Genomic DNA, 288,358 nt, shown 5'->3' with positions numbered 1-288,358 from the left:
GCATAGGGGCTGGGACTGGCAGTAGGATGCCTTGCGGTGGACAGCCGAGCTCGATCCTTATAAAAGCTTTTTAACTGCAGCAGCTTTAGTGGACGCTACTGGAGCTGGAATTACCGCGGCTGCTGGCATGAGACTTGCCCTCCAATAGATCCTTGTAAATGGATTTAAAGTGTATTCATTCAAATTAGAGAGACAATTTAAATTAAAAAGCTTAGAGCTGCCTCCACCACAGGGGGGCTCGCTCGACCCACCAGCGGACAGGCACCAGTATTGGGAGAGGGGGGCTGGCCGTCAGGGTTCACCGCGGCTCTGGCACAAACCCGGCGACACGGAGGTGGCACGGGCAGGAGCGGACTGGCCGTGTCGGCTTCTCACTTTTTGGATTTTAGAAGGGCATGACATGCCTATATCTGTGTCTCCCCCTCCTTTTACTCCTCCACCTCTTTTATTTTCGCATGACTATATGTACTTGTCACTTTTCCATGTGTTAGTTATGTCTTCTGAGCAGTTTGTCAGCTTTTGGACACCTTTGAAGGTGTTTTCTATGTGTTTCTATGTGTTTTTGTTTGCCTGCCATTTTTTTTAACGGTGTTCGAAGGTGTTCGACGAACAGTTCGACGAACAGTTCGGCGAACACACGGGTGTTCGACGAACCGAACCGAACTCGAACACTACGGGGGTGGCTCAACACTAGTGGCAGGCACCACGTTGCATTTGAAGGGCCCCTACGATTTCTGAACAGCAGAAACCCCCCACAGTTGACTCCATTTTGGAAACTGCAACCCTCAAGGATTTTATCCAGGGGTATAGAGATCATTTTGAGCCCACAAATACTGCACAGAATTTGCAAAAATTAGGATAGGATTATACACAGATCTGCTTTCTGAGCACTGTTATACCTACAACAGAGAAAACAAAGGTTATAACAAATTTGCCCCAAACAGTCCAGTAAGTGATATATCACTGGAATCAGTGTCTCTATCCTTAATTTATTCTGCTCTCAGATTACATAGATAAACATGCTGACAGATTCCCTTTAAAATTCTGGTGCATGCCAAGTGCCCCCTTTTTTAGCTAATGCCTTTGTGCCTTTGTAATGCGACTGTTGGCAATAGCCATAGCCGAGCTGCTGTTTCATAATGCCCTGTCACTTTACAGGAAAAGATAAGTCCTGGCGGAGTGTGGATAATGTGAAGGCCTTCCACCTGTGAAGTCTGTTGCTGGGCAGATATTACCTTTCACCTACAGTACAGACCAAAAGTTTGGACACACCTTCTCATTTAAAGATTTTTCTGTATTTTCATGTCTATGAAAATTCTACATTCACACTGAAGGCATCAAAACTATGAATTAACAAATGTGGACTTATATACTTAACAAAAAAGTGTAAAACAACTGAAAATATGTCTTATATTCTAGGTTCTTCAAAGTAGCCACCTTTTGCTTTGATGACTGCTTTGCACACTCTTGGCATTCTCTTCATGAGCTTCAAGTGGTAGTCACCGGAAATGGTCTTCCAACAATCTTGAAGGAGTTCCCAGAGATGCTTAGCACTTGTTGGCCCTTTTGCCTTCACTCTGCGGTCCAGCTCACCCCAAGCCATCTCAATTGGGTTCAGGTCTGGTGACTGTGGAGGTCAGGTCATCTGGCGTAGCACCCCATCACGCTCCTTCTTGGTCAAATAGCCCTTTCACAGCCTGGAGGTGTGTTTGGGGTCATTGTCCTGTTGAAAAATAAATGATGGTCCAACTAAACGGAAACCGGATGGAATAGCATGCCGCTGCAAGATGCAGTGGTAGCCATGCTGGTTCAATATGCCTTCAATTTTGAATAAATCCCCAACAGTGTCACCAGCAAAGCAGCCCCACACCATCACACCTCCTCCACCTTGCTTCACGGTGGGAACCAGGCATGTAGAGTCCATCCATTCACCTTTTCTGCGTTGCACAAAGACACGGTGGTTGGAACCAAAGATCTCAAATTTAGACTCATCAGACCAAAGCACAGATTTCCACTGTTCTAATGTCCATTCCTTGTATTCTTTAGCCCTATCAAGTCTCTTCTGCTGTTGTTGCCTGTCCTTAGCAGTGGTTTCCTAGCAGCTATTTTACCATGAAGGCCTGCTGCACAAAGTCTCCTCTTAACAGTTGTTGTAGAGATGTTCCTGCTGCTAGAACTCTGTGTGACATTGACCTGGTCTCTAATCTGAGCTGCTGTTAACCTGCGATTTCTGAGGCTGGTGACTCGGATAAACTTATCCTCAGAAGCAGAGGTGACTCTTGGTCTTCCTTTCCTGGGGCGGTCCTTATGTGAGCCAGTTTCTTTGCAGCGCTTGATAGTTTTTGCAACTGCACTTGGGGGCACTTTCAAAGTTTTCCCAATTTTTCGGACTGACTGACCTTCATTTCTTAAAGTAATGATGGCCACTCGTTTTTCTTTACTTAGCTGCTTTTTTCTTGCCATAATACAAATTCTAACAGTCTATTCAGTAGGACTATCAGCTGTGTATCCACCTGACTTCTGCACAACACAACTGATGGTCCCAACCCCATTGATAAGGCAAGTAATCCCACTTATTAAACCTAACAGGGCACACCAGTGAAGTGAAAGCCATTTCCGGTGACTACCACTTGAAGCTCATCAAGAGAATGCAAAGAGTGTGCAAAGCAGTCATCAAAGCAAAAGGTGGCTACTGTGAAGAACCTAGAATATAAGACATATTTTCAGTTGTTTTACATTTTTTTGTTAAGTATATAATTCCACATGTGTTAATTCATAGTTTTTATGCCTTCAGTGTGAATGTACAATTTTCATAGTCAAGAATATACAGAAAAATCTTTAAATGAGAAGGTGTGTCCAAACTTTTGGTCTGTACTGTATATTCTATGCAAACACTACAACAGCTATCTCTATCATGAATTTCAAAACTATACAATATAATACATTACATTATCGTATCCTACATTATACATTACCAGCATTACCTACAACACTGCTATACACTATGTATTACATTATACTATGAATACTTATCACCCCCATATATACAGTGGGGAAAAAAAGTATTTAGTCAGCCACCAATTGTGCAAGTTCTCCCACTTAAAAAGATGAGAGAGGCCTGTAATTGACATCATAGGTAGACCTCAACTATGAGAGACAAAAGGAGAAAACAAATCCTGAAAATCAAATTGTCTGATTTGGAAAGAATTTTTTTTCAAATTTTGGTGGAAAGTAAGTATATGGTCAGTTACAAACAAGCAAGAATTCTGGCTCTCACAGACCTGTAACTTCTTCTTTAAGAGGTTCCTCTGTCCTCCACTCATTACCTGTAGTACTGGCACCTGTTTGAACTTGTTAGCAGTATAAAAGACACCAGTCCACAACTTCAGTCACAATCCAATCCACTACAGTGAAGACCAAAGAGCTGTCGAAGGACACCAGAAACAAAATTGTAGCCCTGCACCAGGCAGGGAAGACTGAATCTGCAATAGGCAAGCAGCTTGGTGTGAAGAAATTAACTGTGGGAGCAATAATTAGAAAATGGAAGACATACATGACCACTGATAATCTCCCTCGATCTGGGGCTCCACACAAGATCTCACCCAGTGGGGTCAAAATGATCTCAAGAATGGTGAGCAAAAATCCCAGAACCACAAGGGAGGAACTAGAGAATGACCTGCAGAGAGCTGGGACCAATGTTACACAGGCTACCATCAGTAACACACTATGCCGCCAGGGACTCAGATCCTGCAGTGCCAGACGTGTCCTCCTCCTTAAGCCATTGCATGTCCAGGCCCGTCTGAAGTTTGCTTGAGAGCATTTGGACGATCTAAAAGAGTATGCCATATGGTCAGATGAAACCAAAGTAGAACTGTTTGGTAGAAACACAACTCGTCGTGTTTGGAGGAGAAAGAATGCTGAGTTGCATCCAAAGAACACCATACCTACTGTGAAGCATGGGGTGGCAACATCATGCTTTGGGGCTGTTTCTCTGCCAAGGGACCAGGACGACTGATCCTTGTACATGAAAGAATGAATAGGACCATGTATCGTGAGATTTTAAGTGCAAACCTCCTTCCATCAGCAAGGGCATTGAAGATGAAACGTGGCTGGGTCTTTCAGCATGACAACGATCCTAAGCACATCACCAAGGCAATGAAGGAGTGGCTTCGTAAGAAGCATTTTGAGGTCCTAGAGTGGCCTAGCCAGTCTCCAGATCTAAACCTTAAAGAAAACCGTTGGAGAGAGTTGAAAGTCCATGTTGCCCAGCGACAGCCCCAAGACATCACTGCTCTAGAGGAGACCTGCATGGAGGAATGGGTCAACATACCAGCAGCAGTGTGTGCCAACCTTGCGAAGACTTACAGAAAAAGTTTGACCTCTGTCATTGCCAACAAAGTATATATAACAAATTATTGAGATGAACTTTTGTAATTGACTAAATACTTATATTCCACCAAAATTTGAAAAAAAAAATTCTTTCCAAATCATACAATGTGATTTTCAGGATTTGTTTTCTCATTTTGTCTCTCATAGTTGAGGTCTACCTATGATGTCAATTACAGGCCTCTCTCGTCTTTTTAAGTGGGAGAACTTGCACAATTGGTGGCTGACTAAATACTTTTTTCCCCACTGTATATACCTATATCGCAATATATGTAAAATATGAATAACACTTATTCACATAACTTGATTGGTGTTTTCAGGGATATAAACGTGATAGTCATTGTCCACACTTCTTCCACCTTGCCTTTACTATCCATTGCTACATATTGCTTAGGCCCCCTTTCCTGACATCTATTAGGAAGCTACATAACTTTCCAATACCAAATATTCTAGGATTAAAATACATCACAGCATACTTGGGAAGCTTGTCTACATTCACTGCTATAGCACCTGATCTCTTCAGTTCAACTATTTCTCCAGTACTCTTCCCTTGCAGTCTATTAACTCTGTGAACTAAAGAGATTTTTTTAACCACTGAACTATACAGTATCAAATTCTGGCAAATAATTTTCCCATGTGTTAAGCAAAAATAATTTTTAATATTTCTCTGCTGTCTGGCACAGTTCTGAGCTGCACTACTATTTTCTGGGAACAGAATGACCCAATGATGGTAAATATTTAATAGTCCCTTTCTAGTTTTAAAGAGATTTTTGAAGAACGTGGACAAGCTTTTACAGTTGACTCATCTATATTTTGACTGCAGCTTTGTACCTTGACTTTGTACAATTGTGCACGTTCTAGGTTCAATTGGACAAATTAGGCTCTGTTAATTAGCAGGTCAAGATGTTCCTCCATCTTTTGAAAAATTTACCTCTTTATCTAATTGATTTGACATTAGGTTTTGTAAAAATTCTTAGAGATCAAATGTAATTTTAGGATTATTCTCTACCTTGAAAACCCTGTGCAACCCGTACTGCAAGCTCCCCAAAAAGGAATGAAAGCTAAAATCCTTAAAGGGATTTTCCCACGAATAACAGTTCTTTTTAATCAATAGATCTTGGAATGACAATAAGTTCCACAATTGAATGTATTTAAATAAAATGTCCCTGTGCTGAGATAATATTATAAATGTGCCCCCTATGTACTGTGTAATGGCTGTGTCTGACCATGCAGGAACATGGTCTGATCATACCACATCTCCTGGGTAAAGGAGGAATCAAAAGAGGATACAGACATTACAGTACGGGATTGCAGCTGGTTCTTTCTTTGAAATAAAATATTGTTTAAAAACAGGCAGTGAAATGTTTTACCTCACAAAAAAATCAGCTGTGATCCCGTGGTGTAATAACCGTTTACTCTTTTCTTCCTCCTCTACCCAGGAGATGTTGTCAAGGGTGTATCAGATGTGACAGACAGTCGCCCTGCAATTGGTTGCAGAAGACCTCTTCGTTCGGCATTACAGACACCTTCTTAGCTGTTTCAGTCTAGGGCCCAGCGGCTACCTCCTTCCTGCTCTAATTGACACCCTGGCCTGGGTGCTTAAATAATTTCACGTTGCGGCAGGAAGGTGTCGGTGATATTCACGTTTCATTGTGAAAGTTTGGAGCTCGTGCTGTTCTTACTTCTTCTCTGGTGCTAAGAGGACATGTGTGCTTTCTCTCTGAAATCAGTTCAAGCTAAGTTACTTTCCCCCGTGTCTGTCTACCTTGTTGTCTTTAGTTGCTAGTGGTGACTGATTAGTTCTCATCTCCCCTTCACTAGCCAGGACAATACAGGGTTTTTGGTTCCTGTGCGGCAATTGGTGAGGAACCAATATAGGGACGTTAAAGAAGATAGGGTGATATCAGATCAGCCTAGGAGGTCTCCACTCCCCCTTTTCCCAGTGTCTGGGCTCCCTTCCCTTCATCCCTTCATGTTGCACTTAGTCTTTCCAACACCTTGTGTGACAGATGTGGTATGATCAGACCATTTTCCTGTACGGTCAGACACAGCCATTACAAAGTACACAGCAGGGGCACATTTATAAGATTATCTCAGCATAAGAACATTTTATTTAAACACATCCAATTTTGGAAGTTATTATCATTCCAAGATCTATTGATTAACCCTAGAACGCATACCTGGGGCCTCGCAGGCCCACCCTGTTAATTGTTTTCTATTTTCTGCAAGATTACTTTAGTTAGAATTTTGAAACTCTAGGTATTCCTCAGGAATATAGTTGTTTGTCCTTTCCAGTTGTTCATTTATTTTTATGTTACAGGCATTTTCGGTATAACAACTCTTTTTTGAATATATCCATTTTATGGTCATGCGTTCTAGGGTTGAAATGAACTTTCATTCGTGGGAAAACCACTTTAAGCTTATAGAAGAGTAAATTGCACTTTAGCTATGCTAACATTCTTTTCCTAATTTCTCTAGGTATCCAAAAGGTCAATTTCATCCATCAAATCTTAGGCCTCAATTAATCCTTGCTGTTTCTCCAGTATTCTTTAGCAATTTGCTCCTTTCTATTGTTGCTTTATTCTATATACTTTTTGCTACACTTTTTAAGATGTCCTTTTTTCTGTTTTTTTTTATTTTCCTTGACAACTTTGATTATCTAAATGTCTTTAGAGTCAAAGAATGTAACTTTTACCAAATATCACATTTTTGGGCACATCACACTCCAGTCCTTTACCTGAAGTAAGGTTTCTGGTGGATCTTGTGTGACTTTTTTAAGGATTCGCAACTTTTGGTGTTGAAAAATCGCAAAAAACAGTAACCAAAAACCTTTCACAAATTTTTCATGTTGAAGTGGACACGTGATATAATAGTGGCTGCTGAGGCAAATGAAACATTTTTTGTGTTTTTTTTAACTTCTACTCACAGGTGTGGAGATATTAGCAATCAAATATTTGGCACTAGTGATGAGTGTACTCATTACTATTCGAACGAATAGTACGGTATTCAGGTTACTCGCTATATTGCGAGTATGTGTGTACTCACCTCGCTATATTCGGATGTCCCGCCCTCAGTTTTGGCACCTCCTTTGCAGCCACTAAACATGCTGGGCTTCTTAACCAATCACAGTAATGCCACAGACATCTTGGCATTTCTGTGATTGGCTGGCTGCCCAGCGTCATAGGGACTATTTAAGAAATGTCGCCGCCATTTTGTGCACATTGCGTCTGGAGCCTGCGTTCTATAAGCATAAGGAGAGATTGCTGAGCTGCTAGGGAGAGTGTTTTTTGCTGAGAGTTTTATTTAGCTCAGTGAAAGGACTGGCATAGAGGGAAACCGTATCTACCCTGGGTGTCATTTCTCCCAGGAAGTCCTCTAATGCAGCTTGTTGCAGAAGTAATGGCAGCCCATCCAACATCAACTCGCACTTGTCGGTGGTGCTTTGACACACAAACATCTTTCCTTGCGCATTTAATTTCATGAATACAGAGTTGGAAAATGGCCTGATCTGCAATGCGGTTTAAGAAATAACATGCATAAGCATGTCCAATCCACATTAGAAAAGCAGCCATAGAGTGTACGTGAACCTTCTCCCACACTTTTCTTAGCCAGAGCTGCTTCTCGGCAGGGTTGGACAGGCCCACCAAAGAACCGGAGACTCCTCCGGTGGGCCCTGGCTTCTCCCTCAGGAGAGTTCATAGTGCCGAGGTGGGGCCATGATGATAATTGAGGCCACCATCTGCTTAGTTTTCTGTTACTTGGAATGCAAGCGCAAGTATGCAGCCAGCCACCCACTCACAGGACTGCCAGATTTCTGGGCAGCTGCTTGCACTTGAAATATGGCCTTTTAGGCTCGTGCAGGCGGTTGCTTTTCACAACCTCCTGCCGGCGGCGGCCGGGTGTCCATACTTGGTCCCCAGCCGCCACTGTTTCTCCCGGTGTCATCTCCGCTTTTCACAAGCACAGGTCCCACAACATTACCCGTGCCCTCCACAGTGCACTTATTAGGAATGACCACCTATCCACAAACACGTGGACAGGTGAATGTGGACAGGGATGATACGGAGGCAGTCCACAGCTTTTTTTGCTGAGAGTTGTACTTAGCTCGGTGAAAGGACTGGCATAGAGGGAAACCGTATCTACCCTGGGTGTCATTTCTCCCAGGAAGTCCTCTAATGCAGCTTGTTGCAGAAGCAATGGCAGCCCGTCCAACATCAACTCGCACTTGTCGGTGGTGCTTTGACACACAAACATCTTTCTTTGCGCATTTAATTTCATGAATATGAGTTGGAAAATGGCCTGATCTGCAATGCGATTTAAGAAATAACATGCATAAGCATGTCCAATCCACATTAGAAAAGCAGCCATAGAGTGTACGGGAACCTTCTCCCACACTTTTCTTAGCCAGGCTGCTTCTCGGCAGGGTTGGACAGGCCCACCAGAGAACCGGAGACTCCTCCGGTGGGCCCTGGCTTCTCCCTCAGGAGAGTTCATAGTGCCGAGGTGGGGCCATGATGATGATAGAGGCCACCATCTGCTTAGTTTTCTGTTACTTGGAATGCAAGCACAAGTATGCAGCCAGCCAGCCACCCACCCACAGGCCACAACACTAATCTGTCAGATTTCTGGGCAGCTGCTTGCACTTGAAATATGGCCTTTTAGGCTCGTGCAGGCGGTAGCTTTTCGAAACCTCCTGCTGGCGGCGGCCAGGTGTCCATACTCGATCCCCAGCCGCCACTGTTTCTCCCGGTGTCTTCTGTGCCTTCAACAAGCACGGGTCCCACAACATTACACGTGCCCTCCCCAGTGCACTTACCTGGAAGGACCACATACCCACAAACACGTGGACAGGTGAATGTGGCCACGGACGGTACAGAGCCAGTCCACAGCTTTTTTTGCTGAAAGTTGTATTTTACCACAGCCATATTCTTTAGCTTGGTGAAATGACTTCGGACACCATATCTGCCCAGCTGTCATTTCTTCCAGGAAGTCCTCTAAAGCTGTTTTCACTTGAAATGTGGCCTTTTAGGCTCGTGGAGGCAGGAGCTTTTCACAACCTGATGCCGGCGGCGGCCGGGTATCCATATTCGGTCCCCAGGTGCCATTATTTTTCCCGGTTTCGTCTCCACCATCCACAAGCACGGGTCCCACAACATTGCCCGTGCCCTCCCCAGTGCACTTACTGAGAAGGACTGCCTACCCACAAACACGTGGACAGGTGAATGTGGCCATGGACTGTACAGAGCCAGTCCACAGCTTTTTTTGATGAGAGTTTTATTTAGCTCGGTGAAAGGACTGGCATAGAGGGTAACCGTATCTACTCTGGGTGTCATTTCTCAGTCACCAGGTTCCGCCCATTGTCACACACGACCATGCCTGGCTGTATGTTCAGCGGTGAGAGCCACAGATCAGGCTGCTGTGTTATAGCTTTCAACAACTCTGCAGCGCTGGGCGGTTTGTCAATTAAGAATTAAGCATGTTATTTTCAGCACAGCCTGTTGCCGCTTGGCCAAGGCAGTGCTGCAGTGCAGTCAGCTTGTGACTGATGTGGTAAATTCGGAGATGGAGGAGGAGGTGCAGGAGCTGAACAATGTGATTGCATTGAGGTTAAATTGGTGATGCTGATTTTTATACTGAAGAAATATCGTATTGTTTTGTTTTGTTTTACGTTATTTTTTAAGACAAATGCATTCACTGGGAAATGTCATTTTAACATTTTACAACCTTATCTGGCAATGTGGTGAGTGACACATCATTAGACAAATCCTGTTTTATTTATGATGGAGGGAGTCTGAAAGTCATAAAGCCTATTTTTATAGGGCCATCAGATGGCCCTTACTATTTTATAGGGCCATCAGATGGCCCAGCAGTTAGACGTAGCTATTGTTAGAGAGCCATCAGCCGGCTATGCTTTGTTGTTCCCATTATTAACAAGTGGGTCTCCTATACTGCCATTGCTTATCCAGTGACTGCAAGGGCTGCCAAAAATTTGGACGCAACCCAATACCCCTTTGAAGAGACATAGAGGAGGGTCTCAGTAAAAAAAATGTTCCCATTATAAAGAAGCGGGTCTCCTAAAGTGGTAATGCCCATGCTGTGACTGCAAGGGTTGCCAAAATTTGGGAAAAACCACACTAAGAATTTAAAGACACACAGAGCAGGGCCACAGTAACAACAAATTGCCATTAGAAAGGAGAAAGTCTGCTATACAGTTATAGGGTATGCAGTGAGTCCAACGGCTGACCAATTTTAGGAAAAACCCCACTAAGAATTTAAAGACACATAGAGCAGGGCCACAGTAAGGACAAATTCCCTTTAGAAAGGAGAGAGTCTGCTATACAGTTATAGGGTATGCACTGAGTCCAACGGCTGACCAATTTTAGGAAAAACCCCACTAAGAATTTAAAGACACATAGAGCAAGGCCACAGTAATGACAAATTCCCTTTAGAAAGGAGAGAGTCAGCTATACACTTATAGGTTATGCACTGAGTCCAACGGCTGACCAATTTTAGGAAAAACCCCACTAAGAATTTAAAGACACATAGAGCAGGGCCACAGTAAAGACAAATTCCCATTAGAAAGGAGAGAGTCTGCTATACAGTTATAGAGTATGCAGTGAGTCCAAAGGCTGACCAATTTTAGGAAAAACCCTACTAAGAATTTAAAGACACACAGAGCAAGGCCACAGTAACAAGTATGACATGTTCCCATTAGAAAGGATTGGGTCTGCTATACAGTTATAAGGTATGTAGTTAGTCCAACGGCTGACTAATTTTAGGAAAAGCCCCGCTAAGAATTTAAAGACACATAGAGCATGGCCACAATAGCGACAAATTCCCATTAGAAAGGAGAGGGTCTGCTATACAGTTATAGGGTATGCAGTGAGTCCAACGGCTGAACAATTTTAGGAAAAGCCCCACTAAGAATTTAAAGACACATAGGGCAGGGCCACAGTAACGACAAATTTCCATTAGAAAGGAGAGAGTCTCCCATAGTGTTGGTCTATGCAGTGAATGCAAGGGCTGCCAAAAATTTGGAGGCACTTCAATGCCCCTTGGAAGAGACGTGGAGGAGGGCCTCATAAAAAATTTTCCCATTAGAAAGGAGCTGGCCTCCTATACTTATAATGCCATGCACTAAGTGTATGGGCTGACAAACATTTACCCCTGGGCGGGTATACATGAACATACTGTATAAAAAAAATTTTTTACGGGCATCATAAATACCCTTTTAAAAAAATTATGTGGGTGTTTCATCACAGACCACGATCACCCTGGTGATATTGCCGTGGAGGATGAGGAGAAGGAGGAGGACAAGAGCAAATAGCCAAAATCGGGAAGCGTATACCCATGTCTGGGTGTGAAAATTTGCATGGGAATACACCTCCCAAGATTTGAGTTTATGTTATGCTGCTATCATTCGGTGGTGTTGAGAAGTCTGGCCCAATCCAGCCCTTGTTCATTTTTATAAGAGTCAGCCTGTCAGCATTTTCATTTGACAGGCGGATGAGCTTATCAGTTAAAATTCCACCAGCGGAACTAAAACCCGCTCTGATAAAACCCTGGCGGCAGGGCAGGCCAGGTCCTCCAAGGCATAGAGAGCCAGTTCATTCCACGTATCCAGCTTGGATACCCAATAATTATAAGGCACAGAGGAATCACGGAGGATGTTGGTACTGTCGGCAAGGTACTCCCTCAGCATCTTACAAATCTTTGCACTCCTTATGAGAGTACCCCGCGGCTCAGGGCCTGTGCGATGGGAGGGTCTGAGAAAACTCTCCCAGAACTTTGAAAGTGTTCCCCTGCCTCTGCTGGATTGGAGTTGTGTCTCTCTCGCCTGTACTCTTTGGTTGTCCATCGAAGTGTGCCCTCTGCCACCAGCGTTTTCAGATGGGAATTTTTTTAATAGTTCCGCAACAAGGGCCTTTTGGTACAGCCCCATTTTTGTAGACCTGTCCGCCTCAGAAATAAGAGATATAAAGTTCTTTTTGTAGCATGGGTCTAGAAGTGTTACCAAGCAGTAATGACTGTCACCCAAAATTTTGAGAACGCGAGGGTCATGGAAAAGGAAGCGTAACAAACTCAGCCATGCGTGCCAAACTACTAACAGGCAAGAAATTGGTGTACTCACCAAGAGGATGACTGACCATTCTCTCCTCCTCCTCCTCTCTGTCCTTTGGCCATCCACGCTGAACAGATGGTATAACAGCTGTGCAAGTATTACCGTCTATAGTGCATGAAACTAGCTCCTGTCCTTCCTCCTCCTCCTCCTCTTTCTCATTGTCACCCAATCCACGTTGGGATGAGTTGAGGCTTGGCTGTGTGTAATTACCCTGTATGGTTCCTTGCTTCATCTCATCATGCTCCGCCTGCAATACATCCTCTTTGATTGTGAGAAGAGCGTTTCAGAAGACAGAGAAGCGGGATGGTGACGATAATTATGGCGTCATCGCCGCTCACCATCTTGGTGGAGTCCTCAAAGTTTTGGAGGATGGTACTGATGTCTGACATCCATGCCCACTCCTGAGGTCTTATGTGTGGAGTCTGAACTGAATACCGATGGACTTGTTGATGCTGGTACTCAACAACTGCCCTCTTCTGCTCACAAATGCTTCCCAACATCTGCAGTGTAGAGTTCCAAAGCTTGGGGACATCACACACTAGTCTGTGAGACAGAAGAAGCAAATGCTGTTAAAACACGGCCAGGGCAGCGGAAGCTGTAGCTGACTTTCTAAAATGGGCACACAGGTGGCGTACTTTAACAAGCAGATCCGGCAGCTCCTGGTAGGATTTGAGAAACCGCTGAACCACGAGGTTAAGCACATGGGCCAGGCATGGTACGTGTGTGCTTGCCTTGCCTCATAGCAGCCACCAGGTTCCGGCCATTGTCACACACGACCAGGCCTGGCTGTAGGTTCAGTGGTGTGAGCCACAGCATTGTGCGGTTTGTCACCTAAGCATATTAGCTTCAGCACAGCCTGTTGCCCCTTGGCCGAGGAAATGCTGCAGTGCTTCCAGCTTGTGACTGATGTGGTCATTTCAGAGATGGAGGCTGAAGAGGAGGAGGATGCTGAGGAGGATGAGGTGCCGGAGCTGTAGACCATGGGGGCAACCTGATTGACCTAGGGCCCGCAATCCTTGGCGTCGGGAGGACGTGTTCAGTCCCAAGGTCCGACTGGGTCCTGGCTTCCACTATGTTAACCCAGTGTGCCATCAGCGAGATGCACCGACCCTGCTCACAAGCACTTGTCCACGTGTAAGTGGTTAGGTGAATTTTCCCGGTAACTGCATTGTTGATGGCACGGCTAATGTTTTGGGACACGTGCTTGTGTAATGCGGGGACGGCACACCGGGAGAAATAGTGGTGGCTGGGGACCAAGTACCGAGGGACGGCCGCCGCCATCAGGTTGCGAAATGCTTCCGTCTCCACGAGCCTAAAAGGCAACATTTCGAGCGCAAGCAGTCGTGAAATGTGAGAATTTAGTAGTGTGACCTGTGAGGCTTTGGCTGCATATTTGCGCTTGCGTTCCAAGGACTGGGGTATGGACAACTGAATGCTGCGCTTGGACAAGGACATGGACGTGCTTCCTTATGCTGCTTCTTGAGAGTGCGCAAAGACAGGTGCAGGGCAGGAGGCATCTTCGAATGCACCATGGACAGGGGATTGGCTTGAATGCACAACAGCGGAAGAAGCAATGGTTCCACCTGCAGACACTGTTCCTGGACCCTGGGGTTTGGCCCACAAAGTAGGGTGCTTTGCTGCCATGTGCTTGATCATGCTGATGGTGGTCAGGCTGCTAGTTTTGCCACCCCTGCTGATGCTGGCCTGGCAGGTGGTGCAAATGGCCTTTTTGGGGTTATCGGCAGAGTCTTTAAAAAACAACCAGACTCGGGAAGACCTAATAGTTGTACTGGCAACTTCCTTCGTGTTGGTGTTGCGGGGAACAGTTGCCTGCCTTCTGCCTGCGGCCACCACACTGCTGCTTCCTGCCTGTTGGGGTGCTCTTCCTCCCTCCCCCTGTGTGCTGCTGTCCTCACTCTGCAAGTCCTCCTGCCAGGTTGGGTCAGTTACTATATCATCCACCACCTCGTCATCAACTTCCGCACCCGGGTCCTCCTCCTGACTTTCTGGCAATTGTGTCTCATCATCACCCACCTCTTGTGACACTTTCCCACCATTGCCTTTGTGTGACCGTGGCTGCTCAAATATTTGGGCATCGCTACACGCGATCTCCTCTTGCCCCGCTTCAAGTGGAGCGGGCGAGAGGCCCGAATCTATCAATGGAAAAGTGAACAGCTCTTCAGAGTGTCCAAGTGTAGGATCAGTTGTCTCTGCGCACTCGGCATGGTGGGAGGAAGGAGGATCAGGGTGAGGAATATGCGGTCCAGACTCACGGCTACTGAGACTTGACCGTGTGGAAGACAGGGTGGTGGTGGTGGTGGCTAAGTGACAGGAAGCATTATCCGCTATCCAACCAACAACCTTTTGACACTGCTCTGGGTTCAATAGTGGTGTGCTGCGGTCCCCTAGAAATTGGGACAGGAAGGTCAGGCGAGAAGATGTGGGTGTTTGTTGTGGCACAATTTCAGCTTGCCCACGGCCTTGTCCTCGGCCTCTGCATGCACCATTACCATCACGTCCAGTTCCCCCTCCCTTGCCACGTGCCTTGCCCATTTTAAATGGAGGACAGTATCTTCACTATAAATGACTGAGTTTGGAGCGAACTTATATGTGATCCGTGTGATGGAGAAAACAGAGTTTTAAATACCTGGCCTGTAGGTAAGTAGTTTGAACAGCAAATTGGTGTGAATTACTTCACTGACACACTAAAGAAAATTTTTAATGGCAGAAATGGCAGTATTTTCTGACAACGTATATGTGATCCATTTGACGGAGAAAACATAGTTTTAAATAGCTGGATTTCTAGCGCTGTAATATGGAAAGGACCTATTCTGCAGTGCCAGCAAGCAAATGGCTCAGAAAAACGGTGTTCTCTGGATTGCTTTTAAAGCAAATAATGAGGATTAAGATCCAAAAATAAGTATTCCTGGCCCCTGAGACCTGGGCCTTTGTATAGAAATATCTAACAGCAGCAGAAGGCAGAATTGGAATGGAGCCTCTTGTGCTATATGCACTGCATTCTGCTATATACACTGCCTGCCTGCTTATACAGCATTACAGTGAGTGGCAGGCTATCCCTGCATGTTGATTGGCCCTCTAAAGAGCGCCAAACATGCAGGGAGGGGACCCGAGCTCCCACCGAGCAACCCCGGAAATACTCGCCGAGTATCTCGAGCAGTGAGATGCTTGGTCGAGCACCGAGCAGTAGCGAGCATGCTCGCTCATCACTAGTGACAGCCTGCCTTCTGTCCACATTAGTCCACTTAAAAAGCATCTAGTGCCCTACACAAAGCAGTAGTCCAAACATTTCCTACTACCTGCTACCAAGCACGCAACAGGCCATTTTCCCTGCTGTTTTTGGGGTGACAGCCTGCCTTCTGTCCACATTAGTCCACTTAAAAAAGCATTTAGTTCCCTACACAAAGCAGTAGTCCAAACATTTCCTACTGTCTGCTTTAGTGCCACCATCCCAAGGGCCACAAATCACAAACAGTAATTAGGCTGGAGTAGGAATACTGTCCTGGTTTGTCCACTGCACAGTGTGTATAGGGTTTGTAAAAATTAGCCCTGTGGGCTGAGTCATGGTTGACGGAGGAAGGAAACACATTTTTATGGGAAGGGGATGACGTTAACAGCAGTAACATGAATCTGCATTTTTGGTGAATTTAGGTTGGCTTGCTGTCATCTGGAGGGATTACAAACTGTGTGATATCCAGTCCTTGCTAAATTTAATCAGAGTAAGTCTGTCTGCATTTTCCGTGGAGAGGCGTGTGCGCCTATCACTGATGCTTGCCCCAGCGGAACTGAAAACACGCTCTGACACCACACTAGCAGCTGGGCAGGCCAGCACCTCCAAGGCATATAAGCAGAGGTTGGGCCAAGTGTTCAGCTTAGACACCCAATAATTAAAGGGAACTGAAGCATCAGAAAGGACGCACGTATGGCCACTTCAGTACCCCTTGACCATGTTCTAAAACTTATCCCTGCTTGGTATTGTTTAAGTCACAGATAGCCCTTGCTGCTGTGTTAGTTTTTTGAAAATTGCCAATTTGTGCACATTTTACCTCCACCTCTGTTGGAGCTGGTGTTCTTGTCTCTCCGCATTATCCCTTGGTGTTGAAAAGAGTCGGTACCTTTGCCACCAGCATTGTCTGAGGGTGATGTTTTCAGCAACTGATCTACAATGGCCCTCTTGAACGATTCCATTGTAAAACTCTTTGGTGACTCCAAAAGGAGAGAAGGAAATTTCTCCTTGTAACATGGATCGAGAAAGGTGGCTAACCAGTATAGGTCGCTCTTGTCACCTGAACCTTAAAAACATCTCCAGAATCTGACCTTTTCTCACCTTTGAAACTGCTAAAACTCTTACTGTCGCTCTTATTCACTCATGTCTGGACTGCTGCAACTCTCTTCTGATCGGTCTCCCTCTAACCAAACTTTCTCCTCTCCAATCCATCCTGAATGCGGCAGCCAGGGTGGTATTTCTATCCAGTCGCTTCACCGATGCCTCCATCTTGTGCCAGTCATTACACTGGTTGCCCATTCGCTACAGGGTTCAATATAAACTCATCACTCTCACCCACAAAGCTCTCCACAGTTCTGCACCACCTTATTTCTCCTCTCTCATCTCTGTTTATTGCCCTACACGTTCTACAAATGACCTAAGATTAACATCCCACATAATCAGAACCTCACACCTCCGTTACCAAGACTTCTCTCATGCTGCACCAGTTCTCTGGAATTATATTGAATTTATTGCATGTACACGTCCCCGCTTAATTGTAAAGTGCTGCGGAATATGTTGGAGCTATATAAATAAAAATTATTATTATTATTGTTTGATAAAATGTTTATCACAAGAGGGTCTTGCCACAGACACTTACACATGAACGGTGCTATGTGGGCCAAGCTTCAAAAAGGCAAATGTTCTTTGTCCTCAACAGTAGAAACAGTACCCATCCTTTCCTCACGCTGACTCGCCTACTCCTCCTTCTCCACCTCCTCCTCTCCAGCCCATCCAGGCTGGACAGACATGAAGCTTGGGTTGGGTGTCCCCTCTGTAGCATTACGAGTCCCCACAGTAGCACAGAAAAACAAGTCCTCTCCATCCTCATCCTCCTCATCTTCCTCCTCAACATCACCCAATGTTGCCTCAGAATATTGGCTGGGCTGGGTAGTATCACCCATTGGGAAATCTGGCTCCTCACCAACATGTTGGGCACTCAAAGCTTCCTCTTTGAGATTATGCAGTGATTGTTTCAAGAGAAACAGCAGCGGGATTGTTAAGCTGATAATAGCCTGATAACCGCTCATGAGGTTGGTGCAGTACTCAAAGTTCTCAAGAACCTCACAAATGTCAGCGATCCACATGCACTCGACAGTTGTTATGTGTGGTGGTTGACTCTCAGTATGACGGGCATGTTGAAGCTGGTATTCAGCTACTGCCCTCTGCTGTTCACTAATCCTCGCCAGCATATAATAGGTGGAGTTCCACCATGTGGGCAGGTCGCAAATTAGTCGATAGCTTGGCAAATTCAAGCGCTCTTGCAGCGCTGTTAGAGCAGCAAAAGTGTTAGAGGAATGGCGGAAATGGGCGCTAATACGGTGCACCTTCTCAAGTAGGTACGGTAAGTTTTCAGAAATTTCTGAACAACTAGGTTCAGCACATGAGCCATGCATGACACGTGTACCAGCTTACTGACCTTTAAAGCCGCCACCAGGTTAAACCCATTAACGCAGACGACCAGACCGGGTTGGAGGTGCAGCAGGGAGAGCCACTGATCAGTCTGTTGTTTTAAAGCTTGCCACAGCTCTGCTGCAGTGTGTGCTCTCTGACCTAAACAGATCAGCTTCAGCAGAGCATGTTGTTGCTTTGCTGATGCGCTGCTGCACAGTTTCCAGCTTGGCAGTGATGGGTATAAGGAGCAGGAGGAGGGGAAAGAGGAAGTGGAATATGAAGAGGGGGAAACCCTGACAGAAGTTAGGCCCGCTATACTTGGCACTGGTGGGATGTGTGATGCTCCAGTTTGTGCCTTTGTCCCACCCTCCACCAGGTTCACCCAGTGTGCCATGACAGAAATGTATCGTCCCTGTCCACAACAACTTGTCCAGGTGTCTCTAGTTAGGTGGACCTTCCCGGTTACGGCGTTGGTGCGACTGGAAACACTGTATCGTGGGGCAGCCACAGCCAAGAGATCACGGAAAGACTGTGTTCCCACAAGCCTAAATGGCAACATCTCCACAGCTAGCAATTTTGCAATGTGTGAGTATAGTATTTGTGTCTGTGGGTGCATGGCTGGTTATTAACGCTTTCTTTCCAAGCTCTCAGGCATGGACAATTGGACGCTTCGCTGGGACAAGGAGGTGGATGTGGTTGATACTTGTTGTGTATGAGTAACTGCAGCTTGTAGGCAGGAGGTATGAGCGCCTGATTTCTGAATAGCAGATTCTGAAGGACATAGCCCAGGTGACATGGCATTGGTTTGACCCTCAGATGCAGATTTGGCACCCTGGTGTTCCGCCCACCTACTGGGGTGCTTGGCTGCCATGTTATTTTGCATACTGGTGGTGTTCAGGTTGCTTTTGTCCTGGCCTCTGCTCAACTTAGTATGGCAGATGCTACAGACTGCTATGTTTTTCTCTGAAGGACTTTCAGAAAAAAAATTCCACACAGCAGCTGAACGTCCCCTTGCCCTTAGTTGGCGCACAGCGGGGTTGCTCTTGGGAACAGTTGACCCAGTTCTCACTCTGGGCAAACCACGACCCCTTGGTGCCTGTGTTAATGCTACATATCCATCTTCCTCTGTGTTGCTGTCATGGCTGTGTGCGCCAACGATCCAGGTCGGATCAGTGGACTCATCATCGACCACCTCTTCTTCTATCTCATCCTCCTTCCCAGTTGACATTGTAGGCTGACCTGATGGCAAATGTGTCTCATAATCATCAGCCTCCACCTCTGGAGGCAGTAGATGACGTTCCCCCAAGTGGCTTTCTTTGGGCCGTAGGTACTCAAGTACTTGAGCATCAATGCACACCACCTCCTCTTGTCCCTCTTCAATGCTGCATGGTGACAGGCCAGAGCCAACCAAAGGATATGTACCAAACAGATCCTTGGAGTTGCCAAGCTTGGGGTCATATGTCTCCTGTGTCTGATAATGGCGGGAGTAAGGAGAACCAGCTTCAGGATTGGATGGGCCAGCCTTCTGTGTATCCACAGTAGACTGTGTGGTCGTGGAAGATTTGTTGCTGCTTGACGTAGCAATGATGACGCAATGTTGATGCATAGAGGCCTTGTCTGCTATCCAAGACAGAATCTGCTCTCGCTCTTCTGGATTCCACACACGTTTACGTTCCAGACTGAGAAATTTTTCCAGGAACATAGTGGATGCATCAAGATTCTTCTGACCTGACACAGACTGAGTGTCTTCTCGCACACCACTAACAACACCACTTCCATGTCCCTTAACAACAGGCTTTTTTGGCATTTTGGGTTTTGTTGACAGATTTTCAAATGTTGATGGCACAAGCCAAGCTAGCTGTCACAGCCAAAATACAGAGTCAACCATGACTCAGACCATAGGGCTAATTTTTACAAACCCTTTGCATATTGTGCAGTGGACAAACCAGGACAGTATTCCTACTCCAGCCTAACTACTATTTGTGATTGGAGGCCCTTGGGATGGTGGCTTCCTGCATCAACTATGACTCAGCCCATAGGGCTAATTTTTGCAAACCCTATGCACCTTGTGCAGTGGACAATTCTGGAATGTACAGTGGTCCTACCAAACTAATATTTGTCATTGGAGGCCCTTGTCACAGATTGTGCCACATTGTGACTGAGATAGGGGATAAATATTCAATAGAAATGTACTTTCAGTCACACTATTCGTCAAAAAAACATGCCTGGCTTGTGTCACATTGTGACTGAGATAGGGGATACATATTCAATAGAAATTTACACTGACTGTTGATGACCGACTGATGGCCCTTTGAAAACTTGAGGGCTACAACTACTACAGTACTCCATCGTAGATAATGTTTTTCAAGGGAGGCCCTTGTCATGGAATCTTCCTGCACCTTTGACACAGTCCCCAGGAGTAATTTTTGGAAATACGATGCACATTCTGAGCTGGACCAAGTAGTACAGTATCAAGAAGTCTTCTCTTGCTATAGGGTCTGGGGAATATTGACAATCAAAATCTCTAAGCCATTTGGAGAAGCATCTCCAACCCATCTTGGAGGGGGGGCATCATATATCCTTTGTCCATTGACTTGCACAAGTTATATATTTGAGCTCGTCATCCAGTTGACTAGTGCAGCTTTATTCTTCCGGTTCACAGAGTTCAGCGATACCTGAGGATTGCAGGCTGCACTCACTGCTACCTTCTAATACTCCATGTCTCTTGGCCTTTTTCTCTGTAGCTTCTGACCTTAAATGTGTTAAATAATAGAGTGAGGGCCCTACAATATGAATAAGTGAGGGCACTCTCAAATGTACACAAGAGGGACCTCCAAAATTTCTAGAGGAGGGCACTTCAAAATGTATGTTTCAGGGCCACATGAGGGCTCTCACAAAACTCAGCTTTCCTGCCTACTGCAGGCCCCCTGAACATTTAAATTTAGGGCCGCAGTATCACATGGTGGTGGAGGAGGAGGAGGGTCAAGCCCATCGCTACAATGGGCACTTTGTATACTGCTATGGAATATGTATTCCACTAACTGAGTGTCAATGATGGAGGGACCGCCCAAATGTCTAAGTAACAGCTGTCTCTCCAAAACACATGTTACAGAGCCACCTGAGGCCTCTCAGGTCAACATACCTACTGGTGCGTTCTAGCTGTGCTTGTAAAGTGCTGGGGAATAATGAACTAAAAATGATGTATGACAGAGGGACCTACAAAATGGATAAGTCAGGGCCCTCCCAATTGTAAAAGGCAAAAAAAAGCCACAACAGTATATGTGAACAAAGGCTAAAAGGGATATTTTTTTGGTTTCTCTGGTTTATTTAGCCTTATATACAAGTGATTGTGGAGGAAAAACTGTTTCTTAACCCTTTTGGCCTGTTAAATGCAATTTAGGTAAGGTTTGGTAGTTGTTCTTGTGTGTCTGTAAAAGTGGCATAATAATGCAACAAACTTATTACCAGAAACCATTTGTGAGTCAGAAATGCATGCAGGCATATTCTCCAGGCTCTTGCCATTCTGTTTCATCACTTTCCCATCCATTTCAGCCTTTTTACTCAGGCCCCCAGACCCCTTTGTAGGGTCCAGCAGAAAATTACTCACATTTCCCATTGACTTACATTGTACTCGCTATTTGGAACGAATACGCGATTATTACAAAGTACTCGTTGCGAGTATAGCGATTACGAATATTACGGTACTTGCTCATCACTATTTGGCACCTAATAAGTTAAATTTAGTTAAGTCTAACTGGGGGTATGTACTTGTGCCTCCTTTATGATGCTGATCAATCATAAGCAGGCAGGAACATAGAAACGCAGATGGATCTGTTAAGATGTCATCAGAGTCACATGACTTGAGTTCGCAGGTCCTGCCGCATATGCATTTTTATGTAAAAATGTCTTGCTATTCATATGTTCAGGCTTTTGAGCATGTTTTAATCATTTCAGATTTCAAGAAACAGCAATCAGTTCAAAGTGAAATATCCATTCTTCTCCTGCTTTAAACTCAGAAGATGCTGTGTACTTTACAGTACAGGTCAATGGGAAAGCTCCAAAGATGCCTGGAAGATGCTTGGATGTCTTTTGAAGTATTTTGGTATGATTTTGCTTAAAAATAACTAGTGGTTTCTCCTTTATTCATCTGATTGAAAAAAAAAGGTCAGAAAAAAATAATATGAAAGACATCACAAAAACCATGTTAAGATGCTCAAAAAAAAAATCTGATGAGCAAAACTATAAAATAAATGCTTGGAGAATAACCAAACAAACTACACAAACAATTGTTCAGGATCAAAAAATGAGAGAGCTTCCTGAAGTATCTTCTGCATAAAAGATATGGCGGGTTCACCTGAGTTTAAAAGACGATGTAGGCACACACCCTAAATGTTCACAGGAAAAGGTTCAAAGTGAATAATTTTAATAAAAAATAAATAAATGTATATGATTTTTTGCTTGCTTGTACCCTATTTACGTCATGCTTAACTGTAGAGATTGTGGAAGGGATTCAAAAGAGGTCAATGTGACAGCTACTGCCGAGTTCCTGCCTTCAAATAGTCTCCTTCTCCACTATGTTCAAATAGTCAATTCACATATGACTTCCCATCTTAGCAGGTATCCTGCTTATTATTTATCCACCCAAAGCCCTGAAATATAAATATTTTTTTTTCTTTCTAGTGCTGGAGTGGTGCTTCTACTGTAAGGTCCCTGCCCCTAGTCTTATACTCACACGCCAGCGTCTTCACCTTTTTTCGGTGCCACTCCAGACCCGCAGCGTCATTTTGTGACTGCAACTTCTGACTGACTGAAAGTCAGAATTTACGTCACAAACTCTCAGTGCAAGTCTATGAGAGCCAGAACGAGGTTCATACTCTTGTATTGAGCTGTGACTTTCGGCTCACCCAACAAACACTGGAGCAATTTTGGCAGGTCACAAACTGTTGAAGACCAACAAAAGCGGCGTCAATAGAAGGGGAAGACTGTGGCAGGTAAATTTGAGAATAGGGGCAGGTACTTTAGATTAAAAATATCCATCCAGCGGTAAAATAGAAAAAAACAACCCACTCTCCTTTTCTCCTCCTTGTCATCATACACCTCACTATCTATATAACTGTACATAAGTGTGTGTTTGTGTGTGCATATACAGTTATATGAAAAAGTTTGGGCACCCCTATTAATCTTAAACTTAATGTTTTATAAAAATTGGTGTTTTTGCAACAGCTATTTCAGTTTGATATATGTAATAACTGTTGGACACAGTAATGTTTCTGCCTTGAAATGAGGTTTATTGTACTAACAGAAAATGTGCAATCTGCATTCAAACAAAATTTGACAGGTGCATAAGTATGGGCACCTCACCAGAAAAGTGACATTAATATATAGTAGATCCTCCTTTTGCAAAAATAACAGCCTCTAGTCGCTTCCTGTAGCTTTTAATGAGTTCCTGGATCCTGGATGAAGGTATTTTTGACCATTCCTCTTTACAAAACAATTCCAGTTCAGTTAAGTTTGATGGTCGCCGAGCATGGACAGCCCTCTTCAAATGATCCCACAGATGTTCAATGATATTCAGGTCTGGGGACTGGGATGGCCATTCCAGAACATTGTAATTGTTCCTCTGCATGAATGCCTGAGTAGATTTGGTGCGGTGTTTTGGATCATTGTCTTGCTGAAAGATCCATCCCCTGCGTAACTTCAACTTTATCACTGATTCTTGAACATTATTGTCAAGAATCTGCTGATACTGAGTGGAATCCATGCGTCCCTCAACTTTAACAAGATTCCTGGTGCCGGCATTGGCCACACAGCCCCAAAGCATGATGGAACCTCCACCAAATTTTACTGTGGGTAGCAAGCGTTTTTCTTGGAATGCTGTGTTTTTTTGCCGCCATGCATAACGCCTTTTTGTATAACCAAACAACTCAATCTTGGTTTCATCAGTCCACAGGACCTTCTTCCAAAAAGAAATTGGCTTCCCCAAATGTGCTTTTGCATACCTCAGCCGACTCTGTTTGTGGCGTGCTTGCTGAAACGGCTTCTTTCGCATCACTCTCCCATACAGCTTCTCCTTGTGCACCATGAGGTAGACAGAAGATGGATGGACAAAGCAGCTGTCAGCAGTACTGCTAGGGGTGCATCATTTTTAATAGCAGTAAAGTGATTAAATAATCACTTCCTGCAATAGCAAATGAAAAGGTTATTGTGGCACAACCCATTTAAAAGGAACTTGTTATGTAAAAAAACGCTATTAAATTGCAGATATGGGGTTAATCTGCAGGTTAATAGCACTCTAAAGCTGTCTGTCACTGGCACTGAGAGCCCCGCTGGCAGTAGGAAATTAACTTTATTCCTCCCAGCAACCTTGGGTTTTCAGTCATAGGTGTGGGCTGGCGCAGCTTCCACTCACTGTCACCGCTCAATGCATAGTGAGCGGTGGCTGTAACCACAACTCGGCACTAACTGACAGCCTGCTCAGCATTAGAGTCCACTGTCAGTCATTGCTCGGGCGTGGTTACAGCCACTGCTCACTGTGTACTGTGTACTGAGAGGTGGCTGAAGCAGCACCTCTATGACTGAAAGCCCGAGGCTGCCGGGAGGAATAAAGTTAATTTACAGCTTGCAGTGGGGCTAAGATTGCAGGTGCTAGGCAACTTGAAAACGTTATTAAGCTGTAGATTAACCTCATATTTGCAGATTAATTGCTTTTTTTACATGACAGGTTCTCTTTAAATGATGTTTTTGCAAATCCCAACCAGATCTTTCAAAACCTTCTCTATGGTTGTCTGGTAGTTAATCTAAATTACATATTTTTCATTTTCCATAAACATTCCCCATTTCCTTAAATTGTAAATTGTAGAGCTGAGCTGTCTTGAGATGAATATGCTCTAATGTGAGTAAAATCACTTTTTATAGAGCTCTGCACCATGTTTTTCTGTTTGCTTATGTCTGTTCTTTTTCCTGCTCCTCACTCCTTGCTATCATTTCTCCATAGAGGATAATGGGCTGTGTTTAGTGATGAGTGAGTGTATTCGTTACTATTCGCTATTCGCACAAATAGTACGGTATTCGGGTTAATCATTATTCGGCGAGTATTTGTGTACTCGCCTCGCTATATTCGGATATTCCGCACTGCAGTTTTGACGCCTCCTTTGCAGCCACTAAACATGCCGGGCTTCTTAACCAATCACAGTAGTGCCGCAGACAACTTGATTGTGGCATTACTTTTATTGGCTGGCCGCCCAGCCTCTTAAGGTCAATTTAAGCCCTGCCGCCACCATTTTGTGCACATTGTGTCTGTAGCCTGTGTTCTATAAGCGTAGGGAGAGATCGCTGAGCTGCTAGGGAGAGTGTTTAGGCCACTTGATCAAACAAAAGCCCTTGAAAGGGTTACCTGTAGTGTGCAAAGGAGCAGCTCACTAGCTCCATAATACCACCAAAAAATAGCTATTTTCAGAGCTGAAGACTAACAACAAAGTCAGAGTACAGAGGAGAGCTTGTGCATTAGCTAGGGAGAGGATAAAGTGCTCTTCCAGTGTCCATCTTAAAACAGCTCTTGTTAAATGCAAAGCAATATTTTTCCTGCACACAAAGAATTAGCATTGTGTCCTGCCTTTTTGTTTTTAGCACTGGTCTATTTTCCCTGCTGTTTTAGGGGTTAGAGCCGGCCTTCTGTCCATATTAGTGTACACAAAAAATCTTTGATTGCCCTGCACAAAGCAGTAGTCCAAACATTTCCTACTGCCTGCTACAAACAACCACCAGGCCATTTTAACCACTATTTTGGGGTGTCAGCCTGCCTTCTGTCCGTATTAGTCTAAGTAAAAAATCTTTGACTGCCTTGCACAAAGCAGTAGTCCATACATTTCCTACTGCCTGCTACAAACAAGCACCAGGCCATTTTAACAACTATTTTGGGGTGTCAGCCTGCCTTCTGTCCATATTAGTCTATGTAAAAAATCTTTGATTGCCCTGCACAAAGCAGTAGTCCAAACATTTCCTACTGCCTGCTACAAAGCAAGCACCAGGCGATTTTAACCACTATTTTGGAAGCCACCATCCCAAGGGCCACCAATCACAAATAGTAGTAAGGCTGAAGTAGGAATACTGTCCTGGTTTGTGCACTGCACAATCTGCGTAGGGTTTGTAAAAATTAGCCCTATGGGCTGAGTCATGGTTGACGCAGGAAGCCACCATCCCAAGGGCCTCCAATCAAAAATAGTAATTAGGCTGGAGTAAGAATACTATCCCGTTTTGTCCACTGCACAATCTGCATAGGGTTTGCAAAAATTAGCCCTATGGGCTGAGTCATGGTTGACGCAGGAAGCCACCATCCCAAGGGCCTCTAATCACAAATAGTAGTTAGGCTGGAGTAAGAATACTGTCCTGTTTTGTCCACTGCACAATCTGCATAGGGTTTCTAAAAATTAGCCCTATGGGCTGAGTCATGGTTGATGAAGGAAGGAGGAAACTGGTTCTTATGGGTAGGGGGTGACGTTAACAGCAGTAGCATGAATATGCATTTTTGGTGAATTTAGGTTGGCTTGCTCTCATCTGGAGGGAATACAAACTGTGGAGATATCCAGTCCTTGTTGAATTTAATCCGAGTAAGTCGGTCTGCATTTTCCATGGAGAGGCGTGTGCGCCTATCAGTGATGATTGCCCCAGCGGAACTGAAAATACGCTCAGACACCACATTAGCAGCCGCGAAGGCCAAAATTTCCAAGGCATATAAGCAGAGGTCGGGCCAAGTGTTCAGCTTAGACACCCAATAATTAAAGGGAACTGAAGCATCAGAAAGGACGCACTTATGGTCACTTCAGTACCCCTTGACCATGTTCTGCAACTTATACCTCCTTGGCATTATTACAGGCACAGATAGCCTTTAATGTTGTGCTGGTCTATTGAAAATTGCCCAATTTGTGCACATTTTCCCCCCACCTCTGTTGGAGCTGGTGTTCTAGTCTCTCCGCATTATCCCTTGGTGTTGAAAAGAGCCGGTACCTCTGCCACCAGCATTGTCTGTGGGTGATGTTTAGTGTTGAGCCACCCCCGTAGTGTTCGAGTTCGGTTCGGTTCGTCGAACACCCGTGTGTTCGCCGAACTGTTCGTCGAACACCTTCGAACACCGTTGAAACCAATGGCAGGCAAGCAAAAACACATAGAAACACATAGAAAACACCTTCATAGGTGTCCAAAAGCTGACAAACTGCTCAGAAGACATAACTAACACATGGAAAAGTGACAAGTACATATAGTCATGTGAAAAGAAAAGAGGTGGAGGAGTAAAAGGAGGGGGAGACACAGATATAGGCATGTCATGCCCTTCTAAAATCCAAAAAGTGAGAAGCCGACACGGCCAGTCCTTTCCTGCCCGTGCCACCTCCGTGTCGCCGGGTGTGTGCCAGAGCCATGGTGGACCCTGACGGCCAGCCCCCCTCTCCCAATACTGGTGCCTGTCCGCTGGTGGGTCGAGCGAGCCCCCCTGTGGTGGAGGCAGCTCTAAGCTTTTTAATTTAAATTGTCTCTCTAATTTGAATGAATACACTTTAAATCCTTTTACAAGGATCTATTGGAGGGCAAGTCTCATGCCAGCAGCCGCGTAATTCCAGCTCCAGTAGCGTCCACTAAAGCTGCTGCAGTTAAAAAGCTTTCATAAGGATCGAGCTCGGCGGTCCACCGCAAGGCGTCCTACCGCCAGTCCCAGCCCCTATGCCTTGGGGTGCCTCCTGATGCTCTTCACTGAGTATCCCGGGGTCCCGAAGCATTTCCTTTGAAAAAATTAAGTGTCCAAACTACAGGTGGTGTAGCTTGCTTAACAGCTGGGATAATCCGCTGACTAGCAGACACTGCTACTAGGCACAAAGTATTTCCTGGGCTAGATGCAGTTAAAAATTTGTAATTAGATACTCTCGTTGGATGCTGAGAAAGCATTCCATAGAGTCTCCTGGCACGCCATATATTATTCTCTTAAAAAGCTTGGGGTAGGGGCCTAGGGGACCCTTTTATAGCCAAAATCACGGCCCTGTATCGCAATACGTCACCTAGGCTGAAGATAAATGGAACTGTCGCACCCCGAGGGCTTGGTTGCTACAGAGGTATTGCACCTCACCCAGAGGTCTGATATCTCACTCTCAGGTAAGGATGGAGTGTGGATCAGGACCCCGACACCTGCATGCATTACACCACATTGCCGTGGGGCAGGGCGACCAATATGCCTCTGAGATGGGCACGACAGTCCCTGTCCCTGGCTGAAGTGGGGGGAGGGAACACTGAGGAAGGGGAACCCTGTAGTGCAGGAGCAGGGAGGAAGTAGTTCCTGGGTGCATAGAGAAGGAAGTATAAAAGGTGGGCACCATCTTAGTTCAGTGCAGAGAAGTCTGAGCAGAAGTGACAGGGAGCAGGGGCTCTGCATGAGCTCTGCTCCGGAGGCGGGCCTAGTAAAAGAGGCCCAGGCCTGGAAGAGCGAGAAGGAAGGAAGAGGAGCGGAGAAGGCTCCAGGAACGAGGAACGAAGGGATCCCAGGGGTGCGGACAGGCGAATCGCCACCGCACGCCCGAATCCACCAGCGTGGAGGGGTCAGGCCAAAGGGGGAGACCGGTCCCCGAAACTAGTGGAGGCGGGAACCGACCCTCAGCTAGAAACCGGAGGCTGTGACATTTTATGTGGCGCAGCCTCTCGCTACACCTGCTAGGAAGGCACCACATACGGTCAGGGAAACTGGCGCCAAGTTTACCAAGAGGAGGCCCGAGGCAGCCGGACAGAAGGGTTGGTAAGAAAGGCCAGACAAAGGACACACAAAGGGGGTCCTGTGAAGCGCTCCAAAGTTATCTGGGAGTTGTCTGAGCCCCTCACCTGGTAAGCACAGTACGACGTGGGCAGCCGTTACCTGCAGAAGTGGTCTGGATAATAAGAACTGTGAGTAAAGGCCCTGGACTGCATCACTGACTCCGTGTCGTTACTGCTGCTGCCCTGCACCATCACCCCCATCCTCCGCATACACTGTCCTGAGGCTATACTCCTCCCGTGGGGAGTTATGCTACGCTCTGCTGCACCCACAACACCAGCCTCAGCGGTCTGCCCTGCAGCGGCGGTTCACTCTGACCGCAATACACGGGTGGCGTAGTCGGACATTTAAACATCAAAACCACATAAATAGTTCCGCCACTAGTTTGACCGCCCTGAGCCACGGAACCGGGTCCCCACCACGGAGACTACAACCACCAGCATCCACCAAAAAGGGTCCGGCTCCGGGTGTCCCAAGGCCCAGGGGGCAAGTCTGAACATTTTCATCACCTTTCGTAATCACCAATGGGACAAGGCAGGGATGTCCTCTGTCCCCTCTCTTATACATCCTAGTGACGGAGCACCTGCTCTCATCAATTCGCCATAACCCCAATATTAGGTGGATTGAGGTGGGAGGCACCGAGTACAAGTGCTCTCTATTTGCTGATGATGTACTAGTATATATCACTCAATCACATATATCTATCCCTGCTGTTATGGCTGAAATAGGTCACTTTGTTACATGGTCAAATTTTAAAATCAATGCAGCGAAGTCTGAGGCCCTCGATGTCTCCCTCCCAAAATCCATACAGGATTCCATCCAGTCCAACTTTCCCTTTGCCTGGCCCTCACAGGGTATCAAATACTTAGGAATTCCTATTCATAGAGACCTCTCCCGTCCATGTTATCTTTATTTTGGGCCCTTTATTGTACAACTCCATACAGACCACGGTAGGCAAGTTAGAACTGTAAGATTCACTACGTGAACCACTGGTGTTTTGTGGAAAAGCACATGTACACTGTGTTCAAATTATTATGCAAAAAGTGTTTAGGAGTTATAAGGGAAGAATTTGTTTGTTTGTCAGTTAAACTCATTGATGGTGATGTGTGTCAGGGCTCTTTATATCACTGTAAGCAATTGCAGACACCTGTGCTAATTAGTTTGGCAGGTGTGTCCAATGAAAGGCAAGACTACTTAAGAAGGCTGTCCCACATTATTAAGCAGCCTACATTTTCTGCCAAAATGGGAAAGAAAAAGGATGTGTCGGCTGCTGAGAAGCAACAAATTGTGGAGTGTTTAGGTCAAGGCATGACTACAATCAACATTTTGCGATGATCAGGATGAAGTGTCTTGGCAATCAAGAAGTATGTAGCTGATTCACAGTACACACGTGTGTGTGCTGATAAGGGCAAATTGAGGACTCTTTCCTACAGGCAATTACGTCAGGTTAAAAGAGCAGCGGCAAAAAAGCCTTGTCATAGCAGCAGACAAGTTTTTGAAGCTGCTGGTGCCTCCAACGTCCCCCGAACAACAAGAGGTTTGCAGCTGTGCGTACGCCATCCTGTCGACCTCCTCTATCCACTTCACACAAGCAGAAACGGCTCCAGTGGGCCAAACATTACATGAAGACTGATTTCAAAACTGTTTTGTTCACGGATGAGTGTCGTGCAACGCTCAATGGTCCAGATGGATGGAGTGGAGGATGGCTGGTTGATGGACACCCCACGCAAACACGGCTACAGCGCCAACAAGGAGGAGGTGGAGTAATGTTTTGTGCTGGAATCATGGGGAGAGAGATTGTCGGCCACTTTAGGATCCCTGAAGGGGTAAAGATGAACTCCATAATGTATGTGGAGTTTCTCAAACAGCACTTCCTGCCATGGTTCAAGAAGAACAACCATGTATTCCACAGCAACATCATTTTTTTGCATGATAATGCACCATCGCATGCTGCACATAACACATCTGTATCTCTGGCTGATATGGGCATAAAAGGGGACACACTTATGCTGTGACCCCCATGCTCCCCTGACCTCTACTCCATTCAGAACCTCTGGAGCATCATCAAAAGGAGTGTCTATGATGGCGGTAGGCAGTTCACATCTAAGCAACAGCTCTGGGAGGGTATTCTGTCCTCATGCAAAACAATTGAAGCAGAAACCATCCAAAACCTGACAAATTCAATGGACGAGAGAGTTCAGAAGCTCCTTTCGAACAAGGGGTCCTATGTGCAAATGTAACATCACCTAGAATAAAGTTTTGAGTTGAAAACTGTTTGATTTCAGTTTCTAATAACCTGGTAATGCTTATAATTTCAAAAATGACCATTTTTTTGGTCTTTATTAAAATGAAAAGGTTGATCAAAGAGTGTGGGGGATCTAAGAGTGTGGCAACCCAGTTGTCGGGATTACTTCGAATTCTGACAATCTGAGGGTCATGTTGCAGGTAGTGCAGCAAGAAGGCACTTATGTGTCTTGCGCATCTCGGAGCCCCAAAATTATTTTCCTGCTGTCACCATAGTTACCCAGTGCCCAGTCAGCGACATGTAATGCCCCTGTCCATGCCTACTCGTCCAAGTGTCTGTGGTGAAATGCACCCTGTCACACACAGAGTTTCTCAAAGAAGCAGTGATGTTGTGTGCGACATGCTGGTGGAGCGCAGGCACACCTTTCTTTGAGAAGTAGTGCCGACTGGGCATCTGGTACTGGGGCACTGCGACGGACATAAGGTCTTGAAAATCCTCTGTGTCCACCAGGCGGAAAGGCAGCATTTCTGTAGCCAAGAGCTTGCAGATGGTGAAATTCAACCTCTTAGCTTTCTCATGGCTAGGAGGAAATGGTCTTTTACTTGTCCACATCTGAGGGACCGAGGGCTGGCTATTGTGCTTAGACGGGGTTGATAAGGGTGTCCCCGGCAAACTGCCGGTCTGTGAGGAAGATGCAGGCGGACATGTTAGGTTGCCTTGATCCAAAGGTGGTGCTATCGATGTCGGACAGCGCTCAACACCAGCTGGTGTTACCACCTCCAAAAAAAATGATGACCTGCCAATCACGCTGGCTGTTGCGGGTAAAGAGATGGCAGGTCTGCATCCCAAAACAGGTGTGACTGCTGTCCCCCCAGTCACAGAGGATGAAGAGGCCGCGGATGCACAAGATATGGCAGACGGCGGTTGGCCCGGCTGGCTAGGCCGCATTGTAGCACAGTGAGCTTCCCACTGCAACTTATGCTTCATGTCCATGTGCCGGTTCATGCATGAAGTACTCAAACTATGTATTTTTTGGCCTCTACTTAGCTTTTGCTGACAAATGTTACAGATAACACGAGTTGGGTCATCTTTATCGATCTGAAAAAATGCCCAGGCTATGCAAGGCTTAGCACCCATGCGACCTGAAGAGCCACCACGACTTGTGGTGAGAAGCAGATTTGTGTTTGAGGATGCAGTTGTTGAAGTGCTTCCAGTACTACGTCTCTGTCCAGGAAGGCGCAACCTGACCTCGTCTTCACTAGCATTCTCCTCCACCTCCTCTGCTGACCTCATCTCTTGGCTGACTGTGGGTTGACAGTAAGTGGGATCTCCAACCTCATCATCATCACCCTGAGCGTTATCACACCCGTCGTACTCAAAGCCAACCTGTTCCTGCCCTGACAAAAAACTAACGTTGTCGCTCCAATCAGGTATTTGAGTCTCATCATCGTCTTCCTCATTGTCTCCACCAACAGGAGTTACAGTTTGGGAACGAGGGTCTACATTACGGTCAGAATCTTCAGCGTCTGGTCCTGGATCCGACTCATAATGATTCTGGGCATCAGTGCAGATCATTTCCTCGTCTGGATTCACAGAAGAGCTGGAGCCGACCTCTGATTCCCAGGCTATAGTAAGAGTAAACAGCTCTGCAGACTCAACCATCTGTTCTACCTCATACTCAGACGGGCAGCTGGAGATTTGGGAGCTGTGAGGAAGCAAGTGCGATTGGGGTGACACCTTTGAGGACTGGAGTATTTGTGATGTTGAAGTTGATGTGGAGGAGAGCCCACTTAAAGGAGCACTTGATATCCGTTGAAGCACCTGCTGTTTTTGTGCCTCATCTGGAATTTGTAGCGATTGGCGTGGCCGTAAGAAAGGGATCTTATCACATGGTCCGCTAAAAGAAGTAGACATTTTAGTTTGGCTGGAAGATGGTCTTTCTTCTGCAGATGTTACTGTTGCTTTAACACCTACCCCACGGACACAACCTTTTTTCCCCTTCCCAACACGCCTATTCCCCTTTCCACCAGCAGCAGGCCTTTTGCCAAACTGTGGTATTAGGCCAAAACTATTGGCTGGGTTAGATGCATAAAAAAATTATATTCAATTTGCAACCTGATGGAGGTCAGCATAGATGGACTAATAGACCAAGTCCCACACACTGCTAGAAGCCCAAATATTTTTTCAGAGCTAGATGCAGAAAAAAATTATATTCAATTTGCAACCTGATGGAGGTCAGTATAGATGGACTAATAGACCAAGTCCCACACACTGCTAGAAGCCCAAATATTTTTTCAGAGCTAGATGCAGAAAAAAATTATATTCAATTAGCAACCTGATGGAGGTCAGTATAGATGGACTAATAGAACAAGTCGCACACACTGCTAGAAGCCCAAATATTTTTTCAGAGCTAAATGAAGAAAAAAATTAGATTCAATTTGCAACCTGATGGAGGTCAGTATAGATGGACTAATAGACCAAGTCCCACACACTGCTAGAAGCCCAAATATTTTTTCAGAGCTAGATGCAGAAAAAAATTATATTGAATTTGCAACCTGATGGAGGTCAGTATAGATGGACTAATAGACCAAGTCCCACACACTGCTAGATGCCCAAATATTTTTTCAGAGCTAGATGCAGAAAAAAATTATATTCAATTTGCAACCTGATGGAGGTCAGTATAGATGGACTAATAGAACAAGTCCCACACACTGCTAGAAGCCCAAATATTTTTTCAGAGCTAGATGCAGAAAAAAATTAGATTCAATTTGCAACCTGATGGAGGTCAGTATAGATGAACTAATAGACCAAGTCCCACACACTGCTAGAAGCCCAAATATTTTTTCAGAGCTAGATGCAGAAAAAAATTATATTGAATTTGCAACCTGATGGAGGTCAGTATAGATGGACTAATAGACCAAGTCCCACACACTGCTAGAAGCCCAAATATTTTTTCAGAGCTAGATGCAGAAAAAAATTATATTCAATTTGCAACCTGATGGAGGTCAGTATAGATGGACTAATAGAACAAGTCCCACACACTGCTAGAAGCCCAAATATTTTTTCATAGCTAGATGAAGAAAAAAATTATTTTTAATTTGCAACCTGATGGAGGTCAGTATAGATGGACTAATAAACCAAGTCCCACACACTGTTAGAAGCCCAAATATTTTTTCAGAGCTAGATGCAGAAAAAAATTATCTTCAATTTGCAACCTGATGGAGGTCAGTATAGATGGACTAATAGAACAAGTCCCACACACTGCTAGAAGCCCAAATATTTTTTCAGAGCTAGATGCAGAAAAAAATATTTTTAATTTGCAACCTGATGGAGGTCAGTATAGATGAACTAATAGAACAAGTCCCACACACTGCTAGAAGCCCAAATATTTTTTCAGAGCTAGATGCAGAAAAAAATTATATTCAATTTGCAACCTGATGGAGGTCAGTATAGATGGACTAATAGAACAAGTCCCACACACTGCTAGAAGCCCAAATATTTTTTCAGAGCTAGATGCAGAAAAAAATTATATTCAATTTGCAACCTGATGGAGGTCAGTATAGATGGACTAATAGAACAAGTCCCACACACTGCCAGAAGCCCAAATATTTTTTCAGAGCTAGATGCAGAAAAAAATTATATTCAATTTGCAACCTGATGGAGGTCAGTATAGATGGACTAATAGAACATGTCCCATACACTGCTAGAAGCCCAAATATTTTTTCAGAGCTAGATGCAGATAAAAATTATTTTTAATTTGCAACCTGATGGAGGTCAGTATAGATGAACTAATAGACCAAGTCCCACACACTGCTAGTAGCCCAAATATTTTTTCAGAGCTAGATGCAGATAAAAATTATTTTTAATTTGCAACCTGATGGAGGTCAGTATAGATGGACTAATAGAACAAATCCCACACACTGTTAGAAGCCCAAATATTTTTTCAGAGCTAGATGAAGAAAAAAATTATATTCAATTTGCAACCTTATGGAGGTCAGTATAGATGGACTAATAGAATGATGCTATGCCCAAAAGGTTTTACTTCACTAGGTGCAGTAAAAAAATTGGTATTTTATACTCAGGTGGTGTAGCTTGCAACACAGATAGGCTACTCCACTGACTAACACACTCTGCAACAGGCCAAAAAGGATTAGCTTTGCTAGATTTAGCCAAATGCTGTGAAAAAAACTTGCACAGCACTAGCACAGACCTGCCTGCAAAAACTGATACGAACTGATGTAACTTAGTCCTGAAAAGGACTGCAATTACAATTAGTCTTTACTCCCAACCTATCTATTTAAGAGCACAGTCCTGCCTCATAAAAGTCATAGGAAATGCTGTAACCTAGTCCTTAAAAGGACTGCAATCACAACTCTTCCCTACTCCCAAGCTATCTGTAGATTTGTGCGAAAATTGGCTTGAAATTAACAAGGTATAGCGCAGACAGCAACAGCGGTGCCGTCTAACACGCAGCTGCAGCATTGAGAAAATGGTGGCGACGGGGAAAATGGCTGGGTCTTATAGGGCAAGGAATATGTGACATACACTGCCAATGAAACATGCCCTTGCTTGTGTGAAAAAAAGCAGTTCACTCTGTGTGTGCTCTGCTGATAGGCTGACAGATTGCACCTCCCCACTGTAAATGCGGGAAAGAGAAAAAAAAATGGAGATCTTCATTATTCCTGCAGAGATCCATCCCCTGCCCCTCACCCCGCCCCGCTGAACACTCAAACTGCGTATTAACATTAATTTTCAGCATTACTGAGAAAAAATCCAGTTATGATTTTGGTGCACGAACAGTTATCGAACATAACCTCGCACAGCCGAATTTTTTTCAAATTGTTTGTGTTCGCCGAATGGCTCGAACACCGCCCAAAACAGCTTGAATTTGAGATTGGTGAACAGTTCGAATCGAACAACGCTCATCTCTAGTGATGTTTTCAACAACTGATCTACAACAACCCTCTTAAACAATTCAATTGTTAAACTCTTTGTTGACTCCAAAAGGAGAGAAGGAAATTTCTCCTTGTACAGTGGATTGAGAAAGGTGGCCAACCAGTATAGGTCGCTCTTGTCACCTGCACCTTAAAAACATCTCCAGAATCTGACCTTTTCTCACCTTTGAAACTGCTAAAACTCTTACTGTCGGTCTTATTCACTCTTGTCTGGACTATTGCAACTCTCTTCTGATCGTTCTCCCTCTTACCAAACTTTCTTCACTTCAATCAGTCCTGAATGCGGCAGCCAGGGTCGTATTTCTGTCCAGCCGCTTCACCAATGCCTCCATCTTGTGCCAGTCATTACACTGATTGGTCATTTGCTACAGGGTCCAATATAAACTCATCACTCTCACCCACAAATCTCTCCACAGTTCTGCACCGCCTTATGTCTGCTCTCTCATCTCTGTCTATCACCCTACACGTGCCCTCCGTTCTACAAATGACCTAAGATTAACATCCCCCATAATTCGAACCTCGCACCTCTGTCTCCATGACTTCTCTCGTGCTGCAGCAGTTCTCTGGAATGCTCTACCCCAGACTATCCAACTGATGCCTAGCCACCACGTTTTCAAGCGCTTTTTAAAATCCCCATCTCTTTAAACAAGCCAACCACCTCAACTACTCAGTAAACAAATTTTCTCCTGTTCCCTCCTTCTAAATATTATTCTGAATCTGCACCCTACTATTCATCTGTCTCCACACCCTCCATGCACACGATAACTACTCTTGATACTTGATTATTGCACTTAAACATACTGGCTGATGACCGAATCATGCAGTCTTATATGAAAATCCCTACTTATAATTGCCTGACCTGAAATAACAAGTATTTTTCACCTATTGTGTCCACCCATTGCCTTGTTGAATGTAAGCTTGCGAGCAGGGACCTCACTCCCAATGTAACTGTTCAAACTGAATTTATTATATGTACATGACTCTGCTTAATTGTAAAGTGCTGCAGAATATGTTGGAACTATATAAATAAAAATTATTATTATTATTACTCTTGGATAAAATGTGTATCACGCGAGGGTCTTGCCACAGACACTTACACATGAACGGTGCCATGTGGGCCAAGCTGCAAAAAGGCAAATGTTCTGTGTCCTCAACAGTAGAAACAGTACCCATCCTCTCCTCATGCTGACTCGCCTCCTCCTCCTCCTCCACCTCCTCCTCTCCAGCCCATTCAGGCTAGACAGACATGACGCTTAGGTTGGGTGTCCCCTCTGTAGCTTTACGAGTCCCCTCGGTAGCACAGAAAAACAAGTCCTCTCCCTCCTCATCTTCCTCCTCATCACCCAATGTTGCCTCAGAATATTGGCTGGGCTGGGTTTTATCACCCATTGGGAAATCTGGCTCCATACCAACATGCTGGGCACTCAAAGCTTCCTCTTTGAGATTATGCAGTGATTGTTTCAAGAGACACAGCAGCGGGATGGTTACGATGATAATTACCTGATCACCGGTCACAAGGTTGGTGCAGCACTCAAAGTTCTCAAGAACCTCACAAATGTCAGCGATCTATACCCACTCGACAGTTATTATGTGTAGTGGCTGACTCTCAGTCTGACCGGCATGTTGAAGCTGGTATTCAGCTCCTGCCCTCTGCTGTTCACAAATCCTCGCCAGCTTATGATAGGTGGAGTTCCACCGTGTGGGGAGGTCGCAATTGAGTCGGTGACTTGGCAAATTCAAGCGCTTTTGCAACACTGTAAAGCAGCAAAAGCAGTAGAGGAATGGTAGAAATGGGCGCTAATACGGCACACCTTCTTAATTAGGTACAGCAAGTCACAGAAAGTTTTCAGTTTTCTAAACAACTAGGTTCAGCACGTGAGCTATGCATGGCACGTGTACCAGCTTGCCGATCTTTAAAGCCGCCAACAGGTTATGCCCATTATTGCAGACGACCAGACCAGGTTGGAGGTGCAGCGAGGAGAGCCACTGATTGGTCTGTTGTTTTAAAGCTTGCTACAGCTCTGCTGCAGTGTGTGCTTTCTGCCCTAAACAGATAAGCTTCAGCAGAGCATCTTGCCACTTTGCCGATGCGCTGCTGCACAGGTCCCAGCTTGGCAGTGATGGGGAGTGTAACATACCTGGCGGCGTCCTTGCATACTGGTCCATCTCCCACTGTGCAAGAGCACGCACTTGATTTCCAGTCCAGACTATCACTTTGGCTTCTTTCCATATGGTCTGCTTTGCTCTGCTCTGTCTGCTTAGGGTGACGCCCGCTGAACTTCCTGTTTCTTATAGCTACTGCAGACACACCCCTGATGCTTCCTCTGCCTATTGCTGTCTGTCACCTGGTATTTAACCCAGCTCCTCCCTGGAATCCTTGCCTGAGCATCTTGTTCTGTCAGTTGGCTTCTAGTCACTGATGTGCCAGGTCCTGTCTATGTTTCCTGCCTTGCGGTATCAGTTCCCGTGTCTGAACTGAGTCCTGTCTGTGTACTCTAGCCAGCTGCCTTTCCTGGAGGCTGTATTTCCAGGCCCGTGTGAACACGCTCTTAGCCTGTTCCATCTGCCCTCTAGGGGCCGTATACCTAGATCTGTTGTCTGTGTCTTTTCCCAGTGTCTGTTCCTGCCCTAACCATCTTCCAGCCTGTTTCTCGTTTCTCTCTACGCCCATATTTTCCCTTTTTCTGCAGAGTCTGAACTCGTACCTAACTCCTGCACGTTTTCACTGTACTTCCGTTTGTGAGTTTGTGGTCCACTCGCTACTTCACTGCAAGTACCCTGTGGGTATCTGGTTCTGCCTTTCCCTTCCTGTCTGTTCCGTGTGAACAGAGCCCTGTCCCCTCTGCCCTGCCTTGCTCGCCGCTCCGGCGGTTTCTGCCTGCTCTTCCTAGTTCACCGCTCCGGCGGTTCTTGCCTGCTCTGACCCTTTGCTCACTGCTCTGGCAGTCTCGCTCTGCTCTGACCCTTTGCTCACTGCTCTGGCAGTCTCGCTCTGCTCTGACCCTTTGCTCACTGCTCCGGCAGTCTCGCTCTGCTCTGATCCTTTGCTCACTGCTCCGGCAGTCTCGCTCTGCTCTGACCCTTTTCTCACTGCTCCGGCAGTCTCGCTCTGCTCTGACCCTTTGCTCTCTGCTCCAGCAGTCTCACTCTGCTCTGACCCTTTGCTCACAGCTCCGGCAGTCTTGCTCTGCTCTGACCCTTTGCTCACTGCTCCGGCAGTCTCGCTCTGCTCTGACCCTTTGCTCACTGCTCTGGCATTCTCGCTCTGCTCTAACCCTTTGCTCGCTGCTCCGGCAGTCTCGCTCTGCTCTGACACTTTGCTCACAGCTCCGGCAGTCTCGCTCTGCTCTGACTCTTTGCTCGCTGCTCCGGCAGTCTCGCTCTGCTCTGACCCTTTGCTCGCTGCTCTGGCAGTCTCGCTCTGCTCTGACCCTTTGCTCGCTGCTCCGGCAGTCTCGCTCTGCTCTGACCCTTTGCTCGCTGCTCCGGCCGTCTCGCTCTGCTCTGACCCTTTGCTCGCTGCTCCGGCAGTCTCGCTCTGTTCTGACCCTTTGCTCACTGCTCCAGGCGGCCTCGTCCTGCTCTACTCTCGCTCACTGCGCCAGGCGGTCCCGTCTTGCTCTGCTCTTGCTCGCCGCTCCAGGCGGCCTCACTCTGCTGTGCTTGTCCACCTCATCTGCGGTTCTGTTCCTGAGTCCCAGTCTGTACTGGGTCCTATCCACTCTGTGCTCCAACCTGTCGTACCTGCCAGTACCTCCCTGCCTGCATACCAGTCGTGCTTACCAACATCCACCTGCCTGCATACCGGCCGTACCTGCCAGTACCTCCCTGCTTGCATACCAGTCGTGCTTGCCAGCATCCACCCATCTGCATACCTGCCGTGTCTGCCTATACCCACCAGTCTGTGTGCCAGCCTAACCTGCCTGTTCCTGTATTCCCTGGTGTGGGTCAACAGCCGTGTCCGGGGTCTTACCCGGAGTAGCACCTGGTCCCTCTGCTCGGTCCCTCCTTGGTGCACTGGCGTCGTATGCCGTCGTGCGACCTTGGTCGGATCAGGTGGATACTTAGTTACGCCCCTCCAGGCATTCACTCTCCGGTACGGTCCAGTGGAATCACTACATATACACGCACATGCCAGTCAGTCTGGGCGTGTGCATTACAGGGAGGGTAATTTAGCAGTGGATGAGGAGCAGGAGAAGGGGAGAGAGAAAGTGGAATATGAAGAGATGGAAACCCTGACAGAAGTTGGGCCCGCTATACTTAGCGTGGGTGGGATGCGTTATGTTCCAGTTTGCGCCTTTGTCCCACCCTCCACCAGGTTCCCTCAGTGTGCCATGACAGAAATGTATCATCCCCGTACACAACAATTTGTCCAGGTGTCTGTTGTAAGGTGGACCTTCTGGGTTATGGCTTTGGTAAGAGCACGGTTCAGATTGTTTATCACGTGCTTGTGTAACGCAGGGATGGCACACCGTGCAAAATAGTGGCGGCAGGGAATGCTGTATCGTGGGGCAGCCACAGCCAAGAGATCATGGAAGACTGTGCTCCCACAAGCCTAAACGGCAACATCTCCACAGCTAGCAGTTTGGCAATGTGCGAGTTTAGTATTTGTGCCTGTGGGTGCGTGGCTGTTAGAACTCTCCTGTTGGTTTTTTTCTAGTTTGCTGGTCACATGACCTTCTTTGCCTATTTAATCCGGCTCCGCCCTCCTGGCCTTGCTGGACTTCATTGTAATTTCTACTCTTGAGCTAGCTTGGTGCTCTGTTACCTTTCTCTGTTAGTTTTGCTAGGTCTTCTGACCTCTATGTTCTATGTTGTGTGTTTGTCTTTTACTGCTACAATTTCTGCTAGGAGGTGTCCAACTTTATCCCAGTCCCTAGTTCTTGTAGGGATCCCTCCCTTGCATCTAAAGATCTTCATACAGACTAGCTGAGGACTTTAGCGGGTCTGATCGCAGGATCAGTTTCCCCGTTACATCGTAGGGATCCAGTTTAGTTCTATTGTAGGGACAGGTCTCCTGTCTTTTCTTAGTGCTTGTAGCAGATCATAACAGTGGCTGGGTATTTACGCTTTCTTTCCAAACTCTCAGGCATGGACAATTGGACGCTTTTCTGGCACGAGGAAGTGGATGTGGTATATGTTTGTTATGTGTGAGCAACCGCAGCTTGTGGGTATGAGGTATGAGCGCCTGCTTCTGGAACAGCAGATTCTGAAGGACATAGTCCAGGTGACATGGCATAATTCTCCATCATTGTAAATAAGCCCCTGTCCTTTGTGTCACCCCCACCTCATGGTAGATCGTATACTCTTATGAGCAGGGTCATCATTATTTTTGCTTTAATTATTGTATTATCTTTAGCTTTGCTACTTACGACTATTGAATATGAACCTTTGAATTATAAATTATTATTGCTTTGACTTGCAGATGCAGATTTGGTACCCTGGTGTTCCGCCCACCTACTGGGGTGCTTTGCTGCCATGTGGTTTCTCATACTGGTTGGTGGTGCTCAGGTTGCCTTTGCACTGGCCTCTGCTCAACTTGGTATGGCATATGATACAGACAACAATGTTTTTCTCTAAAGGACTTTCAGAAAAAAAAATTCCACACAGCAGCTGAACGCCCCCTAGCACTGACTTGGTGCACAGCGGCGGTGCTCTTGGGAACAGTTGACCCAGTTCTCACTCTGGGCAAACCACGATCCCTTGGTGCCTGTGTTGGTGCTACATATCCATCTTCCTCTGTCTTGCTGTCATGGCTATGCATGCCAACGGTCCTGGTCAGATCAGTGGACTCATCATCGACCACCTCGTCTTCTATCTCATCCTCCTTCCCAGTTGACATTGTAGGCTGACCTGATGGCAACTGTGTCTCATCACGTGTAAGTAGTTAGGTGAATTTTCCCGGTAACTGCATTGTTGATGGCACGGCTAATGTTTTGGGACACGTGCTTGTGTAATGCGGGGACGGCACACCGGAAGAAATAGTGGTGGCTGGGGACCAAGTACCGAGGGACGGCCGCCGCCATCAGGTTGCGAAATGCTTCCGTCTCCACGAGCCTAAAAGGCAACATTTCGAGCGCAAGCAGTCGTGAAATGTGAGAATTTAGTAGTGTGACCTGTGAGGCTTTGGCTGCATATTTGCGCTTGCGTTCCAAGGACTGGGGTATGGACAACTGAATGCTGCGCTTGGACAAGGACATGGACGTGCTTCCTTATGCTGCTTCTTGAGAGTGCGCAAAGACAGGTGCAGGGCAGGAGGCATCTTCGAATGCACCATGGACAGGGGATTGGCTTGAATGCACAACAGCGGAAGAAGCAATGGTTCCACCTGCAGACACTGTTCCTGGACCCTGGGGTTCGGCCCACAAAGTAGGGTGCTTTGCTGCCATGTGCTTGATCATGCTGATGGTGGTCAGGCTGCTAGTTTTGCCACCCCTGCTGATGCTGGCCTGGCAGGTGGTGCAAATGGCCTTTTTGGGGTTATCGGCAGAGTCTTTAAAAAACAACCAGACTCGGGAAGACCTAATAGTTGTACTGGCAACTTCCTTCATGTTGGTGTTGCGGGGAACAGTTGCCTGCCTTCTGCCTGCGGCCACCACACTGCTGCTTCCTGCCTGTTGGGGTGCTCTTCCTCCCTCCCCCTGTGTGCTGCTGTCCTCACTCTGCAAGTCCTCCTGCCAGGTTGGGTCAGTTACTATATCATCCACCACCTCGTCATCAACTTCCGCACCCGGGTCCTCCTCCTGACTTTCTGGCAATTGTGTCTCATCATCACCCACCTCTTGTGACACTTTCCCACCATTGCCTTTGTGTGACCGTGGCTGCTCAAATATTTGGGCATCGCTACACGCGATCTCCTCTTGCCCCGCTTCAAGTGGAGCGGGCGAGAGGCCCGAATCTATCAATGGAAAAGTGAACAGCTCTTCAGAGTGTCCAAGTGTAGGATCAGTTGTCTCTACGCACTCGGCATGGTGGGAGGAAGGAGGATCAGGGTGAGGAATATGCGGTCCAGACTCACGGCTACTGAGACTTGACCGTGTGGAAGACAGGGTGGTGGTGGTGGTGGCTAAGTGACAGGAAGCATTATCCGCTATCCAACCAACAACCTTTTGACACTGCTCTGGGTTCAATAGTGGTGTGCTGCGGTCCCCTAGAAATTGGGACAGGAAGGTCAGGCGAGAAGATGTGGGTGTTTGTTGTGGCACAATTTCAGCTTGCTCACGGCCTTGTCCTCGGCCTCTGCATGCACCATTACCATCACGTCCAGTTCCCCCTCCCTTGCCACGTGCCTTGCCCATTTTAAATGGAGGACAGTATCTTCACTACAAATGACTGAGTTTGGAGCGAACTTATATGTGATCCGTGTGATGGAGAAAACAGAGTTTTAAATACCTGGCCTGTAGGTAAGTAGTTTGAACAGCAAATTGGTGTGAATTACTTCACTGACACACTAAAGAAAATTTTTAATGGCAGAAATGGCAGTATTTTCTGACAACGTATATGTGATCCGTTTGACGGAGAAAACATAGTTTTAAATAGCTGGATTTCTAGCGCTGTAATATGGAAAGGACCTATTCTGCAGTGCCAGCAAGCAAATGGCTCAGAAAAACGGTGTTCTCTGGATTGCTTTTAAAGCAAATAATGAGGATTAAGATCCAAAAATAAGTATTCCTGGCCCCTGAGACCTGGGCCTTTGTATAGAAATATCTAACAGCAGCAGAAGGCAGAATTGGAATGGAGCCTCTTGTGCTATATGCACTGCATTCTGCTATATACACTGCCTGCCTGCTTATACAGCATTACAGTGAGTGGCAGGCTATCCCTGCATGTTGATTGGCCCTCTAAAGAGCGCCAAACATGCAGGGAGGGGACCCGAGCTCCCACCGAGCAACCCCGGAAATACTCGCCGAGTATCTCGAGCAGTGAGATGCTTGGTCGAGCACCGAGCAGTAGCGAGCATGCTCGCTCATCACTAGTGACAGCCTGCCTTCTGTCCACATTAGTCCACTTAAAAAGCATCTAGTGCCCTACACAAAGCAGTAGTCCAAACATTTCCTACTACCTGCTACCAAGCACGCAACAGGCCATTTTCCCTGCTGTTTTTGGGGTGACAGCCTGCCTTCTGTCCACATTAGTCCACTTAAAAAAGCATTTAGTTCCCTACACAAAGCAGTAGTCCAAACATTTCCTACTGTCTGCTTTAGTGCCACCATCCCAAGGGCCACAAATCACAAACAGTAATTAGGCTGGAGTAGGAATACTGTCCTGGTTTGTCCACTGCACAGTGTGTATAGGGTTTGTAAAAATTAGCCCTGTGGGCTGAGTCATGGTTGACGGAGGAAGGAAACGCATTTTTATGGGAAGGGGATGACGTTAACAGCAGTAACATGAATCTGCATTTTTGGTGAATTTAGGTTGGCTTGCTGTCATCTGGAGGGATTACAAACTGTGTGATATCCAGTCCTTGCTAAATTTAATCAGAGTAAGTCTGTCTGCATTTTCCGTGGAGAGGCGTGTGCGCCTATCACTGATGCTTGCCCCAGCGGAACTGAAAACACGCTCTGACACCACACTAGCAGCTGGGCAGGCCAGCACCTCCAAGGCATATAAGCAGAGGTTGGGCCAAGTGTTCAGCTTAGACACCCAATAATTAAAGGGAACTGAAGCATCAGAAAGGACGCACGTATGGCCACTTCAGTACCCCTTGACCATGTTCTAAAACTTATCCCTGCTTGGTATTGTTAAAGTCACAGATAGCCCTTGCTGCTGTGTTAGTTTTTTGAAAATTGCCAATTTGTGCACATTTTACCTCCACCTCTGTTGGAGCTGGTGTTCTTGTCTCTCCGCATTATCCCTTGGTGTTGAAAAGAGTCGGTACCTTTGCCACCAGCATTGTCTGAGGGTGATGTTTTCAGCAACTGATCTACAATGGCCCTCTTGAACGATTCCATTGTAAAACTCTTTGGTGACTCCAAAAGGAGAGAAGGAAATTTCTCCTTGTAACATGGATCGAGAAAGGTGGCTAACCAGTATAGGTCGCTCTTGTCGCCTGAACCTTAAAAACATCTCCAGAATCTGACCTTTTCTCACCTTTGAAACTGCTAAAACTCTGACTGTCGCTCTTATTCACTCATGTCTGGACTGCTGCAACTCTCTTCTGATCGGTCTCCCTCTAACCAAACTTTCTCCTCTCCAATCCATCCTGAATGCGGCAGCCAGGGTGGTATTTCTATCCAGTCGCTTCACCGATGCCTCCATCTTGTGCCAGTCATTACACTGGTTGCCCATTCGCTACAGGGTTCAATATAAACTCATCACTCTCACCCACAAAGCTCTCCACAGTTCTGCACCACCTTATTTCTCCTCTCTCATCTCTGTTTATTGCCCTACACGTTCTACAAATGACCTAAGATTAACATCCCACATAATCAGAACCTCACACCTCCGTTACCAAGACTTCTCTCATGCTGCACCAGTTCTCTGGAATTATATTGAATTTATTGCATGTACACGTCCCCGCTTAATTGTAAAGTGCTGCGGAATATGTTGGAGCTATATAAATAAAAATTATTATTATTATTGTTTGATAAAATGTTTATCACAAGAGGGTCTTGCCACAGACACTTACACATGAACGGTGCTATGTGGGCCAAGCTTCAAAAAGGCAAATGTTCTTTGTCCTCAACAGTAGAAACAGTACCCATCCTTTCCTCACCCTGACTCGCCTACTCCTCCTTCTCCACCTCCTCCTCTCCAGCCCATCCAGGCTGGACAGACATGAAGCTTGGGTTGGGTGTCCCCTCTGTAGCATTACGAGTCCCCACAGTAGCACAGAAAAACAAGTCCTCTCCATCCTCATCCTCCTCATCTTCCTCCTCAACATCACCCAATGTTGCCTCAGAATATTGGCTGGGCTGGGTAGTATCACCCATTGGGAAATCTGGCTCCTCACCAACATGTTGGGCACTCAAAGCTTCCTCTTTGAGATTATGCAGTGATTGTTTCAAGAGAAACAGCAGCGGGATTGTTAAGCTGATAATAGCCTGATAACCGCTCATGAGGTTGGTGCAGTACTCAAAGTTCTCAAGAACCTCACAAATGTCAGCGATCCACATGCACTCGACAGTTGTTATGTGTGGTGGCTGACTCTCAGTATGACGGGCATGTTGAAGCTGGTATTCAGCTACTGCCCTCTGCTGTTCACTAATCCTCTCCAGCATATAATAGGTGGAGTTCCACCATGTGGGCAGGTCGCAAATTAGTCGATAGCTTGGCAAATTCAAGCGCTCTTGCAGCGCTGTTAGAGCAGCAAAAGTGTTAGAGGAATGGCGGAAATGGGCGCTAATACGGTGCACCTTCTCAAGTAGGTACGGTAAGTTTTCAGAAATTTCTGAACAACTAGGTTCAGCACATGAGCCATGCATGACACGTGTACCAGCTTACCGACCTTTAAAGCCGCCACCAGGTTAAACCCATTAACGCAGACGACCAGACCGGGTTGGAGGTGCAGCAGGGAGAGCCACTGATCAGTCTGTTGTTTTAAAGCTTGCCACAGCTCTGCTGCAGTGTGTGCTCTCTGACCTAAACAGATCAGCTTCAGCAGAGCATGTTGTTGCTTTGCTGATGCGCTGCTGCACAGTTTCCAGCTTGGCAGTGATGGGTATAAGGAGCAGGTCGGATCAGTGGACTCATCATCGACCACCTCTTCTTCTATCTCATCCTCCTTCCCAGTTGACATTGTAGGCTGACCTGATGGCAAATGTGTCTCATAATCATCAGCCTCCACCTCTGGAGGCAGTAGATGACGTTCCCCCAAGTGGCTTTCTTTGGGCCGTAGGTACTCAAGTACTTGAGCATCAATGCACACCACCTCCTCTTGTCCCTCTTCAATGCTGCATGGTGACAGGCCAGAGCCAACCAAAGGATATGTACCAAACAGATCCTTGGAGTTGCCAAGCTTGGGGTCATATGTCTCCTGTGTCTGATAATGGCGGGAGTAAGGAGAACCAGCTTCAGGATTGGATGGGCCAGCCTTCTGTGTATCCACAGTAGACTGTGTGGTCGTGGAAGATTTGTTGCTGCTTGACGTAGCAATGATGACGCAATGTTGATGCATAGAGGCCTTGTCTGCTATCCAAGACAGAATCTGCTCTCGCTCTTCTGGATTCCACACACGTTTACGTTCCAGACTGAGAAATTTTTCCAGGAACATAGTGGATGCATCAAGATTCTTCTGACCTGACACAGACTGAGTGTCTTCTCGCACACCACTAACAACACCACTTCCATGTCCCTTAACAACAGGCTTTTTTGGCATTTTGGGTTTTGTTGACAGATTTTCAAATGTTGATGGCACAAGCCAAGCTAGCTGTCACAGCCAAAATACAGAGTCAACCATGACTCAGACCATAGGGCTAATTTTTACAAACCCTTTGCATATTGTGCAGTGGACAAACCAGGACAGTATTCCTACTCCAGCCTAACTACTATTTGTGATTGGAGGCCCTTGGGATGGTGGCTTCCTGCATCAACTATGACTCAGCCCATAGGGCTAATTTTTGCAAACCCTATGCACCTTGTGCAGTGGACAATTCTGGAATGTACAGTGGTCCTACCAAACTAATATGTCATTGGAGGCCCTTGTCACAGATTGTGCCACATTGTGACTGAGATAGGGGATAAATATTCAATAGAAATGTACTTTCAGTCACACTATTCGTCAAAAAAACATGCCTGGCTTGTGCCACATTGTGACTGAGATAGGGGATACATATTCAATAGAAATTTACACTGACTGTTGATGACCGACTGATGGCCCTTTGAAAACTTGAGGGCTACAACTACTACAGTACTCCATCGTAGATAATGTTTTTCAAGGGAGGCCCTTGTCATGGAATCTTCCTGCACCTTTGACACAGTCCCCAGGAGTAATTTTTGGAAATACGATGCACATTCTGAGCTGGACCAAGTAGTACAGTATCAAGAAGTCTTCTCTTGCTATAGGGTCTGGGGAATATTGACAATCAAAATCTCTAAGCCATTTGGAGAAGCATCTCCAACCCATCCTGGAGGGGGGGCATCATATATCCTTTGTCCATTGACTTGCACAAGTTATATATTTGAGCTCGTCATCCAGTTGACTAGTGCAGCTTTATTCTTCCGGTTCACAGAGTTCAGCGATACCTGAGGATTGCAGGCTGCACTCACTGCTACCTTCTAATACTCCATGTCTCTTGGCCTTTTTCTCTGTAGCTTCTGACCTTAAATGTGTTAAATAATAGAGTGAGGGCCCTACAATATGAATAAGTGAGGGCACTCTCAAATGTACACAAGAGGGACCTCCAAAATTTCTAGAGGAGGGCACTTCAAAATGTATGTTTCAGGGCCACATGAGGGCTCTCACAAAACTCAGCTTTCCTGCCTACTGCAGGCCCCCTGAACATTTAAATTTAGGGCCGCAGTATCACATGGTGGTGGAGGAGGAGGAGGGTCAAGCCCATCGCTACAATGGGCACATTGTAAACTGCTATGGAATATGTATTCCACTAACTGAGTGTCAATGATGGAGGGACCGCCTAAATGTCTAAGTAACAGCTGTCTCTCCAAAACACATGTTACAGAGCCACCTGAGGCCTCTCAGGTCAACATACCTACTGGTGCGTTCTAGCTGTGCTTGTAAAGTGCTGGGGAATAATGAACTAAAAATGATGTATGACAGAGGGGCCTACAAAATGGATAAGTCAGGGCCCTCCCAATTGTAAAAGGCAAAAAAAAGCCACAACAGTATATGTGAACAAAGGCTAAAAGGGATATTTTTTTGGTTTCTCTGGTTTATTTAGCCTTATATACAAGTGATTGTGCAGGAAAAACTGTTTCTTAACCCTTTTGGCCTGTTAAATGCAATTTAGGTAAGGTTTGGTAGTTGTTCTTGTGTGTCTGTAAAAGTGGCATAATAATGCAACAAACTTATTACCAGAAACCATTTGTGAGTCAGAAATGCATGCAGGCACATTCTCCAGGCTCTTCCCATTCTGTTTCATCACTTTCCCATCCATTTCAGCCTTTTTACTCAGGCCTCCAGACCCCTTTGTAGGGTCCAGCAGAAAATTACTCACATTTCCCATTGACTTACATTGTACTCGCTATTTGGAACGAATACGCGATTATTACAAAGTACTCGTTGCGAGTATAGCGATTACGAATATTACGGTACTTGCTCATCACTATTTGGCACCTAATAAGTTAAATTTAGTTAAGTCTAACTGGGGGTATGTACTTGTGCCTCCTTTATGATGCTGATCAATCATAAGCAGGCAGGAACATAGAAACGCAGATGGATCTGTTAAGATGTCATCAGAGTCACATGACTTGAGTTCGCAGGTCCTGCCGCATATGCATTTTTATGTAAAAATGTCTTGCTATTCATATGTTCAGGCTTTTGAGCATGTTTTAATCATTTCAAATTTCAAGAAACAGCAATCAGTTCAAAGTGAAATATCCATTCTTCTCCTGCTTTAAACTCAGAAGATGCTGTGTACTTTACAGTACAGGTCAATGGGAAAGCTCCAAAGATGCCTGGAAGATGCTTGGATGTCTTTTGAAGTATTTTGGTATGATTTTGCTTAAAAATAACTAGTGGTTTCTCCTTTATTCATCTGATTGAAAAAAAAAAGGTCAGAAAAAAATAATATGAAAGACATCACAAAAACCATGTTAAGATGCTCAAAAAAAAAATCTGATGAGCAAAACTATAAAATAAATGCTTGGAGAATAACCAAACAAACTACACAAACAATTGTTCAGGATCAAAAAATGAGAGAGCTTCCTGAAGTATCTTCTGCATAAAAGATATGGCGGGTTCACCTGAGTTTAAAAGACGATGTAGGCACACACCCTAAATGTTCACAGGAAAAGGTTTAAAGTGAATAATTTTAATAAAAAATAAATAAATGTATATGATTTTTTGCCTGCTTGTACCCTATTTACGTCATGCTTAACTGTAGAGATTGTGGAAGGGATTCAAAAGAGGTCAATGTGACAGCTACTGCCGAGTTCCTGCCTTCAAATAGTCTCCTTCTCCACTATGTTCAAATAGTCAATTCACATATGACTTCCCATCTTAGCAGGTATCCTGCTTATTATTTATCCACCCAAAGCCCTGAAATATAAATATTTTTTTTTCTTTCTAGTGCTGGAGTGGTGCTTCTACTGTAAGGTCCCTGCCCCTAGTCTTATACTCACACGCCAGCGTCTTCACCTTTTTTCGGTGCCACTCCAGACCCGCAGCGTCATTTTGTGACTGCAACTTCTGACTGACTGAAAGTCAGAATTTACGTCACAAACTCTCAGTGCAAGTCTATGAGAGCCAGAACGAGGTTCATACTCTTGTATTGAGCTGTGACTTTCGGCTCACCCAACAAACACTGGAGCAATTTTGGCAGGTCACAAACTGTTGAAGACCAACAAAAGCGGCGTCAATAGAAGGGGAAGACTGTGGCAGGTAAATTTGAGAATAGGGGCAGGTACTTTAGATTAAAAATATCCATCCAGCGGTAAAATAGAAAAAAACAACCCACTCTCCTTTTCTCCTCCTTGTCATCATACACCTCACTATCTATATAACTGTACATAAGTGTGTGTTTGTGTGTGCATATACAGTTATATGAAAAAGTTTGGGCACCCCTATTAATCTTAAACTTAATGTTTTATAAAAATTGGTGTTTTTGCAACAGCTATTTCAGTTTGATATATGTAATAACTGTTGGACACAGTAATGTTTCTGCCTTGAAATGAGGTTTATTGTACTAACAGAAAATGTGCAATCTGCATTCAAACAAAATTTGACAGGTGCATAAGTATGGGCACCTCACCAGAAAAGTGACATTAATATATAGTAGATCCTCCTTTTGCAAAAATAACAGCCTCTAGTCGCTTCCTGTAGCTTTTAATGAGTTCCTGGATCCTGGATGAAGGTATTTTTGACCATTCCTCTTTACAAAACAATTCCAGTTCAGTTAAGTTTGATGGTCGCCGAGCATGGACAGCCCTCTTCAAATGATCCCACAGATGTTCAATGATATTCAGGTCTGGGGACTGGGATGGCCATTCCAGAACATTGTAATTGTTCCTCTGCATGAATGCCTGAGTAGATTTGGTGCGGTGTTTTGGATCATTGTCTTGCTGAAAGATCCATCCCCTGCGTAACTTCAACTTTATCACTGATTCTTGAACATTATTGTCAAGAATCTGCTGATACTGAGTGGAATCCATGCGTCCCTCAACTTTAACAAGATTCCTGGTGCCGGCATTGGCCACACAGCCCCAAAGCATGATGGAACCTCCACCAAATTTTACTGTGGGTAGCAAGCGTTTTTCTTGGAATGCTGTGTTTTTTTGCCGCCATGCATAACGCCTTTTTGTATAACCAAACAACTCAATCTTGGTTTCATCAGTCCACAGGACCTTCTTCCAAAAAGAAATTGGCTTCCCCAAATGTGCTTTTGCATACCTCAGCCGACTCTGTTTGTGGCGTGCTTGCTGAAACGGCTTCTTTCGCATCACTCTCCCATACAGCTTCTCCTTGTGCACCATGAGGTAGACAGAAGATGGATGGACAAAGCAGCTGTCAGCAGTACTGCTAGGGGTGCATCATTTTTAATAGCAGTAAAGTGATTAAATAATCACTTCCTGCAATAGCAAATGAAAAGGTTATTGTGGCACAACCCATTTAAAAGGAACTTGTTATGTAAAAAAACGCTATTAAATTGCAGATATGGGGTTAATCTGCAGGTTAATAGCACTCTAAAGCTGTCTGTCACTGGCACTGAGAGCCCCGCTGGCAGTAGGAAATTAACTTTATTCCTCCCAGCAACCTTGGGTTTTCAGTCATAGGTGTGGGCTGGCGCAGCTTCCACTCACTGTCACCGCTCAATGCATAGTGAGCGGTGGCTGTAACCACAACTCGGCACTAACTGACAGCCTGCTCAGCATTAGAGTCCACTGTCAGTCATTGCTCGGGCGTGGTTACAGCCACTGCTCACTATGTACTGTGTACTGAGAGGTGGCTGAAGCAGCACCTCTATGACTGAAAGCCCGAGGCTGCCGGGAGGAATAAAGTTAATTTACAGCTTGCAGTGGGGCTAAGATTGCAGGTGCTAGGCAACTTGAAAACGTTATTAAGCTGCAGATTAACCTCATATTTGCAGATTAATTGCTTTTTTTACATGACAGGTTCTCTTTAAATGATGTTTTTGCAAATCCCAACCAGATCTTTCAAAACCTTCTCTATGGTTGTCTGGTAGTTAATCTAAATTACATATTTTTCATTTTCCATAAACATTCCCCATTTCCTTAAATTGTAAATTGTAGAGCTGAGCTGTCTTGAGATGAATATGCTCTAATGTGAGTAAAATCACTTTTTATAGAGCTCTGCACCATGTTTTTCTGTTTGCTTATGTCTGTTCTTTTTCCTGCTCCTCACTCCTTGCTATCATTTCTCCATAGAGGATAATGGGCTGTGTTTAGTGATGAGTGAGTGTATTCGTTACTATTCGCTATTCGCACAAATAGTACGGTATTCGGGTTAATCATTATTCGGCGAGTATTTGTGTACTCGCCTCGCTATATTCGGATATTCCGCACTGCAGTTTTGACGCCTCCTTTGCAGCCACTAAACATGCCGGGCTTCTTAACCAATCACAGTAATGCCGCAGACAACTTGATTGTGGCATTACTTTTATTGGCTGGCCGCCCAGCCTCTTAAGGTCAATTTAAGCCCTGCCGCCACCATTTTGTGCACATTGTGTCTGTAGCCTGTGTTCTATAAGCGTAGGGAGAGATCGCTGAGCTGCTAGGGAGAGTGTTTAGGCCTCTTGATCAAACAAAAGCCCTTGAAAGGGCTACCTGTAGTGTGCAAAGGAGCAGCTCACTAGCTCCATAATACCACCAAAAAATAGCTATTTTCAGAGCTGAAGACTAACAACAAAGTCAGAGTACAGAGGAGAGCTTGTGCATTAGCTAGGGAGAGGATAAAGTGCTCTTCCAGTGTCCATCTTAAAACAGCTCTTGTTAAATGCAAAGCAATATTTTTCCTGCACACAAAGAATTAGCATTGTGTCCTGCCTTTTTGTTTTTAGCACTGGTCTATTTTCCCTGCTGTTTTAGGGGTTAGAGCCGGCCTTCTGTCCATATTAGTGTACACAAAAAATCTTTGATTGCCCTGCACAAAGCAGTAGTCCAAACATTTCCTACTGCCTGCTACAAACAACCACCAGGCCATTTTAACCACTATTTTGGGGTGTCAGCCTGCCTTCTGTCCGTATTAGTCTAAGTAAAAAATCTTTGACTGCCTTGCACAAAGCAGTAGTCCATACATTTCCTACTGCCTGCTACAAACAAGCACCAGGCCATTTTAACAACTATTTTGGGGTGTCAGCCTGCCTTCTGTCCATATTAGTCTATGTAAAAAATCTTTGATTGCCCTGCACAAAGCAGTAGTCCAAACATTTCCTACTGCCTGCTACAAAGCAAGCACCAGGCGATTTTAACCACTATTTTGGAAGCCACCATCCCAAGGGCCACCAATCACAAATAGTAGTAAGGCTGAAGTAGGAATACTGTCCTGGTTTGTGCACTGCACAATCTGCGTAGGGTTTGTAAAAATTAGCCCTATGGGCTGAGTCATGGTTGACGCAGGAAGCCACCATCCCAAGGGCCTCCAATCAAAAATAGTAATTAGGCTGGAGTAAGAATACTATCCCGCTTTGTCCACTGCACAATCTGCATAGGGTTTGCAAAAATTAGCCCTATGGGCTGAGTCATGGTTGACGCAGGAAGCCACCATCCCAAGGGCCTCTAATCACAAATAGTAGTTAGGCTGGAGTAAGAATACTGTCCTGTTTTGTCCACTGCACAATCTGCATAGGGTTTCTAAAAATTAGCCCTATGGGCTGAGTCATGGTTGATGAAGGAAGGAGGAAACTGGTTCTTATGGGTAGGGGGTGACGTTAACAGCAGTAGCATGAATATGCATTTTTGGTGAATTTAGGTTGGCTTGCTCTCATCTGGAGGGAATACAAACTGTGGAGATATCCAGTCCTTGTTGAATTTAATCCGAGTAAGTCGGTCTGCATTTTCCGTGGAGAGGCGTGTGCGCCTATCAGTGATGATTGCCCCAGCGGAACTGAAAATACGCTCAGACACCACATTAGCAGCAGCGAAGGCCAAAATTTCCAAGGCATATAAGCAGAGGTCGGGCCAAGTGTTCAGCTTAGACACCCAATAATTAAAGGGAACTGAAGCATCAGAAAGGACGCACTTATGGTCACTTCAGTACCCCTTAACCATGTTCTGCAACTTATACCTCCTTGGCATTATTACAGGCACAGATAGCCTTTAATGTTGTGCTGGTCTATTGAAAATTGCCCAATTTGTGCACATTTTCCCCCCACCTCTGTTGGAGCTGGTGTTCTAGTCTCTCCGCATTATCCCTTGGTGTTGAAAAGAGCCGGTACCTCTGCCACCAGCATTGTCTGTGGGTGATGTTTAGTGTTGAGCCACCCCCGTAGTGTTCGAGTTCGGTTCGGTTCGTCGAACACCCGTGTGTTCGCCGAACTGTTCGTCGAACACCTTCGAACACCGTTGAAACCAATGGCAGGCAAGCAAAAACACATAGAAACACATAGAAAACACATTCAAAGGTGTCCAAAAGCTGACAAACTGCTCAGAAGACATAACTAACACATGGAAAAGTGACAAGTACATATAGTCATGCTAAAAGAAAAGAGGTGGAGGAGTAAAAGGAGGGGGAGACACAGATATAGGCATGTCATGCCCTTCTAAAATCCAAAAAGTGAGAAGCCGACACGGCCAGTCCTTTCCTGCCCGTGCCACCTCCGTGTCGCCGGGTGTGTGCCAGAGCCATGGTGGACCCTGACGGCCAGCCCCCCTCTCCCAATACTGGTGCCTGTCCGCTGGTGGGTCGAGCGAGCCCCCCTGTGGTGGAGGCAGCTCTAAGCTTTTTAATTTAAATTGTCTCTCTAATTTGAATGAATACACTTTAAATCCTTTTACAAGGATCTATTGGAGGGCAAGTCTCATGCCAGCAGCCGCGTAATTCCAGCTCCAGTAGCGTCCACTAAAGCTGCTGCAGTTAAAAAGCTTTTATAAGGATCGAGCTCGGCGGTCCACCGCAAGGCGTCCTACCGCCAGTCCCAGCCCCTATGCCTTGGGGTGCCTCCTGATGCTCTTCACTGAGTATCCCGGGGTCCCGAAGCATTTCCTTTGAAAAAATTAAGTGTCCAAACTACAGGTGGTGTAGCTTGCTTAACAGCTGGGATAATCCGCTGACTAGCAGACACTGCTACTAGGCACAAAGTATTTCCTGGGCTAGATGCAGTTAAAAATTTGTAATTAGATACTCTCGTTGGATGCTGAGAAAGCATTCCATAGAGTCTCCTGGCACGCCATATATTATTCTCTTAAAAAGCTTGGGGTAGGTGCCTAGGGGACCCTTTTATAGCCAAAATCACGGCCCTGTATCGCAATACGTCACCTAGGCTGAAGATAAATGGAACTGTCGCACCCCGAGGGCTTGGTTGCTACAGAGGTATTGCACCTCACCCAGAGGTCTGATATCTCACTCTCAGGTAAGGATGGAGTGTGGATCAGGACCCCGACACCTGCATGCATTACACCACATTGCCGTGGGGCAGGGCGACCAATATGCCTCTGAGATGGGCACGACAGTCCCTGTCCCTGGCTGGAGTGGGGGGAGGGAACACTGAGGAAGGGGAACCCTGTAGTGCAGGAGCAGGGAGGAAGTAGTTCCTGGGTGCATAGAGAAGGAAGTATAAAAGGTGGGCACCATCTTAGTTCAGTGCAGAGAAGTCTGAGCAGAAGTGACAGGGAGCAGGGGCTCTGCATGAGCTCTGCTCCGGAGGCGGGCCTAGTAAAAGAGGCCCAGGCCTGGAAGAGCGAGAAGGAAGGAAGAGGAGCGGAGAAGGCTCCAGGAACGAGGAACGAAGGGATCCCAGGGGTGCGGACAGGCGAATCGCCACCGCACGCCCGAATCCACCTGCGTGGAGGGGTCAGGCCAAAGGGGGAGACCGGTCCCCGAAACTAGTGGAGGCGGGAACCGACCCTCAGCTAGAAACCGGAGGCTGTGACATTTAATGTGACGCAGCCTCTCGCTACACCTGCTAGGAAGGCACCACATACGGTCAGGGAAACTGGCGCCAAGTTTACCAAGAGGAGGCCCGAGGCAGCCGGACAGAAGGGTTGGTAAGAAAGGCCAGACAAAGGACACACAAAGGGGGTCCTGTGAAGCGCTCCAAAGTTATCTGGGAGTTGTCTGAGCCCCTCACCTGGTAAGCACAGTACGACGTGGGCAGCCGTTACCTGCAGAAGTGGTCTGGATAATAAGAACTGTGAGTAAAGGCCCTGGACTGCATCACTGACTCCGTGTCGTTACTGCTGCTGCCCTGCACCATCACCCCCATCCTCCGCATACACTGCCCTGAGGCTATACTCCTCCCGTGGGGAGTTATGCTACGCTCTGCTGCACCCACAACACCAGCCTCAGCGGTCTGCCCTGCAGCGGCGGTTCACTCTGACCGCAATACACGGGTGGCGTAGTCGGACATTTAAACATCAAAACCACATAAATAGTTCCGCCACTAGTTTGACCGCCCTGAGCCACGGAACCGGGTCCCCGCCACGGAGACTACAACCACCAGCATCCACCAAAAAGGGTCCGGCTCCGGGTGTCCCAAGGCCCAGGGGGCGAGTCTGAACATTTTCATCACCTTTCGTAATCACCAATGGGACAAGGCAGGGATGTCCTCTGTCCCCTCTCTTATACATCCTAGTGACGGAGCACCTGCTCTCATCAATTCGCCATAACCCCAATATTAGGTGGATTGAGGTGGGAGGCACCGAGTACAAGTGCTCTCTATTTGCTGATGATGTCCTAGTATATATCACTCAATCACATATATCTATCCCTGCTGTTATGGCTGAAATAGGTCACTTTGTTACATGGTCAAATTTTAAAATCAATGCAGCGAAGTCTGAGGCCCTCGATGTCTCCCTCCCAAAATCCATACAGGATTCCATCCAGTCCAACTTTCCCTTTGCCTGGCCCTCACAGGGTATCAAATACTTAGGAATTCCTATTCATAGAGACCTCTCCCGTCCATGTTATCTTTATTTTGGGCCCTTTATTGTACAACTCCATACAGACCACGGTAGGCAAGTTAGAACTGTAAGATTCACTACGTGAACCACTGGTGTTTTGTGGAAAAGCACATGTACACTGTGTTCCAAATTATTATGCAAAAAGTGTTTAGGAGTTATAAGGGAAGAATTTGTTTGTTTGTCAGTTAAACTCATTGATGGTGATGTGTGTCAGGGCTCTTTATATCACTGTAAGCAATTGCAGACACCTGTGCTAATTAGTTTGGCAGGTGTGTCCAATGAAAGGCAAGACTACTTAAGAAGGCTGTCCCACATTATTAAGCAGCCTACATTTTCTGCCAAAATGGGAAAGAAAAAGGATGTGTCGGCTGCTGAGAAGCAACAAATTGTGGAGTGTTTAGGTCAAGGCATGACTACAATCAACATTTTGCGATGATCAGGATGAAGTGTCTTGGCAATCAAGAAGTATGTAGCTGATTCACAGTACACACGTGTGTGTGCTGATAAGGGCAAATTGAGGACTCTTTCCTACAGGCAATTACGTCAGGTTAAAAGAGCAGCGGCAAAAAAGCCTTGTCATAGCAGCAGACAAGTTTTTGAAGCTGCTGGTGCCTCCAACGTCCCCCGAACAACAAGAGGTTTGCAGCTGTGCGTACGCCATCCTGTCGACCTCCTCTATCCACTTCACACAAGCAGAAACGGCTCCAGTGGGCCAAACATTACATGAAGACTGATTTCAAAACTGTTTTGTTCACGGATGAGTGTCGTGCAACGCTCAATGGTCCAGATGGATGGAGTGGAGGATGGCTGGTTGATGGACACCCCACGCAAACACGGCTACAGCGCCAACAAGGAGGAGGTGGAGTAATGTTTTGGGCTGGAATCATGGGGAGAGAGATTGTCGGCCACTTTAGGATCCCTGAAGGGGTAAAGATGAACTCCATAATGTATGTGGAGTTTCTCAAACAGCACTTCCTGCCATGGTTCAAGAAGAACAACCATGTATTCCACAGCAACATCATTTTTTTGCATGATAATGCACCATCGAATGCTGCACATAACACATCTGTATCTCTGGCTGATATGGGCATAAAAGGGGACACACTTATGCTGTGACCCCCATGCTCCCCTGACCTCTAATCCATTCAGAACCTCTGGAGCATCATCAAAAGGAGTGTCTATGATGGCGGTAGGCAGTTCACATCTAAGCAACAGCTCTGGGAGGGTATTCTGTCCTCATGCAAAACAATTGAAGCAGAAACCATCCAAAACCTGACAAATTCAATGGACGAGAGAGTTCAGAAGCTCCTTTCGAACAAGGGGTCCTATGTGCAAATGTAACATCACCTAGAATAAAGTTTTGAGTTGAAAACTGTTTGATTTCAGTTTCTAATAACCTGCTAATGCTTATAATTTCAAAAATGACCATTTTTTTGGTCTTTATTAAAATGAAAAGGTTGATCGAAGAGTGTGGGGGATCTAAGAGTGTGGCAACCCAGTTGTCGGGATTACTTCGAATTCTGACAATCTGAGGGTCATGTTGCAGGTAGTGCAGCAAGAAGGCACTTATGTGTCTTGCGCATCTCGGAGCCCCAAAATTATTTTCCTGCTGTCACCATAGTTACCCAGTGCCCAGTCAGCGACATGTAATGCCCCTGTCCATGCCTACTCGTCCAAGTGTCTGTGGTGAAATGCACCCTGTCACACACAGAGTTTCTCAAAGAAGCGGTGATGTTGTGTGCGACATGCTGGTGGAGCGCAGGCACACCTTTCTTTGAGAAGTAGTGCCGACTGGGCATCTGGTACTGGGGCACTGCGACGGACATAAGGTCTTGAAAATCCTCTGTGTCCACCAGGCGGAAAGGCAGCATTTCTGTAGCCAAGAGCTTGCAGATGGTGAAATTCAACCTCTTAGCTTTCTCATGGCTAGGAGGAAATGGTCTTTTACTTGTCCACATCTGAGGGACCGAGGGCTGGCTATTGTGCTTAGACGGGGTTGATAAGGGTGTCCCCGGCAAACTGCCGGTATGTGAGGAAGATGCAGGCGGACATGTTAGGTTGCCTTGATCCAAAGGTGGTGCTATCGATGTCGGACAGCGCTCAACACCAGCTGGTGTTACCACCTCCAAAGAAAATGATGACCTGCCAATCACGCTGGCTGTTGCGGGTAAAGAGATGGCAGGTCTGCATCCCAAAACAGGTGTGACTGCTGTCCCCCCAGTCACAGAGGATGAAGAGGCCGCGGATGCACAAGATATGGCAGACGGCTGTTGGCCCGGCTGGCTAGGCCGCATTGTAGCACAGTGAGCTTCCCACTGCAACTTATGCTTCATGTCCATGTGCCGGTTCATGCATGAAGTACTCAAACTATGTATTTTTTGGCCTCTACTTAGCTTTTCCTGACAAATGTTACAGATAACACGAGTTGGGTCATCTTTATCGATCTGAAAAAATGCCCAGGCTATGCAAGGCTTAGCACCCATGCGACCTGAAGAGCCACCATGACTTGTGGTGAGAAGCAGATTTGTGTTTGAGGATGCAGTTGTTGAAGTGCTTCCAGTACTACGTCTCTGTCCAGGAAGGCGCAACCTGACCTCGTCTTCACTAGCATTCTCCTCCACCTCCTCTGCTGACCTCATCTCTTGGCTGACTGTGGGTTGACAGTAAGTGGGATCTCCAACCTCATCATCATCACCCTGAGCGTTATCACACCCGTCGTACTCAAAGCCAACCTGTTCCTGCCCTGACAAAAAACTAACGTCGCTCCAATCAGGTATTTGAGTCTCATCATCGTCTTCCTCATTGTCTCCACCAACAGGAGTTACAGTTTGGGAACGAGGGTCTACATTACGGTCAGAATCTTCAGCGTCTGGTCCTGGATCCGACTCATAATGATTCTGGGCATCAGTGCAGATCATTTCCTCGTCTGGATTCACAGAAGAGCTGGAGCCGACCTCTGATTCCCAGGCTATAGTAAGAGTAAACAGCTCTGCAGACTCAACCATCTGTTCTACCTCATACTCAGACGGGCAGCTGGAGATTTGGGAGCTGTGAGGAAGCAAGTGCGATTGGGGTGACACCTTTGAGGACTGGAGTATTTGTGATGTTGAAGTTGATGTGGAGGAGAGCCCACTTAAAGGAGCACTTGATATCCGTTGAAGCACCTGCTGTTTTTGTGCCTCATCTGGAATTTGTAGCGATTGGCGTGGCCGTAAGAAAGGGATCTTATCACATGGTCCGCTAAAAGAAGTAGACATTTTAGTTTGGCTGGAAGATGGTCTTTCTTCTGCAGATGTTACTGTTGCTTTAACACCTACCCCACGGACACAACCTTTTTTCCCCTTCCCAACACGTCTATTCCCCTTTCCACCAGCAGCAGGCCTTTTGCCAAACTGTGGTATTAGGCCAAAACTATTGGCTGGGTTAGATGCGTAAAAAAATTATATTCAATTTGCAACCTGATGGAGGTCAGCATAGATGGACTAATAGACCAAGTCCCACACACTGCTAGAAGCCCAAATATTTTTTCAGAGCTAGATGCAGAAAAAAATTATATTCAATTTGCAACCTGATGGAGGTCAGTATAGATGGACTAATAGACCAAGTCCCACACACTGCTAGAAGCCCAAATATTTTTTCAGAGCTAGATGCAGAAAAAAATTATATTCAATTAGCAACCTGATGGAGGTCAGTATAGATGGACTAATAGAACAAGTCGCACACACTGCTAGAAGCCCAAATATTTTTTCAGAGCTAAATGAAGAAAAAAATTAGATTCAATTTGCAACCTGATGGAGGTCAGTATAGATGGACTAATAGACCAAGTCCCACACACTGCTAGAAGCCCAAATATTTTTTCAGAGCTAGATGCAGAAAAAAATTATATTGAATTTGCAACCTGATGGAGGTCAGTATAGATGGACTAATAGACCAAGTCCCACACACTGCTAGATGCCCAAATATTTTTTCAGAGCTAGATGCAGAAAAAAATTATATTCAATTTGCAACCTGATGGAGGTCAGTATAGATGGACTAATAGAACAAGTCCCACACACTGCTAGAAGCCCAAATATTTTTTCAGAGCTAGATGCAGAAAAAAATTAGATTCAATTTGCAACCTGATGGAGGTCAGTATAGATGGACTAATAGACCAAGTCCCACACACTGCTAGAAGCCCAAATATTTTTTCAGAGCTAGATGCAGAAAAAAATTATATTGAATTTGCAACCTGATGGAGGTCAGTATAGATGGACTAATAGACCAAGTCCCACACACTGCTAGAAGCCCAAATATTTTTTCAGAGCTAGATGCAGAAAAAAATTATTTTTAATTTGCAACCTGATGGAGGTCAGTATAGATGGACTAATAGACCAAGTCCCACACACTGCTAGAAGCCCAAATATTTTTTCAGAGCTAGATGCAGAAAAAAATTATATTCAATTTGCAACCTGATGGAGGTCAGTATAGATGGACTAATAGAACAAGTCCCACACACTGCTAGAAGCCCAAATATTTTTTCATAGCTAGATGAAGAAAAAAATTATTTTTAATTTGCAACCTGATGGAGGTCAGTATAGATGGACTAATAAACCAAGTCCCACACACTGTTAGAAGCCCAAATATTTTTTCAGAGCTAGATGCAGAAAAAAATTATCTTCAATTTGCAACCTGATGGAGGTCAGTATAGATGGACTAATAGAACAAGTCCCACACACTGCTAGAAGCCCAAATATTTTTTCAGAGCTAGATGCAGAAAAAAAATATTTTTAATTTGCAACCTGATGGAGGTCAGTATAGATGAACTAATAGAACAAGTCCCACACACTGCTAGAAGCCCAAATATTTTTTCAGAGCTAGATGCAGAAAAAAATTATATTCAATTTGCAACCTGATGGAGGTCAGTATAGATGGACTAATAGAACAAGTCCCACACACTGCTAGAAGCCCAAATATTTTTTCATAGCTAGATGAAGAAAAAAATTATTTTTAATTTGCAACCTGATGGAGGTCAGTATAGATGGACTAATAAACCAAGTCCCACACACTGTTAGAAGCCCAAATATTTTTTCAGAGCTAGATGCAGAAAAAAATTATCTTCAATTTGCAACCTGATGGAGGTCAGTATAGATGGACTAATAGAACAAGTCCCACACACTGCTAGAAGCCCAAATATTTTTTCAGAGCTAGATGCAGAAAAAAAATATTTTTAATTTGCAACCTGATGGAGGTCAGTATAGATGAACTAATAGAACAAGTCCCACACACTGCTAGAAGCCCAAATATTTTTTCAGAGCTAGATGCAGAAAAAAATTATATTCAATTTGCAACCTGATGGAGGTCAGTATAGATGGACTAATAGAACAAGTCCCACACACTGCTAGAAGCCCAAATATTTTTTCAGAGCTAGATGCAGAAAAAAATTATATTCAATTTGCAACCTGATGGAGGTCAGTATAGATGGACTAATAGAACAAGTCCCACACACTGCTAGAAGCCCAAATATTTTTTCAGAGCTAGATGCAGAAAAAAATTATATTCAATTTGCAACCTGATGGAGGTCAGTATAGATGGACTAATAGAACAAGTCCCATACACTGCTAGAAGCCCAAATATTTTTTCAGAGCTAGATGCAGATAAAAATTATTTTTAATTTGCAACCTGATGGAGGTCAGTATAGATGGACTAATAGACCAAGTCCCACACACTGCTAGTAGCCCAAATATTTTTTCAGAGCTAGATGCAGATAAAAATTATTTTTAATTTGCAACCTGATGGAGGTCAGTATAGATGGACTAATAGAACAAATCCCACACACTGTTAGAAGCCCAAATATTTTTTCAGAGCTAGATGCAGAAAAAAATTATATTCAGTTTGCAACCTTATGGAGTTCAGTATAGATGGACTAATAGAATGATGCTATGCCCAAAAGGTTTTACTTCACTAGGTGCAGTAAAAAAATTGGTATTTTATACTCAGGTGGTGTAGCTTGCAACACAGATAGGCTACTCCACTGACTAACACACTCTGCAACAGGCCAAAAAGGATTAGCTTTGCTAGATTTAGCCAAATGCTGTGAAAAAAACTTGCACAGCACTGGCACAGACCTGCCTGCAAAAACTGATAGGAACTGATGTAACTTAGTCCTGAAAAGGACTGCAATTACAATTAGTCTTTACTCCCAACCTATCTATTTAAGAGCACAGTCCTGCCTCATAAAAGTCGTAGGAAATGCTGTAACCTAGTCCTTAAAAGGACTGCAATCACAACTCTTCCCTACTCCCAAGCTATCTGTAGATTTGTGCGAAAATTGGCTTGAAATTAACAAGGTATAGCGCAGACAGCAACAGCGGTGCCGTCTAACACGCAGCTGCAGCATTGAGAAAATGGTGGCGACGGGGAAAATGGCTGGGTCTTATAGGGCAAGGACATGTGACATACACTGCCAATGAAACATGCCCTTGCTTGTGTGAAAAAAAGCAGTTCACTCTGTGTGTGCTCTGCTGATAGGCTGACAGATTGCACCTCCCCACTGTAAATGCGGGAAAGAGAAAAAAAAATGGAGATCTTCATTATTCCTGCAGAGATCCATCCCCTGCCCCTCACCCCGCCCCGCTGAACACTCAAACTGCGTATTAACATTAATTTTCAGCATTACTGAGAAAAAATCCAGTTATGATTTTGGTGCACGAACAGTTATCGAACATAACCTCGAACAGCCGAATTTTTTTCAAATTGTTCGTGTTCGCCGAATGGCTCGAACACCGCCCAAAACAGCTCGAATTTGAGATTGGTGAACAGTTCGAATCGAACAACGCTCATCTCTAGTGATGTTTTCAACAACTGATCTACAACAACCCTCTTAAACAATTCAATTGTTAAACTCTTTGTTGACTCCAAAAGGAGAGAAGGAAATTTCTCCTTGTACAGTGGATTGAGAAAGGTGGCCAACCAGTATAGGTCGCTCTTGTCACCTGCACCTTAAAAACATCTCCAGAATCTGACCTTTTCTCACCTTTGAAACTGCTAAAACTCTTACTGTCGGTCTTATTCACTCTTGTCTGGACTATTGCAACTCTCTTCTGATCGTTCTCCCTCTTACCAAACTTTCTTCACTTCAATCAGTCCTGAATGCGGCAGCCAGGGTCGTATTTCTGTCCAGCCGCTTCACCAATGCCTCCATCTTGTGCCAGTCATTACACTGATTGGTCATTTGCTACAGGGTCCAATATAAACTCATCACTCTCACCCACAAATCTCTCCACAGTTCTGCACCTCCTTATGTCTGCTCTCTCATCTCTGTCTATCACCCTACACGTGCCCTCCGTTCTACAAATGACCTAAGATTAACATCCCCCATAATTCGAACCTCGCACCTCTGTCTCCATGACTTCTCTCGTGCTGCAGCAGTTCTCTGGAATGCTCTACCCCAGACTATCCAACTGATGCCTAGCCACCACGTTTTCAAGCGCTTTTTAAAATCCCCATCTCTTTAAACAAGCCAACCACCTCAACTACTCAGTAAACAAATTTTCTCCTGTTCCCTCCTTCTAAATATTATTCTGAATCTGCACCCTACTATTCATCTGTCTCCACACCCTCCATGCACACGATAACTACTCTTGATACTTGATTATTGCACTTAAACATACTGGCTGATGACCGAATCATGCAGTCTTATATGAAAATCCCTACTTATAATTGCCTGACCTGAAATAACAAGTATTTTTCACCTATTGTGTCCACCCATTGCCTTGTTGAATGTAAGCTTGCGAGCAGGGACCTCACTCCTAATGTAACTGTTCAAACTGAATTTATTATATGTACATGACTCTGCTTAATTGTAAAGTGCTGCAGAATATGTTGGAACTATATAAATAAAAATTATTATTATTATTACTCTTGGATAAAATGTGTATCACGCGAGGGTCTTGCCACAGACACTTACACATGAACGGTGCCATGTGGGCCAAGATGCAAAAAGGCAAATGTTCTGTGTCCTCAACAGTAGAAACAGTACCCATCCTCTCCTCATGCTGACTCGCCTCCTCCTCCTCCTCCACCTCCTCCTCTCCAGCCCATTCAGGCTAGACAGACATGACGCTTAGGTTGGGTGTCCCCTCTGTAGCTTTACGAGTCCCTCGGTAGCACAGAAAAACAAGTCCTCTCCCTCCTCATCTTCCTCCTCATCACCCAATGTTGCCTCAGAATATTGACTGGGCTGGGTTTTATCACCCATTGGGAAATCTGGCTCCATACCAACATGCTGGGCACTCAAAGCTTCCTCTTTGAGATTATGCAGTGATTGTTTCAAGAGACACAGCAGCGGGATGGTTACGATGATAATTACCTGATCACCGGTCACAAGGTTGGTGCAGCACTCAAAGTTCTCAAGAACCTCACAAATGTCAGCGATCTATACCCACTCGACAGTTATTATGTGTAGTGGCTGACTCTCAGTCTGACCGGCATGTTGAAGCTGGTATTCAGCTCCTGCCCTCTGCTGTTCACAAATCCTCGCCAGCTTATGATAGGTGGAGTTCCACCGTGTGGGGAGGTCGCAATTGAGTCGGTGACTTGGCAAATTCAAGCGCTTTTGCAACACTGTAAAGCAGCAAAAGCAGTAGAGGAATGGTAGAAATGGGCGCTAATACGGCACACCTTCTTAATTAGGTACAGCAAGTCACAGAAAGTTTTCAGTTTTCTAAACAACTAGGTTCAGCACGTGAGCTATGCATGGCACGTGTACCAGCTTGCCGATCTTTAAAGCCGCCAACAGGTTATGCCCATTATTGCAGACGACCAGACCAGGTTGGAGGTGCAGCGAGGAGAGCCACTGATTGGTCTGTTGTTTTAAAGCTTGCTACAGCTCTGCTGCAGTGTGTGCTTTCTGCCCTAAACAGATAAGCTTCAGCAGAGCATCTTGCCACTTTGCCGATGCGCTGCTGCACAAGTCCCAGCTTGGCAGTGATGGGGAGTGTAACATACCTGGCGGCGTCCTTGCATACTGGTCCATCTCCCACTGTGCAAGAGCACGCACTTGATTTCCAGTCCAGACTATCACTTTGGCTTCTTTCCATATGGTCTGCTTTGCTCTGCTCTGTCTGCTTAGGGTGACGCCCGCTGAACTTCCTGTTTCTTATAGCTACTGCAGACACACCCCTGATGCTTCCTCTGCCTATTGCTGTCTGTCACCTGGTATTTAACCCAGCTCCTCCCTGGAATCCTTGCCTGAGCATCTTGTTCTGTCAGTTGGCTTCTAGTCACTGATGTGCCAGGTCCTGTCTATGTTTCCTGCCTTGCGGTATCAGTTCCCGTGTCTGAACTGAGTCCTGTCTGTGTACTCTAGCCAGCTGCCTTTCCTGGAGGCTGTATTTCCAGGCCCGTGTGAACACGCTCTTAGCTTGTTCCTTCTGCCCTCTAGGGGCCGTATACCTAGATCTGTTGTCTGTGTCTTTTCCCAGTGTCTGTTCCTGCCCGAACCATCTTCCAGCCTGTTTCTCGTTTCTCTCTACGCCCATATTTTCCCTTTTTCTGCAGAGTCTGAACTCGTACCTAACTCCTGCACGTTGTCACTGTACTTCCGTTTGTGAGTTTGTGGTCCACTCGCTACTTCACTGCAAGTACCCTGTGGGTATCTGGTTCTGCCTTTCCCTTCCTGTCTGTTCCGTGTGAACAGAGCCCTGTCCCCTCTGCCCTGCCTTGCTCGCCGCTCCGGCGGTTTCTGCCTGCTCTTCCTAGTTCACCGCTCCGGCGGTTCTTGCCTGCTCTGACCCTTTGCTCACTGCTCTGGCAGTCTCGCTCTGCTCTGACCCTTTGCTCACTGCTCTGGCAGTCTCGCTCTGCTCTGACCCTTTGCTCACTGCTCCGGCAGTCTCGCTCTGCTCTGATCCTTTGCTCACTGCTCCGGCAGTCTCGCTCTGCTCTGATCCTTTTCTCACTGCTCCGGAAGTCTCGCTCTGCTCTGACCCTTTGCTCTCTGCTCCGGCAGTCTCACTCTGCTCTGACCCTTTGCTCACAGCTCCGGCAGTCTTGCTCTGCTCTGACCCTTTGCTCACTGCTCCGGCAGTCTCGCTCTGCTCTGACCCTTTGCTCACTGCTCTGGCATTCTCGCTCTGCTCTAACCCTTTGCTCGCTGCTCCGGCAGTCTCGCTCTGCTCTGACACTTTGCTCACTGCTCCGGCAGTCTCGCTCTGCTCTGACTCTTTGCTCGCTGCTCCGGCAGTCTCGCTCTGCTCTGACCCTTTGCTCGCTGCTCTGGCAGTCTCGCTCTGCTCTGACCCTTTGCTCGCTGCTCCGGCAGTCTCGCTCTGCTCTGACCCTTTGCTCGCTGCTCCGGCCGTCTCGCTCTGCTCTGACCCTTTGCTCGCTGCTCCGGCAGTCTCGCTCTGTTCTTACCCTTTGCTCACTGCTCCAGGCGGCCTCGTCCTGCTCTACTCTCGCTCACTGCGCCAGGCGGTCCCGTCTTGCTCTGCTCTTGCTCGCCGCTCCAGGCGGCCTCACTCTGCTGTGCTTGTCCACCTCATCTGCGGTTCTGTTCCTGAGTCCCAGTCTGTACTGGGTCCTATCCACTCTGTGCTCCAACCTGTCGTACCTGCCAGTACCTCCCTGCCTGCATACCAGTCGTGCTTACCAACATCCACCTGCCTGTATACCGGCCGTACCTGCCAGTACCTCCCTGCTTGCATACCAGTCGTGCTTGCCAGCATCCACCCATCTGCATACCTGCCGTGTCTGCCTATACCCACCAGTCTGTGTGCCAGCCTAACCTGCCTGTTCCTGTATTCCCTGGTGTGGGTCAACAGCCGTGTCCGGGGTCTTACCCGGAGTAGCACCTGGTCCCTCTGCTCGGTCCCTCCTTGGTGCACTGGCGTCGTATGCCGTCGTGCGACCTTGGTCGGATCAGGTGGATACTTAGTTACGCCCCTCCAGGCATTCACTCTCCGGTACGGTCCAGTGGAATCACTACATATACACGCACATGCCAGTCAGTCTGGGCGTGTGCATTACAGGGAGGGTAATTTAGCAGTGGATGAGGAGCAGGAGAAGGGGAGAGAGAAAGTGGAATATGAAGAGATGGAAACCCTGACAGAAGTTGGGCCCGCTATACTTAGCGTGGGTGGGATGCGTTATGTTCCAGTTTGCGCCTTTGTCCCACCCTCCACCAGGTTCCCTCAGTGTGCCATGACAGAAATGTATCATCCCCGTACACAACAATTTGTCCAGGTGTCTGTTGTAAGGTGGACCTTCTGGGTTATGGCTTTGGTAAGAGCACGGTTCAGATTGTTTATCACGTGCTTGTGTAACGCAGGGATGGCACACCGTGCAAAATAGTGGCGGCAGGGAATGCTGTATCGTGGGGCAGCCACAGCCAAGAGATCATGGAAGACTGTGCTCCCACAAGCCTAAACGGCAACATCTCCACAGCTAGCAGTTTGGCAATGTGCGAGTTTAGTATTTGTGCCTGTGGGTGCGTGGCTGTTAGAACTCTCCTGTTGGTTTTTTTCTAGTTTGCTGGTCACATGACCTTCTTTGCCTATTTAATCCGGCTCCGCCCTCCTGGCCTTGCTGGACTTCATTGTAATTTCTACTCTTGAGCTAGCTTGGTGCTCTGTTACCTTTCTCTGTTAGTTTTGCTAGGTCTTCTGACCTCTATGTTCTATGTTGTGTGTTTGTCTTTTACTGCTACAATTTCTGCTAGGAGGTGTCCAACTTTATCCCAGTCCCTAGTTCTTGTAGGGATCCCTCCCTTGCATCTATAGATCTTCGTACAGACTAGCTGAGGACTTTAGTGGGTCTGATCGCAGGATCAGGTTCCCCGTTACATCGTAGGGATCCAGTTTAGTTCTATTGTAGGGACAGATCTCCTGTCTTTCCTTAATGCTTGTAGCAGATCACAACAGTAAGTCCAGCCAAAAAAAAAAAAATTTCTCTAAGGAAAGACCTCCAGTTTCCATCATGGTCTCGGTTCAAGATTTGGCTCAACGCTTGCAGGGACTCTCTCTGGAGGTGGCCGAGCTCCAACAACACGTGAGTAGCTGTTCTGGAGCATATTTTGGGGAGCCAAAGGTACGTCTGCCTGATCTATTTTTTGGTGAGCAACAAGATTTTTTTTCTTTTAAAAATGCTTGTTTATTGTATTTTCGTTTAAGACCCAGATCCTCTGGTGATGAATCACAGCGCATAGGGTTCATAATGTCACTTTTGCGCAAAGATCCTCAGGGATGGGCCTTTTCTCTCCAACCTAGTGATCCGTGCTTTAGATCAGTGGATAGTTTTTTTTCTGCTTTGGGTTTGTTGTACGATGATCCTGATCGTGTCTCATCTGCTGAGTCTGAATTGAGACATCTGAGGCAGGGATCAGGTAATGTGGAAAAATATTGTTCTCACTTCCGTCGGTGGTCTGCCCAGGTGGGGTGGAATGATTCAGCTTTGAAAAGTTTGTTTCTTGCAGGACTAGGTGAAAGGGTTAAGGATTTGCTGATTGCTTATCCCACACCTGGAAACTTGCAGGAGGCAATGCAATTAGCTATACGGGTGGACAGGAGACTGCGTGCAAGGGTTAATGAGAGTAAATCCTCTGCCATGTCAGCTCCAAGTCTTGAGAGGGTCTGTGCTAACAAAGGAGAGCCGATGGAGATTTGGGAGATGGCACCCAGCTCTCAGGAAAAAGACCGCAGGCTTTCCGGAGGTTTGTGCTTCTATTGCGGAAATTCTGGTGATTTCATTAAGAACTGTGTGCTTCGTATGAACAAAGAAAAAAAAATGGTTAGTCATGCACGTATAGCCTGTTTAAATACTAAAGGAGTATTCCTATCTGCTACTACCGCTGCTCAGGAAGAATTAATTGAATTTCGGGTATTTGTGGATTGTGGTTCTACTCTGAATGTGATTGATGGGGGATTCTTGGAAAAACTTAAATTAAAACCGAAACCTTTGTCATCCCCTATTGCTGTGGTTTCTGTTGATGGCTCTCCCTTGAAGAGTGTTACTCACAAGGTCTGTGAATTTCCCCTCACTATTAATGGTATTCATCAAGAGAATTTGGATTTGGTAGTATTAAAAAATTTGCCTTCTCCAGTAATTTTGGGGTTGCCCTGGTTAAAATTGCACAATCCTGTACTGGATTGGTCTACCAATGAAATTAAGTCCTGGAGCCCTAAATGTTATGACAAGTGTTGTAACGGATGTATTGCTGCGGTGGAAAAAGGGGAATTACCTGTACCTATTCAGGATTTTTGGAGCGTTTTTTCTGAGGAGGAGTCACAAATTTTGCCTCCCCATAGAGACTATGATTGTACCATTGAATTTGTCCCTGGAGCGACTCTTCCTAAAAGTCGTTTATTTAATCTTACTATTCCTGAGAGAAAGGCTTTGGAGAAATACATACAGACAAGCTTGGCCGCCGGTCACATTAGGCCTTCCAAGTCTCCTGTGGCTTTTGGATTTTTTTTTGTAAAAAAAAAAAGATGGCGGTTTACGTCCTTGTCTGGACTTTCGTGAGATTAATAAAATTACTGTACGCAATCCTTACCCACTGCCATTGATTCCTGATTTGTTTAACCAGTTAGTGGGGGCCAAGTGGTTCTCTAAAATTGATCTCCGGGGGGCATACAATTTGTTGCGCATGAAGGAGGGTGATGAATGGAAGACTGCTTTTAACACTCCTGTGGGTCATTTTGAGAATCTGGTTATGCCTTTTGGTCTTACCAATGCTCCAGCATTTTTTCAGAATCTTATTAATGACATCCTTAAACCTTTGATCGACAAAAATGTGGTTGTGTATTTGGATGACATTCTGATTTATTCGCCTGATCTGGAGTCTCATTGGCAGAGCGTACGTGAGGTTTTACAGTTATTAATGGACAATTCGCTTTGTGCTAAGCTAGAGAAATGTGAGTTTGCTGTACAGAGAATTAGTTTTTTGGGTTACATTATCTCCAGTGAAGGTTTTGAGATGGACCCGGTTAAAGTTCAAGCTGTGCAGGAATGGCCTAGGCCTATTGGTTTGAAATCGATACAGAGGTTTTTTGGGTTTCGCCAATTATTACAGAAAATTCATAAAAAATATTTCTATTATTGTCAAACCGCTGACCGATCTCACCAGGAAAGGTGCTAATGCGGTTCAGTGGACTTCTGAGGCCATTGAAGCTTTTGTGTTTCTAAAGGAGAGATTCACCTCTGCTCCCATCCTTATGCAGCCTGATGTGACTAAGCCGTTTTTGGTTGAGGTTGATGCTTCTTCTGTGGGGGTCGGTGCGGTGTTGTCTCAGGAAAGCAAGGATGGAGTATATCTCTGTGCCTTTTTTTCAAAAAAATTTTCTGAGACTGAACTTAATTACGATATTTGTAATCGGGAACTGCTGGCTATTAAACTCGCATTTGAACACTGGCGTCATCTCTTGGAAGGTGCTGAATTTCCCATTCAGGTTTTCACTGATCATAAAAATCTGATCTATCTTGATGCTGCCAAGCGCTTGAATGCCCGTCAGGCTAGGTGGGCACTTTTTTTCTCGCGGTTTAATTTTTCTGTTACTTACATCCCGGGTACCAAGAATGTTAAAGCGGATGCTTTGTCTCGCAGCTTTTCTCCCATGGTCAGTGCTGAGGAGGACGAGGAGAGCATTTTACAAGAAGGTGTTGTGATTGCTGCTTTGGACTCCGTTTTGGAGGATGAGATTCTTAAAGCTCAGGAGAATGGCCCATCTAACACTCCCCATGGGATATTGTTTGTGCCTAGGACCTTTAGGAGAGATTTGTTTGTTGAGTGTCGTGAGTCTCGGTTGGCAGGTCATCCAGGAATTTCTAAGACCAAGAGACTTGTGGGTCGCAGTTTTTGGTGGCCTGGATGGCAGAAGGAAGTCATTAAGTGGGTGCGTCAATGTACTGTGTGTGCTAGATCTAAGTCTTCGCATGCTCCTGCTGCGGGGTTGCCTTGCCCTCTGGAGGTTCCTAGTGCACCTTGGACACATCTGGCTATGGACTTTATTACTGACCTTCCCCCCTCTGCAGGTTTCACGGTCATCTGGGTGGTCGTGGACCGTTTTAGCAAGATGTGTCACTTGGTTCCCTTCATCAAACTGCCTTGCTCTAAGACACTCGCTAAGGCCTTTGTCAAGGAAATTGTCAGACTACATGGCGTTCCTACTGACATTGTTTCTGATAGGGGACCTCAGTTCGTGGCTCGTTTTTGGCGTGCCTTTTGTGACAGGTTGGGAGTTCATTTGTCGTTTTCATCCGGATATCATCCTGAGTCTAATGGCCAGACAGAAAGAAAGAACCAGGATGTTGAGCAGTTCTTGCATTGGTTTGTGGCAGACAATCAAGAGGCGTGGTCTGAGTTTCTGCCACTTGCTGAGTTTGCTCTTAACAACCATACATCCTCTTCTGCTGGGTGTTCGCCTTTTTTTTGTTGTTCTGGGAGACATCCGTCTTTTGGGTCATTCTCCAAATTGGCATCGGCTGTGCCTGAGGAGGAGAGTTTTTCCGGTGATTTGGAGAGAGTTTGGACGGATGTGCGTGATAATCTTCAGGAGGCTAACAAAAAATCTAAGAGGTACTTTGATAGGAAACGGCAAGAGGTTTTGTTTGCTATTGGTGGCATGGTTTGGTTGTCCTCTAAGAATCTGCGATTGAGGATTCCTTCTAAAAAATTGGGTCCCAAGTTTGTAGGGCCCTTTAAGGTGCTTCAGATAGTTAACCAATCTGCTGTTAGGTTGTAGGTTCCTACCTCCTGGAAGATTAATCCGGTGTTTCATGTTTCTCTGTTGAAAAGAGCTGATGTGTCGATTTGTGACGCCTCTGCCACGGGGAATATGGGTTTCGGACCCGAGGATAACTCATGGGTGAGGGCGGATGATGTTTCTGCTTCCCGACTTGTCAGAGCGTTTCACAGGAGGTTTCCTGATAAGCCCGGGCCTAGGGGATCCGGAGGATCCTCTTAGAAGAGGGGGTACTGTTAGAACTCTCCTGTTGGTTTTTTTCTAGTTTGCTGGTCACATGACCTTTTTTGCCTATTTAATCCGGCTCCGCCCTCCTGGCCTTGCTGGACTTCATTGTAATTTCTACTCTTGAGCTAGCTTGGTGCTCTGTTACCTTTCTCTGTTAGTTTTGCTAGGTCTTCTGACCTCTATGTTCTATGTTGTGTGTTTGTCTTTTACTGCTACAATTTCTGCTAGGAGGTGTCCAACTTTATCCCAGTCCCTAGTTCTTGTAGGGATCCCTCCCTTGCATCTATAGATCTTCGTACAGACTAGCTGAGGACTTTAGCGGGTCTGATCGCAGGATCAGGTACCCCGTTACATCGTAGGGATCCAGTTTAGTTCTATTGTAGGGACAGGTCTCCTGTCTTTCCTTAGTGCTTGTAGCAGATCATAACAGTGGCTGGGTATTTACGCTTTCTTTCCAAACTCTCAGGCATGGACAATTGGACGCTTTTCTGGCACGAGGAAGTGGATGTGGTATATGTTTGTTATGTGTGAGCAACCGCAGCTTGTGGGTATGAGGTATGAGCGCCTGCTTCTGGAACAGCAGATTCTGAAGGACATAGTCCAGGTGACATGGCATAATTCTCCACCGAACCAAAAAACACTACAGATACTGTCTGGTGATGAGCTCATGCAGCCTTTATCTATCCTTCATCCCCTCAAGATGGCTGGACCATCATTGTAAATAAGCCCCTGTCCTTTGTGTCACCCCCACCTCATGGTAGATCGTATACTCTTATGAGCAGGGTCATCATTATTTTTGCTTTAATTATTGTATTATCTTTAGCTTTGCTACTTACGACTATTGAATATGAACCTTTGAATTATAAATTATTATTGCTTTGACTTGCAGATGCAGATTTGGTACCCTGGTGTTCCGCCCACCTACTGGGGTGCTTTGCTGCCATGTGGTTTCTCATACTGGTTGGTGGTGCTCAGGTTGCCTTTGCACTGGCCTCTGCTCAACTTGGTATGGCATATGATACAGACAACAATGTTTTTCTCTGAAGGACTTTCAGAAAAAAAAATTCCACACAGCAGCTGAACGCCCCCTAGCACTGACTTGGTGCACAGCGGCGGTGCTCTTGGGAACAGTTGACCCAGTTCTCACTCTGGGCAAACCACGATCCCTTGGTGCCTGTGTTGGTGCTACATATCCATCTTCCTCTGTCTTGCTGTCATGGCTATGCGTGCCAACGGTCCTGGTCAGATCAGTGGACTCATCATCGACCACCTCGTCTTCTATCTCATCCTCCTTCCCAGTTGACATTGTAGGCTGACCTGATGGCAACTGTGTCTCATCATCATCATCCTCCACCTCTGGAGACAGTAGATGACGTTCCTCGGGCCGTAGGTTCTCAAATACTTGAGCGTCAACGCACGCCACCTCCTCTTGTCCCTCTTCAACGCTGCATGGTAATAGGCCAGAGCCAACCTAAGGATACGTACCAAACAGATCCTCAAAGTGGCCAAGCTTGGGGTCATATGTCTCCTGTGACTGATAATGGCAGGAGGAAGAAGAACCAGCTTCAGTATTGGAAAGGCCAGCCTTCTGTGTATCCACAGTAGACTGTGTGGTCGTGGAAGATTAGTTGCTGCTTGACAAATGCGTAGAGGCCTTGTCTGCTATCCAAGACAGAGAATCTGCTCTCACTCTTCTGGCTTCCACACACGTTTACGCTCCAGCTGGGAACTTTTTCCAGGAACATAATGGATGCATCAAGCTTCTTCTGACCTGACACAGACTGAGTACCTTCTCACGCACCACTGACAACACCACGTCCACATCCCTTAACAACAGGCTTTTTTAGCATTTTGGGTTTTGTTGACAGATTTTCAGATGTTGATGTCACAAGTCAAGCTAGCTCTCACAGGCACAGCCAAAATAGTGAGTCAACCATGATACTGCCCATAGGGCTAATTTTTAGAAATCATATGTGTGACACCCCAGGGGTCTGGTTGCCACTGTAATAGAGATATTATGTCTGAGAGTAAGTGGGAGGTTTCTCTGGTCAGGATCTCTAAACATGCAACACGGTCTGCCCAGACCTGGGAGGGGAGGAATCTGCCCTTATAAACTGGGTCTGGGGCGTGATTAGACAGAGTGAGAGTGGAGCTGCTGACAGTTCCAGACACAGGGAAAGCAAGAACAGGAGCTCTGTAGGAGCAGTAGCAGAAGTCCAGGGGCTGGAGCTGAGCAGAGTTCGCCCTGGACGAAGATACTAAAGCCGGACACAGGAGTCCGAGGCTGTGGGGACTGATATACACCCAGCAGCAGAAACCAGCCGGCAGGGGATTCCAGGTCCTCTGGCCATAGAAGCCCGGAGGCTCAGTCACAAAGAAGGGACCAGCACCGCCATCCAGGAGCGGAGGCTAACAGAAGGCCCCAAGTCACCAGCCATACGGGTGAGCACCACACGGTATACTCAGGGACGTGGGCTACTTGTAACCGCTGACAGCAAGGTAGCCAGGAAGAGTGCAGATTAACGGGGAGGCCTACAACTCCACCTGGCCAGGGGAACTCCTGCTTGCTCGCAGACTGACCAGGCCCCTTATACTAGCCAGTACTCCCGGGAGGGTCTGCCTTGTACCATCAGTAAAGACCCTGAACTGCACCTCACGTCTCTGTGATTCCTTGCCGCACCAGCACCATTAGCACTGGGACCTCAGACCATCACTCCCATCATCTTTCACATTAGCTGCCCTGAGGCAATACTTCTCCCGTGGGGAGTCATCCCATACTCAGCTGCGCAAACAACATCAGCCTCAGCGGTCTGCAGCGCAGCGGCGGTCCCCACTGACCGCAATCCACGGGTGGCGTAGTCGGACACTTATTACCATACAAATAGACTGCCACTGGTTTGACCACCCTGGGCACGGACCGGGTCACCGCCAAGGAGAACTACAACCCCCAGGGATCCGGCTCCGGGTATTCCCCCTGCACAGCAGCAGCAGCACAGGCCCAGGGGCGCGTCAACTTTGGCGTAGTCGGCAGGATTTCGTGCCCGCAACCACCGGGTACTGCGTGCCTGAAAAAGACTTTTTGAACTTACCTGTGGTGAAGTTTCCCGCCGTCCGGAGCCGATTCCCGCCAATCAGACGCCATCTTGGACCGTTTCCCGCCGTCTTCTGCCTTCTTCCCGCCATCCGCAGCTGCTTCCAGCCTTCGGACGCCATCTTCGGGACGCCGCACAGGAAGAAGAGGGGCGTGGACGCCGAAAGCGCGCGAGATCCGAAGCTCCGCCCCACGCTCCGCCCCAAGCTCTGACGCTGCGCAAGGTCCTGGAAGGGAGGAAGAGCGACGCTGACGTCATCGGAGCGCGACGCCAGGTCCTCAACCCCGACGATCGACTGCGGAGCCGCGGCCTACGGAAGAAGAGCATCACAAGGTAGGCCACGGTCCACTAGGGGGGAGGAGGATGCCGGATACCGAGGGGAGCTCCACTGCCACAGCCACCGCCAGCGCAACCGCTGCAGCAGTCATGCCATTCACCATGCCCTATATCCCGGGGGCAACCTGGCTACCCCAGTACTCAGGGGAGTCACATACTCTCAATGACTTTAGAGAAAGACTGGATAGCCTCTTCCAGGTGTACCCCCTCACAGAAGAGCAAAAAGTGAGCATCCTGGTGGCCCAATTAATCGGGGCAGCCCAAAGGGAGGTAAAGTCCTGGCCACCTGGGAGGAAGAGGACTGTCAGAGAAATACTAGCCCGGCTGAAAGACACATTTGATACCCGCACCTCAGCCGAAATAAAGCTCAGATTTTACAGGTGTAAACAGCGGGCACATGAGAGTATAAGAGACTATGCTCTAAACCTACAAGAGGCCCTGAGAGCCATTAAGCAGGCAGACCCTGACAGCGTGGGAAATGAAGATAAGCTGTTGACTGAACAATTTATTGAGGGTCTACTGTGCAATGCCCACCGAACCCAGTTGCGGGCAATGGCCTTACAGGACCCTGACCTGGACTTTGCACAGTTCAAGGACAGAGCCATCCGGGTGCTCCGAGAACCGGCACCAGGTGGTGCTGTGACCCACAGGGCCCCTGCTATCACTTACCACCAGGAGACGGCGCCCTTGTCTGCAGGGCCTGTGGGAGCTGATGCACAGGCTTTAAACAGTGACCCGGCTACAGACCTGCACCATCAGGTCCAAGAGCTGACTAAGAGCGTTGCCGCGCTAACCAGAACTGTGCAGTCTTTACAGGTCTCTTCTCCAGGAAAGATCCAGCTGGCATCCGGACCGGAGGACGTCCCGTGGCGCCAACTGAGGAGGACCCCACCGGCCAGAGGAAGACCCAGCGACAGATACAACGAGGACGGACGACCCATCTGCCGCCACTGCAATCAACCCGGACATGTGGCAAGGTACTGTCATTTAAACGGGCACAACCTGGGGTAGAGGGCCAAACCCCAGGCATAAGACCATCAGGCCCATCAAACTGGCGTGATAAATACGTAGGGGGACGTCCAATCTTGCCCGTGGTACTGGATGGCATTCCTATGAGTGCCCTACTAGACACCGGGTCACAGGTCACCACCATCCCGTACGTGCTCTTCAAGCAGTACTGGAATGACTCGGACATAACCCGCTACCCAGATGACAACCTGAGTATCATCGCCAGCAATGGTCAGCCCGTGCCGCAGGTGGGATTCAAAGAGGTGACCATTAAGATCGGTAAAGTCGAACTGGCGGCACAAGGACTGATAATAGTGGACATAGACCGTCATGAGAGTCACCCTAGAATAACCTTGGGAACTAATGTGATTGAAAATTGTCTTGCAGAGGTGATTCTCATTTTACAGCAGGTTGCCAAGAGCGCCAGTTCCGGCCAGCAGCGTGTGCTCCAAAAAGAGATCCGGGCACTGATGAAGCGGCAACAGGTGGAACTATCTGGTGGTGAGATAGGTAGCGTGAGAATGTGTGACCCGTTCCCTATTGCCATGCCCCCAAAAAGTGAGATGATGATTTGGTGCCGGGCAGCTATTGGTCTAAGGGGTAGAGACTGCCAAGCAATGGTAGAACCCGTCTACTCAGACAGTAGGCCCACCATTTTGACAGCACGGGGGGTGGTCGATGTACGCCATGGGAGGGTGCCCGTTCGCATCATAAATATCGGGGAGAGAGAAGTACACCTGCCCCGGTATGCCACGCTAGCCAAATTGTTCACCATCAACCAGAACTCTGTACAGGCCCTGGAACCCTTACCTCCATCTCAACCAGAGGAAGGTAACGGCTCTAAGAAACCAATGGAGGACTGGTGTCAGCAACTGCATTTGGGTACTGACTCCACTCCCTCACACCAGAAACAGGGAGTCTATCGGGTGGTTCGAGAGTACGAGAGAGTGTTTAGTAAACACCCGCTAGACTTCGGGCGAGTAAAGTGGGTAGAACACCACATCCCCACGGGAGACCATCCTCCCATAAAGGAGAGATACCGACCCGTACCCCCGGCACACTACCAACACGCCAAGGGGATGCTTAGAGACATGAAGGAGGCTGGGGTAATCAGGGACAGCTGTAGCCCCTGGGCAGCTCCACTAGTCTTAGTGAAAAAGAAAGACAACACCATGAGAATGTGTGTAGACTACAGGAAGGTCAACCGTATCACACACAAAGATGCGTACCCGTTACCAAGGATAGAAAAGTCCTTAGCTGCATTAAAATCTGCTAACTTCTTCTCTACTTTGGATCTCACTAGCGGGTACTGGCAGGTTCCTGTAGCAGAGGCAGACCGGGAGAAGACCGCATTCACCACCCCGATGGGTCTCAGTGAATTTAACTGTATGCCGTTCGGGCTCTGCAACGCACCAGGAACCTTCCAACGGTTGATGGAATACTGTCTGGGACACCGGAACTTCAAGACGGTCCTGTTATACCTGGACGATGTCATCGTCTATTCCAAGACCTATGAGGACCACCTGAAACACCTGGCAGAAGTGTTCGAAGCTCTGGCGAATTACGGCCTAAAGGTGAAACCCTCCAAGTGTCACCTCCTGAAACCAAAGGTGCAGTACCTGGGACACGTGGTGAGTGCTGACGGAGTGGCTCCCGACCCTGATAAGATCACTGTGATTAAGGACTGGCCAAGACCCTCCAGCATAAAGGAAGTGCGGCAGTTCCTCGGGTTGGTAGGCTACTACCGAAGATTCATTCCCGGTTTCACCAAAATGGCAGCCCCTATGCAGGACCTCCTGATAGGTCAATCTCGGAAAGCCAAAAACCAGAAGCCGCCCTTCAGGTGGGAAAAGCTGGAAGAGGAGTCCTTTTGCCAGCTGAAGATGGCCCTCACGGGGGATGAAATCCTGGCTTATCCAGACTACAGCTAGCCCTTTATCCTCCACACGGACCCAAGCAACATCGGGCTAGGAGCCGTACTGTCCCAGATCCAGCAAGGGAAAGAACGGGTAATCGCTTACGCCAGCCGAAAGCTACGGCCCACGGAGAGGAACCCTGAGAATTATAGCTCATTCAAGCTGGAGTTCCTGGCAGTAGTGTGGGCAGTGACCGAACGTTTCAAGCATTACCTTGCCTCCTCCAAATTCACCGTGTACACGGATAACAACCCGTTGACACACCTGGACACTGCAAGGCTCGGTGCCCTGGAACAGAGATGGATGGCCCGCCTGTCCAACTTTGAATTGACCATCAAATACCGGGCAGGACGCTCAAATGCCAACGCGGATGCCCTGTCTAGAATGCCGAACTTACCGGACGTAGGGGAAGATCCAGAAGATCTGGAAGAAGTTGAGCTCCCTGCGTTCCACTGTCATGGGATTACCCTGTATTCCCACCGTGTGAAGGACAGGCGCTCCGTGACGTTCAATCCCTTGCCCCACTACAACTGGGCGGAGACACAAGACAGTGATCCCGCAGTCCGTTTGGTGAAGGAAATGCTTACCCAGGCCGATGCCAGTCTTGACCCAGACGCTCCGGAGGAGACCAAGCAACTGTGGAAGGAGAAAAGTAAGCTGTTCCTCTACAGGGAGAAGCTGTGCCGGAGAATGGTTAACTCTCGAACACATGAGTTGACCTGGCAGGTAGTGGTCCCAAGACGAGACGCGGCTATGGTTCTGGAGGCATACCACAACGGAGCAGAGCATTTCAGATGGAAGAAGCTGGAGTTCTTGTTGCGTGAACGGTTCTACTGGGTAGGCATGAGAGGAGCCATCGAGAGGTGGTGCAGAGACTGTGGCCCGTGCCACCTGAGAAGAAAAGACCGTGCCAGCCAGAAGACTCCCCTGCAGCCCATCATCACCAGACAGCCACTGGAACTGGTAGCCCTGGACCATGTGAAACTGGCTCCAAGCAAATCTGGGTATGTCTACGCCCTCACAATCGTAGATCATTACTCCCGGTTCCTGGTGGTGGTCCCGGTCAAGGACTTAACGGCTCAAACAGCAGCTAGAGCCTTCCAGCAGCACTTCTGCCGTCCACACGGGTACCCGGACCAAGTGTTGACAGACCAAGGACCAGCCTTCGAAGCGGAGGTCTTCCAGGAGTTCTGCAACCTGTATGGCTGCAAGAAGATAAGAACAACGCCCTATCACCCTCAAACCAATGGACTCTGCGAGAAGATGAACCAGGTGGTGATAGATCTGCTAAAAACATTGCCCCTGGAAGAACGCAGTCTGTGGCCTGAGAAACTGCCCGATCTGGTGGACCTGTATAACCACATCCCTGTAGGTTCCACCAACTGTACCCCGGCTTACCTAATGAGAGCAAGACCTGGTAAGCTGCCTATTGACCTGGATATGGGAGTCCTGACACCTGAGGACACCTCGCCAGAGGCAGACTGGAATACAGAACGGCAGCAGCAGTATCGGAAAGTACAGGAGAGCGTCGAGCGAAGTCTGTCTCAAGCTAGAGAAAGGCAAGAGAAGGCTTATAACCAGTATGCTCCCGCTGTTCCCCTGGTACCTGGAGAGCAGGTCTTGAAGAGGAAGAGGCGGCTCCACAAGTTGGACGACCAGTGGGAGAAGGACCCGTACACCGTACTGCCATCAAGCCATGAGAACCCAAAAATCTGCATAATCAGTAAGGATGGAGGAGAAACCACAGCCATTGTCTCCAGAGACCACCTGAAGAAGTGTTCTGCGCAGCTGCAAAGCCCTGAAGAAGATCAAGAAAACCCTCAACCCGCAGAGGAAAGGGAAGAAATGATCAGTAGAGATGAGCGGTGTTCGACTAGAACTGTTCGCCAATCTCAAATTCGAGCTGTTTTGGGCGGTGTTCGAGTTGTTCGACGAACCCGAACGATTTGCAAAAAATTCGGCTGTTCGAGGTTATGTTCGATAACTGTTCGTGCACCAAAAGCGTGTCCTGCATGTCTGGCGCTATTTAGAGCACCAATCATGCAGGGATTGTCTGCCACTCACTGTAATGCCACAGCCATGGTGGTTGTGGCATTACAGTGATTGCCCAAATCGATGGGAACAGTGCTCACAGTGAAACATGAAAAGCCGGCAATTCAGCAGCGGCATACACCGGTACCCGACAATTTAGAACAGAAAGAATAGAGAATCACACATAGATTAGATAGATAGAAACATGTCAGTCACACATATAAGAAGCACAGTGACAGTGTTGCTTACTGTACTTGTCATTTAGTGTAAAGGATTTATCAAAAAAAATATTAGTGTTTTCATGCACTGTCTCTTTAAAAAAGCCGTCCGGCAATTCAGCATCTGTACCCGACAATTTAGAATAGAAGGAATAGAGAATCACACATAGATTAGATAGATAGAAACATGTCAGCCACATATATACGAAGTACAGTGACAGTGTTGCTTACTGTACTTGTCATTTAGTGTAAAGGATTTATTAAAAAATATAATAGTGTTTTCGTGCACCGTCTCTTTAAAAAAGCCGGCCGGCAATTCAGCAGCGGTACCCGACAATTTATAACAGACAGAATAGAGCTTCACACATAGATTAGATAGATAGAAACATGTCAGTCACATATATATGAAGTACTGTGACAGTATTGCTTACTGTACTTGTCATTTACTGCAAAGGATTCATTAAAAAAAATAATAGTGTTTTCATGCACCGTCTCTTTAAAAAAGCCGGCCGGCAATTCAGCAGCGGTACCCGACAATTTATAACAGACAGAATAGAGCTTCACACATAGATTAGATAGATAGAAACATGTCAGTCACATATATAATAAGTACAGTGACAGTGTTGGTTACTGTACTTGTCATTTAGTATTAAAATAAAGGATTTATTATTAAAAAAAATTGGCGTGGGGTTCCCCGTAATTTTAGTCTCTAGCGGAGGTTAAGCAGACAGCTGGGGAAGATGTTTGAAGCCTGGGAAGGGGGTAATACCCACGAAGCTTCCCAGACTACTAATATCAGCCCCCAGCTGAATACCTAGCCTTTACTAGCTATTAAAATGGGGGACCCCCCAAAAAAATGACGTGGGGTCCCCCCTAATTTAATAGCTAGCAAAGGCTAGGCAGACAGCTGGGGGCTGATATTAATAGCCCAGGAAGGGAACCATGAATATTGGCCCCCTCCCAGGCTAGAAACACCAGCCGTCAGCTGCCCCAGAAATGGCGCATCCATAGGATGCGCCAATTCTGGCACTTAGCCTCGCTCTTCCACGCTGCCCTGGTGCGGTGGCAGGGGGTAATAGGGTTGGGGTTGATGTCAGCTTATAATGCCAGCTGACATCAAGCCCAGGTTAGTAATGGAGAGGCGTCTATAAGACACCCCCATTACTAACCCCATAGTCAAAGTTAAAAGAAAACACAAACACCCAGAATAAAGTCCTTTAATTGAAATAAAGACACATTCCTTTATTGTTCTAAATTAAACCATACTTACCGTCACGCCCATTCCAGCTGAAGCCAACGATCTCCTGCAATAAAAGAAAAATAATAAAGCAACCTCATCCTTACCTTTCCATGGTTCCCACGACAGCTTCAGCTCTGCTACATCGAGATAACAGGCTGGACCGCAGCAGAACGCTGCCATCCAGCCTGTCATCCCGCAGACACTGAGAAGCGCAGGCATGCTTGCGCTCTGCAGTGTCTGGCTGTGACGGCATAAAGATGAGACGAGTTCATGTCCAATGAACTCGGCGCACCTCATGCACGTCACTGACAGCGTGGGAGAATTCTCCTGCACTCAGCACTTCAGCGTGAGAATTCTCCCACGCTGTCAGTGACGTGCATGAGGTCAGCTGAGTTCATTGGACATGAATGAGCTCACCTCATGCACGTCACTGACAGCGTGGGAAAATTCTCCTGCACTCAGCGCTTCAGTGTGAGAATTTTCCCACGCTGTCAGTGAAGTGCATGAGGTGAGCTCATTCATGTCCAATGAACTCAGCTGACCTCATGTACGTCACTGACAGCGTGGGAGAATTTTCACGCTGAAGCGCTGAGTGCAGGAGAATTCTCCCACGCTGTCAGTGACGTGCATGAGGTGCGCCGAGTTCATTGGACATGAGCTTGTCTCATCTTTATGCCGTCACAGTGAGACACTGAGGAGCGCAAGCATGCCTGCGCTTCTGAGTGTCCGCGGGATGACAGGCTGGACGGCAGCGTTCTGCTGCGGTCCAGCCTGTCATCTCGATGTAGCAGAGCTGAAGCTGTCGTGGGAATCATGGAAAGGTAAGGATGAGGTTGCTTTATTATTTTACTTTTATTGCAGAAGACATTGGCTTCAGCTGGAATGGGCGTGACGGTAAGTATGGTTTAATTTAGAACAATAAAGAATTGTGTGTTTATTTCAATTAAAGGACTTTATTCTGGGTGTTGTGTTTTTTTAAATACTTTACTAGAAATTCATGGTGGTCATGTCTAATATTGGCGTGACCCCATGAATTTCGGGCTTAGGGCCAGCTGATAATGCCAAGCTGGCCTTAACCCCTTTATTACCCAGTGAGCCACCGCACCAGGGCCCTGGATGAGTTGGGTACAGCGCCAGAAGATGGCGCTTCTATGAACGCGCCATTTTCCGGGGCGGCTGCGGACTGCAATATGCAGCGGGTGGGGTCCAGAAAGCTTGGGCCTCCCTGCGCTGCAGATTCCAGCCCCCAGCTGCCTAGTTGTACCTGGCTGGGCACAAAAATAGGGCGAAGCCCCACGCATTTTTTTTTTAAATTATTTCATGAAATTCATGGAATAATTAAGAAAAAAAGGGCTTCCCTATATTGTTGTGTCCAACCAGGTACAAATAGGCAGCTGGTGGTTGGGGGCAGCCCGTCCCTGCCTGCTGTACCTGGCTGGACACAAATATAGTGCGAAGCCCCACGTCAATTTTTTTTTAATTATTTCATGAAATAATTTTTTTAAAAAAGGGCTTCCCTATATTGTTGTGTCTGGCCAGGTACAAATAGGCAGCTGGTGGTTGGGGGCAGCCCGTTCCTGCCTGCTGTACCTGACTGGACACAAATATAGGGCGAAGCCCCACGTCAATTTTTTTTAAATTATTTCAGGAAATTCATGAAATAATGAAAAAAAAATTGATGTGGGGCTTCGCCCTATATTTGTGTCCAGTCAGGTACAGCAGGCAGGAACGGGCTGCTCCCAACCACCAGCTGCCTATTTGTACCTAGCCGGACACAACAATATAGGGAAGCCCTTTTTTTCTTAATTATTCCATGAATTTCATGAATTTAAAAAAAAAATACGTGGAGCTTCGCCCTATTTTTGTGTCCAGCCAGGTACAACTAGGCAGCTGGGGGCTGGAATCTGCAGCGCAGGGAGGCCCAAGCTTTCTGGGCCCCACCCGCTGCAAATTGCAGTCCGCAGCCGCCCCGGAAAATGGCGCGTTCATAGAAGCGCCATCTTCTGGCGCTGTACCCAACTCATCCAGGGCCCTGGTGCGGTGGCTCACTGGGTAATAAAGGGGTTAAGGCCAGCTTGGCATTATCAGCTGGCTCTAAGCCCGAAATTCATGGGGTCACGCCAATATTAGACATGACCACCATGAATTTCTAGTAAAGTATTTTAAAAAAACACAAACACCCAGAAAAAAGTCCTTTAATTGAAATAAACACACAATTCTTTATTGTTCTAAATTAAACCATACTTACCGCCACGCCCATTCCAGCTGAAGCCAATGATCTCCTGCAATAAAAGTAAAATAATAAAGCAACATCATCCTTACCTTTCCATGGCTCCCACGACAGCTTCAGCTCTGCTACATCGAGATGACAGGCTGGACCGCAGCAGAACGCTGCCATCCAGCCTGTCATCCCGCAGACACTGAGAAGCGCAGGCATGCTTGCGCTACTCAGTGTCTGGCTGTGACGGCATCCAGATGAGCCGAGGTCATGTCCAATGAACTCGGCTCACCTCATGCACGTCACTGACAGCGTGGGAAAATTCTCACGCTGAAGCGCTGAGTGCAGGAGAATTTTCCCACGCTGTCAGTGACGTACATGAGGTGAGCCGAGTTCATTGTCGGCTCATCTGGATGCCGTCACAGTCAGACACTGAGGAGCGCAAGCATGCCTGCGCTTCTCAGTGTGTGCGGCATGGCAAGCTGGATGGCAGCGTTCTGCTGCGGTCCAGCCTGTCATCTCGATGTAGCAGAGCTGGAGCTGTCCTGGGAACCATGGAAAGGTAAGGATGAGGTTGCTTTATTATTTTTCTTTTATTGCAGGAGATCGTTGGCTTCAGCTGGAATGGGCGTGATGGTAAGTATGGTTTAATTTAGAACAATAAAGAATTGTGTCTTTATTTCAATTAAAGGACTTTATTCTGGGTGTTTGTTTTTTTTTTTTAACTTTGACTATGGGGTTAGTAATGGGGGTGTCTTATAGACGCCTCTCCATTACTAACCTGGGCTTGATGTCAGCTGGCATTATAAGCTGACATCAACCCCAACCCTATTACCCCCTGCCACCGCACCAGGGCAGCGTGGAAGAGCGAGGCTAAGTGCCAGAATTGGCGCATCCTATGGATGCGCCATTTCCGGGGCGGCTGAGGGCTGGTGTTTCTAGCCTGGGAGGGGGCCAATATTCATGGTTCCCTTCCTGGGCTATTAATATCAGCCCCCAGCTGTCTGCCTAGCCTTTGCTAGCTATTAAATTAGGGGGGACCCCACGTCATTTTTTTGGGGGGGTCCTCCATTTTAATAGCTAGTAAAGGCTAGGTATTCAGCTGGGGGCTGATATTAGTAGCCTGGGAAGCTCCGTGGGTATTACCCCCTTCCCAGGCTTCAAACATCTGCCCCAGCTGTCTGCTTAACCTCCGCTAGAGACTAAAATTACGGTGAACCCCACGCCAATTTTTTTTAATAATAAATCCTTTATTTTAATACTAAATGACAAGTACAGTAACCAACACTGTCACTGTACTTATTATATATGTGACTGACATGTTTCTATCTATCTAATCTATGTGTGAAGCTCTATTCTGTCTGTTATAAATTGTCGGGTACAGATGCTGAATTGCCGGCCGGCTTTTTTAAAGAGACGGTGCATGAAAACACTATTATTTTTTTAAATAAATCCTTTGCAGTAAATGACAAGTACAGTAAGCAACACTGTCACAGTACTTCATATATATGTGACTGACATATTTCTATCTATCTAATCTATGTGTGAAGCTCTATTCTGTCTGTTATAAATTGTCGGGTACCGCTGCTGAATTGCCGGCCGGCTTTTTTAAAGAGACGGTGCACGAAAACACTATTATATTTTTTAATAAATCCTTTACACTAAATGACAAGTACAGTAAGCAACACTGTCACTGTACTTCGTATATATGTGGCTGACATGTTTCTATCTATCTAATCTATGTGTGATTCTCTATTCCTTCTATTCTAAATTGTCGGGTACAGATGCTGAATTGCCAGCCGGCTTTTCTAAAGAGACGGTGCATGAAAACACTATTATTTTTTTAAATAAATTCTTTGCAGTAAATGACAAGTACAGTAAGCAACACTGTCACAGTACTTCATATATATGTGACTGACATGTTTCTATCTATCAAATCTATGTGTGAAGCTCTATTCTGTCTGTTATAAATTGTGGGGTACCGCTGCTGAATTGCCGGCCGGCTTTTTTAAAGAGACGGTGCACGAAAACACTATTATATTTTTTAATAAATCCTTTACACTAAATGACAAGTACAGTAAGCAACACTGTCACTGTACTTCATATATATGTGACTGACATGTTTCTATCTATCTAATCTATGTGTGATGCTCTATTCCTTCATGTCTAAATTGTCGGGTACCGGTGTATGCCGCTGCTGAATTGCCGGCCGGCTTTTTTAAAGAAAGCGTCTTCTGAGCAGTTTGTCAGCTTTTGGACACCTTTGAAGGTGTTTTCTATGTGTTCCTATGTGTTTTTGTTTGCCTGCCATTGGTTTTAACGGTGTTCGACGGTGTTCTAAGGTGTTCGACGAACAGTTCGACGAACAGTTCCTCGAACATCCCGGTGTTCGACGAACGGAACCGAACCCGAACACTACGGGGGTGGCTCAACACTAATGATCAGTACCGTACTCGGAGACTTCCCCCGGTCTTGGACACAAGTAAACGGCGCTGTCGTGGTACCCGTCCTCACCTTTCTCCAGCCAGCCCCTCAAGTGCCTACAGAGGAACCGGTAGAGCTGGAAGAGCAGCCGGCCCAAGAGGCAGAAGAGTCCACACCAGCAGTACAGGAGGATCAACCCTCTGCTAGTAGTGAGCCTGCCGTGCCCCTAGTGAACCAAAGAGTGCGCAGAAAGCTGCCCAGCTTGCCCATAACACCTCCTACACCCTGTAGTGCAGAACCAGTTAGTGAGCTCCGTAGTTCCACTAGAGTCACTAGAGGTCAGATGCCCGCTCGCTGGAGAATCTAAACCAATGCACTGTAAATTTGACTGTTTATTGAAAAATGTTTATGGTTTTTGTTTGTTGCCTGTTACTAATTATGTTTCTCAGTTACCCTGCAGATTTATTTGGACTAACAGGTTATGGACACTGGATAACCGGAACAGTTTTGTAGATAGTTGCACCTTGGTGCCTCTTGTGAAGACGGCCGCGGAAGAGAAAACCTGTCTGGCGTGGCCTCCTTGCGGCCCAAAGTAGCTAGCTCCAGCCTTGCAGCCACGCCCAAGGACAACGCAAGGGGTTTGCTTTGGACAGGTCCCCTATTCTGTGCCAAGACTTCGCCTTGTTGGGTGACATGGACACCCCCTTTGTTTTCATAAACTTCACCTTGGGTGATATGGACACCCGGTCACGGAAACGCCGTGACCTCTACAGACTAAAGTTTCTTGTGAATATGTTATTGTATTATTGTTATATCTTGTATTTATGTTTCTTTAAAAAATGTGTTTAGTCCCGGAGTACTAAAGTTTACTAGGGGGAATGTGACACCCCAGGGGTCTGGTTGCCACAGTAATAGAGATATTATGTCTGAGAGCAAGTGGGAGGTTTCTCTGGTCAGGATCCCTAAACATGCAACACGGTCCGCCCAGACCTGGGAGGGGAGGAATCTGCCCTTATAAACTGGGTCTGGGGCGGGATTAGACAGAGTCAGAGTGGAGCTGTAGACAGTTCCAGACACAGGGAAAGCAAGAACAGGAGCTCTGTAGGAGCAGTAGCAGAAGTCCAGGGGCTGGAGCTGAGCAGAGTTCGCCCTGGACGAAGATACTAAAGCCGGAAACAGGAGTCCGAGGCTGTGGGGACTGATATACACCCAGCAGCAGAAACCAGCCGGCAGGGGATTCCAGGTCCTCTGGCCATAGAAGCCCGGAGGCTCAGTCACAAAGAAGGGACCAGCACCGCCATCCAGGAGCGGAGGCTAACAGAAGGCCCCAAGTCACCAGCCATACGGGTGAGCACCACACGGTATACTCAGGGACGTGGGCTACTTGTAACCGCTGACAGCAAGGTAGCCAGGAAGAGTGCAGATTAACGGGGAGGCCTACAACTCCACCTGGCCAGGGGAACTCCTGCTTGCTCGCAGACTGACCAGGCCCCTTATACTAGCCAGTACTCCCGGGAGGGTCTGCCTTGTACCATCAGTAAAGACCCTGAACTGCACCTCACGTCTCTGTGATTCCTTGCCGCACCAGCACCATTAGCACTGGGACCCTCAGACCATCACTCCCATCATCTTTCACATTAGCTGCCCTGAGGCAATACTTCTCCCGTGGGGAGTCATCCCATACTCAGCTGCGCAAACAACATCAGCCTCAGCGGTCTGCAGCGCAGCGGCGGTCCCCACTGACCGCAATCCACGGGTGGCGTAGTCGGACACTTATTACCATACAAATAGACTGCCACTGGTTTGACCACCCTGGGCACGGACCGGGTCACCGCCACGGAGAACTACAACCCCCAGCGATCCAGCTCCGGGTATTCCCCCTGCACAGCAGCAGCAGCACAGGCCCAGGGGCGCGTCATATGCACATTGTGCAGTGAACAAACCAGGACAATATTCCTACTCCAGCCTAACTACTATTTGCGATTGGAGGCCCTTGGGATGGTGGCTTCCTGTGTCAACCATGACTCAGCCCATACTGCTAATTTTCATAAACCCTATGCACATTGTGCAGTGGACAAATATGGAATGTACAGAAGTCCTACCAATCTAATATTTGTCATTGGAGGCCTTTGTCACAGGTTGTGCCACATTGTGACTGAGCTAGGGGATACTTATTCAATAGAAATTTACACTGACTGTTGATGACCGACTGATGGCCCTTTGAAAACTTGAATTGAGGGCCACAACTACTACAGTACTCTATCGTAGATAATGTTTGTCAAGGGAGGCCCTTGTCTTGGAATCTTCCTGTACCTATGACACAGCCCCCAGCCTGAGGAGTAATTTTTGGAAATACGATGCACATTCTGCACTGGACCAAGTAGTACAGTATCAAGAAGTCTTCTCTTGCTATATAATCTTGGGAATATTGACAATCAAAATCTCTAAGCTATTTGGAGAAACTTCTCCAACCCATCCTGGAGGGAGGGCACCATATATCCTTTGTCCATTGACTTGCACAAGTTATATATTTGAGCTCGTCATCCAGTTGACTAGTGCAGCTTTATTTTTCCGGTTCACAGAGTTCAGCCATACCTGAGGATCGTAGGCCGCACTCATTGCTACCTTCTAGTGCCATATCTCTTGCCCATTTTCTCTGTAGTCTCTGCCTTTAAATCAGTTAAATAATAGTGAGGACCCTACAATATGAATAAATGAGGGCACTCTCAAATGAACACAAGAGGCACCTCCAAAATTTCTAGAGGAGGGCACTTCAAAATGTATGTTACTGGGCCACACGAGGGCTCTCACAAAGCTCAGCTTTCCTGCCTACTGCAGGGCCTCTAAACATTTGAATTTAGGGCCGCAGTATCACATGATGGTGGAGGAGGAGGAGGAGGGTCAAGCCCATCGCTACAATGGGCACATTGTAATCTGCTATGGAATATGTATTCCACTATCTGAGTGTCAATGATGGAGGGACCGCCCAAATGTCTAAGTGACGCACCCCTGGGCCTGTGTCGCGCAGCGTTGCGCACGCGGGAGCTTACCCGGAGCCGGATCTGTTGAGGGTAGTAGTCTCGTGGCGGTGACCCGGTCCGTGCCCAGGGAGTCAGACTAAGTGGCGCTGTATTAGCGGTAGATGTAGGACGACTACGCCACCCGTTGAATGCAGCTATGGAGCTGCCGCTGCAGGGCAGACCGCTGAGGCCGGTGGAAGGATGGTGCAGCGTGGATGGTATAACCCCCAACGGGAGGGGTATGGCCTCAGGGCAGCCGACGTGGATGATGGGGGTAGCAGGAACCACTCAGAGACGATGCGGTGTAGTTCAGGGTCTTTACTGGTGACAAAGATAGACCCTCCCGGAGTACTGGCTAGCGGTTGAGGCCTGGTCAGTCCTTGAGCAGATGGGATCTCCTCTGGCCAGGCGGAGTCGTAGGCCTCCCAAACTAACGATACTCTTCTGGCTACCTTGCTAGAAGCGAGTATAAGTAGCCCACGTCCCTGAGTGTACCGTGTGGTGCTCACCCGTATGGCCGGTGACTCGGGGCCTTCTAGTAGCTTCCGCTCCACGACGGCGGTGCTGGTCCCATGCGTGTGACCGTGCCTTCGGGTTTCTTGGCCAGAGGACCTGAAATCCCCTGCCTGACGGATTCTGCTGCTGGGTAGGAGTTAGTCCCCACAGCCTCGGACTCCGAGTCCGGTAAGAAATCTTCTCAGTCAGGGCAAGCTCTGCAGCTGCCAGCCCCTGACTCCTTGTAACACTGCTCCCACAGAGCTCCTGTTGTTTTTTCCCATAGCTGCTTCTCTTCTCTGTCTCTACTTCTGGCATGGCCCAGGAGCTGGGCCCAGCCGGAGCCACAGCTCCCTGTCAGCCCTCCTGGCTGAACTTTCCCTCTCCACTCTCTAACCCTGCCTCAGCCCCAGGTTTATACAGGGGAAGATCTTCCCCTCCCAGGACTGGGCAGGAGGTGTGGCATGCATAGGATTCCTGACCAAGAGACCTCCCACCTGCTCTCAGACATAACATTGTTGTTACTGTGGAAACCAGACCCCTGGGGTGCCACATTCCCCCCTAGTGAAATTTAGTACTCCGGGATTAAACATATTTTACAAAAACATAACAGGGTATAACAACAACAATAAAATACAATAAGGAAACACATAAAGATGGTCACGGTGTGTCCGCAAGCGGGTGCATTCTTTGAAGAAAACAAAGGTGTCCATTTCACCAAAACAGGGAGACGTAACCAGGTAGGGGTCTGTCCTGCCCCGAGTCCTTAACAGTCTTTAGTCCGTCCTGGGTTACGCTCCAACTATACACAAAGGATTCCCGGTAAATCCACCAAAGACTCCCATTAATTACTAGAAACACATAATTATTTACAGGATATGGCCGCTCTCAGTCCTCGGCCAGTGGGGATAAGGAATGGCTGCTCACAGTCCTCAGCCTGGTTTAAGATAGGGGCACATGAGGAACAATTCACTAATCCCAACGGGGACCATATTTTAATTAGCAGCAGTCCTTGTACCCTTACGGGTAACTATTTACAGCTCTTTATTCACGCTACTTCCCTTCAGTAGCTATGTCCTCTTTGTGCTCCCTCCTGAGGGTAGTCCTCAGACCCGTCCGGGTCCTCTTGGCTTTCCTCGTATTGGTAGTACTGCAGCTCCTCCTGGGTTAGCTGGGTTAGTATCTCTGCGACAGTCCTCCTCCCAGGTGGCCAGGACTTTACCCCCCTTTGGGCTGCCCCGGTTAATTGGGCCACCAGGATGCTCACTTTTTGCTCCTTTGTGAGGGGGTACACCTGGAAGAGGCTATCCAGCTTTTCTCTAAAGTCATGCAGGGTATGTGACTCCCCTGAGTACTGGGGTAGCCAGGCTGCCCCCGGGATATAGGGCATGGTGAAAGGCATGACCGCAACAGCGGTGGCGCTGGCGGGGGTTGAAGCGGTGAAGCTCTCCTCCGTATCCGGCATCCTTCTCCCCCCTAGTGGACCGTGGCCTACCTTGCGATGATCCTCTTCCGTAGGCCGCGGCTCCGCAGTGGATCGTCAGGGTTGAGGACCTTCCGTCGCGCTCCTGTGACGTCGGCGTCTGCTGGGCTCCTTCCAGGACCTTACGCAACGTCCGGACGTGAGGCGGGGCTTCAGTTCTCGCGCGCTTTCGGAGTCCACGCCCCTCTTCTTCCCGCGCGGCGTCCTCAAGATGGCGTCCAATGGCGGGAAAACTCCACGTATGGTGGGAAGAAGGCTGAAGATGGCGCCGGATGGCGGGAAAACTCCACCGATGGCGGGAAGGAAGCGGAAGATGGCGCCGGATGGCGGGAATCTTCACCACAGGTAAGTTTGAACAGTCTTTTTCAGGCACGCAGTACCCGGTGGTTGCGGGCACGAAATCCTGCCGACTACGCCAAAAGTTGACGCACCCCTGGGCCTGTGTCGCGCAGCGTTGCGCACGCGGGAGCTTACCCGGAGCCGGATCTGTTGAGGGTAGTAGTCTCGTGGCGGTGACCCGGTCCGTGCCCAGGGAGTCAGACTAAGTGGCGCTGTATTAGCGGTAGATGTAGGACGACTACGCCACCCGTTGAATGCAGCTATGGAGCTGCCGCTGCAGGGCAGACCGCTGAGGCCGGTGGAAGGATGGTGCAGCGTGGATGGTATAACCCCCAACGGGAGGGGTATGGCCTCAGGGCAGCCGACGTGGATGATGGGGGTAGCAGGAACCACTCAGAGACGATGCGGTGTAGTTCAGGGTCTTTACTGGTGACAAAGATAGACCCTCCCGGAGTACTGGCTAGCGGTTGGGGCCTGGTCAGTCCTTGAGCAGATGGGATCTCCTCTGGCCAGGCGGAGTCGTAGGCCTCCCAAACTAACGATACTCTTCTGGCTACCTTGCTAGAAGCGAGTATAAGTAGCCCACGTCCCTGAGTGTACCGTGTGGTGCTCACCCGTATGGCCGGTGACTCGGGGCCTTCTAGTAGCTTCCGCTCCACGACGGCGGTGCTGGTCCCATGCGTGTGACCGTGCCTTCGGGTTTCTTGGCCAGAGGACCTGAAATCCCCTGCCTGACGGATTCTGCTGCTGGGTAGGAGTTAGTCCCCACAGCCTCGGACTCCGGGTCCGGTAAGAAATCTTCTCAGTCAGGGCAAGCTCTGCAGCTGCCAGCCCCTGACTCCTTGTAACACTGCTCCCACAGAGCTCCTGTTGTTTCTTCCCATAGCTGCTTCTCTTCTCTGTCTCTACTTCTGGCATGGCCCAGGAGCTGGGCCCAGCCGGAGCCACAGCTCCCTGTCAGCCCTCCTGGCTGAACTCTCCCTCTCCACTCTCTAACCCTGCCTCAGCCCCAGGTTTATACAGGGGAAGTTCTTCCCCTCCCAGGACTGGGCAGGAGGTGTGGCATGCATAGGATTCCTGACCAAGAGACCTCCCACCTGCTCTCAGACATAACATTGTTGTTACTGTGGAAACCAGACCCCTGGGGTGCCACATTAGTAACAGCTGTCCCTCCAAAACACATTACAGAACCACCTGAGGCCTCTCAGGTCAAAGATCAACATACCTACTGGTACGTTCTAGCTGTGCTTGTAAAGTGCTGAGGAATAGCGAACTAAAAATGATGTATGACAGAGGGACCTACAAAATGTATAAGTCAAGGCCCTCCCAATTGTATAAGGCGATTGTAAAAAAGCCACAACAGTATGTGTGAACAAAGGCTAAAAGGGATATTTTTCTGGTTTCTCTTGTTTATTTAGCCTTATATACAAGTGATTATGCAGGAAAAACTGTTTCTTAACCTTTTTGGACTATTAAATGCAATTTAGGTAAGGTTTGATATTTGTTCTTGTGTGTATGTAAAAGTGGCGTAATACTGCGACAAACTTATTCCCGGAAACCAAATGTGAGTCAGAAATGCACGCAGGCATATTCTCCAGGCTCTTCCCATTCTGTTTCATCTCTTTCCCATGCATTTCAGCCTTTTCCTTAGGCCCCCAGACCCCTTTGTAGGGTCCAGCAGAAAATTACTCACATTTCTTATTGACTTACATTGTACTCGCTATTCAGAACGAATACGCGATTATTACAAAGTACTTGTTATGAGTACAGCGATTACGAATATTACGGTACTGGCTCATCACTAGCTGCGTTGCACGACATCTGCATCTCTTTCTGAGCAAAACAAACATGAGCTGATTTTGCACAGTGGATGGTGAGTTCAGCAGTCGGGGGGGAGAAAAGAAATGTCTGGTGAGTGGGGAAGGAAGCTTATTTATCTGATAATATGCATTACAAAGTATTTTATAACCACTTGTACTATTGATTTATGCAAAGTTTGTTGAAAGTACAGTTCCGTAACAATAATAATAATAAGAAGAAGAATCTGTGATAAAAGTAGATTTGAACACTTCATAGTAATTTTTTTCACATGTAAATCGGTAATGTTCAGTTTTAAAATCAATACCTAACTGCATGGAATTCTTAGATGTACAAATATTGTATCTGCATAGGGGAAATGTTGTATTTAAATACTTCCAGTTTGCTGCATGAATGGAACCCTTAGGGTATGTGCACACGATGCAGAAATGAAGCAGAAAATTTCTGCATCATTTCTGCATCTCCCTGGCAGAAAAAACGCATGCAGATTGTGCATGCGTTTTTCCTGCAGAATACATGCGGATCCACATGCAGATTCACATGCGTTTCCGCATGCAGATTGACAAGCGCTTTCCAGGCGATGTTAGCATCACCTGGAAAGTGCTTGATAACTAGGTCACACTGTATAAATCCATGCAAACAGCATGGATTTATACAGTGTGAACCGAGAGAGTGTATATACTTACCTCCGATGGCCCGCGCTGTCCTGCTCACTCCGTTCTCCCGGCTGCCGGCAACTTTGAATTGAAAGACCTGCCGACGTCAGCGTCACGTGACCCGTCACATGACTCTGACGTCACCGCAGGTCCTACAACTCACTGCAAGTGCCGGGAACCAAGCGGGAGCGCTGCGCGGGCCGACAGAAGGTAAGAATACATTTATTTTTTATTTTATTCTTCTTTTTACAGCTTTTTTAATGGTACCTGGGTGTGGATGAGACTCTCCTCTCCTCCACACCCGGGTACCATCCGCACATTAGAACGCACCAATTACGCAAGTACAAATGCTGTCTTGCGGAATTGGCGCGTTCTAATGCAAGTCAATGGCGGCGAAATCGCCGCGTTTCCGCAAAATTAATTGACATGCTGCGGATTTTTGACCGCAGCGTTAACGCTGCGGAAAAATCCGCATCATGGGCACAGCACATGCGGATTTCCATTGGGGAACATTGCTTCCCTTCTACCATGCGTTTTTCATGCGTTTCCGCGGCGTTTACGCAACTGCAAAAACGCCGCGGAAACGCATGAAATACGCATCGTGTGAACACAGCCTAAGAGAAATAGTTTTGCTACGGACATTGTTTTCTTAGCTCTGTTAAATCTTTTAATTAAAACATGTTAACAATTGAACACAAAAACTGTTTGAAAAAAAAAAAATAGAAGTTAAGCCTATTTAAATTCATTGCTATTCACCTACATTGTGCAAGACTTGGAAGTATAATAACTGAGTCTAATGAATACATTAGTGAACTAATACTTAGCCCATGTGAGAATAAGCTTTATACAGCATAAAGAACTTAGGATCATTGCTATTGTTGTAGTCACTTTTTGCTGTATAGTATACTTCTCGTTGTATTTTACTATAGTTTATTGAATCATGTCAATCAACAAATGGATAAAATAACTGTCTAATCTATCTATCTATTACAAAAGGGTTTATAGAACAGCACCATTTAATTACTCACAATGGGTGCCATAATTCAAGGAGAATCTCCTACAAATATAATACACGTTTATATCAAACTAGCTGTACCCGACCACGCGTTGCTGTGGCTCAGTGTGGTTAAATGGAAAAGAAAGAAAAGAGAAAGCGCATGTTTCTAAAATATTTAATTTCACAATGCTTAAATGGAGCCTGTCATGTCAGCGATTGCTAGTTATGCACAGAGGGAATGTGACAGGAGGGGGTGCAGAGATGAAGGCAGGCAACAGAGAAGGAGGGGGTGAGCCGCTTGACATGTCACTGGCCGGTAACGGCCAGATCATAGCACCACTCCCACCGGTGGTGCAGAGGGATTTGCACTCACTCGCTATCCACCCACTACTGCGAGGCTCGGGCCCAGCCCAGAGCGGAGGCCGTGGTCTGCGCCTCTCCATGCAGCCTCCCTCTCTCCTTCCCTCCCTCCCCCGCTTGTTGCTGCGCAGTCAGAAATAAGACTCACCAGCCGGAGGAGAAGAAGCAGCAGCAGTGCTGGAGAGCAGAGGCGGCCGCCTATTAGGCGGAGGTGGTGATTACCGCGTCTTTCGGTCTCGTCATTAAATTCTTCCCAACCATGACAGGGGACATGAAAGGAGCAGAGCACAGGCAGTGGCTGGGGCGAATGAAAGAGAGGGAGAAGGGTTTATGAATGAGATGTCACTAAGGGGGGGAGAATGCCGGGTGGATGGGGAGAGTCAGCTTGGGACTGAGCTCGTAACATCCCCTCCCCTCTCACTGTTGCTTTTACATCCAACAGCTGGTATAAAAAGACATAGTAGATATATAAAAACATGCGTGTATTCGAATGCAACATTATGTCAAAATTTCAAAGCTATTGGTGAAGAACTTTCAGAGATTTAAGGTTTTGAACAAACGAACATTTACATTTTTATTTACATACATATCACTTATTATACGTATACTATTACTGGATGAGTCGGCCTCTACACCCTTTACTTGTGAAAATAGTGATCTATAAGAGAAAAAAAAGAGAATAAAATTAAACAGTTGAACATTACATTATAATATCATTATAAATAAAATTATTTTGGAATTATTGTGGAATAGGAGACATCCCATTGTAATGAAATGGAAGTCCAATAGTAGCTGTTCTTTATTGCAGAGAAGGGAGGTGGGATAGTATATAATGAACCCGCTACACTTTTTTTGGGCTAAAGGAGGAGAATGGGATCAGTAAGGACTCTGACCAAGTGCCCTATGTCCTTGATGAATAGTGTGGGTCTATGATATGATTCCCTGTCTTCTGAAAAGTGGCAGTGAGGGATTAAAGGATTGACAGTACATTGTGTGAGCTTTTAGTAGATGTTGGCAATGTCAGAAAGAGATAAAATATGTACTGGCATCTTGGGATGTCATTGGAGGAGACTCTCCTATTGGTTCTTGAAGTAAACTGCCTCTGCATCAGAGCGGACGTACACAGCGTAAAGTATAGGATGTCGAAAACAGTGCGGCGCAGCGTGTCTATGTACTGTGGGTATGATTATTGCTGGGTGAGTCGCCTTCTCATAATTATGATATGCACCTGAATCCAATTATGAAAATTTAATGCACTTGGCACTTTATTCAAAGAATATTTTGCATTATGGTGTTGATTTTTTTGTACATGAATTTATAGAATGAAATTTTACCTTATGATGGTTCACTCTTGTATGCACTGTGGTTATGACATCTGAAATATTGCAATTGAGATGTCACTACATTGATTGTGTTTCAAAACTATATATACCTCACTAGTAGCACTGTTACCTTGCTTGAAAAAGGTTCCATGAATAAAAATGTTGCCATGTGGGTTAAATAAGTCTATTTTTTTTGGGAGTGCTGCCTTTACTTTTTTTTACCTACATTGTGGAACAAATTGGACTTTTGTGTGGAGGCATGGCACCCATAGTGAGTAATTAAATGGTGCTGTTCTATAAACCTTTTTGTAATGATATATATGTCCAAAAGAATGAGCACATTTTTCTATTTTTGTTTTTTCTCTTTTTTTTCTGCTTTTTTCTATGAAAATGACTAAAAAAATTATAACCCAACAGCTTCATCTAACTATGTTAGGACAACATTATAGAGCACGGAAAATTCTAATAGGTCTACGATCAAATATAAGACCAAATCTTTTTATGAATAATGTGACTTTTTGCTCTCATTTCAGCATGATATCTAAAAAGTATGCTATGGAAATCATTCTTCTTAATATTGATTTTTTACAACAAGAGATTCAAAAACTGTCTCCAAATATAGAAATAGAAGAAAAACTAAAGACACAACTGTAGAGTGAGAATTGGGAACTATTTAAAGAAACATTGACTATGTGTATACAACGATTACTTGCAGATCTGGAGGAGGTTAAAAGCCGGAATCAGGACATTGAGGACTATCACAGTGGTCATATTTATAATTGGCAAAAGAAGAGAATAGAAGAGGTTATAATAATGACAATAAAAAATTGAGGATTCATGACTTTAAGACTTATTCATATGTGTGTGATACGGTTATTCCCCCTAAACCTGGAAATGGCACAGCATGGGAGAAATTACGAAAAAGGAGAGGAGGCAAGCGGCATCGGAGACAACAAAAAAGAAAAACAGGACAAGAGTAAGCCACGCCAACAAAGACAAATGGCGACATGAAGGAAGGACATAAATTAGAGGTAAATATATCGGACAAAACATTAACAGAACCACAACTGTTGCTCTTGCTTTAACATTTAGTCCAACAAAGCATGTTAATTGGTTCCAGCTTAAATTAGATCTTCAGAGGTTTTTTAGAAATGTTGAATTGAAAAATTGGTTTACAAATAATGTTATGGTTCCAAAATCTTGTGACAGTGAGCTCAGTCTACAGCAAGTATTAATGGTTAAAAAGGGTACAGTTACACCACCTGGGAATGTGCTGGTGATAGAGGCATTTATAAAGGCTGTGGTAGATCGACTTACGTGGCTTCTTAAAGAGGCAGACACAGGAATCGTTTCTATTTAAAGTGCTGCTGATTTATTGCAGTCCTTATAAATCAGGTCATCAGAAAATGTAAATACAGCCTTTGTCTGGCAGAAGGTAAAACATAAAATAACAAGTCCAAAGAATAGTTCTGTTAAGCCCACCTGGCTTAGAGACCAGCTTCCATGTCCTTTAACAAAGGGATTCACACCAGGACACTTGCAATCTCCATACATCCAGCATGTGTGAAACAAACAGCTCATAGCTTTCACCTCCAGCCCACTCCATACCAAATGCTCTGAAAAGCTGTGATTTTATCCTCTGAGTTACTCCCTTTCTACAGGTGTTCAATCACCCCAGCACTAAGATGGCTGCTTAACCCACTCATGTGCTGCAACCTTTTTTCTATGCATAATCACTGCAGCTATCTATCTCAGTGCTACATATCTCCCCTATAGTACCCTGCCAGTTACTTTGTCACAAGGCTTACATAGAGATATGGAGGTGCTAAAAGGAAAACAAATGGAAAATTAAAAAATCTCAATTTGAAGATGGAGGAGTCAAAAGCACTTTGTGACCTTGTCCATGACAATGACATTATAATAAAACCAGCCGATAAAGGTGGTGTTGTTGTCATCATGGAAAAGGGGATGTATATAAATGAGATCAGGAGACAATTGAGTGATGGGGAGGTATATAGATGGGTAGATAGAGATCTCAAATTCAAATTCATGAATGTATTGAAGAATATCTTGTCTGAGGCATTGAAAAAGACAATTATTAATAAAGATTTATATAAATATCTATGGATGGAACATTCTACTATGCCTGTACTATATGTGTTGACCAAGATACAAAAATCTCTTAAAAACCCACCAGGGCGATGTATATTGGGCATAGATTCCTTGAGTAGTAGAGTTGGGACCTATTTGGACAAAATCTTAAATCTTCTGGCCACTGTGTCATTTGTACGAGATACTTCCGATTTCATCTCTAAATTGCAGAATATAGAATTGAGGGGGAGGTTATGTTGGTTTCATTCGATGTGATCTCCCTTTACACTTCTATTGAAAATGAAAGAGGGATTGAGGCAATTAGATGAAAATTGTTGTCGACTGAGCACACAATTAAGAGCCAACGGTTTATTGTGGAATTATTGAAATTTATATTATATCATAATTATTTTTTGTTTAGTAATGATTATTTTGTTCAACAACGTGGCACCACGATGGGGGCAAACATGGCCCCAGCATATGCAAACTTTTTTATGGCATCCTTGGAGTTGGACCTCATGTATGTGTCCCACCACTTCAAATGGGTGATGATGTGGTGGAGATACATAGATGACATCTTCCTCCTGTGGACTGGTACTCAAACTGAGTTGGAGGATTTCCATGCTTATTGAAATCAAATAAATGGTACTATTAAATTTATATTGGCAATCTCTAAGAAAAAGCTACAATTCCTTGATGTTCTTGTCTCACAACAAAATGGAACATTAAAAACCTCTCTCTATATTTAACTAACAGATTGTAACGATATGCTAAAATATAACAGCCATCATCCAAAAAAGACAGTACAGGCATTACCATACAGTCAATATTTGAGAATCAAATGAATTGAAAGTGAAGAGAATAATAAAAAAATTAGCTTGGATGGATTAACAAAAAAATATAAAGAATGGGGGCTATCCACAAAATTATTAGAACAGCAAATCGATAAAGTTAGACAAGTGATTAGAAAGGAGTTAATTAACTCTTTCAAAGAAGAAAAATAAGGATAGAGTACCAGTAGTCACCATATATGGCGAGGAGAGTGAAGAAGTTGCGAAAATTACTAAAAATCATTGGAGGATGTTAGGGAACTGTCTTACAAATGTACCGGAATTTAAAAATCCCCCATTGTTCTCTTATAGAAGAGCACAGAACATCAGAGACAGGTAAGTCCATTCGGATATTGGAGCACTGAAAACTAAGACGCAAACTTTTATTATGGGTAGAGGCAGAAAGGGCTGCTATCCCTGTCTCTCTGCATTAACTGCAGATTGATGTTAAAGGGTGAAAAATGTACCCATCCAAAAACTCTGGTTGTATATGATATTAGACATTATCTTACCTGTAATTCAGATTATGTGATAAATTTACTACAGTGTCCTTGTCTACTTTGGTATGTTGGGGAGACTATGTGCGATTTTAAGACCCGCATCAATCATCACAATGAGAAAAAAAGAGAATTGACCTTCCAGTATCAAAACATTTTATAGAAGCTAGTCATAATGAGAAGCAATTAAAATTTAGAATAATTGACGTAGTCCCACTTCAGAAAAGAGCGGGAGATAGAGTAAAGTTGTTAAGGAAAAAAGAATTGGAATGGATATTCAAGTAAACACTTTTAAACCAAATGGATTGAATATGGAATTTAATGTAACAGTGGTAACTTAGAGACTGAGCCGACAACTTAGCAGTGTATGATTTTTTTAGAGTTTTTTTTATAATGATTTTATAATGTAATGAGCAACTGTTTCATTTTATTCTCTTTTTTTCTCTTATAGATCTAGGCAGATCTAATAACTACCTGAAACCTCATCAGGAATGATGCTTGGTGATATAAAGACAAATCAGGGTGTTCAGTCCACTTATAAGCTTAAGATGAATGAGTATATTATGAGCTAAATGTTGTCTTAGGGAGCCCCACATAGATTTCTTAATTTAATTTTGTAGGGACATAAAGAAGGTGTGTGGAAGAAGAATCTGAACTCTGGGACAAAAATTGTGTGAGCTCATCCTTTTACTTCTATCCAATAAGTTCAGAGATATTTGGGGACCTACACATTGCAACCATAATGTGTTTCATTAGTATAATATAATGGTAGCAGACTAGAGTGGGAGCCTTGTCTCGCACCATTAGTGATGAACTGTGGGAGGACAAATCTCTACCTACTTTTACATAGACAGAAAGACTCTTGTAAAGTGCCCATATTTTTCCTAGCACAGAAAGGCTAATCCCTGTAAGTGATGGTTGTTTTCACCTAAACCCTGTGTACCTAGTCCAATATCTTGACATTGACATTAGGCAGGAAGGAACGAGCATCAGTGTGTTGCTATTAGATAAACCAGTCTACTTTGTCAGTATTGATAATCAGTAATAATGGCAAAAATTATGCTAACATAATAGCCAACTGGCTATTCCACATATTCCCTTGAATTAATAAGATTGAATAGTTATCTGAATGCTATAGCATCTTTTCTGGGCTTTGGGATGACAGAAAGACTGGTCATCAATGTCTATGGATAAAAGGGAGAACCTTCTGAAACTACCCTGAAGATTTTGGACATAAATGAGTTAAGTTGATAGCAAAAATTTTAGACTATCCCTACTTATTATCCTATTTGGTTTATCTGCCTGTCAGCAGAGGTTTGGCACCCTTGGAATGCAATAATGATGCCCCCGCTTCTCGGTGGCTGTCCCTTCTCACCCTGGTGTGCCCTTCTTATATAACCATTCATACCATCAAGACCAAAAAACTACTCCACCAGGTGCAAAATCTTTTACTTAAAATGACAGAAGGGTCGAAATAACCATACAGTGGAGGTCAAAAGTATTGGCACCCCTGCAATTCTGTCAGATAATACTCAGTTTCTTCCTGAAAATGATGCAATTACAAATTCTTTGGTATTATTATCTTCATTTAATTTGTCTTCAATGAAAAAACACAGATAGAATTGTCCTAAAGCCAAATTGGATATAATGCCACACAAAGCCTAAAAAAGGGGGTGGACAAAAGTATTGGCACTGTTTGAAAAATCATGTGATGCTTCTCTAACTCGTGTAATTAACAGCACCAGTAACTTACCTGTGGCACCTAACAGGTGTTGGCAATAACTAAATCACACTTGCAGCCAACTAACATGGATTAAAGTTGACTCAACCTCTGTCCTGTGTCCTTGTGTGTACCACATTGAGCATGGAGAAAAGAAAGAAGACCAAATAACTGTCTGAGGTCTTGAGAAACCAAATTGTGAGGAAGCATGAGCAATCTTAAGGCTACAAGCCCATCTCCAAAGACCTGAATGTTCCTGTGTCTTCCGTGCGCAGTGTCATCAAGAAGTTTAAAACCCAAGGCACTGTGGCTAACCTCCCTAGATGTGGACGGAAAAGAAAAATTGACGAGAGATTTCAACTCAAGATTGTGCGGATGGTGGATAAAGAACCTCGACTAGCATCCAAACAAGTTCAAGCTTCCCTGCAGTCCGAGGGTACAACAGTGTCAACCCGTACTATCCGTCGGTGTCTGAATGAAAAGGGACTGTATGGTAGGATACCCAGGAAGACCCCACTTATTACCCCGAGACATAAAAAAGCCAGGCTCGAGTTTGCCAAAACTTACCTGAGAAAGCCTAAAACGTTTTGGAAGAATGTTCTCTGGTCAGATGAGACAAAAGTAGAGTTTTTTGGGAAAAAGCATCAACATAGAGTGTACAGGAAAAAAAAGAGGCATTCAAAGAAAAGAACACGGTCCCTACAGTCAAACATGGCTGAGGTTCTCTGATGTTTTGGGGTTGCTTTGCTGCCTCTGGCACTGGACTGCTTGACCGTGTGCATGGCATTATGAAGTCTGAAGACTAACAACAAATTTTGCTGCATAATCTAGGGCCCAGTGTGAGAAAGCTGGGTCTCCCTCAGAGGTCATGGGTCTTCCAGCAGGACAATGATCCGAAACACACTTCCAAAAGCACTATAAAATGGTTTGAAAGAAAGCACTGGAGACTTCTAAGGTGGCCAGCAATGAGTCCAGACCTGAATCCCATAGAACACCTGTGGAGAGATCTCAAAATGGCAGTTTGGAGAAGGCACCCTTCAAATATCAGGGACCTGGAGCAGTTTGCTAAAGAAGAATGGTCTACAATTCCAGCAGAGCATTGTAAGAAACTCATTGATGGTTACCGGAAGCGGTTGTTCGCAGTTATTTTGGCTAAAGGTTGTGCAACCAAGTATTAGGCTGAGGGTGCCAATACTTTTGTCTGGCCCATTTTTGGAGTTTTGTGTGAAATGATCAATGATTTGATTTTTGCTTCATTCTCTTTTGTGGTTTTTCCTTGCAAGCAAATTAAATGAAGATAATAATACCAAAGAATTTGTGATTGCAATCATTTTCAGGAAGAAACTGAGTATTATCTGACTGAATTGCAGGGGTGCCAATACTTTTGGCCACCACTGTATGTTCAGCAATATACAAAAAGTAGGCTCCGTCCCAGAAGCACTGGAGCATATAGAGGGAATCAGAAACCCGAAGGTAAATAATCCAAGAATTAAATCACCAGATGATCAGATAAATCAAAAACTAACAGTATCCTAAGATGTCTTTTTCCTAATGTCTGGATACCTGCCTAAACAGCAGAGGTCGGCACCCTATGTATGCGAGTATGAACTCCGCTTCACAGTGGCTGTCCCTAGGACACCCTAACCTGCACTTTTAATTTATATTCTGAACAATGTCAGCAATAACAGCCAATAAACCAGCTGATGTAGCAATAACATATATACTGCTCAAAAAAATAAAGGGGACACTTAAACAACAGAATATAACTCCAAGTAAATCAAACTTCTGTGGAATCAAACTGTCCACTTAGGAAGCAACACTGATTGACAATCAATTTCACATGCAGTTATGCAAATGGAATAGACAATAGATGGAAATTATTGGCAATTATCAAGACACCCTCAATAAAGGACTGGTTCTGCAGGTGGGGACCACAGACCACATCTCAGTACCATTGCATTCTGGCTGATGTTTTGGTCACTTTTGAATGTTGTTTGTGCTTACACACTCGTGGTAGCATGAAACGTACTCTACAACCCACAGAAGTTGCTCAGGTAGTGCAGCTCATCCAGAATGGCACATCAATGCGAGCTGTGGCAAGAAGGTTTGCTGTCTCTGTCAGCGTATTGTCCAGAGGCGCTACCAGAAGACAGGCCAGTACACCAGGAGACATGGAGGGGGCCGTAAGAGGGCAACAACCCAGCAGCAGGATGGCTACCTCCACCTTTGTGCAAGGAGGAACAGGAGGAGCACTGCCAGAGCCCTTCAAAATGACCTCCAGCAGGCCACAAACGTGCATGCGTCTGCACAAACGGTTAGAAACCGACTCCATGAGGGTGGTTTGAGGGCCCGACATCCACAGATGGGGGTTGTGCTCACAGCCCAACACCGTGCAGGACGCTTGGCATTTGCCACAGAACACCAGGTTTGACAAAGTCGCCACTGGCACCCTGTGCTCTTCACAGATGAAAGCAAGTTCACACTGAGCACATGCGACAGACGTGACAGAGTCTGGAGATGACATAGAGAGTGATCTGCTGCCTGCCAAATCCTTCAGCATGACCGGTTTGGCAATGGGTCAGTAATGGTGTGGGGTGGCATTTCTTTGGAGGGCCGCACAGCCCTTCGTGTGCTCACCAGAGGTAGCCTGACTGCCATTAGGTGCCAAGATGAGATCCTCAGACCCCTTGTGAGACCATATGCTGGTGCGGTTGGCCTTGGATTCCTCCTAATGCCAGACCTCATGTGGCTGGAATGTGTCAGCAGTTCCTGCAAGATGAAGGTATTGAAGCTATGGACTGGCCCTCGCATTCCCCAGACCTGAATCCGATTGAGCACATCTGGGAAATCATGTCTCGCTCCATCCACCAACATCACGTTGCACTGCAGACTGTCCAGGAGTTGGCGGATGCTTTAGTCCAGGTCTGGGAGGAGATCCCACAGGAGACCATCCGCAACCTCATCAGGAGCATGCCCAGGCATTGTAGGAAGGTCATACAGGCACGTGAAGGCCACACACAATTAGAGATGAGCGTTGTTCTACTCGAACTGTTCGCCAATCTCAAATTCGAGCTGTTTTGGGCGGTGTTCGAGCCGTTCGGCGAACACGAACAATTTGAGAAAAATTCGGCTGTTCGAGGTTATGTTCGATAACTGTTCATGCACCAAAATCATAACTGGATTTTTTCTCAGTAATGATGAAAATTAATGTTAATACGCAGTTTGAGTGTACAGCGGGGTGGGGGGAGGGGCAGGGGATGGATCTCTGCAGGAACAATGAAGATCTCCATTTTTTTTTTCTCTTTCCCGCATTTACAGTGGGGAGGTGCAATCTGTCAGCCTATCAGCAGCGCACACACGGAGCGAAGTGCTTTTTTTCACACAAGCAAGGGCATGTGTCATTGGCAGTGTATGTCACATGTCCTTGCCCTATAAGACCAAGCCATTTTCCCCGTCGCCACCATTTTCTCACTGCTGCAGCTGCGTGTTAGACGGCACCACTGTTGCTGTGTGCGCTATACCTTGTTAATTTCAAGCCAATTTTCGCACAAATCTACAGATAGCTTGGGAGTAGGGAATAGTTGTGATTGCAGTCCTTTTAAGGACTAGGTTACAGCATTTCCTACGACTTTTATCAGGCAGGTCTGTGCTCTTAAATAGATAGATTGTGGGAGTAAAGACTAATTGTAATTGGAGTCCTTTTCAGGACTAGGTTACATCAGTTCCTATCAGTTTTTGCCAGGCAGGTCTGTGCCAGTGCTGTGCAAGTTTTTTTCACAGCATTTGGCTGAATCTAGCAAAGCTAATCCTTTTTGGCCTATTGCAGAGTGTGTTAGTCAGTGGAGTAGCCTATCTGTGTTGCAAGATATACCACCTGTGTATAGAATACCAATTTTTTTACTGCACCTAGTGAAGTAAAATCTTTTGGGCATAGCATCATTCTATTAGTCCATCTATACTGACCTCCATCAGGTTGCAAATTGAATATAATTTTTTTCTTCATCTAGCTCTGAAAAAATATTGGGCTTCTAGCTGTGTGTGGGACTTGTTGTATTAGTCCATCTATACTGACCTCCATCAGGTTGCAAACTGAATATATTTTTTTCTGCATCTACCTCTGAAAAAATATTGGGCTTCTAGCTGTGTGTGGGACTTGTTCTATTAATCAATCTATACAGACCTCCATCAGGTTGCAAACTGAATATATTTTTTTCTGCATCTACCTCTGAAAAAATATTGGGCTTCTAGCTGTGTGTGGGACTTGTTCTATTAATCCATCTATACAGACCTCCATCAGGTTGCAAACTGAATATATTTTTTTCTGCATCTACCTCTGAAAAAATATTTGGCCTTCTAGCAGTGTGTGGGACTTTCTCTATTAGTCCATCTATACTGACCTCCATCAGGTTGCAAATTAAAAATAATTTTTATCTGCATCTAGCTCTGAAAAAATATTTGGCCTTCTAGCAGTGTGTGGGACTTTCTCTATTAGTCCATCTATACTGACCTCCATCAGGTTGCAAATTGAATATAATTTTTTTCTGCATCTAACCCAGCCAATAGTTTTGGCCTAATACCACAGTTTGGCCACTCAGCTCTGCTCGGTTCCCATCCATTGTTTTTTTGTGCAAACAACTCCAGAGTTGTTAATTAGTTAACCACCAAAATGAGTGGGAAAAGGCCTGCTGCTGGTGGAAAGGGGAATAGGCGTGTTGGGAAGGGGAAAAAAGGTTGTGTCCGTGGGGTAGGTGTTAAAGCAACAGTAACATCTGCAGAAGAAAGACCATCTTCCAGCCAAACTAAAATGTCTACTTCTTTTAGCGGACAATGTGATAAGATCCCTTTCTTACGGCCACGCCAATCGCTACAAATTCCAGATGAGGCACAAAAACAGCAGGTGCTTCAACGGATATCAAGTGCTCCTTTAAGTGGGCTCTCCTCCACATCAACTTCAACATCACAAATACTCCAGTCCTCAAAGGTGTCACCCCAATCGCACTTGCTTCCTCACAGCTCCCAAATCTCCAGCTGCCCGTCTGAGTATGAGGTAGAACAGATGGTTGAGTCTGCAGAGCTGTTTACTCATACTATAGCCTGGGAATCAGAGGTCGACTCCAGCGCTTCTGTGAATCCAGACGAGGAAATGATCTGCACTGATGCCCAGAATCTTTATGAGTCGGATCCAGGACCAGACGCAGAAGGTTCTGACCATAATGTAGACCCTCATTCCCAAACTGTAACTCCTGTTGGTGGAGACAATGAGGAAGACGATGATAAGACTCAAATACCTGATTGGAGCGATAACTTTAGTTTTTTGTCAGGGCAGGAACAGGTTGGCTCTGAGGACGACGGGTGTGATAACGCACAGGGTGATGATGATGAGGTTGGAGATCCCACTTACTGTCAACCCACAGTCAGCCAAGAGATGAGGTCAGCAGAGGAGGTGGAGGAAGATGCTAGTGACGACGAGGTCAGGTTGCGCCTTCCTGGACAGAGACGTAGTACTGGAAGCACGTCAACAACTGCATCCTCAAACACAACTCTGCCTTTCACCACAAGTCGTGGTGGCTCTTCAGGTCGCATGGGTGCTAAGCCTTGCATAGCCTGGGCATTTTTTCAGATCGATAAAGATGACCCAACTCGTGTTATCTGTAACATTTGTCAGCAAAAGCTAAGTAGAGGCCAAAAAATACATAGTTTGAGTACTTCATGCATGAACCGGCACATGGACATGAAGAATAAGTTGCAGTGGGAAGCTCAGTGTGCTACAATGCGGCCTAGCCGGCCGGGCCAACCACCATCTGCCATATCTTGTGCATCCGCGGCCTCTTCATCCTCTGTGACTGGGGGGACAGCAGTTACACCTCTTTTGGGGCGCAGACCTGCCACCTCTTTACCCGCAACAGCCAGCGTGATTGGCAGGTCATCATTTTCTTTGGAGGTGGTAACACCAGCTGGTGTTTAGCGCTGTCCGACATCGATAGCACCACCTTTGGATCAAGGCAACCTAACATGTCCGCCTGCATCTTCCTCACAGACCGGCAGTTTGCCGGGGACACCCTTATCAACCCCGTCTAAGCACAATAGCCAGCCCTCGGTCCCTCAGATGTGGACAAGTAAAAGACCATTTCCTCCTAGCCATGAGAAAGCTAAGAGGTTGAATTTCACCATCTGCAAGTTCTTGGCTACAGAAATGCTGCCTTTCCGCCTGGTGGACACAGAGGATTTTCGAGACCTTATGTCCGTCGCAGTGCCCCAGTACCAGATGCCCAGTCGGCACTACTTCTCAAAGAAAGGTGTGCCTGCGCTCCACCAGCATGTCGCACACAACATCACCGCTTCTTTGTGAAACTCTGTGTGTGACAGGGTGCATTTCACCACAGACACTTGGACGAGTAGGCATGGACAGGGGCGTTACATGTCGCTGACTGGGCACTGGGTAACTATGGTGACAGCAGGACAAGGGGCTGTTGTCCAAGTCTTGCCGTCCCCACGAGTTGTGCGTCAATCCTCTTTATGTCAAAGTTCCTCCACTGCTTCTGCCTCCTCAACCTCCTCTCGGTCTTCCACCTGCACCCAAAGCCTGTCTGGTCATGCCACAAGCTTTCTAACTGCGCAGAAGGGATCCTGCACACCTCCTTACTATGCTGGCAGTAGGGCTCAACGTCATCAGGCGGTTTTTACATTGAAATGTCTGGGAAATGTGAGTCACACAGCTGAGGAGTTGTGGTCAGCTCTGGAGAACCAATTTCATGAATGGTTGTCTCCACTGGACCTGAAACCAGGGAAGGCCGTGTGCGACAATGCTGCAAACCTGGGTGCGGCCCTTCGCCGGGGCAATGTCACACACGTGCCTTGTATGGCTCACGTGTTGAACCTGGTTGTCCAGCAATTTTTAGCCCACTATCCCAGACTAGATGGCCTTCTGCGGAGGGTACGGTCGCTGTGTGCTCACTTTCGCCGTTCGCATCCCGCAGCTCAGCGACTTACATCTCTACAGAAGTCGTTGGGCCTGCCACTTCACCGGCTAAAATGCGATGTGCCTACCCGGTGGAATTCAACTCTGCACATGTTGCAGCGACTGTGGCAGCACCGACCAGCCCTGGTGCAATACGTTCTGACGTATAGCCTGGGCCAACGAGATCCAGAGGTGGGGAAAATCACGCTGGAGGAGTGGTCTCAGATCAGGGACCTATGCACCCTTCTGCACAGTTTTGAAATGGCGACGAAGATGTTTAGTGCTGACGATGCCATTATCAGCATGACTATTCCGGTGATTTACATGCTGGAGCACATGTTAAACAGAATTCGGAGTCAGGTGGTGGCACAAGAGGAGGTGGAGGAAGTAGAGGAGGAGGAGTTGTATGCGGAAGGGCTAACATCTGCAAGGTCCAGAAGGTCGGCAGCACCAAGGCGGCAGGCATGTGAGGGTGGGTAAGATGGTTTTACCAGGGCGCATGGTAGCAGCCAAACTAGTGAGGAAGGTGCAGGAGCCCAGGAAGAAGTGGAGGACGAACTGATGGAAGACTCATCAGATGAGGGAGACCTTGATCACATTTCTGTTGTGCGAGGTTGGGGGGAGAGGACAGAGGAAGGAAGCATGATTGTTACCTCGCCACCAACACAACAGGGACTTGGTGCTCCTGGATGCGCAACACACATGAGTGCCTTCTTGCTGCACTACCTGCAACATGACCCTCGAATTGTGAGAATTAGAAATAATCCTGACTACTGGGTTGCCACACTGTTAGATCCCCGGTACAAAAGTAAATTTGCAGAAATTATTCCTGCCATAGAAAGGGATGCACGCATGCAGGAGTATCAGCAGAGACTGTTGCAGAATCTTACATGTGCTTTTCCACAAAATACCAGTGGTACACGTAGTGAATCTCACAGTTCCAACTTGCCAACCGTGGGACCGTCAAGTGTTCAGCACTCAAACCGTAACAGAACCACAGTATCTGCTGGTAACATCAATTTTGCGGAATCATTTCACCACTTTTTTAGCCCATCCGTTGCAAGGCCACAGGAGACAAGAAGTCTGACACATAGTCAACGCCTAGAGACGATGGTACAGGAGTATCTCCAAGTAAACATTGAAGCCACGACTGTGTCACTGGACCCTTGCTCTTTTTGGGCTTCCAATCTGGATAAATGGCCGGAGCTAGCCACTTACGCCTTGGAGATCTTGTCATGCCCCGCAGCCAGCGTTCTGTCTGAACGTGTGTTCAGCGCTGCTGGTGGTGTGCTGACAGATAAGCGCACGCAGCTCTCCACTGATAATGTAGACAGACTCACGTTCATAAAGATGAACAAATCATGGATCCGAAACGACTTTTCTACCCCTGTGTCATCCTGGGGAGAGTAAAAGCTTGATGATTGGTTAAAATCACCCTACCAACCGTTTTAAGCTTTCAAATTACTAATCATGTTTATCTGTATCTTGGCTGGAAAATAATTTGGGCTTTGTAGCAGTGTGCAGCACTGATTCTATTAGGCCATCTATAATAAGCTCCACCAGATTTAAAATTACTAATCATGTTTATCTGTATCTTGACTGGAAAATAATTTGGGCTTTGTAGCAGTGTGCAGCATTGATCCTATTAGGCCATCTATACTAAAGCTTCACCAGATTTAAAATTAATAATAATTTTTAGCTGCATCTAGCCCGGAAAATAATTTTGGGGCTCCGAGATGCGCAAGACACATAAGTGCCTTCTTGCTGCACTACCTGCAGCATGACCCTCATATTGTCAGAATTCGAAGTAATCATGACTACTGGGTTGCCACACTCTTAGATCCCCCAAACTTTTCGATCAACCTTTTCATTTTAATAAAGACCAAAAAAATGGTCATTTTTGAAATTATAAGCATTAGCAGGTTGTTAGAAACTGAAATCAAACAGTTTTCAACTCAAAACTTTATTCTAGGTGATGTTACATTTTCACATAGGACCCCTTGTTCGAAAGGAGCTTCTGAACTCTCTCGTCCATTGAATTTGTCAGGTTTTCAATGGTTTCTGCTTCAATTGTTTTGCATGAGGACAGAATACCCTCCCAGAGCTGTTGCTTAGATGTGAACTGCCTCCCGCCATCATAGACACTCCTTTTAATGATGCTCCAAAGGTTATGAATGGGGTAGAGGTCAGGGGAGCATGGGGGTCACACCATAAGTTTGTCCCCTTTTATGCCAATATCAGCCAGAGATGCAGATGTTTTATGTGCAGCATGAGATGGTGCATTATCATGCAGAAAAATGATCTTGCTGTGAAATACACGGTTCTTCTTCTTGAACCATGGCAGGAAGTGCTGTTTGAGAAAATCCACATACATTATGGAGTTCATCTTTAGCGCCTTCAGGGATCCTAAAGGGGCCGACAATCTCTCTCCCCATGATTCCAGCCCAAAACATTACTCCACCTCCTCCTTGTTGGCGCTGTAGCCGTGTTTGCGTGGGGTGTCCATCAACCAGCCATCCTCCACTCCATCCATCTGGACCATCGAGCGCTGCACGGCACTCATCCGTGAACAAAACAGTTTTGAAATCAGTCTTCATGTAATGTTTGGCCCACTGGAGCCGTTTCTGCTTGTGTGAAGTGGATAGAGGAGGTCGACAGGATGGCGTATGCACAGCTGCAAACCTCTGAAGGACCCTGCATCTTGTTGTTCTGGGGACGTTGGAGGCACAAGCAGCTTCAAAAACTTGTCTGCTGCTATGACAAGGCTTTTTTGCCGCTGCTCTTTCAACCTGACGTAATTGCCTGTAGGAAAGAGTCCTCAATTTGCCCTTATCAGCACGCACACGTGTGTACTGTGAATCAGCTACATACTTCTTGATTGCCAAGACACTTCATCCTGATCATCGCACAATGTTGATTGTAGTCATGCCTTGACCTAAACATTCCACAATTTGTTGCTTCTCAGCAGCCGACACATCCTTTTTCTTTCCCATTTTGGCAGAAAATGTAGGCTGCTTAATAATGTGAGACAGCCTTCTTAAGTAGTCTTGCCTTTCATTGGACACACCTGCCAAACTAATTAGCACAGGTGTCTGCAATTGCTTACAGTGATATAAAGAGCCCTGACACACATCACCATCAATGAGTTTAACTGACAAACAAACAAATTCTTCCCTTATCACTCCTAAACACTTTTTGCATAATAATTTGGAACACAGTGTACATGTGCTTTTCCACAAAACACCAGTGGTTCACGTAGTGAATCTTACAGTTCTAACTTGCCAACCGTGGTCTGTATGGAGTTGTTCAATAAAGGGCCCAAAATTAAGATAACATAGATGGGAGAGGTCTCTATGAATAGGAATTCCTAAGTATTTGATACCCTGTGAGGGCCAGGCAAAGGGAAAGTTGGACTGGATGGAATCCTATATGGATTTGGGGAGGGAGACATCGAGGGCCTCAGACTTCGCTGCATAGATTTTAAAATTTGACCATGTAACAAAGTGATCTATTTCAGCCATAACAGCATGGATGGATATATGTGATTGAGTGATATATACTAGGACATCATCAGCAAATAGAGAGCACTTGTACTCGGCGCCTCCCACCTCAATCCACCTAATATTGGGGTTATGGCGAATTGATGAGAGCAGGTGCTCCGTCACTAGGATGTATAAGAGAGGGGACAGAGAACATCCCTGCCTTGTCCCATTGGTGATTGTGAAAGGTGATGAAAATGTTCTGACGCGCCCCCCTGGGCCTTGGGACACCCGGAGCCGGACCCTTTTTGGTGGATGCTGGTGGTTGTAGTCTCCGTGGCGGCAACCCGGTTCCGTGGCTCAGGGCGGTCAAACCAGTGGCGGAACTATTTATGTGGTTTTGATGTTTAAATGTCCGACTACGCCACCCGTGAATTGCGGTCAGAGTGAACCGCCGCTCCAGGGCAGACCGCTGAGGCTGGTGTTGTGGGTGCAGCAGAGCGTAGCATAACTCCCCACGGGAGGAGTATAGCCTCAGGGCAGTGTATGCGGAGGATGGGGGTGATGGTGCAGGGCAGCAGCAGTAATGACACGGAGTCAGTGATGCAGTCCAGGGCCTTTACTCACAGTTCTTATTATCCAGACCACGTCTGCAGGTAACGGCTGCCCACGTCGTACTGTGCTCACCAGGTGAGGGGCTCAGACAACTCCCAGATAACTTTGGAGTGCTTCACAGGACCCCCTTTGTGTGTCCTTTGTCTGGCCTTTCTTACCAACCCTTCTGTCCGGCTGCCTCGGGCCTCCTCTTGGTAAATTTGGCGCCAGTTTCCCTGACCCAATGTGGTGCCTTCCTAGCGGGTGTAGCGAGGGGCTGCGCCACATAAAATGTCACAGCCTCCTGTATCTAGCTGAGGGTCGTCTCCTGCCTCCACTAGTTTCGGGGACCGGTCTCCCCCTTTGGCCTGACCCCTCCACGCAGGTGGATTCGGGCGTGCGGTGGCGACTCGCCCGTCCGCACCCCTGAGATCCCTTCGTTCCTCGTTCCTGGAGCCTTCTCCGCTCCTCTTCCTTCCTTCTCCCTCTTCCAGGCCTGGGCCTCTGTTACTAGGCCCGCCTCCGGAGCAGAGCTCATGTAGAGCCCCTGCTCCCTGCCACTTCTGCTCAGACTTCTCTGCACTGAACTAAGATGGTGCCCACCTTTTATACTCCCTTCTAAATGCACCCAGGAACTGCTTCCTCCCTGCTCCTGCACTACAGGGTTCCCCTTCCTCAGTGTTCCCTCCCCCCACTCCAGCCAGGGACAGGGACTGTCGTGCCCATCTCAGGGGCATATTGGTCGCCCTGCCCCACGGCAATGTGGTGTAATGCATGCAGGTGTCGGGTCCTGATCCACACTACATCCTTACCTGAGAGTGAGATATCACACCTCTGGGTGAGGTGCAATACCTCTGTAGCAACCGAGCCCTCAGGGTGCTACAGTTCCATTTATCTTCAGCCTAGGTGACGTATTGCGATACAGGGCCGTGATTTTGGCTATGAAAGGGTCCCCTAGACCCCTACCCCAAGCTTTTTAAGAGAATCATATATGGCGTGCCAGGAGACTCTATGGAATGCTTTCTCAGCATCCAACGAGAGTATCTAATTACAAATTTTTAACTGCATCTAGCCCAGGAAATACTTTGTGCCTAGTAGCAGGGTCTGCTAGTCAGCGGATTATCCCGGCTGTTAAGCAAGCTACACCACCTGTAGTTTGGACACTTCATTTTTTCAAAGGAAATGCTTCGGGACCACGGGATACTCAGTGAAGAGCATCAGGAGGCACCCCAAGGCATAGGGGCTCGGACTGGCAGTAGGATGCCTTGCGGTGGACAGCCGAGCTCGATCCTTATAAAAGCTTTTTAACTGCAGCAGCTTTAGTGGACGCTACTGGAGCTGGAATTACGTGGCTGCTGGCATGAGACTTGCCCTCCAATAGATCCTTGTAAATGGATTTAAAGTGTATTTATTCAAATTAGAGAGACAATTTAAATTAAAAAGCTTAGAGCTGCCTCCACCACAGGGGGGCTCGCTCGACCCACCAGCGGACAGGCACCAGTATTGGGAGAGGGGGGCTGGCCGTCAGGGTTCACCGCGGCTCTGGCACAAACCCGGCGACACGGAGGTGGAACGGGCAGGAGCGACCTGAACGTGTCGGCTTCTCACTTTTTGGATTTTAGAAGGGCATGACATGCCTATATCTGTGTCTCCCCCTCCTTTTACTCCTCCACCTCTTTTCTTTTCGCATGACTATATGTACTTGTCACTTTTCCATGTGTTAGTTGTGTCTTCTGAGCAGTTTGTCAGCTTTTGGACACCTTTGAAGGTGTTTTCTATGTGTTTCTATGTGTTTTTGTTTGCCTGCCATTGGTTTTAACGGTATTCGAAGGTGTTCGACGAACAGTTCGACGAACAGTTCGGCGAACACACGGGTGTTCGATGAACCGAACCGAACTCGAACACTACGGGGGTGGCTCAACACTACACACAATACCAGGCCTCATTTTGACTTGTTTTAAGGACATTACATCAAAGTTGGATCAGCCTGTAGTGTGTTTTTCCACTTTGATTTTGGGGGTGACTCCAAATCCAGGCCTCCATTCGTTAATAAATTAGATTTCTATTGATGATTTTTGTGTGATTTTGTTGTCAGCACATTCAATTTGTACAGAACAAAGTATTCAATGAGAATATTTCATTCACTTAGATCTAGGATGTGTTATTTGAGTGTTTCCTTTATTTTTTTGAGCAGTGTATATTCAGATAAGAATATCAAGCATGCTCAAAAAAAAGACATGGAATTAGCATATAATTAACTCTCACAACCCTTCTAACCTCATACACATCTGCCCAGCACCCGCTTCCCCAGTTCCACTAACAGGAGCTCTCTGGAACGCTTGCTCCGTCTGCAACAAACTTTCCTAAATCCATGATCTCTCCATAACTAACAAACTTTCCTTCCGCGGCATCACCGAAACCTGGCTCACCCCCTCTGACACAGTCTCTCTAGCTGCACTTTCATATGGTGGATTCCACTTTTCCCACACCCTCCACCCCATAGGGCAAGCATGTTGGAGGAGTTGGCTTTCTCCTGACAGATAACCGGTCCTTCACCCAAATCCCACTGCCACCATCCGTTACTCTCCCCTCTTTTGAAGTGCACTGAGTGCACATCCACTCCCCCCTCCAACCTCCAACTGGCTGTCATTTACCACCCCCCAGGATCAGCCACCACCTACCTAGACCATTTCACAACCTAGATACTTCATTTCCTTTCCGCTGACATCCCCCCTATCATCATGGGCGACTTCAACATCCCCATTGACCCTTCTCTCTCAGCTGCCTCTAAGCATCTATCCCTCACTTCCTCCTTCTGCCTTATTCAATGGTCTTCCGCAGCCACTCTCAAAGATGGCCACACTCTGGCCCTCATCTTCACCCACCTCTGTTCCCAGTTTAACCTCTCTAACTCCCCCCTCCCTCTTTCTGACCACAACATACTTACATTCTCCACCCTTTCCTCTCCAGGACAACAATCCCCACTCCACAAACTTACATACCCTCGCAGAAACCTCAAACACCTTGACCTACACTCAATCTCTGAATCCCTCCACCCTCTTACAGACATCAGTTCCTTACATGACGCAGATGTTGCTGCCGCAGCAACTACAGCTCTCAATTCGGTCGCCCCCCTCACACATACCAAAGTTCGCACAATCAACAGGCAACCCTGTCACATCAGCCTAATCAAGGAACTGCGACGGGCCTCCATGGTTGCTGAGTGTAGATGGAAAAGGTCCCACTCCAATGAGCACTTCATCGCATTCAAACAGTCCCTCATTACCTTCAAGTCCACACTCACAGCAGCAAAACAAACGTACTTCTCATCTCTCACATCCTCCCTGTCTCACAACTCCAAACAACTATTCAACACCTTCAATTCTCTTTTCTGCCCCCCAGCACCTCCTCCCTCTCCTCTCTTCTCAGCCAAAGACTTTGCCTCATTCTTCAAGCAGAAGATTGACACCATAAGAAAAAGTCTCTGTCTAAAGTCCTCCCAGCCCCTCCTCACACCTACTCAATCCTCCTCCTTCAAAACCAGCTTCTCCACCATTACAGAAGATTAACTTTCCTCTTTACTCTCCAAATTACACTTCACCACCTGTGAACTTGACCCAATCCCGTCCCACCTCATCCGCAACCTTACCACTAGCTTCATCCCAACCCTAACCTACCTTTTCAACCTGTCACTAACAACTGGTGTCTTCCCCCTATGATTCAAACATGCCTCGATCACAACCATCCTGAAAAAGCCATCCCTTGACCCATCCTCTGTTACTAGTTATCGCCCCATATCACTTCTCACCTATGCCTCAAGACAACTGCAACATGTCCACTTTGAACTGTCCTCCCACCTCTCCTCCTGCTCTCTTTTTGACCGCCTCCAATCTGGCTTCCGACTGCACCATTCTACTGAAACTGTGTTGAGCATTCCGATACTGAAATATCGGGTATCGATTGATATTCGCGGTATCGGAATTCCGATACTGAGTTCTGATACTTTTAGAATATCGGATACCGGAATCGGAAGTTCCCAAAATGCAATGACCCAGTGTGATTTTATTCAGCCAATGAGGATCCTAAGAAGTGTGGGCACATCCTGTGGCATGTTAGGCATGTTAACTAATGGCATGACTGTGATTGGCTGCTGAAATGATGTCATGATGCACTATAAAAGCCGACGACGCCATTTTGGGCTCACTCTGCTGTGACTTCAGTTAGGGATAGGACGCTACTGTTCTGAAGGACAGTTTTAGCTGCCTATTTGCTCTATTGTGCTTTACCCAAGCTACTTTATAAACCGCTGTGCCTTGCAGCGCTAGTGCACAGTGCTCTGTACTGTTCACGGCTGTCTGCGAGGTCTCTGTGTGTGAGTGCAGCTCACGCTGTAGTGTGTGCTGCAGCCACGTCTGGTTGTAGTCCGCTCAGCGTGCGTCACTGCCTCATACATTGTCCTTTTTTGCTAATTGCTCATTTTTCCTGATTTCTCCTATTAGTGTGGTGGGTCCATCCGTATCCAGCTAGATTGGTTCCAAACACACTATATAGGAGTAGATAGAGGAACATTTCTGCAGCCTTGTGCCCTGCAGCCCCAGCCAGATTAGCTAATACTAATACCTATTTTTTGTAGCCTCATCTATTGCATTATAGGTTACCTTCCTGCATTGTAATAGCTACAAAAAGTTGGTGATACTATCGGTATTACATCTTTGGTCACATCCAGTGTCTTTTTGTGACAAAAAAAACCTAAATAAAGTTCACCAAACACTCCACTTTACAGTTGTGTAGGCCACATTAGCTCATATTAAAGTCTAGTCCACACTTTATAAAATTAGTGTTTCTTATACCTGTTAGCAGCTGTTCAGGAATAAGCACACTAAGCCCTTACTACTTTTCTGTCTATCTTTATCAGTCTACCAAGATGAAGAAGGCAGGGAGTAAGGCATGTGGTCGTGGTCGTGGGCGTGGGCGTGGAGTTTCTGCAGGGAGAGGACGTGAGGATTCTGTGCCTGCAGGGAGAGGACGTGGGGATTCTGTGCCTGCTGCGGGCACCAGTGACTCAGCATCCCCCAGTTTTACCAGGGAACAGTCCATTATGCGCAGCTTTGTAGGAGCTCGCCATACCCCACTGTTGTGGGAGTACCAAATTGAAGCCGTTGTCGGATGGATGGCAGCTAACGCATCAACTTCAATTAGTTCCAGATCCTCTCAGGTCCTGAGCACTGAAGAACACCCATCTGTCTCTTCACCACCTGCCAAATTGCCCAGGCAGTCAGAGAGCCCAGGACAGGAGCCATCTCTACTTCTGTTCTCTGAATCTCTTGGCTTGGAAAGAGGAGGCCAGCCAAGCAGAATTCTAGAATTTGAAGAAGAGGTAGTATGCAGTGATGTGCAACCGTTTTGTCTCTCTGAATCTGAAGAGGCGGGTGGGCCAGTGCCTATGGTCAGCAGCACACCTCACTACGCATCTGATGATGAGACTCAGGTGCCACTTTCTAGTGCATTCTGTGCTGTCGAGACTACCCAGGAGAAGCAGTTGTTTGAAGAGGGTGGTGTAGAAGATGAGGTCCTTGACCCATCATGGCGTGAGGGACAGGAAGGTGGTGGGAGCAGCTCTGAGGAAGAGATTCCCCGAACGGCCCAAAAAGGAGGGAGAGGGAGGGGACAGACTTGGTTGCCTGTAGCCTCCACTTCGGCACCCATTAGGAGCATGCCTCTTCCAAAACATAAAACGGGAGCTCCCAAGACTTGCAGTGCCTGGTCCTTTTTTGACACAGTTGCAGATGACATTTGCCTTGTCAAATGCAAGCTGTGTAATCAGAAGGTGAAAAGAGGGAAATATGTGGAAACATGTGCGGACCAAGCACGTGGTGGAGTTACAAAGACACACTGAAGACCTAGGCCAACATACAGCGCCACCTACCACCTCTTCAGCTCGTGTTGTAGCCTCTTCCTCCAGCTCACACACAGCTCGTTCGGCTTCCTCACAGGATCGCCATGGAAGAACCTCTGGCACTGTTGTACAGAGACACAGTGTAATTCCACCCACAGCATCATGTTCCCTGTCATCCTCACACTCCCAGGCCAGTCTACAGCTATCGTTAGCACAGGCATGGGAGAAAAGGCACCCATACTCGGCAAACCACCCCTGAGCACAGGCTCTGAATGCTGGCATTGCAAAACTACTGGCCCTTGAAATGCTATCATTCAGGCTGGTGGAAACTGACACCTTCCGTAACTTGATGGCATTGGCAGTCCGACAATACAACGTGCCCAGCCGCTTTTATTTCAGCAGGCAAGCAGTCCCTGCCCTGCAACAGCATGTGGAAGGAAAAATTAAACATGCGCTACAAAACGCCGTCAGTAGCAAGGTCCACCTGACCACCGATGCGTGGACCAGTAAGCATGGACAGGGACAATACCTTTCCCTCACTGCCCATTGGGTAAATTTTGTGGAGCCGGGTACAGATCTTGAGAGTGGCGCTGTACGTGTTCTGCCAACTGTTAGAACCTTGCTCTTAGGTTTTTTCCTTTGCTGGTCACATGACCTTGTTGGCCTATTTAATCCTGCTCCGCCCTTCTGGCTTTGCTGGACTTCATTGTATAACTACTTTCTAGCTAGCCTGTGCTCTGTATCTAACTCTGTTAGTTTGCTTGGTCTACGGACCTCAGTGTTCTATATATTTTGTTTGTTTGTCTGTCTGCTACTATTTCTGTTAGGAGGTGTCCCATTTTCCTCCCAGTCCTTAGTACTTGTAGGGATTCCTTCCCCACATCTATAGGTCTCCGTACAGACTAGCTTAGGACTTTAGCAGGTCTGATCGCAGGATCAGGTCCCCTGTTACATCATAGGGATAAAGCTGAGTTCTATCGTAGGGACAGATCTCCTCTCTTTCCTTAGCTCTGGTAGCATAACATAACAGTAAGTCCAGCCTGCAAATTCTCTAAGGAAAGATTTTTCTGTTCCATCATGGTGTCGGTTCAGGATTTGGCTCATCGCCTGCAGGGACTCTCTCTGGAGGTGGCCGAGCTCCGTCAGCACGTGAGTAACTGTCCTGGAGCACATTTCTTGGAGCCTAAGGTATGTTTGCCGGATTTTTTTTTTTTTGAACACCGAGAATTTTTTTCATTTAAAAATGCTTGCTTACTGTATTTTCGTTTGAGACCCAAGTCCTCTGGGGATGAATCCCAGCGCATAGGGTTCATAATGTCACTTTTGCGCAAAGAGCCTCAGGAGTGGGCCTTTTCTTTGCAACCTAGTGATACATGCTTCAGATCAGTGGATAGTTTTTTTTCTGCTTTGGGGCTATTATATGATGATCCTGACCGTGTCGCATCAGCTGAGACTGAGTTAAGACGTTTGAGACAGGGATCAGGTAATGTGGAAAAATATTGTACTCATTTCCGTCGATGGTCTACTCAAACAGGGTGGAACGATTCTGCTCTAAAAAGTCTATTTCTTGCTGGGCTCAATGAAAGGGTTAAAGACCTGCTAATTGCTTATCCTACACCTGAAGATTTGCAACAGGCTATGCAATTAGCTATACGGGTGGATAGGAGACTGCGTGCAAGGGTTAATGAGAGCAAATCCTCTGCTATGTCAGTTTCTGGTTATGAGAATGTGTGTACTAACAGTGGTGAACCGATGGAGATTGGATCGGTGGCACCTCGCTCTCAAGAAAAAGACTGTAGATTTTTTGAAGGCTTGTGTTTCTATTGCGGAAAATCTGGTCATTTGATTAAAGGCTGTGAGCTTCGTATGAAGAAAGAAAAAAAAATGGTCAGTCATGCCCGTATTGCCTGTTTAAATTCCAAGGGTGTATTTTTAGCTGCTTCCACGATTGCTCAGGAAAAATTAATGGAATTTCGGGTGTTTGTCGATTGTGGGTCTACTGTGAATGTAATTGATGGGGGATTCTTGGAAAGACTCAATTTAAAACCCGAACCTTTATCATCCCCCATTGCTGTGGTTTCTGTGGATGGTTCCCCTTTGAAGAATATTACTCTCAAGGTCTGTGAATTTCCTCTCACTATTAATGGTGTTCACCATGAGAAATTGGATTTGGTAGTTTTGAATAACTTGCCTTCTCCAGTAATATTGGGATTGCCCTGGTTAAAATTTCACAATCCTGTACTGGATTGGTCTACCAGTGAAATTAAATCCTGGAGCCATAAATGTTATGACAAGTGTTGTAACGGGCGTATTGCAGCTTTGGATAGGGGAGAATTGCCTGTTCCTATTCAGGATTTTTGGAGAGTTTTTTCTGAGAAGGAATCGCAGGTTTTGCCTCCCCATAGAGACTATGATTGTTCTATTGAATTTGTCCCTGGAGCGACTCTTCCTAAAAGTCGTTTATTTAACCTTACTATTCCTGAGAGGAAGACTTTGGAGGAATACATACAGACAAGTTTGGCCGCCGGTCACATTAGGCCTTCTAAGTCTCCTGTGGCGGTTGGATTTTTTTTTTGTAAAAAAAAAGGACGGCGGTTTACGTCCTTGTCTGGATTTTCGTGAGATTAACAAAATTACTGTACGCAATCCTTACCCACTGCCATTGATTCCTGATTTATTTAACCAGTTAATGGGGGCCAAGTGGTTCTCTAAAATTGACCTTAAGGGGGCATACAATCTGTTGCGCATGAAGGAGGGTGACGAATGGAAGACTGCTTTTAACACTCCTGTGGGTCATTTTGAGAATCTGGTTATGCCTTTTGGTCTTACTAATGCTCCTGCATTTTTTCAGAATCTTATTAATGACATCCTTAGACCTTTGATCGGCAAAAATGTGGTTGTGTATTTGGATGACATTTTGATTTATTCGCCGGATCTGGAGTCTCATTGGCGGAGCGTACGTGAGGTATTACAGTTGTTAATGGACAATTCGCTTTTTGCTAAGCTGGAGAAATGTGAGTTCGCTGTACAGAGAATTAGTTTTTTGGGTTACATTATCTCCAGCGAAGGTTTTGAGATGGACCCGGTTAAAGTTCAAGCTGTACAGGAATGGCCTAGGCCTATTGGTTTGAAATCGATACAGAGGTTTTTAGGTTTCGCCAATTATTACAGAAAATTCATAAAAAATTTTTCTAGTATTGTCAAACCTCTGACCGATCTCACCAGGAAAGGTGCTGATGCGGTTCAGTGGTCTTCTGAGGCTATTGAAGCTTTTGTGTATCTCAAGGAGAGGTTCACCTCTGCTCCCATCCTTATGCAGCCTGATGTGACTAAGCCGTTTTTGGTTGAGGTTGATGCTTCCTCTGTGGGGGTTGGCGCAGTATTGTCTCAGGATAACGGGGATGGATTACATCCCTGTGCCTTTTTTTCAAAAAAATTTTCAGAGACTGAACTGAATTACGATATTGGTAATCGGGAATTATTGGCTATTAAACTCGCATTTGAACACTGGCGCCACTTCTTGGAAGGTGCGGAATTTCCCGTTCAGGTTCTTACGGATCATAAAAATCTGATATATCTTGATGCTGCCAAGCGCCTGAATGCCCGTCAGGCTAGGTGGGCACTGTTTTTCTCGTGGTTTAATTTCTCCGTTACTTACATCCCTGGTACTAAGAATGTTAAGGCGGATGCCTTGTCTAGCAGTTTTTCTCCCAGAGTCGGTGCTGAGAAAGAGGAGAACATTTTACAAGAAGGTGTTGTGATAGCTGCTTTGGACTCCGTTTTGGAAGATGAGATTCTTAAAGCACAGGAGAATGCCCCATCTAACACTCCTCATCGGAGGTTGTTTGTGCCTGGGACCTTTAGGAGAGATTTGTTTGTTGAGTGTCACGAATCTCGGTTGGCAGGTCATCCCGGAATCTCTGAGACCAAGAGACTGGTGGGTCGCAGTTTTTGGTGGCCTGGATGGCAGAAGGAAGTCATTAAGTGGGTGCGTCAATGTACTATATGTGCTAGATCTAAGTCCTCACATACTCCTGCTGCGGGGTTGCTTTGTCCTTTGGAGGTTCCCAGTGCTCTATGGACACATTTGGCTATGGACTTTATAACTGACCTTCCCCCCTCTGAGGGTTTTACTGTCATCTGGGTGGTCGTGGACCGTTTTAGCAAGATGTGTCACTTGGTTCCCTTCGTCAAACTGCCCTGCGCTAAAACTCTCGCTAAGGCCTTTGTCAAGGAAATTGTTAGACTTCATGGCGTTCCTACTGACATTGTTTCTGATAGGGGTCCTCAGTTCGTGGCTCGTTTTTGGCGTGCCTTTTGTGACAGGTTGGGAGTTCATTTATCGTTCTCGTCCGGATATCATCCTGAATCTAATGGCCAGACAGAAAGGAAAAACCAGGATGTTGAGCAGTTCTTGCGTTGTTTTGTGGCAGACAATCAAGAGGGGTGGTCTGAGTTTCTACCACTTGCTGAATTTGCTCTGAACAATCATACATCTTCTTCTGCTGGTTGTTCGCCTTTTTTTTGTTGTTCTGGGAGACATCCGTCGTTTGGGTCGTTCTCCAAGTTGGGATCTGCCGTGCCTGAGGAGGAGAATTTTTCCGGTGATTTGGAGAGAGTTTGGACGGATGTGCGTGGTAATCTTCAGGAGGCCAACAGAAAATCTAAAGACTACTTTGATAGGAAACGACAGGAGGTTTTGTTCGCTGTTGGTGACATGGTTTGGTTGTCCTCTAGGAATCTGCGGTTGAGGATTCCTTCTAAGAAATTGGGTCCCAAGTTTGTAGGGCCCTTTAAGGTGCTTCTGGTTGTCAACCAATCTGCTGTTAGGTTGGAGGTTCCTACCTCCTGGAGAATTAATCCGGTATTTCATGTCTCTCTGTTAAAAAAAGCTGTTGTGTCGGATGGTGACGCCTCTGCCTCTGTTCCTCCGGTGGTGGAGGACGGGGAATATGAAATTTCTCGCATCCTTAACTCTAGACGGTATAGAGGTAGTTTGCAGTATCTTGTGGCCTGGAAAGGTTTCGGACCCGAGGATAACTCTTGGGTGAGGTCAGATGATGTTTCCGCGTCCAGACTTATCAGAGCGTTTCACAGGAGATTTCCTGATAAGCCTGGTCCTAGGGGATCCGGAGGATCCTCTTAGAAGGGGGGGTACTGTTAGAACCTTGCTCTTAGGTTTTTTCCTTTGCTGGTCACATGACCTTGTTGGCCTATTTAATCCTGCTCCGCCCTTCTGGCTTTGCTGGACTTCATTGTATAACTACTTTCTAGCTAGCCTGTGCTCTGTATCTAACTCTGTTAGTTTGCTTGGTCTACGGACCTCAGTGTTCTATATATTTTGTTTGTTTGTCTGTCTGCTACTATTTCTGTTAGGAGGTGTCCCAGTTTCCTCCCAGTCCTTAGTACTTGTAGGGATTCCTTCCCCACATCTATAGGTCTCCGTACAGACTAGCTTAGGACTTTAGCAGGTCTGATCGCAGGATCAGGTCCCCTGTTACATCGTAGGGATAAAGCTGAGTTCTATCGTAGGGACAGATCTCCTCTCTTTCCTTAGCTCTGGTAGCAGAACATAACACCAACTCCAAGGATTGCAGGAATCCAGTCTGTAGACATTGACTCCTCCACATATTCCAGTTCCTCTGAATCAGCGCTGCAGGAGCCGTCATGGTCTACCTCCACATCGACCTGTGAATGGTTACCTGTTACGACCGATATGAGCAGCAGGCAGCAGTAATGGAGTACCAGTTGCAGCAGGCGCAAACAAGTCGCAGTGCGCGCCGTTCACACTTCACCACCACTGAGTGGGCCTCCATGAAGGACATTTGCCACGTTTTGCTTGCCTTCGATTATTCCACGCGGATGGCGAGTGCAGATGATGCACTAGTCAGCATGACTATCCCCCTTATCTGCCTGCTTGAAAAAACACTGCAAGCACTAAGGGAGGAGGTTTTGGAAGAGGTGGAGGATGAGGAGTCACAAATGCCATCTGCTTCTGTACAGTCTGCGCAACGTGGTTCCTCACAAAGGCCTAGGCAGGGAACATTTTGTGAGGAGGATGAGGAGGAGTCAATGGAGGAGGAAGACATCTGTCCAGAGGAGGGAGGTACACAATGCTCTAGTGGTCAGTATCTAGTTCGAGGGTGGGGTGATGCAGAGCAGGCAGAGATCATGCCTCAATCAGGGGACAGCGTTTCTTGGCCAGTTGGCAGTCTGCAGCACATGGTTGATTTCATGCTGCAGTGCCTGAGAAACGACCGCCGCAATGCCCACATTCTCAGCATGGCTGATTATTGGGTGTCCACCCTCCTAGATCCTCGCTACTGGGACAACTCACAAAGCCTCATAACACCGTTGAACCGGGAGCGTAAAATGCGGGAGTACAAAGACGCACTGGTGCATTCCATCATGTTCTCCATTTCACCCGAGAGCAGTGCTGCTAGTGCTTTACAAAGCAGCTCAGTGCGTTGAGGCAGTGGAGGAAGCTCTGCACAAAGAGGGAGCAGAAGCAGGGCCTCAGCACAAGGCAAGACCAGTATGGCCCAAATGTGGCAAAGTTTTGTGTCCCCGCCACAAATGTCTACACCATCACAGACGGCTCCATTCAGCAGGAGGCAACATTTCCGTCAGATGGTGACAGACTACATGTCTTGCCCTCTCAGTGTACTACCAGACGGCTCTATCCCCTTCAAGTTTTGGGTCTCTAAGCTGGATACATGACCAGAGCTTAGCCAGTATGCATTGGAGGTGCTGGCTTGCCCTGCTGCTAGTGTATTATCGGAACGCGTCTTTAGTGCCGCAGGTGGTGTACTAACAGACCGTCGCATGCGCCTATCCTCCGATAACGTTGACCGGCTTACTTGTCTGAAAATGAACCAGGCCTGGATCTCACATGAATTTGCCTGTCCTCTTCCAGAATAAATATTTGGTTGGCAACAGTATCCTGGTCTCCTGTTGTGTTCATGTTTCTACCACCTGAACTGTAATCCCTGAGCTCCAACACCACCAGTTGCTGCTCAGAAGTGCCGCCTGCACAGTCAACGCTTGGTCCAGTGTTATTGGGGTTCAGTAACGTCAGCTGATCCCCTGCTGTGTGCCCGGCAATATCTCCTGCTCTGTCCACATCCACACTACTACAGATTTTAAACTTGCTCCAATTAGGCCTCTGGCTCCACTCTGTTTTTACTATTTACCCTGAGCTCCAACACCGTCAGTTGCTGCTCAGAAGTGCCATCTGCACAGTCAACACTTGGTCCAGTGTTATTGGGGTTCAGTAACGTCAGCTGATCCCCTGCTGTGTGCCCGGCAATAACTCCTGCTCTGTCGACATCCACACTACTACAGATTTTAAACCTGCTCCAATTAGGCCTCTGGCTCCACTCTGTTTTTAGTAATTATCCTGAGCTCCAACACTGCCAGTTGCTGCTCAGAAGTGCCGTCTGCACAGTCAATGCTTGGTCCAGCGTTATTGGGGTTCAGTAACGTCAGCTGATCCCCTGCTGTGTGCTCGGTAATATCTCCTGCTCTGTCCACATCCACACTATTACAGATTTTAAACTTGCTCCAATTTGGCCTCTGGCTCCACTCTGTTTTTAGTATTTACCGTGAGCTCCAACACTGCCAGTTGCTGCTCAGAAGTGCCGTCTGCACAGTCAATGCTTGGTCCACTGTTATTGGGGTCCAGTAACGTCAGTTGATCACCTGCTGTGTGCCCGGCAATATCTCCTGCTCTGTCCACATCCACACTACTACAGCTTTTAAACTTGCTCCAATTAGGCCTCTGGCTCCTCTGTTTTTAGTATTTACCCTGAGCTCCGACACTGCCAGTTGTTGCTCAGAAGTGCCGTCTGCACAGTCGACTCTTGGTCCAGCATTATTGGGGTTCAGTAACGTCAGCTGATCCCCTGCTGTGTGCCCGGCAATATCTCCTGCTCTGTCCACATCCACACTACTACAGATTTTAAACTTGCTCCAATTATGGCTCTGGCTCCACTCTGTTTTTAGTAATTATTCTGAGCTCCAACACTGCCAGTTGCTGCTCAGAAGTGCCGTCTGCACAGTCAATGCTTGGTCCAGTGTTATTGGGGTTCAGTAACGTCAGCTGATCCCGTGCTGTGTGCCCCGCAATATCTCCTGCTCTGTCCACATCCACACTAATACAAATTTTAAACTTGCTCCAATTAGGCCTCTGGCTCGACTCTGTTTTTAGTATTTACCCTGAGCTCCAACACCGCCTGTTGCTGCTCAGAAGTGCCATCTGCACAGTCAACACTTGGTCCAGTGTTAGTGGGGTTCAGTAACGTCAGCTGATCCCCTGCTGTGTGCCCGGCAATATCTCCTGCTCTGTCTACATCCACACTACTACAGATTTTAAACTTGCTCCAATTAGGCCTCTGACTCCACTCTGTTTTTAATATTTACCCTGAGCTCCAACACCGCCGGTTGCTGCTCAGAAGTGCCGTCTGCACAGTCAATGCTTGGTCCAGTGTTATTGGGGTTCAGTAACGTCAGCTGATCCCCTGCTGTGTGCCCGGTAATATCTCCTGCTCTGTCCACATCCACACTATTACAGATTTTAAACTTGCTCCAATTTGGCCTCTGGCTCCACTCTGTTTTTAGTATTTACCCTGAGCTCCAACACTGCCAGTTGCTGCTCAGAAGTGCCGTCTGCACAGTCAACGCTTGGTCCAGTGTTATTGGGGTCCAGTAACGTCAGTTGATCACCTGCTGTGTGCCCGGCAATATCTCCTGCTCTGTCCACATCCACACTACTACAGCTTTTAAACTTGCTCCAATTAGGCCTCTGGCTCCTCTGTTTTTAGTATTTACCCTGAGCTCCGACACTGCCAGTTGTTGCTCAGAAGTGCCGTCTGCACAGTCAACTCTTGGTCCAGCATTATTGGGGTTCAGTAACGTCAGCTGATCCCCTGCTGTGTGCCCGGCAATATCTCCTGCTCTGTCCACATCCACACTACTACAGATTTTAAACTTGCTCCAATTAGGGCTCTGGCTCCACTCTGTTTTTAGTAATTACCCTGAGCTCCAACACCGCCAGTTGCTGCTCAGAAGTGCCATGTGCACAGTCAACACTTGGTCTAGTGTTATTGGGGTTCAGTAACCTCAGCTGATCCCCTGCTGTGTGCCCGGCAATATCTCCTGCTCTGTCCACATCCACACTACTACAGATTTTAAACTTGCTCCAATTAGGCCTCTGGCTCCACTCTGTTTTTAGTATTTACCCTGAGATCCAACACCGCCAGTTGCTGCTCAGAAGTGCCGTCTGCACAGTCAATGCTTGGTCCAGTGTTATTGGGGTTCAGTAACGTCAGCTGATCCCCTGCTGTGTGCCCAGCAATATCTCCTGCTCTGTCCACATCCACACTACTACACATTTTAAACTTGCTCCAATTAGGCCTCTGGCTCCACTCTGTTTTTAGTATTTACCCAGAGATCCAACACCGCCAGTTGCTGCTCAGAAGTGCCATCTGCACAGTCAACACTTGGTCCAGTGTTATTGGGGTTCAGTGACGTCAGCTGATCCCCTGCTGTGTGCCCGGCAATATCTCCTGCTCTGTCCACATCCGCACTACTACAGATTTTAAACTTGCTCCAATTAGGCCTCTGGCTCCACTCTGATTTTAATATTTACCGTGAGCTCCAACACCGCCAGTTGCTGCTCAGAAGTGCCGTCTGCACAGTCAATGCTTGGTCCAGTGTTATTGGGGTTCAGTAACGTCAGCTGATCCCATGCTGTGTGCCCGGCAATATCTCCTGCTCTGTCCACATCCACACTACTACAGATTTTAAACTTCCTCCAATTTGGCCTCTGGCTCCACTCTGTTTTTAGTATTTACCCTGAGCTCCTACACCGCCAGTTGCTGCTCAGAAGTGCCGTTTGCACAGTCAACGCTTGGTCCAGTGTTATTGGGGTCCAGTAACGTCAGCTGATCCCCTGCTGTGTGCCCGGCAATATCTCCTGCTCTGTCCACATCCACACTACTACAGATTTTAAACATGCTCCAATTAGGCCTCTGGCTCCTCTGTTTTTAGTATTTACCCTGAGCTCCGACACCGCCAGTTGCTGCTCAGAAGTGCCGTCTGCACAGTCAATGCTTGGTCCAGCATTATTGGGGTCCAGTAACGTCAGCTGATCCCCTGCTGTGTGCCCAGCAATATCTCCTGCTCTGTCCACATCCACACTATTACAGATTTTAAACTTGCTCCAATTAGGCCTCTGGCTCCTCTGTTTTCAGTATTATCCCTGAGCTCCAACACCGCCAGTTGCTGCTCAGAAGTGCTGTCTGCACAGTCAACACTTGCTCCAGTGTTATTGGGGTTCAGTAACGTCAGCTGATCCCCTGCTGTGTGTTCGGCAAATTTTCATGCTCTGTCCACATCCACTGTACTACTAATTTAAAACTTGCTCCAATTAGGCCTCTGGCTCCTCTCTATTTTTAGTATTTACCCTGGGTTCCAGCGCCGCCAGCTGTTTCCCAGCAGTGTCTTTGGCACGGGTACTCCCTCCTGCCCAGCCTGGTTCCAGCACGCCATCTGTTTCCTGGTAGTGTCAACGTCACTTTGCCTCCAATAAGTTGTCCTGTCGTGTTGCGGTCCGTTTAGCCGACTCTATGGTGCCTGCAGTTTAGGTGACTCCTATGTGGGCTGCAGGATCCGGTAATTAAGGCTGGTTCCATAGTGCCAATAGGACAAGCACCCCCTGTAGGACTGTGGGTTTCGGTAACTCCAGCCGGCTTGCGGCCTTGCTACTTTTTTTTTCATATGTACCTTCTGCTACCCATCCGGGTTCTAGTACCGTCAGCTAGTTCTCGGCAGTGCCTTTGGCTTAGGTGCCTCCTTCTCGGTATCCGAGTTCCACCAACGTCTGCTGGTCCTTGGTAGTGCTTTCTGGCACAGGTACCTCCTGCTTAGTAACCAGGTTCCAGTACCGTCAGCTGGTCCTCGGTAGTTCCATTGGCTCTTGTACTTTCTGCTACCCATCTGGGTTCCAGTACCGTCAGCTGGTTCTCGGCAGTGTCTTTGGCACGGGTACTCCCTCCTGCCCAGCCTGGTTCCAGCACACCAGCTGTTTCCGGGTAGTGTCAACGTCACTTTGCCTCCAATATGTTGTCCAGTCGTGTTGCGGTCGGGTTAGCCGACTCTATGGTGCCTGCAGTTTAGGTGACTCATATGTGGGCTGCGGGATCTGGTAATGAAAGCTGGTTCTATAGTGCCAATAGGACAAGCACCCCCTGTAGGACTGTGGGTTTCGGTAACTCCGGCCGGCTCGCGGCCTTGCTCCTTTTTTTTTCATGTGTACTTTCTGCTACCCATCCGGGTTCCAGTACCATCAGCTTGTTCTCGGCAGTTCCTCAGCCTTCTTGTACCTTCTGCTACATTTCCAAGTTCAAGCTTTCTGAAATGGTTTTTGGTAATCACTCTGGATCTCCCTGACGACGTCCCTGAAGACGACATCCCTGAAGACGACGACCCTGAAGACCACCCGGATGAAGACAAGGACCCCGAAGACGACGACCCTGAAGACGACGACCGTGAAGACCAGCCCGAAGAAGACGAGGACCCCGAAGACGATGACCCTGAAGACGATGACCCTGAAGACCACCCCGAAGATGACGACCATGAAGACGACGACCCTGAAGACCACCCTCAAGAAGACGAAGACCCCGAAGACGACGACCCTGAAGACCACCCTGAAGAAGACGACCTAGAAGACGACGACCCTGAAGACCACCCCGAAGATGACGACCCTGAAGACGACGACCATGAAGACCACCCCGAAGAAGACCAAGAAGATGACCCTGAAGAAGATGACCAAGAGGACAAAGAACAAGAAGACAACCACCAAGATACAGAAGAACAAGAGACAGAAAACCAAGAAGCAGAAGAACAAGAAGCTGCAGAACAAAAAGCAGAATAACATTAAGCATAAGACTAAAAATCAGAGCAAAAGATATTATCTAAATTATAAGCAGAAGAAGACTAAGCAGTGTATGGGGGTGAGTCCGTTCCTCCTCGTGGTGACCCTGGAAAAGACCTGCTGCTGCAGGCCAAACTGAATGCGGACAAATCCTGTTGTAAATCTTTTGTGACAGGCAGAGCGGAAGGTGTAATCTTCAAACTTTTAGGGATAACAACTACAGGAATGCCTGTCACAAATAAGAATATGATGAAGAAGAAGAATATGAAGAATAATAATAGTTGAATAAGAAGAATATGAAGAATGTAAAAAAAAATAATAATACGAAGAAGGTGAAGAAGAAAAAGAAGATGAATAAGGTGAAGAAGTTGTTGATGAAAAAGATGCTGCTGATGAGGATGATGAAGGAGAACATGTGGGAGAAGTAAAAAAGAAGGTGAAGAGCATGGAAGTAGTGAAACATAAATATCTGACAAAATATAAAAAAAGCTTACCATAGTCAATATCTTTGTAACTCCAAACGTCTTGAAAAAAAAATTAATTCCTGCTATTTCATTTGATTGGGCTAAACCTCTATGCCTTTAATGTCTCCCCCACCTCCCCCAATACATTCTACATTATTCTTAGTTGTTTTCCTTCATGTAGAATTAACCTACAAGGAAAGAAAGAGTTTATTTTCATTCCGATATTTGTGTTCCATTGACTGGCATTGGTTTCCGGTATCAGAATCGGCGATATCCGATATTTTTGGGTATTGGTCCGATCCAATCCGATCCGATATTTCACGATTTTGGAAGGTATCGCTCAACACTAGCCCTGACTAAAGTCACCAATGACCTACTAACCGACAAATCCAAGCGACACTACTCTGTCCTCCTCCTCCTAGACCTGTCATCTGTTTTTGAAAAAGTGGACCATTCCCTCTTACTACAGACTCTCTCATCTCTCTTCATCACAGACTTGGCCCTATCTTGGATCTCCTGATACCTAACAGACCGGACATTCAGTGTCTCCCATTCACACACCACCTCCTCATCTTGCCCCCTATCTGTCGGTGTCCCCCAAGGTTCAGTCTTAGGACCCCTTCTCTTTACCATCTACACCTTTGGCGTGGGTCAGCTCATTGAGTGTCACGGCTTTCAGTATCACCTCTATGCAGATGACACACATATCTACCTCTCCGGACCCGACATCTCCTCCCTACTAAACAAAATCCCACAATGTCTGTCCGCTATTTCATCCTTCTTCTCTGCTAGATTTCTAAAACTTAACATATACCAATCAGAGTTCATCATCTTTCCACCATCTCATTCACCCCACCTATCTATCAACGTCAATGGCTGTTCACTCTACCCAGTCCCACAAGCTCGCTGCCTTGGGCTAACCCTGGACTCTGATCTCTCCTTCAAACCACATATGCAAGCCCTCTCCTCTCTGTCAATCCTTTCATTGGCTCCCCATTGCCCAGAAACTCCAGTTCAAAACCCTAACCATGGCATACAAAGCTATCCATATATCTGTGACCTAGTCTCCCGGTACATACCTACAAGCAACCTCCGATCCTCACAAGATCTCCTTCTCTACTCCCCTCTTATCTCCTCTTCCCACAATCGTAGACAAGATTTCTCCCGTGCATCCCCCTTCTCTGGAACTCTCTACCCCAACATATTAGACTCTCGCCTACCGTGGAAACCTTTAAAAGGAACCTGAAGACCCACCTCTTCCGGCAAGCGTACAACCTGCAGTAACCCTCGCTCCTCCATACCGCTGCACGACCAACTCTGCCTTCACCTACTATATCCTCACCCCTTCCTTGTAGACTGTGAGCCCTCGCGGGCAGGGTTTTCGCTCCTCCTTTACCAGTCGCCGTCACATTTTGTTCAAGATTATTGTAATTGTTCTTGTATGTATACTCCTTTTTTACATGTAAAGCGCCATGGAATAAATGGCACTATAATAATAAATAATAATAATATAGACATTAGTATAAAGAGGAAATATTGGTACTCATTTAGACAGGTCATAGTTCAGTCTGTATGCATTTCACCTGTATGGCTCATCAGGAGGCCAGATAGATTGATGTTGCAGGGTGAGAAGGGACAGCCATCAAGTAGCGGGGGTGCCATTGTCGCATTCGAAGGATGCCAACCTCTGCTGGCAGGCAGGTAAACCAGATAGGATAATAAGTTGGGATGGTCCAGGATTATCCATCTTGTCTACTATTGATTGTCTTTACTTGTTGTTAGTCCTTTTTATATTATTATATTAAAAGTTATATTTCAATTTGGGGTCTTTCTATGTGAGCCAATATGTTAAGACCCTGTTTCTTCTCTATCAAAAAATATTTTGTTTAGCAAAAATTTTATAAAATTATTCTATATAGTCATTCAGCCATGGACATTTGCCTTTTTGGGGAGGACTTAATGACTCTCTCTAATTTCACTATGTAAAGGTTTCCTCTAATGAAGTTACTTCTTCCAGGGAAGTTTCATTTGGATAAGAGTTTACTTTTTGATGGAATTATGCTGGTGCATGCCCACCAGTGGCCCTACAGAGTGGTAAAGGGAGTGATAATAATCCTTGAATGTCTTAGCAATATCTTATGTCTTAGCTTATGTCAATCTAACACCTGAGTGGTTTTGAAAGTCTGGATAGAAGTGTGGGTGCTTAGAAATGAAAGCATGAAGGCATATAGTAAGAGTCCTACCACATTTCTTGGATAGCTCATAAAAGAAATGTCAAGAGCAATCTCTGGAACGCACATATTTCTGGGCTAGTGGGACTATTAATTTATTCAATCCATCCAGTAAGTTGGCAAGATCCTTTGGGGTTAAAGTTTATTTGTATGAGGCCTTGTATTTGGATTCAAAGTTTGTTGATAGCAATGACATTTTCCATTTTTAGGAATGCTGCCATGCTGAATTAATGTCTGCCTCACTTCAAATTTTAATGCTTCCCATTGAACAGGGAGAGAAGTATTTTTGGGTAGAAGAATGGTATGTAATAAAATCGTGCACAATGAACTCCAATCAATGATACAGGAAGTCAGTCAGATTTTCTTTTTACAATTGGTATTAATGATAATTATATCCACTTAGTGACTAAGACCGTTGCAGGTTGAAACACGTAGGACTTGTTCCCTGCACTGGAATTGCTTGCTTCTGCATGTCTGATTGATTGATTTCCTTACCACCGGGACCAGGGCGGCTCCATGCGCCGATGACCAACCAAGGAACCAGGACATAACGGGTTGAGCTGAACATTCTTCTTTTACAATGATAATACGAAATGTGCAGCATCTGAAACAACGGATACTGGAAGCCTGTGCTAGCATTTCTTCTGTGGTGTTACTATCAGTGTGTCAATAGTGGAAGAAGAGGGTTGCATTGACAATCCAACACAATGGGCAGCACTTTGAACACATTTTATAAATGGTCATAAACTTGTAAAAAACTCAGGAAAGAATAAAGTTACTTTAAAACCAAGCACACCATTGTTTTTCTTATGAAATTCTCAATAAGTTTGATGTGTCACATGACCCTCTTCCCATTGAAAAAAAATAAAGTTGGATCCAAAATGGCCAACTTCAAAATGGCCACCATGGTCACCACCCATCTGGAAAAGTTTTCCCCCTCCCATATACTAATGTGCCACAAACAGGAAGTTGATATCACCAACCATTCCCATTTACTTTCTGTGTATCCATATAAATGGCCCACCCTGTACACAAAGTGAAAGATATTCATTTGTGATACTCCCATGTTAACACTTTTTTTTTATTAAAGCCTTGACTAAAAATCTCCATGTTGACCTATGATCCAGTATAGTAGGCAAGGCTAATATGTGCAAGAATCATATATGGATGTAAATTATGTAAATTAGGCATTTCATTATTATCAAAAATAGAGAGAAAATGTGTTACTTAAAAACAATCTATATACAAATTCAATTTATCCATCAAAAAGACAATACCTCATATTACATAAAGGTAAAAAAAATCCAATAAAGGAAAGAGCATCAATTTTAAATCAATGAGGCTCCAAACCTGAAAGTTTCTACCAATCAGCAGTGAAATGTCACTGTGTGAGAGGTGCACCATTAATAAGCTACTACTGTTTTTTATATTTTCAATCCATTCTGCCTTTTAAAGTGATAACTAATGTTAATAGTCGGTAATATCCTATGACTTCCCAGTCTGCAGAAATAGACAGTCATGCCGCAGTTTTTAGCTTTAGCTTCATACTCTATGTGGAGCACAGAAATTGCAAACAGCCTGGATTCTGCCAATGAATGATATGGGATATGACATGGAATTTGGACCTTTTTAGCAGATTTCAGCAGATTGTAAAGTAAGTGCATCCTATAATAAATATAAATTAAGAAATGTATTTATGCAAGTCACTAATATAGAGTATATGTGTGGTTGATCTACCAAAGTTGAACCCCAGACTATTCCATCCAGCGATGTAAATGTGCTTCTCACATTGAAAGCAGCCTAGGAAAGATTACTGTGTCATATGCCACAGCTTCTTGAAAAAAAACTGAAAGACAGACATCTGTGGTTTGCAGATGTTCAGCTCACCTCTGACTCAAATGCCTGGGAGCATTACAATAAAATTAAAAAGAGCAGCTGTATGAAAGACAGAAGAAATTTGTTGTCTAATAAAACAAATATTGCATATGTTCCACTCACAATCTTTGCTGTTTTATTATGTTTATATTCTTACCTAGATCTCCTTTCATCGCTAAATCAATTAAAAAATGAATTGAAATAAATAACATATTTTACCTACAGGACTAGGTATCAAAGTCAGTTATGGACTGGCTACTGGTCAATTTATTGTCTACACAAATATGTCAAACGTTATCATGCTTAAGAACAAGATTAGTCATTCTGTCAAGCAGGAATAACCTTACAATGGTAACATCTTGGCTTAGTAAGAATGCTTTCCTGATTACATATGTGAATCTATATTAATGTGATGCACACTACACTCGTAATTTATTTTTTGATAAAATAAGCCTGTCAGATGGGACATTTATACACAATGTTTATAGGTTTGCAACATTTAGGGTTATGGTTTACTTTAAACTTTGAAAACTTTCCCTGATGAATACTTGTAATGTCATAGAAGGCTATAATTAGCTAAATATATGTCAAAATTGCATCTTTTTTGGATACCAAAAAAATGTGGAAAATTAAAAAGGAAGCAAATGTATTAAGTGTATTTTCGTAATGAGAAAAAAAAGAATAATGTTAATAATCATGTTTTAATAATTGAATTAAATGTTACTTAAATCACTGTGTATTTTCTTCTTACATTTGTTACATGTGAATTTTACATTATTATAAAATAATAATAATGTAGTTATTGATGTAAAAAAATACAAAAAGATTCAAATAATATTAAATTAATTGTTAACACAGAAGAACTAAATAGTAATCATCATCATCATTATGATCATCATGATAATGATATATTTTTTAACTATTAAAATGAGTATCCATGATGCTTTCCTTTCCTTAAAATTAATGTTTTATCACAAAATGACCTATTGTTTAAATCCTGGCCTTGTGATTTTTTTAACGTTTTTATGTCAACTTTATTTTTTAAAAAATGTTGTTTTTTTTCTCCATATCACTTTGTTTATGAAATAATAGAACAAATTGCAAGTGTAAGGTGAAAATGCCAATGTGCAAATTGTGATATTTCTGCTTTTGTTTTTTTTATACATAGCAGTCTGTCATTTTCTAATAGCACATTTCTTTTAATGGATAAATAAGAGCCACACTGATAATAGTCTTAAGGCCTCATTTAAACAGCCTTTATTTTTTCTTGTAAGTAAAAACATGAATCGTTGTTCATCAGTGTTTAGGATCTGGGATTCATAAGTGTTTGGTCAGTGTGCCACTTTTCACCATCAGAGTTTCATCAGTGATTTTGACATATGAAAAAAAATCTAAATTACAAAGCTTCTCCTATTAACCCTGCTGTTCTTTTCATATTGACTATAACACTTGTACTGTTTGGGTCAATATGACCCGACCTATTAAAATCTATTAATTTTGACATTTAGCAACAATAAGTGTATTATTTGAATATGACTTGCATTATTTAATTGTATATGAACATGGTTGATCAAAAACAAATGAAAATCAAAACTTCAGTTTGCTTTATTTTCATTAGAAAAAGTTTGTACATGTTCACTTATGTTCAGGCATTCTTATATTCTGCACAGAAATCTCTCACATGTGCTTTACATAAATGTTTACTATGACTAGACCATGGACTATTTGTTTTATCACCTGAAGGTGGACAAATGTTGCATCTTTTCCTTTTTAGGCTTTTTGCAGTGCTGGTGGATGCCGTGGGTTCGCTTTGCTGAGCATGCTGTTTACTATGGCTGCTGCTCCTTCAATTTGGGGTTTTACTTTTCTTCATAAAATAGATGGCATAACAAGTGACTTTCCTAATTCTTCCAAAAAGAGTCTTCAATTATACAGTTTATTAGCGTTCCAATCAGGGTTTATTTTACATCATAAAACAAATGCATTGTAAGCAGATACATCAAGAATATTATAAAATAAAACCATTGGCCACCGATTGATTTTCCTTTTGCTTGTGTACGTAGATATTACTTGATCTAATGTATGAAATACCTTTTTGGTGGTGTTATAATCTAATATAATCTGGGGCTTTTTGTCATCTCGACTACTTACTGCGTTGTCATGGTGCATTGTGCTCATCAGAATGACCTGTTTGGTTTTGCTTGGGAATGTAAGAAACCACTGTCGTATCTCCAGTAAAGTAAAACGTTGAACTATGAACATCTGTTTTACCAATGATACATTGTGGCAGTTCGGGCTTGCTTTTACTTACAGTGCCCAGCATTTGTTATCGTTTTAGCTTTTCTTCTCAACATTAAATCCTGCCAAGCACAATCCTCCTCTCCTTGATTGACAGCTGTGGCCTCCGTTACATCATAGGTTGGCTGCATTTGCTCACACATGAGAACATACTGCATAGATGAGGGTCAAAGCTGTAGCAACAGAAGACTATAATTTCAGCCCTTCAATAACAATGTAACAGAGGGCAGAAATGCCTATTAGAGAGAGTAGAGTGGCTATGGCTGGGGAGTAATAAAGAGTGAAGAAGTAGTTCAAATGCATTCGCATGGCCCCAATGCACTTGCAGTCTGATTTGTAAATAATTCTATGATACATTTCCCATTACTCATTACTGACATATTGAATCTCCACAAAAAGATAACATTTTTATTCAAGGACAACCTCCTATACAGCCATGCTATTAATTCAGATAACAGATTTGTCTTTGTCTTCTTAAATACATTAATAGGGACTGCGTGGGGTAATGAAAGTCATTGATGTCAATACTGTGCTTCATCCCCGTTATGATCCATTGAGGCCAATTGTAGGCCTCACCAATGGAAGGGAGTCCAGAGGATCTGAAGACCAGTGCTTGAAGAACTGGGATCTGCAACACCTAGAATAGGTGAGTGTATATAGAAAAAAGACAATTGGCCACCATTTTGCTGGACTTTTGCCAATTGAACCCCAAAAATTTTGGATTTGACAAAAACAAAAATTTGGGGAAAATTTGTAATGAATTTCATTTGTTACAAATTGAATCACTCATCTCTCTAATGGTTAACTATGTGAGGTTTTTGATATGTGGGTCTTGGCTGCATGGCATTTACTGCTACACCCCCAATGTTTTGTGTTACAGATTTTATTACTCTATACAGTACTTCAAAATTATATAAGCATACATTTTACACATTTGTATATGTTCAGCCATTAAAGGGAACCTGTAATGTCCCCAAATGCTATAAACTTGCAGATATGGGGTTAATCTGCAGGTTAATTTCATTGTAAAGCTACCACACTGAAAACCCTACTACTGGGGGAAAATTAACTTTTTTTCCTCCCAGCAATCTCCACCCTTCAGTTATAGCGGCGCTGACGGTGCTGCTTCAGTTCCCTCTCCGTTACCAGTAAGCGGCAGCTGTAACAATGCCCGACACTCACTGACACCTGGCTCTGCAGTGCATCAATGAAAAGACATCAGCCACTCACTACGTACTGAGTATAGACTGAAGCGACACCAGCAGTGCTTCAATGACTGAAAGCTAGAGGCTGCTGGGAGGAATCAAGTTCATTTCTTCCCAATGACCAGGCTTTAAGTGTAACAGCTACACTGCTTTAAAACCCTATTAACCTGCAGATTAACCCTGCATCAGCACTATAATAGCATTTTTTTACATAATAGGTTCCCTTTACTAGCAATTTATTGAACTATATTCACTATTAAATCACTTTATTTTGCAATGGTCTATTGTTTGTTCATAGTAAAATAGAGGCGAATATTCAGTAGATCGTGAACCCAAAGAAAATAGGTCCCTCTGCTTTCAGACTTCAGAACTACATGTTTTTTTTAAGTACTTTGCAGTTTTAGTCTCCCTGAGTCCAATGGTTGTGTTATAATAATCATCATCAATCAGCAAACTCATATGTCCTTGAGACTAAGCGGAAAAAATCTGAGACTAAACAATAAAAGAACATTTAAGTGGAATAAAAAGCAAAGGAGCTGGGGAAAGAAACATGATTAAAAAAAGAAAATAAACTGAAGTTGATTCACTAATGGAATTATATCTAGGCTTTAAATGACAGCCAGATATTAAAAAAGACAGAACTGCTTATGGATTTGTGAGGTCAAACAATGAAAGAGTAAAGTATATTACCACCAGCGCCTGATAAAAGTAGATAGAACAGACAGGCAGGTATAAGGATAACTTAGTTATATCTGTCTATGAATTCTATTGTATTCTCAATACATCCTTTTCTTCTACAGGATTGCACATCGTGTCCTCAGATCTAAAGAATTCTTTTTTTCCTGTGACAGCAGTTTATCTGGAAATCTTGCAGTCCTTGTATAGCAACATTGTCATCTCATGTATTTTCTAGTGTAATAACACCAATAAGGTAACCCCTGGCAAGGCACTGAGGATTAGCAGCACAATACTGCTGTGTTGTGTAAAATAGATTTGTGGAGAAAGCAGAGACAAACATATATCCCATAGTGCTGCTTTCACCAAAATGTTTCATAGCCTGTATGACTTATATAAGAATAGCACTGATACAGTGTTTGGGCTTACTTTTCTACAAATTGATACAATTACTATTACTGTCTGGCTAACCCATGTGGAATCAAATAAACCTACTGAAATGGCTTTATTGTTCTGCATCACATAAATAATAGGTCTTTGCATCGTTAATCAGCAAGGCTTTCCTCACAAATAGAAATCTGTATTTATTGTTGAAACATTTATTTTCAGCCATAAAGAAATGAAAAGTCATTGTGATTTGTAGTGCACTTGAAAATGTTTTTGCGACATACAGTGGGGATAATAAGTATTTGATACACTGTCGATTTTGCAAGTTTTCCCATCTACAAAGAATGGAGAGGTCTGTAATTTTTAATGTAGATTTAAATAGCAGGATAGGAAGTTTTCTGCTCTCTCCAGTATACACCACAAATATTGGTAATAGAATTGTAGGTTTATCTGTCAATGCGTTTCAGAGTCCACTGACTCCTTCATCAGGACACCCATACATAAACAGTTACAGGCATACATGATTTAAATACAGAAAAAAATCAAAAAAGAGCACCAAGTGCAGAGGGAGGGATATGTACAGTCACATGTCTAAACACCTTGTATAAAGTTGTATACTAGCACATTTTTATACAAAAATAGCTGGAAAATAACTTAGATTTAGTTGTAATTCAAAAACAAAGTAATTACAATTCCAAAAAAGTGATTAAAAAATTGTAAATTATCATACACTAGGAGACACAATCCCAGTATTGATGAGAAGAAGAAAATGGAGAGTACCAAGAACTGGCTTTGTACATGTGTGGCTATATCCCAAACTGATTCATGGATAATGCTGACAGTACAGGGGAAAAATAAGGAGGCTATTGTTCCTTTTTTACCCAGAGCTCTATCTCCCAAGAAAAAACTAGTAACAAGCTTTTATCCACCAAAACCAGGAAAAAGAAAAAAACTCCACAGATGGTGTAGAGCTGGAAAGTCACAGAAAAAAAAGGAAAATTGACAGTCATCTTGTGTTTCTTCCATTTTCTAATAATTGTACCAACAGTTGTTGCCTTCTCACCAAGCTGCTTGCTTATTGTCCTGTAGCCCACCCCAGCCTTGTGCAGGTCTACAATTTTGTCCCTGGTGTCCTTAGACAGCTCTTTGGTCTTGGCCATTGTGAAAATGTTGGAGTGTGATTGATTGAGTGTGTGGACAGGTGTCTTTTATACAAGTAACTAACAGGTCTGTGAGAGCCAGAATTCTTGCTGGTTGATCAAATATTTATTTCATGCAATAAAACGCAATGGAATTATGTAAAAATTATACAATGTGATTTTCTGTTTTTTATTTTTAGATTCTGTCTCTCACAGTTGAAGTGTACCTACAATAAAAATTACAGATCTCTCCAGCCTTTGTAGGTGGGAAAGCTTGCAAAATAGCCAGTGTATCAAATACTTATATTCCCCACTGTATGAACAATGTAACATTTCAATAGGACTACATTTACTCCTTCTTTAAAATATCTTAATTAAAGATATAATGCAGATGGATGCAGGTATTGTAAAAAAAACATGCAGGTTTTTATTATTGTAATTTGATAAATAAAATTCATGACAAAGAACAAATGATTCACATTCATGATACATATTACAATCTACTGAATGATATACTGGCATAAACAACACAAAAATGAAAGGGCTTAATCTTAATGTTATAAAATTAGTTTTCAAAAAGAGAGAAAAAAACTGATATAAAGTCACCGGTATAGGATATACATTAATTAAGGCATGATGCAAGGAAACTTCAGACCGTTTCCTGGGCAATGGAAACCATGCGAAACAAATGGGGGACTAAGAGCTGGTAGCTCAAACGCGTAGACCAGGTGTCTCTTTTTTCATGTGTTTTTATTCAATTCCCTGGTTTTAATAGGCCAAATAAATGTGATGTTTTAATATTTATTACTTTTTTCTGCAGTTGCTGGATTTTTCTAATTTCTTTCTCAATATAAAATTTGTGCGAGCAAAAATTAGTAAACCTTCATTGATGCTTCTATATCTCCCAACGTACCTCAGCTTCAACAGCTCTATGCCATACCATCTCCAATATACTATTGTTTACCATTACTCTTAACCAAGTCTTCTGTGCGCGTAAGCCACATTAAACAGGTCCAAAGTATCAATGTTGCCTATTTCACAGATCCAGTATTCTGATGTCCTAATAGGTTACATATTAAATAATCAATTTGACATTCAGAAGCGAAGTTATAAGATGTAAAGTTGTTTCAAAGCCCTGGTGCATTAGGTAGACCAAAGACCTCTTTGCCTCACAAAAACTTCTAGTATTATATATGACCAGTCTTGTTTCCGACTTACATTGGGGCTTTTTCTCCTCTGTCTTGTCAAGTGATTTAAGTAATTTATGCTTATTTTGGTTGCATGATGGATTAGCATATAGACATGGGCAAATAAATTTGAGTGGAACGGAATTCTACTCAAATTTTACAAAACTCCACATTCACCAAATTGTGGATTTTTTGGCATTTGCTTCCACTTGGATTCAGCAAGATGGCGGCTGATAGTCACTATTTTTCTGTACTGTAGAATGCCATCAAAGTGATAAATATTGAAAAAAAATCCTTATACTCAACTTATCACTCACCTCTCCTGCCACTATACGCCACTCATATGATCCTCACTCTATCTTCAGATTGCTACCGCTCCTGCTGAAAACCCTGGGATTCTGCCCAAGCATGAGAAAAACATCTTGGCATCAATGATGTCATGGCATGTGCCGTAACCTTATGCACTCAGACACAGGACCCTGACAATATAAGAGGCGGTGATCTAAAGATGCAGCAAGGATCAGTGACAGGGAGGATCCGGGGAGAAGTTGGGGGGTTGGGGAGGTGAGTGGTACGGTGAATATTAGGATTTTTTAAATTTTTTTAAATCTTACAATTATTATGCTCTAGGGTTTGGATGGACTTCACTCCAGAGCATAATTGGGAACATTAATGTTTTTGGGGGTATTTTGGAGAAAACTTGCATGAACAGGCGAATTTGAATTTTGCCAGGTCTGCTATTAGCACATAGGCCAAAAAATGTATATTCATTTAGTTACAGCATCATTTTAATAGCTATGGTCTCCACCAACTATGCACACATAATTTTACAGTATCTAAGATAAAGATATGAGCCATCATGTAATCCAATTTGGGTTGCAAAATTGATTTTGCCAGCCTTATACTATGTTAGTTTGAAATGCTGATGTTTTAATAAATAGGACTTTGATATATGGCTTTGAAGAAAATGTGTGTTTAATAAACACAGACAATGCAATGACTTAGAATTATAATTAGTTAGGGGTCAGTTCTGTGTGTAGAATATATTAAGTTAATAGCTATCTTTAGAAATCAAACTCTGCTCCATCCCAAAGATGATATCTCATGATTGTCTCACCAGGAACTGGTAAAATGCTGAACAGGAAATTGAAACTGTTATTATACAGGAAATAATCACATGCTGTCAATTTCTAGAGAAAGAAACATATGTTCCAACTTACTGTCACCATCATACCTATCTGATCTAATATATAAAGAGAGCAAAATTACAAGAGGCATTTTTTGTAATATCAGCTGAGGGTCTTGGATGCACTGCCACTGTGAGGAGAAAAAACCTTTCAACCTCATAAAAGATAGTTTAGCACAGGATATCAGATGGAACAGATGTCCAATAATAATTTCAAAGAAAAGAACATTCACAATTGAAAAAGTAAAAGAAAAAAAGTACTCTGAAACAATCACTTAAAAGATTCTCTATCTCAGCCATGTTTGTACTAAGGCTTAGCATTCAGAAGATTTAAGAATTTAATCCCCTTAATGCTCTGCACACTTCAATGTTAACATTAATAAACATTTGACATACGGCATATGACTTTAAGTACAATTAATTGATTGAAAAGGAAATAAAGCTTGCAGAAATTAATGCTTTTATCTTTGGAGTTCATTCTGTTTACTTTACAGATCATTCAGTAAAAGAAGGGATATAAATATATTTATTATGCCATTATTAATGTTGGTTTTTGCTACAATGCGCAACTGGAATTGAGGGGATTTATTAAGAAAAGGATGTAATTCATATATTTAGTTAGATTATTTTTTAAAACGGTCTGCCCATTTTAGGAGCTTGTTTACAGGTTAAATAATTACAGGAAATATAGTTTAATAAACAGTGACTTTGAAAGGAGAAACGTACAATACAGTAAAAACCTAATATAGGAGACAGTAAAAACAATAGGTTTGCTCACCTTGGGTGGTTGTGTGAAGACACAACCACTATAAAGGTTTGATAGCCAGCTGTCACTGTCCAGTGGCTGGGAGAAAGCTTCGCCAGAGGGAAATTACCAAAACAGAATAAAAACATGTTTAAAACTTGGTTGCGCTGGAAAGAAGTCTCTTGCTGCAATATTAATTAAAAGGTTCTTTAACGCCCACTACACATTTCAATGCCATACTGGCATCTTTATCAAGTGTAAAAAAAAACAACAGGTTACATAGACTGATACATGAAGCTATTTCTAGACCAAAATGGGTGCCAAAAAGACTAGGGAACCACCCACTGAGGAGTGGGTTGAGGTTCAAATTCAAAAGGCGACCTGGAAGACAGGAAAGGAGGAAGAGAAAGTAAAAGGAGAAAGAAAAAGGAGAAAGTAAAAGGAGAAAGAAAAAGGAGAAAGAAAAAGGGAAAAAAAAACCCTGCTCTGAGGGTTTGGAGTTCAAAGTCAAATGGAGGTCTGGAAGTCAGGAAAAAAAGAGGAGGAAGGGGAAAAAACTGAAACTTGTAGCTAATTGACTTTTCCTCATTTGAGGGGTTCTTACTATGGGTATTTTTTTTTTTTGTTTACACTTTGCTCCAATTTTTTTTTTATACTTGTACTGTTTGGTCAAAAATAACCGATAGCCTTTTATACTAATCTCCAGCCATTTTTTGAGTAAAATAAAGGAGTTATAATCTCATTTTGGACTATATATTGCATCTACTACTATTTATCAATTTATCTAGGTCCTTTTGGTCAGTGCAGATTTACACATAGATACATTTTCAAATTATGATACAGCAGATGGATTCGCTTCCAGTATACCTATGTGCAAAAAAATTTCGCTGTGTCTTATTTACCTGCTGTTCATATAGAAATAGTTCAATTCAGTTATCGACATTTCACATTGTAAATGAAAAGATTTTCTTATTTTCTTTGTGTTAGCTGGTTCTATTACTGTGCAATGCTGACATGAAATGACCACTAATAAATTCTGTTTTACTGTGGGCTATCTTATTGCTAAAGGTGGTGTTTTCTCAGATCTTATGAGTAGACAATTACCATACTAGTCTATACAGTTATTTCACTTTTAGTACAGCTGGAGAGAACAGAGAGAGCACATGTATGGAGGTCAGAGCTCTGAAAACTCATCTTTACAGGTATGTAGCATATAAACTATTCTTTTATTCTCAAATTATTCAATTCTTTTGATTAGATTGTATAGTATAAAGCAGCAGTTTTTTTTATTTTGCTCAGCCATTGGTTGATTACTGTGTCATGATGAAAGACAATGGTCATTGCCTGCTTGTTGAAATAATGCCCAGCACTTATTTCATCTTGCATGAGACTTGTACTTTTGATGATCCATTCTTTGGTATGCAAGTGGGGGAGCATTAGGGCTGTGTAGACTCAATGTCTGCTTATGAGGAGGATATATTCTCACTGCTGTGATAGAATGAGTGCATGCTTATATGGATGGTCTTTTTTGCAACACTCCAGCATCGCAATCACATGGGATGTCTCAATGTGTGATGGGGCCCTTATTGTGTGTATTGTTGTGAAACTGAATCAGCACAAAACAATATACATGATCAGTGACTCTGTGTCCACCAAACTTACTATACCTACATATGTAACACAAAGTCAGATGAATATAAGAATATCATTTATTAACCCTAGAACGCATGACCATAAAAATGGGTATTTTCAAAATAGAGCTGTTATACCGAAAATGCCTGTAACATAAAAATAAATGAACAACTGGAAATGACAAACAACTATATACCTGAGGAATACCTAGAGTTTCAAAATTCTAACTAAGGTAATTTTGCAGAAAATAGAAAACAATTAACAGGGCGGGCCTGCGAGGCCCCAGGTATGCGTTCCAGGGTTAAAAAATATAAAAAAAAAATAAAAATAAACTGAAAAGTACAAAGAGGAAAAAATTGTCCAGAACAATGGGCACCAGGGGATCAGCTGGTACACAATCACAGTATAAAACACAAAATACATCATAAACTTTCATGAAACTCATGGATCATGTTTTACCCATATATAGATATATAGTGAGATCATATTCTAATTAATAACGGGTTATATCATACAAAGTGCATAGTGCAATAAATATACCATATTTTTTGGACTATAAGAAGCACCCCAAACTTTGGGGTGGGATATAGAATTTTTTTTTTTTTTTAGAAAATGGAGGTACGTCTTATAGTCTTAATAGGTACAGTATCTTACCTGGGGGACGGTGGAGCGAGGGTCACAGGAGGCAGGGTCCTTCAGGAATTTGGTGCTCCAGCATCGGGGATTTGTGGTGGAGCAGGATTTCAGGGCCATCTGTTCCCTCCCTCAGGAACCTGCCGGCTACAGCAGAAGATATGGCTGTGGCCCAGTGCCTGGCCGGAGCCCGATATCTGGCTGGGGGCCTGGTTGAGGCCCGGTGCATGGCTGGGGGCCTTGTTGGGGCCCAAGGCTGGTGTTTGGCGATTGGAGCCTGCCTGAGGATCGGGGTCAGACTGCGTGTTGCCGAGGCCTGCCTGGGGACCGGGATCAGTGGTGGTGGCGGCTGCAGCAGCAGCAAAGGAGGAGGGGGTGAGATTCTGAAGGTGTCTGACTGGGGGCCAGCGCGGGTTGGACTAGATGCAGGCAGTGTCTGGCTGCGGGCCGTGGCCAGTGAGCGGAAAAGGTTTCCGGTGTGCGCAACCATCTAAATGAAGCTGTAATCTACAAAAAAATGGCCGCTCAAGCTATAAGTCAGCGCATGCACCGGCTCGGGCGGCCATTTTCCTGTGGATCACAGTTTCAGGAAAATGGCCGCGCACACCGTGAAACCTGCGCCGCTCACCGGCCAATGACAGCAGCCAGACACCCGCAGCATGTCATCTCCTCCTCCTTTGCTGCCGCCGCCACAGCCAACACCTCTACCGCTGAGTTCTTGAAGGAGGGAGGCCCCGCGATCCTGCTCCACTACCATAGGTACGCAACATTCGGACCATAAGACACACCCCTCATTTTCTTCGCAAATTTGGGGGAATAAAGTGCATCTAATGGTCCGAAAAATACGGTACTCCCAACTAAATATTCAAAGCAGCAACTTCGCAAATGTACCAAAAATAAATTATAGAGAAAGTGTCAAGTGCTCATGTGAAACCCCTGATTGTTGGAGAAAAAGTAATAATACTTAAGGGGCAAAACAGGGGCCCATTTGTATCACCCCTCCACAAAGATTCCATGTGTCATCATGTAGTAGAAGATGGTAAAATGAGAAGTAGAATGAAGTACCTGCCAATCCCACATTGTCCGCAGAGATCTGATGCGCGTTTCACCAATAGGCTTTCACAAAGATATAATGAAGTCCCAGATGTAGGGGGTATATAAAGGAAAAAGGACCAATAGTAAGTGCCCATATGCTATCTCCAGCTGTAGAGCGTAATTGCCATGCATGGTAAAGCCGGCACTACAACCAGGGCGGTCGCGACTCAAAGAGAGCGCGGTCGCGACTCAAAGAGAGCACGGTCCCCCCCGGGGGAAGTGTGTGTCAGGCGTGTGTGTCAGGTTCGAACGCAGGAGTATGCAGAAGCACATGTGTCTCCCAGCGTCTCAGTCGGAAATGACAGTGGGAGCCGATGATGTCTATGTCCAAAGAACGGAAGTGGGCATGTACAAAACAAAGCATTCCACCGTGGAACGCTTGCCGCAGGAAATAGTGAACAACAGAATGAATGCATCAGAAGGGGCAGACAAAGTGCCACGTGCAGAAAATCTAAAAGCTGACATGTGCAAACTTATTCAGCATTTACCAGAATATATGGAAAGACTACATATAAATATATAAATAGGAGCGGATCATATATACCGCATATCCATGTGATAAACCACAGCATAAATATACAGTACAGACCAAAAGTTTGGACACACCTTCTCATTTAAAGATTTTTCTGTATTTTTCATGACTTTGAAAATTGTACATTCACACTGAAGGCATCAAAACTATGAATTAACACATGTGGAATTATATACGTAACAAAAAAGTGTGAAACAACTGAAAATATATCTTATATTCTAGGTTCTTCAAAGTAGCCACCTTTTGCTTTGATGACTGCTTTGCACACTCTTGGCATTCTCTTGATGAGCTTCAAGAGGTAGTCACCGGAAATGGTTTTCACTTCACAGGTGTGCCCTGTCAGGTTTTATAAGTGGGATTTCTTGCGTTATAAATGGGTTTGGGACCATCAGTTGTGTTGTGCAGAAGTCAGGTGGATACACATCTGATAGTCCTACTGAATAGACTGTTAGAATTTGTATTGTGGCAAGAAAAAAGCAGCTAAGTAAAGAAAAACGAGTGGCCATCATTACTTTAAGAAATGAAGGTCAGTCAGTCTGAAAAATTGGGCAAACTTAGAAAGTGTCCCCAAGTGCAGTTGGTGAACGGATGGACTGTACATGCCTGGTTCCCACAGTGAAGCATGGAGAAGGAGGTGTGATGGTGTGGGGGTGCTTTGCTGGTGACACTGTTGGGGATTTATTCAAAATTGAAGGCATACTGAACCAGCATGGCTACCACAGCATCTTGCAGCGGCATGGTATTCCATCCGGTTTTTCGTTTAGTTGGACCATCATTTATTTTTCAACAGGACAATGACCCCAATCACACTTCCAGGCTGTGTAAGGGCTTTTTGACCAAGAAGGAGAGTGATAGGGTGCTACGCCAGATGACCTGGCCTCCACAGTCACCTGACCTGAACCCAATCGAGTTGGTTTGGGGTGAGCTGGACCACAGTGCGAAGGCAAAAGGGCCAACAAGTGCTAAGCATCTCTGGGAACTCTTTCAAGATTGTTGGAAGACCATTTCCGGGGACTACCTCTTGAAGCTCATCAAGAGAATGCCAAGAGTGTGCAAAGCAGTCATCAAATAAAAAGGTGGCTACCTTGAAGAACCTAGAATATAAGACATAATTTCAGTTATTTCACACTTTTTTTGTTAAGTATATAATTCCACATGTGTTAATTCATAGTTTTGATGCCTTCAATGTGAATGTACAATTTTCATAGTCATGAAAATACAGAAAAATCTTTAAATGAGAAGGTGTGTCCAAACTTTTGGTCTGTGCTGTACAATCAGTAAATATGCCCAAGTTGATGTTAATGGCCAGAAAAATATCCGTGATCTTAAACACAAACTGAAGTTATTATATCACCGTCGCATCAAGGTGTGGTGGAACAAGTTCACCCTAGAAAAATACTTTGAAGAAAATTTAATACCACTTGCAAAGTCAATTGGAATCCATTTTGATATAGGCGGTCTCAAGAGGAATACTAACTAAACGTGAGAAGGAATGCTTATTTAATAAGAACCCACCAATCGCTACCTTTTACCTCATCCTGAAGGTACATAAGAATCTAACCACCACCCCGGGTAGGCCAATAGTATCTGGCATGCAGAACTTTTGTGAACCAGTATGTAAGTTCATTGATCACATTCTTCATCCACTAGTGGAAACCCTACGGTCCTATCTCAAGGATACGGCTGATCTTCTTAAAAAAGTTGATGGGATACAGGTGGAGGAAAATTTTATCTTGGTGACCTGCAATGTAGAGTCGCTCTATACGTCCATACGTCACGAGGACGGAATTAGAGCGGCCAGAGCATTCTTGGAAATGTGCGACTTAGATGGTGAGTTGTGCGACCTTGTTGTCAAACTGTTGAGATTTGTTCTAAGTCACAATTTTTTTCTGTACAAGGACTCCTTCTTCCTACAGCTCCAGGGGACAGCTATGGGGGCGGCGTGTGCCCTCTCATATGCTAATTTGTTCCTGGGGCTGTGGGAGAGGGAGATCTTCATGAACAACCCAGTGCAGGATGTGACCAAGATCCTGTACTGGGGTCGTTTTATTGATGACATTTTCTTTTTGTGGCAGGGTACTGATGACGAGGTCGCATCTCTCATTTCCACTTTGAACAGGAATAACTTAAATATCAAACTCACCCACAAAACTGAGGGACAAAACATTGATTTTCAAGACGTTCTGCTGAACAGTGATCCAGATGGATCTGTCCAAACAGAAAACCCACAGCGGTGAACACCCTCCTCCATGCTGATTCCTCACATCCTAAGAGCCTGATAAATAACATTCCAACAGGACAATTTTTGAGGATGCGCCGCATCTGTTCAAATGATATGACTTTTGAACGACAAGCGATGGAATTAAAAGAAAGATTTAGGAGTAGGGGATACAATGAACCGGCTATACAGAGAAGTTACTGTAGAGCAAAATTTGCAAAATGAAAAGATCTTTTATACCAATCATGGAAAACTGAGGAGACGGACATAGTTAGGTTCATCTCAACATACAATGTCAGAAATGGTGAGATGTGGGACGCCTTGAAAAAACATTGGCAAATACTGCTACTGGACAAAACACTTGTTCTTCATATCCCTCGGAATCCAATGGTGACATACAGACGCTCACAGAATATTAGAGACGTATTAGTTCACAGCTATTATGAGGGTCCGAAAACAAGAGGCATCTTTGGCTCAAAACACCCCAAATGGGGATGTCGCCCTTGCGGCTCCTGTGTGGCGTGCCCAAGCATAGACTCCACTAAAGGATTCACCAATGCGGACCAAACGAAAAGTTATAAAATGACTCACACCATCTCTTGCAACACAATGGCCATCATCTACAGTGCAAGATGTCCTTATGACAAAATATACATTGGCATGACGACCAGGGAATTTCGTAGATGAACGAGACAGCATGTCCTGGACATAAAAGCTGCAATGGGCATTGATAATGTGGAAGAACTTAAAACACTACCCCGTTACTTCAAGAAGTTCCATGGGTGTGATGCCTCTCTATTAAAGTTCAGTGGAATAGATTGGGTATACATAGGGAAACGTGGTGGAAACTAGAAAAAAGTGTTGGCTCAGAAAGAAGTGAAATGGATCACGATTCTTAATACAGTGGTCCCTAATGGCTTAAATGAGTCAAATACCTTCGCACCATTTCTTTAACTTCTATTTTTGTGTATTGAAATTAAAAACATACATATATTTTTATCTGGTCTATTAACCTATACACTTCCATTTTTTATCTGGTTTTATTATTTTAATCAGTGTCTGTTTTTTCATTGTATTTACTGTGTTTGTTGTATTTTCTTTATTTAGTTCTTTCACCTGATTATTTATTGGATCAATTTTGGGAGTTGTTCAGAGTTATATCTTCATCATATGGCCCTGGTGGGATGTCCCAGCAAGTTTCTCCTATGTCATCGTCTTCACCCTCATCTTTTGCAGATCCTGTTGTTACTATCCTAATGTGTCTTTACTTGCACTTGTTCCCCCTAGGGGATGTCCTTATTATTTATTAGTTATTATTTTTTATATTCCTTTATATATTTTTTTATTTTTTATTTTTATTAATTGTTTATTAATTATTATCTTTTATTCTCTATTTTTTGTCTTTATATTTATTTCTATTCTATTAATCTATTTATTTCTATTTATTTTCATATTTACTGATTGTATATTTATTCTGTGGTTCATCACATGGATATGCGGTATATATGATCCGCTCCTATTTATATATTTAAATGCAGTTTTTTCATATATTCTGGTAAATGCTGCATAAGTATGTTTGCATGTCAACTTTTAGGTTTTCTGCATATGACACTTTCTTTCTGCCCCTTGTGATGCATCCATTATTCTGTTGTTCACTATTTCCTGCAGCTTGCGTTCCACAGTGGAACGCTTTGTTTTGTACATGCCCACTTCCGTTCTTTGGACATAGATGTCATCGGCTCCCACTGTCATTTCCGACTGAGATGCTGGGAGACACATGAGCTTCTGCATACTCCTGCATTCCAGCCTGACACGCGTGCTGACATCACTTCCCCCGGGGGGGCCGCGCTCTCTTAGAGACACGGCCACCCTGGTTGTAGTGACGCCAGCTTTACCATGCATGGCAATTACGCTCTACAGCTGGACATAGCACATAGGCACTTCCTATTTGTCCTTTTTCCTTTATATACCCCCTACATCTGGGACTTCATTATATCCTCGTGAAAGCCTATCGGCAAACCGCGCGTCGGATCTCTGCGGACATTGTGGGATTGGCAGGTACTTCATCTACTTCTCATTTTACCATCTTCTACTACATGATGACACATAGAATCTGTGTGGAGGGGTGATACATATGTGCCCATGTTTTGCCGCTTAAGTATTATTACTATTTCTACAACAATCAGTCCTTTCACATGAGCACTTGACACTTTCTCTCTAATTTATTTTTGGTACATTTGTGAACTTGCTGCTCTAAATATTTAGTAGTGAGTATATTTATTGCACTATGCACTTTGTATGATATAACCCTTTCTTAATTAGAGTATGATCTCACTATATATCTATACATGGGTAAAACATGATCCATGAGTTTCATGAAAGTTTATGATATATTTTGTATTTTATACTGAGATTGTGTACCAGCTGTTCCCCTGGTGCCCGTTGTTCTGGGTAAATTTTTCCTCTTTGTACTTTTCAGTTTATTTCTATTTATATTATTCAATAAATGGTATTCTTGTTGTGAAACTGGTAATAGTTTGTTCTCTCATTTTATTATTATTGTTTATGTATATATTTTATTTTTTCATTCCACAGTGTTGCCTTTTTGCTTGAGGACCACATAAGTGATGGGGAAACCAATGCAGAGAATCTGATTCTGAAGTGGAATCTGATGAGGAAACCCAGACAACTACAGTAGTCGGATGCAAGAAATCCTTTCGAAAAACAAAGATGTTGTTTGGAACTTGCAGCCTTCTGCTCAGGCTGGTAGAAAGTCTTCTTCATATGTCATAAAAGATATTCCCGGTCCTACTAGGTATGCTATATCAAGAATTGATGACATACAATCTGCATTCAAATTGTTCATAAATATAACCATACAAAACATCATAATACAAATGACAAACATTGAAGAACAACAAGTGAGAAATGGAAGAATTTCATTTTAACAGCTCTAAATGCTTTCATAGGTTTACTACTGTTAGCAGGAGTGTACAAATCATATGGTGAATCAACTAAAAGTTTATGGAATTCCGAAACTGGTCGCCACATATCTAGGGCCACAATGTCTCTAGAAAGATTTCATGAGATTTCAAGAGTCCATCAGTTTCATAATAAAACCAATCAAATTGAAAGAAGAGCCACAGACAAATGTGACTGTAGATGAACAACTGGTGTCATTCAGAGGTAGGTCCCAGTTCAGACAGTACATTTCAAGTAAGCCTGCAAAGTACGGAATCAAAATATGGACTTTGTGCGACAGCAAAAGTTCATACACTGTAAACGCTCAGGTATATATAGGAAAAAACACTGGAGAAAGCTGAAAAAAATCAAGGTATGCAAGTTGTTTTGGATTTGACACGTGGACTCAAAGGACAAAATGTTACGTGTGACAATTTTTTCACATCATATCAACTGGAGCAGATGTTGCTGAAAAGAAAAATGACGATGCTGGGTACTGATTGAAAAAATAAGCTAGAACTGCTGTAAGATATCCTCAGTAAGAGAGACGTTTATAGTTCTATATTTTATTTTACTAAGGATAAAACAGTAGTTTCTTACGTTCCCAAAAAACACAAACAGTTCATTCTGATGAGCACAATGCACCATGATAGTTCAATCAGTAATCGAGACGACAGAAAGCCGGACATGATTTTACATTACAATGCCACACAGGGGCAGTTGATACTCTAGATCAACTTATAGGCGCTTACACCAGTAAAAACAAAACAAATTGGTGGCCAATGGTTATTTTTTTCTTGATGTATAGGCATACAATGCATTCGTGTTATGGCGTGAAATACACCCAAATTGGAACAAAAATGAACTATATAAAAAAAAGAATTTTTTTAGAGGAGTTGGGAAAATCACTGGTTAACCCTTATGTCGAAGAAAGAAAAGTAACACCCAGAGATGGAGCAGCAGCCATTGTCCACAGGATCCAACAGCATGCTAAAGAAAGTGAACCAATGGCTATGATACCCACGGCCTCCACCTCCACCAGTAACTCAACCAGCCTAAAACGGAAACTATGCGCCTTCTGTCCAACATCAAGTAATCACAAAACAAATGTGATATGTTGCAGTTGTGACGAATGCAAACAGTAAATTTAGCACCGTGAACCTTATTTACCATTTTATATAGAAAAAACAGAACTTGTTATTTTTTTATTTTATTTTTTTAAATATATTTACATACAGTTTGATGTTATTAGTTATAGTTTACAGTTATATAAAGAATATTTTTTAGGTGCAAATGTGCAATATGCATGAATATTGCAATAAGGCCATGTAACATTTTTTGATACAAAATAAATAAAAATTACATTTTTGATTTCATTTTTCATTTGTTTATGAACAACCATGTTCACATACAGTATAATAATGCAACAGGTATTCAAATAAAACACTTAAATTAGCTAAAAATCAAGACTTTAATAGGTCATTATAAGTGTATAGTAGACCCGAACAGAACAGCAAGGTTAAAACAAAATGTTGTTTATCCCTATTCTGTATGTATTTGATATTAATTAATATGCATTATTTATTCCTTAGAGTTTTATATACTTTGTAATTATTTAAATATTTACTGTTAGTTGTGCGCCAATTGAATCCCATGTAAGTTTTAATTATTATTAATTATTTTAAATGTCAGATTCATATAAGCCAAAGATACACTCATATATGTTTTATACTACTACTCGTGTATATTTCTTTTATATCAATTTCTATCTTTATTTAGTTTCACATCTTCAAAAATTAGATTTCATGTGACTTCACAGCTTCTGCCACCTATCATTCCATACCACTATTTTTCTTATTTGTTTCACTTCCAACATTTTTTTTGTGTTGTACTACCTACTGTTTTAGCAAAACTTTTTCGCTGGAGACTTCAAATGCAATTTTGCATCCAAGCTGGAATTACCCATTTAGTAGTTTGAACTCACACTTCCTTTTACACTTCTATCAGTCAGCCTCCTTCCAGCTAAGCCACCTGTAGCTTTACCTTTTCTCCTCACCAACTGACTCTCCTTTTGTCCTGTCCACGTCCTTGCTTTCTCCACCTCTTCTCCAATCCTTGTCTTATTTTTCTTCACTCTTCATTTAATCGCTGACATGGCTCTATGCGTTAGTCCTCCATTTCTCTTTCATATTTTATATGGTATTCTTCTGTTGGGTTCTAATCCCCTGTCCTACACATATTCCTTATTCAGGTTTAAATAATTTTTCATTACTGGTATTTCTAATGCTTTATTTTTTATAGTGACACATTCTCTCTCTCTTTCCATATTTGTTCTATCAACTCTTTATGATAGTATTTCTTGTACCTTGTACTTTGCACACTTTTTTTCCATTCTTCCTCTTTCTTTCTGTCTCCCAGGCCTCTGTTTGACTTTGACTGTGAACTCCAAACCCTCCGAGCAGGTTTATTTATGTTTTTTTTTCTCTTTCTCTCTTCCTCCTTTCCTGTCTTTCAGGCCTCCTTTTGAATTTGAACCCCAACCCACCCTTCAGTGGGTGGTACCCTAGTCTTTTTGGTGCCCATTTTGGTCTATAAATATCTCCATGTATCAGTCTGTGTAACCTGTTGTTTTTTTTTACACTTGATAAAGATGCCAGTACAGCATTGAAACGCGTAGTGGACATTAAAGAACCTTTTAATGAATATTGCAGGAAGAGTCTTCTTTACAGCAGAGCAGCACATTTTTAAATGTGTTTTTATTCTGTTTTGTTAAGGAAATATACACTGCTCAAAAAATAAAGGGAACACTTAAACAACAGAATATAACTCCAAGTAGATCAAACTTCTGTGAAATCAAACTGTTCACTTAGGAAGCAACACTGATTGACAATCAATCTCACATGCTGTTGTGCAAATGGAATAGACAATAGATGGAAATTATTGGCAATTATCAAGACACCCTCAAGAAAGGAGTATTTCTTCAGATGAGGACCACAGACCATATCTCAGTACCAATGCTTTCTGGTTGATGTTTTGGTCACTTTTGAATGCTGGTTGTGCTTTCACACTTGTGGTAGCATGAGACAGACTCTACAACCCACAGAAGTTGCTCAGGTAGTGCAGCTCATCCAGGATGGCACATCAATGTGTGGCACAAAGGTTTGCTGTGTCTGTCAGCGTAGTGTCCAGAGGCTGGAGGCACTACCAGGAGACAGGTCAGTACTGCAGGAGATGTGGAGGGGGCAGTAGGAGGGCAAAAACCCAGCAGCAGGACCGCTACCTCCACCTTTGTGCAAGGAGGAACAGGAGGAGCGCTGCCAAAGCCCTGCAAAATGACCTCCAGCAGGCCACCAATGTGCATGTGTCGGCACAAATGGTTAGAAACCAACTCCATGAAGGTGGTATGCAGGCCCGACATCCACAGATGGGGGTTGTGCTCACAGCCCAATACCTTGCAGGATGCTTGGAATTTGCCACAGAGCACCAGGATTGGCAAAGTCGCCACTGACGCCCTGTGCTCATCACAGATGAAAGCAGGTTCACACTTAGCACATGTGACAGACGTGACAGAGTCTGGAGACGCCGTGGAGAGTGATCTACTGCCTGCAACATCCTTCAGTTTGACCGGTTTGTCAGTGGGTCAGTAATGGTGTGGGGTGGCATTTCTTTGGAGGGCTGCACAGCCCTCCATGTGCTCGCCAAAGGTAACCTGACTGTCATTAGGTACCGAGATGAGATCCTCAGACCCCTTGTGAGACCATATGCTGGTGCGGTTGGCCCTGGGTTCCTCCTAATGCAGGACAATGCCAGACCTAATGTGGCTGGAGTGTGTCAGCAGTTCCTGCAAGATGAAGGCATTGAAGCTATGGACTGGTCCGCCCATTCCCCAGACCGGAATCCGATTGAGCACATCTGGGACATCATGTCTCTCTCCATCCACCAACATCACGTTGAGACCATCAGGAGACCATCCACAACCTCATCAGGAGCATGCCCAGGCATTGTAGGGAGGTCATACAGGCACGTGGAGGCCACACACAATACTATGCCTCATTTTGACTTGTTTTAAGGACATTACATCAAAGTTGGATCAGCCTGTGGTGTATTTTTCCACTTTAATTTTGGGGGTGACTCCAAATCCAGGCCTCCATTGGTTAATAAATTTGATTTCCATTGATGATTTTTGTGTGATTTTGTTGTCAGCACATTCAACTTTGTACAGAGCAAAGTATTCAATGAGAATATTTCATTCATTCAGATCTAGGATGTTATTTGAGTGTTCCCTTTATTTTTTTGAGCAGTGTAGTTTTTATTAATACATTGTATTTTTATTTATTTACTTTAATTATTGTTATTGACCTTCAGATTCCTATGTGGCATATAAAAATGGTTATAATTTAAACAGCATGTGGAAGAAATTAGAATATGTGCACTGAACCTATGTGGAGGCACACAAAATTGTACAGTTCTGCCAAATAGAGGTATAGACTCATTTGACCTGGTTGCCCATGAGAAATTGAAAGCCCCTCCACTGTGCATTCTAGTCTCCCTCGAAAAAGCTACTGAATGCTGGGGTTCAGTCTAATGATGGAGAATCCCATCAAAAACCCACAGGAAAATTTCCATCAAAATGCTTGATTCCAAGAGGCCTCCAGCGAACTAAGATAATGCCAGGGATGTTTGTCAGCTCCTCCAAGAGGTCTCAGATTATTGCAGGAGCTGCAGAGATGTTCTTAATTAATTGGCAAATATGATGGTTTAGTGCTATATAAGGGAGATTTCTAAAAGTATAACCCCATAATGTAGCATCTGATAGAACAGGTAATTATTTTTCTGTTTGATTTGTATAAAAGGCAGAGCTATTTTAGTTATTCACTTGCCTTCTTGTGAATTGAAGATAACACTGTGGTTACCTGTGATTTATTTTCGCTGACAAACAATGTAGCATCTATAAAGCTAAAAATGTTTTTTTTTAGAACCTGCTGATGTCATTGTTTTCTCTATTTAACAAACGAGTACAAGAACTTTTCCACCTGGAGAATGGTTGGGGAGCGGTGCTTGCAAAATGACTATCGCTACCAGGAGCTCGGTTTAAATTATAGCCGAGCTCCAGCTGTCTCTGCCTAAACCATTTAAATGCCGAGATCGATAGTGATCACATCATTTAGAAAGCTGGGAGAGGGGACTCCCTGCCCCTTCAAATTGGCGACATCATCACAAAAGCCCCTTGGTTGCCATGGCAATCCAAGGTCACCCCTTAGCACATAATTTTGACAATTTTGTTTTTTATATTTGGACTGTCTGACTGAGCACTCCCCCCATCAGCCCATGTTAGACTTAATTGCAGCAGGGTCCTTCCTACCCATATAAATACAGGCTTCAGCTTAAAAGAGGATTCATATTAGGATAGGTCCCCAGTAGTGATGAGCTAGCGTGCTCGACACTGCTCGGTACTCACCCGATCATCTCACTGCTCGATATGCTCGGCGCTCCTTGAGCATTTCCAGAATGCTTGGACGGGAGCTCGGGTCCCTGCCCTGCATGTTTGCCACTCTTTAGACAGCCAATGAACATGCAGGGATTGCTTGCCACACACTGTAATGCCGTAGCCATGTTGGTTGTGGCATTACAGTGATTGGCTGGCCGCATAACGTCATCGGGTCTATATAAGACCTGGTACCCCTATGATTGCCACAGTCTAACCCGGAAGCAGGCAGAGTAGGGAAAGGTGCTGCTGTGTGAGAGACAGAATTGGCAGTGTAATAGTTAGGTACGGGTATTCCACACCAAGATACATATCCATAAGAACCAGCAGTCCTTCTGAGGACTAATCCAGTTGCATATATCCAGTGGTGATAGCAGGAGTTAGGCAGACAGAAAAAATTGTCAACACTATGCAGCACAATAGTGTCCATTGCATGTTCTGTCTGCTCCTACTGTTACAGATATCTGTAGACATAGCACCAGATATCAGGGGCCAGGGCTATTTTTTTTTTATCTTAATCCTGATTAGTAGCTTAAAATGCAACACAATACACCATTTTGCTGCTCCATTTGCTTGTTATCAGAATACAGGTATTTTTTTTTCATTTTATTCACATTGCTGTATTGTAGAAGCAGAGACAATTTTTCATCATCACATGTGATCCCATATAAGGCTGTGTTCACACGATGCGTATTTCATGCGTTTCCGCGGCGTTTTTGCAGTTGCGTAAACGCCGCGGAAACGCATGAAAAACGCATGGTAGAAGGGCAGCAATGTTCCCCAATGGAAATCCGCATGTGCTGTGCCCATGTCCGCAGCATGTCAATTAATTTTGCGAAACGCGGCGATTTCGCCGCCATTGACTTGCATTAGAACGCGCCAATTCCGCAAGACAGCATTTGTACTTGCGTAATTGGTGCGTTCTAATGTGCGGATGGTACCCGGGTGTGGAGGAGAGGAGAGTCTCATCCACACCCAGGTACCATTAAAAAAGCTGTAAAAAGAAGAATAAAATAAAAAATAAATGTATTCTTACCTTCTGTCGGCCCGCGCAGCGCTTCCGCTTGGTTCCCGGCACTTGCAGTGAGTTGTAGGACCTGCGCTGACGTCAGAGTCATGTGACGGGTCACGTGACGCTGACGTCGGCAGGTCTTTCAATTCAAAGTTGCCGGCAGCCGGGAGAACGGAGTGAGCAGGACAGCGCGGGCCATCGGAGGTAAGTATATACACTCTCTCGGGTCACACTATATAAATCCATGCTGTTTGCATGGATTTATATAGTGTGACCTAGTTATCAAGCACTTTCCAGGTGATGCTAAGATCGCCTGGAAAGCGCTTGTCAATCTGCATGCGGAAACGCATGTGAATCTGCATGTGGATCCGCATGTATTCTGCAGGAAAAACGCATGCACAATCTGCATGCGTTTTTTCTGCCAGGGAGATGCAGAAATGATGCAGAAATTTTCTGCTTCATTTCTGCATCGTGTGCACATACCCTTACTGGCGTAATAATACAGACATTTTGTGGAGCTTGCCAAATACAGGTGCATCTCACTAAATTAGAATATCATCAAAAAGTTAATTTATTTCAGTTCTTCAATACAAAAAATGAAACTCATATTATATAGAGTCATTACAAACAGAGTGATATATTTCAAGTATTTATTTCTGTTAATGTTGATGATTATGGCTTGCAGCCAATGAAAACACAAAAATCATTATCTCAGTAAATTAGAATACTTTATAACAACAGTTTAAAAAATGTTTTTAAAATCCGAAATGTTGTTCAGTAAATGCACTTAATACTTGGACGGTGCTCTTTTTGCTCCTTTTGCATCAATTACGGCATCAATGTGGCGTGGCATGAAGGCGATCAGCCTGTGGCACTGCTGAGGTGTTATGGAAGCCCAGGTTGCTTTGATAACAGCCTTCAGCTCATCTGCATTGTTGGGTCTGGTGTCTCTCATCTTGCTCTTGACAATACCCCATAGATTCTCTATAGGGTTAAGGTCAGGGGAGTTTGCTGGCCAATCAAGCACAGCGATATTGTTGTTTTTAAACCAGGTATTGGTACTTTCGGCAGTGTGGACAGATGCCAAGTCCTGCTGGAGAATGAAATTTCCATCTCCAAAAAGCTTGTCGGCAGAGGGAAGCATGAATTTCTCTAAAATTTCCTGGTAAACGGCTGCGCTGACTTTGGACTTGATAAAACACAGTGGACCTACACAAGCAGATGACATGGGTCGCCAAACCATCACTGATTGTGGAAACCTCACACTAGACCTCAAGCAGCTTGGATTGTGTGCCTCTCCACTCTTCCTCCACTCTTCCTCCAGACTCTGGGACCTTGATTTCCAAATGAAAATTGGAACTCTGGGACCTTGTGGAGAGTGTCAATGACTGCCTTCTGGACCTCTATTAAGTCAGCAGTTGTCCCAATGATTGTGGAGCCTACTGAAACAGACTAAGGAACCTTTCTAAATGCTTAGGAAGCCTTTGCATGTGTTTTTTTGTTAATTATTTTAATTTACTGAGATAATAGCTGTAAGCCATAATTATCAACATTAACAGAAATAAACACTGGAAATTGATTTTTTGTATTGAAGAACTGAAATAAATTAACTTTTTGATGATATTCTAATTTAGTGAGATGCACCTGTAAACTCGATTTAAAGTCAGTCAGCTGTGTGTTGTTGAACCTATTCACACTTGGTCGCTGAACAATACAATACTAAAAGGCCACAGTCTAAAACCGTGGTTGTCACACCTGATCCTATATTACTGCCATAATAATACAGACATTTTGTGGAGCGTGCCAAATATACTCGATTTAAAGTCAGCCAGCTGTGTGTTGTTGAACCTATTCACACTTGGTTGCTGAACAATACTATACTAAAAGGTCACTGCCTAAAACCGTGGTTGTCACACCTGATCCCATATTACTGCCGTAATAATACAGACATTTTGGGGAGCGTGCCAAATATACTTGATTTAAACTCAGCCAGGTGTATGTTGTTGAACCTTTTCACACTTGGTTGCTGAAAAATACCATACTAAAAGGCCATAGCCTAAAGCCATGGTCGTCACACCTGATCCCATATTACAGCCATAATAATACAGAAATTTTTGGGAACGTGTCAGATATTACACTCCATTTAAAGTATGGCAGTTCTGTGGTCAAACCTATTCACAGTTGGTCACTGACAAATAGCATATCCGTGAACAATGTGGTCAGAATATTACGCCTCTTTTATGGACTGACAATAAAACATACAAATACCAAGCTAAAATGTATTTTCCTGGAAAAAATGTTAAGAAACATTCTTTCCAGGGTAATGACTTGTATATAAGACCAAATAAATAATAATAAGTAAAAGTTATGGCCTGTGGAAGAGATTTATGCAACCAGAATGAACACTCATCTTGAGCTAATGATACCACCTTGCACCTGTCCCTATTGTAAATGCATCTAGCAGCGGTATCGATAGGGAAAATAATAGATTTTTATTATTTTCTGGTAGCACCAGGATCATGCAGTATAAGGCAGTAATACCTGGCTGGATCGGTGTAATACGCGATACCTCATCCCTCACCCGTAAATGAATTTCACATAAGACAGGTAATATTCTAGAAGATAGAATCTATTTGAATTGTCCTTCCCATTATTAAGGAGTGGGTCTCCTATACTGTTATTCCGTATGTGCAGCAATTCAAAGGGCTGGCAAAAATTAGAACACATTCCAATACGCATTTGAAGAGACGTAGAAAAACAAAAAAATATACAGTACAGATCAAACGTTTGGACACACCTTCTCATTTAAAGATTTTTCTGTATTTTCATGACTGAAAATTGTACATTCACACTGAAGGCATCAAAACTATGAATTAACACATGTGGAATTATATACTTAACAAAAAAGTGTGAAACAACTGAAAATATGTCTTATATTCTAGGTTCTTCAAAGTAGCCACCTTTTGCTTTGATGACTGCTTTGCACACTCTTGGCATTCTCTTGATGAGCTTCAAGAGGTAGTCATCGGAAATGGTCTTCCAACAATCTTGAAGGAATTCCCAGAGATGCCTAGCACTTGTTGGCCCTTTTGCCTTCACTCTGCGGTCCAGCTCACCCCAAACCATCTCGATTGGGTTCAGGTCTGGTGACTGTGGAGGGCAGGTCATCTGGCTTAAGACCCCATCACTCTCCTTCTTGGTCAAATAGCCCTTACACAGCCTGGAGGTGTGTTTGGGGTCATTGTCCTGTTGAAAAATAAATGATGGTCCAACTAAACGCAAACCGGATGGAATAGCATGCCGCTGCAAGATGCTGTGGTAGCCATGCTGGTTCAGTATTCCTTCAATTTTGAATAAATCCCCAACAGTGTCACCAGCAAAGCACCACCACTCCATCACACCTGCTCCTCCATGCTTCACGGTGGCAACCAGGCATGTAGAGTCCATCTGTTCACCTTTTCTGCGTCGCACAAAGACACGTGGTTGGAACCAAAGATCTCAAATTTGTCAATTGCTTGTGTTCTTTAGCCCAAACAAGTCTCTTCTGCTTGCTGCCTGTCCTTAGCAGTGGTTTCCTAGCAGTAATTTTACCATGAAGGCCTGCTGCACAAAGTCTCCTTTTAACTAGTTGTTGAAGAGATGTGTCTGCTGCTAGAATTCTGTGTGGCATTGACCTGGTCTCTTATCTGAGCTGCTGTTAACCTGCGATTTTTGAGGCTGGTGACTCGGATAAATTTATCCTCAGAAGCAGAGGAGACTCTTGGTCTTCCTTTCCTGGGGCGGTCCTCATGTGAGCAGTTTCTTTGTAGCACTTGATGGTTTTTGCAACTGCACTTGGGGGCACTTTCAAAGTTTGCCAAATTTTTCGGACTGACTGACCTTCATTTCTTAAAGTAATGATGGCCACTCGTTTTTCTTTACTTAGCTTTCTTTACTCAGACTTCTGCACAACACAACTGATGGTCCCAACCCCATTTATAAGGCAAGAAATCCCACTTATTAAACCAGACAGGGCACACCTGTGAAGTGAAAACCATTTCCGGTGACTACTAGAGATGAGCGTTGTTCTACTCGAACTGTTCGCCAATCTCAAATTCGAGCTGTTTTGGGCGGTGTTCGAGCCGTTCGGCGAACACGAACAATTTGAGAAAAATTCGGCTGTTCGAGGTTATGTTCGATAACTGTTCGTGCACCAAAATCATAACTGGATTTTTTCTCAGTAATGATGAAAATTAATGTTAATACGCAGTTTGAGTGTACAGCGGGGTGGGGGGAGGGGCAGGGGATGGATCTCTGCAGGAACAATGAAGATCTCCATTTTTTTTTCTCTTTCCCGCATTTGCAGTGGGGAGGTGCAATCTGTCAGCCTATCAGCAGCGCACACACGGAGCGAAGTGCTTTTTTTCACACAAGCAAGGGCATGTGTCATTGGCAGTGTATGTCACATGTCCTTGCCCTATAAGACCAAGCCATTTTCCCCGTCGCCACCATTTTCTCACTGCTGCAGCTGCGTGTTAGACGGCACCGCTGTTGCTGTGTGCGCTATACCTTGTTAATTTCAAGCCAATTTTCGCACAAATATACAGATAGCTTGGGAGTAGGGAATAGTTGTGATTGCAGTCCTTTTAAGGACTAGGTTACAGCATTTCCTACGACTTTTATCAGGGAGGTCTGTGCTCTTAAATAGATAGGTTGTGGGAGTAAAGACTAATTGTAATTGGAGTCCTTTTCAGGACTAGGTTACATGAGTTCCTATCAGTTTTTGCCAGGCAGGTCTGTGCCAGTGCTGTGCAAGTTTTTTTCACAGCATTTGGCTGAATCTAGCAAAGCTAATCCTTTTTGGCCTATTGCAGAGTGTGTTAGTCAGTGGAGTAGCCTATCTGTGTTGCAAGATATAACACCTGTGTATAGAATACCAATTTTTTTACTGCACCTAGTGAAGTAAAATCTTTTGGGCATAGCATCATTCTATTAGTCCATCTATACTGACCTCCATCAGGTTGCAAACTGAATATAATTTTTTTCTGCATCTAGCTCTGAAAAAATATTTGGGTTTCTAGCAGTGTGTGGGACTTGGTCTATTAGTCCATCTATACTGACCTCCATCAGGTTGCAAATTAAAAATAATTTTTTTCTTCATTTAGCTCTGAAAAAATATTTGGGCTTCTAGCAGTGTGTGGGACTTGTTCTATTAGTCCTTCTATACTGACCTCCAGCAGGTTGCAAATTGAATATAATTTTTTTCTGCATCTAGCTCTGAAAAAATAGTTGGGCTTCTAGCGGTGTGTGGGACTTGGTCTATTAGTCCATCTATACTGACCTCCATCAGGTTGCAAATTAAAAATAATTTTTTTCTGCATCTAGCTCTGAAAAAATATTTGGGCTTCTAGCAGTGTGTGGGACTTGGTCTATTAGTCCATCTATACTGACCTCCATCAGGTTGCAAATTAAAAATAATTTTTATCTGCATCTACAGTACCTCTGAAAAAATATTTGGGCTTCTAGCAGTGTGTGGGACTATTTGTATTAGTCCATCTATACTGACCTCCATCAGGTTGCAAATTCAAAATAATTTTTTTCTGCATCTAACCCAGCCAATAGTTTTCGCCTAATACCACAGTTTGGCCACTCAGCTCTGCTCGGTTACCATCCATTGTTTTTTTGTGCAAACAACTCCAGAGTTGTGAATTAGTTAACCACCAAAATGAGTGGAAAAAGGCCTGCTGCTGGTGGAAAGGGGAATAGGCGTGTTGGGAAGGGGAAAAAAGGTTGTGTCCGTGGGGTAGGTGTTAAAGCAACAGTAACATCTGCAGAAGAAAGACCATCTTCCAGCCAAACTAAAATGTCTACTTCTTTTAGCGGACAATGTGATAAGATCCCTTTCTTACGGCCACGCCAATCGCTACAAATTCCATATGAGGCACAAAAACAGCAGGTGCTTCAACGGATATCAAGTGCTCCTTTAAGTGGGCTCTCCTCCACATCAACTTCAACATCACAAATACTCCAGTCCTCAAAGGTGTCACCCAAATCGCACTTGCTTCCTCACAGCTCCCAAATCTCCAGCTGCCCGTCTGAGTATGAGGTAGAACAGATGGTTGAGTCTGCAGAGCTGTTTACTCATACTATAGCCTGGGAATCAGAGGTCGACTCCAGCGCTTCTGTGAATCCAGACGAGGAAATGATCTGCACTGATGCCCAGAATCTTTATGAGTCGGATCCAGGACCAGACGCAGAAGGTTCTGACCATAATGTAGACCCTCATTCCCAAACTGTAACTCCTGTTGGTGGAGACAATGAGGAAGACGATGATAAGACTCAAATACCTGATTGGAGCGACAACTTTAGTTTTTTGTCAGGGCAGGAACAGGTTGGCTCTGAGGACGACGGGTGTGATAACGCACAGGGTGATGATGATGAGGTCGGAGATCCCACTTACTGTCAACCCACAGTCAGCCAAGAGATGAGGTCAGCAGAGGAGGTGGAGGAAGATGCTAGTGACGACGAGGTCAGGTTGCGCCTTCCTGGACAGAGACGTAGTACTGGAAGCACGTCAACAACTGCATCCTCAAACACAACTCTGCCTCTCACCACAAGTCGTGGTGGCTCTTCAGGTCGCATGGGTGCTAAGCCTTGCATAGCCTGGGCATTTTTTCAGATCGATAAAGATGACCCAACTTGTGTTATCTGTAACATTTGTCAGCAAAAGCTAAGTAGAGGCCAAAAAATACATAGTTTGAGTACTTCATGCATGAACCGGCACATGGACATGAAGCATAAGTTGCAGTGGGAAGCTCAGTGTGCTACAATGCGGCCTAGCCGGCCGGGCCAATCACCGTCTGCCATATCTTGTGCATCCGCGGCCTCTTCATCCTCTGTGACTGGGGGGACAGCAGTCACACCTGTTTTGGGGCGCAGACCTGCCACCTCTTTACCCGCAACAGCCAGCGTGATTGGCAGGTCATCATTTTCTTTGGAGGTGGTAACACCAGCTGGTGTTGAGCGCTGTCCGACATCGATAGCACCACCTTTGGATCAAGGCAACCTAACATGTCCGCCTGCATCTTCCTCACAGACCGGCAGTTTGCCGGGGACACCCTTATCAACCCCGTCTAAGCACAATAGCCAGCCCTCGGTCCCTCAGATGTGGACAAGTAAAAGACCATTTCCTCCTAGCCATGAGAAAGCTAAGAGGTTGAATTTCACCATCTGCAAGCTCTTGGCTACAGAAATGCTGCCTTTCCGCCTGGTGGACACAGAGGATTTTCGAGACCTTATGTCCGTCGCAGTGCCCCAGTACCAGATGCCCAGTCGGCACTACTTCTCAAAGAAAGGTGTGCCTGCGCTCCACCAGCATGTCGCACACAACATCACCGCTTCTTTGAGAAACTCTGTGTGTGACAGGGTGCATTTCACCACAGACACTTGGACGAGTAGGCATGGACAGGGGCGTTACATGTCGCTGACTGGGCACTGGGTAACTATGGTGACAGCAGGACAAGGGGCTGCTGTCCAAGTCTTGCCGTCCCCACGAGTTGTGCGTCAATCCTCTTTATGTCAAAGTTCCTCCACTGCTTCTGCCTCCTCAACCTCCTCTCGGTCTTCCACCTGCACCCAAAGCCTGTCTGGTCATGCCACAAGCTTTCTAACTGCGCAGAAGGGATCCTGCACACCTCCTTACTATGCTGGCAGTAGGGCTCAACGTCATCAGGCGGTTTTTACATTGAAATGTCTGGGAAATGTGAGTCACACAGCTGAGGAGTTGTGGTCAGCTCTGGAGAACCAATTTCATGAATGGTTGTCTCCACTGGACCTGAAACCAGGGAAGGCCGTGTGCGACAATGCTGCAAACCTGGGTGCGGCCCTTCGCCGGGGCAATGTCACACACGTGCCTTGTATGGCTCACGTGTTGAACCTGGTTGTCCAGCAATTTTTAGCCCACAATCCCAGACTAGATGGCCTTCTGCAGAGGGCACGGTCGCTGTGTGCTCACTTCCGCCGTTCGCATCCCGCAGCTCAGCGACTTACATCTCTACAGAAGTCGTTGGGCCTGCCACTTCACCGGCTAAAATGCGATGTGCCTACCCGGTGGAATTCAACTCTGCACATGTTGCAGCGACTGTGGCAGCACCGACAAGCCCTGGTGCAATACGTTCTGACGTATAGCCTGGGCCAACGAGATTCAGAGGTGGGGCAAATCACGCTGGAGGAGTGGTCTCAGATCAGGGACCTATGCACCCTTCTGCACAGTTTTGAAATGGCGACGAAGATGTTTAGTGCTGACGATGCCATTATCAGCATGACTATTCAGGTGATTTACATGCTGGAGCACATGTTAAACAGAATTCGGAGTCAGGTGGTGGCACAAGAGGAGGTGGAGGAAGTAGAGGAGGAGGAGTTGTATGCGGAAGGGCTAACATCTGCAAGGTCCAGACGGTCGGCAGCACCAAGGCGGCAGGCATGTGAGGGTGGGGGAGATGGTTTTACCAGGGCGCATGGTAGCAGCCAAACTAGTGAGGAAGGTGCAGGAGCCCAGGAAGAAGTGGAGGACGAACTGATGGAAGACTCATCAGATGAGGGAGACCTTGATCACATTTCTGTTGTGCGAGGTTGGGGGGAGAGGACAGAGGAAGGAAGCATGATTGTTACCTCGCCACCAACACAACAGGGACTTGGTGCTCCTGGATGCGCAACACACATGAGTGCCTTCTTGCTGCACTACCTGCAACATGACCCTCGAATTGTGAGAATTAGAAATAATCCTGACTACTGGGTTGCCACACTGTTAGATCCCCGGTACAAAAGTAAATTTGCAGAAATTATTCCTGCCATAGAAAGGGATGCACGCATGCAGGAGTATCAGCAGAGACTGTTGCAGAATCTTACATGTGCTTTTCCACAAAATACCAGTGGTGCACGTAGTGAATCTCACAGTTCCAACTTGACAACCGTGGGACCGTCAAGTGTTCAGCTCTCAAACCGTAACAGAACCACAGTATCTGCTGGTAACATCAATTTTGCGGAATCATTTCACCACTTTTTTAGCCCATCCTTTGCAAGGCCACAGGAGACAAGAAGTCTGACACATAGTCAACGCCTAGAGACGATGGTACAGGAGTATCTTCAAGTAAACATTGAAGCCACGACTGTGTCACTGGACCCTTGCTCTTTTTGGGCTTCCAATCTGGATAAATGGCCGGAGCTAGCCACTTACGCCTTGGAGATCTTGTCATGCCCCGCAGCCAGCGTTCTGTCTGAAAGTGTGTTCAGCGCTGCTGGTGGTGTGCTGACAGATAAGCGCACGCGGCTCTCCACTGATAATGTAGACAGACTCACGTTCATAAAGATGAACAAATCATGGATCCGAAACGACTTTTCTACCCCTGTGTCATCCTGGGGAGAGTAAAAGCTTGATGATTGGTTAAAATCACCCTACCAACCGTTTTAAGCTTTCAAATTACTAATCATGTTTATCTGTATCTTGACTGGAAAATAATTTGGGCTTTGTAGCAGTGTGCAGCACTGATCCTATTAGGCCATCTATACTAAAGCTTCACCAGATTTAAAATTAAAAATAATTTTTAGCTGCATCTAGCCCAGAAAATAATTTTGGGGCTCCGAGATGCGCAAGGCACATAAGTGCCTTCTTGCTGCACTATCTGCAGCATGACCCTCATATTGTCAGAATTCGAAGTAATCATGACTACTGGGTTGCCACACTCTTAGATCCCCCAAACTTTTCGATCAACCTTTTCATTTTAATAAAGACCAAAAAAATGGTCATTTTTGAAATTATAAGCATTAGCAGGTTGTTAGAAACTGAAATCAAACAGTTTTCAACTCAAAACTTTATTCTAGGTGATGTTACATTTTCACATAGGACCCCTTGTTCGAAAGGAGCTTCTGAACTCTCTCGTCCATTGAATTTGTCAGGTTTTGGATGGTTTCTGCTTCAATTGTTTTGCATGAGGACAGAATACCCTCCCAGAGCTGTTGCTTAGATGTGAACTGCCTCCCGCCGTCATAGACACTCCTTTTAATGATGCTCCAAAGGTTCTGAATGGGGTAGAGGTCAGGGGAGCATGGGGGTCACACCATAAGTTTGTCCCCTTTTATGCCCATATCAGCCAGAGATGCAGATGTTTTATGTGCAGCATGAGATGGTGCATTATCATGCAGAAAAATGATCTTGCTGTGAAATACACGGTTCTTCTTCTTGAACCATGGCAGGAAGTGCTGTTTGAGAAAATCCACATACATTATGGAGTTCATCTTTAGCGCCTTCAGGGATCCTAAAGGGGCCGACAATCTCTCTCCCCATGATTCCAGCCCAAAACATTACTCCACCTCCTCCTTGTTGACGCTGTAGCCGTGTTTGCGTGGGGTGTCCATCAACCAGCCATCCTCCACTCCATCCATCTGGACCATCGAGCGCTGCACGGCACTCATCCGTGAACAAAACAGTTTTGAAATCAGTCTTCATGTAATGTTTGGCCCACTGGAGCCGTTTCTGCTTGTGTGAAGTGGATAGAGGAGGTCGACAGGATGGCGCATGCACAGCTGCAAACCTCTGAAGGACCCTGCATCTTGTTGTTCGGGGGACGTTGGAGGCACAAGCAGCTTCAAAAACTTGTCTGCTGCTATGACAAGGCTTTTTTGCCGCTGCTCTTTTAACCTGACGTAATTGCCTGTAGGAAAGAGTCCTCAATTTGCCCTTATCAGCACGCACACCTGTGTACTGTGAATCAGCTACATACTTCTTGATTGCCAAGACACTTCATCCTGATCATTGCACAATGTTGATTGTAGTCATGCCTTGACCTAAAAACTCGACAATTTGTTGCTTCTCAACAGCCTACACATCCTTTTTCTTTACCATTTTGGCAAAAAATGTAGGCTGCTTAATAATGTGTGACAGCCTTCTTACGTAGTCTTGCCTTTCATTGGTCACACCTGCCAAACTAATTAGCACAGGTGTCGGCAATTGCTTACAGTGATATAAAGAGCCCTGACACACATCACCATCAATGAGTTTAACTGACAAACAAACAAATTCTTCCCTTATCACTCCTAAACACTTTTTGTATAATAATTTGGAACGCAGTGTACATGTGCTTTTCCACAAAACACCAGTGGTTCACGTAGTGAATCTTACAGTTCTAACTTGCCAACCGTGGTCTGTATGGAGTTGTTCAATAAAGGGCCCAAAATTAAGATAACATAGATGGGAGAGGTCTCTATGAATAGGAATTCCTAAGTATTTGATACCCTGTGAGGGCCAGGCAAAGGGAAAGTTGGACTGGATGGAATCCTATATGGATTTGGGGAGGGAGACATCGAGGGCCTCAGACTTCGCTGCATTGATTTTAAAATTTTACCATGTAACAAAGTGATCTATTTCAGCCATAACAGCATGGATGGATATATGTGATTGAGTGATATATACTAGGACATCATCAGCAAATAGAGAGCACTTGTACTCGGTGCCTCCCACCTCAATCCACCTAATATTGGGGTTATGGCGAATTGATGAGAGCAGGTGCTCCGTCACTAGGATGTATAAGAGAGGGGACAGAGGACATCACTGCCTTGTCCCATTGGTGATTGTGAAAGGTGATGAAAATGTTCTGACGCACCCCCTGGGCCTTGGGACACCCGGAGCCGGACCCTTTTTGGTGGATGCTGGTGGTTGTAGTCTTCATGGCGGCGACCCAGTTCCGTGGCTCAGGGCGGTCAAACCAGTGGCGGAACTATTTATGTGGTTTTCATGTTTAAATGTCCGACTACGCCACCCGTGGATTGCGGTCAGAGTGAACCGCCGCTACAGGGCAGACCACTGAGGCTGGTGTTGTGGGTGCAGCAGAGCGTAGCATAACTCCCCACGGGAGGAGTATAGCCTCAGGGCAGTGTATGCGGAGGATGGGGGTGATGGTGCAGGGCAGCAGCAGTAACGACACGGAGTCAGTGATGCAGTTCAGGGCCTTTACTCACAGTTCTTATTATCCAGACCACGTCTGCAGGTAACGGCTGCCCACGTCGTACTGTGCTCACCAGTTGAGGGGCTCAGACAACTCCCAGATAACTTTGGAGCACTTCACAGGACCCCCTTTGTGTGTCCTTTGTCTGGCCTTTCTTACCAACACTTCTGTCCGGCTGCCTCGGGCCTCCTCTTGGTAAACTTGGCGCCAGTTTCCCTGACCCTATGTGGTGCCTTCCTAGCGGGTGTAGCGAGGGGCTGCGCCACATAAAATGTCAGAGCCTCCGGTTTCTAGCTGAGGGTCGTTTCCTGCCTCCACTAGTTCGGGGACCGGTCTCCCCCTTTGGCCTGACCCCTCCACGCAGGTGGATTCGGGCGTGCGGTGGCGACTCGCCCGTCCGCACCCCTGGGATCCCTTCATTCCTCGTTCCTGGAGCCTTCTCCGCTCCTCTTCCTTCCTTCACCCTCTTCCAGGCCTGGGCCTCTGTTACTAGGCCCGCCTCCGGAGCAGAGCTCATGCAGAGCCCGTGCTCCCTGCCACTTCTGCTCAGACTTCTCTGCACTGAACTAAGATGGTGCCCACCTTTTATACTCCCTTCTCAATGCACCCAGGAACTGCTTCCTCCCTGCTCCTGCACTACAGGGTTCCCCTTCCTCAGTGTTCCCTCCCCCCACTCCAGCCAGGGACAGGGACTGTCGTGCCCATCTCAGGGGCATATTGGTCGCCCTGCCCCACGGCAATGTGGTGTAATGCATGCAGGTGTCGGGTCCTGATCCACACTCCATCCTTACCTGAGAGTGAGATATCACACCTCTGGGTGAGGTGCAATACGTCTGTAGCAACCGAGCCCTCAGGGTGCTACAGTTCCATTTATCTTCAGCCTAGGTGACGTATTGCGATACAGGGCCGTGATTTTGGCTATAAAAGGGTCCCCTAGACCCCTACCCCAAGCTTTTTAAGAGAATCATATATGGCGTGCCAGGAGACTCTATGGAATGCTTTCTCAGCATCCAACGAGAGTATCTAATTACAAATTTTTAACTGCATCTAGCCCAGGAAATACTTTGTGCCTAGTAGCAGTGTCTGCTAGTGAGCGGATTATCCCGGCTGTTAAGCAAGCTGCACCACCTGTAGTTTAGACACTTAATTTTTTCAAAGGAAATGCTTCGGGACCATGGGATACTTAGTGAAGAGCATCAGGAGGCACCCCAAGGCATAGGGGCTGGGACTGGCAGTAGGATGCCTTGCGGTGGACAGCCGAGCTCGATCCTTATAAAAGCTTTTTAACTGCAGCAGCTTTAGTGGACGCTACTGGAGCTGGAATTACCGCGGCTGCTGGCATGAGACTTGCCCTCCAATAGATCCTTGTAAATGGATTTAAAGTGTATTCATTCAAATTAGAGAGACAATTTAAATTAAAAAGCTTAGAGCTGCCTCCACCACAGGGGGGCTCGCTCGACCCACCAGCGGACAGGCACCAGTATTGGGAGAGGGGGGCTGGCCGTCAGGGTTCACCGCGGCTCTGGCACAAACCCGGCGACACGGAGGTGGCACGGGCAGGAGCGGACTGGCCGTGTCGGCTTCTCACTTTTTGGATTTTAGAAGGGCATGACATGCCTATATCTGTGTCTCCCCCTCCTTTTACTCCTCCACCTCTTTTATTTTCGCATGACTATATGTACTTGTCACTTTTCCATGTGTTAGTTATGTCTTCTGAGCAGTTTGTCAGCTTTTGGACACCTTTGAAGGTGTTTTCTATGTGTTTCTATGTGTTTTTGTTTGCCTGCCATTGGTTTTAACGGTGTTCGAAGGTGTTCGACGAACAGTTCGACGAACAGTTCGGCGAACCCACGGGTGTTCGACGAACCGAACCGAACTCGAACACTACGGGGGTGGCTCAACACTAGTGACTACCTCTTGAAGCTCATCAAGAGAATGCCAAGAGTGTGCAAAGCAGTCATCAAAGCAAAAGGTGGCTACTTTGAAGAACCTAGAATATAAGACATATTTTCAGTTGTTTCACACTTTTTTTGTTAAGTATATAATTCCACATGTGTTAATTCATAGTTTTGATGCCTTCAGTGTGAATGTACAATTTTCATAGTCCTGAAAATACAGAAAAATTTTAAATGAGAAAGTGTGTCCAAACTTTTGGCCTGTACTGTATATATAAAAAAAACACAGCAGGATCATTAGTATAAAAAACAGACTCGCCAATGTAACATCAGTGTAATCACATTGTACAGATCCTGCACCTCCTCCTCCTCCTCCTGTTCGGTCTCCATCTCCGAAATGACCACATCAGCCACAAGCTGAAAGCACTGCAGCACTGCTTTGTCCAAGCGGCAACAGGCTGTGCTGAAGATAATATGCTTAATGCTTAGGTGACAAACCGCACACCGCTGCAGAGTTGTTGAAAGCTGTAACACAGTAGGCAGATCTGTGGCTCTCAACACTGAACATACAGCCAGGCATGGTCGTGTGTGACAATGGCTGGAACCTGGTGGTGGAGAAATGACAGCTGGAGTACATACGGTTTCCCTGTATGCCAGTCCTTTCATCCAAACTAAAGAATATAGCTGTGGTGAAATACAACTCTCTCCGAGAAGCAGCCCTTGCTAAGAAAAGTCTGTGTGAAGATTCCTGGGCACTCTATGGCTGCTTTTTTACTGTGGATTGGACGTGCTTATGCATGTTATTTCTCAAACCGCATTGCAGATCAGGCCATTGCCCAACTCTGTAGTCATGAAATTCAATGCGCAAAAAAAGATGTTTGTGTGTCGAAGCACCATTGAGAAGTGTGAGTTGATGTTGGACGGGCAGCCATCGCTTATGCAACAAGCTGCATTAGAGTTCTTCCTGGGAGAAATGACAGCCGGAGTAGATACTGTTTCCCTCTATTCTAGTCCTTTCACTGAGCTAAAGAATACGGCTGTGGTGAATCACAACTCTCACCGAAAAGCAGTGTCAGACTGAAGAAAATTGGGCCCACCATAGGATTTTATTCTCTGAGGGCCAACCTTTCTCCGCCCCTCAAGACACCATAACAGCTGCAAGGTTTGAGCTATGAACTCTCCTGAAGGAGAAGCCAAGGCCCACCAGAGAAGTCTCCAGTTCCCTGGTGGGCCCGTCAAACCCTGCCAAGAAGCAGCAGTGGCTGAGAAAAGTCTGTGGGAAGGGTCCCGGACACTCTATGGCTGCTTTTTTACTGAGGGGGAAACCCATAGAAACACGGGGAGAACATACAAACTCCTTGCAGATTTTGTGTTTGGTGGGTGGGATTTGAATGCAGGACCCCAGCGCTGTACAATGCTAACCACTGAGCCACTGTACTGCCCTTTCTGTTCTCCCTCTGATATCTAACATGCTGGAGAAACTTGCACCTACTTCCCCTCAGTATCTTCAGCTCCTTTGTGAGAAACTAATGTATTTGGGCAGCCACTCAGTCTACCAAATAAAATTCCTGAGAAGGAAATTCTGGATGGCTTTGCTTCTGGGGGCACTGCTAATACCATGGCATTGTACCATAATTCACTGGAAATATTCCTGGCTGGTTGGAGACAAGCTCATTCCCACAGAAAAGTACCAGGCTGCAAGCTAAGGATATAGTGGCCTGTACCATCATGAAGGAGTTTGCTCGCTTTCTAAGGCAGTGACCACTGCTGCTGTCTACCTTGTGAACATTGACGACGACGCTCCCGAGTTAGTAGGAAACCCCACAGCAGCCAGTCTACCAAATAAAATTCCTGAGATATGAAAATTGTGGATAGTTTTGCCTCTGGTACTGGGTGCTCATACGAAACCATGACGTGCCGTTCACTGGATATTCCTGACTGCTTGGAGCCAAATACCAGAAAGCTAAGGAGATGGTGACCTCTATCATCATGAATAATTTGCTCATTGACTAGAAGACCGACTACTGCTGCTGTCTACTTTGTGAACATCCAAACATTCCTCAACCCAGAATTTTCATAAACACTAGTGCATGCCCTCATCATCTCCCTCCTCGACTACTACAACCTCCTGCTCTGTAGCCTCCCTTCCAACACTCTGGCACCCCTTTAATCTTTCCTAAACTCTGCTGCCTGACTAATCCACCTGTCCCCCCCCCCCGCTATTCCCTGGCCTCTCCTCTCTGTCAATCCCTTCACTAGCTCCCCATTGCTCAGAGACTCCAGTTCAAAACCCTAACCATGGCATACAAAGCCATCCATAACCTGTCTCTTCCATATATCTGTGATCCTCACAAGATCTCCTTCTCTACTCCCCTCTTATCTCCTCTTCCCGCAATCGCATACATGATTTCTCCCGTGCATCCACCCTACTCAGGAACTCTCAAACCCAACATATCTGACTCTCGCTTACTGTTTAAACCTTCAAAAGGAACCTGAAAACCCACATCTTCCGACAAGCCTACAACCTGCAGTAACCCTCGCTCCACCATACCGCTGCATGACCAGCTCTTCCCTCACCAACTGTATACTCCCCCATCCTTTGTAGACTGTGAGCCCTCAAGGACAGGGTCCTCTCCTCTCCTCTACCAGACGCTGTCACATTTTTGTTCCAAGATTATTGTAATTGTTTTTGTCATGTATACCTCTTTTTCACATATAAAGCGCCATGGAATAAATGGCGCTAAAGTAATAATAATAATGTGGTCCAGACTCATGGCTACTGAGACTGGACTGTGTGGAAGATAGGCTGGTTGGAGACAAGCTCATTCCCACAGAAAAGTACCAGGCAGCAAGCTAAGGATATAGTGGCCTGTAAAGCCACAATCAAGTCTTTGAAATGAATCATTTGGATATAAAATGTGACATAGCCACTGTTTTATATCATCTGAGTAGAAGTGGCTTATGTGTAGAAAATAATCTCAGGGATCTGTTCATCTTCAACTGAAGTCCAATTGTTATTACCAGTGGCAAACTGACTGGAAGCATTATCTGCTCTCGAACCAACAACCTTTTCACACTGCTCTGGCTTCAATAGTGGTGTTCCGTGGCCCCCTAGAAATTGGGTCAGGAAGGTAGTTTGACATGATGTGGGTGTTTGTTGTGCTCCCTCAGCAAGCACAGTTTCATCTTGCCCACGGCCTCGGCGTGCACCATCACCATTATGTCCACTTCCCCACCCCTTGCAACGAGCCTTGCCCATTATAAATGGAGTTTAATATTTGTCACATTGCCAAAAATGTCTGTATTATTACCGCAGTAATATATGATCACTTCTGATGACCACAGTTTTAGGCAGTGACCTGAGAGTCAGATACTTCCAGGGGTTTTCCCCATGCTGTTTCCATTTCTTTTCAGCACTGTATGGATGTGTCTGATCATGTCTCACACACCACATGGCCAGTTAAGGTAGTAAAATGTTAAAATGACACTTACCGGTGAATGTATTTTTCGCCGTTGAAAGAAACGCAAAAGTGCAAAAACTCAACAATAACGCTACGTGTGCACATAGCCCATAGCCCATAGAACAAGTGTGGAGGATCATTTTTGTTTTTGGTTGTTTATTTTGCCTTATATACAACTCATTACCCTGGAAAGGATTTTCCTTAACATTTTTCCCAGGAAAATCAATTTTGGTTTCATTTTTGTATGTTTTATTGTGAGCCCATAGAAGTGGAGTAACACTCTGACAACATTGTTCACAGCAGTGACCTGGGTGTCAGAAATGCTTCCAGGGGTCTTCATCATGCTGTTCCCATGTCCTTTGAGCACTGTTCCCATCGATTTGGGAAATCTTAAGATCCCCTGCAGACCTCCGGGGGGGGGGGGGGGCTGCCAGAAAAATGCTTGAGTGTCCCATAGACTTACATTGAGCTCGTTGCTAGGGTCGAGCACTCGAGCATTCCAATTTGTTCTACCCGAGCAACGGGCACCCGAGCATTTTAGTGCTCGCTCATCACTAGTCAATAAAGCAAAAAATATATATATCAATGCCAAGGCATGAGAAAGGTCACAAACAGGACCTATTCTAATATCCACACAAACAGTATTGTCAGAAGCAGCAGAATTGTGGACTTAAAACTTAACTTTTGCTAGATATGTTTAAAAATTATTAAAGGTAGACAAACATGTTACAAATATAAAAAGGGAAGGAACGAAAACCCTTGTCCCTGCAAGAGAACATTTACTGACAGTGGTCAGAATAATAAGTAGGGTCTCAATACATATAAGTCTATGGAGTGATCAGACTCATATAAATATACCATTTGAGTGTCCAAAGGACTAAATTAGAAAGTTCTCACCCATTTATGGTTTGGTCTTCTGTATCCACTATAGCCTCTCAAGATTCCCTGTAAGTGGCGGAGTTCTCGTCGTTTACTGTCCCTGCCAGTCCCTATATCTTAGAGATGGCCCTAAGACCCCAAGAACTCCCGCCCTTACAAGGGCAGTCCACAGCTGACCCTATTATACTAGTACAGCCCTGAACTGACCCTTTAGTGCCTCCCAACGCATTTCTTCAAGATACTGAGTCATCAGGGGAATGGCACATACATCTCCACATCGGGAATAAGGGAAAAGTCCCACCCTACAGATTATGGATGGGAAAATCAAACAGGTAATTTGGTATTAGCAAATGGGTCCCATTATATAGATTGCTTATAGATGGGAACCTCCCCCCATAAATGTTTGTATGCCACGATTGGACCAATTAAAAAAATAACAGCCTTATAGGCAAATCAGAGGGATGTATGAAACCGTATGAACCTGGGAAGATCCCAGTAACAGAATTAGACTCAAAGGTCATTAACCTTTCATCTAAGGTTCTCAGTGAAACCAAAATAACTGTCCTCAGTAAAGGGCTCTCTTTTGTTCCTACCTCAGATCTCAACATCTTTGAGAGTGTTAAAGATTTACATCTTTTTGCAAGGAAATTAAGATGGCGTAAGTTTTTTGCAAAACAAGATAAACGCTCATGTGATGAATTAGATATACCGGTCGTTATGCTCCCAGAAATACATATACTTAATAGCATTGGGGCCCTGAGCCCTACCTTCACTGGAAAAGGCCCTTTCTCAGATCTAAGAAACAAAAGATACAAAATTCCACCTTTACATAATGATGTTTCATCTCTTGATGTATTTGTTAATCTAGTATCTAGAGACTTAGAGAACCTTGAAAAGAAAAAATACTTCAAGCGATTTAATTGCACAAAAGATGAAATGCAAGCAATTAAGAGTTTGGAACAGGACCACCACATTATCATTAAACCCTCTGACAAGGGTGGCAATGTGGTGGTCCTGGACCTTGAACAATCTAAAACTATGTGTGGAAATATTCTACAGGATAAAGAATGTTATGAGGTATTACAAAAGAATCCCATGCATGAGTTCCAAAAAGAATTACAAAGTCTCCTTGAGGATGGTTTAAGATCACAGGTTATTGACAAGAATGAGTATGATTTCATGCTCCCAAAGAATCCTATATTGGCCACTCTCTATGGTCTGTCTAAAGTTCACAAGGGCACGAGCCCACTAAAAGGCAGATCTATTGTATCAGGGGTAGGCAGTCTACAGTATGTCAGAATTTGGGGATTTATGTAGATCAGATCCTCAGTCCATATGTAACATCTCTTCAATCATACACTCGTGATACTGCAGACCTCCTTTTGAAATTGGAGGGTCTGACGATTGGCCCGAACACTATTCTGGCCAGTATTTATGTTGAGGCCATTTACTCCTCAATTCCACATCAGATGGGCATCATGGCAGCCAAACATTATCTTTCTAAGAGGAGTATACGATGTCAAGCATACAGTGATTTTGTTCTAAAGGCTTTGCATTTTTGCCTCACAAAAAACTTTTTTACCTTTGACCTTAAGTACTTCCACCAGCTCAGGGGCACTGCGATGGGTAGCCCATGTGCCCCATCGTATGCAAATTTGCTCCTGGGCTGGTGGGAGGAAACTATTGTCTTTGGTGAGAGTGGCCCCCGATTTGTTGAAATGGTAGACATGTGGGCGGGTTATCTTGATGATGTATTCATAATATGGAAAGGGACCCCGTAAGAATTCCTGATGTTCGTGGAGGACCTTAATATCAATTCTATTGGATTGAGGTTTACCAGCGACTACAGCCCCCCATGTCTGCCATTTCTCGATATCCTCATTAAAAAAACTGAGTATGGCTGTCTAGAGACTTGTACATATAGAAAACCAACAGCAACAAATGCTTTCTTGCGTTGGGAGAGTAATCACCCCACTCCCCTGAGAAAGGGCATTCCTAGAGGACAGTATTTACATATACGTAGGAATTGCTCAAATGATAAGGTCTTTAAACAGCAGTCAGATGATTTAGGTAATCGATTCTTGGAAAGGGATTATCCCAAAAAGGTTCTCTATAACACTTATAATACCACCAAAAAAGTAAATAGAACTGATCTCCTAACGCCAAAAAAGCGACCAGAAAATGACAATGTTGTGAGATTTATTACCACATTTAGTAATGGAGCAACAGACGTTAAACAGATTCTCCAAAAACATTGGCCCATTTTGGATATGGATGATGACAAATCTCCCTGTTTGGGGGGCTATCCACACATCACCTACAAGAGGGGTCGTTCACTGATAGTACATAGTCATTTTACAACCGCAAGAAACGAAATGTGGCTCAAATCTGATCTAAAGGGTTCATTCAAATGTGGGAACTGTGTTGCCTGTACTTCTATGATCAATGCCAAAACATTTACTGGTACCAATGTGGATAAGGAATTTGCCATCGTGGACTTCATAAACTGCCAAACACAGAGTGTCATCTACACGGGCACCTGCAGCTGCGGCCTCGAGTACATAGGCAAGACGAGTCATGAACTAAGACGCAGAGTGGGTGAACATATTGGTCACATTGTGCATAAAAGGGACACCCCCATATCTAGGCATGTCAATGAATTCCACGGTGGTAACAGAACTGTGTTTAAATTTATAGGTATTGAGAAAGTGACTAAACCATATCGGGGGGGGGGGGGAGATTGGGACCGTTTACATCTACAGAAGGAATCAAAGTGGATCTTCCAGTTGAAGACCATATCCCCTCGGGGACTCAATGAGCAGCTGACATACAGCAGTTTTATTTAATATGCTCTGAACATATCTTTTATTAACGCTTATTCTAAACATTCCGTGACAGATCCTAGCCAAAAATACATTAAAAAAGATGTATAATTGCCTTTCTATATAATATGGTTCCGAGGTTGGTCCACATATGTAAACCTTGAATGCTCCTCTTTAAGTTATAATTACTGTTCTATGGACGTATTGATTGAGTCCTGATATGGTCCACGTTATTTTTATGACCTGATCGATATATGGGGCGCCTGATTTGTATCTTAAATTGTTTGGCACAGGCCCCTTTATTTGATTAGCGGTGCTGTGCGAATGTTGCGGTTTTGAGGGCGGCAATGCGGTGTTTGACTGCAGCCCCTGCCGCACTGACACACATGGGGGCGGAGTGCAGTTTGCGCTACCTGGGGCAGTCGTTTATTCAGCATACAGCTGTACTTCCTGCTCCATAAGGATCCATAGGTGTGGAGCGCATGGTGGGTTCCACCAAACAGGATGTGACGGAAACTCACATGGGTGGAGTGCACGATATGCATGGTGCGTTCCAACAAACAGGATGTGACTCCGGCAACATTGACGCACCGGAAATGACGTCTCTTCCCCGTCTGCGCACCGGAAATGACGTCCGCTAGCATGTGTGGAGTGCACTCTTGCGTTGCACAGCACGATAATGGATGTCCAAGACATGTGGACTATGGGGCATTTGAATATTGGGCATTCTAATACCTTGACACGATACACCCAAAGAGGATCATTTCTGAAGGCAGGACATCCCTCTGATTTGCCTATGAGGCTGTTATTTTTTGAATTGGTCCAATCATGGCATACAAACATTTAGGGTGTGGGAGGTTCCCATCTATAAGCAATCTATATAATGGGACCCATTTGCTAATACCAAATTTCTCATCCATAATCTGTAGGGTGGGACTTTTCCCTTATTCCCGATGTGGAGATGTATGTGCCATTCCCCTGATGACTCAGAATCCTGAAGAAATGCGTTGGGAAGCACTAAAGGGTCAGTTCAGGGCTGTACTAGTATAATATGGTCAGCTGTCGGCTGCCCTTGTAAGGGCAGGAGTTCTTGGGGTCTTAGGGCCATCTCTAAGATATAGGGACTGGCAGGGACAGTAAACGACGAGAACTCCGCCACTTACTGGGAACCTTGAGAGGATACAGAGGATACAGAAGAACAAACCATACATGAGTGAGATCTTTCTTATTAAGTCCTTTGGACACTCAAATTGTATATTTATATGAGTCTGATCACTCCATAGACTTATATGTATTGAGACCCTAGTTACTATTCTGACCACTGTCAGTAAATGTTCTCTTGCAGGGACAAGGGTTTTCGTTCCTTTCCTTTTTATATTTGTAATATGTTTGTTTAACTTTAATAATTTTTAACATATCTAGTAAAAGTTACGTTTTAAGTCCACAATTCTGCTGCTTCTCTTATCAATAGTCCCCAGCAACAGGAAATGAATTGTCATTGGCTGCTGTGCATGCATGAATTGGCCAAATTGTGTACTAATTGTCTCCATTTTTTCCTATTATCTACAGCAGTAATGCAATTCATATTTTATATATTTCATGTTTAAATGTTATAGCACTACAGAGTGCAACTTTATTTGTTAATTATGTATAGAGATGGCTACTCTTAGTTTGCACCTGTACACACCAGTTTTCTGTTTGGAAGTGAGGGTCAGTCTTTTGTTATTTATATATAGGTTCTCTGACTGAGCACTTCACCTATCACCCCGAGGCTATTTTAATTGCAGCAAGGTCCTACCTACCCATGTAAATACAGGCTTCACCCTAAGAGAGGATTAACATTAGGATACTGTCACGCAAGGTGTGGGAATGACTAAATGCAACATGAAAGGAAAGGAAGAGGGGGAGGAAGCCCAAACACTAGGGAAAGGGGGGAGTGGAGATCCCTGGGGAGATCTAATATCACTCTGCCTACCCTACCGTCCCTATATAGGTTCCACACGTATCGCCGAGCAGGACACTAAGCCCTGGATGTCCCTAGAGCTTGGCCCTAGATAGGGAAAGAGAGGGGTGATCACTGGTCAGGCCCAACTACAAATTAAAGTCAACAAAGTGGACAAAGAGAGGGGATTAACTTAGCTTGAGCAGACACCAGAGGAGAAACGCCAACTGTCCTCCAAGGGCACCAGAGAAGAAGCTAGCCGACTGCTAGTGCTCCAAGCCTGTAAAAAGGTTCATAGAAGTATCACCAGCGATTCCCTGGAGCAAACTGAGTATTTTAAATCCCAGGCAAGAGTGTGTCAATCAGCAGCTGAAGGGAGGTCGCCCCTTGGTCTTAAAGTAATAAGGATTAAGAAGGCATCTTTAATGCCAAGTGAAGTGACCTTCTACAGGCAGATCCAAAGTGACTGTCTATTACATCGGACAGATAGGTCCCCAGCAACAGGAGAATGCCTTGTCATAGGCTGCTGGCAACGCATAAAGTGGCCAAATTATGTGCTAAGTGTCTTTATTTTTTCCTATTATCTAAAGCAGTAATGCAATTCATATTTCATACATTTCATGTCTACATGCTATAGTGCTACAGAGTGCAACTTTATTTGTTAATTAGTAGTGATAAGTGAGCATACTCGCAAGTACTCGGTACTCGCCCGAGCATCTCAGTACCCTCTTTAGAGCGCCAATCAGCATGCAGGGATTGCGTGCCACTCATTGTAATGCCACAGCCATGGTAGTTGTGGCATTAAAGTGATTGGCTGGCTGCACAGCGTCATCAGGTCTATATCAGACCGGGCGCCGCCGTGCTCGTCACAGTCACTCTGGAATCAGGTAGACTAGGGAGAGGTGCTGCTGAGCTAGGGAGAGATTTGCTTGTGTATTAGGTAGTGAGAAAAGGTAGTGATAAAACCCATACATTATAAATATCCATCTTAACAAACAGTCCTTCTGAGGACTAATCCATCTGCAGAGATATCAGGCAGGCAGTGTATATAGGCAGGCAGTGTACATAGCAGACTGCAGTGCATGTAGCACAAGAGGCTCCATTCCAGTTCTGCTTTCTGCTGCTGTTAGATATTTCTAGACAAAGGCCCAGGTCTCAGGGGCCAGGAATACTTTTTTTGGATCTTAATCCTCATTATTTGCTTAAAAAGTTTTTCTGCTCCTTTTGCTTGTTGGCACTGCAGAATACAGTCAGGTCCTTTCCATATTATAGCTCTAAAAATCCAGCTATTTAAAACTGTGTTTTCTCCGTCACAGGGATCACATATACGTTTTCAGAAAATACTGCCATTTCTGACCTCGAGTAAAAATTTGTTTCAGTTTGTCAGTAAAGCAATTGACACCAGATTACTGTTCAAAATAGTTACCTACAGGCCAGGTATTTAAAACTGTGGTTTCTCAGTCATACGGATCACATATAAGTTTGCTCCAAATTCAGTAATTTCTAGTGAGCGTGGAAGATTTTGTCCTCCATTTAAAACTGTCAAGGCACGTGGCAAGGGACAGGGAACTGAACGTGATGGTGATTGTGCATGCAGAGGCCGAGGACAAGGCCATGGGCAAGCTGAAATTGTGCCACAAGAAACACCCACATCTTCCTGTCCGACCTTCCTGCTCCAATTCCTAGGGGACCGCAGCACACCACTATTGAACCCAGAGCAGTGTCAAAAGGTTGTTGGTTGGATAGCAGATAATGCTTCCAGTCACTTAGCCACCACCACTACCACCCTGTCTTCCACACGGTCAAGTCCCAGTAACCTTGAGTCTGTACCGCATATTCCTCACCCTGATCCTCCTTCCTCCCACTATGCCAAGTGCCCGGAGACAAATGATCCTACACTTGGACACTCTGAAGAGCTGTTCACTTTTCCATTTATATGTTCGGGCCTCTCGCCCGATCCACTTGAAGTGGGGCAAGAGGAGATCGCATGTAGCAATGCTGAAATATTTGAGCAGCTATGGTCACATGAAGGCGACGGTGGGAAAGTGTCACAAGAGGTGGACGATGATGACACAAAATTGCCAGAAATGCAGGAGGAAGACCAGGGTGCGGAAGTGGAAGACAAGTTGGTGGATGATATAGTAACTGATCCAACCTGGCAGGAGCACATGCAGAGCGAGGAGAGCAGCAAACAGGGGGAGGGAGGCAGAGCACCCCAACAGGCAGGAAGAAGTAGTGTGGTGGCCGCAGACAGAAGGCAGGCAACCGTTCCCGTAACACCAACACGAAGGAAGTTGCCAGTACAACTGTTAGGTCTTCCCGAGTCTGGTTGTTTTTTAAAGACTCTGCCGATAACCCCAAAAAGGCCATTTGACCACCTGACAGGCCAGCGTCAGCAGGGGTGGCAAAACAAGCAGCCTGACCGCCACCAGCATGATCAGGCACATGGCAGCAAAGCACCCGACTTTGTGGGCCGAACCCCAGGGACCAGGAACAATGTCTGCGGGTGGCACCATTGCTTCATCCGCTGTTGTGCATGCAAGCCAATCCCCTGTCCATGGTGCATGCGAAGATGCCTCCTGCCCTGCACCTGTCGTTTCTCACTCTAAAGCAGCAGCATAAGGAAGCACGTCCACATCCTTGTCTCAGCGCAGCGTTCAGTTGTCCATACCACAGTCCGTGGAACGCAAGCGCAAATATGCAGCCAATGCTCCGAGGGCCACATTACTAAACTCTCACATTTCACCAGTGCTTGCGCTTGAAATGTTGCCTTTTAGGCTCGTGGAGACGGAAACATTCCGCAAACTGATGGCGGCGGCCGTCCCTCGGTACTCGGTCCCCAGTCGCCACTATATTTCCCGGTGTGCTGTCCCCGCATTACACAAGCACGTGTCCCAAAACATTAGCCGTGCCCTCAACAACGCAGTTACCAGGAAAGTTCACCTAACCACGGACACGTGGACAAGTGCTTGTGGGCAGGGACGGTACATCTCGCTGACGGCACACTGGGTTAACATAGTGGAAGCCGGGACCCAGTCAGAACTTGGGACGGAACAAGTCCTCCCGACGCCAAGGGTTGCGGGCCCTAGGTCAATCAGGGTTTCCCCCATGGTCTACAACTCCTGCACCTCATCCTCCTCATCCTGTTCAGCCTCCATCTCCAAAATTACCACATCAGTCACAAGCTGGAAGCACTGCAGCACTGCCTCGGCCAAGCGGCAAAAGGCTGTGCTGAAGCTAATATGCTTAGGTGACAAACCACACAATGCTGAAGAGTTGTGGACAGCTCTGAAAGAGCAGGCAGATCTATGACTCACACCTCTGAACCTACAGCCAGGCATGGTCGTGTGTGACAATGGCCGGAACCTGGTGGCGGCTCTGAGGTGAGGCGAGATCACGCACGTACAATGCCAGGCCCATGTGCTTAACCTCGTGGTTCAGCGGTTTGTCAAATTCTATCCAGAGCTTCTGGATCTGCTTTTTAAAGTGCTCTGCCTGTGTGCTGATTTTAGAAAGTCACCTATAGCTTCCGCCGCCCTTTCCGTATTTCAGCAGCGTTTGCAGCTTCCGGCTCACAGACTGGTGTGTGATATCCCCACGCATTGGAACTCTATACTGCAGATATTAGGAAGGGTTTGTGAGCAGAAGAGGGCAGTTGTTGAGTATCAGCATCAACAAGGCCGTCGGTATTCAGTTCAGACTCCACACATAAGACCTCAGGAGTGGACATGGATGTCAGACATATGTACCATCCTCCAATACTTTGAGGACTCCACCAAGATGGTGAGTGGTGATGATGCCATAATTAGCTTCACAACCCCGCTTTTCTGTCTTCTGAAATACTCTCTGCTCACAATCAAAGAGGATGCATTGCAGGCGCAGCATGATGAGGTGGAGCAAGGAACCTTACAGCGTGATTACACACAGCCCAGCCTCATCTCATCCCAACGTGGATTGGGAGACAATGTCTAAGAGGAGGAGGAGGAAGGACAGGAGCTAGTTTCATGTGCTACAGACCGTACTACCTGCACAGCTGTCATACCATCTGTTCAGCATGGATGGCCAGAGGACAGAGAGGCGGAGGAGGAGGAGAGCATGGTCAGTCATCCTCTTGGTGAGGACACGGAAGTCTTGCCTGTTACTTACTGATGCACATGTATTTGTGCACATTGTGCGCTTTTTTTTTGGTGCATCAGTACTGTGAGGTATTTGCAACTTCTTTATTATTTCATTCACCTTTCTTATTTATTCCTTTATAAAGGTTGGTCTCATGTTTGAAATAGCCCCCCCATAATATTGACTATGCCATGGACTTTTGTATGGGGCATGGGGTCGTGGGTTCCCAGGATGGAAAAGTTTCACTGGTCACATGATACGAGCACGGACTACCAAAAAATGGTGCCGGTAGGCGCATGCACACTGCGACAGTTAATCCTATACCGGGCTAAGGCCTCCGTCATTTCCGGCACGCACATATGACGTCAAATGGGGACTTCCCTAGTGCGTGCCGGAAAGGAGAGCCGGACCCCGAACTTCCGGTTTCTCTGTCGCAGCGCTGGCGCACGGCACATGGATTGGTGGACTCCGGATATGGACGGATATTTAAATGGTGAGGCATGCATATTCCTGATCACACTCACCTTGAGAAAGCATTCAGTGTGCGAAACACGCGTCGGGGCGTTAAATACTGCACGGGACTAAACTCAATGACTACTCCTATGGGTAAGTTCAATGGTCTGGGTCAGTTATAGCACGCTTATTTTGATGTGAACCATTTGGCTACTGCCTTTTTGGGGGTTTGAATGCTCTATTTTTAACATGATTTGATTGATTTATATGATTATTGCTATTAGAGAATCATTTGAATCATCATCTCTATACTACTAGTTATCTTCTCTCATCATAGGCAATATCACCTATAGGAACTGAGACCAAACTTTATATGGAATTATCATATGTGTTCCTTTGTGCTGGTTTTTCTGTTTGTTTCATCCTTCCCTCTTCCAAATGATCCTGTGATTATTGGATAATGAGAAAAACTTTTTAATGATTATTTATCAATAAAGATTGTCATTTTTATACTTGATAGTGGATTTTGGAATTTTTTCCAAGTTTAGGTTCCTTTCCTGTTAATAGTCTGGCCCGCATGGCTGAGTTTATGTTACACTGCCTTTCTCATGACCCTCACATTCTCAAAATTTTAGGTGACAGTCATTACTGGTTGGTGACACTTCTAGACCCACGCAACAAGGAGAACTTTATATCTCTTATTCCTGAGATGGACAGGTTTGCAAAAATGGGGCTGTACCAGAAGGCCCTTGTTTATAACTATTAAAAAAATTCCCATCTGAAAGCGCTGGCTGCAGAGGACACAGTTCGTTGGATGACCAAGGAGTACAGGCAAGAGAGACACAACTTCAATCCAGCAGAGGCAGGGGAGGAGGAGGAGAGCATGGTCAGTCGTCCTCTTGGTGAGGACTCGGAATTCTTGCCTGTTAGCAGTCTGGCAAGCATGGCTGAGTTTATGTTATGCTGCCTTTCCCATGACCCTCGCGCTCTCAAAATTTTGGGTGACAGTCATTACTGGTTGGTGACACTTCTAGACCCACGCTACAAGGAGAACTTAATATCTCTTATTCCTGATGCGGACAGGTCTACTAAAATGGGGCAATACCAGAAGGCCCTTGTTGCGGAACTATTAAAAAAATTACCATCTGAAAACGCTGGTGGCAGAGGTCACAGTTCGTTGGACAACCAAGGAGTACAGACAAGAGAGACACAACTTCAATCCAGCAGAGGCAGGGGAGCACTGTCAAAGTTCTGGGAGAATTTTCTCAGCCCCTCCCATCGCACAAGCCCTGAGGCGCCCGGCACTCTCACAAGGAGTGCAAAGTTTGGGAAGATGCTGAGGGAGTACCTTGCCGGCCGTACCAACATCCTCCGTGATTCCTCTGTGCCTTATAATTATTGAGTATCCAAGCTAGATACGTGGAATGAACTGGCTCCTGAAAATGCTGACAGGCTGACTCTTCTAAAATGGAACAAGGGCTGGATTGGGCCAGACTTCTCAACACCACCGAATGACATCAGCGTAACATAAACTCAAATCCAGCGTCTTTTCTTGGGAGGTGTATTCCCATGCACCTTTTCACACCCAGGCATGGGTATATGCTTCCTGATTTTGGCTATTTGCTCTTGTCCTCCTCCTTCTCCTTCTCCTCCACCACCATATCACCAGGGTGGCCGTGGTCTGTGATGCAACACCCACATAATTTTTTAAAGGGTGTTTATGATGCCTGTAAAAAAAAAAATTCTACAGTATGTTCATGTATACCCCCCAGGGGTAAATGTTTGTCAGCCCTTACACTTAGTGCATGGGCATTACAAGTATACGAGGCCCGCTCCTTTCTATTGGGAACATTTTTTTATGAGGCCCTCCTCCACATCTCTTCCAAGGGGCATTGGAGTGCCTCCACATTTTTGGCAGCACTTGCATTTACTGCATAGGTCAACACTATGGGAGACCCACTTCCTAATAATGGGAACATTGTTTTCAGGAGGCCCTCCTCTAAGTCTCTTCAAAGGGGTTTTGGGGTGCATCAAAATTTTCAAAGGGGTATTGGGGTGCGTCCAAATTTTGTAGTAATGAGAAAAATAAAACATAGCCGGCTGATGGCTCTCTAAAAATAGTGAGGGCTGACTGCTGGCACTATAAAAATAGGCTTTGTGACTTTCAGAGTCCCTCCTTCATAAATGAAACACAATGTGTCTGATGATATCTCACACACAACATGGCCAGATAAGGTTGTAAAATGTTAAAATGACATTTCCTGGTGAATGCATTTTTTAAAGCAACGCAAAAGTGAAAAAACGCATCAAAAACGCTATGTATGAACATAGCCCGAGGTGTGGAGGAGCATTTTTGATTTTGTTTTTTTTTTTTTTTGTATATGTTACTGTAAAAGTCAGAAGGCCGGTAAAACCTAGGATTTACCTGTCAATCTGGACATTTACCGAGGCCGTCAGTAAAAGCTCAAAATGAAAAGTAAAATTGGACTTTTACCGGTGAAGTCTTGGTAAATCTTAACATTTCTCAACAGCGTTGGTAAAAGTCAGATGTATAAATGAACGATTTTGGACTTTTACCTGGGCGAATTGGTAAATCTTTACATTTACCAGCATGTGTTGGTAAAAGTAACTACCAGCATGTGTTGGTAAAAGTAACTTTGAGTCACAGAATTCGGACTCTTAGCAGCAGATGATGGTGGTAAAAGTTAACTAAGCGCAATTTCCGACTCTGATGAAGGCCTTAATCGTTAGAAATATTTTTATTCTTCAAAATGCAAATGCAAATGAACAAATACAAATAGGAAAATGCAAATAGAAAACATTTATGTAGGAAAATACTTCTCAAAAATGACAAATTAACGCAAATACAAGAATAACGCAACTTCAAAACTATGTATTTCTGTAATTGTGACTAGGGATAAGCGGATAGATATGTCCAGACCCGTTATCCGAGCGGATAACGGGCTGTACGGATACGGATAATCCCGATATCTGTCGGATATATCCGTGCCTTCCGATAATGCATGTTTCATGCATCATCGGAAGGCATGGATGGTGCGAGTGTGCAGGGCAGACAGGTATAAAGCAAAATTGCTACTTACCGGAGGTTTCCCAGGTCTCGTCGTCCGCGTTCTCCTTCCGGGTCACATGACTGCATACGTCACCACGCAAGTGACGCATGCGTAAGTCATGTGGCATAACTTATGCACCTGTGACTTTCGTGGTGACGTATGCAGTCATGTGACCCGGAAGATGGAGGATGCGGCCGGCCGACGAGACCTGGGAAGCCTCTGGTAGCCTCCGGTAAGTAGTGATCTTTAAGTGGCGGAGAAGGGGGGTCCGGCCAGAGGGCGAGATGACCCTAGTGGGCGGGGAGTTCCTACTGCAGTGACGCAGCGAGGATCTCCTCTCTCAGGTATGCCCTGGCCGAGTCCCCACCATCACTGGTGACGGCAGGGATGCCCACCGGCGTGCAGGGAGTCTCCCCCGCATCACTGGTGACGCAGGAGGGATGTCCCTGCACATGGATAGTTGTCCCATAGACTTATATGGGACATGGATAGGATCCGGATCCACTCGGATCTCGGTTTTATCCGTACGGATAGATGGATATCCAACTATCCACTCAACTCTAATTGTGACCCGTTAAATTGCACTTCATTTTTCATCTCAATGAAAAAGACATACAACAAACACAAAAGAGGACCTATTTGTTGCAACACAGTTGGGAATTGTGACACTTTGAATGGCACTTCATTTTTGCCAGCCTACAAACACATTTCTTGTTTAGGCACGTCTTTAAACAGTTGCATTTCTTCAATCACTGACCTCCCACCAGCGATTGTTGGGAAACCGCCGTGCAAAGGCTGATCTGATCTTTTTTCACATCCTGAAATCCTATGAAATTTTCCTGACAGATGGTGAACTGATTGCGATAATATAATGCATTTAGGATCCCAGCGGTAGTCCCCACTTGGTAGAAGTCATCTTCTTTTTTTATAATAATCGCAATGATCGACTTAGGGTCCATTTTTGAATGGTCGACGTCTGGAATTCTGATTCTGATGTTCTGTCATAGTGTTAGGTTCGGGTAATTTTTGACTGGAACATTTCAACTTTTTCTTGGCCTGTGTTTCAAGTCCTTCTCTTGCAGCTTTTCGAACTCTTCTGACCGCACCAATTCTTCTATTGATTGTATGCGAAATCAAAAAGTCAGGTTGCTGATCATCATGAAGTTCTCCATCTTTCTTAGAAGGCTTTGACTCGACACTTTTTTCTTTTAGGTTTTCATTATTCTTGGATGGAAAAATTGGTGGAGTTTCATATGCTGTTAAGGTGTGCGGACAGTTGGATAAGTCCAAAGCTTTTCTTTCCGTTGTGAACTGCTGATGACAGCTGGATTCATCCGAAGCTTCTGCTGCTGTCGGTGCTAACGTGTGATGAAAGTTAGATTCATCTGACCCTTCGGCTTCTGTTGGTGACGTCGGATTACTAGCTTCCTCTTGCAAACCAACAAACATTTTTTCAAGATCTTCTTCCAAAGAGAGATTTCTGATCCCATCACTAGGAATTTTAGAGGTAGCTAGACCCATCTGCATTGGTACTCCGAACATAGCTTCATAGGGCGAGCATTTTATTCCCTCACGGTATGCTCTATTTTTTATTGATTGTACAAAGTGAAGGCCCTCAGACCACTTGGGTGTCTTATTTGTTTCCATCCACGTTGACAACATGTTTTCAATGTCTTGATTTGCTCTTTCCACGGAGCCTTGGGACTGGCTGTGTCTTGGTTTACCATGCACTATTTTCATATCAGGCCACATCGCGCACAAACTCTGTATGACCTTGTTACAAAATTCCCTCCCATTATCAGAATGCAGAATACACGGGGCACCAAAAGTGGAAAAAATGTCAAGGAGGCGGTACGCAACCTCTTCTGCTCTTTTAGTGCAGAAAGCACGTAAAAGAACAAATTTAGTGACGTGGTCTTGATAGGCGAATATGAACTTGAAATCATTATCACAATTGGATTGCATGTTAATGAGATCGACATGAGCATGAGAATTCATTTCACTGTGTAGGATGGGTATCACAACAAGGCCTTTTTTGGTAATCTTCTGTTTTTTCTGGCATGGCTGGCAGAGTCGCAGATAAATAACTATTGACTCCGTTGTGACATTTTTGAACTTACGGTTCACCTCCTTTAGGATCCTGGTCCGCCCTCCGTGGCCAGTACTGTTGTGCGCATTATGAATGACACTAAAGAGTGCTGCACACTGAACGTAATGCAACACGTTGTCTTTTTCACATGAGATTGGGGCAATTAACTTTTCATCACTTCCGACGGTCATGATGTCGTACCTCTTCAAACGCCTGTAGTGAATACTCTGTTTAGGTACCGCCACCTTATCCTCCTTCACTTGTTTCAATATATTCTTGTATTTATCGTCCGTGAGATAAAAATTATTATCTCGCTTTTTCTCCACCACTTCATTCAAGAGCTCCGAAAAACGATCTTTCATTTCCTCACTCATGATCTGTCAATCAGCTAGTGCCTGTGCAGCTTTGACAGGCAGTCAGTTATGCAGCTTTGAGCAGTATGTGCAGCTTGCAAAACACTCAGGCAGTCGTCCAGCATGAGGACACAAACAGGAAGTATGCCCATTTACCCACACTGCTTGGCAAGAATCCCATGTTCTTTTGTAATAGGGCTACTCAGCATTGTGTGAAAGACTGTACAACAGCACCATCTACTGGTCTAACACTGCCATTGATGAGTTAGTGATTTTCTTCAGGCTGTGATTGGGCAGCAATCTAAGAAGAGAACCCCAGGAAACTAGGACATGAGGCAGGAGCTATTTTAGGGAGAGTGAGAGGACTGGTGCTGTGCTGACAAGACTGAGCCCAGACAGGGCTGTTGCGCTGTTTCCTTCTAGCCTTTTCTCGGAATGCGCTGTCTTCCGATTCCCCTGATCAGAGACTACGGTGCTCGGGTGGAACAGACCGTTCATGGCACCCAGCAACTCCGGCTCATAGCTTATCTGCATATCTTCTGGTTCTACCACATTTGCGCGGCAACAGTAAATCGTGTGAGCGGTGTTAGCGTCCACCTTGCAAGGGGCCCTTGGAAAGACTTTGGACTCTGCGCTCTACAGGAAGCTAAGAACAGGACAATTTATACACTACTACATTGGCAGCGTGTGTACTTCTTGTAACTTTTTGTGAGAAGATGCTGCGGAACACTGATACCCTAAGATTCATAGGACGTTCTCTTTTGCATATTTTAGTGTGGGGTTAGTGGTTGTATGTTAGCGGGAAGTGCTCACTTTTTGTATGATCGGAACAATAATCATAGGATAGTCAGGATTGACATCTGTATATATAGAACGTACATACGTTAAGGATAGTCAGGATTGACATCTGTATATATAGAACGTACATATGTTACAGGGTAGCAGATACCTTACAGGGTAGCAAATTTTGTTCATTGTTATTACCATATTTTCCCCATATACTCTTATTACATTTATAAAAACTTTGAACACTGTGTCCTCCATTTCCTCGCCGTATCTGCCTAATCAGACACCTTTCCCACTGTGTCCTCCATTTCCTCACTGTATCTGCCTAATCAGGCACCTTTCCTGCGGTGGCTTACACTTTTTATTACACCCTTCTCAGCTACATTTACCAAGAAGCCGTGGTAAATGTGCACATTTACCAACTGCTCTTACACCCTTCTCAGCTACATTTTAATGTGCACATATACCAACTGCGCTTACACCCTTCTCAGCTACATTTACCAAGAAGCCGTGGTAAATGTGCACATTTACCAACTGCGCTTGGTTAAAGTCAGATGTTCCATCTTCACACCAGATATTTCTGACTTTTACCACGCTCGACGGTAAATGTTAACATTTACCAAGACTTCACCGGTAAAAGTCCAATTTTACTTTTCATTTTGAGCTTTTACCGACGGCCTCGGTAAATGTCCAGATTGACCGGTAAATCCTAGGTTTTACCGGCCTTCTAACTTTTACAGTAACATATACAAGTCATTACCCTGGAAAGGATGTTCTTTAACATATTTCCCAGGAAAATCCATTTTGGTTTCATTTTGGTATGTTTTATTGTGAGTCTGTAAAAGTGGCGTAATACCTCTAACAACGTTATTGACAGAAGTGACCTGGGAGTCAGAAATGCATCCAGGGGTCTTCCCCATGCTGTCCCCATGTCATTTGAGCACTGTTCCCATCAATTCGGGCAATTTTTAGGCCCTCTGCAGACCGCCGGGGGGAGCACCCAAGTATATTAGTGCTCGCTCATAACTATTAATTAGGTATAGAGATGATTACTCTTAGTTTGCATCTGTACACACCAGTTTTCTGTTTGGAAATGACAGTCAGTCCTTTGTTATTCATATATACAGTGGGTACGGAAAGTATTCTGACCCCTTTAAATTTTTCACTCTTTGTTTCATTGCAGTCATTTGGTAAATTCTAAAAAGTTCTTTTTTTCTCATTAAAGTACAATGTGTACCTCATCTTGACTGAAAAAAAACAGAAATGTAGAAATTTTTGCAAATTTATAAAAAAAAAAAACCCTGAAATATCACATGGTCATAAGTATTCAGACCCTTTGCTCAGTATTGAGTAGAAGCACCCTTTTGAGCTAGTACAGACAAGAGTCTTCTTGGGAATGATGCAACAAGTTTTTCACACCTAGATTTGGGGATCCTCAGCCATTCTTCCATGCAGATCCTCTCCAAGTCCGTCAAGGTGGATGGTGAACGTTGGTGAACAGCCATTTTCAGTTCTCTCCAGAGATGCTCAATTGAGTTTAGGTCAGGACTCTGGCTGGGTCAGTCAAGAATGGTCACAGAGTTGTTCTGAAGCCACTCCTTTGTTATTTTAGCTGTGAGCTTAGGGTCATTGTCTTGTTGGAAAGTGAACCTTCGGCCAAGTCTGAAGTCCAGAGCACTCTGGAAGAGGTTTTCATCCAGGATATCTCTGTACTTGCCGCATTCATGTTTCGTTCAATTGCAACCAGTCGTCCTGTCCCTGGAGCTGAAAAACACCCCCATAGCATGATGCTGCCACCACCATGTTTCACTGTTGGGATTGTATTTGGCAGGTGATGAGCAGTGCCTGGTTTTCTCCACACATACCGCTTAGAATTATCACCAAAAAGTGCTATCTTTGTCTCATCAGACCAGAGAATCTTATTTCTCATAGTCTGGGAGTCCTTCATGTGTTTTTGAGCAAACTCTATGCGGGCTTTAATATGTCTTGCACTAAAGAGAGGCTTCTGTCGGGCCACTATGCCATAAATGCCTGATTGGTGGAGGGCTGGAGTGATAGTTGACTTTGTGGAACTTTCTCCCATCTCTCTACTGCATCTCTGGAGCTCAGCCACAGTGATCTTGAGGTTCTTATTTACCTCTCTCACCAAGGCTCTTCTCCCATGATTGCTCAGTTTGGCTGGACGGCCAGGTTTAGGAAGACTTCTGGTGGTCCCAAACTTCTTCCATTTAAGGATTATGGAGGCCACTGTGCTCTTAGGAACCTTTAGTAATGTAGAAATTCCTTTATAACCTTGGCCAGATCTGTGTCTTACCACAATTCTGTCTCTGAGCTCCTTGGGCAGTTCCTTTCAGCTCATGATTCTCATTTGGTCTGACATGCACTGTGAGCTGTGAGGTCTAATATAGACAGGTGTGCCTTTCCAAATCAAGTCCTATCAGTTTAGTTAAACATACCTGGACTCCAATGAAGGAGTAGAACCATCTCAAGGAGGATCACAAGGAAATGGACAGCATGTGACTTAAATATGAGTGTCTGAGCAAAGGGTATGAATACTTGTTATGACCATATGATTTTTCAGTTTTTCTTTTTTAATAAATGTGCAAAAATTTCTACATTTATGTTGTTTTTTTCAGTCAAGATAGGGTGCAGAGTGTACTTTTTTGAGAAAAAAAATTAACTTTTTAGAATTTCACAAATGACTGCAATGAAACAAAGAGTGAAACATTGAAAGGGGTCTGAATACTTTCCTTACCCACTGTAGGTTCCCTGACCGAGCACTCCACCTATCAGACTGAGGCAGTTTTAATGGCAGCAGATTCTTTCTTGCCCATATAAATACAGGCTTCAGCCTAGGAGAGGATTCACTTAGGATAGGTCCCCAGCAACAGGAGAACGCCTTGTCATAGGCTATTGAGCATGAATGAATTGGCCAAATTATGTGTTAAGTATCTCCGTTTTTTCCTATTATCTAGAGCAATAATGCAATTCATATTTCATATATTTCATGTTTACATGCAATAGCACTACAGAGTGCAACTTTATTTGTTAATTAGGTATAGAGATGGCTACTCTTAGTTTGCATCTGTACACACCAGTTTTCTGTTTGGAAGTGACAGATCGCTGAACAGATGTCAGACAGACTCCAGAGTAACTCTGCTTCCTCACTATTATGAATGGATTATATGTGAATCACGTCACTCGGGGATGATGTAAATGCTCAGCATAGAGCGCAGGGTAAATGTGATCCAAAATGTTATGTAAAATGTTCCCAATAAAAGCTTCAACTCAATCCACAAAAAAGCAAGTCCCCACTCAGGTCTCTTATCTGTCAATGGAAATATAGGGGGCTTCCATGTTACTGGTAGTACAAAGGCTCTGCAAAAAAAAACATGGCTACTCACCCCCCAAAAGAAGCCCAGAAAATTCTGTACTTCTAAATTCAAATGCCGCCCCTCCCTTCTGAGCCCCACAGTTTGCATAAATCACATTTAGCGTCCACATGTTTGAAATTTCTGTAGCGATGAGAGTCCTCTTAATTTACTGAGTCCATGGCTCCATAAGCATGAGTTGGGAATAATGTACAGGGAATACTATGTACTGGGCTCTTCAATGTACTTAACACTACACTGCAGATTTGCAATTTTCACTTGGCAAAATCCACTGCTGCTTATTTCTGGAAAACACCCATGAGTCAAAATCGTTACCACAACTTTAGATAAATTTATAGAAAGGTGTAATTTCCTAAATAGGGTCAATAGAGAAGGGATTCTGCTATTCTGGCACTTAAAGAGGTTGTCCACTACTATATAAAATGCCAAAAATGTATTTCAACTGTGGAGAGAAGTTTTTTTGTAAATACCTTGCTTGTATTTATTGCCTGTGAGTAGTGCTATCGCTGACCGCTCACATGCATCACGTGACCCCCGGCTTCATCCGGCTCTGGCATCCACTGATGTCAAATCAGGCGTGATTCAGTGAAGCGTTCCCACTGAGGAGTGGCTGTGGGTGGGGTTTCCCCACGCGTCACAGCCCAGCATCCACCGCACGCTTTCCCAATGAATTCAGGAGAGGGAAAGCGCGCGGTGGTGCTGGGCTTTGACTCACAGGGAAACCCTGCCCACAGCCCATCACTCAGCGAGGAGTGCGTCACTGAGTCACTCCTGACTTGATGTGATATCAGCAGATGCCAGAGACGGCTGCAGCCGGGGGTCTCGTGATGCCTGTGAGCGGTCAGCGATAGCACCGTTCACAGGCAATAAAGAACAAACAAGGTATTTACACCTTCTCTCCACAGTTTAAACACAATGGGGGCATTTTAAATAGTAGTGGACAATGACTTTTAAAGGCTCTGTGTATATGGAGCCCACAAACTATTCTATCCTAATTTGTTCTCCAGAAGTCAAGTAGATCTCCTTTCCTCCCGAGTCTCGCCGTGTGGCTAAGCAGTATTGCACAGCCACATATGGGATATTGCCACGTTCAGCAGAAATCATGTGACAAATTTTGGCGCCATTTTACCCAATTCCCCAAGGAAAAAAGTAAAATTTGGGGCTAAAACAAAATTTTTGTGGTAAAAATGTAATTATTTTTTCTTCACTGTCCAATGGTATAAAATTCTGTGACACAATTGTGGTGTCAATATGATCACTGAACCCTTAAAATAATTAATTGAGAGGTGTAGTTTCTAAAATGGGGTCACTTATGAGGGGGTTCTGCTGTTCTGGCACCACAGGGGCTCTTCCAGTGGGTCAAGGCACCCGCAAACCATAACAACAAAATCTGCACTATAATATGGTACTCCTTCCCTTCTGAGCTTTCTACTGTGCCTGAAAATTATTTTCTGATTACATGTAGGGTATTGGCGCACTCAGGAGAAATTGCACAACAAACTGCATTTTCCTATTTGTCCTAATAAAATGAAAAATTTGGGGCTAAAACAACATTTTAGTGTTAAAATTTTATTATTATTTCTTCACCGCTCAATGGTATAAAATTCTACGAGTCAACATGCTCACTGCACTCCTAGATGAAATCATTGGTGGGTGTAGTTTATAAAAACAAGTCACTTATGTAGAACTTCTGCTGATCTGTCACCTCAGGTGCTCTGCCAATTTGACATGGTACTCTCAAACCATTCCAGCAAAATAAGAATTCCGATACAGCACTCCTTCCCTTCTGAGCTTTGACCTGTGCCTCAAAAGTCATTTTTGACCACACATTGGGTATTGGCGTACTCAGGTGAAATTGCATAACAATTTGTAAATTTATCTCCATATTTGATGGTGCATTCTGTTCTGATTAAAAGATCCATCAACAAATATTGGAATTTGTTGCAGCATGATCCCAAATTTTGTCGATTTTTTAAACATCCCCCTAAGTTCATTTTTTGAAAAGGAAACAAACAGTCTAACAGTCTGGTGCGGTCAGATAGAAATAATCCGAAATTTCCCAAACAAGGTTTTTTTGAGACCTCGTAACAAAGGTATCCATCCATGTTTGAAGTGTCACAATTGTAGCTCTATAATTAAAGGCGACCACATATCCCACCCCACTATGGGCACAAAAATACCTATAAAATGTTTTTCTACATGTAATTCCTGCAATGTGGTATATTTTTTAAAATGCTCATGTGGATTGGGATATGTGGACCAAACGTCGTGCAGTATAAAGGTGCTGCTTACTGAACATCGCTTTGTGATTAGAATTTATGGTGAAAAACAGAAGACACCAAATTATTATTATTATTTATTTATATACCGCCATTGATTCCATGGTGCTGTACATAAAAAGGTTTACATACCAAATACAGAAAACACTTACAGTAAACAAAACTAACAATGATAGACTGGAAAAGAGGGAAGAGGACCCTGCCCTTTCGGGCTTACAACTACAGGAATGGGGAAGGAGACAATAGGTTGGGGGGGTTGCAGTATCTCCGGTTTTGTTGAGGTGGCAGCAAGCAAGGTCATGGCAGGCTGTAAGCTTGTTTGAAGAGATAGGTTTTCAGGTTCCATCTGAAGGATTCAGATGTGGAGGCTAATCAGACGTGTTGAGGCTCAGAATTCCATGGGGGATATTTGGGAGAAATCTTGGAGGCGATTGGATGAAGAATGAATAAGTGTGGAGAAGAGAAGTAGGTCTTGGGAGGACCGGAGATTACATAAGGGAGTATATTGGGAGATTAGTTCAGAGATGTATGGAGGAGAGAAGTTATGGATGGCTTTGTAGGTCAGGGTTAGTAGTTTGAACTGGATACGCTGGGCAATTGGGAGCCAGTGAAGGGATATGCAAAGGGGGTTTAGGAGAGGAGTAGCGAGGCGAGAGATGAACTAGTCTAGAGTTGAGGATGGACTGGAGGTGTGTGAGAGTGTTAGCAGGTAGGCCAAAGAGGAGGATTTTGCAGTAGTCGAGGCAGGAGATGATGAGGGCATGCACAAGCAGATTAGTAGATTGAGGATTGAGGAAAGGATGGATTCTGGAAATATTTTTGAGCTGGAGGCGACAGGAGGTGGCAAAAGCTTGGATGTGGGGTTTAAAGGACAGGTCAGAGTCAAGCGTTACTCTGAGGCAGCAGATTGCTGGTACAGGGGAAAGTGTGATATCATTTATTGTGATAGAAAGTGTGATGTCATTTATTGTGATAGAAAGATCAGGTGGGGAAGATATGTGAGATGGGGGGAAATATGATGAGTTCAGTTTTGTCCACATTGAGCTTGAGGAAGCGAGAGGAGAAGAAGGAGGATATGGTTGATAGACTTCCCGGGATTCTGGACAGCAGATCTGGGTGTCATCAGCATACAGATGGTACTTGTAGTGTGGGAGTGGGAGACGCTAAATGTGCGGTTAGAAAGGTTTGAGGAGATCCAAGATAGGGCAAGGTCGTTGATGCCAAAGGAAGAGAGGATCTGTAGTAGGAAGCAGTGGTCAACTGTGTCAAAGGCAGAGGACAGGTCAAGAAGAAGGAGTGCAGAGAATTGTCTGTTAGCTTTGGCTTTAAATAAGTCATTAGTAATTTTGGTAAGGGCAGTTTTGGTGGAATGGTGGGGGCGGAAGCCAGATTATCCGTTGTCAGAGAGAGAGTTAGATGAGAAGTGAGGGAAAAGTTCAGCATGAACGTGTTGCTCAAGGAGTTTAGAGGCAAATGGGAGCAGCAATATGGGGCGGTAGCTGGACAAGGCAGTCGAGGGATGGCTTTTTGAGGATGTGCGTGATTGTGGCATGTTTGAAGGCAGAGGGGAAGGTACCATAAGTTAGTGATGAGTGTGGGGGTGAGGTTGGCCAGGAGGTGGGATGGGATGGGATGGGGTCGAGTGCACAAGTGGTGAGGTGTGATTTGGAGAGGAGACGAGTGAGGTCTCCTTCCTTGATGTTGGAAAGGGAGGTTATGGGGGAAGGGCAATGGTCTGGGAAACAAAGGGGTTGTGATGGTCGGAGAGTAAAGACTTGCTGTGTTTGGTCAATCTTGTTTTTGAAGTGTGTGGCAAACTCTTCAGCAGAGATGAAGGAGGTCGGAGTGGGCAGTGGAGGGCGGAGGAACGAGTTAACAGTGTTGAATAACTGGGGTTGTAGGATAAGGAAGATATGAGTGTTGTGAAGTAGGCCTGTTTACCAGAGGTGAGGGCTGATTTGAATCCGAGTGTTGCTTGTTTGAATGCAGTGAAGTCGTCTTGCGAATGTGTTTTCTTCCAACGCCGCTCCTCAACCCTGGATGCTTGCCAAAGCTGTTTAGTGAGGTTGTTGTACCAGGGTTGCCTGTTGACTCTTAGCACGTCAGTTGCTCTTCAAATGTGACATGGTATCCACAATCTATTCTAATCAAAATTGAGCTCCAGAATTCAGTTGGCGCTCCTTCCCTTCCAAACCCTGTCATGTACACAAATAGTAGTTTTCCACCACATATGGGTTATCAGTGTACTCAGGAGAAATTGCACAACAAATTGTATGGCCTATTTTCTCCTGTTACCCTTGTGGAAATGAAAAATTTTGGTCAAAGATAAAAAATGTTTGCAGGAAAAAATGTATTTTTTCATGGCTCAACGTTATATAATTCTGTGAAGCACCTGCAGGTTCAAGGTGCTCACCACACCTCTAGATTAATTCCTTGAGGGGTGCTGTTTCCAAAATGGGGTCACTTGTGGAGGGTTTACGCTATTTAGGCACATCAGGGGTTATTTAAACATGACATGGCATTTGCTATCGATTCCAGCCAATTTTGCGTTCCAAAAGTCAAATGGTGTTCCTTTCCTTCTGAGTCCTGTCATGCTTCCAAACAGTAGCTTTCCACCACATATGGAGTATCGGTGTATTGCACAACTATTTTTATGGGCCATTTTCTCCTGTTACCCTTTTGAAAATGCTATATTTGGGACACAATCAACATTTATGTGGGAAAAAGTTCAATTTTCATTTTTTTCTTCCACATTGCTTTAATTTCCATGAAGCATCTGAAGGGTTAATAATTAAAGCACTATGAGGGGTACAGTTTTTAAAATGGTGTCACATTTGGGTATTTTCTGTCATATAGACCCCTCAAAGACACTTCAAATGTGGTGTAGTCATTAAAAAATTGGTTTTGTACATTTTGTTGGGAAATAGAGAAATTGGTGATCAACTTTTAACCCTTCTAACTTGCTAACAAAATAATATGTTTCAAAAATGATGCTGACATAAAGTTGACATGTGTAAAATGTTATTTATTAACTATTTTGTGTGATTTAAATATCTGGCTTAAGGGTATAAAAATTAAAAGTTTGAAAATAGCAAAATCTTCAAAATGTTTGCTAAAATTCAGATATTTTCACAAATAAACGCAAAAAAAATCAACTTAAATGTATCACTACGATGAAGTACAATGTGTAATGAAAAAAAAGAGTTGTAAAGTTTGGCCTGGTCAGGAAGGTGAAAACAGGCTTTGGGGTGAAGGTGTTAAATGATGATTTCAATTATTAAATGAAAAACCTAATCAGTCCTAGCAGTATGTGAAAAAGCAATTGTTCCCTTAGCAACTAAATCAACCAATTAACAAAATTCAATTGACACGGGGGCACGTGCCTTTTGTCACACGCATGCCTCTTGTCAGATGCTTCTGATTCGTGAAGAGGCATGTGCATCTTCATGAATCAGGAGGGGCTGATTCCACCAAACAATCTCATCAAGAGTGAAAATCGCCGGTCTCGATGCATCTGGCACTTGAGCTAGAGTTGATTCAATCTTTTCAAATTTGAGTTCACCAGCTTCTGAAAATTTTTCCAAAAATTAATTTTGTAACAAATACATTTGCTGCAAATTGTAGTTAATATATTTGCCCTGTAAAGACAAAAATAGTACTCTGAATTATTCTAAAACAGTGTCCAACCCCTTTCAAGTTTTTTTATACACCATAGCACTAGGGCTCATTCAGTGATTTTTGCATGATAAAAGTGACATGTACTCATGATTCTCTGGGTTGTTGCAATCATCAATTATTTAGATATTTTTTGTTAATAATAAAAGAAAAAAATAGTCTGTGATGGCATTTTTTGAGATGGATAACATTTATATTTTTTTGTCATTGGAGATGTGTGGGGTCTTGTTTGAATGGTGAGCTAACATTTTTATTGACACTAATTTGGATATATACAACAATTTGATCACTTTTCACTGCATTTTTAAGGGGGTGAGGTGAAAAAAGCTCCTGCAATTCTGACATGTTAATCTTTATTATCTTTACTGTATGGGTTAAATAATTTATATATTATTCTAATTATAATATACTATATAATATTATAATTATTATAATATATAATAATTTTGATAGGCTGGACTTTTACGGATGCTGCAATACCAAATATGTTTTTTTTAATGATGGAGAAAGCAGTGATTACATTTTTTTTACATATTTTTTACAAATGTTTTATTTTTTAGCATATTTTTAGTCCCCATGGGACTGATAGCATATGTTATACACTGTGTGCACAATTATTAGGCAATTGAGTATTTTGAACATATCATTTTTTGCATATTTTTCAACTCCAAGCTCTGTAAACTTGAATGCTTATTTGATTGAAGAATATCAGTTGATGTGTGTTTCTGTAAAAAGGAAGTGTGTGGCCTAAGGATATCAACACCCTTTATCAAGGTGTGCATATTTATTAGGTAGTTTGTTTTCCTCCGGAAAAATTGTCCAAAACAGAAATTTAACTGAATGAAAAGTCAAAATTTTTTAAAGTCTCTTGAAATTGCTAAAATATTGAAGTATGATTAAAGAACTATCAAATGTTTTCTTTGAAGAAGTCATCTGGGTCACAAAAAAAAACATGCTGAGAAAAGAAGACACACATTAACTGTCAAAGATTTGAAAAGTATCAAACTTAAAATGACCAGGAACTCATTATCCTCCACTGATGTCATATTCCAGAACTGTAACTTCAGAGCTCAGAGACATGGCCAAGATAAGGAAGGTTGAAACTCAACCACCACTGAATAAGACACAAGTTGAAATGTCAAGACTGTGCCAATAAATACTGAAGACAGATTTTTGACAGGTTTTCTGGACTGATAAGATGTAATTGACTCTTGATGGATCAGATAGATAGTCCCGTAGCTGGATCAGTAATGGGCACAGTCCTCCACTTCTTACTCAGGCGCCAGCACGGTGGAGATGAGTTGGAGTTATGGGTTGTATTATTGAAGACAAGCTAGTTGGACCTTTTCAGGTTGAAGATGGACTTAAAATCAACTCTTAAACCTTCACTTTCATGAAATGGTGCAGGAAAAAATTTGCATCTTTCAAGAAAACTATGATTTTTATGCAGGACATTGCTCTATCACATGCATCAAAGTACTCCCCTGCTGTGCTAGCTATTAAAGGCCTTAAAGATGAAAGGATAATGACATTCTCCCTTCCTCATCTGACCTAAACCTTACTGAGAACAGGTGGACCCTTTTTAATGTTCAATTAGTAAAGCTAAAATACTTACAATCATGGTGAAACTGTTGGCCCTCTTGAAATTGTTTCAGAAAAAGAAGTATTTCTCCAAGAAAATTATTGCAATTCCTTTTTTGTTATACACATGTTTATCTCATTTGTGTGTTTTGGAACAAAACAAAACATAGAGGAAAATAGGCAAATTGGACACAATTTCACACTAAACCCCCAAAATAGACCAAGCAAAATTGTTGGCACCTTTCCAAAACTGCAGGTAAACAACTTTGTTTCAAGCATGTGATGCTTGCTCAAGCTCACCTGTTGCAAGGTTCAGGTTTGGACAACATGAAAATCATACCTAAAACGAGATGAAAAAGGAAGAAGTTGACTCAATCTTTGCATTGTGTGTCTGTGTGCAACAGCAAGCATGACGAACAGAAATAGAAGAGAACTGTCTGAGGATTTGAGAACCAAAATTGTTGAAAAATATCAACAATCTCAAGGTTACAAGTCTATCTTCACCAATCTTGATGTTACTTTGTCCATGGTGAGCAACAAAATCAAGAAGTTTACAACCCATGCTGCTGTAGCTAATTTCCCTGGACATCGACAGCAGGGAAAAATTGATGAAAGGTTGGAACCCAGGATAGTCCGGATGGTGGATTGGCAGCACCAATCAAGTTCCAAAGAAATTTAAGCTGTCCTGCAGGTCAGGGTGCATCTGTGTCAGCGTGAACTATCCTTCAACATTTGAATGAAATGAAACGCTATGGCAGGATGACCAGGAGGACCACACTATTGACACAGAGCTATATAAAAGCTAGACCGCAGTTTACCAAAATGTATGTGAGTACAAGAAAATCCTTCTGGGAAAGCAGCTTGTGGACAGATGAGACCAAGATATAGCTTTTTGGTAAAGCACATCATTCTACTGGTAACCGAAAACGGTACGAGGCCTACAAAGAAAAGAACACAGTACCTACAGTCAAATATGGTGGAAGTTCAAAGATGTTTTGAGTTTGTTTTGGTGCCTCTGTCACTGGGTACCTTTATTGTGTGCAAGGCATTATGAAATCTGAAGATTACCAACAGATTTTGGGTCGTAATATATTTGCCAGTGTCAGAAAACTGAGTTTACAGCAGGATAATGACCCCAAACATACTTCAAGAAGCACCCAGAAATGGATGGAAACAAAGAGCTGTAGAGTGTTGGGGTGGTCAGCAATTAGTCCGGATCTAAATCTCATTGAACATTTCTGGAGAAATCTTAAAATTGCTGTTGAAAGAAGTCACCTTTGAAATATGAGAGATCTGGAGCAGTTTGCAAAAGGAGGGTGGTCAAAAATTCCAGTTGAGAGGTGTAAGAAGCTTGTTGATTTTTATAGGAAGTGATTGATTGAAGTTATTTATTCCAAAGGGTGTGCAATAGAGATGAGCGGTGTTCGACTAGAACTGTTCGCCAATCTCAAATTCGAGCTGTTTTGGGCGGTGTTCGAGCCGCTCGACGAACGCGAACGATTTTCAAAAAATTCGGCTGTTCGAGGTTATGTTCGATAACTGTTCGTGCACCAAAAGTGTGTCCTGCATGTATGCCGATATTTAGAGCACCAATCATGCAGGGATTGTCTGCCACTCACTGTAATGCCACAACCATGGTGGTTGTGGCATTACAGTGGTTGCCCAAATCGATGGGAACAGTGCTCACAGTGAAACATGAAAAGCCGGCAATTCAGCAGCGGCATACACCGGTACCCGACAATTTAGAACCGAAAGAATAGAGTATCACACATAGATTAGATAGGTAGAAACATGTCAGTCATATATATAAGAAGTACAGTGACAGTGTTGGTTACTGTACTTGTCATTTAGTGTAAAGGATTTATTAAAAAAAATATAAGTGTTTTCATGCACCGTCTCTTTAAAAAAGCCGGCCGGCAATTCAGCATCGGTACCCGACAATTTATAACAGAAAGAATAGAGCATCACACATAGATTCGATAGATAGAAACATGTCAGTCACATATATAAGAAGTACAGTGATAGTGTTGATTACTGTACTTGTCATTTAGTGTTAAAATAAAGGATTTATTAAAAAAAAAAATTGGCATGGGGTTCCCCGTAATTTTAGTCTCTAGCAGAGGTTAAGCAGATGGCTGGGGCAGATGTTTGAAGCCTGGGAAGGGGGTAATAACCACGGACCTTCCCAGGCTACTAATATCAGCCCCCAGCTGAATACCTAGCCTTTACTAGCTATTAAAATGAGGGACCCCAAAAGAAATGATGTGGGGTCCCCCCTATTTTAATAGCTAGCTAAGGCTAGGCAGACAGCTGGGGGCTGATATTAATAGCCCAGGAAGGGTGCCATGAATATTGGCCCCCTCCCAGGCTAGAAACACCAGCCATCAGCCACCCCAGAAATGGCGCCTCCATAGGATGCGCCAATTCTGGCACTTAGCCTCGCTCTTCCCACTGCCCTGTAGCGGTGGCAGTGGGGTAATAGGGTTGGGGTTGATGTCAGCTTATAATGCCAGCTGACATCAAGCCCAGGTTAGCAATGGAGAGGCGTCTATAAGACACCCCCATTACTAACCCCATAGTCAAAGTTACAAAAAAACACAGACACCCAGAATAAAGTCTTTTAATTGAAATAATGACACAAATCTTTATTGTTCTAAATTAAACCATACTTACCATCACGCCCATTCCAGCTGAAGCCAACGATCTCCTGCAATAAAAGAAAAATAATAAAGCAATCTCATCCTTACCTTTCCATGGTTACCACGACAGCTTCAGCTCTGCTACATTCACATGACAGGCTGGACCGCAGCAGAACGCTGCCATCCAGCTTGCCATGCGGCAGACACTGAGAAGCGCAGGCATGCTTGGGCTCTGCAGTGTCTCTGAAGGATGACAAGCTGGATGGCAGAGCTCAGCTGTGATACAGCATGTCATCTCAATGCCATCCCAGCGTGGGAGAATTCTCCTGCTCAAGCGTTAAGCGCTGAGAATTTTCCCACGCTGTCAGTGACGTGCATGAGGTGAGCCGAGTTCATTGGACATGAGCTCACCTCATGCACGTCCCTGACAGCGTGGGAAAATTCTCCTGCACCCGCCGCATGCGCAGGAGAATTTTCCCACGCTGTCAGTGACGTGCATGAGGTGACATGAGTTCATTGGACATGAACTCGGCTCATCTGGATGTCGTCACAGCCAGACACTGAGGAGCGCAAGCATGCCTGCGCTTCTCAGTGTCTACCGCATGGTAAGCTGGATGGCAGCGTTCTGCTGCGGTCCAGCCTGTCATGTGAATGTAGCAGAGCTGAAGCTGTCGTGGGAACCATGGAAAGGTAAGGATGATGTTGCTTTATTATTTTACTTTTATTGCAGGAAATTGTTGGCTTCAGCTGGAATGGGCGTGATGGTAAGTATGGTTTAATTTAGAACAATAAAGAATTGTGTCTTTATTTCAATTAAAGGACATTATTCTGGGTGTTTGTGTTTTTTTGTAACTTTGACTATGGGGTTAGTAATTGGGGTGTCTTATAGACGCCTCTCCATTACTAACCTGGGCTTGATGTCAGCTGGCATTATAAGCTGACATCAACCCCAACCCTATTACCCCACTGCCACCGCTACAGGGCAGTGGGAAGAGCGAGGCTAAGTGACAGAATTGGCGCATCCTATAGATGCGCCATTTCTTGGGCGGCTGACGGCTGGTATTTCTAGCCTGGGAGGGGGCCAATATTCATGGCACCCTTCCTGGGCTATTAATATCAGCCCCCAGCTGTCTGCCTAGCCTTTGCTAGCTATTAAAATATGGGGGACCCCACATCATTTTTTTGGGGGGTCCCCCATTTTAATAGCTAGTAAAGGCTAGGTATTCAGCTGGGGGCTGATATTAGTAGCCTGGGAAGGTCCGTGGGTATTACCGCCTTCCCAGGCTTCAAACATCTGCCCCAGCCGTCTGCTTAACCTCCACTAGAGACTAAAATTAAGGGGAACCCCACGCCAATTTTTTTTTAAATAAATCCTTTATTTTAACACTATATGACAAGTACAGTAATCAACACTATCACTGTACTGCTTATAAATGTGACTGGCATGTTGCTATCTATCTACTCTATGTGTGATGCTCTATTCTTTCTGTTATAAAGTGTCGGGTACCGAAGTTGAATTGCCGGCCGGCTTTTTTAAAGAGACAGTGCATGAAAACACTAATATTTTTTTAAATAAATCCTTTAACACTAAATGACAAGTACAGTAACCAACACTGTCACTGTACTTCTTATATATGTGACTGACATGTTTCTATCTATCTAATCTATGTGTGATGCTCTATTCCTTCTTGTCTAAATTGTCGGGTACCGGTGTAAGCCGCTGCTGAATTGCCGGCCGGCTTTTTTAAAGAGAGTGTCTTCTGAGCAGTTTGTCAGCTTTTGGACACCTTTGAAGGTGTTTTCTATGTGTTTCTATGTGTTTTTGTTTGCCTGCCATTGGTTTTAACGGTGTTCGACGGTGTTCGACTGTGTTCTAAGGTGTTCAACGAACCGAACCGAACCCGAACACTACGTGGGTGGCTCAAGACTAGTGTGCAACCATTTTGGGGGTTTTATTGCAAATTATGTCCAATTTGCCTCTTTTTCCCTGTTTTTTTGTGTTGTTCCAATACACACAAAGAAAATAATCATATGTATAACAAAACATTTGGAATTGCAATTATTTTCTAGGAGAAATATTTCATTTTCAGGAACAATTTCAAGGGAGCCAGCACTTTTGGCTATGACTGTATACTATTAGCCCAAGCATGAGGGGCACCCGAGCTAGGAAGCTACCAAAATGGAAGGTTACCTACTTTCCATACTTGCGGAAATAAGACGAAAACAAACTCGCTTGGGGTCCAATGAACCAAACGCAACTAATTAAAGGTTAAAAAGGGAGAATTTTGTTGAAGGAAAACAGTATTCCTCTCTGAAAAGTATGTGGGAGGGAGTGGTTAGGGGTACCCAAAAAGCTGAGGATCAACAGATAAGGCACCATAAGTGACAAAAAAGCAAGTAGGTAGTGATGAGGCATTGAATAAATATAGAAAATTAAATAAATTCTGTAAAAACCAAATCAAAGCAGCAAAGATTGAGGCAGAGAGAATCATTGCCAGAGAATGTAAAAATAATCCCAAAATATTCTTTAACCCTAGAACGCATACCAGGGGCCTCGCAGGCCCGCCCTGTTAATTGTTTTCTATTTTCTGCAAGATTACTTTAGTTAGAATTTTGAAACTCTAGGTATTCCTCAGGTATATAGTTGTTTGTCATTTTTGTTTGAGTTATTCCATGTTATTTGCACACGGGCCAAAAAGGCCCCAGGTATGAGAAAAAGTAGATTTTTATGGTCATGCGTTCTAGGGTTAACTACATAAATAGTAAAAAACTAAAAAATGATAGTGTTGGCCCCCTTAAAAATAGTCTCGGTGAAATGGTGGATGAGGATGAGGAAAAAGCCAATATGCTAAATTATTTTTTTTCAACCGTATTTACACAAGAAAATCGCATGACAGAAAACATGATTAGTGATAACAAAAATTCTCCATTTAATGTCACTTGCTTAACCCAGCAGGATGTACGGTGACGTCTAAAAATCACCAAAGTTGACAAATCCCCTGGCCCGGATGGGATACACCCACGAGTACTGCAGGAATTAAGTAACGTCATAGATAGACCATTGTTTTTAATCTTTAAAGATTCCATAATAACAGGGTCTGTACCACAGGACTGGCGTATAGCAAATGTGGTGCCAATATTCAAAAAAAGGGACAAAAACTGAACTTGGAAATTATAGGCCAGTAAGCTTAACCTCTACTGTGGGTAAAATCCTGGAGGGTTTCCTAAGAGATGCTATACTAGAGTATCTGAAGAAGAATAACCTCATGACCCAATATCAGCATGGGTTTACGAGGGACCGTTCCTGTCAAACTAATCTGATCAGTTTTTATGAGGAGGCAAGTTCCGGACTGGACCAAGGAAATGCAGTGGATGTTGTGTATATGGACTTTTCAAAAGCTTTTGATACGGTTCCACTCAAAAGGTTGATACATAAAATGAGAACAATGTGGATAGGGGAAAATATACAGTACAGACCAAAATTTTGGACACACCTTCTCATTTAAAGATTTTTCTGTATTTTCATGACTCTGAAAATTGTACATTCACACTGAAGGCATCAAAACTATGAATTAACACATGTGGAATAATATACTTAACAAAAAAGTGTGAAACAACAGAAAATATGTCTTATATTCTAGGTTCTTCAAAGTAACCACCTTTTGCTTTGATGACTGCTTTGCACACTCTTGGCATTCTCTTGATGAGCTTCAAGAGGTAGTCACTGGAAATGGTCTTCCAAAAATCTTGAAGGAGTTCCCAGAGATGCTTAGCACTTGTTGGCCCTTTTGCCTTCACTCTGCGGTCCAGCTCACCCCAAACCATCTCGATTGGGTTCAGGTCTGGTGACTGTGGAGGCCAGGTCATCTGGCGTAGCACCCCATCACTCTCCTTCTTGGTCAAATAGCCCTTACACAGCCTGGAGGTGTGTTTGGGGTCATTGTCCTGTTGAAAAAGAAATGATGGTCCAACTAAACGCAAACCGGATGGAATAGCATGCCGCTACAAGATGCTGTGGTAGCCATGCTGGTTCAGTATGCCTTCAATTTTGAATAAATCCCCAACAGTGTCACCAGCAAAGCACCCCCACACCATCACACCTCCTCTTCCATGCTTCACGGTGGGAACCAGGCATGTAGAGTCCATCCGTTCACCTTTTCTGCATCGCGCAAAGACACAGTGGTTGGAACCAAAGATCTCAAATTTGGACTCATCAGAACCAAAGCACAGATTTCCACTGGTCTAATGTCCATTCCTTGTGTTCTTTAGCCCAAACAAGTCTCTTCTGCTTGTTGCCTGTCCTTAGCAATGGTTTCCTAGCAGCTATTTTACCATGAAGGCCTGCTGCACAAAGTCTCCTCTTAACAGTTATTGTAGAGATGTGTCTGCTGCTAGAACTCTGTGTGGCATTGACCTGGTCTCTAATCTGAGCTGCTGTTAACCTGTGATTTTTGAGGCTGATTTCTCGGATAAACTTATCCTCAGAGGTGACTCTTGGTCTTCCTTTCCTTGGACGGTCCTCATGTGAGCCAGTTTCTTTGTAGCGCTTGATGGTTTTTGCAACTGCACTTGGGGACACTTTCAAAGTTTTCCCAATTTTTCGCACTGACTAACCTTCATTTCTTAAAACAAAAGGTGGCTACTAGAACCTAGAATATAAGACATATTTTGAGTTGTTTCACACTTTTTTGTTAAGTATATAATTCCACATGTGTTAATTCATAGTTTTGATGCCTTCAGTGTGAATGTACAATTTTCATAGTCATGAAAATACAGAAAAATCTTTAAATGAGAAGGTGTGTCCAAACTTTAGGTCTGTACTGTATGTATGTGGGTTAAGAATTGGCTCAGTGATAGGAAACAAAGGGTGGTTATTAATAGAAAACACTCAGACTGGGTCTCAATTAACAGTGGGGTACCACAGGGGTCAGTATTGCGCATCCTTCTTTTTAACATATTTATCAATGACCTTGTAGGAGGCATACAGAGTAATATTTCAATATTTGCAGATGACACTAAATTCTGCAGGGTAATCAATACAGAGGAGGACAATTTTATATTACAGGAGGATCTATGTAAACTAGAAGCTTGGGCTGATAAATGGCAAATGAGCTTTAATGGGATTAAATGTACAGTAATGCACTTGGGCAGAGGAAATAAAATGTATAATTATAGGCTTAATTGTAAAACACTGGGCAAAACTGTAACTGAAAAAGACCTGGGTGTATTGGTGGACGACAAGCTCAAGTTTAGTGTCCAGTGTCAGGCAGCTGCTGCAAAGTCAAATAAAATAATGGGATGCATTAAAAGAGGCATAGATGCTCATGAGGAGAACATCATTTTACCTCTATTCAAGTCACTAGTGAGACCACACTTAGAATACTGTGTACAGTTCTGGTCCCGGTGTATATGAAAGACATAGCTGAACTAGAGAGGGTGCAGAGAAGAGCGACCAAGGTTATTAGAGGACTGGGGGGTCTGCAATACAAAGACAGGTTATTACACTTGGGGTTATTTACTGTGGAAAAATGAAGGCTTAGGGGTGATCTTATTACTATGTACAAGTATATGAGGGGACAGTACAAAGACCTTTCTACTGATCTTTTTACTCTGAGGCCTGAGACGGGGGACAAGGGGGCCTCTTCTACGTCTGGAGGAAAGAAGGTTTAATCATAATCACAGACGGGGATTCTTTACTGTAAGAGCAGTGAGACTATGGAACTCTCTGCCGCATGATGTTGTAATGAGTGATTCACTATTAAAATTTAAGAAGGGCATGGATGCCTTTCTTGAAAAGTATAATATTACAGGTTATATGTACTAGATTTTTTGATAGGGAGTTGATCCAGGGAACTAGTCTGATTGTCGTATGGAGTCGGGAAGGAATCTTTTTCCCCAATGTGGAGCTTAGTGTTTGCCACATGGGTTTTTTTTGCCTTCCTCTGGATCAACATGTTAGGCTATGGATTGAACTAGATGGACTTAGTCTTCCTTCAACCTTAAAAAACTATGTTACTATGTTACAAACTGACAAAATTCATGGACATTTTTGTCTCTCATGTGTAAACTATAGTAAATAATATGAAGTTATTTTACATTATGGAGAGTGGCACTTTTCAATTTACTAATGGATACATGACAAAGGGTACATAAATACATGACCAAAGCAAACATTAATACATAAATAGAGCACAAGTGCTATCAGCAGTATAGGAATGCAGTACCATAACCACGCTCAGTACAGGAATACAGCACCAAAACCATCATCAGTTCAGGAATACAGCAGTAGAACCAAGTTCAGTGCATGAATACTTCCTCAGAGCCATCCATGGTATATTAAAATAGCCACTGTCACCCTCGTGGATCATGGACCTACTGCACTACAGATCATGGAGAGCCTGGAGGGGCTTAACTAAGCAACCACCTGAGTTTTCACTAGAGACCCTGATGGTAGGGTTAGACTTAGGCCCTGATGGATGCCAGGTGCTACTCCAGGACAATACCGTGGTAGCTGACCACAAGATTCAGAACAGTAGAACAGACTAGGAGTTCAAGACAGGACTGGATACAAAAGATATAGGTGTAGCTGCTAGTTCAGATGGGACAGATACTGAAACTGTTACTGGCAGCCTGGGTTTCAGACACAGGTGCCACTGAAGCGGTTACAGGATTCCGGTATCACAGGTGTGGTCTCAAGTTCGTGTACCGCTAGAGCAGTTTCAGTTCAGGTACCGCCAGAGCGGTATCAGGTTCACATACCGCCAGAGCGGTCTCGGGTTCAGGTACCGGCAGAGTGGTCTCGGGTTCATCTACCGCCAGACAAGACAGAAACAGGAAAGTAGAACTGGCACTAGTACAGGTTGAACTGAACTGGTACTTGGACCTGATCACTAGCTGGCAGCTTGCAGACTGTCTAACTACAATTGATGCTCAGGCACCTTCAACAGGTGAAGGTGCCTTAAGTACTAAATGCCTCCCAGCTATTGGCTGGGGGTAATCATGGAATTGAGAGCTCTGTCTCTTGAAGATAACGGGAGCACAACTGCATGCACCCCAAGAGCTCCACCAGTGGAGCAGTGTATCGCACACTGAAGCTGAGTCATGGGAGCCGGGCAGGTGATCTGCCAGGAGGGAGGAATGGAGGCATGCAGGGAAGCCAGCATTACAGTGCCCCCACTTATGCCCCCTCTTCTTCAAACCCGCAAGGCATCTTTCCAGAAGTGGGGTATGGATATTAGCCTTGGGTTTTCATGATCTTTCTTTGGGACCAAAACACTTCCAATCCACAAGAAAAAAAGATTTTTCCTCTCATCTTTTTCATGGCGAAGATACTCTCTACCTTGAAAACATCCTCTGAACTGACTGGCGCAGGAGTGGCACCCAGGTCTTCAAAGAAGGGACTTAATACTACTGGCTTGATAAGAAGGGAAATAAAAGGAGCTAGGCACATGCAATGAAACTGAGAGCTTCAATTTATAAGCTACTGCATTGATTTGTCTGAGGACCTCAAATGGACCAATGAGGCGGGGACCCAACTTGGAAGACGGCATCTTGAGGTGGATCTATTTCCAAGAGAGAAACACCTTATATCCAGGCTGGAAGGTTGGTGGATCCAAGCGTCTCTTGTTGGCATGCCTCTTCATCCAATCGGAGGACTTCTCCTGAGTGGCTTTGGTATCCTTCCAGATGTTGGAGAATTCTTCGGAGAGTGCATCGGCTGCAGGGACGACAGAAGCGACCGACAGCGGAAGAGGAATACCAAGCTAGTGACCATAAATGATGAAGAATGGTGATTTCGCTGAGGACTCACATGATTATTATATTATTATAAAGAGAATTCTGGCCAAGGTAACAGCTGGACCCAGTCGTCATGGTGCACATGCCACAGAAAGTTGAATAAGATTTGGTTGACTCTCCCCACATAACCATTGGACTGGAGATGGCATGCAGCTGAAAAGTTCAAGTTCACATTCAACAGTTTACAAATAGCTCTCCAGAACCTGGAAGTGAATTGGACCCCCCTATTGGACACAATGAGAAGAGGAAAGCCATGAATATGGAAGATGTGCTGTATAAACCTCTCAGCGAGCTCGGCAGCAGACGAAAGACCAGGCAGTAGAGTAAAGTGAGCCAATTTTGAGAAACGGTCTACCAAGACCCAGATGACAGAACAACATGAGGACACAGGGAGGTCTGTAATAAAGTCCATTGCAATGTACTGCCAGGGAGCTGAAGGAACATGAAGAGAAAGAAGATGGCGAACGGGAGATGCTTAGGGGTCTTATTATGAGCATAGGAAGGGCAAGCCAAACATTCTCCAGAATATCCTCTCTCATCGTAGGCCACCAATAATGATGAGAAATTAATTGAATAGTCTTCCTCTTCCCAGCATGACCAGCCAACTTAGAAGAGTGCCCCCACTGCAGAACTCGATTCTTACCAGATTCTGTCACTAAAGTCTTACCGGGAGGAATCTGAGACAAGTTCACTGGAGCCACAGTCACCATCCTGGAGGGTTCAATAATATGCAGTGGTTCTTCCTCTTGATCAGGAGATAGAAAGATCCTAGACAGGGCATTGACCTTGACGTTCTTGTGGGCTGGACAAAAATACAGGTCAAAATCAAAGCGGTTGAAGAACAGCAACCAACTAGCTTGGCGTGGGGATTCAGCCTTTGCGCTGACTGCAGAACAGTCCCTTTATGAAGAACAGCTGCCACACCATCTCACCTTCTTAACTACAATTGCCACAGTGTCCTCCCTTATGAACTACAACTCACCACACTGTCATCCTGTATGGATTATGACTGCCACATCATCAAACCTTATGAACTATGGCCTTCAAACTTTCCCCACTTGAGGCTATTCCCTCTCACAGGGTTCCTCTCTCCACACTACCTCTTCACAATGTCTCCCACTGTGCCCCTCCACACTTTTCTTATCTTCACAGTGTCCTCCCTATGCTGGCCTTTCTCCATATTGTTCCCCCTTATTTATCCTGTCCCCTCACACTATAGTCCAAAGGGTGCCCACTCTTCATAGTGTGTCCTCACACTGTACCCCCCTCATGTTGTCCCTATCTCTACACTGCCTCTCCACATTGTTGCCTCCCATTGCTTTTTCCTCTCCACATTATATTCCTCTCCATACTATGTTCTCAGACTCTATGCAGAAGTGGCCCTGGTTATGGATAAACAGATGGCAATCATTCTTTGCTGTTATTTCGTCACACACACATAATCTATATAGTATATTCAGAGTTTTTTTTTCTCCCTTTTTTATTGTTAATCCCACTCACTAAACAGAGTCATACCAAAATGGATGCTGTGCTGCATTCCCTGAATTGTCTTTTATACTTTAATAAGATGTACCATAATATTTGATGTGATAGCTGTAAAGCATTGCTGTTAGACCACCTGGTCATGCTCGAGGTCCTGTGAGCCTCCTCTGCCTGAAGCAATCTGTTGCACTGTGTAAAATAGGATTTTTGGCTTTTCAAGCAAGTCAAATTGCAAATCATTCAAATTCAGTGGGTCTAGTAAATTTCATCAAATTTTTTACAAATTTTATTTGGATTGAGAGCCATTACTTAAAAATGGAGAAAACTTAAAAAAGTGGTGGAACTTCAAAAGGTATGATTGCCCTACTAAAATTTCATTAAGAGTCTATCGTGGACTCGACCAAGAAGTTACCGTTGCACAGGATGACATCATTGCAAGTTTCACTTACTTCACTTAAAGAAATGATATAATTAGAAAATTATTTTTTTAAATCAATTTGTAAATTTATGCTTAAAAACCTTTAGCATGTTTTTTAACATATTAATAATAATAATATTTTTTATTTCTATAGCGTCAACGTATTCCGCAGCACTTAATTTAGAGGGAATTTGTACAAACAAGACAAAACATTCTAGAGTAACACATTGTTCAACAGATACCAAGAGAAGGGAGTGCCCTGCTCGTTGGCTTACAATCTATGAGATCTTTTATTGGGTGAAAAAAATGGTAAGGGTGACGCAAAAGTAAAAATAAAAGTGCTTGTTGTGGACACAGTGATCAGTGTAATAAATAAGGGCATTCAAATATCGCTGCATGAACCAGCCACTAGCCAGTATCTGTACAAGCACTGATGCAAAATACTACTGAGTGCATGGTTGAGAGAACAGGGGATAGTTAGTTATATTAATGAAGTGAGGTGATAGGCTGTCTAAAGAAATGTGTTTTTATGGCATGCTTTAAACTGTGGATACTGGGAATTAACCAGATTGTCTGGAGTAGAGCATTCCAAAAAACTAGTGCAGCCCGAGAGAAGACCTAGACACGGAAGTGGGAGGTTTGGATTATTGAGGATGTTAGTCTTAGATCATTAGTGGAATGAAGATGAGTAAGGTGTTAGACAGAGATAAGGGAGGAGATATAGGGTGGTGCAGAACTATGGAGATCGTTGTGTGTAAGAATTATCAGTTTATATTGGATTCTGCTGCAAATGGGCAACCAGTGCAAAGACAGGCACATGGTAAAGGCATTAATATAGCGGTTTAACAGAAATATAATCCTGGCTGCCGCATTCATGATAGATGGGGGAGGTGAGTGTAAAAGAGAGACAAATTAGTAGAGCGTTGAAATAATCCAAATGAGAATGAATCAGAGCAACAGTAAAAGTTTTTGCAAAGTCAAAGGTAAGGAGAGGACGAATTCTAGAGATGGTGTTGAGGTGCAAGTGACATGAGTGAGCGAGTGACTGGAAATAGGAAATGAATGAAAGATCTGCATCAAATATAACCCCAAGACAGCGAGCATGCTGTTTGGGAGTTATCAGCAGGAAAAGGATAACCAGCAAAACGATCTCCAATAAAAAACATATTTATTAATTCATTTAAAATATTCCATATCACCAAATAGATGCAGTTTTAAGTCGCAGCCATCTCAAGCATGAAAGAGAAGTTCAGTAGCAGACGTGTTTCGGATATTAGTCCTTAGTCATTGCATAACCGCATGTGTTCACAGAGAAGCATTTTATGTCATATCCTCCCAGAGCACATGACCTGCCCCCTCCAATGAAATAGCATTTTAAAAATATCCATACAGGTACTGAAAAGCAACATATACTAAAAGCAATGAGAAACGGTATAATCAATCATAATAATAGATCAAGTCCTGTCTCAAACTCATTCCTTTTGGAGATCTTGTATCAAGTTTGTAGATCCACAAGGACTCTCTATTTAAAAACTTTCTCCGATAATTTCCTCCCCTATGTGGTTTCCTAACCCTTTCAATTCCTATTATCTCGCAGCTGGAGGTATTTCCTCCATGTTCCACACTAAAATGTCTGGACGCTGCTGAGCATTTAGTTATTTTATTATTAGCATCCGATAGGTGTCGTCTGATTCGGGTTTTCAATGAGTTGGTGGTACATCCTACATATTGAATATTGCATACATTACATGTGAGAAGATATATAACATATGTGGTGTTACAATTTATATAACTTTTAATATTGTATATCTTTTGCGTACTAGAAGAAGAAAAAGTTTGTGTTTTTTATGTGTCCACAGCATAAGCAAATACTGTGGCCACATTTGTAACAACCATTGGTATGTAGCCATGTTTCTCTGTTCACCTTTGATACATTTAAATACAAACTTGGGGAAAGAATGGTTCCCAGTGTTGGAGCTTTTTTTGCAGTAAATCTTAGCCCGTGATTTAATATTTCCCGTAATTTGTTATCTTGACGGAGCATTGGTAAGTAGGCATTTATAATGTTCTTTATTTGTTGAAATTCAGGGCCATAGTTAGTAACAAATGTTAATTGTTTATTATTAGTCTTCTTATTTTTATTTTTCATAATTTCCATTCTTGGAATGTCACTAACTATAATGTCACTACCATTTAGGGTATATACGTGCCCCTAATCTATCTATCACTTTATCTGCTTCTTCCTTGTATTTATTCTCTAGTGTGGTATTCCTTTTTGTATGGATAAGCTCACCCACCGGTATATTTTTTTGTCACTTGTTTGGAGTGACAGGAGGTTGCCCAAAGAGTGGAATTAACGGCCATATTTTCCCTGTATGGTGACACTGAAATATATGAATTGTCATTATTGTCCAGAGTAATATCCAAGAAATCAATGATATTACTTTCAATCTTATGTGTAAATTTCAAATTCAAATTATTATGATCAATATATTTTATAAATTCCAATCCCGACTCCTCCGTGCCCCTCCACACTAGAACGAGGTCGTCCAGGTACCCACCATACCATCCAATGCTAGAGGAGAACAGGTTGGACTCAGAATAGCTAAATAGTTCTTCCCAGTAGAGCATATAAAGATTGGCTATAGAAGGAGAGAAAGCTGAACCCATCGGGGCTCCCTGTTTCTGGATATATGTATCACTGAATGAAGTAAAATTATTGTCCAGCAAAAAGTCAATCGCCATAATTAGAAATTCTTGTATGTTCTCCTCATAATTACTGTATTTTCGTAAGTGATCCGTAAGTATATAAGTTTCTTCCCTGTGTAGTAAGCTTGGATATAGGCTAACTACATTACAACTTAACCAGACGGAATTATTTAGCCGAGGTTTATTGTCCAAAGAGGAAATGACATGTTTAGTATCTTTGATGCAACTGGGCAATGCCCTTATCAAGGGTTGGAGATATAAATCAATCCAGGAACTCCTAGGCTCCCAATTCCTGCAACTATCGGTCTTAATGGAGAGGGAAATATATTTTTGTGTGTTTTTGGAAATGAGTGAAAGATAGGTGTCACTGGATTTTTAATTAGCAGATCAGTCTGTTCCATTCCCACACCCAGAGAATAAAGGAGTAGTGTATGGCAGTACACCAACCAGACTAACAAGATAATGCAAACATGGCTAAAGGAAAATGCCAATCGTACAAATAAATGCACACAAACATCAGAGGTTAACACCGGGAAGTAGCGGATGGGGAACAAACCAAAATAAGTGAAGAGGATTACACACAAACTAAATCATGCAACAGTGTTAGCTTAAATCCTCCTAATGCCTTCTCAAACAGTAACACTCCACCACACTCCAAGAACCATGCAGCATAAGGTAGCTCTGGCAATGATTCCAAGCCAAAGCCCAGAATATATAGGAGTTGGGAGTGGCTATCACTGGACAGCTGAGAGCCTTAATGCAGGTAAGCTTTCCAGGAGCTCACAACTGAGCAGATTAACCACTGCATTGCTGAAAGAAACTCGCAACATTTAACATGAAGGTGAAAGGCTTCTAGTGAGTGCAGGCGTGGGAGGAATCAGACGCTGTTGTCTTCTGGCTCCTCTCTGTCGCGGTAAACCTGTGACAACAGAATTATATGTTTTAAGCATAAACTTATCATGGATGAAATCTTTGGCCAAAAGGGATTTGGTACACCTGGAGCACCGCATAAGAAAATATGTTTGCAGCATGTGACCGGGTGTAATGTGTTTATCAAGTGTGACAGATAGTCACTCTTGATCCGGCTGTAGAAGGTCACGGCTTGGCATTGCAGATGCCTTCTTTATCCTCTCATCTCTATAGTGTATTGATATCCTTCTTCATTTAGGACCCAGAAGCGACCTCCACTTTCTGCTGCTAATTGACACACCATTGCTTGGTAGTTAAAAACTCTCAGTGTCTCCAGAGAGTCGCCGGTGATAGTTCTATGTTCCTCTGTCCATGTCTAGAGTACTAGTAGTTGGCTAGTTTCTTCTTGGACTTGCATTGGAGGACAATTTGCATTATCTCTCTGGTGTCTTCTCAAGGTAAGTGTATCCCATTTGTTTGTTTATCTTGTTGTCTTTAGTTAAAGTGGGGCCTGACTAGTGTTCACCTCGTCCCCTTCCTACCTAGGGCCTAGCTCTAGGGACATTCAGGGATTAGGTTTTCTGCTCGGCGATAGGTGCGGAACCTATATAGGGATGATAGGGACGATAGGGTATTCAGGGTGATTTTAGATTTGCCTAGGAGTCTCCACTCCCCCTTTCCCTAGTTGTTGGGCTCCCTTCCCCCACTTCCCGTCATTGTACACAAGTACATTGTACACTCCTTCCCTCACCTTGCGTGACATTATCACCGGCCGTATATTAAAAAAACTGACACGTGTTTTTTTTGTGTTTTTTTTTCTTTCGCCCTTTCCCTTGGTTCATGGATCCCGTGCCAATGCTGGCAGAGCAGCTGAACAGGCTGTCAATGGAGGTGACTGACCTTTGCTCTGAATGTTCAGCAGCAACGGCAGTGGCTGCAGACTCCTAATGTTGGGGACTCTGCAGGTAGGCTGGTCCAGCTTGAGCCCAAAATTGCCTTCCCGAACAGGTCTTCAGGAGGTAGGGACAAGTTTTTTGTATTCAAAGAAGTTTGTAAATTATATTTTAAACTTCGACCTTACTTCTCTGGAGATGAGGAGCAGTGAGTGGGGATTGTGATCTCACTGTTGCATGGAGTTCCTCAATCCTGGGCTTTCTCTTTGCCACAGGGTTCTGTTTTTCTCCAGACAGTAGAGGACTTTTTGGGGCTCTAGCTCTCATCTATGATGATTCTGACCGAATATCCTTTGGTGAGTCCAGGCTGCGTCGTCTTCAGCAGGGGAATCGATCAGTGGAGACGTATAGCTCCAGATTCAGTAGATGGGCAATTGATAACAAATAGAATGACCCGGCTCTTAGAAGCCAATTTTATCAGGGCCTTACTGAAAGGTTGAAACATGCCTTGGCAGTGTACGAAACCCCGGAGTCCTTGGAGGCTGCCATGTCATTGGCTATACATGTTGATAGACGCCTTCGGGATAGGTGGGGGAAACCACCTTCTCCAAAGCCCTATTTTCGGGGCAATGGCTCTTTGCTGGCAGGGCGGTCTGGGGTTGAACCAGTACTTGCATAGTTAGAAGAACCCATGCAGTTAGGAGGTACCTCTGCGTCGTATGTTTCCCCTGAGGTTTGCAAGAAAAAGGGTGTGCGTTTTTTCTGTGGAAAAAAGTGACATTTTATTGGGGTCTGTCCCTCGATTCCTAGGCAAAAAGAGACTCAATTAACCCTTGGTAGTCTGGAGTTGGATATCAGGTGGTGTGTTTGTCGTCAACCTGAAGTTATTATTATTATTATTTATTATTATAGCGCCATTAATTCCATGGTGCTTTACATGTTTAAAAGGGGTATACATAGCAATCAACAAGTACAATAATTTGAACAAAAATGAGTCAGTGACTGGTACAGGAGGAGAGAGGACCCTGCCTGTGAGGGCTCACAGTCTACAATGGATGGGTGAGGATACAGTAGGTGAGGACAGACCTGGTCGCACAGCGGTATGGTGGAGTGGTGGTTACTGCAGGTTGTAGGCTTGTCGGAAGAGGTCGGTCTTCAGGTTCCTTTTGAAGGTTTCCACAGTAGGTGAGAATCTGATATGTAGGGGTAGAGAGTTCTAGAGTAGGGGGGATACACGGAAGTTCTTGGTTTGTCCTGACAGCAGAGGTGGTGCTAGAGAGCAGGACTGAGAAAATTTCTGTGTTTGTAGACAGTGGAGCTGGAGTCAGCATGATTGATGCTGAGATTGTGAGAACTCATGGGCTTGCTAGCTGTACTTTAGCTAAGCCCATTCCTATTTATGCCATCGACTCAGCGCCACTTGCACAGAAAGCTTTGACTCAGATTGTACATAATGTAAGACAGAGGGTGGTGTGTGTTCTTTGTGAGATAATTCCTTGTTATATCCTGGAGGTTCTTCCCACTCCGATTGTACTGGGTTTACCCTGGTTGGTGAAACATAATCCAATGGTGGATTGGCAATCCAGTGTCACGCAAGGTGTGTGAAAGACTAAGTGCAACACAAAGGAAAGGGGGAAAGGGAGCCCAGACTCTAGGGAAAGGGGGGAATGGAGACCTCCTAGGCTGATCTGATATCACCCTGTCACCACTAACGTCCCTATATGGGTTCCTCACCAATCGCCGAACACGAACCTAAATCATGTATTTCCCCAGTGCTTGGCCTTGAATAGGGAAGGGGGGAATAAGCACTAGTCAATACCCACTAACGACTAAAGACAACAAAGAAGACAAACATGGGGGAAAGTAGCTTAGCTTTAGCTGCCTTCAGAGAGATAACTCCAAGCGTCCTCCTAGCACCAGAGAGGAAGAAAGAACAGCACAAGCTCTAAGCTTTCACAAGGAAACATGTGAATATCACCAGCACCTTCCTGCCTCAAAGTGAAACTATTTAAACACCCAGGCCAGAGTGTCAATTAGCAGGAAGGAGTTAGCCGCTGGGTTCTAGAGTGAAACAGCTAAGAAGGTGTCTGTAATGCCAAATGAAGAGATCTTCTGCAACCATCTGCAGGGCGACTGTCTGTGACATCTGACACACCCGTGAAAGTACCCCCTCTCTACGAGTGGCCTCCAGACACTCAGGACCAGGTTTCTCAGGATAAGAGGTGTGAAATGAGTGAATCAACCTGGGCACGTTCACCTCAGATGCTGAAACCCACATGCTCTCCTCTGGACTGTAACCCTTCCAGTGCACCAAGTATTGTAGAGAACGACATTGGAGACGAGAATCTACAATCCTCCAAATCTGAAACTTCAGATTACCATCAACCATTAATGGGGGCGGCGGTAAAGGTGAGGGCTCAAGAGGTTCCACATATTTCTTGAGTAAGGACCTGTGGAAAACATTGTGGACCTTAAGGGCCTGAGGAAGCTCAAGACAAAATGATGCTGGGTTAAAGACCGGAGAAATTTTATAGGGACCAATAAACCTCGGTCCCAATTTCCAAGAAGGAACTTTCAATCGTATATTCCTGGTATACAACCACACAGAGTCATTCACATTCAGGTCCGGACCTGGTAAACGTTTTCTGCAAGCCATATGTTTATACCTGTCTCCCATGATCTGTAAATTACTCAGCACACCCTGCCAAACTGAGGAGAGCGACGAAGCAAAACGTTCCTCCCCCCACTAATGGTACCAAACTGTGGACGGCAACCGTATGCACCAAAGAAAGACAACCTGCCAGTGGATTCTTGACGATGATTATTAATGGCAAATTCTGCCAGCGGTAAGTAGGATGCCCAATCCTCCTGATTTTTGGAGATGAAACACCTGAGGTAGGTCTCCAAATTCTGATTGATTTGCTCGGTCTGTCCATTCTACTGAGGGTGGAAGGCAGAGGAAAAGGACAGCTGCACCCCCAGTCGAGAACAGAATGCCTTCCAGAATTGGGTCCCTGAATTTGACACCACATCGGAGGGAACCCGGTGAAGCTTCACGATCTCATTTATGAACACCTGAGCAAGTGTTGTGGCATTTGGAAGTATAGGTAATGCGACAAAGTGAACCATTTTACTGAACCTATCTTCAACTACAAAAACCACAGTTTTGCCTGCAGAAACTGGTAGGTCAGTAATAAAATCCATGCACAAATGTGTCCATGGCCAACTAGAGATAGGTTCTCGGAACGGTCCCAATCAAGAACATGACAGATCTTCCCCGGATATAACTGAAAACCCAAATATGACAACAAGTACCCAAAAAACTGCACCTCCTGGACGGTGAAAACACATTTTTCTAGTTTGGTATAAAAGTTTGTTATCCCTTAATATCTGGAGCAACTGTTTAACATGCCCCCGATGTGTTTCAAAATCAGGTGAGTAAATCAAAATATCGTCCATCCAGATAGACCACCACAAACTTCCCCACCAAATGATGGAAAATAACATTTATGAAATGCTGGAAACCACAGGAGCATTATTCAAACCGAAAGGTATAACCAGACTCTCAAAATGTCTTTCAGGGGTATTCAACGCTGTTTTCCATTCGTCCCCATCACTGATAGTGTTGAGCCACCCCAGTAGTGTTCGAGTTCGGTTCAGTTCGTCGAACACCCGTGTGTTCGCCGAACTGTTCGTCGAACACCTTCGAACACCGTTAAAACCAATGGCAGGCAAACAAAAACACATAGAAACACATAGAAAACACCTTCAAAGGTGTCCAAAAGCTGACAAACTGCTCAGAAGACATAACTAACACATGGAAAAGTGACAAGTACATATAGTCATGCGAAAATAAAAGAGGTGGAGGAGTAAAAGGAGGGGGAGACACAGATATAGGCATGTCATGCCCTTCTAAAATCCAAAAAGTGAGAAGCCGACACGGCCAATCAGTTCCTGCCCGTGCCACCTCCGTGTCGCCGGGTTTGTGCCAGAGCCGCGGTGGACCCTGACGGCCAGCCCCCCTCTCCCAATACTGGTGCCTGTCCGCTGGTGGGTCGAGCGAGCCCCCCTGTGGTGGAGGCAGCTCTAAGCTTTTTAATTTAAATTGTCTCTCTAATTTGAATGAATACACTTTAAATCCTTTTACAAGGATCTATTGGAGGGCAAGTCTCATGCCAGCAGCCGCATAATTCCAACTCCAGTAGCGTCCACTAAACCTGCTGCAGTTAAAAAGCTTTTATAAGGATCGAGATCGGCTGTCCACCGCAAGGCATCCTACCGCCAGTCCCAGCCCCTATGCCTTGGGGTGCCTCCTGATGCTCTTCACTGAGTATCCCGTGGTCCCGAAGCAATTCCTTTGAAAAAATTAAGTGTCCAAACTACAGGTGGTGTAGCTTGCTTAACAGCCGGGATAATCTGCTGACTAGCAGACACTGCTACTAGGCACAAAGTATTTCCTGGGCTAGATGCAGTTAAAAATTTGTAATTAGATACTCTCGTTGGATGCTGAGAAAGCATTCCATAGAGTCTCCTGGCACGCCATATATTATTATCTTAAAAAGCTTGGGGTAGGGGTCTAGGGGACCCTTTCATAGCCAAAATCACGGCCCTGTATCGCAATAAGTCACCTAGGCTGAAGATAAATGGAACTGTAGAACCCTGAGGGCTCGGTTGCTACAGAGGTATTGCACCTCACCCAGAGGTGTGATATCTCACTCTCGGGTAAGGATGGAGTGTGGATCAGGACCCCAACACCTGCATGCATTGCACCACATTGCCGTGGGGCAGGGCGACCAATGAGATGGGCACGACAGTCCCTGTCCCTGGCTGGAGCGGGGGGAGGGAACAATGAGGAAGGGGAACCCTGTAGTGCAGGAGCAGGGAGGAAGCAGTTCCTGGGTGCATTGAGAAGGGAGTATAAAAGGTGGGCACCATCTTAGTTCAGTGCAGAGAAGTCTGAGCAGAAGTGAAAGGGAGCAGGGGCTCTGCATGAGCTCTGCTCCGGAGGCGGGCCTAGTAACAGAGGCCTAAGCCTGGAAGAGGGAGAAGGAAGGAAGAGGAGCGGCGAAGGCTGCAGGAACAAGGAACGAAGGGATCCCAGGGGTGCGGACGGGCGAGTCGCTACCGCACGCCCGAATCCACCTGCGTGGAGGGGTCAGGCCAAAGGGGGAGACCGGTCCCCGAAACTAGTGGAGGCGGGAAATGACCCTCAGCTAGAAACAGGAGGCTGTGACATTTTATGTGGCGCAGCCCCTCGCTACACCCGCTAGGAAGGCACCACATAGGGTCAGGGCAACTGGCGCCAAGTTTACCAAGAGGAGGCCCGAGGCAGCCGGACAGAAGGGTTGGTAAGAAAGGCCAGACAAAGGACACACAAAGGGGGTCCTGTGAAGCGCTCCAAAGTTATCTGGGAGTTGTCTGAGCCCCTCACCTGGTGAGCACAGTACGACGTGGGCAGCCGTTACCTGCAGAAGTGGTCTGGATAATAAGAACTGTGAGTAAAGGCCCTGGACTGCATCACTGACTCTGTGTCGTTACTGCTGCTGCCTTGCACCATCACCCCCATCCTCCGCATACACTGCCCTGAGGCTATACTCCTCCCGTGGGGAGTTATGCTACGCTCTGCTGCATCCACAACACCAGCCTCAGCGGTCTGCCCTGCAGCGGTGGTTCACTCTGACCGCAATCCACAGGTGGCGTAGTCGGACATTTAAACATCAAAACCACATAAATAGTTCCGCCACTGGTTTGACCGCCCTGAGCCACGGAACCGGGTCGCCAACCACCAGCATCCACAAAAAAGGGTCCGGCTCCGGGTGTCCCAAGGCCCAGGGGGCACGTCAGAACATTTTCATCACCTTTCATAATCACCAATGGGACAAGGCAGGGATGTCCTCTGTCCCCTCTCTTATACATCCTAATGACGGAGCACCTGCTCTCATCAATTCGCCATAACCCCAATATTAGGTGGATTGAGGTGGGAGGCACCGAGTACAAGTGCTCTCTATTTGCTGATGATGTCCTAGTATATATCACTCAATCACATATATCCATCCCTGCTGTTATGGCTGAAATAGATCACTTTGTTACATGGTCAAATTTCCCCAAATCCAGACAGGATTCCATCCAGTCCAACTTTCCCTGTGCCTGGCCCTCACAGGGTATCAAATACTTAGGAATTCCTATTCATAGAGACCTCTCCCATCTATGTTATCTTAATTTTGGGCCCTTTATTGAACAACTCCATACAGACCACGGATGGCAAGTTAGAACTGTAAGATTCACTACGTGAACCACTGGTGTTTTGTGGAAAAGCACATGTACACTGTGTTCCAAATTATTATGCAAAAAGTGTTTAGGAGTGATAAGGGAAGAATTTGTTTGTTTGTCAGATAAACTCATTGATGGTGATGTGTGTCAGGGCTCTTTATATCACTGTAAGCAATTGCAGACACCTATGCTAATTAGTTTAGCAGGTGTGACCAATGAAAGGCAAGACTACGTAAGAAGGCTGTCACACATTATTAAGCAGCCTACATTTTTTGCCAAAATGGGAAAGAAAAAGGATGTGTAGGCTGTTGAGAAGCAACAAATTGTCGAGTTTTTAGGTCAAGGCATGACTACAATCAACATTGTGCAATGATCAGGATGAAGTGTCTTGGCAATCAAGAAGTATGTAGCTGATTCACAGTACACAGGTGTGCGTGCTGATAAGGGCAAATTGAGGACTCTTTCCTACAGGCAATTACGTCAGGTTAAAAGAGCAGCGGCAAAAAAGCCTTGTCATAGCAGCAGACAAGTTTTTGAAGCTGCTGGTGCCTCCAACGTCCCCCGAACAACAAGATGCAGGGTCCTTCAGAGGTTTGCAGCTGTGCGTACGCCATCCTGTCGACCTCCTCTATCCACTGCACACAAGCAGAAATGGCTCCAGTGGGCCCAACAATACATGAAGACTGATTTCAAAACTGTTTTGTTCACGGATGAGTGCCGTGCAACGCTCGATGGTCCAGATGGATGGAGTGGAGGATGGCTGGTTGATGGACACCCCACGCAAACATGGCAACAGCGCCAACAAGGAGGAGGTGGAGTAATGTTTTGGGCTGGAATCATGGGGAGAGAGATTGTCGGCCCCTTTAGGATCCCTGAAGGGGTAAAGATGAACTCCATAATGTATGTGGAGTTTCTCAAACAGCACTTCCTGCCATGGTTCAAGAAGAAGAACCGTGTATTCCACAGCAAGATCATTTTCATGCATGATGATGCACCGTCTCATAACACATCTGCATCTCTGGCTGATATGGGCATAAAAGGGGACAAACTTATGGTGTGACCCCCATGCTCCCCTGACCTCTACCCCATTCAGAACCTCTGGAGCATCATCAAAAGGAGTGTCTCTGATGGCGGGAGGCAGATCACATCTAAGCAACAGCTCTGGGAGGGTATTCTGTCCTCATGCAAAACAATTGAAGCAGAAACCATCCAAAACCTGACAAATTCAATGGACGAGAGAGTTCAGAAGCTCCTTTCGAACAAGGGGTCCTATGTGCAAATGTAACATCACCTAGAATAAAGTTTTGAGTTGAAAACTGTTTGATTTCAGTTCCTAATAACCTGCTAATGCTTATAATTTCAAAAATGACCATTTTTTTGGTCTTTATTAAAATGAAAAGGTTGATCAAAGAGTGTGGGGGATCTAAGAGTGTGGCAACCCAGTAGTCAGGATTACTTCGAATTCTGACAATCTGAGGGTCATGTTGCAGGTAGTGCAGCAAGAAGGCACTTATGTGACTTGCGCATCTCGGAGACCCAAAATTATTTTCCGGGCTAGATGCAGCTAAAAATTATTATTAATTTTAAATCTGATGGAGCTTAGTATAGATGGCCTAATAGAATCAGTACTGCACACTGCTACAAAGCCCAAATTATTTTCCAGCCAAGATACAGATAAACAATATTAGTAATTTTAAAACTGGTGGAGCTTAGTATAGATGGCCTAATAGAATCAGTGCTGCACACTGCTACAAAGCCCAAATTATTTTCCAGCCAAGATACAGATAAACATGATTAGTAATTTGAAAGCTTAAAACGGTTGGTGAGGTGATTTTAACCAATCATCAAGCTTTTACTCTCGTCAGGATGACACAGGGCTAGAAAAGTCGTTTCAGATCCATGATTTGTTCATCTTCATGAACGTGAGTCTGTCTACATTATCAGTGGAGAGCTGCGTGCGCTTATCTGTCAACACACCACCAGCAGGACTGAACACACTTTCAGACAGAATGCTGGCTGCGGGACATGACAAGATCTCCAAGGCCTAAGTGGCTAGCTCCGGCCATTTATCCAGATTGGAAGCCCAAAAAGAGCAAGGGTCCAGTGACACAGTCATGGCTTCAATGTTTACTTGGAGATACTCCTGTACCATCGTCTCTAGGGTTGACTATGTGTCAGACTTCTTGTCTCCTGTGGCCTTGCAAAGGATGGGCTAAAAAAGTGGTGAAATGATTCCGCAAAATTGATGTTACTAGCAGATACTGTGTTTCTGTTACGGTTTGAGTGCTGAACACTTGACGGTCCCACGGTTGGCAAGTTGGAACTGTGAGATTCACTACGTGCACCACTGGTGTTTTGTGGAAAAGCACATGTAAGATTCTGCAACAGTCTCTGCTGATACTCCTGCATGCGTGCATCCCTTTCTATGGCAGGAATAATTTCTGCAAATTTACTTTTGTACCGGGGATCTAACAGTGTGGCAACCCAGTAGTCAGGATTATTTCTAATTCTCACAATTCGAGGGTCATGTTGCAGGTAGTGCAGCAAGAAGGCACTCATGTGTGTAGCGCATCCAGGAGCACCAAGTCCCTGTTGTGTTGGTGGCGAGGTAACAATCATGCTTCCTTCCTCTGTCCTCTCCCCCCAACCTCGCACAACAGAAATGTGATCAAGGTCTCCCTCATCTGATGAGTCTTCCATCAGTTCGTCCTCCACTTCTTCCTGGGCTCCTGCACCTTCCTCACTAGTTTGGCTGCTACCATGCGCCCTGGTAAAATCATCTCCCCCACCCTCACATGCCTGCCGCCTTGGTGCTGCCGACCATCTGGACCTTGCAGATGTTAGCCCTTCCGCATACAACGCCTACTCCTCTACGTCCTCCACCTCCTCTTGTGCCACCACCTGACTCCGAATTCTGTTTAACATGTGCTCCAGCATGTAAATTACTGGAATAGTCATGCTGATAATGGCATCGTCAGCACTTAACTTCTTCGTCGCCATTTCAAAACTGTGCAGAAGGGTGCATAGGTCCCTGATCTGAGACCACTCCTCCAGCGTGATTTGCCCCACCTCTGGATCTCGTTGGCCCAGGCTATACTTCAGAATGTATTGCACCAGGGCTTGTCTGTGCTGCCACAGTCGCTGCAACATGTGCAGAGTTGAATTCCACCAGGTAGGCACATCGCATTTAAGCCGGTGAAGTGGCAGGCCCAACGACTTCTGTACAGATGTATGTCGCTGAGCTGCGGGATGCGAACGGCGGAAGTGAGCACACAGCGACCGTGCCCTCTGCAGAAGGCCATCTAGTCCGGGATAGTGGGCTAAAAATTGCTGGACAACCAGGTTCAACACGTGAGCCATACAAGGCACGTGTGTGACATAGCCCCGGCGAAGGGCCGCATCCAGGTTTGCAGCATTGTCGCACACGGCCTTCCCTGGTTTAAGGTCCAGTGTAAACAACCATTCATGAAATTGGTTCTCCAGAGCTGACCACAACTCCTCAGCTGGGTGACTCACATTTCCCAGTCATTTCAAAGTAAAAACTGCCTGATGACGTTGAGCCCTACTGCCAGCACAGTAAGGAGGTGTGCAGGATCCCTTCTGCGCAGTTAGAAAGCTTGTGGCATGACCAGACAGGCTTTGGGTGCAGGTGGAGGACCGAGAGGAGGTTGAGGAGGGAGAAGCAGTGGAGGAACTTTGAGATAAAGAGGATTGACGCACAACTCGTGGGGACGGCAAGACTTGGACATCAGCCCCGTGTCCTGCTGTCACCATAGTTACCCAGTGCCCAGTCAGCAACATGTAACGCCCCTGTCCATGCCTACTCGTCCAAGTGTCTGTGGTGAAAGGCACCCTGTCACACACAGAGTTTCTCAAAGAAGCGGTGATGTTGTGTGCGACATGCTGGTGGAGCGCAGGCACACCTTTCTTTGAGAAGTAGTGCCGACTGGGCATCTGGTACTGGGGTAGTGTGACGGACATAAGGTCTCAAAAATCCTCTGTGTCCACCAGGCGGAAAGGCAGCATTTCTGTAGCCAAGAGCTTGCAGATGGTGAAATTCAACCTCTTAGCTTTCTCATGGCTAGGAGGAAATGGTCTGTTACTTGTCCACATCTGAGGGACCGAGGGCTGGCTGTTGTGCTTAGACGGGGTTGATAAGAGAGTCCCTGGAAAACTGCCGGTCTGTGAGGAAGATGCAGGCAGACATGTTATGTTGCCTTGATCCAAAGGTGGTGCTATCGATGTCGGACAGCGCTCAACACCAGCTGGTGTTACCACCTCCAAAGAAAATGATGACCTGCCATTCACGCTGGCTGTTGCCGGTAAAGAGGTGGCAGGTATGCTTCCCAAAACAGGTGTGACTGCTGTCCCCCCAGTCACAGAGGATGAAGAGGCCGCGGATGAACAAGATGTGGCAGACGGTGGTTGGCCCAGCCGGCTAGGCCGCATTGTAGCACAGTGAGCTTCCCACTGCAACTTATGCTTCATGTCCATGTGCCGGTTCATGCATGAAGTACTCAAACTATGTATTTTTTGGCCTCTACTTAGTTTTTGCTGACAAATGTTACAGATAACACGAGTTGGGTCATCTTTATCGATCTGAAAAAATGCCCAGGCTATGCAAGGCTTAGCACCCATGCGACCTGAAGAGCCACCACGACTTGTGGTGAGAGGCAGAGTTGTGTTTGAGGATGCAGTTGTTGATGTGCTTCCAGTACTACGTCTCTGTCCAGGAAGGCGCAACCTGACCTCGTCGTCACTAGCATTCTCCTCCACCTCCTCTGCTGACCTCATCTCTTGGCTGACTGTGGGTTGACAGTAAGTGGGATCTCCAACCTCATCATCATCACCCTGTGTGTTATCACACCCGTCGTCCTCAGAGCTAACCTGTTCCTGCCCTGACAAAAAACTAAAGTTGTCGCTCCAATCAGGTATTTGAGTCTCATCATTGTCTTCCTCATTGTCTCCACCAACAGGAGTTACAGTTTGGGAATGAGGGTCTACATTATGGTCAGAACCTTCTGCGTCTGGTCCTGGATCCGACTCATAAAGATTCTGGGCATCAGTGCAGATCATTTCCTCGTCTGGATTCACAGAAGCGCTGGAGCCGACCTCTGATTCCCAGGCTATAGTATGAGTAAACAGCTCTGCAGACTCAACCATCTGTTCTACCTCATACTCAGACGGGCAGCTGGAGATTTGGGAGCGGTGAGGAAGCAAGTGCGATTGTGGTGACACCTCTGAGGACTGGAGTATTTGTGATGTTGAAGTTGATGTGGAGGAGAGCCCACTTAAAGGAGCACTTGATATCCGTTGAAGCACCTGCTTTTTTTGTGCCTCATCTGGAATTTGTAGCGATTGGCGTGGCCATAAGAAAGGGATCTTATCACATTGTCCGCTAAAAGAAGTAGACATTTTAGTTTGGCTGGAAGATGGTCTTTCTTCTTGCAGATGTTACTGTTGCTTTAACACCTACCCAACAGACACAACCTTTTTTTCCCTTCCCAACACGCCTATTCCCCTTTCCACCAGCAGCAGGCCTTTTTCCACTCATTTTGGTGGTTAACTAATACACAACTCTGGAGTTGTTTCCACAAAAAAACAATGGATGGGAACCGAGCAGAGCTGAGTGGCCAAACTGTGGTATTAGGCCAAAACTATTGGCTGGGTTAGATGCAGAAAAAAATTATATTCAATTTGCAGCAACCTGATGGAGGTCAGTATAGATGGACTAATAGACTAAGTCCCACACACTGCTAGAAGGCCAAATATTTTTTCAGAGCTAGATGCAGAAAAAAATTATATTGAATTTGCAACCTGATGGAGGTCAGTATAGATGGACTAATAGACCAAGTCCCACACACTGCTAGAAGCCCATATATTTTTTCAGAGCTAGATGCAGAAAAAAATTATATTCAATTTGCAACCTGATGGAGGTCAGTATAGATGGACTAATAGACCAAGTCCCACACACTGCTAGAAGCCCAAATATTTTTTCAGAGCTAGATGCAGATAAAAATTATTTTTAATTTGCAACCTGATGGAGGTCAGTATAGATGGACTAATAGACCAAGTGCCACAAACTGCTAGAAGCCCAAATATTTTTTCTGAGCTAGACGCAGATAAAAATTATTTTTATTTTGCAACCTGATGGAGGTCAGTATAGATGGACTAATAGACCAAGTCCCACACACTGCTAGAAGCCCAAATATTTTTTCAGAGCTAGATGCAGATAAAAATTATTTTTAATTTGCAACCTGATGGAGGTCAGTATAGATGGACTAATAGACCAAGTCCCTCACACTGCTAGAAGCCCAAATATTTTTTCAGAGCTAGATGCAGATAAAAATTATTTTTAATTTGCAACCTGATGGAGGTCAGTATAGATGGACTAATAGACCACGTCCCACACACTGCTAGAAGCCCAAATATTTTTTCAGAGCTAGATGCAGAAAAAAATTATATTGAATTTGCAACCTGATGGAGGTCAGTATAGATGCACTAATAGACCAAGTACCACATTCTGCTAGAAGCCCAAATATTTTTTCAGAGCTAGATGCAGAAAAAAATTATATTCAATTTGCAACCTGGTGGAGGTCAGTATAGATGGACTAATAGAACAAGTCCCACACACTGCTAGAAGTCCAAATATTTTTTCAGAGTTAGATGCAGAAAAAAATTATTTTTAATTTGCAACCTGATGGAGGTCAGTATAGATGGACTAATAGAACAAGTCCTACACACTGCTAGAAGCCCAAATAATTTTTCAGAGCTAGATGCAGAAAAAAATTATATTCAATTTGCAACCTGGTGGAGGTCAGTATAGATGGACTAATAGAACAAGTCCAACACACTGCTAGAAGCCTAAATATTTTTTCAGAGCTACAGTCATGGCCAAAAGTTTTGAGAATGACACCAAAATTATATTTTCACATGATCTGCTGGCCTCTGGTTTTTATTAGTGTTTGTCTGATGTTTATATCACATACAGAAATATAATTGCAATCATATTATGAGTACCAATAGGTTATATTGACAGTTAGAATGAGTTAATGCAGCAAGTCAATATTTGCAGTGTTGCCCCTTCTTCTTCAAGACCTCTGTAATTCTCCCTGGCATGCTCTCAATCAACTTTTGGACCAAATCCTGACTGATAGCAGTCCATTCTTGCATAATCAATGCTTGCATTTTGCCAGAATTTGTTGGTTTTTGTTTGTCCACCCGTCTCTTGATGATTAACCACAAGTTCTCAATGGGATTAAGATCTGGGGAGTTTCCAGGCCATGGACCCAAAATCTCTATGTTTTGTTCCATGAGCCATTTAGTTATCACCTTTGCTTTATGGCAATGTGCTCCATCATGCTGGAAAAGGCATTGTTGGGCGCCAAAATGCTCTTGGAGGACATTCTGGTACCATTCTTTATTCATGGCTGTGTTTTTAGGCAAGACTGTGAGTGAGCCGATTCCCTTGGCTGAGAAGCAACCCCACACATGAATGGTTTCAGGATGCTTTACAGTTGGCATGAGACAAGACTGGTGGTAGCGCTCACCTATTCTTCTCCGAATAAGCTGTTTTCCAGATGGCCCAAACAATCGAAAAGGGGATTCATCAGAGAAAATGACTTTGCCCCAGTCCTCAGCAGTCCACTCCCTGTACCTTTTGCAGAATATCAGTCGGTCCCTGATGTTTTTTCTGGAGAGAAGTGGCTTCTTTGCTGCCCTCCTTGAAACCAGCCCTTGCTCAAAGAGTCTCCGCCTCACAGTGCGTGCAGAAGCACTCACACCAGCCTGCTGCCATTCCTGAGCAAGCTTGGCACTGCTGGTAGTCCGATTCCGCAGCTGAAACAGTTTTAAGATACGGTCCTGGCGCTTGCTGGTCTTTCTTGGGCGCCCTGGAGCCTTTTTGACAACAATGGAAGCTCTCTCCTTGAAGTTCTTGATGATGCGATAAATTGTTGACTGTGGTGCAATCTTTGTAGCTGCGATACTCTTCCCTGTTAGGCCATTTTTGTGCAGTGCAATAATGGCTGCACGTGTTTCTTTAGAGATAACCATGGTTAACTGAAGAGAAACAATGATATCAAGAACCAGCCTCCTTTTAAAGTGTCCAGTGATGTCATTCTTACTTAATCATGACTGATTGATCGCCAGCCCTGTCCTCATCAACACCCACACCTGTGTTAATGGATCAATCACTAAAACGATGTTAGCTGCTCCTTTTAAGGCAGGACTGCAATGATGTTGAAATGTGTTTTGGGGGTTAAAGTTCATTTTCTGGGCAAATATTGACTTTGCAAGTACAGTAATTGCTGTTAAGCTGATCACTCTTTGACATTCAGGAGTATATGCAAATTGCCATTACAAAAAATGAAGCAGTAAACTTTGGAAAAATTACTATTTGTCTCATTCTCAATACTTTTGGCCATGACTGTAGATGCAGATAAAAATTATTTTTAATTTGCAACCTGATGGAGGTCAGTATAGATGGACTAATAGACCAAGTCCCACACACTGCTAGAAGCCCAAATATTTTTTCAGAGCTAGATGCAGAAAAAAATTATATTCAATTTGCAACCTGATTGAGGTTAGTATAGATGGACTAATAGACCAAGTCCCACACACTGCTAGAAGCCAAAATATTTTTTCAGAGCTAGATGCAGATAAAAATTATTTTTAATTTGCAACCTGATGGAGGTCAGTATAGATGGACTAATAGACCAAGTCCCACACACTGCTAGAAGCCCAAATATTTTTTCAGAGCTAGATGCAGATAAAAATTATTTTTAATTTGCAACCTGATGGAGGTCAGTATAGATGGACTAATAGACCAAGTCCCACACACTGCTAGAAGCCCAAATATTTTTTCAGAGCTGGATGAAGAAAAAAATTATATTCAATTTGCAACCTGATTGAGGTCAGTATAGATGGACTAATAGACCAAGTCCCACACACTGCTAGAAGCCCAAATATTTTTTCAGAGCTAGATGCAGATAAAATTTATTTTTAATTTGCAACCTGATGGAGGTCAGTATAGATGGACTAATAGACCAAGTCCCACACACTGCTAGAAGCCCAAATATTTTTTCAGAGCTAGATGCAGATAAAAATTATTTTTAATTTGCAACCTGATGGAGGTCAGTATAGATGGACTAATAGACAAAGTCCCACACACTGCTAGAAGCCCAAATACTTTTTCAGAGCTAGATGAAGATAAAAATTATTTTTAATTTGCAACCTGATGTAGGTCAGTATAGATGGACTAATAGACCAAGTCCCACATACTGCTAGAAGCCAAAATATTTTTTCAGAGCTAGATGCAGATAAAAATTATTTTTAATTTGCAACCTGATGTAGGTCAGTATAGATGGACTAATAGACCAAGTCCCACACACTCCTAGAAGCCCAAATATTTTTTCAGAGCTAGATGCAGAAAATAAATTATATTCAATTTGCAACCTGGTGGAGGTCAGTATACATGGACTAATAGAACAAGTCCCACACACTGCTAGAAGCCCAAATATTTTTTCAGAGCTAGATGCAGAAAAAAATTATATTCAATTTGCAACCTGATGGAGGTCAGTATAAATGGACTAATTGAATGATGCTATGCCCAAAAGGTTTTACTTCACTAGGTGCAGTAAAAAATTGGTATTCTATACACAGGTGGTGTAGCTTGCAACACAGATAGGCTACTCCACTGACTAACACACTCTGCAATAGGCCAAAAAGGATCAAGTTTGCTAGATTTAGCCAAATGCTGTGAAAAAAACTTGCACAGCACTGGCACAGACTTGCCTGGCAAAAACTGATGGGAACTGATGTAACTTAGTCCTGAAAAGGACTGCAATTACAATTAGTCTTTACTCCCAACCTATCTATTTAAGAACACAGACCTGCCTGATAAAAGTCATAGGAAATGCTGTAACCAAGTCTTTCAAAGGACTGCAATCACAACTATTCCCTACTCCCAAGTTATCTGTAGATTTGTGCGAAAATTGGTTTGAAATTAACAAGGTATAGCGCTCACAGCAACAGCGTTGCCGTCTAACACGCAGCTGCAGCAGTGAGAAAATGGTGGCGACGGGGAAAATGGCTGGGTCTTATAGGGCAAGGACATGTGACATACACTGCCAATGACACATGCCCTTGCTTGTGTGAAAAAAAGCACTTCGCTCCGTGTGTGCGCTGCTGATAGGCTGACAGATTGCACCTCCCCACTGTAAATGCGGGAAAGAGAAAAAAAAAAGGAGATCTTCATTATTCCTGCAGAGATCCATCCCCTGCCCCTCCCGTCGCCCCGCTGTACACTCAAACTGCGTATTAACACTAATTTTCATCATTACTGAGAAAAAATCCAGCTATGATTTTGGTGCACGAACAGTTATCGAACATAACCTTGAACAGCCGAATTTTTTTCAAATCGTTCGTTTTCGCCGAACGGCTCGAACACCGCTCAAAACAGCTCGAACTTGAGATTGGCGAACAGTTCGAGTCGAACAACGCTCATCTCTAGTCACTGATTCTAAACAGATTATAGGCTCCCCTTAAATCCAACTTGGAGAATACTTTAGCTCCTACAACCTGGCTGAACAAATCAGTAATAAGAGGAAGATGGTATGGATCTCGAATGGTAATTTGATTTAATTTATGGAACTCTAAACAGGGACATAGACCGCCATCTTTTTTCTTCACAAAGAAGAACCCTGCCGCCACAGGTGAAGATGAAGGCCTAATGTGTCCCTACTCCAGACTTTCCGCAAAGAAATCCTTCATGGCTTGTTTCTCAAGGCCAGAAAGATTATAGAGTCTGGGCTTAGGTAGTTTTGATCCGGGGATCAGGTTAATAAGACAGTCATTTGCACGATGAGGAGGTAAACCCTGACACCCCCTCTCGGAAAAAACGTCCTCAAAACCAGACAGAAAAGAAGGGAATATTTCCATAGACACTGTAGCAGGGGAAATATCTAAACTGTTCTCATGGCAGTAAACTCCCCATTCAATAATCTCCCCGGCTTGCCAATCTACCAACGGATTATGTTTCACCAGCCAGGGAAGGCCCAAAACAATTGGGGTGGGAAGACGGTCCAGGACATAGCAAGGGATAATTTCATGATCAACCCACCCTACCCCTCAGCTTTACATTATACATTTAGGTCCGTATATATTTGTACAGAGACAACATTTTTCTAATTTTGGTTCTAGACATTACCACAATGAACAAAACAATTCAGATACAGTTGAAGTTCAGACTTTCAGCTTTCATTTGAGGGTATCCACATTAAAATTGGATGAAGGGTTTAGGAGTTTAAGCTCCTTAACATGTGCCACCCTGTTTTTAAAGGGACCAAAAGTAATTGGACAGATTAAATAATTGTAAATAAAATGTTCATTTCTAGTACTTTGTTGAAAACCCTTTGTTGACAATGACTGCCTGAAGTCTTAAACTCATGGACATCGCCAGACGCTGTGTTTCCTCCTTTTTGATGCTCTGCCAGGCCTTCACTGCGGTGGTTTTCAGTTGCTGTATGTTTGTGGGCCTTTCTGTCTGAAGTTTAGTCTTTAACAAGTGAAATGCACGATCAATTGGGTTGAGATCAGGTGACTGACTTGGCCATTCAAGAATAGTGTTGAGCGAGTATGTTCTATTAACTCTTTCGCCGAGTATGCTCGGGCCAAGCTCCGAGTATTTACAGCTGCTCGATGATAAGATTAAATCGCTCCCGTTTGCATGATTTGCAACTGTTTGACAGTTTTATTATATGTGAGGAATGTCTATTTCTTACACATTCCCCACATGTAATAAAACTGTCAAACAGTTGCAAATCATGCACACAGGAGCGATTCAACCATATCACCGAGCAGCTCTAAATACTCGGAGCTCGGCCTGTTGTGAAGGGGTTTCTCTTCACCATGGAGATTATTCTGTGATCATCCACCACTATTGTCTTCCGTGGGCACCCTGGTCTTTTTGCATTGAAGAGTTCACCAGTGCTTTCTTTCTTTCTCAGGATGTACCAAACAGTAGATTTTGCCACTCCTAATATTGTAGCAATTTCTCGGATGGGTTTTTTCTGTTTTTGCAGTTTAAGGATGGCTTGTTTCACCTGCATGGAGAGCTCCTTTGACCGCATGTTTACTTCACAGCAAAACCTTCCAAATGCAAGCAGCACACCTCAAATCAACTCCAGGCCTTTTATCTGCTTAATTGAGAATGACAAGGGATTGCCCACACCTGTCCAAGAAATAGCCTTGGAGTCAATTGTCCAATTACTTTTGGTCCCTTTAAAAACAGGGTGGCACATGTTAAGGAGCTGAAACTCCTAAACCCTTCATCCAATTTTAATGTAGATACCCTCAAATGAAAGCTGAAAGTCTGAACTTCAACTGCATCTGAATTGTTTTGTTTAAAATTCATTGTGGTAATGTCTAGAACCAAAATTAGAAAAATGTTGTCTCTGTCCAAATATATATGGACCTAACTGTATATAGTGGTAAGCAAGCATGCTCGCTACTGCTCGGTGCTCGCCCGAGCATCTCACTGCTTGAGATGCTCGGTGCTCGCCAAGTATTTCCAGTGTTTCTCGACGGGAGCTCGGGTCTCCTCCCTACATGTATGGCGCTCTTTAGAGAGCCAATGGACATGCAGGGATTGTCTGCCACATACTGTTATGCCGTAGCCATGTTGGCTGTGACATTACAGTGATTGGCTGGCCGAACAGCCTCATCAGGTCTATATAAGACCTGGCGCCGCCATGCTCGTCACAGTCACTCCGGAATCAGACAGTGTAGGGAGAGGTGCTGCTGAGCTAGGGAGAGATTTGCTTGCTTCTAGTTAGTGTACGTATATCCCGAAGTGCCTAAGCAAGAAAAAATACGAATATACGGCCAAAAATATAAAGAAAATCGAAAAAATATCTTTATTGAGAAATATATATATAAATAATCACAACATCATTTCAGGCTATGGTGGCACGACATATGTCAGAAGACATTACACAGAGACAAATAAAACATATTTAAAAACAGCCACCAGGTGTCACCACAGAGTACAGATATCGCATGCCTCACATATCGTTTTAAACTATCGACATATCACTTAGGGTAATCATATCTGTAGACAAATAAATGGCTACCACTAGCACACCCACATAGAGACATAAACCTTCATAGTACATATCAATTATAGGAAAATAGCAAAAGGAGGAAATGTCACATCAGAGATATGATTCACCTTGTAATGGGATCGAGACTGCACGCTGTGTGGCTCCCCGACGCGCGTTTCGGTGCTCCCGCCTTTGTCAAGGGGATGACTGTAACTGGAGACGTATCCCTCTTAAATACACCCACAATGAGGTGGGACCTGCCGCTAATGCCGGAACTAAATGATCATGTGACCGTTACCATAGTAGCGCATAGCTCTCGAGTCATCCTAATGTAGAGATGTTTATTCAAATTGTCTCTAATGAATTGCAAAAAATTCCTAGACATATCTCTTGTGACAATTTGAATAGGGAGGAGAGACAAAGGCTTAAGATCTTAAAAAATCTACCCGATGTCGTAATTAAGCCTGCTGACAAAGGCGGTAACCTTGTGGTCTGGCCTCAGCAGATGTATGAAGCAGAGGCACTTCGCCAGTTACGTGATACATCTTGCTATAAAAAATTGACGTATAATCCATTGCACACTTTCCAGGAACAACTTAAGAATATCGTTGGTAAGGCGGTTTGTAGAGGGATTATTACTGGCGAACTGTCCTCAGCTTTGTGTGTGGTTGAACCGACAGTCCCTACCCTTTATCTCCTCCCTAAACTCCATAAGAATTTACAGAGACCTCCTGGACGTCCTATTATATCCGGTAAAGGGAGCTACTTGGAGCCAGTCAATAGATGTATCGATTCCAAAATCAATCCATTGGTCGAAGCTCTTCCCTCCTTTCTGAGAGATATAGGTGACCTGCTGAGAAGGGTGGATGGGTTATATCTTGAGAGTGATTCCCTAATGGTGACTGCTGATATTGAGTCACTATATACGAGTATCAAACATAATGATGGTCTACGCGCCACTCAATACTTTTTGAGAGGGTCATCTTTATCAATTGAGATACAAGCATTACTGATGAAGCTGTTAGAGTTTACACTTACGCATAGTTTTTTTGTGTTTAAGGGGTCCTTCTACCTACAGCTCCAGGGGACTGCGATGGGGGCGGCTTTTGCCCCCTCATATGCTAATCTCTTCCTGGGGTTGTGGGAGATGGACCTCTACCAGCCGGATCAGGAGTCCTCGATTTGCCGCGTCCTTTCTTGGACGCGGTACATTGATGACATTTTCCTGATCTGGCAGGGGCCACGTGAACACCTTGAATTATTTATTCATGACCTAAATATTGATTCCCTGAATATACGGCTCACTTTTTGCTGTAATTCAGATAAAGTCGAATTTCTAGATGTGTGTCTAACTCGTGGTCCTGATAATGCCATCCAAACAAACATTTTTAGACAGCCTACTGCATCAAATACTTTGTTGCATGCTTCCTCCTCTCACCCACCACACATCATCCAATCCGTCCCGGTTGGGCAGTTCCTGCGTCTCCGCAAGATCTGCTCCAATGACCGGGATTTTGAATTACAATCCCAGGAATTGAGTGAGCGTTTCTATACACGTGGGTACAGTCGCAGGCGTGTGAAGAAAGCATACAATCGAGCTAGACATTCCTCCCGCCATGACTTACTTTATAAATCTAATACTAGGAAGGAAAGTGATGTTGTCAGGTTCATTACAACTTTTCATTCTCAAATACCGGCAGTAAGGAATGCCTTAAAAAAGGCTTGGCCGGTACTTAGAGCGGATCCAGTGCTAGCTAAATACATCACAACTAAACCCACTCTTGTATTTCGTCATAGTAAAAACCTCCGCGATCACCTAGTTCGGAGCCACTATGAGTGGGGAAGGGTTGGTACCTTTTTAGATAATTTCAGGAGCCGCCCGGGATGTACCCCATGTGGTCGGTGCGTGGCCTGCCCCAACGTGGTGAGAAGCACCACATTTGAAGATTCTACAGGGAGACATTCATATGAGATCAAGAAACGTATAACATGTAGCTCTCGTAATGTCATATTCTGTGCTACATGTCCCTGTGGTCTCATCTACGTGGGGATGACCACGAGGTGTCTTAAAACACGTATAAGGGAACACGTCCTAGGGATATCAGCGGCATTAGAGCAAAATGAAATATCTACGTTAAAAACATTACCAAAGCATTTCAAAAGATACCATAATTGTAATCCAAAGCTCTTAGAGGTCAAAGGGATTGATTCGGTGGAGGTGGGTACACGTGGAGGTCCTGTTTCGCAGAGACTGGCCCGTATGGAAACAAGGTGGATCTGGACCCTTAATACAATAAATCCGAGAGGTCTAAACGAATATAACAGTTTTGCCCCATATTTGTGAATCCGGTCCTGCTATTCCATCTTACATATGCGTTAGTCATTTTACATAGGATTTTGTGTGTTCTTTCGTTTTTCAATTGTGCACAATATTATTATTATTTTTTATCAGGTGCTATGAATCTGTGGGCTTTGACTGGATACGCGACCTGTTCCTCTATCCTCCTTCCATATTGGACTATCTTACGTGACCTGTGGCCCTATCCTCCTTCCATATTGGATTATCCGCACTTATTTTTTGTATACCGGACAACCTCCTGTTTGGGTGTGACACCTGAGAACTATATACTTCGCCATCGTTGCTGGGAAGCTATGTCATATAGAGATCTGTACAATCTATTCATGCAATAATGTCCTATATCCCCCTGTTGTTGATACCTATTGGTTAGTTGTCATCTTTTGTATGATCCTTCACTATGCAGTATATAATAATTTTTTCTGTATTGGTCTTTATATTTTGTGTATATGCCATGTGTCATATTCATGATAGATCTATTATCACATGAGTTATATCTCTGTGAGTATATATATAATTATCTACATATTGTGACAGGACGGGTTGTATATGCACGATATACATATAAACATGTTGGTAGCATGAGTTGCAATTTATATACACAGCCACCAGTAAGTTAGGTGTTAATAATATCCTTCTTTATACTAGGATGATTGTGCTATAAATGGGGCATATTGGGACTTTTTGTTATTGGCATCGCTGTTTGTGATGGTTTCTTTTTTCTCTCCCCCCCTTCTTCCCTCCCCCTACATCGTGACATATGTTGTAATCCCTGTAGTGTCACCTCTTAGTTCCTGTCACATTTTAGACTTACTGTGATGACTCTGCACGCAGGTGCCTCTCTGTCCATGGCGTCTGACTCCCTCCGTGTCCTGGGCAGCTTGCTGCTGCGACGCTGATGTAGTCCGTCGCCTGGTCTGCAGTGAGGCACTCTGCGTCAGCTTTGGGTCATGGTGCAGGGTGGGCAGCGTCTTGTGCTGCTATAGTAACAAACACGTGGCCCTATAGTCCTATGGTAGTGTCCTGGTTGTTTCCGGGTTGTAGTGCATAGTGGGTAGCGCTATGCGCTACTATGGTAATGGTCACATGATCATTTAGTTTCCGGGTTGCAGTGCATAGTGGGTAGCGCTAGGCGCTACTATGGTAACGGTCACATGATCATTTAGTTCCGGCATTAGCGGCAGGTCCCACCTCATTGTGGGTGTATTTAAGAGGGATACGTCTCCAGTTACAGTCATCCCCTTGACAAAGGCGGGAGCGCCGAAACGCGCGTCGGGGAGCCACACAGCGTGCAGTCTCGATCCCATTACAAGGTGAATCATATCTCTGATGTGACATTTCCTCCTTTTGCTATTTTCCTATAATTGATATGTACTATGAAGGTTTATGTCTCTATGTGGGTGTGCTAGTGGTAGCCATTTATTTGTCTACAGATATGATTACCCTAAGTGATATGTCGATAGTTTAAAACGATATGTGAGGCATGCGATATCTGTACTCTGTGGTGACACCTGGTGGCTGTTTTTAAATATGTTTTATTTGTCTCTGTGTAATGTCTTCTGACATATGTCGTGCCACCATAGCCTGAAATGATGTTGTGATTATTTATATATATATTTCTCAATAAAGATATTTTTTCTATTTTCTTTATATTTTTGGCCGTATATTCGTATTTTTTCTTGCTTAGGCACTTCGGGATATATGTTACTTATACGAATGGCCCTAGATACATAGTCTTCTGAATTGGTTCTAATATGGAGATACTTGTTATCTTCATTATATACGTGTATGGCAACCTAATATTCGGTTCTAATCCTTCTTCTAATAGTTAGTGTATGTGTACCAAACTTTATTAGAGACACATATCCATCTCAACAAACAGTCCTTCTGAGCACTAATACATCTGCAGAGATATCAGGCAAGCAGTGTATATAGGCAGGCAGACAAGGTATATAGCAGACTGCAGTTCACATAGCACAAGAGGCTCCATTCCAGTTTTGTCTGCTGCTGCTGTTAGATATTTCTAGAAATAGGCCCAGGTCTCAGGGGCCAGGAATAATTTTTTTGGATCTTAATCCTCATTATTTGCTAAAAAAGCAATCCAGAGAACACAGTTGTTCTGGGCCATTTGCTTGTTGGCACTGCAGAATATAGCCAGGTCCTTTCCATATTGCAGCGCTAAAAATCCAGCTATTCATAACTGTGGTTTGTCCGTCACACGGAGCACATATAATTACTCTGAAAATACTGCTATTTCTGGCATACATTAAAAATTTGTTTCAGTGTGTCAGTAAAACAATTGACACCAGTCTCCTGTTCAAAATAGTTAACTACAGGCCAGTTATTTAAAACTGTGGTTTGTCCATCACATGGATCACATATACGTTTTCAGAAAATACTGTCATTTCTGGTCTACATTAAAAATTTGTTTCAGTGTGTCAGCAAAGTTTTGCCGTTCAAAATAGTTACCTACAGGCCAGGTATTTAAAACTGTGGTTTCTCAGTCACATGGATTACACATAACTTCGCTCCAAATTCAGCCATTTGTAGTGAGCGTGATATTGTCCTCCATTTAAAATGGGCAAGGCGAGTGGCAAGGGACGGGGAACTGGACGTGATGGTGCATGCAGAGGCAGAGGCAGAGGCCGGGGCCGGGGCCGTGGGCAAGCTGAAATTGTGCCACAACAAACACCCACATCTTCTCCCTTGACCTTCCTGTCCCAATTCCTAGGGGACCACAGCACACCACTATGAACCCAGAGCAGTGTCAAAAGGATGTTGGTTGGATAGTGGATAATGCTTCCAGTCAATTTGCCACAACCACCATCCTTTCTACCACACGGTCAAGTCTCAGTAGCCGTGAGTCTGGACTGCATATTCCACGCCCTGATCCTCCATCTTCCCATCATGCCGAGTGCCCGGAGACAACTGATCCCACACTTGGACACTCCAAAGAGCTGTTCACTTTTACATTTATAGATTCAGGCTTCTCACCCATTCCACTTGAAGTGGGGCAAGAGGAGATTGCATGTAGCGATGCCCAAATATTTGAGCAGCCACGGTCACACGAAGGTGACGGTGGGAAAGTGTCACAAGAGGTGGATGATGATGAGACACAATTGCCAGAAAGGGGGAGGAAGGCAGAGCACCCCAACAGGCAGGAATAGGCAATGTGGTTGCCGCAGACAGAAGGCAGGCAACTGTTCCCCGTAACAACAACACGAAGGAAGTTGCCAGTAAAACTGTTAGGTCTTCCCGAGTCTGGTTGTTTATTAAAGACTCTGCCGATAACCCCAAAAAGGCCATTTGCACAACCTGCCAGGCCAGCATCAGCAGGGGTGGCAAAACTAGCAGCCTGACCACCACCAGCATGATCAGGCAAATGGCAGCAAAACACCCGACTTTGTGGGCCGAATCCCAGGGTCCATGAACAGTGTCTGCGGGTGGCACCACTGCATCTTCCTCTGTTGTGCATGCAAGCCAATCCCCTGTCCATGGTGCATGCGAAGATGTCTCCTGCTCTGCACCTGTCGCTGCACACTCTCAAGTAGCAGCATCAGGAAGCATGTCCACGTCCTTTTCCCAGTGCAGGGTTCAGTTGTCCATACCCCAGTCCTTGGAACGCAAGTGAAAATGCGCAGTCAACGCCCCACAGGCCACAGTACTAAATTCTCAAATTTCACGACTGCTTGTGCTCGAAATGTTGCCTTTTAGGCTCATGGAGACGGAAGCATTCCGCAACCTTATGGCGGCGGCCGCCCCTCGGTACTCGGTTCCCAGCCGCCACTATTTCTCCCGGTGTGCCGTCCACGCATTACACAAGCACGTGTCCCAAAACAATAGCCGTGCCCTCAACAACGCAGTTACCGGGAAAGTCCACCTAACCACGGACACGTGGACAAGTGCTTGTGGGAAGGGATGGTACATCTCGCTGATGGCACACTGGGTTAACATAGTGGAAGCCGGGACCCAGTCGGACCTTGGGAAGGAACACGTCCTCCCGATGCCAAGGATTATGGGCCCTAGGTCAATCGGGTAGCCCCCATAGTCTACAGCTCCTCCACCTCATCCCCATCAGCCTCTTCCTCCTCTTCAGCCTCCATCTGCGAAATGACCACATCAGTCACAAGCTGGAAGCACTGCAGCACTTCCTCGGCCAAGCGGTAATAGGCTGTGCTGAAGCTAATATGCTTAGGTGACAAACCGCACAATGCTGAAGAGTTGTGGACAGATCTGAAAGAGCAGGCAGATCTGTGGCTCCCGCTGCTGAACCTACAGCCAGGCATGGTCGTGTATGAACTTGGTGGTGGCTCTGAGGTGAGGCGAGCTCACACACGTACCATGCCAGGCCCATGTGCTTAACCTCGTGGTTAAGCGGTTTTTCAAATCCTACCCAGAGCATCCGGATCTGCTTGTTAAAGTATGCCACCTGTGTGCCCATTTTAGAAAGTCACCTACAGCTTCCGCCGCCCTTGCCGTGCTTCAGCAGCGTTTGCAGCTTCCGGCTCACAGACTGGTGTGTGATGTCCCCACGCATTGGAACTCTACACTGCAGATGTTGGGAAGGATTTGTGAGCAGAAGAGAGCAGTTGTTGAGTACCAGCATCAACAAGGCCGTCGGTATTCAGTTCAGACTCCACTCATAAGACCTCAGGAGTGGACATGAATGTCAGACAAAAGTACCATCCTCCAAATCTTTGAGGATTCCACCAAGATGGTCAGCGGCGATGAAGCCATAATTTCATTAACAATCTCGCTTCTCTGTCTTCTGAAACACTCTCTGCTCACAATCAAAGAAGATGCATTGCAGGCGGAGCACGATGAGATGGAGCAAAGAACCATATAGGGTGATTACACACAGCCCAGCCTCATCTCATACCAACGTGGATTGGGTGACAATGAGGAAGAGTAGGAGGAGGATGAGGAAGAGGAGGAAGAACAGGAGGTAGTTTCAGGCGCTATAGTCGGTACTACCTGCACAACTGTCATACCATCTGTTCAGAGTGGATGGCCTGAGGACAGGGAGGAGGAGGAGAGCATGGTCAGTCATAAGACAAAAACAAAGAAATAGTCGGCACTCCGTAGTCCTCGTTAGTAATAGCGGTGCATGTGGAGAGATTACAAATAAAATGAAGAAATCCCGGCACTCACGTGTATTCGATCAGTTCATTTATTCCACATGTAGGAAAACTACAAGACGTTTCAGCCCCCACAGGCTTTGTTCAATTTTAGGTGATAGTCATTACTGGTTGGCGACACTTCTAGACCCACGCTACAAGGAGAACTTTATATCTCATATTCCTGATGCGGAGAGGTCTACAAAAATGGGGCAGTACCAGTAGGCCCTTGTTGCGGAACTATTAAAAAAATTCCCATCTGAAAATGCTTGTGGCAGAGGTCACAGTTCGTTGGACAACCAAGGAGTACAGACAAGAGAGACACAACTTCAATCCAGCAGAGGCAGGGGAACACTGTCAAAGTTCTGGGAGAAATTTCTCAGCCCATCCCATTGTACAGGCCCTGAGGCATGGGGTACTCTCACAAGAAGTGCAAAGTTTGGGAAGATATTGAGGGAGTACCTTGCCGACAGTACCAAAGTCCTCCGTGATTCCTCTGTGCCTTATAATTATTGGGTATCCAAGCTGGATACATGGAAAGAAGTGGCTCTCTACACCTTGGAGGTCCTGGCCTGCCCTGCCGCTAGTGTTTTATCAGAGCAGGTTTTTAGTGCCGCTGGTGGAATTATAACTGATAAGCGCATCCGCCTGTCAACTGAAAATGCTGACAGGCTGACTCTTATAAAAATGAACAAGGGCTGGATTGGGCCAGACTTCTCAACACCACTGAATGATAGCAGCGTAACATAAACTCACATCCAGTGTCTTTTTTTGGGAGGTGTATTCCCATGCACCTCTTTACACCCACACATGGGTATACACTCCTGATTTGGGCTATTTGCTCTTGTTCTCCTCCTTCTCCTCATCCTCCACCACCATATCCCCAGGGTGACCGTGGTCCGTGATGCAACACCCACATAATATTTTTAAAGGGTGTTTATGATGTCCGCCAAAATTTTTTATACAGTATGTTCATGTATACCCCCCAGGGGTAAATGCTTGTCAGCCCATACACTTATTGCATTGGCATTACAAGTATAGGAGACCCGTTCCTTTCTAATGGGAACATTTTTTATGAGGCCCTCCTCCACGTCTCTTCTAAGGGGCATTGGAGTGCTTCCCAATTTTTGGCAGCCCTTACATTCACTGCACAGGCCAACACTATGGGAGACCCACTTCCTAATAATGGGAACATTTTTTTTCAGGAGGCCCTCCTCTACGTCTCTTCCATGAGGCATTGGAGTGCCTCCAAATCTTTGGCAACCCTTGCATTCACTGCATAGGCAAACTCAATGGGAGACCCACTTCCTAATAATGGGAACATTGTTTTCAGGAGGCCCTCTGACCTCCACGTCTCTTCCAAGGGACATTGGAGTGCCTCCAATTTTTTGGCAACCCTTGCATTCACTGCATAGGCAAACACAACGGGAGACCTACTTCCTAATAATGGGAACATTGTTTTCAGGAGGCCCTCCTCTAAGTCTCTTCAACGTGGTATTGGGGTGCGTCCAAATTGTGGGCAGCCATGCCACTCACTGCATATGCAATATATATGTATAGGAGACCCACTCTTTAGTAATGGGAACAATAAAACATAGCCGGCTGATTGCTCTCTAAGAATTGTGAGGGCCGACTGCTGGCCCTTAAAGAATAGTAAAGGCCGACAGCTGGTCCTATAAAAATAGGCTTTGTGAATTTCAGAGTCCCTTCTTCATAAATGAAACACGTTGTGTCTGATGATGTGTCACACACCACATGGCCAGATAAGGTTGTAAAATGTTAAAATGACATATCCTGGTGAATGCATTTGTCACGGTTGAAAGCAATGCAAAAGTGCAAAAATGCATCAAAATGCTAAGTGTGAACATAGCCCAAGGTGTGGAGGAGTATTTTTGTTTTTGGTTATTTATTTTGCTTTATATACAAGTCATTACCCTGGAAAGGATGTTCCTTAACATATTTCCCAGGAAAATCTATTTTGTTTTTGTCTGTTTTATTGTGAGTCTATAAAAGTGGCGTAATACCTCTGACAATGTTGTTGACAGCAGTGACCTGGGAGTCAGAAATGCTTCCAGGGGTCTTCCCCATTGTATTCCCATGTCATTAGAGCACTGTTCCCATCAATTTGGGCAATTTTTAGGCCCTCTGCAGACCCTCGAGGGAAGCCGCCTGAAAAATGCTCGAGTTTCCCATAGACTTACATTGGGTTTGTTGCTCGGGTCGAGCACCCGAGTATTCCAATGTACTTGATCCAAGCTTCAAGCACCCAAGCATTTTAGTGCTCGCCCATCGCTAATTATATACAATCAAAGTAAATGCTTTCTGTGCCAGTGACGGTGATTTGATGGCGATGAGGGAAATAGGCTTAGCTAAAGTACAGCAAGCAAGACCATGAGTTTTCACAAACTCAGCATCAATCATGCTGACTCCGGCTCCAATGTCAACAAACACAGAAATTTTATCGGTTTTGCTCTCTAACACCACCTCTGCTTGGCGACAAATGCACCTCTTGCTTATCCAACTCCAGACTACCAAGAGTTAATTGAGTCTCCTTTTTTTTGAAATTGAAGGACAGATCCCAATAAAATGTCCCTTTTTCCCACAAAAAATACATACGCCTTTTTTCTTGCTACTCTCCTGGGAAATATATGATGTAAAGCACCCACTAACTGCATGGGTTCCTCCACCTCCCCCATTGCTGGCTCACTGCCAGACCGCTCCCCCGGCAAAGGTACATAATCCCGACTAGAAGGCACCCGCCTATACCGAAGGCGTCGATTAAGACGTATTGCAAAGACATGGCAGCCTCCAAGGACTGAGGGGTTTCATATACTGCCTAGGCATGTTTCAAACTTTCAGAAAGACCCTCACAAAATTGGCTTCTAAGAGCTGAGTCATTCCATTTAGATCTGTTGCCCATCTACTGAATTCAGAGCTGTACGTCTCCACTGACCGATTTCCCTGCTGAACGAGATGTAGCCTAAACTGAGCCAAGGCGACTTGGTCAGGGTCATCATAGATGAGGGTTCTGAGCCCCGAAAAAGCCCACTACAGATTGGAGACTTACCGAATCCTGCAGTAAAGAAAACGCCCAGGACTGAGTATCTCCCTGTGGTAGAGATCAGAATTCCTACTCGTTGCTCCTCACTTCCGGAGGAGTAAGGATGAAACTTAAAATACAGTTTTCAGGCCTCCTTGAATACAAAAAACTTGTCCCTACCTCCTGAAAACTTGTCCGGGAGAGCAACCTTGGTTTCAGTCTGGACAGGCCTGCCTGCAGAGACCCCCACATTAGCGACCTGTAGCCACTGATGCTGCTGCTGAACCTCACACCGGAAGTCATTCACCTCCAGAGACAGACCGTGCAGCTCTGCAACTGAACTTTTAGAAAGGAAAAAAAAACACGCCCGAAAAAGAAACACACAATTAAATCCAAGTGTCAGTTTTTTTTTTAAATCTAAATGTGCACGGCCGGTGATAATGTCACGCAAGGTGTGTGAAAGACTAAGTGAAACACAAAGGAAAGGGGGAAAGGGAGCCCAGACTTTAGTGAAAGGAGGGAGAGGAGACCTCTTAGGCTGATCTGATATCACCCTGTCTCCACTAACATCCCTATATTGGTTCCTCTCCAATCGACGCAAGTGAACCAAAATCATGTATTTCCCTAGCGCTTGGCCTTGGATAGGGAAGGGGGAATGAGCACTTATCGATCTCCACTAAAGACTAAAGACAACAAGGGAGACATTCATAGCGGAAAGTAGCTTAGCTTTAGCTGCCTTCAGAGAGATAAGTTCAAGCGTCTTCCTAGCACCAGAGAGGAAGTAAGAACAGCACGAGCTCCAAGCTTTCACAAGAAAACTTGTGAATATCACCGGCACCTTCCTGCTGCAAAGTGAAACTATTTAAACACCCAGGCCAGAGTGTCAATTAGCAGAAAGGAGTTAGCCGCTGGGTCATAGAGTGAAACAGCTAAGAAGGTGTCGGTAATGTCAAAAAAAGAGATCTTCTGCAACCAACTGCAGGGCAACTGTCACATCTGACACACCTGTGACATCCAGACAGATTGTTGAAGGAGGATATTACTGCCATGAAAAACTGTTTAAACATTTCCCTTTCTGTAGTCTCTACGGAGACCTTACCTGCATTTTTGTATGGTTTTGAAAACATTTTTTTTGAGAAGGGGTGTTAGGATTTGCCTCTTCATCGTGCATATGACTTTCCTATTAACCTGACCACAGGAGCTTAACTACCAAAGTCCAGACTGTTTAATCTTTCTGGCCCTGAGAGATGAGCCATGAAGGATTTCATTGCGGAGAGTCTGGAGAAGGGACATATCTGACCCTCATCTTCTTTGTGAAGAAGAAAGATGTCAGTCTCCGTCCCTGTTTACATTTCCGGGAATTGAATCAAATAACCATCCGAGATCCATACCCTCTTCCTCTTATTCCACACTTTTTCAGCCAGATTGTGGAAGCCTAGGGGTTCCCCAAGTTGGATTTAAGGAGAGCCTACAATCTGGTTAGAATCAGAGAAGGGGATGAATGGAAAACAGCAGTTCAATACCCCTTAGGGGCATTTCAAGAGTCTGATTATGCCATTCGGTCTGAAACAATGCTACTGCGGTGTTCCAGCATTTCATAAATTATATTTTCCATCATTTAGTGGGCAGGTTTGTGGTGGTCTATCTGGATGATATTTTGGTTTACTCACCTGATTTTGAGACACATCAGGGGCATGTTAGACAGGTGCTTAAGATATTAAGGGATAACAAACTTTATGCCAAACTAGAAAAGTGTGTTTTCGCCGTTCAGGATGTACAGTTTTTGGGGTCAGTGTTGTCATCTTCGGGTTTTTGGATGGATCCGGAGAAGATCCATGCTGTCCTTGATTGGGACCGTCCCATGAACCTGAAGGCTCTACAGCGTTTTCGGGGCTTTACTAATTATTATTGGAAATTCATCCAAACTTATTCGGTAATTGTGAAACCCCTCACTGACATGACAAGGAAGGGGTCTGATTTTTCTAAATCGTCGAATGCTACCCTGCAGGCTTTTTCATCACTAAAGAGCTGTTTTCCCATGGCACATATACTCAGTCAACCTGATGTTTCCCAATTTTTTATTGTGAAAGTTGATGCATCGGAGGTGGTGGTTGGGGTTGTGTTGTCTCAGGGTCCATCCCCTGGTAAATGACGTCCAGGCACTTTCTTTTCTAAGAAATTATCTTCGGCTGAGAGAAATTATGACATGGGTAATAGGGAGCTTTTGGCGCTAAAATTGGAGCTTGAAGAATGATGAATTTGGTTGGAGGGGGGGGTCTATCCTATTACTGTTATCACGGACCATAAGAACCTGCCATATCTTGAATCTGCTAAATATCTCAACCCTAGGCAAGCTAGATGGTCTTTGTTTTTTACTAGGTTCAATTTTGTTGTCATTTTCCGTCCAGGGGTCAAAAACATCAAGACTGATGCTTTGTACCAGAGCTTCCCTGGTGGTGGTGACTATGAGAACCCTGCCCCAATTTTGCAGAAGGGGGTAGTCATTTTGGCCTTGTACCCTGACCTGGAGGGTGAGGTGTTGGAGGCTCAGGAGGACGCCCCTGCCTGTAAAGTAATTAAGGAACAACATATCTTTGTGCATGCTGGTCATCCAGGTGGTAAGGCAACCGCGGACCTCCTTTCTCGTAGTTTTTGGTGGCCGGGGTTGCATCAGGATGTGATTGAACATTTGTCTGCTTGTAGTATTTGCACAAGTTCTAAAATATTGCATACCCATCTGTCTGGTCCTCTTCTTCCACTACCTATTCCTAGCAAGCCGTGGACACACTTGTCCATGGATTTTATCACCGGTATTTGCAGGCAAGACTGTGGTTCCAGTGGTTGTAGATGGGTTCAGTAAAATGGCTCACTTTGTTGCATTACCAGCACTTCCGAATGCCAAGACTCTTGCTCAGGTATTTATAAATGAGATCGTGAAGCTTCACGGGGTTCCCTCCGATGTGGTGTCAGATCAGGAAACCCAGTTTGCTTCCAAGTTCTGGAAAGCTTTCTGTACTTGACTGGAGGTGCAGCTGTCCTTTTCCTCTGTCTTCCATCCTCAGTTGAATGGACAGACCGAGCGCACTAATCAGGATTTAGAGACTTACCTCAGGTATTTCGTCTCCGAAAGCCAGGAGGATTGGGCATCTTACTTACTGTTGGCCGAGTTTGCTATTAACAATCATCCCCAAAATCTACTGTTATGGATCCTGGTGGTGGAACCTCTGTGCTGCAGTGCAAGGAGGGACCAGAGGGGCGTGACTAAATATCTACCTGGCCTGAACAAGGTCGCATGGCAGCTCAATCGACTCCGTGAACCAGGGAGGGACCGAGCAGAAGGACCAGGTGCCACTCTGGGACCGACCTTGTATGAGAGCAGGTGACTCCCACGGGTCAGATGGCAGGAACTGACCGGTACAGCGAATGAGCACGGCAGGCAGGCTGACGGGTGGTCCGGGTAGACAAGCAGGCTGATTCGGCTGATAGCCAGACGGGTGCTCCAGGTAGGCAAGCTGGCGGGCACAACGGGAAACTGGCAGGTGCTTCCATGTAATAAGGCTGGCGGGCACGGCAGGTAACAGGCAGGTGCTTCCAGGTAAGCAGGCAAGCGGACACGGCAGGTAACAGGCAGGTGCTTCCAGGTAAGCAGGCTGGCGGGCACGGCAGGTAACAGGGGGGTGCTTCCAGGCAAGCAGGCGGGCAGAGCCCATAGACAGAATGGCGGACTGGACTGAAGGCAGACTGTCGGGCTGGATAGTAGTCAGACTGGCGGACTGGACAGGGGAACAGACTGGTGGACAGGACTGATTTGCAGAGGGACCTGAGGGCTGAAGCAAAGTAAGAATCACAGAGCAACAACCTTGCACGGGCACCTCCATATTGGAGGAGGTGCCTTTTATAGAGAAAGTCCTCCGGCCATTGGTCGGGGACTCTTTAGGATGGTGCACGCGGCCCATTTAAGAGGGAGGGAGCGCATGCGTGCCCTAAGCACAGTGCCAGGGAAGCTGCATGCACCAGCAGCAGCAGCAGGGAGGCCGGAAGACGCTGGAGCAGGACCGCGGCGGTAAGGGGGATGGCGTCTCTGCCTGACAGGGGGCAGAGACGCCGATGCTACATCTACCAGCAGGTCACCGTTCTTTGGTACATACGGTTTCCATCCACAGTTTGGTAGTTTTAGTGGGGGAGGGGCTTCGTCGCTCTCCTCTGTATGGCATGGGGTTCAGAGTAATTTGAAGATCATCGGAGACTGGTACAAACGTAAGGCTGTCAGCAAATGTTTGCCAGGTCTGGACCTATGTGTGATTTACTTTATGTGGTTGTCTACCAGGAATATCAAGTAGAAAGTTCTTTTCTGGAAACTTGGACCTAGATTTATTGGTCCCTACAAAATAACTGCCGTCGTTAACTCAGCAGCGTTTCGTATTGAGCTACCTCTGGCCCTTAAGATCCATAATGTGTTTCACAGGTCTCTGCTCAAGAAATATGTAGAATAGCTTGAGTCCTCTACCCTGCCGCCGTCCCCAATCATGGTTAACTGTAATCTGGAGTTTCAAATTTTGAGGATTGTGGATTCTTGTCTCCAGCGCTGTTCCCTAAAATACTTGTGCACTGGAGGGGTTATGGTTCAGAGGAAAATATGTGGGTTTTGGCATCAGAGGTGAATGCCCCTAGGCTGATAGAGATGTGGAACGAACCACTCATGCGCTGCAGCTTTTCTGCTCTCAAATCTGTATCACGTGTAGAAATAAAAGAATATCAGTAGACACATTTATGTCCCAAAAATGTAATATGAGACATTTTATTTCTTTCATTGCTTTAAACTAACATAGCTTATATATTAACTATACATTTTAGGGTTAATATGTAAAATGAATATACTTCAAATTGCTGTGAGTAAAATGTATATTGATCATAGAATATTATGGAAACAAAAAGCTACCTTGAATAATGTAATTACCTTAATTCAATAAATGTTCCATTGTCATAAAGTTATATGCTGAAATAGAATGCTGTGCTTTGGAATAGATTATTTTTGCATGCAGATGGGTCAAAATTTGTTTGGTCAGACTTTAAATGATTTATGATAATGCCTAATTAATGCATTCAAAGATAAATCTTTGTATGGTTAGAAGTTGTAACAGAGCTATATTTGCTAATGAAATATGTCATAGCCCTTTAGTGCTCTATTTAAACATCACATACAAGTAGATCATGTTTTTAGAAGTCAGGAGTAGCCCCAGGCATACCATAATTCTAATTGATGTAAATGAAGAAAATAATGAAAGCTTGTGTGTGCTGACCCTGTTATACAGGGTGGATCACCTCAATTAATCAAAGAACCTCTAGAGAGGGTATATGCATCTGGCCTCAGTGAGAGGTCTTCAGCTACTGTCCACAATAACAATACTAGCTTACAGTTGATTCATAAGAAAATAACAGTATGCAGCAGAAAATGCCTGAGAAATCAAAAAGAAGTATAATTACAATTATTTTTATTAATTTCAGCATAAAATATTTATTCATCTTTATGAATATTTACAATTTGAATAATTATTTAAAGAACAGGATGAAAATATTTGTTTGATAAATACTTTCTTGGGTAACAAAATATTATAAAGCTATAACTTTAAAAGGTCAATTTTAAAAATCATAATTTTTGCAATTGGTTTTAGTAAAAAAAAAATAATTAATTTGGCTGGTCATTCAGCCACCATCCACATTTCACTGTTCTAGACCACAGACTCCGGAATGATGGGAGGATGTGTAACTCTTATCAAACTTTCTCCCCTTCAATCTGTCCTGAATGCAGCAGCCAGGATCATATTTCTGTACAGCCGCTACACTGATGCCTCCACCTTGTGCCAGTCATTGCAATGGTTACCCATCCACTACAGAGTACAATATATGCTTATCGCTGTCACCCACAAGGCTCTATATACAGTAGTTCTGCATCGCAATATATCTCCTCCCTCATCTCTGTCTATCAACTTACCCTTGCTCTCCATTCTCTCGTGCTGAATCAGTTTTCTGAAATGCACTACCAAGACAATCCAATTAATACCTAGCCCCTACATTTTTAGGCATGCTTTAAAACACAATTTTAGTCAGGCTTATCAACTCACTTCACTAATCTAATTTTCTCCTGTTTCCCCATCTAATTTTTCTTTAGAATCTGGTCCATTTATTCATCTGTCTCTACATTCTAAATGCACCCAATAGCACTTGGTAATTGTACTTAGACAGATACTGGCTGATGACTGAGACTCATGCAGCTTTATATCATATCCAATGTTTATTATGATGCTAGCTGAACCATACATGACAAGTACCTTTTACCTATTTGGTCCCCCCGAATTTTCTTGTAGATTGTAAGCCTGCAAGCAGGGCCCTCATTCTTCTTGCAACTGTTGAACAATGTGTTAATTTGTAATGTCTTTATTTTTGCACATGTCCCCCTCAATAGTAAAATGCCGTGGAATATGTTGGCGCTATATGAATAAAATTATTATTATTAATCCTTCTCTCACTTCCCTTAAACTCTGGGAAGTTGATTTCAGACTATTTTAAATATCAGCGCAACTTTGACGTGGTCAACATAAATCAGTTTACAGACTTTACAGGCTGGATGACTGTCTGTAGACATGTATAGCATACATATCACTGAAAAGAGAATCAGAAAATCATGTTTTTGTGAGCCAAGAGGAAAGAACAACTGATTTATTCTAAAGGAAATCACAATCATTCAAACATTCCCACAGTCATCACTGCATAACAAATGTAATCTTAAAAGGTGAATTTTCAAAATCTAGTACACAGTGTAGCTATATTTGACCCGCGAGGAAATATCCAACGTCTACTGGAGCTGATCCACTCTAGTAGATAGCGCCTGCTAATGTTACAAATTCATACTCCATGTCTTCTTACTCTATCACAATCTGCCACCATGCCAACACCAATGACACAGAACACTTGTCCCCTCCACCATACATGCCTGCACCACCTCATGTCACTCCCTTGATGACGTGGCATTGAGAGCATTTTTGTTTTTTGAAGCTGAAAAAACATATACAGATTATTTTGACTGTAATTATCCTCATTTTACAGTTTACAGTGATTGCAGCTGATATCTTCATATCAGAGTTATGAGCTCTAGACATGTACCACTTAAAATAATAATGATTTATTATGGTTTTCCAAAGTGTCAGTAAAAATGATTGTCTGTGATTTTTTGATATGCTGACCAATAAAATAAAAAATCAAGTTGGCAACCCTGACCTGGGGGCGCAGAGAGAATGTTGGGTCAGGTTCATCAAACAGCAGAGTCTCAGCACCAAGAAAGCAGACAAACTTCTACTGGACTCCTTGTAAGTAACCTGGAGGCACTGAGATCTAACCATGAACATGGTGTATCCTATGTGCTTGTGTGGCACCCCAGGGGTCTGGTTACCACAGTAATAGAAATATTACATCTGAGAGCAAGTGGGAGGTTTCCTGGTCAGGAGCCCTTAAGCATGCAACACCTCCTGTCCAGTCCTGGGAGGGGAGGAATCTGCCCTTAGAAACTGGGTCTGGGGCGGGATTAGTCAGTCAGAGCCTGGAGTAAAGTTCCAGACACAGGGCAAGAAACAGCTAGGAGCTCTGTAGGAGCAGGAGCTGAGTTCCAGGGTCTGGAAGCAGATATATTGCTCGTCCTGGCAGAAGAGATTACTACCGGACAACGGAGTCCGAGGCTGTGGGAACTTCTAAGTCCAGCAGCAGAACCCAGCCGGCAGGGGATTCCATGTCCTCTGGCCATAGAAGCCCGGAGGCTCAGTCACAAGGAAGGGACCAGCACTGCCATCGAGAAGAGGAGGCTATCAGAAGGCCCCAAGTCACCAGCCATACGGGTGAGCACCACACGGTATACTCAGGGACATGGGCTACTTCCACTCGCTTACAGCAAGGTAGCCAGGAAGAGTGAAGATAGATGGGGAGACCTACAACTCCACCTGGCCAGGGGAACTCCTGCTTGCTCGCAGACTGACCAGGCCCCTTATGCTAGCCAGTACTCCCGGGAGGGTCTGCCTTAATATCATCAGTAAAGACCCTGAACTGCACTGCAAAGACTGAGTCGTTCCTGCTTTCACACCACATACAGCACTACTAGTACTGGGACGCCCGCGCACCATCACTCCCATCATCCACATTCCCTGCCCTGAGGCCATACTCTTCCCGTGGGGAGTTATCCCATCTTTAGCTGCGCACACCACACCAGCCTCAGCGGACTGCCTTGCAGCGGCGGTACACCCTGACCGCAATCCAAGGGTGGCGTAGTCGGACATTAAACCACAAAAACCCTATAAAGACTGCCACTGGTTTGACCACCCTGAGCCACGGGACCGGGTCGCCGCCATGGAGACTACAACCCCCAGAGACCCGGCTCCGGGTAGCCCACACGCGTGTACACTCGGCCCATGGGGTGAGTCAACTTTGGCGTAGTCGGCAGGATTTCGTGCCCGCAACCACCAGGTACTGCGTGCCTTCAAAAGACTGTTATACCTGCCGTGGTGAAGGTTCCCGCGATCTTCAGAAGTTTCCCGCCATCCGCAGCTGTTTTCCCGCCATACGCAGTCGTTTTCCCGCCATCGGATGCCATCTTCGGGACGCCGCGCGAGAAGAAGAGGGGCGTTGACGCCGAAAGCGCGCGAGACCTGAAGCTCCGCCCCACGCACCGACGCTGAGCAAGGTCCTGAAACGGAGAGAGAGCAACGCTGACGTCACCAGGACACGACGCAAGGTCCTCGTCCGGAGCAGCACCAGCGGAGCCGCGGCCTACCGAAGAGGATCGTCGGAAGGTAGGCCACACTTAACTAGGGGCGAGGAAGACACGCAGGGACCCTCTACCACCAGCGCGGCCACTGCCGCAGTAATGCCATTTACAATGCCCTACATCCCCGGAGTGGCCTGGCTGCCCCAATACTCAGGGGAGTCCCATACCCTAAGCGACTTTAAAGAGAGACTGTACAGCCTATTTAAGGTATACCCCCTGACGGAGGGCCAGAAAGTGAGCATATTGATAGGCCAGCTAACCGGCGCAGCCCAGCGTGAAGTAAAGTCCTGGTCAGTCCGGGACAAGGAGACCGTAAAGGAGATCTTGGCCCATCGGAAGGACACTTTTGATACCCGCACCTCAGCCGAGATCAAAATGAGATTTTATGGGTGCAAGCAGCGGGCCCAAGACAGTATAAGAGACTATGCTTTGAGTTTGCAAGAGGCCCTGGGAGCCATTAAACAGGCAGACCCTGACAGTGTGCAGAATTCAGATGAACTGTTAACTGAGAAATTCATTGAGGGTCTGCTGTCCAACGCCCACTGAACCCAGTTACGTGCAATGGCCTTGCAGAACCCTGGTTTAGACTTTGCAAAGTTCAAAGACAGGGCCATCCGGGTGCTCCGAGAACCGGCACCGGGTAGCGCTGTAACCCACTGGCGCCCTGCTATTACCTATCATCAAGAGGCGGCGCCCTTGTCTGCAGAGCATGTAGGAGCTAGTGCGCAGGCTTTGGACAACAACCCGGCTACAGACCTGCACCATCAGGTCCAAGAGCTAACTAAAAGCGTAGCCGCGCTAACCCGAACTGTACAGTCTTTACAGGTCTCTCCTCCAGGAAGGATCAAGCTGGCCACCAGTCCGGAGGACATCGCGTGGCACCGACAGAGGAGGATCCCATTGTCCAGAGGAAGACCCAGCGACAGATACAACGAGGACGGACAACCCATCTGCCGCCGCTGCAATCAACCTGGACATATGGCAAGGTACTGTCATTTAAACGGGCACAACCTGGGGCAGAGGGCCAACCCCCAGGCATAAGATCATCAGGCCCATCGAACTGGCATGATAAATACGTAGGGGGATGTCCGGTCTTGCCTGTGGTACTGGATGGCTTTCCTATGAGTGCCCTACTAGACACTGGGTCACAGGTGACTACCATCCCGTACTTGCTCTTTACGCGGTACTGGAATGACTAGGACATAACCCGCTACCCAGATGACGACCTGAGTATCATCGCCAGCAATGGTCAGCCTGTGCCGCAGGTGGGGTTGAAAGAGGTGACCATTAAAATCGGTAAAGTCGAACTGGCGGCATAAGGACTGATTATTGTGGACATTGACCGTCATGAGAGTCACCCTAGAATAACCTTGGGAACTAACGTGATTGAAAATTGTCTTGCAGAGGTGATTCACATTTTACAGTAGGTTGCCAAGAATGCCAGTTCCAGCCAGCAGGGTATCCTCCAAAAAGAGATCCGGGCACTGATAAAACGGCAACAGGTGGAATTATCTGGTGGTGAGATTGGTAGCGTGAAAATGTGTGACCCGTTCCCTATTGCCGTGCCCCCGAAAAGTGAGATGATGATATGGTGCCGGGCAGCTATTGGTCTAAGAGGTAGAGAATACCAAGCAATGGTAGAACCCGTCTACTCAGACAGTAGGCCCACCATTTTGACAGCACGGGGAGTGATCGATGTGCGCCATGGGAGGGTACCCGTCCGCATCATAAATATTGGGGAGAGAGAAGTTTACCTGCCCCAGTATGCCACGCTAGCCAAATTGTTCACCATAAACCAAAATTCTGTAAAGGCCATAGAACCCTTGCCTCCATCTCAACCAGAGGAAGGTAATGGCTCTAAGAAACAAATGGAGGACTGGTGTCAGCAACTGCATTTGGGTACTGACTCCACTCCCTCACACCAAAAACAGGGAGTCTACCAGGTGGTTCACGAGTACGAAAGAGTCTTTAGTAAACACCCGCTAGACTTCGGGCGAGTAAAGGGGGTAGAGCATCACATCCCCACAAGAGACCATCCACCCATAAAGGAAAGATACCGACCTGTACCCCCTGCACACTATCAGCATGCAAAGTGGATGTTGCGGGACATGAAGGAGGCTGGGGTAATCAGTAGAGATGAGCGTTGTTCTACTCGAACTGTTCGCCAATCTCAAATTCGAGCTGTTTTGGGCGGTGTTCGAGCCGTTCGGCGAACACGAACAATTTGAGAAAAATTCGGCTGTTCGAGGTTATGTTCGATAACTGTTCGTGCACCAAAATCATAACTGGATTTTTTCTCAGTAATGATGAAAATTAATGTTAATACGAAGTTTGAGTGTACAGCGGGGTGGGGGGAGGGGCAGGGGATGAATCTCTGCAGGAACAATGAAGATCTCCATTTTTTTTTTCTCTTTCCCGCATTTACAGTGGGGAGGTGCAATCTGTCAGCCTATCAGCAGCGCACACACGGAGCGAAGTGCTTTTTTTCACACAAGCAAGGGCATGTGTCATTGGCAGTGTATGTCACATGTCCTTGCCCTATAAGACCAAGCCATTTTCCCCGTCGCCACCATTTTCTCACTGCTGCAGCTGCGTGTTAGACGGCACCGCTGTTGCTGTGTGCACTATACCTTGTTAATTTCAAGCCAATTTTCGCACAAATCTACAGATAGCTTGGGAGTAGGGAATAGTTGTGATTGCAGTCCTTTTAAGGACTAGGTTACAGCATTTCCTACGACTTTTATCAGGCAGGTCTGTGCTCTTAAATATATAGATTGTGGGAGTAAAGACTAATTGTAATTGGAGTCCTTTTCAGGACTAGGTTACATCAGTTCCTATCAGTTTTTGCCAGGCAGGTCTGTGCCAGTGCTGTGCAAGTTTTTTTCACAGCATTTGGCTGAATCTAGCAAAGCTAATCCTTTTTGGCCTATTGCAGAGTGTGTTAGTCAGTGGAGTAGCCTATCTGTGTTGCAAGATATACCACCTGTGTATAGAATACCAATTTTTTTACTGCACCTAGTGAAGTAAAATCTTTTTGGCATAGCATCATTCTATTAATCCATCTATACTGACCTCCATCAGGTTGCAAACTGAATATATTTTTTTCTGCATCTACCTCTGAAAAAATATTGGGCTTCTAGCTGTGTGTGGGACTTGTTCAATTAATCCATCTATACAGACCTCCATCAGGTTGCAAACTGAATATATTTTTTTCTGCATCTACCTCTGAAAAAATATTGGGCTTCTAGCTGTGTGTGGGACTTGTTGTATTAGTCCATCTATACTGACCTCCATCAGGTTGCAAACTGAATATAATTTTTTTCTGCATCTAGCTCTGAAAAAATATTTGGCCTTCTAGCAGTGTGTGGGACTTTCTCTATTAGTCCATCTATACTGACCTCCATCAGGTTGCAAATTAAAAATAATTTTTATCTGCATCTACAGTACCTCTGAAAAAATATTTGGGCTTCTAGCTGTGTGTGGGACTTGTTCTATTAGTCCATCTATACTGACCTCCATCAGGTTGCAAATTGAATATAATTTTTATCTGCATCTAGCTCTGAAAAAATATTTGGCCTTCTAGCAGTGTGTGGGACTTTCTCTATTAGTCCATCTATACTGACCTCCATCAGGTTGCAAATTGAATATAATTTTTATCTGCATCTAGTTCTGAAAAAATATTTGGCCTTCTAGCAGTGTGTGGGACTTTCTCTATTAGTCCATCTATACTGACCTCCATCAGGTTGCAAATTAAAAATAATTTTTATCTGCATCTACCTCTGAAAAAATATTTGGGCTTCTAGCTGTGTGTGGGACTTGTTCTATTAATCCATCTATACAGACCTCCATCAGGTTGCAAACTGAATATAATTTTTTTCTGCATCTAGCTCTGAAAAAATATTTGGCCTTCTAGCAGTGTGTGGGACTTGTTCTATTAGTCCACCTATACTCACCTCCATCAGGTTGCAAATTCAAAATAATTTTTTGTCTGCATCTAGCTCTGAAAAAATATTTGGCCTTCTAGCAGTGTGTGGGACTTTCTCTATTAGTCCATCTATACTGACCTCCATCAGGTTGCAAATTGAATATAATTTTTATCTGCATCTAGCTCTGAAAAAATATTTGGCCTTCTAGCAGTGTGTGGGACTTTCTCTATTAGTCCATCTATACTGACCTCCATCAGGTTGCAAATTGAATATAATTTTTATCTGCATCTAGCTCTGAAAAAATATTTGGCCTTCTAGCAGTGTGTGGGACTTTCTCTATTAGTCCATCTATACTGACCTCCATCAGGTTGCAAATTAAAAATAATTTTTATCTGCATCTACCTCTGAAAAAATATTTGGGCTTCTAGCTGTGTGTGGGACTTGTTCTATTAATCCATCTATACAGACCTCCATCAGGTTGCAAACTGAATAAAAAATTTTTCTGCATCTACCTCTGAAAAAATATTTGGGCTTCTAGCTGTGTGTGGGACTTGTTCTATTAGTCCATCTATACTGACCTCCATCAAGTGGCAAATTGAATATAATTTTTTTCTGCATCTAACCCAGCCAATAGTTTTGGCCTAATACCACAGTTTGGCCACTCAGCTCTGCTCGGTTCCCATCCATTGTTTTTTTGTGCAAACAACTCCAGAGTTGTGAATTAGTTAACCACCAAAATGAGTGGAAAAAGGCCTGCTGCTGGTGGAAAGGGGAATAGGCGTGTTGGGAAGGGGAAAAAAGGTTGTGTCCGTGGGGTAGGTGTTAAAGCAACAGTAACATCTGCAGAAGAAAGACCATCTTCCAGCCAAACTAAAATGTCTACTTCTTTTAGCGGACAATGTGATAAGATCCCTTTCTTACGGCCACGCCAATTGCTACAAATTCCAGATGAGGCACAAAAACAGCAGGTGCTTCAACGGATATCAAGTGCTCCTTTAAGTGGGCTCTCCTCCACATCAACTTCAACATCACAAATACTCCAGTACTCAAAGGTGTCACCCCAATCGCACTTGCTTCCTCACAGCTCCCAAATCTCCAGCTGCCCGTCTGAGTATGAGGTAGAACAGATGGTTGAGTCTGCAGAGCTGTTTACTCATACTATAGCCTGGGAATCAGAGGTCGACTCCAGCGCTTCTGTGAATCCAGACGAGGAAATGATCTGCACTGATGCCCAGAATCTTTATGAGTCGGATCCAGGACCAGACGCAGAAGGTTCTGACCATAATGTAGACCCTCATTCCCAAACTGTAACTCCTGTTGGTGGAGACAATGAGGAAGACGATGATAAGACTCAAATACCTGATTGGAGCGATAACTTTAGTTTTTTGTCAGGGCAGGAACAGGTTGGCTCTGAGGACGACGGGTGTGATAACGCACAGGGTGATGATGATGAGGTTGGAGATCCCACTTACTGTCAACCCACAGTCAACCAAGAGATGAGGTCAGCAGAGGAGGTGGAGGAAGATGCTAGTGACGACGAGGTCAGGTTGCGCCTTCCTGGACAGAGACGTAGTACTGGAAGCACGTCAACAACTGCATCCTCAAACACAACTCTGCCTCTCACCACAAGTCGTGGTGGCTCTTCAGGTCGCATGGGTGCTAAGCCTTGCATAGCCTGGGCATTTTTTCAGATCGATAAAGATGACCCAACTCGTGTTATCTGTAACATTTGTCAGCAAAAGCTAAGTAGAGGCCAAAAAATACATAGTTTGAGTACTTCATGCATGAACCGGCAAATGGACATGAAGCATAAGTTGCAGTGGGAAGCTCAGTGTGCTACAATGCGGCCTAGCCGGCCGGGCCAACCACCGTCTGCCATATCTTGTGCATCCGCGGCCTCTTCATCCTCTGTGACTGGGGGGACAGCAGTCACAACTGTTTTGGGGCGCAGACCTGCCACCTCTTTACCCGCAACAGCCAGCGTGATTGGCAGGTCATCATTTTCTTTGGAGGTGGTAACACCAGCTGGTGTTGAGCGCTGTCCGACATCGATAGCACCACCTTTGGATCAAGGCAACCTAACATGTCCGCCTGCATCTTCCTCACAGACCGGCAGTTTGCCGGGGACACCCTTATCAACCCTGTCTAAGCACAATAGCCAGTCCTCGGTCCCTCAGATGTGGACAAGTAAAAGACCATTTCCTCCTAGCCATGAGTAAGCTAAGAGGTTGAATTTCACCATCTGCAAGCTCTTGGCTACAGAAATGCTGCCTTTCCGCCTGGTGGACACAGAGGATTTTCGAGACCTTATGTCCGTCGCAGTGCCCCAGTACCAGATGCCCAGTCAGCACTACTTCTCAAAGAAAGGTGTGCCTGCGCTCCACCAGCATGTCGCACACAACATCACCGCTTCTTTGAGAAACTCTGTGTGTGACAGGGTGCATTTCACCACAGACACTTGGACGAGTAAGCATGGACAGGGGCGTTACATGTCGCTGACTGGGCACTGGGTAACTATGGTGACAGCAGGACAAGGGGCTGCTGTCCAAGTCTTGCCGTCCCCATGAGTTGTGCGTCAATCCTCTTTATGTCAAAGTTCCTCCACTGCTTCTGCCTCCTCAACCTCCTCTCGGTCTTCCACCTGCACCCAAAGCCTGTCTGGTCATGCCACAAGCTTTCTAACTGCGCAGAAGGGATCCTGCACACCTCCTTACTATGCTGGCAGTAGGGCTCAACGTCATCAGGCGGTTTTTACATTGAAATGTCTGGGAAATGTGAGTCACACAGCTGAGGAGTTGTGGTCAGCTCTGGAGAACCAATTTCATGAATGGTTGTCTCCACTGGACCTGAAACCAGGGAAGGCCGTGTGCGACAATGCTGCAAACCTGGGTGCGGCCCTTCGCCGGGGCAATGTCACACACGTGCCTTGTATGGCTCACGTGTTGAACCTGGTTGTCCAGCAATTTTTAGCCCACTATCCCAGACTAGATGGCCTTCTGCAGAGGGCACGGTCGCTGTGTGCTCACTTCCGCCGTTCGCATCCCGGAGCTCAGTGACTTACATCTCTACAGAAGTCGTTGGGCCTGCCACTTCACCGGCTAAAATGCGATGTGCCTACCCGGTGGAATTCAACTCTGCACATGTTGCAGCGACTGTGGCAGCACCGACAAGCCCTGGTGCGATACGTTCTGACGTATAGCCTGGGCCAACGAGATCCAGAGGTGGGGCAAATCACGCTGGAGGAGTGGTCTCAGATCAGGGACCTATGCACCCTTCTGCACAGTTTTGAAATGGCTACGAAGATGTTTAGTGCTGACGATGCCATTATCAGCATGACTATTCCGGTGATTTACATGCTGGAGCACATGTTAAACAGAATTCGGAGTCAGGTGGTGGCACAAGCGGAGGTGGAGGAAGTAGAGGAGGAGGAGTTGTATGCGGAAGGGCTAACATCTGCAAGGTCCAGACGGTCGGCAGCACCAAGGCGGCAGGCATGTGAGGGTGGGGGAGATGGTTTTACCAGGGCGCATGGTAGCAGCCAAATTAGTGAGGAAGGTGCAGGAGCCCAGGAACAAGTGGAGGACGAACTGATGGAAGACTCATCAGATGAGGGAGACCTTGATCACATTTCTGTTGTGCGAGGTTGGGGGGAGAGGACCGAGGAAGGAAGCATGATTGTTACCTCGCCACCAACACAACAGGGACTTGGTGCTCCTGGATGCGCAACACACATGAGTGCCTTCTTGCTGCACTACCTGCAACATGACCCTCGAATTGTGAGAATTAGAAATAATCCTGACTACTGGGTTGCCACACTGTTAGATCCCCGGTACAAAAGTAAATTTTCAGAAATTATTCCTGGCATAGAAAGGGATGCACGCATGCAGGAGTATCAGCAGAGACTGTTGCAGAATCTTACATGTGCTTTTCCACAAAATACCAGTGGTGCACGTAGTGAATCTCACAGTTCCAACTTGCCAACCGTGGGACCGTCAAGTGTTCAGAACTCAAACCATAACAGAACCACAGTATCTGCTGGTAACATCAATTTTGCAGAATCATTTCACCACTTTTTTAGCCCATCCTTTGCAAGGCCACAGGAGACAAGAAGTCTGACACATAGTCAACGCCTAGAGACGATGGTACAGGAGTATCTCCAAGTAAACATTGAAGCCATGACTGTGTCACTGGACCCTTGCTCTTTTTGGGCTTCCAATCTGGATAAATGGCCGGAGCTAGCCACTTACGCCTTGGAGATCTTGTCATGCCCCGCAGCCAGCGTTCTGTCTGAACGTGTGTTCAGCGCTGCTGGTGGTGTGCTGACAGATAAGCGCACGCGGCTCTCCACTGATAATGTAGACAGACTCACGTTCATAAAGATGAACAAATCATGGATCCGAAACGACTTTTCTACCCCTGTGTCATCCTGGGGAGAGTAAAAGCTTGATGATTGGTTAAAATCACCCTACCAACCGTTTTAAGCTTTCAAATTACTAATCATGTTTATCTGTATCTTGGCAGGAAAATAATTTGGGCTTTGTAGCAGTGTGCAGCACTGATTCTATTAGGCCATCTATAATAAGCTCCACCAGATTTAAAATTACTAATCATGTTTATCTGTATCTTGACTGGAAAATAATTTGGGCTTTGTAGCAGTGTGCAGCACTGATCCTATTAGGCCATCTCTACTAAAGCTTCACCAGATTTAAAATTAATAATAATTTTTAGCTGCATCTAGCCCGGAAAATAATTTTGGGGCTCCGAGATGCGCAAGACACATAAGTGCCTTCTTGCTGCACTACCTGCAGCATGACCCTCATATTGTCAGAATTCGAAGTAATCATGACTACTGGGTTGCCACACTCTTAGATCCCCCAAATTTTTCGATCAACCTTTTCATTTTAATAAAGACCAAAAAAATGGTCATTTTTGAAATTATAAGCATTAGCAGGTTGTTAGAAACTGAAATCAAACAGTTTTCAACTCAAAACTTTATTCTAGGTGATGTTACATTTTCACATAGGACCCCTTGTTCGAAAGGAGCTTCTGAACTCTCTCGTCCATTGAATTTGTCAGGTTTTGGATGGTTTCTGCTTCAATTGTTTTGCATGAGGACAGAATACCCTCCCAGAGCTGTTGCTTAGATGTGAACTGCCTCCCGCCATCATAGACACTCCTTTTAATGATGCTCCAAAGGTTCTGAATGGGGTAGAGGTCAGGGGAGCATGGGGGTCACACCATAAGTTTGTCCCCTTTTATGCCCATATCAGCCAGAGATGCAGATGTTTTATGTGCAGCATGAGATGGTGCATTATCATGCAAAAAAATGATCTTGCTGTGAAATACACGATTCTTCTTCTTGAACCATGGCAGGAAGTGCTGTTTGAGAAAATCCACATACATTATGGAGTTCATCTTTAGCGCCTTCAGGGATCCTAAAGGGGCCGACAATCTCTCTCCCCATGATTCCAGCCCAAAACATTACTCCACCTCCTCCTTGTTGGCGCTGTAGCCGTGTTTGCGTCGGGTGTCCATCAACCAGCCATCCTCCACTCCATCCATCTGGACCATCGAGCGCTGCACGGCACTCATCCGTGAACAAAACAGTTTTGAAATCAGTCTTCATGTAATGTTTGGCCCACTGGAGCCGTTTCTGCTTGTGTGAAGTGGATAGAGGAGGTCGACAGGATGGCGTATGCACAGCTGCAAACCTCTGAAGGACCCTGCATCTTGTTGTTCGGGGGACGTTGGAGGCACCAGCAGCTTCAAAAACTTGTCTGCTGCTATGACAAGGCTTTTTTGCCGCTGCTCTTTCAACCTGACGTAATTGCCTGTAGGAAAGAGTCCTCAATTTGCCCTTATCAGCACGCACACGTGTGTACTGTGAATCAGCTACATACTTCTTGATTGCCAAGACACTTCATCCTGATCATCGCACAATGTTGATTGTAGTCATGCCTTGACCTAAACACTCCACAATTTGTTGCTTCTCAGCAGCCGACACATCCTTTTTCTTTCCCATTTTGGCAGAAAATGTAGGCTGCTTAATAATGTGAGACAGCCTTAAGTAGTCTTGCCTTTCATTGGACACACCTGCCAAACTAATTAGCACAGGTGTCTGCAATTGCTTACAGTGATATAAAGAGCCCTGACACACATCACCATCAATGAGTTTAACTGACAAACAAACAAATTCTTCCCTTATCACTCCTAAACACTGTTTGCATAATAATTTGGAACACAGTGTACATGTGCTTTTCCACAAAACACCAGTGGTTCACGTAGTGAATCTTACAGTTCTAACTTGCCAACCGTGGTCTGTATGGAGTTGTTCAATAAAGGGCCCAAAATTAAGATAACATAGATGGGAGAGGTCTCTATGAATAGGAATTCCTAAGTATTTGATACCCTGTGAGGGCCAGGCAAAGGGAAAGTTGGACTGGATGGAATCCTATATGGATTTGGGGAGGGAGACATCGAGGGCCTCAGACTTCGCTGCATTGATTTTAAAATTTGACCATGTAACATAGTGATCTATTTCAGCCATAACAGCATGGATGGATATATGTGATTGAGTGATATATACTAGGACATCATCAGCAAATAGAGAGCACTTGTACTCGGTGCCTCCCACCTCAATCCACCTAATATTGGGGTTATGGCGAATTGATGAGAGCAGGTGCTCCGTCACTAGGATGTATAAGAGAGGGGACAGAGAACATCCCTGCCTTGTCCCATTGGTGATTGTGAAAGGTGATGAAAATGTTCTGACGCGCCCCCTGGGCCTTGGGACACGCGGAGCCGGACCCTTTTTGGTGGATGCTGGTGGTTGTAGTCTCCGTGGCGGCGACCCGGTTCCGTGGCTCAGGGCGGTCAAACCAGTGGCGGAACTATTTATGTGGTTTTGATGTTTAAATGTCCGACTACGCCACCCGTGGATTGCGGTCAGAGTGAACCGCCGCTCCAGGGCAGACCGCTGAGGCTGGTGTTGTGGGTGCAGCAGAGCGTAGCATAACTCCCCACGGGAGGAGTATAGCCTCAGGGCAGTGTATGCGGAGGATGGGGGTGATGGTGCAGGGCAGCAGCAGTAACGACACGGAGTCAGTGATGCAGTCCAGGGCCTTTACTCACAGTTCTTATTATCCAGACCACGTCTGCAGGTAACGGCTGCCCACGTCGTACTGTGCTCACCAGGCGAGGGGCTCAGACAACTCCCAGATAACTTTGGAGGGCTTCACAGGACCCCCTTTGTGTGTCCTTTGTCTGGCCTTTCTTACCAACCCTTCTGCCCGGCTGCCTCGGGCCTCCTCTTGGTAAACTTGGCGCCAGTTTCCCTGACCCTATGTGTTGCCTTCCTAGCGGGTGTAGCGAGGGGCTGCGCCACATAAAATGTCACAGCCTCCTGTGTCTAGCTGAGGGTCGTTTCCTGCCTCCACTAGTTTCGGGGACCGGTCTCCCCCTTTGGCCTGACCCCTCCACGCAGGTGGATTCGGGCGTGCGGTGGCGACTCGCCCGTCCGCACCCCTGGGATCCCTTCATTCCTCGTTCCTGGAGCCTTCTCCGCTCCTCTTCATTCCTTCTCCCTCTTCCAGGCCTGGGCCTCTGTTACTAGGCCCGCCTCCGGAGCAGAGCTCATGCAGAGCCCCTGCTCCCTGCCACTTCTGCTCAGACTTCTCTGCACTGAACTAAGATGGTGCCCACCTTTTATACTCCCTTCTCAATGCACCCAGGAACTGCTTCCTCCCTGCTCCTGCACTACAGGGTTCCCCTTCCTCAGTGTTCCCTCCCCCCACTCCAGCCAGGGACAGGGACTGTCGTGCCCATCTCAGGGGCATATTGGTCGCCCTGCCCCACGACATTGTGGTGTAATGCATGCAGGTGTCGGGTCCTGATCCACACTACATCCTTACCTGAGAGTGAGATATCACACCTCTGGGTGAGGTGCAATACCTCTGTAGCAACCGAGCCCTCAGGGTGCTACAGTTCCATTTATCTTCAGCCTAGGTGACGTATTGCGATACAGGGCCGTGATTTTGGCTATAAAAGGGTCCCCTAGACCCCTACCCCAAGCTTTTTAAAAGAATCATATATGGCGTGCCAGGAGACTCTATGGAATGCTTTCTCAGCATCCAACGAGAGTACCTAATTACAAATTTTTAACTGCATCTAGCCCAGGAAATACTTTGTGCCTAGTAGCAGTGTCTGCTAGTCAGCGGATTATCCCGGCTGTTAAGCAAGCTACACCACCTGTAGTTTGGACACTTAATTTTTTCAAAGGAAATGCTTCGGGACCACGGGATACTCAGTGAAGAGCATCAGGAGGCACCCCAAGGCATAGGGGCTGGGACTGGCAGTAGGATGCCTTGCGGTGGACAGCCGAGCTTGATCCTTATAAAAGCTTTTTAACTGCAGCAGCTTTAGTGGACGCTACTGGAGCTGGAATTACGCGGCTGCTGGCATGAGACTTGCCCTCCAATAGATCCTTGTAAATGGATTTAAAGTGTATTCATTCAAATTAGAGAGACAATTTAAATTAAAAAGCTTAGAGCTTCCTCCACCACAGGAGGGCTCGCTCGACCCACCAGCGGACAGGCACCAGTATTGGGAGAGGGGGGCTTGCCGTCAGGGTTCACCGCGGCTCTGGCACCAACCCGGCGACGCGGAGGTGGCACGAGCAGGAGCGGACTGAACGTGTCGGCTTCTCACTTTTTAGATTTTAGAAGGGCATGACATGCCTATATCTGTGTCTCCCCCTCCTTTTACTCCTCCACCTCTTTTCTTTTCGCATGACTATATGTACTTGTCACTTTTCCATGTGTTAGTTGTGTCTTCTGACCAGTTTGTCAGCTTTTGGACACCTTTGAAGGTGTTTTCTATGTGTTTCTATGTGTTTTTGTTTGCCTGTCATTGGTTTTAATGGTGTTCGAAGGTGTTCGACGAACAGTTCGACGAACAGTTCGGCGAACACACGGGTGTTCGACGAACCGAACCGAACTCGAACACTACGGGGGTGGCTCAACACTAGTAATCAGGGACAGCTGTAGCCCCTGGGCAGCTCCACTAGTTCTAGTGAAAAAGAAGGACAACACAATGCGAATGTGTATGGACTACAGAAAGGTCAACCATATCACACACAAAGATGCATACCCGTTACCTAGAATAGAAGAATCTTTAGCTGCATTAAAATCTGCTAACTTCTTCTCCACTTTGGATCTTACTAGCGGGTACTGGCAGGTTCCTGTAGCAGAGGTGGACAAGGAGAAGACTGCATTCACCACCCCGATGGGTCTCAGCGAATTCAACTGTATGCCATTCGGGCTCTGCAACGCACCAGGAACCTTCCAGTGGTTTATGGAATGCTGTCTGGGACACCGGAATTTCGAGACGGTCCTGTTATACCTGGACGATGTCATCGTTTATTCCAAAACCTACAAGGACCATCTGAAACACCTGGCAGAAGTGTTTGATGCCCTGACAAGCTACGGCCAAAAGTTGAAACCCTCCAAGTGTCACCTGCTGAAACCAAAGGTGCAGTACCTGGGACATGTGGTGAGTGCTGAAGGAGTGGCTCCTGACCCCGAGAAAATCACCGTGATTAAAGACTGGCCAAGACCCACCAGCATAAAGGAAGTGCGGCAGTTCCTCGGGTTGGTAGGCTACTTCCGAAGATTCATTCCCGGTTTCACCAAAATGGCAGCTCCTATGCAGGACCTCCTGATAGGTCAATCCAGGAAGGCTAAAAACCAGAAGCCGCATTTCAGGTGGGAAAAGCTGGAAGAGGAGTCCTTCCGCCAGCTGAAGATGGCCCTCACGGGGGATGAAATAATGGCGTACCCTGACTACAGCCAGCCCTTTATCCTCCACACGGACGCGAGCAACATCGGGCTAGGAGCCGTACTGTCCCAGATCCAGCAGGGGAAAGAACGGGTAATCGCTTACGCCAGCCAAAAACTACGGCCCACAGAGAGAAACCCTGAGAATTATAGCTCATTCAAGCTAGAGTTCCTGACAGTGGTGTGGGCAGTGACCGAACGTTTCAAGCATTACCTTGCCTTTTGCAAGTTCACCGTGTACACGGATAACAACCCGTTGACACACCTGGACACTGCAAGGCTTGGTGCCCTGGAGAAGAGATGGATGGCCCGCCTGTCCAACTATGAATTCACCATCAAATACCGGGCGGGACACTCCAATGCCAACGCGGATGCCCTGTGCAGAATGTCAAACTTACCGGACATATGGGAAGATCCAGAAGAACTGGAAGAAGTCGAACTCCCTGCGTTCCACCGTCATGGGATTACCCTGTATTCCCACCGTGTAAGGGACAGGCGCTCTGCTATGTTCAATCCCTTACCCCACTACAGCTGGGCGGAGACACAAGACAGTGATCCCGCAGTCCGTCTGGTGAAGGAAATGCTGACACAGGCTGATGCCCGTCTTGAACCAGACGCTCCGGAGGAGACCAATCAACTGTGGAAGGAGAAAAGTAAACTATTTCTTTACAAGGAGAAGCTGTGCCGGAGAATGGTCAACTCTAGAACACGTGAGCTGAAGTGGCAGGTAGTGGTCCCAAGACGAGACGCGGCTATGGTTCTGGAGGCATACCACGACGGAGCAGGACACTTCGGATGGAAAAAGCTGGAGTTCTTGTTGCGTGGACGGTTCTACTGGGTAGGCATAAGAGGAGCCATCGAGAGGTGGTGCAGAGACTGTGACCCATGCAGCCTAAGAAGAAGAGACCGTGCCAGCCAGAAGACTCCCCTGCAGCCCATCATCACCAGGCAGCCACTGGAACTGGTAGTCCTGGACCATGTGAAACTGGCTCCAAACAAATCTGGGTACGTCTACGCCCTCACCATCGTAGATCACTACTCCCAGTTCCTGGTGGTGGTCCCTGTCAAGGACTTAACGGCTCAAACAGCAGCTAGAGCCTTCCAGCAGCACTTCTGCCGTCCACACGGGTATCCGGAGCATGTGCTGACTGACCAAGGACCAGCCTTCGAAGCGGAGGTCTTCCAAGAGTTCTGCAAGCTGTATGGCTGCAGGAAGATAAGAACAACGCCCTATCACCCTCAGACCAACGGACTATGTGAGAAAATGAACCAGGTGGTGATAGAATTGCTAAAAACGTTGCCCCTGGAGGAACGCAGTCTGTGGCCTGAAAAACTGCCTGATCTGGTGGACTTATATAATCACATCCCTGTAGGTTCCAGGAACTGTACCCCGGCTTACCTAATGAGAGCAAGACCTGGTAAGCTGCCTGTTGACCTGGATATGGGAGTCCTGACACCTGAGGACACCTCGCCAGAGGCAGACTGGGATACAGAACGGCAGCAGCAGTATCGGAAAGTACAGGAGAGCGTCGAGCGAAGTCTGTCTCAAGCAAGAGAAAGGCAAGAGAAGACTTATAACCAGCATGCTCCCGCTGTTCCCCTGGTACCTGGAGAGCAGGTCTTGAAGAGAAAGAGGCGGCTCCACAAGTTGGACGACCAGTGGGAGAAGGACCCGTACACCGTACTGCCTTCAAGTCATGATAATCCAAAAGTTTGTATAATCAGTAAGGATGGAGGAGAGACCACAGCCATTGTTTCCAGAGACCACCCGAAAAAGTGTCCTGAGCAGCTGCAAAGCCCTGACGAAGATCAAGAGAGCCCTCAACCCGCAGAGGAAAGGGAAGAAATGATCAGTACCGTACTCAGAGACTTTCCCCGGTCCTGGACTCAAATCAACAACGCAGTCGTGGTACCCGTCCTCACCTTTCTCCAGCCAACCCCTCAAGGGCCTACGGAAGAACAGGTAGTGTCAGAAGAGCAGCCGGCCCAGGAGGCAGAAGAATCCATACCAGCAGCCCAGGAGAATCAACCCTCTGCTAGTAGTGAGCCTGCCGTGCCCCTAGTAAGCCAAAGAGTACGCAGAAAGCTGCCAGGCCTACCCGCAACACCTTCTACACCCTGTAGTGCAGAACCAGATAGTGGGTTACGTAGGTCCACCAGGAGCACTAGAGGACAGATGCCCGCTCGCTGGAGAATCTAATGCCAAGTATATATTTACCTGTACACACGTAAATGCTGAAAAAGGTTTATGTTTTTGATGCCTGTTCATTGATTATGTTTCTCTAGTTACCCTACAGGTTTATTTGGACTGACAGGTTATGGACGCTGAGTAACCGGAACTACATTGTAGATAGTTGCACCTTGGTGCCTCTTGCGAAGATGGCCGCGGAAGAGAAAAACCTGTCTGGCGTGGCCTCCTTGTGGCCCAAAATAGCTAGCCTCAGCCTTGCAGCCACGCCCAGGGCCAACGTTTGGGGTTTGCTTTGGACAGGTCCCCTACTCTGTTCCAAGACTTCACCTTGTTGGGTGAAATGGACACCCGGTTACGGACACGCCGTGACCTCTAAAGACTAAAGCTTCTTGTACCTATGTTGTTGTATTATTGTTTATAACCTGTACTTGTGTTTTCTTAAAAATGTGTTTAGTCCCGGAGTACTAAAATTTACTTGGGGGGAATGTGGCTCCCCAGGGGTCTGGTTACCACAATAATAGAAATATTACGTCTGAGAGCAAGTGGGAGGTTTCCTGGTCAGGAGCCCTTAAGCATGCAACACCTCCTGCCCAGTCCTGGGAGGGGAGGAATCTGCCCTTAGAAACTGGGTCTGGAGCGGGATTAGTCAGTCAGAGCCTGGAGTGAAGTTCCAGACACAGGGCAAGAAACAGCTAGGAGCTCTGTAGAAGCAGGAGCTGAGTGCCAGGGACTGGAAGCAGATATATTGCTCGTCCTGGCTGAAGAGATTACTACCGGACAGCGGAGTCCTAGGCTGTGGAAACCTCTAAGTCCAGCAGCAGAACCTAGCCGGCAGGGGATTCCAGGTCCTCTGGCCATAGAAGCCCGAAGGCTCAGTCACAAGGAAGGGACCAGCACCGCCATCGAGAATCGGAGGCTATCAGAAGGCCCCAAGTCACCAGCCATACGGGTGAGCACCACACGGTATACTCAGGGACGTGGGCTACTTCCACTCGCTTACAGCAAGGTAGCCAGGAAGAGTGCAGATAGACGGGGAGGCCTACAACTCCACCTGGCCAGGGGAACTCCTGCTTGCTCGCAGACTGACCAGGCCCCTTATGCTAGCCAGTACTCCTGGGAGGCTCTCCCTTAATATCATCAGTAAAGACCCTGAACTGCACTGCAAAGACTCTGTGTCGTTCCTGCTTTCACACCGCATACAGCACTACTAGTACTGGGATGCCCGCACACCATCACTCCCATCATCCACATTCCCTACCCTGAGGCCATACTCTTCCTGTGTGGAGTTATCCCATCTTTAGATGCGCACACCACACCAGCCTCAGCTGACTGCCTCGCAGCGGCGGTACACCCTGACCGCAATCCACGGGTGGCGTAGTCGGACATTAAACCACAAAAACATTATAAAGACTGCCACTGGTTTGACAGGGTCGCCGCCATGGAGACTACAACCCCCAGAGACCCGGTTCCAGGTAGCCCACACGCGTGTACACTCGGCCCAGGGGGCACGTCACTTGTATTACCTGCAGGTGAAGATCAGATGTCATTGCTGCCACATGTACAGGTAGTGCCTACTTACACCACATCCATGGCAGAACATAGCACTGTAAGATATTACATGGCTGCCAGCACAACACTAGCCATTGTGATCAATAGTCTCTGAAAACATGCAGCTGGTCAAACAAGAGTCTCTTTCTTCTTGGATAGGGGGTCTCAGATATCTTTGCCCTAGAAATCCACTGATCTCCTCTCTATACATGATTACATTCTTGTATATTATTGTCTCAGTATTACATTGTTTACATTTACTGCACGTCTATATGAATCTATTATTTACGTTAATTGTATATTTATTTATTTGTAGCCTTTTTTTTTAGAAATATCAAGGTTGACCAGCGACTTTGTCTAAGTTTTTAATTTTGGCCCACTGTGTATTTGAGTTTGACATCCCTGATCTAATGGGACATATGTTCAGGGCTGGTTAAGAAGCAAACATTCTTCAGTTCTAAAAAGGTTCTCTGAGTGCGTATTAGATTTTTGGAATAGATTGTGCAGGTCCATAAAAGACAGCCATAATTAGAAGCATAATAGGATATTTACTGAATATTTCTACTATGCCAGCTACAGTGTTCAACTAAATTGATAGCCACAGTGATACATCAGAATTCTATCCATAGTATCCCATCACAATATGAACCACAGGAACTCTGCCATTGCCAGCTAGAGTGCAATATTATATTGCAAACCATAGTGCCCTCCACTGGAATCACCAGACGGCAGACGGGTACAGAGATTGGGCATAATAGGGATGTATTTTCTCCTAGTTTCATCATTGCCCTGGCAGAGCATTAATTGCATGGATTTGGCATGATGTCTGTACAAATGTCTGTTAATTTCTGCTCAGTGAACAGTCAGATTTTATTGAAGTCTGTGTGTAAGATCTGACAGTTCATTGAGCGGATAAATAGAGATGCTGTAGACATTATACAGCAAGTGCTGCTTTCAGGACACTGCACTGCTAGGATCCTTCAAACACACTGAAAGTATCCTACTTATGAGCCCCACATCATGAATTGGGCTACAATACACACTTAACTTGGTGACCAGCAAGCTCTGAACTTAAAATATGGGCCAAAACAATTGAATATCTTTGGTATGAATGTGGCCCAGTTTGGGTGACCCTGCTGGGTTTGAAATCATTTGGTATTAGATTTTGTCCAGGTTGTCTGACATAGCATAACATTAAAAAATGTTATCTCCAGTCCAATGGTACTACTGTACGTCCCTGAGTTTTTATTATTTATTTATTTTTGTGTCAACTTTTTATGTCAATTTGTGTGCACATCTGCATGTTCTTCAAACAGCACCAATTTCATTTGGAGGACCCAAATTTTGATCCCTGGAGATGCATGGTGACCAGACATTGGCAGTGCCCAGGATGTCCTAAGCTTTGGTTAGAAACTTGCTCTTGACCCTTTTGAGGTTTAGTTGATCAGAGGGTTAGAGTTCTGGAGTGGGCTTGTAATAAATTGTCTCATTGCGTGATTTTTTTTTAAATCACTTCAATTTTTATACATTAGAGAAAAAAGGTAAAATTTAAGTTTTTCAATTCATTAAGCATTTTTGTTGATCAGAAATCCCTTTTTTTTGCAGAAAGAGCAAGGTTTATATGTTAGTTTGACGACACACACGCCATCCAGTGAACAAGAAATTGCAATTTAAAAAATTAATTGAATGCCAAAAAGCATATATATAGATGATACATAGGTATCAAAATATGGCAACCAGTTCATACAAATTCATTATTTATAGTACACTGGCAAATATATTGACATGTCTTTTATAAGACAAATCAACCCTCTATTAGTAATATGAACAAAATATCTAATACAGCAGCTTGACTATTCTAGTAATGAAATGTTCTGCAAAACAACACGAAAAAGTAAACTGAAAGAGAGGTACCAAAACACACCAGCTGTTGCTCCTCCCTGCTGAGTCCCGAGATTTGTGCCCTCTCCGGAAGGCACGGCAATCTGTTGACATCTTTAGCTCTGTGCTACTATGGGACACTCAGTTGATTCTAAGGTAATGATCATCTGGTTAAATGCGTAAAAATCAATGCCTATAGTGATGAAATAGAACAAACACATAAAGCAGATGGCTGGAGGCCTGCTCATTCCTGTTTCTGGAGCTGTTTACATTCTTAAGTGACTAATTTTGAGATGTTATACTACTGATGAAGTTTTTTGGTGTGACCCACTAACCTGTGTATCATGTTGTCTGGGGTCTCGTTGATTTGAATATGGAGACTCAGTTCTGCTGTATGTTAGCTCAACAGCAAGCAGTTAATTAAAACTGTATGTGCTTATTTAAATATGCCCTCAGTGGATGAGAGAGTTTAACATTTTTGCAGTTTAATGTTAAAAAATATTTTCAATTATTATAAAATAGAAGTCAATCAAAAGTAGTCAGAAGCGAGTGTGTAATTGTGTTGGACGGTTATCAAATCTCCATAAAAAATTATGTAGAAACAAATTCTTATGAGCTGAACTTATTGGGTCATAAATGAGCTTGGAGGAGCTTAGAAAAACAAAGATGACACTTAGAAACTCTACGGTCAGAATGAGCTTTATGTGTACAACACAGGCTATGAAATGTAAACTGTGCAATCATTTTTAGATGAAAACAAATTGCAAAAATTATTTTTAAGTAAAATAGGAAAGCATTTAAATAAAAAAAATATAGCCCCAAAAGATGTTCATAACCATTAGGCTACGGTAACACCTAGTATTTTTTCTCATCTGAGAAAATCAGTCGGATTATGTTAGTGAAACTCTGATCAGAGTTTGATCAGAGTGTGATCAGAGTGTGATCATAGTGTGATCTGATTTTCTTGGATGTGGAGAAGATGGAAAACAAATGTCTCCATCTTCTCCATTCTGTCAGTCCTTGAAAATCGGACAACACTCGGATATAATCGAGTGAGGTCTGATTTTTTTGAGAGACCCATTGACTTGCATGGCCAAGTGCAATCCGATTTACGCATGCAAAACGTGCATGCTGAGATTGTTTCCTCAAACACACTTGGTCAGGGGAAAAATCAGACATGTGCATGGCCCCATAAAATAACATTGGACAGAGTGCGATCCAATGTTTAGTTGCATCGCACTCAGAATGAAAATATGGTAATCTGCACAAGCCATTAGAGTAAATGTCCATCTTGTAACATTATTGTTTTAAAATAAATTTAGAATTCTCCATTGATTTGTCTCTTATTATATTCAGACAGCAAAACTTTTTTTAACCCCTTCATCACATTTGATTTGAAGTTTACGTCATGGTCGGAAAGAAGTTCCTGCAAAACTTATGTCATGGTGATCATGTGGGCACAGGATCAGTGCCCGCAAGATCACCACCGGGAACTTGGCTTAAGTTATAGCCGAGCACCGTCATGATGACCTCCTGGTCTCCCAGCTACCATGGCCTGTTTAAACCATGCCAGGAGCATGTGAGTTCTGCCAGTGTAACACTGACAGGTATAATGCATTGCTGTGCTTGTGGATTGCAATGCATTATACTAGTGAACAGAGTAATACAATTTAAAGTCCCATACAGGCACTAAGTAAGAAAAATTGTTAAAATATAGGAAAAAAATCACAAAATATGATACCAATAAATAGATATATTTATGAAAAAAAAATAAATAAACAAAAAAAGAACACATTTAAAGACAACCTGTCAGCAGGATTCAGCCCTATTAACTAAAGGCATGGCCATAATGGAGCTGTGTTGCTGATTAATCTGATACTTGGTGTGAAGGGATCTGATCAGTGGCTGTTGAATACTCACCTTATGAAGTTTTCATAAAGTGACATCTTCTGAGCTTCAGCGTGCTTTTGGGCGGGACGTGGGGGCAGGGTCTTCTTCTGGTTTTCTGCCGCACCCACCAGCCTCCTCTGCTTCTTGTACAGGTCACTTATTATTCAGTGACCTACCTCCTTTTTAAAGTTCTGTGCCACCACCGCTATCATTGTGTGGGTGGCGCATGCACAGTGTGAGTCTACGTCCTGTGTGCAGGACTTCAATAAAGTGGCGTCGAAGGCTGCGCATGCTCAGATCGAGACTGTGGTTCAGTGAATTTTTCCAGTGCTGCCAAATCCAAATGCCCCTCTCACTTCTGAGCCCCATAGTGTGCTTAAACCACATTTAGCATCCATGTTTGGCATTTCTGTTGCGATTAGAGGTAGCTTAATTTACAGGGGCATGTTTCTAGAAGCATGAGCTAGGCATAATGTACGGGCACTACAATTTACTGGGCACTACAATGGCAGGTTTGCAATTTTCACTTAGCATCCACTGCTGCTTTTTTATGGAAAACACCCATGGAGTCAAAATCATCAGTGCACCTACACTTGTCCATAACTTCCCAGGGGGGCATAATTTCCAAAATGGAGTCACTTGAGGGGTGATTCTGTTCTTCTGGCACTTAAGGGCTCTGTATATGGAGTCCTCAAACTATTCTATTATAGTTTGTTCTCCAAGAGTCAAATAGTGCTCCATTCCTCCTGTGTCTCACCGTATGGCTAAGTAGTACTGTACAACCACATAGCAGCAGAAATTGTGTGACAAATTTTGGTGCCATTTTTACTCAATTTCCTGTGTAAAAATGTAAAATTTGGGGGTAAAACAAAATTTTTGTGGTAAAAATGTAATTATTTTTTCTTCACTACCCAATGGTATAACATTCTGTGACACACTCATGTAGTCAATGTGATCAATTCACCCTTAGATGAGTTCATTGAGAGGTTTAGTTTTTAAAATGGGGTCACTTATGGGGGGCTCTGTTGTTCTGGCACCTCATAGGCTTTTCCAGTGGGTCATGGCACTCGCCAACCAAAACAGCAAAATCTGAGCTTTTCACTGTGCCTAAAAAGTGTTTCCCAATTACATGTAGGTTATTGGTCCACTCAGGAGAAATTGCATAGCAAACTGTGAGGTTAATTTTTTTCCTATTAGCCCTAATAAAACTTAAAAACTTGGAGTTTAAACAACATTTTAGTGGTACAAATATAATTATTCTTTTGTCACTGCCAAATGGTATCAAATTCTGTGAGGCAACATGCTCACTGCACCTCTATATGAATTCATTGGGGGGTGTAGTTTGTAAAATTTCAGTATGATAAATGTACCCTTAGATGAGTTCATTGAGAGGTATAGTTTGTAAAATGGGGTCACTTATAGGAAGTTCTGCTGTTCTGGCACCTTAGGGGCTCAGTTAATGTGACATGGCACCCTCAGACAATTCCAGAAAAATCTGAACTCCTTTATAGCGCTTCTTCCCATCTGAGCTTTTAAAGTAGTTTTGACCACATATGGGGTATTGAAATGCTCAGGAGAAATTGCCTAACAAATTGTATAGTCCAATGTTATACAATTCTGTGATTCACGTGAAGGTTAAAAATACTTACTAGTTACACCCCTAGATGAACTCCTCAAGAAGTATAGTTCCCAAAATAGGGTCACTTGTATGGGTTGCTGCTGTTTTTACATATCTGGGGCTCTTCATATGGGACATGGCATCTGCAATCGATTACAGCCAAAATTGAGCTGCAGAATTCAGTTGGCGCTCCTGCCCATTTAAACCCTGTCAGGTGCCCAAACAGTAGTTTTCCACTGCGTATGGAGTATCGGTGTACTCATGAGAATTTGAAAAACAAATTTTATGGTCCATTTTCTCCCGTTACCCTTGTAAAAATGAAAAAATTGGGGAAAAACTAACATTTTGATGGAAAAATTTTTTTTTTTTTCATTTTCACGGCTCAAGGTTATAAAATTCTGTGAAGCACCTGTTGGTTCAAGATGCTCACTACATCTTTAGATAAGTTCCTTGAGGGGTTACATTTCTAAAATGGATTCATTTTTGGGGTTTTAAACTGTTTATGCACACCAAGAGCTCTGCAAACTCGATGTGACGTCCGCTATCTACTCCAACCAATTTTGCACTCTAAAAGTCAAATGGTGCTCTTTCCATCCCAAACCCCGCCATGTGCCCAAACAGTAGTTTTACACCATATATGGGGTATCAGTGAACTCAGGAGAAATTTCACAAAAAATTATATGGTCCATTTTCTCCTCTTACCCTTGTGAAAATGAAAAATTTGGGACAAAATCAACATTTTTGCAGGAAAAATGTATTTTTCTATTTTCGTGGCTATAAAATTATGTGAAGCACCTGTGGGTTCAAGGTGCTCACCACACCTCTAAACAAATTCCTAAACAAAAGAAGTCAAATATGGGGGCAACCCTGATTGACCCAGAACCCGCAATCCTTGGCGTCAGATGGACGTGTTCCATCCCAGGGTCTGACAGGGTCCTAGCTTCCACTATATTAACCCAGTGTGCTGTCAGCGTGATGTACCGTCCCTGCCCACAAGCACTTGTTCATGTGTTCATGGTTAGGTGGACCTTCCCAGTAACTGTGTTGTTGAGGGCACGGGTAATGTTCTGGGACACATGCTTGGGTAAGGCAGGGACGGCACACCGGGAGAAAAAGTGGCAGCTGGGGACCGAGTACCGAGGGACTTCCGCCGCCATGAAGTTGCGGAAAGTTTCAGTCTCCATGAGTCTAAAAGGCAACATTACAAGTGCAAGCATTCGAGAAATGTGGCAGTTTAGTGCTGTGGCCTGTAGGTGGTTGGCTGCATATTTGCACTTGCGTCCAAAGGACTGGGGTAGGGGCAACTGAACGCTGCGCTGCGACAAGGACGTGGACATGGTTGCTGATGGTGGTGGTTGTGAGTGTGCAAAGACAAGTGCAGGGCAGGAGGCATCTTCACCTGAACCATGGACAGGGGATTGGCGTGCACGCATAATAGTGGAACAGGCAGTGGGGTCACCGGCAGACACTGTTTCTGGACCCTGGCATTCGGCCCAACTAGTCCGATGCTTTGCTGTCATGTGTCTGGGCATGCTAGTGGTGGTCAGGCTGGTAGTTTTGCTGCCCCTGCTGATATTGGCATGGCAAATGTTGCAAATGGCCTTTTTGGGGTTAACTGGACAGTCCTTAAAAAATAACCAGACTCGGGAAGACCTAACAGTTGGACTGGCAACTTCTGTTGTGTGGGTGTTCTGGGGAACAGTTGCCCACCTTTTAATTGTAGCCACCCCACTGATTCTTCCTGTCTGTTGTGGTGCAACGCCTCCCTCCCACTTTGTGCTAATGTCCTTGCTATGCATGTCACCTTGCCAGGTTGCATCAGTGACTTCATCATCCACCACCTTGTCTTCCACGTATGCACCCTAGGCCTCCTCCTGACTTGCTAGCAATTGTGTCTCATCATCATCATCCACTCTTCTGACACTAATTGCACTTTCCCATCATCGCCTTCGTGTGACTGTAGCTTCTCAAATATTTGGGCATCACTACATGCGATCTCCTCTTGCCCCACTTGAAGCGGGCCTGGTGAGAGGCCCGGATCTATTAATGGGAAAGTGATCAGCTCTTCGGAGTGTCCAAGTGTGGGATCACTTGTCTCCAGGCACTCGGCATGGTGGGAGGAAGGAGTGTCAGTGTCAGGAATATGTGGTCCAGACTCACGGCCACTGAGACTGGACTATGTGGAAGACAGGGTGGTGGTGGCAAACTGACTGGAAGTATTATCTGCTATCCAAGCACCAACCTTTTCACACTGCTCTGGCTTTATTAGTGGTGTTCCGCATCCCTCTACAAAGTGGAACAGGAAGGTAGGGCGACATGATGTGGGTACTTCTTGTGTTCCCTAAGCAGGCACAATTTCAGCTCGCCAACGGCCTCGGCATGCCTCCCCGTCCCTCTCCATGCACCTTGCCCATTTTAAATGGAGTGTAATATTTGGCACGTTGAAAAAAATGTCACGATTATTACGGCAGTAATATCGGATCACGTTTGATGACCACGGTTTTAGGCAGTGGAGTTATAGATATTGTAGTGGTCTGCGACAAAGTGTGATTGGGTTGAACAACACACAACTGGCAGACTTTAACTGGAGTGTAACATTTGGAAAGCTCCAAAAAATGTCACGATTATTACGGCAGTAATATTGGATCACGTCTGATGACCACGGTTTTAGGCAGTGGCCTTATAGATATGGTATTGGTCAGTGACCAAGTGTGAATAGGTTGTACAACACACAACTGGCAGACTTTAACTGGATGTAATATTTGGCATGCTCCAAAAAATGTCATGATTATTATCGCAGTAATATCGGATCACGTTTGATGAGCACGGTTTTAGGCAGTCGCGCTATAGATATGGTATTGGTCTGCGACCAAGTGTGAATAGGCTGAACAACACACAACTGGCAGACTTTATATGGAGTGAAATATTTGGCATGCTCCAAAAAATGTCACGATTATTACTGCATTAATATTGGATCACATCTGATGACCACAGTTCTAGGCATTGGTGTTACAGATATGGTATTGGTCAGTGACCAAGTGTGAATAGGTTGAACAACACACAACTGGCAGACTTTAACTGGAGTGTAAAATTTGTCACGTTCCAAAAAAATGTCACGTTTATTATAGCAGTAATATCGGATAACGTCTGATGATGGAAAGTTTCTGTGCTTCCACAATACAGCAATGCAAATAAAATCAACCTAATCTGACTGTATTCTACTAACAAGCAAATGGAGCAGTAAAAATGGTGTATTATATTGCTTTTTAATCAAATAATCAGGATTAAGAGCAAAATAAAAATTTGCCCTGATATCTAGGGCTATTGATGTCTGTAAACAGCAGCAAACAGAACGTGCAATGGACCCTATTCTGCTCTTTACACTCTCCGCAAACTCTTTCTTCCTAAGTCCTGCTTTCACCAGGAGTAATATATGCAGCTGGATTAGTCCTTAGAAGGACTGTTAGTTCAGATGTGTATATATTGCTGTGGAATACCTAATACCTCACTAATAAACCACCAATTTTCTGCCTAGCTCAGCAGCACCTCTCCCTACTCTGCCTGTCTGAAGGGTAGATTGTAACAAGCATAGGGTCACTGGGTCTGATACAGACTCGATGACCCCATGTGGCCAGCCAATCACTGTAATGCCACAACCAACATTGCTGCGGCATTACTGTGAATGGCAGGCAATCCCCGCATGTTTATTCGCTGTCTAAACAGCGCCAAACAGGGCAGGGACTCGAGCTCCCGCCCGAGCATCCCGGAAGTACTCGCCGAGAGCCGAGCATCTCAAACTCTGGCGAGTACCGAGCAGTAGCGAGCACGATCGCTCATCACTACCTCTCATGCATAAAGAATCATTCACCTGGATTCATGATATTGGGACTTTACCAGGAATTTTGTAAGAT

Source organism: Phyllobates terribilis, unplaced genomic scaffold (assembly GCF_046119375.1).
Source record: "Phyllobates terribilis strain yellow unplaced genomic scaffold, ASM4611937v1 Scaffold_4__5_contigs__length_816908805, whole genome shotgun sequence".
NCBI lineage: Eukaryota > Metazoa > Chordata > Amphibia > Anura > Dendrobatidae > Phyllobates > Phyllobates terribilis.
This window is presented reverse-complemented; position numbering follows the sequence as displayed.